Here is a 265,463-nt window from a genome sequence, read left to right on the forward strand (position 1 = left end):
AAAATTCAATAGGAAAGCTGTTATGTTTATATTCAGCAAATATAGAAGACCACAGCAAGCACCAGAAACTCGCAGAAAGAGTGCTCGACTGATATTACCTTGGATAGCTTATCAGGAAAAAATAAACTCTAGCTTCCAGAGTGCATTAAGCCTCCTCCAGTAACGACTCGTAATGTTGCACTTGCTTCAATTTTTTTGCCAAAACTAAGTGTTTTAAATACAGCTTTTTCACTAGAACAGTGCAAAAGTGTAATTCACTACCGCCATCTGTTTTTTCCTCACAAGATCTTACCGGGGCACTAGAACGTCTATTTACCTGCTAAAATTGTGTTTTATATATGTTGTTTATGTATCTTTTTTGGTGTGTTTTGTATATGTGTGCTGTTAAAATAGCATGTTCTTATTCCTTTCAGTGTATAAGAATGTATGATTTCCCTCCTGCTTGGACAAAGCATTGGCCTGCAGTATTCTCAAATAAATAAATATTCGAAGAAGGCTGCACTGAAACGTTGTCGGTAAGGTTAGAGAGGATTTTCCTGTCTTCTGGAAGTTCCTGCAGTGTCTGGAAACATCACCTCTGAGAGATCATTCACAAGCTGCCTCATCCACACCGTTTGAGCAGCAGGCGCAGATGTTCCCTGCACCACATTGCAATCTAGGGGCCGTGATGCAGCAGCACACTTTTGCACAAGAGGGCAGAGGCCGGCTGCGTAGCGCACCGCGAACTGGTGCACGTGATTGCAGTGAACCACACGCGAGTCAAACAGACTTAGTTCTGCCACAACCAAGAAAAACACACACAGTTCCGAGAGATACCTGGTTATTTACAATATTAGAGCGTTTAATAAATATAGACGTGCGACAACACCGTGATTAATAAGGCGATTTAAGTGTGACACGGTGTCTGCCGGCGCAACAGTGAGCTGTGCGTGGCTCTAGGCTACATTTTACGGTGCTTCGTTTCCCAACAATGCCTCTGATGCTTCTGGAATGACTACTCTGGCAGGTGGTTATCCAGATAATGCCAATTTTTTTTTTTCTTTCTGTCCACAGCCCTGCCTTGTCTCCCTTGAGTGAGGGTTGCAGGGGAAGTGCGGGCTTGATCAGATGCTCATCCTTTCTTGGCCGAACGATGGAGGTTGTGGGTTCCCTTTCAAAGTTCAGAACATCTTCTTCTTAGTTGCAGTGTAGCGTTCCATGTACTGCAAGAAAACATTACATGCTGTTAACACTGTGAAGCAACAAAACATCTCACAATACTGTGTTTTCTTCCATTCTAGTCAATTCAGCTCCTTTGAGACTAGATATTTTCTCCAATTCCTTGATACCGAAGAAACTGTGTAATCTCAGATGAGAACATGAATAACTTACCAGGCAAACACGTAACACATATTCTATGGTTCTTTCTATGGAATCAGGTATACAAAAAATCCTGTGCTGCATACAGTTCATAATGTTCATACACTGGACAAAGTCCTTCAGTTTTTTTTTTTGTCTAAAGTTTGTTGCACAAAGATGACTGCGTCATGGTGAATTCAGTGATCATAAAAGTTCCCACTAGTTTCTACAGATGGCAGTACCACTTAACTTCCAGTTATGAAAAAAACAAGGGTTTGCTGTTCTTGTTGTTTATGGTAAAAATGCTGTGCTGGTCCTGACAATTTGATTAATCTTGCAAATGCTACTTGCATGATAGCATCATTAACTATGCAAATTAACTTAATGCTCTGTGCAACAGGTGTAGAACTTACTTTTAAATGTAGCTTCCTTTCTATACATATTTTAACCAACCAGTTCAATGGTCCTTGTGTGCCTTAAAAAAGCACCTCTTCCAAAATTTTACCGACTAGAATCGAAGTGTGAAGAAGCAGTGATTAGAATACATGGTAATCAAAATCGCGGTAATCTTGGCACCCATCTCATCTACATTTCATGAAGAAAGAATGGTCTCGTGGTTACCCTATTATCTGTCATTAGAATGCATTGTGAAGATGAGCGGGTTCAGCGGTGGAACAGTGACGCGACATTCCGGCGAAAAAAAGGAGCAGGCAAAATGCTGATTTGGTGGAGTGATAAGCATTTTTGGTGCAATGTGGAATGTACATCTATATATTATCTGGCCTCTATATTAACTGAAGTAATTAATATAGTGGAGCTTGCTTTTATGCGCATGAATGTGTCATTCAGGATAAAAATGAGCAGCATAAAACAGAAGAGAACTGCAGCACAAAACAGGACCATACAATGGCATTACATTGAAACCTCCGCTGGGGAGAAATACTACAAAAGAACGAAAACAGCACGTGGGGGGAACCAGTGGCGTCTGCTATATCTGTGGCTATGGCCGCTGTGTTGACCCGCAGGATGGCGATGATCGCGTGCGTGAACAAAACGAGGCGTTCGTTCTTATGCTCCTTTGGTGCAGGTTTGGTGCAATATTCAGCTAAAATGCCATTCTGGTGAAGGATGGCGCAAAGGCCCGCCTTTGGCACAATCTGGCACAGTTGTTCTACCAGTGCAAGTTCAATCTCAAGTGAGCCTGGTTTGGGCTCAAAGCAGATAGAACAAAAGCTCCTTACACTAGGGCTCATCTCCGTTTAGGAGCCATCTAAGCTGTACAGTAGTATGCTGCATGAATCACAAAACAAACAGAATGAAAAATGATAGATGTGATGTTAAGAAACAGGAAAACAGCAGTACACGAACTAGCAAATGCGAGTAGCTGATGCTCTAGTTGAGATTAAGAGGGAAAAGAGTGGAGTTGCACAGGCTATGTAATGCTGACAACAGATAACTTGTGGTCTGTTACAATGATAAAGTGAGCACAAAGGGAATCAAAGTGCAGTTGAGAAAAGCAGAGGATTTAGTGAGGACTGTGATGAGATCCAGAATGCCAGGATGCAGGCATCCAGCTGACTCAACAGGAGTAATCTTGCTGGGAGAGACCTGGGCTGGTATAATGTAACAATGCCATTCTGCAATATTATTCCATTTTGCACTTTTTCAGTGGCCGAATTAGCACCTCCAGCCACTCTATCATCAAGACTGGCCAGTTGCGAGTGGCGGATGATAAGAAAGATGCTACAGATAACAAGTGTGCTCCAAATAATGCCGCTCTGGGCATACCGTCCAGTATCATTGTTTCGCTAATGTTTTTATATAGTATTTCGAAAACTGCTGTCTTTTTGTCCAGTGATACAAGTCATCTGGTTTTCCTCTCATAACCACCAGCCAATATAACATCAAAAAATGAATAGAAATTGAGGGAAAGTAATCCTTACATTATCCCTTCAGTAAACTTTTAGATTATCCTTTAATAATCCCTTCACACTGCAGTGAACACAGACAGGCTGAAGACAAATGAAGCTACAGTAAACATCTATTACAAAGGTAATATAATTGGGCAAGTTGATGGCTACGAGAGTTTTTGCTGAGGATGAGCTCCCGGACGAGCCACTCACCGTCTCATAGCCTTCCTTCTCCTGGAAGTCCTTGAGCTCAAACAGATTGCCCTCGACAGCCAGCAGGGAGACATTGGAGTTGGTCAGCAGCTGTGTTGGGATGGAGTTGATCTGGAGGCAGTTCTCCTCCAGCCGCAGCACCTTTAGCCTCGGGCAGTTCGCTATGCTCTCAGAGATCATGGACACCTGCATCATTAGCAGAGGAAGCTTCGTCAGGAGTTATTCTCCGGTGCTCTGGTGCTTCCAAAAGTAAAACTGTACTCCCCATCAGCAATTACGTGCCGTACAGCAAAGGCTGGAGCTCACGCAGGGGCTCTGCAAGTATATTGGATGCGTGGGTGTGACGTCTCAAGGGGCTCATGTCGCATGGTGTAGTTCACCCTCTCTCTCTCTCTCTATTTATATATGTATATATATATATATATATATATATATATATATATATATATATATATATATATATATATATATATATATATATATATATATATATATACTTAATTGATTTTTATGAAAGAAGACTTTATTAGCAAAATACAAAAAAGCAAGATTTATTTAATGTGTGGTTAATTCTTGTGCCCAGCACTGTTTAGAAAATTTGTGGATCATGGGTTCATTTATGTACAACATATGCAAGAAATTTAATATATTCTTCAAATGATAAACTATCACCTCATTCAGATTTTGAGGAGGCCAGAACTAAGCATGCAGCTGAGATGTTCGCAGGGTTTGTTGAGCTCTCCAAATGCACGCCTACTCTTTTAGGAAAGTACAATTTAAGGAAATCAAACTTGTCGCGCACTGACGAAGCGACCACTGACGAAGCGCCGTGCAGAGAAAAACCGCAGTCTGATAGAATCTTCGAAGATTTATTAGTGAGAATGCACATACTGGAGAAACAATAAATGAACACTTCAAGTGAATGGGTTAACAAGGCTTTCAAAGGAAGAACGCATGTCACCAACCACTGATACATACATACAAACATACAATATACACATATAAACCATATTAAATATGATACATAAATTAAAAACCCACACTTTTCCTTCAACCTTGGGTCATACACAACATTTTTTTTTATACACTGGACAGTGCACCATCACGTCAAACCAAATGCGGCTACCAGTTCAGGTAATTTTGTCTAGCACCAGTTCCGTGGTCCTGCCACTATGGACATGCAAAAGCAAAAGATTTGTCAGTCTGCTTTGTGTTGTACTTCTGTCACTGGCAAACATGAAATGCTCATGTTTGCCTGTGCACGCTGACACCGCGCTAGGTAAGTTGCGCTGCCTTTATCCCCTCTGGCATGTCCTGGGAGGTAGGCAGGAGTTCCATCCTAAGCATTTTGTGCTCTATGACGGCCTTGCTGAGGCTGAGGCTCCTCAAGTTGCTACTGTTCGTTTCTTTCTGCAGTTTCCTTGGGAGCACGTCAGCTGTGTGTATCTCCTTGAAAGGGATGTGGGCAATGGTGCAATCAAACTCCAGCAGTCTCATTCGTAACCGTTGAAGATGTGGACTGACTTCACCCAAGCGGCTTGGTGACAGCAGCGGCACCGGCGGCTTGTGGTCTGTTTCTACATGGAACTGCAAACCTAGCAGGTAGGAGCATATTGTGTCGCTATGTCAAAGAGGGACCTTGAGGCATAGGCAACTAGGAGCCCACAACCTGCTGTCTCTTGTAGGAGGACTAACCCCAAGACTGTACGATGATGCATCTGCAGACACTGAGATGACTTTAAGGGTTGTAGTGGGTGAGCACCGGTGCCATTGTCAATGCTTTTTTGATGGCACTGAAACTCTCTTGCTGCGGTGTAGCCCAGCACAATACAGCATCACTGTGTAGCAGGTCAAGTAGTGGTATTGTAAGCCACGAGAACCCTGGGAGAAATTAGCTAGGTGATTGGCCATTCTCAAGAAGGGCCTCACTTCGGTCACATCTGTTGGTGCTGCTAGCTGACATAGCACATTAACCTTCTCTGAGGGTCAGCGCTGATACCGTTTGTCAATACAATGTGTCCAAGGAAACTCACTGACTGCTAGCGTGGTACGCACTTTCCTACATTTAAGATGATGTCAGTCTCTTGCATGCGCGGAATTACTTTGTGCAGTCGCAAGTTATGTTCTACTTTCATGCAGCCAAACACAATTATGTCGTCTTGCAGACATGCTTGGCAGTCCAGGCCTTCTAGTACTCTTAACCTTTCCCTCTGGATAAATTCAGATGCTGTGGAAATTCCGAAGGGCAATCGGAGGAACTGAAAACAGCTAAATGATGTCGGGAAAGTGGTGTACCTCTGGGACTCAGGTGCCAGTGGAGCTTGCCAATAACTGGCTCTTGCTAAACCATATATGTACAGTAGTTCCGGCAAGTATGGCCAGGCGTTCATCGACAGTGGGCATTACGGGTGCGATCTTGTACGCGTTCCAAAATAGAACGTAGGCGGTCCGTTCCACTGAGCCGCACACGATTGGTCAATCTGAACCGTGACGAACGCCATGACGTCAATTGTTACGTGATATTTGCTGTCAATCAATCCGTGTCGTCTGCTATCAGACAAACACAACGGAACGCACCGCCTATTTTGTGACGTAAAGAACGAACCACCTCGGTTCGATTTTGGAACGCGTACAAGATCGCACCATATGACTTGTTCTCGGAGCATGTTCTTGTTCAACCCTCAGAAGTCAATGCAGATTCTCAGCTCGCCTCCTTTCTTTTTTGCCACTACCACAGATCCACACCACTCTGTGGCCTCTTCACCCTTTCTGATGACACCCAGACTCCATTCTCCCTCACGCTTGACACTAGGCAACATGGGCAGAGGTAACTGCCTCGGGCATGTGATAGTACAAGACTTGGCATCAGGGAGTATCATTATTTCGTATGGAGTCTTGAGAAGACCCATGCCTGCAGTCAGGTTAGGGTAGTGGCACAGAATATTGGCTGGGTCGCTGACCTTGCCTGTGTACTCTGCGACTTCAGGGAGGCCTGGTAGGACATCCAAGAATTTGACTGCGGGACATCTAAGAAGTGTGTCGTGCAGCTTGTCTATATCATAAATTTCTTCTTGACTCAACCGGCCATTCCAGCACAGGGGCGAATTGAACAGTCCAACCGTTGCTCGACTTGTTTGTGGTAGAGGCTTGTTGGTATAGCAGTTACATCTGCACCAGCATCTACCTGGAACTTCGTTGGCAAGCTGTTGACTGTCACACCAATTCTCCATGGCCCAGTGTCCTGTTGGTCAGTTAACTGACCCAAGTAAACCTCTTCCAAAAGAGCTTCGTGTGTGCTCGTCTTGTTCCGATTTTTGAAAACGGATAAGCATACAGTGGCAAAGTGTCCCTTTTTGCCACAGGCACTGCATGTTTTGCTATTAGCTGGGCGCACAGTGCGTGATGGTGGGTGCATTGTTGAACCACACCACTTGCACGTTGGCACAGTTTGATCACGCTGTTTTTTCTTTTTTTAGAGTTCAAATTTTACTTTCCTTTGCTCTTCGAGAAACCTTGCATGGCATCTACGGCTGCGGGTGACTGTAACTGCGGCCATAGGCCCTTTGGCTGCTGCTTGGTTGTTTCCATGTTGCGAGCAGCAGTAATGGCGGCTTCCAGCGTAAGCTCAGAGTTAAGTTGCAGCTTCTTGCTTAACTGCATGTCTGTGAGACCGACCACGAGTCTATCATGGATCAGTTCCTCTCACAGGCAGCTGTACTCACAGGTTTTGGCTAGTCTGAAGAGTTTGGTGACGAATGTATAGACTGTCTCACACACTTCTTGCTTCCTGCTGTTTAACTCCATACACTGGTATATCACATTATTCTGTGGCATGTATTGCTTCGCGAATGCTCGCGTTACCGTGCTGTAGTCAAGTTTCTCGTTGTCAGAGAGCTTGAATGAGGTTAGGACGTCTTCAGCTTCATGACCCACGGCATAGATGAGCGTGTTCACCTGCGTCTTTGAATGTGAACAGCTCTGAATGTGGGGGCATGCCCCCACCGCACCTCCGGTTCCAGAGCCCCTGGGCTCACGTCAGCAAATCGGTAACAACAGACAGCTGCATGTTCTAGAGAAGGGAGGCAGGCTCACCCACTAAGCACTACACTCTGTTTCATACTTAGCAGGCAGTGCTGTGGAAGGTATGCAAGTATAGTACAGTCGTAGACATCTTGCTCCATGCATATCGTGGTGCAGTTCTTCTTGAATTGTCACACTCTCTGTAGAATATAACTACTTCCCACACTTCAACCACAACTTGTAAAAATAATGTTACGTCTAAGCACGCAAGATTTGCGCACCTCTGCTCTTCCAACATGTGACACAGTACATTCTGGTCATGAGCGCAAGTGCTGGGTCTACCAATTGCACAAATATGTCACCCTGCTCATTCAGTGACAAGTAAGCCCAGGCATGTGACGCCATCCGTGTAATAAGTGTGTCATATGTCGCATCATGAAAGTATGACATCAAATTATGTAGCGCATACCTGCGCTTTTTTCAGATGTGACACCCTACTTTTTGGTCACGAATGCAAGCAGTGGACGAAGTTACCCTAGTTTTTGTAGCATTGCCTGCTATGTGTGAAACTGAGTATAATCATTCTGTTAAGTTTTTATTATGTCTGATGTCGTGCGGACTGCAATCAGATTAAAGGTGAACGATGAAGGGGCACTTCTTATGGCGCTTTTTTCCAGCTGGTTGCTGTGACCTATAGCTCTTGTTGCACTGCATAGTACTGACGAGATACAGCATAAGTTAAATCGTAGAGTTGTACACTCCTAAGCCACAGTACTATAACTATGCAAGATGCCATAACACGGGACACTTCAAATTAATTCTGAACAGTAGTGGAAGTAGTAGTAGGAAGTAGTGGATGGATGGATGGATACAAAACTTTAATGACGGTCCTGAGGTACGCGACTCAGCGCGCTGCGGGCCGCTCCCACGTTGGGACAGTCAGGCCTTGCCCAACCGCCGCATCGTGGGCCCTCTGGACAGCTCATAGTTGCGCCTAGGCATCGGGGCTCTTGATAGTGGAGAGCCACTTGTCCTCATTGATTTTTTCTGTGCCTCGTAACGTGGGGCAACGCCAGAGCATATGGTCTAGGCTAGCAAAGTTATTGCAGTGCCCAAGTGTCGGGATACAGCTGGTGGAATAAAGCCGGGCTGCGATACGAGCCTGTTTGCAATAATCTGAGGGTCAATGCCTGCGCTCTATTTAACTTCTTGTGTGGAAGGGGAAAGTCTCTCCTGCCGAGATAAAAGTGCTGCGTAAGTTCATTCTATGTGGTCGGTTGATCTCTGTTCTCCACCACTGTGGGCCGGCGGTGGAGTTCTCTATAGTTGCGGAAAGCGAGACCTCGTGCCTTAGAGTGGGCCAGCTCGTTGAGGTTTGTGGGGCCTCCCATGATGGATCCTATGTGAGCGGGGAACCACGTGAGAGTGTGAGTGGCGATGCTTTTGCCGTCGAGGATGCAACAGGCTTCCTTACACATGGCGCAAACACTGAAGGCGGGGATAGCTGCCCTGGAGTCACTGAAGATATTGGCATGTTTGTTGTCCAGGAGGGCCAAGGCAATGGCCACTTGCTCGGCCGCACACGATGATGTGCTTCGTACCGAAATGGTGTTAACGGTCAAACCCCTGTGGTTGATCGACACTACCGTGAAATTGCTGCTGTTGCCATACTGGGCTGCGTCAATGAAGCAGCTGCCGCCAGGGAGTTCTGTCGCGTGGCGTAGGAGCGCCACTGCCCTGGCCTTCCTTCTGTCTATGTTGCACTGGGGATGCATATTGCGCGGGGCAGGGGATATGATGATGATGTCTTTCTGCTCTTTCAGAAGGCCCTGGTAGGCGTCTTCGACAGTGGCCTGGGAGACACCCATCTCTGTTAGGAGTTGTCTGCCTACCCTGGTGCCAGAGAGTCTGAGAATCTGTGCCCTTTCTTGTGCTCCTGCAATTTCTTCCAGGGCATTCTGAACACCCAACTGCCCGAGTCGGTCGGTGCTTGTGTAGTTTGGTAGCCCGAGCGCACTCTTGATCCCCTCCTTATCATGGCATTTAGCTTGTCTCGCTTGGCCCTCTTCCAGATGTGCATGGCCGCTACGTACGTGAAATGGAATAACAAGAAAGCGTGGACTAGCGTTATCAGATTCTATTCGCTCAGGCCTCTCCTTCTGTTAGCTACCCGCTTGATTAGACCGATGACGCTATCCGTCTTCTTTGCTAGTTAGTGAATGCTGATGCTATTTGTGTCCGCCCTTTCGAGTGTCACTACTTCGAGTGGAAGTAGTGGAGTCGGAAATTTTTTTTTGGTGGGGGGGGGGGAGGTGGCACGCACTTGACTGCGTACAGAGGAATTTTGGGAGGAGAGCAGGTGCCCGGTGTGTAGCCTCCCCCTCCCTCTGGCTATGCCGGTGCAGCTTGGCATTCTTTACCATGCACTCATAGCTTGGCACACAAGTGTTTTTCCATTCTAAACTTATTGGAATGTGACCATTACAGTTGGGAATCAGACTCCAGGTTGTCTATTATCAGCAAAAGCCTCGAGTTTGCAGGGAATTTGCAAGTTCTAGAAAATTCAGGGCAGAAAAATTTTCACCCCAGTTTTGTTGAATCGGGGAAACTGGTACTTATAGTGCTCATAGAGGAGCTAGTGGTGTGCCAGAAGGAAGTGTTCATCTGAATTAATGCAATCCGCCAGTAAAGGTGCACCTTTTGCTAGATTGAGGAATGGCTGTGTGGTTGTACTAGCATCATGAAACACACATTATGCAAAAAAGAGGTGAGGCGCGCAGACAGGACACAAGAGTAGAGAAATGGACAACACGAACGCCCACTTCTCTACTCTTGTGTCCTGTCTGCACGTCTCACCTCTTTTTTGCATAATAAATCCTTACCAACTAGCTCAGCTTTCTGTCATTCGAATGAAACACACAGTTCAGTGAAACATTCAGTGCATTCTGACGTGCATCTTAGTGGTGTATTAGCTGAAAATTATGGACTGGCATCGTAACTTGGCAAGTTATAAACAACCATAACTTTTCTTTAGATTAATCACCAGTGTTACGGACTGCCAGGAATTTTTCATAGAATCACTTGGTGAAAACCTGAAAAAAATCAGGGAATTTGAAAATGTCAAGTAGTAGAAAACTCGCAAACTCATGCTCAGCATTGGAATATCACAACCGCAGAGTCATTGCGGCAGGTGCTGCTGCCTAAATGATGCATTGAAATGTACAGAAAAACAATTGCAAGTGGGTGATCTTGTGTTCAAAGCACACTGCATTGCTTACTGAGCCACCATGGTTTCCAACAAAGCACTGTCGCTCACTAAATATAAGAACTTTAATACGCCGCTCATCTGGCCCACTTTGAATTTCCTCTCATACATAGGGAACTTGTGGAATGAGTGGCCTCTACACATTGTAATATGTAAGCACAATGTAGACGCAAACATGTGATGATGATTCACAGAGCTTACTGATACAAATGCCACAATCACCATAAAGTGCCAAAGAAATGGCGATTGGTCAAAAGAATCTGTTCCTGGGATAGTTGGTACATTTTCTTGAGAACAGAGTTTGTGCAACGCAAACAGAGAGGACATAGATGAACACTATGATGCGCACAGGCCCGCTTGTCCACATCGTATTTGTTCCTACGTGTCCTCTCTATTTGCGCTCCGCAAACTGAGTTTTCAAGTGATTGGCCAGTTCAAGAAAATTGTACTAGATACACACACCCTGATGTGCTTGCATAAACACATCAGGGAGAACATGGGTTTCCCTCAGGTATCACAATTGCATTTTGTTTTTGTCTCACAAGCAAAGGGCCTCTTAATTTCCTTTTTCCTTTAAGTTCTTCAAAGTCGTCGCCTGTGCACTGTTGTAGTCAGTTATGAACCACCATCAACCAGTTAACTTAGCCGAGATTACCACATCTGTGCAACCGGATGGTGCTTCGCTTGACACTCACCTGGTTCTGGTTCAGATTGAGCTCCGTGGCATGCACATCGCCAATGAAGTCTGGCACTTCGGATATCCGGTTGCGCGAGAGATCGAGCACGTCGAGATGTTTGAGGCCACAGAAGCAGTGCGGAAACGCGGAAAGCCGGTTGTCACTGAGGTTGACATTGCGGAGGTTGCTGAGCTGGGACAGTGTCTCGGGAAGCCGCGTCAGGTGGTTGCTCCCAAGGCTCAACGTCTCGAGCTTTTTCAGCTTGCACACGCTGTCTGGTAGGGACGCTGCCAGAAAAAGAAAGACAACAGAATGTGGTTTGTCGAGAGACAAAGCAAGCATGAATGAAGTAAAGTAGAGGTACACTACAGTGACACCAAAGAGACCATAAAGAAAAAAAAACATTTTTTAACTGTATTAGCAACTTTTGCTTCAACAATACCACAAAAGCTCTCTTACGTATGAGACGACGCTTGGTAGGCCAAGCCAAAAACAAAAAATATGAGTGCAGAAGCCGCTTTGAAGTACAAGCACCAGCTCACTGAGACATAGATTTTGATGGTCTCTTGCTCGGGCCTTATTTTACGTCTCTCTTCTTGTTGTGGCACATTTTCTAGCTTCCCTATTTCACCAAAACTTTTAAATTGTTCATAACTAATTTACTTCATATTTAATGTGCATAATCTTAGGTTACCTTTTCGCTAAGCAATATATATGTATTTGTCATTGCTACGAACGGTATGCTCTGAAACGAGGAAAACGCTTTACTTTATGTAGCAGTCTTTGTTAAAAGGACACATACAATTAAAATAGACTGTTTATGTCTAGACTGATGATACAATCCAACAAACAACAATTGGAAGAAATCAATGAAGGAAAATTTATTGATGGAAAACTGATTTTCTATTGAAGGTCGGTCGGTATCAAGTCCCACCAATGCCGTTTTCGAGGGTGCTTTATTTGTACCACGCTAGCCCAGAATCTGGAAGACACGTCGGATTTTGGGGCACCTACGACAAGCTTGTGAGAGATTCACATGGCCTCTTATGAAGGGAAAAGTCAGTCAGTACATTTGTTCATGCCGTTTGTTCACGGCATTTGTTCATGCTGTCTACAGTTCACTTCTTCAGGAAAAAATACTATTTTACAGGCATACCATGAGGTGGGGCTCTTAGAAAACATCAAGATTGGCGAGGAGAGGAAAGCTAAACCCTAGAAGGAGAGGTTCTGTAAATGAATGAAAAGTAATTTTTACAAGAGACATCGCTATGACATCACAGATATTCCAAGTCATCGACCTTGTTCTAGTTAGGAAAAAAGTAAGAGATTCCAGTGCCAAATTTTATGGTCCTTACTCTGTGACAAAGACAGCCAACCAGAAAGGAATATTGAAGACTGTTTGGTACATCTGAATGTGGCTCAGTTGAATGTGCTTCAAATGGAAACATTTTCAAGTGTTACCCCAGGAGGTGTTAGCCAAAGAAACCTGGCAGGCTGAAGCAGCATGAGCCTTCGGATAGAAGATGAAGAAGTGCAAGAGCCTGAGGAGGAAAGAAAGGGAGGATGAAGCTTAAGTAAACAAGTTGCAACGCCAGTTCCACAGTAAAGCTTTAATTGTATTATGTCCTTTCAACTAAGAAAGCTACATTTTACAGTGCTTCAAAGTCAACTATTCTGAAAAGCAATGTTCGGCACCAAAGAAAGTTTTTCACCCATTCTTCCACTGCTAGGGCAAGTGCCAAAGTGTGCAAAATTTCATGAACCACGGAATGACCCAAAGAGATTTGCCACAGAACTCGCACCAGGTCCTGGTTTCCTTTCAAAACAGCCTGCTAAAAGGTGCCCAAAGAGTGCAATTTTGATAACGTGATCTTTGAGTGCTGACAAAGTGCTGCCATTTATGTAGTAGAAGAAAAACTAAGTGGGCACACTTCATTCGTCCATTTTGAAAATGAGAACATTACTGTGGATGAGCTGAGCTCGTCCGAAGCGTTTAAGAGGCTAATATTTTATCCCTAAAGATAGACAGTATTGCATCCTATAGGAGCCAAGGACCTTTACCAAGTAACAAAGGTCCAATTATGAAAAAACACTTCGAAGTCTGAGACATCACACTAGTATGCCAGTGTCGGGTTTCGTCGCAGCATTCAAAAATGGAACTTCAACCTTCATTCTCTCTTCTAACAGCGAGCCTACTGCCACAAAATTAACGAAATTATGTTTTGAAAAGGATACTTTACCGGTCTAAACTGATTTGTGTTTCTCTTGAGTGTTGCTTCAAGTTAACCTTTTAAAGGTCTCAGGCGTGCTGAGCTCACTACTGGCCAAAACTAGTTTTTTAGCTTTTGACAAAGCTGCCTTGTTGACTGCTATTTTGGAGCTGTTAGAAATTTTTTTGATGAGCCAAGCATGTGGAATGAGTTCACAGTTACCAATGGGTGGAACAGATGGCTGCATGCATTATAGCGAGCGAATACACTTGTCAAACTTCTTGGGGGTTTTCTGTGCCCGCACGGGAGGCACTGAGCTTATAGCTTAGAATTCTTAAATTCAAAGACCCTTTTGGCAACGTGCTTGGTCAGAAGTGTTGGCCATTAAAGGGTCAAGCTGGATTGCTAGATTACACACCTAGAGCAACAAGGTCACTTTATCCGTGACCAGATTGCTTGACAAAGTGAGAAAAGGCGAAAACGCAAAAGATGGTCGGCGCCTCCATGTTGGAGTTCCCACAGCAGATTCTTGTGACACCACAAATTTTGCAAACACATGACTAGGGCCGGTTGATCACTTCTCGACACAGAAGGATTACAATGCACCGTGAACATGTCAGACATTCAATGCAGCAACCTTTGAAAACATTCCAGGCGCAAGCACAGCACGAGTATGAGAAAACAATTTGAAATCTCTGATGCCACACTGACGTACTGGTGCTGCAGTTCTTGCACAAAATTTCAGACAGCAGTACTTGACAAGGGTTGACATTCAGCCTTGCTGGTATGATTCCGCCTGTTACTATACTATCATAGTAACAGGTTTAAAGTGCTCGATGAGACAGGAATGAAGAGGGAGGGCGGCGCACATGATGCCCTCCTCGCACCAGTTTTGTCAGATGCTTTAAACCTGTTAAATAATGCGAGTTCTGTCTTTTTTTTCTCTGCTAGTAATTAGCCTTTTTCTACAAGTAAGTGTGAATAGAGTTCTGACGAAATACAACAGAAGTACAGAAAAAAAAGATTGAGAAGATAGAAACGACAAGAAAGAGTGCTACCCTTTGTCTCCTTTCTGATTCAGAGTTTTTACCCTGCCATCCCACCAGTTCAACAACTAGCCCAGTAAGGAATGCTGCTAGTCTGAAGAAATACTTCACCAGAATGAACCGATTTAGTTATGCTCTGTAGTGTCTCCCTAAACAGCTTGCTAAATTCACCATTCCAGAGTCAAGCTCCTATATTGCCGGCCCCCGACGAATGTCCTGCAATCTATTATCTGAACGCGACTGTGGTGTTTACATATATGCATGCGTGTGCATGTATGCGACTCTTTATCAAACAATATTTGTGAAAGCAGGGCATTCACGAGTTCCTGTCTTCGTCTCGCTGCGCTGCCGAAGATGCCTCCAAGCAACAACTTATCAGCGAGAAATTTATCTGCTGATTAGCGAGGATAGAACCAAAGGTTCAACACAAATTATACAACAAGTGTACAGCAGTAACGGCCATGAGTAATTCAGAAAACAGGATGATGCATCACATCTAGGGCGCTATCCAAAATGATGCACTTGCAAGTACAGTGTGCTCTTTGGTTAAGATTTTTTGCACTCCCAGCTCTGTCGCAAGAGACAAGATGCAGAATGATGAGGACACACGAGAGCACAGCTGTTGACTGTTCTTACTGACTAGCTCCAGCTCAAGGTTTGCTTAGCCGACTTCAAAACAGTGCTGATGAATGCTGCAAAATGGCACTGTCGCATGTTACAGGCCACACTGTGTACAGAAAATGTTTCTGCTCCCATGACCAGCTCCAGTGCGCAAGTCCGATCATGTGAAGAGGAGCACTGACAGCGATGTGTCTGCTTGTCATATCATGCATGCTTCGTTGGGCAAGAGTAGCTCGTGAACCCTTCCATTATCAACACCTGCTACTTGCAGTACAATGGCAACAGCAGCTCTTCCGCAGCCCTGTCATTCCCTTTTCTTTCTTTTTTTTTTATTGTGCTTACATCTGTGTACAAATGTTCCTTGTTCACCTGCAGACGAGAAAGCTGGTTATTGAACACAATTTCGCTGCGGCTCAGCGTTTATGCCTGCTTGTTGGCCTCCCGAGTCAGCTATGACGTCCACGCATTGCTTTCTAGTATTCCGCATCAAAACCGCCTCGGCTAAATGGCAAATGTAGCTACGTATTCGACTCCGGCCGGTTTACGAAGCGGCCGATTACCGAAGTCTGAGTAGTTTGTTTATCACGTAGTTGGGATGCGTAGTAAACGTTGAGACAGGAGTTTGTTTTAAAATACATATAAAATATTAAGAAAAACACTCGTCGCAAGTGAATGCGCAGATGCGCCCACACAACAAAAACCCCACATGTTGTGTAGCTTTAGGGTGGCGTTACCTCAAAGGCCGCGCCTGTCATAAGAAAGAGGAAGAAAGACACGCCTAGCTAGACAACAAACATATAGCAACTCTTCGTCAAAGCTAGAACACGACGGCACTTACCGATGCGGTTGTTCGTGATCGTCAGGTGCTTCAGCTGCTCGAACTTGCTGATCGCCGCCGGGATCGACGACAACTTGTTGCCCGACAGGTCCAGGGTCCGCAGTACTCCCTCGATGAGGAACAGCTCTCTTGGGAACTGCGACACGCAGGACAACGCTCGCTTACTTGGTGCTGCTCCTCTTTAGGCATCGCGACGAGGCGTGGACCGTATCACTTTCAACATGAATTTTCTGGCTTACGGTGCAGTTGTAATGCGAGTTATCTACAAGCGAACACGGTTTCACTTACCTCTTTGAGGTTGCTGTTGGGCAGCGTACACACACCCGTCTTGCCGGCATTCTGGATGTGGGGCTTTATCGAGTTGCCCATCTGATATTGCGCGGAGGCAGAGCTCCTTTCCTTGCCTTTATGTTACACGGTAAGGCAGCGCGATTAAAACATGGCGAGATGGGCGCACTGCTTTACCCAGGCGCTCCGCGTCGACTGCCACCACAGAACACCGTGAGAACACTTTGCGTAGCTGACCACGGCTGGCTTTGGCTGTGACCGGAGAGTGAGCGCAAAAGCTGCTGAAACCTGAAAGAAGGTTTCGCATTTGGAAGTAAATTATTTTTGCGTACCATCACCTGCTCTTTTTTGAAATTAACCTTCTCGAGAGGCAGTAGCATAAATTTTTTACCATTGCCTCGTCTGTATCAGGTTTACTCGCGTATTTCACTTTCCTCTGGATTATCCCTCCCCCATCCCTCAACAGCGGTGCATACCATTACGTACCATACCAGACCATACTTGCCAAAACGACATTTATTACACATTGTATACAAGAAATAGGACTTCTTCTCAACAGACATCACAGAGAAATTGCGCGTAACTGAAACTAAAAGTCGCTGATAAAGAAAAAAAGGTTTGTAGCAAGGTTCTCAAGACACAATTCAGAGCGCTCGACGCAGTTTTAGCATCTTCATTCGCTCCCGCGTTTCGTGCCGTTTCTTGCTCTGAGACTTAACGTAAAAATGAAGCTTTCTGAGCACATAGAACTTAACGATTCTGTTCTTAAAGGCTGTTATGTGTTCAGGGCAGCCAACAAGGTTCAGCTTGGTATTGGCGGCGAGGAGTTACGGAGTCGCGGAAGCACCTCGCTGGCGTAGTATGAGGGATCACGCGGCGCGCTCCTCATAGGTTTTTCTTTCAGCGCTCACTGAAAACACCACGCGCGAGCTCTCCCGGACATTTCTGCAAGTACTTTCGAAACGAGAGAAGTTTTTTACTGTCTAAATAATAATCTTGGGCAAACTGAAAGCACACAATCGTTTCGAGACGCTATCTCTTTACCGAATACATGTACAGTGAACGCCACTGTGCGCGGTCGCCGCGATGGAGTCTCCCGAACCGGCTTCTTGCGTGAAAGGTAGGTAAACGCTGAGAGCAAGCTATGTGAAATATGTTCTTATAGTGTTTGTATAACTAAATGGAGCGTAATAGAAAGAAGCGTCAATACAGCGATCGCGTAGATTCCCAGCGACCGACGCGTCTGGATGCTTGTCCGCGCACTGTTTCGCTTTCTCCGCGCGCGCGTTTTCGCACCGTGCCATGAACTTTAGGCCGCAGAATATGAGCATTTGACAGTATACAAGCAACCATTGTTGCGTGGGTGCTATCAGAGCTGTTCAAAAATAACTTCATTGTAGAGACTTCGACGCCTATACGGGGACTGTGTGCCGTCCCGACGATTCAGTCTTTTTTTTTTCTTCTAAATTCTTGGACTTTTTTTTTATTACCGGCTTGGCAAAAGAAAATACAATGTGAGTATTACATGGCCATAAAAGACAACTAGTCAATGGCGGATCAGTGTGGTGAGATAAGAACGATGTAGGCTAATCACTTTGTCCAAAGCACTTTGCCAATCAGGAGGATTACTCTGTGCACAGAAAAATTCGCGTATATATAACGCACTTTCAATGAAGTATTCATGTGCTGGGGTCTGAACAATGCGCTCATGCCTAATATCCATACGCGTTCGCCACACACTGTGCATTCACAGAAGCATTAACAGATCGACAGGCACTCCCTCTGGTTCCGCGCATGGCAGGAAGCGTATCCCGAAAGCACTTAACGGCAATTCCTTTTTAAGGCTACGTTTTAGAATATCCCACAAAAACACTGCGTCATGACAGTCCAAAAAGATATGCTCAATCGCCTCCGGTTTTTTGCATATAAAGCAATTCACAGACCAAGGTACAAAAATGCCTTTGCTTTGCAGCCACGGTTTCACTGCAGGAGAGTGCCTGTATGTAGTTGAAAAAAGAAAGATTTAACAGAAGCTCTTACCGGCATTCGTTTAACTCTCTTAAGAACATCTCGTTCTGAACCTAAAACAAATACTGTACGATACAACGGTACAGGCAAGAATACATCAATAAGATCTTTGTACAACTTCTTTCTAGTAACAGCGGCCAGATATCCACGAGAAAATCTTGCTTTTAGTATTCGGAAAGACGCGACCACTTCACGCAAAAAAGCACTTAAAGGCATTGGCCCCGTATACATGGACGACACTACATAATCAGGCAAAGAATCGCGCAGTCTAGCTTGAATCATTGTTCTCAGAAAAGCATCCTTTTGGTCACGCAAAAAAAGAAACCTGCTTACAACTTGTTTGAGGAACAAATGTGACAACCCCAGCCCCCCATTCAACACTCTATGGAACAGATTACTACGACTTGTACGTTCCCATGTTGAGGCCCAAATAAACATCGCAAATACTCTATGCAGCTTTTGCACAGACATCCTCGTCAGACATAACGCTTGCATCACATAAAAGATTTTAGCGACGTTTCAATATTATTTCTCGAGTTGCATCGCACTGTGTGTTTATCGGTGTTCTCAGCGTGCGATTTCTCGCTGCTCCTTTTTTGTAATCCAGTGCATGCATTAATTCATAACACAAACATGACCATATGCCATGCTTTTTTTTAATGTGCTTCTTACCGCTGCCTTTCCACTCCACTCAACTTGCCAGTATCTATAGCATCGACAAGTTCATAGACCAAACCGTCATGGCATTAGTCGGGCAGCAGACTCGGGCGAGCGTCTCAGTGCGCGTTTTGAGAACATCGCAGACCGGGCGTCGTAGCAGAAATCTTCTTCACGTCTGTGCTTGCTGCATACCCGAGTTGTAGCCGATGACTGTTTGCCGGTTTTCTGTATTGCGAGCCAAGCTTCACGCAGCTTCTTGTCCTGCGGCTACGTGTGAATAAGGCTGACACCGGCCTCCGTTACGTGCGTTCGGCCCTGCGGCACTGAGCATTAGCCTACCATGTTGCGCGCCTTCAAAGGCAGCCACTACATATTGAAGTGCTTTCAAGCGTTGTAAAGGAGACACTCGAAGCGGGAAAATTTCGCCACTAAATGAGGACCGCAGCGTACGAGGGAATTTGAACTCGTTTTCAGCTTGCTTCGGCGCTCCCGAAGCAGCCGACGCGGCCGCTATGTCCACGTGATCCCTCCTAGCACGTCACGCCGACGGTGGCGCCAGCTTTTCCAGTGGTGGAGCTCGAGGCCAATAAGCTGGATAAAAGCAACGCCTCCTTGATAAAAGATACCAGATCGCTTCTTACTCGTTTCACATTGAAGCAGTGGATGAAAATATTTTCCACTGATGTCACCATATGCAGTGCATGCATTCAGCTCATCTTGTGCGTATATAAAAGTCCTTCCCTGTCAACAGCAGTTGTGAGGGCATGCTGTCTTGGAGCTCTGTCTCACTTCTTGGAGAGGTGCGATGGAGCATTTGGGTAAATTGTTGTCACTGCGTCTCTTGGAAGCATGGGTCGATCACGGGGATACTTGACTGTTTCGCCGTTGACCACGTGCGTGAAGTGACACAATTGTATTGTTCGTGAAAGTGAAGCTCGCAGAGGGCTGATTTCTCGTGGAGAGATTTGTCAATTAACCCGGGGGACAGCCTGCATGCCGCCACGTTTCAAAACGTTAAGGGTCCTTTGGCACAGAAAACAAAGTGACACACTCCCCGTCTTCCTTGACGATACGTAACCGCGGGCGTGCCGTGAGGCGTAAAGCAGTGCATTTGCATCGCTTTCTTTACGCGAGGATCCATTTGGCTGGCACAGGGCACGGAACTGAAGCCTACATATGCTAACGAGCAATCTTTCACCACAAAGAAAACATCGCATGCGTGCAACGTCGAACCTAGCTAGCAGACGGTAATCACACGTGATCATGCATGCACAGATATCGGGAGGAGGAGGGAGAGACGATTTTTGAGAAATCGCCAGCCGTTTGTGCGCAGGCTCGAGAGAGAAAATATGGGGGCTTTTGTTTCTTGAATATATATGTGACTCTGCCTAGGCGCTACGGAGAAGGTTTTTTAGCGCGTGACTTGTAGGCGTTATGTGACGAGGGTCCCGAATCCGGCAACACGGATGCCTCCAGGCATGTGTGGGTTTATTGACCGGTTGCCTTCACCCAAAAATGTCACGTTCTTGAGACGCCTGCGACAGAAAGGATGTTCCACATCCACTGCCAAGGTTTGTGAGTGGTGGCGCTGGCTAGCACTCCCAGGGTTCTACTAGGAAACATAAATACCCAAGGAAATGGATGGGCTAACGGCTCCGCGGTAGCTCAATTGGTATGGCATCGCACGCGAAATGCGAAGGTTGTGGGATCGTTCTCCATCTATGGCAATTAGTTTTTTTCATCCACTTTCATTTCCATTAATTTATCGTTTATTTATTTAATTTATTAAGCGCAAGTAATTTCCCCTATGTTGTCCTTGGTGTCAATGTTTGTTGGCTTCATGACTGTTCATATGTTGTATCTGCAAGTATTAGAGACAAAATTAGAGAGGAGTAGACTTGGCTTCAACCTTTCTTTCTTCAATCAAGGAGAATGGATTGAACAGTCATTATCAGGACCGATGTACACGGATGACATATACTTATGGCAGTCAACAAGGAAGATTTGCAGCGATTTATGGACATTTACAGTAAAAAGGGAGATAGATTAGGTTTAAAGCTTAGTAATGAAAAATTGGCAATCATGATTTTTAATGATAATAAGGGCAGCGAGCATGTGATACAGGAGTTTACGCTGGAGGTAGTGGATAAGTACAAATACCTTGGCGTGTGGATAAACAATGGGGCTGAGTACCTACTTGAACATGAAAATTATGTAACGACTAATAGCAGGAATGCAGCAGCGATGAAAAATAGGGCCCTGTGGAATTACAATAGGTACGAGGCAGTGAGAGGGATTTGGAAAGGGGTATGGTGGTCCCCATTCTAACTTTCGGCAATGCGTTCCTGTGCATGAGATCAGAGGTTTGAGCAAGGTTGGAAATTAAGCAACAAGGGGTGTAGGTATAGCTTGCTTTGGGAGGACACGGAAATACACCAAATCAGGGGATGCAGGGTTACATATATATGGGATGGACTTCGTTCGAAGGCAGGGAAGCTAGCAGCAAGATAGAGTTTGAGGAGTGAGTGCGAGAAATGGCGGGGAAGCAGTGGGCAAGGAAAGTTTTCAGTTACTTGTACATAAGCAGTGTTGACACAAAATGGAGGAAGCGAACAAGAAAATTGTCACACAAATATCTGGACAACGGCACAGAAGCAAGCCAAGAAACGTCGGCCAAGAAAAAAGTTAAAGAAACAGAGAGGGGGCGGTGCGTGTGGAGAGTAAGAGGAAACGACTGAACACCTGATACTCTTCTATAAGAGGCTTCACCCTACAGTTCAAAGCAACAGGGTGGATTTTTTTCAACGCATTGGGATAGGGACCGTGGAGAGAAAATACACTTTAAGCGGGTAGAACTAACCAGAGGTTATCTGATGGGTGGCTAAAATCAAGGCAAGAGTGAAATTTCACCCTGCACTAAGTACAAAGTATAGTATTAGTCACGGCTACGTGGCGTGTGCCGCCACCCGATTTAAGGGGTTCAGCCTTATCCATCCATCTATCCTCTAGAGTCTCTAGCGCGCTCCGTCGTGCTTTCCCCGGCTCGCGATCCTCTACTCCACCTCCAGGCGCCTTCCTCCTCCGCTTCCTTTGCGTCCTCACGCTACCCATCGCCCATTTCACTGACAATCCACTTACGCTCACGCGTAAAACACACGCGACTGATAATTGCGACATCTATTATTTGGGCAAAGCATCTGCTATCCTGCCTGTACTTTACTGTGACTTAATTTGTACCACCTTGCAATACGCGGAGGAGGTCGCTGTCCCGTGCTTGACATTGAAAGCGACGGTACAACGGCCAACGATAAACATTTGCAAATGCTTGCACGACCGCACGCAAGCGAAAACTTCGATCCACTAATTCTCCGGCTGAGTATTTGTCGGTGTGAATATATAAGACCTGAACGCCACTTCCGACGAGCAGATTTATGTGCGAAAGTCGTGACACGAGCAGCTTGCACTCGAGAATCGTCGCCCATTGACGATGGCCGCGACACGACAAGGTGAGCACTTCAGCGAGCTCCTCTAAATTGCTTGCCTGTTATCTGCCCGCTTGTTGCCCCGCGGCAAAACTAGTACATATTGGAAACCCTTCCCGACCTTCTCCCCCCCCCCCCCAAATAAACTGTGTGTGTGTGTCCAGCGCCCATTGCAAGCATCGATACGTGTCTCCCCTAAAGAATATCACCGTGGTGCGACCGTTCGCTCTCACCGAATGCAAATATATCGAGGACATTCTACACAGCGACGTTACGGACTCGTATATATATGTGTTCTGTGCTCGTACCACTGCCCCAAATTTCACGAGGTTTGTTGCATTTTAAAAGAAAAACATAAAATCTAGTGACTGTTGGTTTCCAACTTTCGAGTTAGGTCGTCAATGTTTTATTAAAAATAGGCAAAAATTGAAAATTTGCATAAAACGAAACTATCAAGTTTACAACTCTGTAACTCAACAACTAAAATGATATAATACAATTCTGTGAATTGCATATAATAGTACATCTAAAGCGGACAAAATTGATATGTTACACATGAATATAAAAAAAAAATTAGTGACATGGAAATGCAGCTTTTGCAAGTCTATTGTAAACAACGTAAAAAATTCACGTAAAATGTAATATGACATATCGAATTTGCCCACTAATGGATGCCGCTTACAGAACCGCGATATCTCTTCTTGATGAAGAGCTATGAATGTGTAAACTTCGTGCTTCTATTTTTTTTTGTCAAACGGTGGAATATTTAGAAATCGTTTCAGCAAAATTCAAGCCCTGAATTTAAATACGGCTTCCAACAGTCAGTAGAATTGAACTTTCTCTCTCAAATGCAACAAATTTCATTAAAATCGGTCCAGGGGTTATCTCAGAAAAACGTTTTTTTCGTTTTACATGTATTCTAATAGGCCGCGTCGGAGTTAGGCCCGAGCAAAAGATTCCTCTTGACTTGTTCTGTGCACTAGAGAAACAACACGCTGTTGTGCCAACTGCTTCGGGGGCATCCACGCACGGAATAGGTTTGCGCTCGTCTGTGAATTATTCGTTTTCAAAACACCCGCGCTCTACGTCATCCACAGGTGTCAACACAGACGAGGGACTATAACGACGCCCTCTGCAAAATTTGTAAGCAACAAGGTACGCTAGACCATAAAATATGGGAGTGTGCTGGCTCCCCAGGGGCCAAGGAAAACATTGACAGTAGAGAAGCCTGGGAAGCCTTGCTCCAGAGCGAGGCTGAAGACGACCAGCGTCGAGCAATCCGCCTGGCCATTGGGGCCGTGAAGACTCACCGTCCTCAACGCGCGGGGACTGCTTCGTCCTCCCCCCCTACTTACGTGTTAAGAGGCGGGAACCTCAGCTCGGTGGAATAATAAAGTTTTCAATCAATCAATCAATCAATCAATCAATCAATCAATCAATCAATCAATCAACCAATCAACTTTTGATCGCGATCAAGCGCGATCCAGGTGGAAATTGTCCACTGCGATTGGTGGAAATCCAGGTGGAAATTGTCAACTGCTTGCGCAGAGGAGCCAATCATGACCGTGAAATTCGATCCGGATCTGGCTTGATCGCGATCAAAAGACCGCATATGATGTGACGTATCACATTCGTAGCTCACCTGTAGCGAATGGGATTACGATCGCTTTCGACCATGCTTTCGGCGATACTATCGCTTTCGCGTAACGTTATGCTCGGTTATCCAATCATCTCATCCCGTTTTGCTTAACCAGGTGATATAAGCGCGCACTGAAAGTGAGATCGCCCAAAGCGACCGTCCGAGATTCCGTTTCTGGGCACTTTTTTCTGCCTGTTTTTCTTTCTCCCTCCTTTCTGCAGTCAAAAGCAGCAACCGCACCTCCCGTTCCGCACGTGACCCCCATCGTGACTGCCCGCGCCAGTTTCTCATTTAAAAAGACGTTACAATTATTTGTGTTCATGGTTATTTGCGTCTTGGGACACCTGTGCAGTTAACTTTTCAATTTAAAGATAAACGCTTCAGTGCTGCGGATCCCCTCCACGTGGGCCCCTCTCGGAATGGTTGGATAGGATTACGGTGCGGATTCTTCTAGTCTCCAACCCGCTGTTCATCGATTTGGTGAGGTGTTCCGGTGGCTTTTCTTGTCCTTGGTCTTTTCCAATGTTTAGCTGAGAGTTTTTAGCTTCCTACCTTGCTGTAGTGTTAGCTTTGTGACGAAGATCGGCAGGCTGAAAAGCCCCGTTGCCATCGCGTGGCACGTACCCAGTTCGTTCGCTGGCTTCGCCCTACCTGCTGGTGCTGAGTTTGTCGCTGCTGCTCTACGAGCCCAATAAACCCCCCTTTACAATTGGTGGAGGTGCGGGGTACAACCAGAATTCTGGAACTTCGTAATCGGACACTGCAGCCCGTCTTCATAATGCCGGAAGAAGGACCACCACAACCACAACCCGCTGCCCCGGTGACTACCGTGGTCTGCCCCGGCCGGTTGCGGCAACGCGACCCACCCATCTTCAGTGGTACCGAAGACCATGACGTAGAAGACTGGCTCGCTGACTACGACCGGGTGAGCATCCACAACCACTGGGACGACACCAAAAAAACTTAATTACGTGTCGTTTTATTTGAGCGGTGTCGCCAGCGTGTGGCACCGCAACCACGAACATGATCTGACGACGTGGACGGCCTTCAAGACTAACGTGACAGAGGTATTTGGGCGCCCCGCGGTTCGCAAGCTTCGCGCCGAGCAAAGTTTGCGTGGCCGTGCGCATCAGTGCGGGGAGACATTTACGAGCTATATAGAAGATGCTGTCGACCTCTGCAACCGCGTTGACGTCGCAATGGCTGATGCCGAGAAGATCCGCCATATCTTGAAAGGCATTGAAGACGACGCCTTCCAGATGCTGTTGGCGAAAAATCCCTCGACAGTCTCTGAACTCGTCAGTCTGTGTCAAAGCTGCGACGAACTGCGCAAACAACGCGTAGCCACCCGCCAATCTACACCTCAGGCCACTTCAATGTCGAGCTTGGCTGCTGCCCCGGATAACACTTCGCTGCTGCTACAGATCAAGGAGTTCGTCCGTGAAGAGGTGGATCGTCAGCTTTCCTTGATTCCACTTGCACACGGCCAGCCGAGTACTCCGTTGGCGCCCGCTCTCCAATCTGTCATCAAGGAGCAGGTAGCCGACCACATTTCGCCTTCTCTTCAGCAGGCTCCGACGGCCGCTCCCCTGACGTACGCCGAAGTCGCGATGAGGCCTGCGCCACAGACCTACTGCCCCCTTCGCCCACCTTTGCGCCCGCCCGTATCCCCTCCAATCCGTGCACTGGTTCACTATGCACGACCTCGAGACCATTGGCGCACGGAAAACAACCGTCCGATTTGTTTTTATTGTGGCCGTGCTGGACACGTGGCACGTCACTGTCGCCTGCTTACACCGAACGTCCCGAACAATGTGCGTCCGTACGCGCCACGTTTCCAACAACGCCGCAACTATTCGCACGCCTTTGAATCTCCTTCTGCCGTCGACAGCGCATTCTCTGCCGCTCGCTTTCCCCCATGCACCGGCGGCGGAGCCCTTCGCGCCAGGAAAACTAAATATCGCAGTTCAGGAGGCGAGAACTACGGTGCCAGCGAAATGTCTAAGGCCTCACACTTCCCCGAAGAACGTTATTGAAGTCGCAATCGAAGGAACATTGACGCTAGCACTTGTCGACACCGGTGCTGCACTTTCAGCGATAGATGCCCGTATTTGCCGCAAGATAGGAAAAGTGACGACGCCGCTTTCTGGACTGTCTCTTCGAACTGCCAACGCGCAGCACGTCGAGCCATCCGGCGCCTGCCCTACTCGTGTCGTAATTCAGGACGTCCTCTATATAATAGAATTCATCGTGTTGCCATCATGTTCACACGACGTCATATTAGGTTGGGACTTTCTCTCCACACATCATGCGATCATTGACTGCGCCCGCGCCGAAATCGAGCTGTTTCAGTTTTCGACCGATATTACCCAGGTAGCACAAAAGAGATACGTAACGTTTTCGTAGCGTTTATCCAAGACGATAAAAACGGGTTAAAGAAGACACGAATGAGAGAACTTCGGCGGGAAAACGTCGGATATCTCTGCTAATGTCCGGCTTAATTACTTTCTTGAGACGATCTAGAACAGGTCTGCAAGACGTATTCGAAAAGCTGGTCTAGAAATAGGATTGGGAAAGACACAAGTAATCCCTTTGCCAAAACTATTCGTAACCAATTTCTAAACGTTTTTAGGACGTTATGAAAAAGCTGGTCTAGAAGCGGTCTTGAAAGGTTTACGATCATCTGAAGCTAATTTTCGCGGATGACGGGCGCGATGAGACATCGTTGTTCAAAACACGCGTTTAGTTTCGCCTCACGCGACTGGCCTATGCCGCGCAGACGTCGCCAGCCGCACCCGTTGGCAGGGCCTAGGCCAATCGGGTGAGGTGAAACTGATCGGGCGTTTCGAACAACGATCTCCAATCGCGCCCCAGATGAGTAGAAGCGTCGGTGTTGACTGTAAGAGCCATGGCGCAGTGCCAAGCACTGTTCCCCGCATGGCCGGCGCATCGTCTACCAAGTCGCACGAAAATGAGCCTGTTAGGAATAATAAATCCTTAATACCGCCTTTAGTAAGCTACGATGCTTACAACCACAATGGGAATGACATCCTGCAAAGAACAAATGGCCACGTCTTGGCAGGTGGCCAGACCAAGCCCTTCATGCCAAGAGTGCATGAAATGAGAACATTGTGACAAAGCAAGAGCACATTATTAAAATGTAATGCTTATGCAAGGTTCGAACAAACTGTGTGAGAAATGCAAATAGAAATAAAAGTACATCAACAATGACAAAAGTCGCAGAAAGGATTCGTAATGAACTCGAAAGTGAACATTCACTAGCACATAAACAAAATTCCAAGTACACATACAAAAATGAACAGAAAAACCTGGAGTGTACTAAAGTGTCTAATTTATCATAGTAAAGTGCGCGTGCTATTAGATGGACTAGAGTTATGCAGAAGTGACATCGGAGCGAATGGAAGAAGTAGACTGAAAAATGCAAGAGTATGAATTGGATGGTAACTGCCTCCAAGCAATGTTACCAATCATCTAGAATCTTGAAAAGAGCACAAAAAGAAATACCACCGCATACCATCATAAAACAATCCTGTGACAGAAATAAAAAAAATGGGAACAATGCAAAATTGGAAATATTGCCTTTAGGATATATCAAAGAAGGTAATGGCGAGAAAAAATAACCATACAACAAAAAAGCAATAAAGTGAAATTAGTACAAAATACTTAAATGGGGGATTCAGTGTAACAAGTGAACACTACTGTAGTACAGCGAACGATGAGACAGTAATGCTGCATCTTGCCACTCCAGAACGTGAGAAATGAATATGCAAGCCTCATATTAGAAACTTACATAAACATGGAAATAAACTGGAATGCACTGGAAGCTGCATTTGTGTAACAAAGGAAGCAATGGTCATAATAAATAGTAAGTGTTTTATCTAAAAAGCCCTTTACAAGAGGCAAAGTTGTACCTCTCTGGCAAAAATAAAGTTGCAACGAATAATTTGCAAACCAGCAAATACATTAATTAGCACACTGACATGTCACACTTTGCGCACATCTCCAGTCTGCTAAAGTAAAAAAAAAGCACTCTGAATGAGAAAAACGTTTAACACATGTAGCCCAGAGCAAATTCTTTGCCAGTTCACTCACACTTTCACATCCAAAAACATTTGCCACAAAGTCCAGGCACAGTTCCACTGATGTTTACCAATTCACCCCCACTTTCACGTCCAAAAATATTTGGCACACAGTCCAGGCAGAGCTTCATAGATAAACAGCTTGAGAGCACCCTACTGATTATTGTGCAGTCCCGCTGCTGGAAATAGAACTGCCGCACATGCTGGTAGTGGTTTCAATCTAGACACACTTGCTGCCCTGGACAGGTATGCTCAGATATCTGCACTGGTGCTCCATTTTGTCGAAGTAGAGACATTGATGCACTACGCTGGTAATTGAAATGTTTTGTATGCACAAGTATTGGCTTCACCAGAAAGACTTGCCCACATACCACCACTGGCATATATATGCACTTGCTCTTCACTCAGTAGCGTTGAACTTGAAGTGTTCCCTATGTGGGAGCCATGTGTAAAACCGGTGTCACACGACCACTCTCGATCGCGATCAAGCCCGATCCGGATCGAAATTATCGATGCGACTGGCTCACTCTCGTAGCTTGCGCAGAGGAGCCATCACGACCGAGAAATTCGATTTGTAACGGACTGGATAGCGGCTAAAAGAGCCCCGTGTGAAACCGGTACCAAATAATGCACAGACGTACGCTAGGAAAATGTGTTGCACAAGGACAAAGAACTGCGACATGCCCTGTTGTGCGAAGCGCGCGAACAGAACACATGTATATATATACTAAAAAAAACTGCGAGAGCGCTTCGCTAACTCCATGCGCACACATGGCACCCGCACGAACTCGGCAGGCCGCCGTAAAGCGCGAAGGGCGCACAGCGTACATTCCGACACATGTCCCAAACTGCAAACAATCGTACTACCTAAAGCATACAAGTTATTTTATACCAAGGGCATACTCGACTCATGTATGCAGTATGCACAAGCGAGTTATGCAGCGTACATGCCGTATCCATTCGCCAAATAGTAAAATTGATAACAAGCACAAAGCTACAAGGGACTCAATACATTACTACCATTTGAGGCGTCAAATAAAATCGAATTTGGCCGTTTCATATATTGGACACAATATATGGACACATGTGGTACACGGTAATACCATGAAATACCCATCACGTGGGTAAAGGGGGCGAAAACACAATCGAGAACCTGAAGCGCAAACGATAAAAGCACGGTATGGTACACGCAAAATTCTGTCAGTGCGCTGTAGCGCGAGGGAAGAAAATAGGGTGAGCACTTGACCTCACCTTTTGGGATACCGCACTAGTAGTGAATCATTAAAAAAAAGCCTGTTTGAACCAGTTCCCTTGCCTGCAACACTCTTGCTAAACGGGAGACTAAAATACCACGATGATGGCTCTATTGCGGAGATCGGCAAGGTGCGCACAGACAGAAATTTTGCCGCCTTTCTTCGCATTCTGCAAAATGCTTTCTTGTTAGGATCACGCATAGCGGCCGACCCCGACGCTAGGGACACACAGGCACGATTTCGTCCCTCTAACTTTCGTCCTTATACTGCCCTTAACGCCTTAATTACAGCGTCAGTGAAAAGGCGCCTCACATAACATGACAATGAACTTGAAGAGCTGATTAGTGCCCTCCACTCCGCGCCCTCCAATTGAAAACACTACTGATTTCCAAATTAAACTACACAAACAGATCGCACAACCCACACTAATCACAGAACGTCGTTTTCTTGACGGCAAAACCCTGCAACACTTACATGACAAAGGGCAGCGGCAGCGCATTCAGAACAGCCGCTATCATACCACAGCGCAATGCAAGTGCGATAACGTTATTATGCCCGGCTCAAACAGATCGCACAACCCAAACTAATCACAGAATGTCGTTTTCTTGACAGCAAAGCACTGCAACACTTACATGACAAAGGGCAGCGGCAGCACATTCAGAACAGTCGCAAACAGACCATAGTGCCATGCGAGTGCGATAACGTAACTATGCCCGGCTTCACGAATAACGTGGCCGCCTTGATCACATAACAGTTGAAAACACTACTGATTTCCAAATTAAAACCACACAAACATATCGCACAACCCAAACTGATCACAGAATATCGTTTTCTTGACAGCAAAACACTGCAACACTTATATAGCAAAGGGCAGCGGCAGCACGTTCAGAACAGCCGCAAACACACCACAGCGCAATGCGAGTGCGGTGACGTGACGACGCCATGACGACGCGACTATGCCCCGGCTCGCCCGGTTGCCCGGCATCACGAATCACGTGGCCACCTTGGTCACATGATTTGACGACGGTATCGCCACCTTGCGCAAGGTTGGATCGCGTTGATGGGTTGTTGAATATTGTAGAAGCCACTAAAGAGGCTGACGCGCCGTGGCGTGGCGGTGGCGTTTTGAGTCGTTTGCAAAACGTATTCACCCCTCGTTTTTAAGCTGTCTGGCTTCCAACGTTATCAAAACGTATTCACCCCTCGTTTTTAAGCTATCTTGTTTGGAACGTCTTTGATGCGTCGATTTTGGTCAAAAATCCGTTTCAGACGTTGAATCCCTTAATACGACGTTTTCAAGACTTTGTGTGCTACCTGGGTATCGCTGACCATAAGGACCATTGTCGCAAAATCGCTGTTTCAGAAGACACCGTTATACCTGCCTGGTCTTCCGCTCTTGTCAGTATCTCTTGCGAATCTGTAGATGACGGCACAGTACTCTTCGCTCCGTCCGAACTCTTAGTTCGCCGCCGTTCACTACCACTGCCGTTCGCCGTCCTCGAGTTCAAAGCTGGCGGCTCTCTCATGTGCGTCTTAAACCCATCGGCTGAACCAATTACTTTACGCCGCCGTGAAAGCCTTGGCAGAGCAGAGCCATTGACGTCATCTTCAATATTTGACACGATCGAAGACTCCACTTATCTTGCTGCTCTCGAGGCATCGCCTCCTCAGTCACTGCCGCGTTCTTTTACGCCAGCTATTGCCAGTGACTTTATGACGACGCAGCGCAACGAACTTCTTCGCTTGCTCCAAGGCTTCTCTTCGTCTTTTGACTGCCAAGCAACATCACTCGGCCGCACAACGACTGTTTCGCACACTATCGACACTGGGAGCCATGCACCAATTCGACAGCGTCCCTACCGAGTATCGGCGACTGAAAGACGCGTTATCAATGACCAGGTGGACGATATGCTCAATCGCGGTGTCATCCAGCCTTCTATATAGTAGTCCTTGGGCATCACCAGTCGTCCTAGTTAAAAAGAAAGACGGCACCATACGATTTTGCGTCTATTATCGAAGGCTTAACAAGATTACCCGAAAGGATGTATACCCGTTGCCACGTATTGGCGACGCACTTGACTGTTTGCAAGGAGCGGAGTTTTTTTCCTCCTTAGATCTCCGCTCTGGCTACTGGCAGGCGCCCATGGCTGACGCTGACTGTTCGAAAACCGCGTTTGTAACACCAGACGGCTCGTATGATTTCACTGTAATGCCGTTCGGTCTGTGCAACGCGCCCGCCACCTTCGAACGCATGATGGACGGCATCCTACGCGGCCTGAAGTGGCATACTTGCCTCTGCTACCTCGACGGCGTTGTCGTCTTTTCTCCTGATTTTCCGACCCATCTTCGGCGTTTACATCAAGTTTTGACCTTCCTCCGGAATGCTGGCCTCCAGCTTAACTTAAAAAAGTGCCGATTTGCAGCTCGAAAATTGACTATATTAGGCCACGTTGTCTCCAAAGAAGGCATTCTTCCTGATCCTGCTAAATTTCGCGCCGTATCCAAATTTTCGAAGCCCACTAACTTGAAAGCACTACGCAGCTTCATTGGCCTATGCTCTTATTTTCGCCGTTTCGTTCGCAATTTCGCTACTGTGATCGCACCGCTAAACCAACTTCTCCAAGGCGACAATGAACTTTCTGCTTGGTCGGAAGCCTCTGATGATGCCTTTACGACTCTTCGTCACCTACTCACGTCTCCGCCAATCTTGCGCCATTTTGATCCAAGCGCACCTACAGAACTTCACACTGACGCGAGTGGTGTCGGCCTTGGTGCCGTGCTCGCACAACGCAAGAACACTAATGCCGAATACGTAGTCGCCTTTGCCAGTCGTGCCCTCACGAAACCTGAGGCCAATTACTCAGTAACAGAAAAAGAGTGCCTGGCTATCGTATGGGCTCTTCAAAAATTTCGTCCATATCTCTACGGTCGACGCTTTGACGTGGTGACGGATCATCACGCTCTTTGCTGGTTGTCCAACCTAAAAGACCCGTCGGGCCGCCTCGCTCGGTGGACCCTCCGAATCCAGGAATATGATATCCGTGTCGTCTATCGCTCTGGACGCAAACATGCTGACGCCGATGCACTCTCGCGCTCCCCAGTTACTTCAGAAAGCAGCACTTCTACCGACAGACATGACGTCTCACCACTTGACATCCTGGACATGGCATCGGAGCAACGAAAAGACCCATGGATCGTCATGATATTCGACATTTTGTCAAATCCTCCGGCAACTTCGGCACCTCGAGCGTTACGCCGACAGGCGCAGCATTTCACAATCCGGGACGGACTTTTATACCGCCGCAACTACCACAATGACGACCGCAAATGGCTTTTAGTAGTGCCTCGCCACCTACGACAAGAGTTCTGCTCCGTTTTTCATTCTGACCCGCAGTGTGGTCACGGCGGAGTGTCAAAAACTTACACACGGCTTCGCCTACAATATTATTGGCGAGGGATGTACACCTTCGTCCACAAATACGTACGCTCCTGCATTGCCTGCCAGCGACGCAAATGTGTCCCGCATCTCTCCACCGCACCTCTCCAACCACTTCCCAACTCAGCCATTTGACCGTGTCGGCATTGATATATACGGGCCTCTTCCATCTAATGGCGCTGGCAACCGATGAATTGTTGTCCCCGTAGGTCATTTGACACGGTATGCTGAAACCGCCGCCTTGCCTGCCGCATCAGCAAAAGACATCGCCTCGTTCATTCTAAACAACTTCGTTCTCCGCCATGGCGCACCTCGTGAACTGTTGAGCGATCGGGGCCGCGTATTCCTCTCGGATGTCCTGCAGTCACTCTTATCTGAATGCCAAATTATTCACCGCACTACTACTGCTTATCATCCACAGACCAATGGCTTAACAGAACGATTCAACAGAACTCTTGGTGACATGCTATCAATGTATGTTGCATCTGACCACTCCAACTGGGACCTTGTATTTCCGTTCGTCACTTACGCATATAACACTGCCTCTGAAGCCACTACCGGATTCTCACCATTATTTCTGCTTTACGGCCGCCATCCCTCCAGCACCATTGATACGGTTCTCCCGTACCGGCCGGACCCTGCTGAATGCTCACCTGTTTCTGCGATTGCTCGGCACGCCGAGAACTGCCGACAACTGGCCCGTTCTTTGACGTCTGCTCAACAGTGCCGCCAAAAAGAACGCCATGACCTCAATCCTGCCCCTCACGCCTTCCCCGTCGACACACTCGTGTGGCTTTGGGTCCCGCCTGTTGCTGCTCCTGGCCTTTCGTCCAAGATCCTCCCGAAGTACCACGGGCCCTACCGCGTGGTTGCACAAACATCACCAGTGAACTACGTGGTCGAACCCGTATCGCCATCTCCCGATCTGCGTCGTCGGGGGCGAGAGACTGTGCACATTGACCGGCTGAAGCAGTATTACGATCCGCCCACCTCTTCCTAGGTCGCCAGGATGGCTACTCTTCAATTCCGGGGGTGATTGTGACGAAGATCGAAGATCGGCAGGCTGAAAAGCCCCGTTGCCATCGCGTGGCACGTATACCCAGTTCGTGCGCTGGCTGCGCCCTACCTGCTGGTGCTGAGTTTGTCGCTGCTGCTCTACGAGCCGAATAAACCCCCCTTTACAGCTTAAACTTTGGCTAGGCGCGGGCGCCACGTGGTTTTCACCGCGATGGTGGCCCCTTCGCGGCTTCGGCCGCTTGCGTTTTTCGGGCGTGTTCCAAAAGGCGCGTCCAATGTCGATGTTTGCAAGTCGCTCGTAAAGCGCTTTTCGTTAAATACTTTAAAGGCAGTGCAGGACTTTGGTGCAGGAAGGTTCGAGGTAACGTTTAAGACTAAGGCCGCGGTTGATCGCTTCTCAGCTGATCCCGCATTGAAGGTTCGTGATGTGGAAGTTCGTTTTGAGTATAGAGGTGTGCGGGTGAAGTTGGTTAGGGTGTTTGGCTACCCCGCGGATCTTCCGAACCAGGCTCTTGTCCCCGAGCTAGAGGTCTTCGGAAAGGTCCACGGGATCTCCGAAGAATGCGTGCCCGGGTTCCCTGCCATTGGCACGGGAAACCGGCGCATTCGGACAGAGATGGCGCGGCCCGTTCCTAAGCTTCTTCGTGTAGGTGAGCGTGTCGTTCAGTGTGAGTATAACGAGGGTGTAGTTAGGTTGTGCCGTAGGGTTGTGCTTGGCAGGACACCACGCCGCCGCGTGCGACACGCGCGCGCGCTGCGAGCAGTTCGGTTACGTGTTCTGCGACGCGGCGTGCGTAGGGTGCGGCGGAGACCATGCGGTTTCGGCGTGTAGTGTCCACACGTACTCGTCAGTGACCGCGAGGCCCGAGCAGCAGGAACCTGCCGTTTAGGAAGCGGTTACTTCGCCTGTAGCTGACACGGTAGCTGCCTTGGAGGAAGGAGAGAGCCAGGCCTCTTTGAGCGTGGTCGCTGCCGCCTCCGCGGCTGGTAAGCTTCTCGCTACGCCGGCCGCTGCCCCTGACGCGTCGGAACCGCTGACCGGCATGACCGGCACTGTTCGTCGGTCGAGCACACGTCGAGCCATAAGTGGCGCGCTCACTGCGCTGGCTCCGCTTGCAGGGCGGCGGCCGCGGAGCGTGTTGCTTCGGCGCTGGCCTCACTCCGAAAGGAACTTCGGATTCTCCTGCAGCGACGCTGGGATGGCTTGAGGGCCACAACCAGTGGCGTAGCTATGTCGTCTGGCACCCGGGGCCCATAGGTCTTCTGTCCACCCCCCCCTCCCCCGGATGTAGCCGGTGAAAAGAGGTGTGTCTTCAGACGTATATGACACCCCCCCCCCCTCCCCACTGGCCCCTTGCACCCGGGGCCCACGGCCCCCTCGGCCCCCCGGCCCCCCCTGTTGCTACGCCACTGGCCACAACCCGAGCAGAGCTGTGGGAAATGGAAGCGTGGTGCAGCAGAAACGTCCTACGTAAACATCTTTCAAGGAAGAGCGCAACTCTCTCTTCCCTAATAGATCCAAGCGATGGTAGCATAGTCGACTCACCAGATGGAGTTCTTGCACTGGCGAGGCAGTTTTACATGCCCTTGTATGCCGAACCAGTTGCCTCTCCAGCTGTTTTTCCGTTTGCTTTACCAGCTGAGCCGCCACAAGTGTGCGACTCAGCCACAGATGAGGGCGAGCTATTTTCGGCCTTGAAGTCTATGAAGCGAAATCGCAGTCCAGGATCCGATGGTCTTACAGTCGAATTTTATGTTAAATTTTGGACAGTGTTAGGGAAGCCGTTCACATCACTGGTGAACAGGCTACTCAGTGAAGGGACTTTGTCAGCGTTTCAACGAGAAGGGCTATATAATCACTCTCCTTTGTAAGAACGAGTCGAGGAGCTCCGATCTCAGAGCATGGCGTCCAATCACGCTTCTGAACTGCGATTATAAGCTCATAGCAAAGTGCCTGTGTACGCGACTCACACCAGTGCTCAGCACTGTTTTGGGTCCGTACCAGGCATGTAGTGTGTACGGGCGCTCTACTCAGCTTCACGGTTTAGCAGTGAGGGACCTTCATCATCATCATCATCAGCCTGGTTACGCCCACTGCATGGCAAAGGCCTCTCCCATACTTCTCCAACAACCCCGGTCATGTACTAATTGTGGCCATGCCATGCCTGCAAACTTCTTAATCTCATCCGCCCACCTAACTTTCTGCCGCCCCCTGCTACGCTTCCCTTCCCTTGGGATCCAGTCCGTAACCCTTAATGACCATCGGTTATCTTCCCTCCTCATTACATGTCCTGCCCATGCCCATTTTTTTTTCTTGATTTCAACTAAGATGTCACTCGCGTTTGTTCCCTCACCCAATCTGCTCTTTTCTTATCCCTGTGGGCAAACACCAGAAAACTTCCAGGTATTCTTTGCTCCTTTGATCAGGAGAAGGCTTTCAACATCATTAGCCATAGGTACCTTTTCCGTGTTTTGGAAGAGGCTGGTTTTAGTGTGGGTTTTCGGCAGATGGTCCAAGCTTTGTATTCTCGATAGACTTCTGCTGTTTTCATACGGCACCGCGTCTCGGAGGCGTTCATTGTGGGACGTGGTGTACGGCAGGGGGACCCCCTCTCACCTGCCCTCTACGTACTCGCTTTTGAACCGCTTCTGCAGAGGTTGTCCTGTGACAGCAGAATTGGCAGCTGGGTTACTCCTCCCACCAGGTTCCCCTCCGGTTGCACTTTTTGCCTACCCAGATGACTTGTCCATTGTCGTCCTGGACGAAGCATCAGCTTGCGGCGTCTTGGAGGTCATGGACAGTTACTGCAGGGCGAGCGGTGCAAGGTTGAACAGTTCGAAAAGTGCAGCCATGTACTTGAACTCCACTCCGTCCAGTCCCCAGCCCGTTCGTGGTCTCCCCATGAAAACGCGGCTGCACGTTTTAGGCTTCCAATTCGAACCAGATGGTCTGTCTCCTGAAAACTGGCAACAGGCTAAGGAGAAGCTTGAAACCAGAATTCAGGAGTTCAGCGCGTTGTCATGCCCATTGACTGCTCGAGCGACAATCCTGCGCTCACTTTTGTTTTCGTTCCTGACGTATGTGGCATGTGTGTCTCCTGTTCCAACCCAAACCAAGCTTATCCTGGAGAGGGTCCTCTTTCGCTTTCTTTGGAAGGGTACAGATGGTTGTGTAGCTAGGCGGGTGCTCAAGTTGCCCAGAAATAGGGAGGACTCAGAATTCCCGACCTGGGCATCGTGGCTACTGCATTACACGCCAGATGGACCCTGGTCGCCTCTTAACTCGGATATGCTCCTGACTCGAAGCTTTACCTCGTTTTTCCTTAGCACCCGACTCCGCTTGTTTTCGCAGAGCACATTTTCCCACTGTGTTCCTCGCTCAGGTACCCCGTCCACCATTTATACGGCGGCTGCCAACTCTTTGGTAAGCCTCCGCTGGGTTCGCCCCGACATCGACGTAGTTTCAACTCCACTCCAAGAATTAGTAGACATCCTTACCCCAGGCCTTCCCCCGCATTGCCAAATGTATGACCTGTCCATTCACAGGCCAAACTGGAAGCTCATCATGGCCAGTTTCCTCGACGCTAGGCGAGCCACGTTCATGTATCGCCTGGCGCGAGGGTACCTCCCGTTGGGCTACAGGCCCTTCACAGCCGTCCCGGCTAGTGGAGTGTGCCCGTTCTGTGGCGCTCGTGAGGACTTGGTTCATGCCTTTGCGCAGTGTTTGCTTCCTGCAGCTCTTCTCCGTAGGATTGCTAGTCTTTTTAATCTCCCAGGCGTTCCTTATCAGACAGTTCGATTTTTGCACCCTTTGCCTAATCAGGCGGTCAACCAGTTCGTGCTTCTCCTTGCCAAGTGCTCCTACCAAGTTTGGTTGGCACGCCGCGATGCAGTTTTCGGGGCGAGGGCACCGGGCCTTCATGAAGTGCTTGCGAAAGCACGGGAGGAGGTCTGGTTCCATCTCACCCGGGAGCGGCACCACTTGGGCGAGAAGTTTCTCGAAGTGTGGGCCCGTCCTGCAGTGATTTTTGATGAGTCAGGTGGAAAGCTATCCATTAAGTTATGATGCATGCTCCTAAGGTTGCTCGACTCGGCCGTGTGTGCCAGTCGATCTACGGGGTTTTGTTTGGTTCAATGGAACCCAGAGCTGGAACCGGTGGTGGCGCACCCTTGGTTGGTCGCGCTGCTCCGCGGACGGCTTTGGTGCTCTCCATGGTTGTATGACTTGGCCTCTTTTGCACCGAGGCAGTCCGAGGGTCAGTCAGGCTTGAGTCCTGTAAGACCAACATGGCTGTTTGTGCGTTGAGTGCAGTAACTCTGTGCTGCTGCACAACAACGGCCCCCTTGTCCGGGAAAGACCGTTGGCCCGAACCAAAGCCCCCCGCCCAGTCAACCCGGGTTGACGGGGGGAGCTGGGGTCAATGTATCAAATGATGCTGTGTTGATGAGTACACGAAAGCTCATGGACGAGGCGCCTTCAAAGGTGCCAAGTCCTCTTCCCATCTGACAACGGCCCTCATAGTGCAGTTGAGAACCCTGGAATCGGTGTGGGTGATCTCTGTGCACGGACGATGCGTTTATTTCTGAGCAACGTGGGTGCCATTGTGATTCATGCGGTCCTGAGGAATGCAATGGGGTGCTGTCTTAATACCGCTATGGGCGCGCGCTCAATTTGTAAACGCTTTGCCCTTAGTGATGGTTTCAAAGGTAGTGATAACGTACGTAAAGTGCGCGGCAGTATCAAGGTGCTTATATTTATTGCGATAGGAATTATATACTGCGCCACGCGGCTTCCTACACTACTCTGCACCGCAGTGGCAATGTCGTACATTAAACCAGAAACAATTAAGCGAAATATATCAAAAATTACGAGAATACGTTGAACTTGAGTTATTAAAGAAAAGTTGTCTTATGTATTAATTAATGTACACATTTTAATGAAGGACATCATTGCAAATAGTTTTTTCTGTATAACAATAGTTAGTGTTCAATATTACGTACAAGACAGCAAAATATCATATTTGCTATCAAGTGACTTCAGAGAAGGAAAGCAATATTATTATATTAGCAAATTTAAATGTAGCCACTAACACATGCTTTATGGTTGCCTCCTTTTGTATGTTTAAAGCAGTTTGGTATATTAGTTCATTATGACACAAACGGCATCTAGCTGGTTAGGTAGGCAAGTAAATTAATGTTCTGTCTGTCTTTTAATAGTGTTTCTAATGTGCCATAAAAATGTGGGAGGTCCAAGAGTTTGGTAAATGATTGAATTAAATCTAACACTTTTATCGAGTTGCAAAGGCTGAAATACAAAAAAATACTTGCAAAGATGTGACACCACACCAATGCAGGGTTTCTTGCTCTAAAATAAGAAAATTGAACTTTCACCTTCGTTTTCCGACTGGGTAATTAACCTACTATGGCAAAATGAATGAAAATACAGTTTTTCAAGAACGCTTTATCAAACTACAGCAACTTAGTGCCACTTTCGTGGGCACCAGTTCTAGTGTGTGTGTGAAGTGATGGAGATGATGTGACGAGATGCATTCATAAGCAGCCACACTTATGGCCACCAGAGACACATTATTGAAGCCTGGCACTTTTAGGAGGACTTTGTGCTAGAAATCGCTAAGGTGAAAGCGACTGATCGTGATGATGGTTTTCATGCACACGTACGATCATATGGCATGCACCCAAAAAAGAACAATACACTACTTTCTAATGCCCTTTTCTCAAACCTTTATTTGTATGCAGTCTTGATGTGAAACAGTGCTTATCGCAAACATAAGCATTTATGATGAGCACCACTAATGACTATGCTTCAAAGTAGCACTAGTACTTCACTGGCAATTGTGCACACTTTGACATCATTAGGATAACATATGGTTGCATTAAAATAATTAAATGTGTCAGTGGTTTTCCAAACGTACATGCACATTCACACACACAGGACACATGTTTTACAAAAACTTTGACTGTCTGAATTTCCTTCTTCAGCTTCACTATGCAGGACATTTAGCCATGGTGAAAATTGTTGCCAAAATGAATGTATAATTTGTCTCAGACATAACACTACACTCATAATTAAGATGTACAAAAGATGTGATGGAGGAACAAAAATAAATTTGACTGATGGGGCTTTTCAGCAAGCAGCATGCTTTTGCAGCGTCATTTTTTAAGCACCAAAGCTTGGTCTGCACGTTAAAATACACAAAACTAGCCCAATTTGTACGATTACGCTGTAATTCAAACAGAATTTTACACTTGGCACGATTTCTGTCCTTCTAGTGCACGAGACAAAATGTGCCTATCTTTTATTTAGAAACAAGTGGACTTTGTCATAGGAAGTTACACGCCTCCAATTCATTTTCCTAGCAGTAGCTGACAAAAAATGGCACTATGCCAATGTGACTTTTTGCATTCCACAAACTGAATGAAAGATGCGAGGAAATGCTTTCTGAAAGTGCAGAATCTTTGCATCTGATTAATAGAAAAAAAAGGTGCTGGACAGAATTAAATTAATTATTGAAACACTCAGACTAACCCCTTCTCTACCGAGCACTTCCTGCATGAACAATCACAGCATAGTGATTACTTTTGTTGGTCCAATGAGGTGGCACGTGATGAAAGAATTATAAAGTTGGACATTTTACTTCAGAAGGCTTCGAAAAAAAATAATTTGAAAAACTGCAATCAGATCTGCTTAAGTGCAGTATCTCTGGAGGCTTCACTGCAAGGATGAGATTTAAATAAGAGATTTGCTCAAGAGGTATATATGCTTGCTGCAGCTAAAACTGAGTGCTACAAGTGGTTTTACGAATTCCCAACCAGTTTGGCTTCATTAGCTTTGAAGGTTTGCCTCTGCGTGGCACACTTAAAGAACCTTTATATGCATGTCTATAATACTAAACATAAGTGTACAACGTAGCCCTTAAGATGAACCAAGCTCGCACTTGGCAACAGTGTACAGTCTTTGATGGGAAGCTCAGCTTGCCCCTTGGCAAAGCAAAGGCTAAGTGAATGTGCTTTGTTGCTAGCACGGCACAATTCAAATGCAATAAAACACTAGCTAAAAGCCAACACAGCAACAACACAACACATTATGCTGTTTTCAATCCTACAAGAAAAATCAGCGTAAGCCATATCTCACGATGACTGTAAACTGTAATGCGTGTAGCATTGAATCAATATATCAACACAATGTATTCAGTGATGAAAGTGACACTTAGTCTTTTAGAGCAGCTCTAGGAACTGGAAAAATCACTATCTGGAACTGAAATATATACTTTCGGAGCAGCAACTTACTGTTCTGGTGCAAAGAGGAAGCTCTGTATAAGTTAGTATGTACTTTCTGAAACATTGCATTCTATAGGTATTACACTAAGATGCAAGTATACTTTTTAACTTGCTATTCCATTTTTTATTATATAAAAGGATGAAGATAAATGCAAGTTTAACCTTAATTCATCATTAATTCTGCATTTCAATTAACATTTAATTCCCCCAAGCTCTTCTTGGCTTCATTATCCATTTCATCTGCTAAATGTTTCATCTTTTAAGGCGTTTAATCTGTTAAACCTGCTGAATATGTTCAGCTTCCCAATTCTATAATCATATGATGCGAGCATCATGTCCTCGCGCATTATTCATGTACCTTGCCCTGCTGCAAGGCGCTGACACACTGTCTGGTCAGCGCTCACACGATATTGTGAAAGAATTGGGTTGCTGTGCCACTACGACATTATATATCACTACAATTGAGATTACTAGCTCGGTGATTTGGTAACCGATTAGAAGCACAACCAGATGGAATAGAAACAAGGGCACCATTTTTACTATTCTCCTCGCAGGTATAGATGTAATAGCGTCTGTGTTGTGTGGCTTGTGCATCCGTACGTGTCTACTTCCTTGTCCCGTTTTTAGGACAAGGAAGTAGACATGTACAGCATATTAGAGAAATTATAGTTCTCGCGGACATTCCCAACCTCCTTTGTTTTTGTTTTTTCGTGCTTTTGCTTTTTTCCTCTGCTATACATTTGCTTCCCCTTACCCTTCCCCCGGTGCAGGGTAGCAAACCAGAATCTCGTGTTTAACCTTCCTGCCTTTCCCACCACGTTTATCTCTCTCTTCCTCGTTTTCTATTTATTTTTTTCTGTGTCCTGGATGCCGATAGTTGTAAAAAATGCACCCTACGCACTTGTACACATACTGCTAAGTGACCACGAAAAAGGCGCATTGAGCAGCTGTGCCCTTACAATCGCGAGTCATCATAATTACATACATAATTAAAATTGTGATATGGACAATCCAGGCGAATTTCTGCCATCGTCTTCAGTGTCGCCGTGAGGTTCCATATAGCGTTCAAGTGCGAGAAGATCGCGGCTGCACGCCATATGCTGTAGTTGTGAGGGAAAGCGTGTAAGGGTGAGTCAAGAAGGTTGGTGGCTTAATGTGCGGTGTCTTATCGCGCATGCAATAATCCCAATTATTCGGATATTCAGAGGAAGCGCGTGTCGTTGAAGGCCTGACGCAATGCCCGAGACAGATGACAATATGGCACAGCATCTAGCAGGATTTCTTTCACAGCGCAGTTTGGCACAATTGGCACAGCACTTTCATCACTGCCTATTGCTACTATTGAAACATGCATGAGGTGTGCGCGCAATGGAAGACAGTGCGCTTCCTCCCCGCTTTCCTCCCTTGTGTGTGCGAAATTGAGCTGTCATCGTTGGCTCCCTCGCACATACAGCATACATACAGCATCACGCTTGTACTTTATACAGAACATCACGGTGATGGCGATGCCGACGGCAGAGATGTGCCTGGAGTATCCATATTGCTACGGAACAGCCGCTACAGTGTGGCTGCACTGAGGAGGACGAAGACGACGTGTGCCCCGCTTGATATAGCATCGCCATTTTGGCCTTCCGTTACCTTCACTGTAAATAAATTGTATATAGCATTGGGCTTCAGCTACACGTAACATTAATTTGGTGGAGGTGCGGGGTACACGTCGTCTTCTTCCTCCTCAGTGCAGCCACACTGTGGCGGCTGTTCCGTAGCAATATAATCGCTATGGCAGTAAAGCAAGAGGGGGGGCTCTTGAGTTGAACATCACAAAGTGCTTCGGATCTGGTACGAGAGAAGGCAGGGACGGACTGCTGCTTGCTGAGGCTAGTTGAGCGTAAGGGAGAATGCGTCTATGTTGGCAGTGAAACCGCCCAGCAGCATGGCAACACAATATTTAGATTTTTCCTACCTCCTGTGATAAAAACCAATTAGAAAAAATTAGAATAGCACCAAGACGGTCATTTCACAACCTTCATTGCATAACTCAAATTTTCAATGGGGCCTGGTGAGGGGCTTTTTAAAGAACTCCTGTAGACATCAAATAACTTTAAAGAACTACGGACATCAGCTTTGCAGGCTGTGCCTTTGAGAGCCCTGTTTTAGAGCGACAATAAAGAGCAAAGCTTAGTTGGCCTAAACCGCCATCTTATATTATCAAAACATTACCCATGTCCATTCAGCAGGAAGCGTTGCTTTTTTTTTGCGGACACAGCAGAGGCCAACATTCTTGTTTTCAATTTTGCACACTAACTGCGGCACCCGCGGCGTAATGGTTACGTCAAGAGCTTCTTGGTATTATTTTCACATGTATGGGTTCCTGCCACACAAGAAAGGTCCACAATTAGGTGTTGGACCAAATTTTTATTTAATACCCTCACCTTTTTTTCGATATACACTACTATTTTGGCTACCCTTTGCCACATGCTGTCAAATCTACGACATCGTGGGTAACAGACGTGAGAGTTTTTAGCTGCCACTACTGCACTACTGCAAATATTTTGTTTTTGCAGTGTGCCATGGCATCCTCTCAGTGTAAGACAGAGCACTCAGCAGCGATTCCAGAAGCACAGTTTGCAGAGACATTACGGATGTGAAAGAGGCCGCAGCCATTTTATATTTTCCCTTGTTGAGCAGCTGCATGTCACGCACTTAACACTTCTGCAATGCTTATTAGTGTTTTAAGGGTGACACTAACTATATCGATGCATGTTGCCTTGTTGCATGGTACATGGCACAAGTGGGACGCTTGCTTCACAATACACTGGGTCTGGATGCAATCTCCTGCCTTCATCGCTTTTGAAACATTTAAAAAGAACTGTCTCCGAAATATTTTTGGGCACATCTTTGAGACTGCGATGCATGTAAAAAATAGAAGCAGCTGAAATTTCTACACCATCCAAATTTCAAAGTTTACAATGTGTGAAAGATCCTATAACGTCATCTGCTGGGCATGTTCTTACAATGCATAATACTGATAACAATCACTTATTCTGCACGCAAAGTCATTTTGCACAAACATGTAATGAATCATGAAATGATGATTTTGAGTATGGCAAAAGAAAAAAAAAAGAAAGGAAAGAAACAATCAGCCACAAAAATTCTACCGCCTTTTCTAAATGCAAAAATTTGATCATAATTGGTGCACCAGCAGCTGGAATGAAGTGTTTAAGCTTTGCAATGCTCTTTGACGGAAGCATAACGCCAGCAACTTCCTTTTGGGAAAAACCTAGAGCTTGGCCGAATCAATAGAGCTGCTTCTTGTATCAACCAAACCTACTTGACCCTGCATATGAAATCAGCTTCAGTACATGTAGCACAGATGAGAATAAATACACATATTTTCACAGAAAACCAGCTTCTGCGTTCTTGTTTTTGGTCATGATGTGTGGCCGTGGTCCTCACACTCCGTCCACTTCTATACAACTCCGAAGTGAACGCACTGAATGGCTTGACCCTGCTGAGGAGTAAGAATAAACATTGTGTGCAAATGTACTAAGTGTTAGGCATATCAGTAGCAAGTAAAAAAGATAATGTTGAAAATAGAGCAAGAAAGCTTTTGATTAGCAATGCAATCCCCACCAAGCTCTGCTGTAGTTTCAAGGATGAGCTGAATAGCTCTCCGTAATATTGAGTGACAAAGTCTCCCCAGCGACAAGTTGTTTTTTTTTTCCTTCACTAACATCATTGTTCTTTTAATACTATTGGTTATATATATATATATAAAAAAACATTGAAGATTACATACGAAGATGCAATAAACTTCCAACAGTGAGCACAGCAAACTTGTAAACGTGAAAGGGCCCTAGGAACTTTATTACATTATTTTTTAACTTCTTCCCAAACTCAAGAATATTGAGTTTGGGAAGTTTTTCAGGTGTACAAGATATGAACTGTTCTGAGCAAAAGACAATCTGTTTCAGGACGGCCACCTGAAACAAAAACCCTCTGTCACTGCCCCATATGCAGAAGGCTGCGCATTTGAATTATTGCTTTTCTTTGCTGCTGCACTGTGCTGGGGTGCCAAAGGAAACAGAAACCATGCAAATGCATGCTTCCACCACAAGTCCCGCTACATTTTCGGAACATTATCCTCCAGCGTTATTAAAAATAAAATAATTCCAACAGTCCTTACCAACAGTTCCTCACCGGATACGTCACCTAGAAGGAAAGGCATAAGTGCACTTCAGAAAACTTCATAAATGCCACTGCAATGACAATGCAGGGACACTGAAAAATGCAGCTTCGATTTCAGCTTCTTGACCAAACGATACTTCCAATGGAAATGGCTGCATACACTTAGAAATGTTTAAACACTCTAGGGTGTACCTTTGTAACACAATAAATAGAGAGCTTTAGTGTGTCCAGTACATCGGTATATGCAACGAAATTTAAGTAATACTGGTATAGGCGATCCTTGTAATGCTTTGTCTAACCACAATGCCTTATAGGTACATTTTCGTGCTTCTTGAGTGCGTTTGTCAAAAAGATATTTAAGAAGGCGATGTGTTTGCTATTACGCCACTGTTGAAAATTTGCACTAGAAACAAAGTAGGATACAACCAGTTACTTCAATAGCTGTTTGTTTGGTTCAGCTCCACACCACCAGGTGGCACCACCAATCTTGTTACTCACGTTGACACCTCTGCTAACCCAGTAAACCGCGAACGATACCGGAATACTCAATACACTAAAACTCTCGTACCATCTGTCGTGCTTGTGCTTCCTCTCTTGAAAACTCTCTGCTAGGCTTCTTTCCTGTGAAGAATGCTATGTCACACTGACAACGGGCATGCCATTTATATTACGACTGTTGTTTGAAGACAGGGTAAACCCCAAATAGTGCAAGCTTTTTCTAGAATGTACAATGAAATCATCTGCTTCAACGTTGTTCAGCAGAATTGTGGTCCTGTCGAAGGGTGCAAAAATTTTAATACACTGCATTCTGTCCTTAAAATGCTTGCATGCTACCAATTAACAATGTTCCTTGCCATTCCTGCATTCTTTAAGCACCCTAAAAGGAGTCGCACCTCAGCTTTGATGGAAAAGCTTTGACAGAAGGATCTTTCCTAACATCAGTGCCAAGCTAAACCGAAGACGGGGTTCATTAGAAGGGCTCAAGTTGGGGCAAGTTGGCTGTACACGTTGAACTGAAACGCGCCAGCAAGTTGCAATAATGCACGAAAAAGATGCACACGACACGTGGACAAGTGCAAACTAGTAACCAATTTGTTACTATACTTATATATTGACTGAGCTAGCAAAGTATCAAGCTAACAGAGTTCCTCGCAAAGTATCAAGCTAACAGAGTTCCTCCCTCATGCCCACTGTAAAGCCAGTCTGGAGATTATACAGACTGGCTTTAAGAAATGCTGCATATCTAACACACTCGAGTGCCGAGTGTCATACGCAAGAGGCATGTGGCACAAAAGGAGAAGAAGAGGACGATGTGCGCCGACCCGTCCGAACGGCACGAGCCCTCAAAACGCGTGACCCAAGGTGTGATCGGAGAAGCGGCGCCAAGGCGGTATTATCGACATGGCTCTGGGCCAAGAAGGTTGGAGCGCCAGCTTCGTACTGCCGATGGGACCCATGGAGGTTCGGACAGGCCCGTGACGCTGGCGACCCAGGGTTTGGCCGTCGACCTCGGCGCCGCTCGAGCGAGGCTCCCTGGACCTGCTGCAGCCTCCCACGGCAGTGGCAGGCACTCCAGGAATTGGATCCCCCTTCTTCGGCAGACCAGCACGGACGATAGTCCCCGGGGCTTCTTGTCGGTGCTCGGAGAGGCAGCAGCGGAGCCCAGTGTTGGGCTTAGTCAGGCAGGCCTGAGTGTAATGTCACCAACATAGTTCGGGACGCCGGCATCCGAGACGGAGGAGCTGGCCGGCCGATACCAAGGAAGCAAAACTTGCGGAGTCGGCGGGAGCACTCACGGTGACCAAGAGCTGACGCACATCGGACTTGGAGATACGCACCATGACTGAACTTTGTAAGAGCATTCTTTTTTGTTAATTCGCAGCCATAGGCACATCCGCACGGCCCCGAGATCAGTGTGACACCAAGGATGCCTGAGAAGCATCCAACAGGGTCGACTTCTCTGGCAGTTCCAACGGGGAAGTGCGCAGCTAGTGGCATTTCCTAGCGAGATTTAGTAGCCGAGCTTAAGGCAAATAAAAAGGCGGGTCATGTTCAAAGTTTCTTGTTTTTCTAAAAAGGTATTGATAGGCGTCCATATTTATCATTTTCTTGTCACCGGATAACATGTTAGATGCGCCTGCCTATATTAGAACCTTCTCGGTTGTTGTAGCAGATTCTGTCTGTTGTCCATGTTGTCGCAGGACCTTGTATAATTGGATTGCATGTGCGATGCGAATAGCTTACTTTCTGGAAGGTATGCGAGCACCAGCGATTATGCTGTAACCGTTTGTGAGCTATGTACAAATAGCCAATGCGTCTGACCCATCGATCAGATTTCGACAATCGATCAGTGTGTTACTTCTGTTGTTGGGCACAGGTTCGCCCAATAAAACGTTAGTTCCATGATCTGCATTGTGCAACTGCAATTGTTCACCGTCACTACAACGTGACAATATGAATTGACCTGTATTCGAATTATAATTTATTGTTTCTCGCCGAGTTACTCATAACAGGGGTCGACCTATACTCATGTTCGACCTATTTTCAAGTAAATAGGATAATTCAAGAGGTGCAAACAAACATGTTGCCAAAAGTGGCTCAAGTCAGTCTGATATGGGGCCTTGCCAGTGACTCCCTCCAGCACAATGCACATGGGTGACAATGGGTCCCCCAAGGTCGGGTGACCCATTGTCACCCGACCTTCATCTCCAAATTCCCACTTCACTCTGCCCCAAAATGTTGGGTGGCTGACAGAAGCCACCGCACCAGAAGATCGAGAGGACCGAGGATCAAGAGGCTTTGGTGAAATTTATGAGGCTCTGTACTAAGGCCTCTGAAAAGCCAACCACTTTATAAATAGTAAAGTGGCATCTAGAGAGGAAGATGATTTGAGTTGCTTTAGTAAATTATGCTTCGGCAATATAATAATAAAAAAAGCCACTCATACTGTGTTTTCTCACTTTGTAATGCAGAAAAGATGCCAAAAGGAAACAGAGGTCGTGCCGCCACCTTTGATTTCCTGCGTCACATTTATGTGAGGTCACGGATCTTGATGGTGTCTGTTCGGGCCTAATTAACTTGTTATTGATAAAGGTGGACAACACTGTATCCTAAAAAGAGTGAAAGGCTGAACTCGACAACTTTCTATAACTTTTTTCTGGCACCACAATGGCCAAAATATTAAAAATATACCTTGAAAGCCACAACGTCACACTGATTTGCCGGTACTGGGGCTCCGGTGTGAAATTCAAAAAATGAAACTTCTACCTTTATTCTCTCTTCTAATAATCATTCTATTAGGTTATAGCGAAAATAATGTTTCGAGAGAATAATTTATCAGTCCAAACTGATTTAATTGTTCCCCTTTAGTTTCCCTTTATACACAATTGCAGTCATCACACTGTGATGTTGCTGAGACCCCTAACGAGAGTTACACATAAGGAGCATCACTTTTTTTTTACTTTTAACCAACAGGAGCAAGAGCTGCCTTAGGACTTCATATACGCACCATCTGCACCTAATGTCTTTTGCTTTATGTGCGCAACAATGTCTGTTGTATTCACGTACGTACCGTCAAGCGAAGCCAGGTTTGCAGCAGCGGCTTGAGCTCCAGAAGGTGAATGCGGCACAGCTCTGTGATGGCTGTTTTTGAAACGAGAGGCACCACATGTTTCATTGTAGTCATCGTAGACACAAAGCTCCTAGGGAGCACACAGCATTAAAGACAAGCGCACTAGACTGAGAATGGCAGATTGGCCTTTCAGAACTCCTTCAGCCCTCATTATTATCCTATTATTAGCAAGAAAAGTCAAGGATGTGCTTTCTTTTTGAACTTAGCAAAGAACAGCAGTGCCTATGGCACCATGGTGATGCCACACATTTCACAGCATTTTTTTTTTTGCTCTGAAATTTGCAGGAAAAGCCTGCAAAAGCTGGCCAATTGAGTTTTGACCTAAATTCAAGTACAATCGCATTCCTACAATCGCATTTCCGCAGCTATTGGCTAGGGTTGGTCAGATCTCGCGAAAATCTGCGACACCGAGGAAAGCCAACGTGAAAATTAGGGTGGTGTTATCACCTGTCTTTCAATTCTTTTGGCCATGCAATGCTTCTGCTCATGCAAAGGTTGACACATGTTCAATTAAAGCAGAATATATTAATTTAGCTCAAGTTAATACGTTTCCATGTAAGTTTTAACTAATTAATAAAGTTAATTAATGGGAAGCACGGACACAGAGTTGGTTGGCACTTCTGTCTCATTAGAATATGATGATTGTTGTTTCCACGCACTGAGCAATCGTGCACTGTGGCAAAGTGCAGCTGTAAGTTACATCTAGCAAACTTCCTGATATCATCGCACCTTATATTTCCCACTGCCCTCAACTGTACTCTCCTTCCGTTGCCGCTCATTTTGTTACCATGACAGTCCATGATTTGCCGGCTCTATGCACTATGTGATCTGCCAAACTATTTTTCAATTTCAACTAGAATAGTGTCTACACTTTACACTACACGTTAAGCCTTCTCTTTGTCATTAAATCAGATTAACTATGTATTGCTCATTTACGTGTGATATAGGGCGCAAATAAGGCAGCAGAGGGAGAAAAGAAGAGTCTGCAAAGAGGAAACATGAAACGGACACAAAAAAGATGAAAATTTATTTGCAGGAAGGCCAGAAGTGACAGAACAGCAAGATGCTGAAGAGTGCATACAGCAGGAATAACAGAAAAAAAGTCAGAAGAGAAAAGGGGTGGGGGAGAAACAGAACAAATCAAAGTGCAGAGTGGAATGGTGATGTCAGAACAGCAAAAAAAAAACAGGCCCTACATACTGAAACAATTACTTTTTCAATAACTTCACTCCTGCGTGGTGAATGTTCTTGCACTACCCCTCACTGTAAACAAAATGCCTACCTGGTGTAGCCTTCCCGGACAATCACTTTTGGGGATACATTCGCTTTTGCGAGATTTCGCCTGACTAGTGCCAGATGCGTCAGTGTTAACGAGTGACGGCATTTTTGACACTATGACAAGCAGGCTATTGTGGCACTGTCGGGAACGCTGTGCCAAGATAGCCTGCTGCAGGAATGCGAAGTCTGGGAAAAGTGAACGTATCCTTGAAAGTGATCGTCCAAGAATACTGTCCCTGATGTCACAAAACTTCTGCTGCCCATTTCGTCACTGCACTGGGCAATGAAGCAACACAATAACAATGACAAAGAGGTCCCCACAAACTTCCTTCATGCTGTCCATCCTCACGGCCTCAAATAATCAATGACTGCGACACGTCTGAAAGTGACCATACCAAGATGCATTTGCAAAATCACAACTTGAGAAAGCTTTGGCCCTGCTTCAGTTTCTGGCGTTTGCCAATCCAAACACTACAGGTTGTGCTCAAAGATACCCAGTTAGAGCCTGGCAAGCGTTTCAGGTGGAGGTAACCAGAATATATTTTCAGAAGACCTTACAAAAGTTTTGCTTCGGTGACGTGACATTCTTATGTCTAAGCAGAGTCTTGATCTTGTTTTTAGAACTTCATGATGGCCGACAATACCTTTCTTTTTTAAAAAAAGGCTGGACAGCAACAACCCTGGAGAGTTTTAAAAAAAACACTTTCTCTGCCCGCTCCCCTGGCGTTTCGTGTCCAGCGGGTTTCTTGCCAAGCATGCTCGGCAGGACAGAAGGGAGAGGCGTGGCAACATGCGAGTACAGGGAAACACAGGTGTGGAAGCGCACTGTGCGGTAAGAAGTTAAACACACAAGCCGTTGCTCAATAAAAAATAAAATGATTCTGCCTTCATTGGTAGGCTATAAAACTAGGTCCAGGCCCCAACCCATTCTACTCATTGCATACGAGAAACATATATACTGCTTCCCACTGAACCTTTCTACTCCTTTCCTCACACAAGCTAGCGCTTTGAGATGCCTGGCACGTACGTCACATTGCATAGCACCGATTTACTAATAAAAGTGAGGGCACACTCACTTCCCAATCCTTCCCTAGCAGAAACTAGGGCTTTGAAACATGAGACGACATTGCACCACCTTAAAGGGGCCCTTAACCACTTTTTATCGAAGTGGAGAAAGACATTTGAAGTGAAGATAGGCTACTTCAGAACCACTTTGCCGCAAAAAGTACTTCAATGCGTTCAGCAGAAGCGGAGTTATCTGCAATCAAACATGGCCTCAGCTGTGCTCCCCTTCCTCCTCCATTGCCTTGCACTACGAAGGCTACGGCGGAGATGTCACCGTGGCGTGCAGTTAAAATTTCCGATTTGGTGGCTATGCCGTGCTAAACGTAAGCCAAACGCAGCTGTCCTCAGAGAGCCGCAGTGCGCTTAGCCACTGGACTCGTGGCGGCACCTCGCGGCGGCCGCGGTGTAGCCGAGCGCAGCGACCAATAGCAGCTGCGTATTGGAGTGTGCTTTATGACGAAATAGAGCAGACAAAAAAGAGCGAGGAGCATGGGGTTTTTGAAACGAGAGCGTTTGAGAAAAAGCTCCACGGACCGCGTACAACAGCAGAACTTGGCTGAGATGTTCACAACAGCTTATGCTACCCACGGACTACGTTATTTCACCGAGCCCGAGGGGTGTTTCAGGGCCCCTTTAAGGACTGGTCTACGTCAGAGACAGAAAGGATGCACCCAGTGTTGTGTTAACACTACTATACATGACAAAAGCGAGACGTTCGTTTTGCGACAAAGTTCGTGCACAGCTGTGCAGTAGCTGCACAATACAATGCCTCAACAAGAAAGTAAAAGAACACAGAGACAAGTACAGTATGGTACAAAACACTATAAGCTTTGCTTACTTTGACAATCTTCCCTATTGGTTTCTGTATACTTAGTTTTTTTTTCCAACTAGTTTGCACTCATATAAACACAGGCAATCCTTATGCCTTAAAATACTTGTACACAGCTTAGCTAGATCGTCACCCTTGACATGAGAGTGCACATTTTTCTATGTTGCCTGCGGCGATACATAACTCTGAAAAAATTTGCCACTGCTGAAAACACCCACTTGTAGGCTTCGGATCCGATGGAGCTCAGTTCTGTTGGAGCTCTCCTTGGGTCGGCTGGCTGGATCCTTGGAATCGGTCTGATGACAGACTGCTGCATTGTTGCGGAAGCCAACATCTGCGGCACCAGAGGGTCAATGATTGGCACGGCGACCCGCACGCCTTCCGACGTGCACTCGTAGTCGTCGCTCAGGTCGATGAGGTCTTCCTCTGCCGCTTGCGTGACCGGCACTGCTCGTGGTGGCGGCCAGTGGTAACCGCTGGTGCTGGCACCACTGGCTGTGAAAGCAGTTGGCATGGACGGTCGCAGGTTCGGTGACTGGCCTTGTGGAGGCTGAAATGGTGTTGTCAGGAGAGAAGACCATTTTTTACACTCTGCAGCCAAAGAAACATTTCCATCAAAACTGTGTCACTTAGGTGCTATGAGGCTTCATTGGCCGGTTGTCTTGAGATGCTCGGTTAACCACTCCATCTGTGAATCAATGCACTTATAAAAGGTACTTATGTGGGCATGTATGGATGCCAAGTACACCACAGTTGCTGAGACGGGACGTGTTACATTTCCAAGATGTGCAGCACCAGATGCAATATCATCTTGCCTGCCCTTACCTCTACGTGCCTGTCCAGTGCATATGTGCATCCTGTTGACAAATGCTTTGATACTTTGACACCCCTCATTGAGTATGTACTGTGTAACCTGATCGCATGTCATCAAACGCTGCATTTGATGTAAGCTCTTAGGAGTAGAGGGAGATTAATATAGAATTTGATTGATAGTTCAAGGCCTGTTTGGGGAAGTGGGTAAAGGGATGGAAGATTGAGAGAAGTATGGCTCGTAATGGAAGCTTCATATGAGCAGCTCTGTGATGAATGAAGTGTCTAGGATTGCCAATCGTACCGAATTTAGCGGGACAGTCCCGACTTTTGTGTAAATGTCCCGTGTCCCGATTTGACCAAGTCGGGGTGGCCAAATGTCCCAACTTTTGCTTTTTTTTTTCTACTCAATAAAAGTAAGTTGACCAGATATCATTTTTAGAATGCCTGACAGCTCGTCTGCAAATTATTATTTTTTTTTGTGTGTGTCCTGTTGCATTGTCATAAACGCAAGGGCAGCTTCATTTTTTTTTTTTTGGTTCTAGTTTTGTTGCAGGCCCGAACAGTTTGCAATAACTCTATCTGTACTGGTAGCCACGTTAGTCAAGCAACTACACTTCATATTTCTTGTTGCAAATTGTGACACAATAGGACTGAAACAATTTGATTAACTTTGTTGCATGTAAAGACTGGTCGCTCCTGGCATTGACAGGGTTGGTCGTTGCCAGCTTCTCAACGCACCTTGCCCCCCCACATTGTCCCGACTTCATCCACTCGAGAGTTGGCAAGCCTAGAAGTGCCCCACATTAGCCTGTGGTCAGATCCTGTCCCCCAAAGGATGCCACTGCTTTGGGGCAGGGTTTGTCTTGAAATGTCTTAGACCTGAAATATTTTTTCCAAGTAGAAATTGTATTGGCTGCCTTCTTGAATTTTGGATCCTACCTAAGCTCCCCCCCCCCCCCAGCCCCGCCTCAGTGTTCCGTGTTTTATGCTCAACGTTTTGAGGGGCTCTGGCTCAGGAGTATATTTCAGTAATTACAGCAACAATCTAAAATTAGCAAATTATATCTATTAATTAAAAAAGCTGGGACATTGAAGCGGATATGTTATTTGGCACTGATATCGCTTCTTACACAACATATCATACACTTTGTTTTTCTTTTCCTTGCTTTCCTGTATGCCCAACCCTGCTGAAGCTTACTTGAGGTTCAAATAACATGAACTCACCTTTTATCTAATCTGCTACGGAAAGTCCTCCCAGCTGTTTTTAATTGGGGCTTGTGCATGCCCGTCTGTCCCAAGTGCAACGAATATGTTCATAAACGAGAAACTTAAATCCTCTCTTGTTCAAAAAAAAAGTGTACCAATCTTAGGCGACCAGATTCCGAAACACCTGTGGCCCCAGAGCAGGATGCCACAGCCATAGCCACAGCCGGACTGCAGCGGGTCCCATCGTCGCTTGAGCAACAGTCGTCGGTGAGCTCGCTTGATGAATCACAGTCATTTGAATCTGCACAAGGTACAAGCGAGTAAAAACACAGTTGTTCTTTAAAGCTAAATGTGATTCCTAATGCAGACTAATGGGCAAGAAAAAGAATAATTACAATCATTCACACAGAATGATATTCAGTAAGGCAGCATTACTATGCATTGAAACACAAACAGGAAAAAACTAATCAGGACACCTGCAAAGCATAACCAGACTGATTTGCTAACACTCCGTAGCTGGTCACTAAACATGATGTAGACCTAAATGTATGTTTTAGAACTTAAATTACACCACTGTTATATGTGCATGCAGATCTGGAAAAATTGCATTCCAGTTGCATTCAAGTTGCGTACGAATTTATGCTAATGGGTACATTACTGGGGACATAGAAACAATGAAAAAGTGAATGTCAGATGTTAGAGCTGTTTACATCATTTACATTTTTTGTACCGCTTGCACACTCTGCATAAAGCTTCTCTGTATTAACCATTTGCTGGTTGCCAACATGAATGCATACTCATGTTGGCACCCAGCAGTATAAACGAATTCATATTTATGAATACTGTACACAGCAGTGAGATGAAGGGATGCTTGGTAGGTGCTGCCATCTCTTGGAACACACAAAAGACTTATGTCTTGTGTCTCCCCCTTCCAGAAATGTGAAAGAAGACATTTTTACCCACTTTCACGCTCAAACCTGTTTACTTTTAGTTTTGGATATTGGCACACTGACTGTATTCTCGTAGAGGAACCCACAAGTTATTTTATAGTCCTTTGCGCTCTGGGAAACAACAGTGAACGTGCACATGGTAGATTGCTGTCAGGAGCACACATATACACCTGTGAGTCAAAGCACGCAAACTATAAGCCAAAAAAATAAAAGACCATAGACTCGACAGCCTTATGTGTATGACTGCATTAACGTAAGCTGCTTTGAGTGACCTACCAACCTCGGTCACAGGACTGGCTGAATGTTTACAGAAGCAATGGCCTGAATTGGTTTTGGCTTGAATGACACTCTGCACTGCTGAGTTTCCGTTGCCACTTTATGCCTCTGCAAGCGGGCGAATTCACCTAAGTAGTAGTGGTAGCCAATTGTAATGGTGGCTTTTCACAAGAAGGAATTGCCAACATTTTTAATTCAAAGCTGATGATGGCGCCAGTCATGGTTATGACTGCGCTATGACACTCTGCACTGCTGAGTTTCCGTTGCCACTTTATGCCTCTGCAAGCGGGCGAATTCACCTTAGTAGTAGTGGTAGCCAACTGTAATGGTGGCTTTTCACAAGAAGGAATTGCCAACATTTTTAATTCAAAGCTGATGATGGCGCCAGTCATGGTTATGACTGCGCTAATTATGGGTCTATATTTATTTAAGACACTGATGCAGGCAGCCTGTCCAATGATGATTCAGTATTAGCAACAACTTCAGTGACTGGACGCTTTAGCAAAAGAAAGCCTTCCGTAACAGAAAAGTCTTCTGGATAATCCTCATGCCTGCAAAATTTTTTTAAACCAAATAAAATCTCTAATCTTCAGTGCAAATGATGATGCATTTGAATGGTTTCTGGGCCAATAAGCATGAAAGCATGTTTAAAAAATGTAGCACTAGAACATGAAACACAAGAGGTGAGATGGAAGCATTACACACATGACACTCTGTGTTTCTTCTTTGGTGTCCCAGCTAGAGCTACATTTTTTTCAAACACACTTCCTGCTCTCAGTAATTATTTCTGAGCAGAAAAATGCTTGTTGCACTTGTACTGTCATGCAGAATGTGCCTCATGCTATACAGAATAAGCATGCAGTACGAAACGCCCAATACGTGGGCATGGCACACAGTGAACAGACGGAAAGATGTGGCCTTAGAAGCATTTTTGTATTTAGGGTAAATACAATAAAACCCCATTAACTCAAGGCTATAAAAATCAGAAAACATTTCTGAATAAGCCGAGTTTCGAGACAACCGAAATCACGAAAATAGGCGCCCGGTGGCCATGCACAGTCTGCGCAGAGCTTTTCCAAAATGGCGGCCGTAATATTCTCGGTTGAACAGTTTGGCTTGACTTGGAGCAGGACATACTGGCGCCTAGGAGCAACACTGTTATCATGCCAAAACAGCATGCATGGTCCCGAATCAGACAAATGATCACAATGCAAGATTGGAAGCCCACAATCCGAGGAGTTCAAAACTGCCTCCAGATGTGCAAAAAGTTGAGGTTGATAATTTCTGCAGCACTGCGAATTCCAGACAATTTTGCTTAGAAAATCGAAAATCAGTTACGGAAAAGCACAACTGTCACACCTTCAGCAGCGCCCACCAGTGCCAATCTGCTTATGCCACACTAGTGCGTGAGCATGAAGCGAATGTCCCTATTGATCCACAGCAATCTCACTGAAGCTGCTCTGTGGGCTCAGATAGTAACCTGGTTTAGGAGTAGTGCACGTACTGATTGCACCTACTCAAAAAGTGCCGATCACCTTGCTGGGGTTCACAATTGATACGCCGTAACCACATCGATGCATCACTGACAGCGTCCTAAATTAGAGGGGGTGGGGTAGGGAGAGAGACTTGACTCCCAGTTCACCACTTTTGTGCGAGGCCACGATGAAGCGGCAGTCTGAGTAGGTGAGTGAGTGCGCAAAAGCACCGATGGAGAGAACGAACAATAAGCTGGGAGCGCGGCAAGTGCGTAGGTGCGCTCGGCCCCGAGTGAAAAAGGGCAGGTAGAGAAGCTTCTCCGGGAATGATGTCAGGGTCTCTCCTGTCAGAGAGTGCTCAACCTAGAGCCACCGCAAGGCTCATGCAAAGGTTAGTTGATGCAGTTATTTGCAAGTTGCTGTAGTAAAATATTTCTGTCTTCACTTGTTGATGATACTGCAGACGGGCACAAAGCATGTAAATCCTTTGGTCAGTGTCTTCTGCGGCGTTTTCACAGGCGAGATTTTGAGACATCAGGAATGCAGCACAGGGACTTTTCGAAATACGGGGTGAAATACACACGAAGTTGGCATCACGGCGTGAAAGATTTCTGCTTTAACCCCAATAAGTTGAAGTAACGAGAGTTTACTGTATACAGCACACTGCTTTTGCCAGCGCAGCTTGGAGTAGACGTGGCAGCTTTGAACGCTTTCTGGGCTTTATGATAAGTGTGCTTTGTGTTAAATGTCAACAGGCGAAGTCAAAACCTGATAAAGTCCTTTGGAAGACGGCAGCCACATGAAAGGTATACTAAAGAAATACTATGTAACACTGCATTACTAAATTAGGCTTCTACGATACCAATATGGCCACCACTCCTACAGTCACAGTAAGGCTTACATACTTGCAAACCTATCAACTTGAAAATTTATAAAAACCATATGGAAACGATGGGAGTAAATGGGTGAAGGCACAAGGCAGCTTTTGCAATGACTAGTGTACTAACATAAAGAAATGCACGTCTTGGCACTTACCGCAGTCGGACAGCGCCCGGCTTGGCTTCAGGGCATTGGCGCGTCGCAGGGCAACCTCCACGAGACCAGTTTCTCCCTTCTTCTTTGCGATGTTGTGCAGGTCCTGACAGAAAGAAAAGGTCAGTGACGTGGCTGAAGCTGCACATGAACACTTGCAAACGCACTTAAACCTCGGTGTAATGGAACTTCAATACAGTCGAACCCACTTATAATGATACCGGTTTTAACACTATATTGGATATAACAATGGAAGCTGCTGCATTGTCAACTTTTGTATGCTTTCTACGGTGAAATAACCTGCATACTACAATGCCCCCATGCCGCATTATTGGTTATAACAATGAAGTCTGGCTGCTGGGTGTCTGTGCCAAAAGGTAATGGAATGCGAAATCCTTGAAAAAAAATTAACGAGAGAAATTCGAGCCGCTGCACAATCGAGATGGCTGTCGCGTGCTCCAGCCTTCTCCGCATTGCCAGCCTCGTGCACCTCTCTCACATCGCCTTTACATTTCTTTGAACACGAATGAATGGCGCCCATAGCTCTACGCTGTGTTACTCTCCGAAACATGATTCGAAGGACTGCGCCAACGGCGCTGGTTCTTTATTCTATGGTGCTGCTCCCAGATAGCTGGCTGGTCCCACATTCTGTGCAGTTCTACCAATGGATTAGGTCGAGTGTGCTTGTCATTGTTGGGTGCGTCGAAGTCATTCCTGGCCACATTATCTTTCAGATTTGTTTGACTCACCACCGAAACAGAAGATGGCTGACCTACCCTCTAATCATCGGCAGTACATGATGTTGCCAGTGAAAAGAAAGCGCACTGCTAGAGATTTGGAAACGAAGTGCTTCTAACCAACAAGGCGATCATCGTTAACGTGCTTGCATTGGATAGCGACGGCGACAGTGATGGCAACAATGACAGCGACGACGCGGTAGAGGCAGGCTGCCTCAATGTTGTCCTTGCAGGAGGCCCTGCAGGTGATTCAGTCCCTCCAAGGCTTCATTTTTGGGAGAGACCTTCCGCTACACTACGTGGCATGCCCGAATGCCTTGGAGAAGTATGTCGGCAAGCTCCGCGTAAAGCAGGCAAGGCTGACGGACATGAGATTTTCTCATGCAAGCCAGTGAGCAGTACGTGGCAAGATGCTTGTGGCGATCTCGCCCCAGCGTTTCTTCTGGATTTATGAAGCTGAGGGGCTGCCGCAGCAACCTTCTCGCATTTTTTAAAAGGCTACTAGTGAGACCAGCAAAGCACTTCCTCGGTGAAGCTTGCATGTCACTTGCAGGCCGTGCCCCAATTTGCAGTTATTAGTTATCAGAGTGCACAGGAAGCAGAGTTAAATAGTTAGAGTCAACACAATCAGCAGCCAAATTGAGGAAGATGGCGGGGTGGGACACTGGTGTCCCCACCATTATAGTTTTCTCACAACAGCTCTGTCATCCCCTTATTTAGATTTTTTTTTTCATGCAACCCCTTCATAACAATTATTGGTTACAACAATGGAATTTTCGTGGCACTTGAATATTGTTATAAGTGGGTTCAACTGCATAACAAAATCATCAGTGTAACGAAGTACTAAAGTGTTTGTAAATCCATGTTTGTAGAACATTTGTATTTTTAACCTAAATATAATCGAGTGTGTTTATGCATGATTTCAATGTAATGAAATTTCACTACTGCCACAGAAGAAGACTGAGGCAATAAATTGAAACTATCATGGTTGCCAGTGGTCAAATGGCTGAATTACATGTGGTAGTCTGCAAATGCACCTTTCAAATCGTGTGGCATGTGACAGAACAAGACCAGGAAAGCAGAGAAGCATCCCTAACACAGAAGAAAGATTGGCTGACAACTGTACTTCTTTAATTTATGGTAATAAATTTTAATGTAGCGAAATTTCTGAATATTAAAGTGAACTGCTGACTCTACTGACTTTGTTATATCAAGGCTTAGCTGAACCACTACACAATCTGTACATTTCCTACAAACAGCACCTTTCATCTGGTCATCTATTTGGAAGAGCACACAGGGTAACCATAGCATATAGTCAATGTCCCTAAAGTATCTTTCAATGCATAGTTTTGCCACTTTTATTCTTTCCTGCCTTGAACGCTCAGTAAAGTTACCTTTGCAAGGAGTACTACATCCATAGTATGATCTCACCAGCCCTCCAGCTGGTTTCTAGTTCGGTGTATTCACCGAACTGCATTAATGTTATTAGCCGAGGTAATGTAAGTACCAGAAATACATGAGGAGCACCTAGGTACTACAGACGTAAACAACACTAACAGGTACAGTTGGACACAATAGGTTGTTACATGGCGTTTATGAAAAAAGCTCAATTGCTACAAAGCCTTGGCACATGGCACTGAATCCTTGTGTAACACATGACACAGGAGACCTGCTACTACTTATTCAGCCCTGTCTTGAGATGGTTAGCCGCTTGTTGGCCCAATTTTATTTGGTCACCCATGCTTAAGCTCAAAGATGCCATGCCGACTCACCCCAGACAAAGATAGGCAGCCTTACCATGAAGAGATCCCAGTATCCCAAGTCAACGGCCAGAAGAAAGGCCTTTTCCAGTCTGTCGAACCTGGCAAAGGCAATAAGTGCCAGTGCAATGAGTGATACGATCGCATGAGTGTGCTGTGAAATCCTTAGAGAGAAACTGCATAAACTGAAGAAAAAAGCACAACGCTGACTCCACGACTAAATTTTGTGCCGGGCAGTGAGAAATGAAACTGCAGCCAGCCCAAGCAAACAAACATAGTGCAAACGGAGACGCCACACTATCCAGCCCCCATGACAGACGTACTTTCCTGTAGTCGTACGTATCTTTCCTCACTATATATTGGCAGCCGCAAGCAAAAAAGTCAAATTAATAAATTTAAAGCGATTTAGCACAAGCTGCAATTCAATGTGGACTACCTGTAGTTCATCAATGTGCATTGTAACATCATCAGTTAAGGAAAGGAAATGTTAATGATGTAAACAGTGTACCAATTTAAGTGATTAAAATAAAAAAGTAAGGCATTTCAACTTAGCAGAAGACATGCACCACAACGAAGCTACAACACTTGATTCTTCCTTTTCAAACTTGACCTTCACTGGAGTCTATAATAAATGTGGAATCGTTGGTTAGTTGATTATTCATATTCAGGTGGGAACAACGCTAAGGATTGTACGCATTCACATTGTACATTGTGGGTTCTCAAATGTGCTCTTGGGACAAAGCAACGGCAACACAGTAGTGCAAACCATAGAGTTTCATATTAGTATACCTAGAGGGAAATCTGGCACTGCGATCGTTGAACCATCATGGGAATGATGGGAAGTACAGGCTTCAGATTGGCATTCTGTTGACTGGCGAACTAGTCTACAAGTACCTTTTTGGCAGTTTTGGTTTCGCTCCAAGTGTATATGCTATAACCTGCAGTGGGACAGTGCAACGTAAAGCTCTCTGCCTGTCTTATGTTGCTCGAAGTGGCGATAGCGCGCTGGGCCAGCGACTGGGACGATCTTTGTGTTGCGGTGTGGTGTCGAAGCCCTGACGAGAAAGCGACGGCATTGTAAACGTTGAAAGAACATGTTTTGAGCGTTTGGACCTTGGTTTGTTAAGTGTGTTAGGTTGGCGCTGTAGCATTGCATGCTTTATGAAACTTCAGAATAGGAAAAGGAAGGCACTACTGATACAATACATATACAGTTGTACTTCTAGTGGCTTGACAATCAAATTTTACTGAGGGCTTCATTATGCATTGCTCGTTTATGTGCTCATTGAAATGCGTGTTTTAGCACTTTGAGAACACAAACTTACTTGTGGTAGGAAAGGTTGCTGCTTCCTGGCTGTAGCCTAGTGTCGCAAAATGGGTACGTGCAAAGCCATGCCGTAACGCTTCGGACGCGGTACGTCAATATAAAATATGATGAAGCATACTCGTAGGAGGCCACTAGCGTCCTAGCTAGCACTGCAGCAGATGTGATTAAAAGTACTTGAAGACGTCCAGCAATCATGACAGCCAACGCAGCCTTTCGAAAGAGCGAGAGAGTTCGCAAGTGCCTGTCGTCTGCGAGAAAAGTCTCGCATTTGCAGCGAGCAGGCGTCGTAGCAGACGACCCTTGTAGCATTCCGCTCAAGGGCGCAACACTTACTCACAATACAACATTGTTATTTCCATAAATACCTGATGAGTATCTTTATATAAGTACATGCACGGTTGTTATTGCTATTGCAAAAATAAATAAATAATTATTCTTTGGCGTTAAATCGGGAACAGAATCGCACAAGTATGCATACCCTGGTGTGTCCTGGTGACAAACCATAGTAAACCATGCTTCCATATCAAAGTCATGCAAAGTTTATGTAGCATGTTGCACATTATATAACATACTGCAGAAATAAAATTAGATTTTATACGATAATATTTGAGTCTAGCTTTGTTTACTGCGCCGCAAGCAAACACCACTAGTCTAAAGATTGAAGTCAATCCGAAGCCTGTACTTTGCATCATTCCCATGTAGGTTGAGGCAATGCTCATGAGAGCCCCCGTAGACACTAGCGCCACATTTCCCTCTAGGGTATTTATTTAGAAACTCCATGGTGCAAACAAACAAAAGGGCATTTATTACGCCTTCTATACAATATGGCCAGCTAGAAGACTCACAACCAATGGAATATGTCAATGTGAACGCGACTAATCGAGGGAGTCCGACTCACCACGACAGGTTATTGAGCGAATATGTTCACCTCACGCCAGACACCAACGCCTAATCATTCGAATGTACAGTCACACGAACAGTGGCCTGTTTGAACTATCATGTTTGTCCATCGTGGTGCCCCGCTCTGAAGCCTCTCGTGGGACAGTCCCACAGAGTGTGCCACCAGGTGCACGACAAGTTCACGCACTTCGCTGAGCCCAAGCCAAAAAGGAAGACACTAGTCTATTTTGCGCAACATTCACGCCATCTCTCGTACTATTCTGCAACTACACCGACCAGCGATAGCGCACAGCTCTGCAGGGAAAATAATATCAGGGGAAACATGACAGTTGAGCGCCCCCACACCATGTAACTTAGCATTGTTCCCACCTTCATTGGAGGCCTCCTGTGGTAGCTCAGTTGCTACGGCGCTCTCTTGCTCAGAACCCAAGGTCGTGGTTTCGATTCCCAGTCTCACTGGCCACATTATGAAGATTGAAGAATGCAAAAAATCTCATCCACTTAGGTTCAGGTGCATGTCAAAGAACCCCAGGCAGTTAGAATTAATCTGGAGCTGTCCACTAGTCTCTCATAGCTGCATTGATGCTTTGGTTTGTTAAACCCAAATAATGACTGACTTACTGACTGACTAAATGAATGAGTGAATGAATGAATGAGTGAATCAATGAATCAATTAAAATTAAATTATGGGGTTTTACGTGCCAAAACCACTTTCTGATTATGAGGCACGCTGTAGTGGAGGACTCCGGAAATTTCTACCACCTGGGGTTTTCTAACGTGCACCTAAATCTATGTACACGGGTGTTTTCGCATTTCGCCTCCATCGAAATGTGGCTGGCCGCCGTGGCCAGGATTCGAATCAACCAATCAATCAATCAATCAATCAATCAATCAATCAATCAATCAATCAATCAATCAATCAATCAATCAATCACTCAATCAAACCTTGGTCAGTGCTCCGTTTTTTTTCATAGGACCTTACTCAACCAGATGGGATTCCATTAGAGTCAAGATTTTAGCAAAAGCTGAAGGCACAGCCCCTTTCAGAATATTATCCCATAAAAAATTAAAAATCTCACGCTGTAGCCACACACAATAAACCCATGACATCGTGATCAGTGGCAGGACACATTCACCACATCCATTGGTCAAAAGCTACTGGCGACGGTCAAAAGAATTCAATAACACTGCGGGTACTATATAACAAGAGAGATATACAGAAACGTTTTACTTAAACACCAGAGTCATCTATGAATCTTAGAGCACGCAGCTTGCTAAACGCCTGCAAAAGTTGATTAACATTTCCACATACCCCCTCATTCAGACCGCTACAGCGTGCTCGTGGTGCAGAAAGTGTACTGCCCATGCAAGTGCGTTTACAGTGGCAGCATGCGAGACCTGCCACTATACTGAGAATGTACGTTGGCAGTGTGTGCAAATGTGCATGCAAGCAGGATTCAAACCGCAATATTATTGCACTTGGGACTTAATGCGAAATGTCACGGGACGCCCTCGGCAGAAATTTGCCTGGAGTGTCCATATAATTGCTATCGCAATAAAAATAATTTTCAAGCTAAAGGCTCAATTTGGGACTTCAGAACATTCGTTAAAAGCTACCCTTTGATGGGCCAAATTAAGCAGGTGCACTTGAGGGAACATGTGGCCACAGCAATCTACAGCAGTCATTAACGTGCATAGATGTCATGATTTAATGTGAAGGACAAGGACTAATTGAAGTTCCTGTGCAACGCACCTAATCGGGCAATGTCACAAAGGCAATTCTTGCACAACATAAATGAGATGGCTCTGCGAGACATTGCTATGAACTGCAATGTCTGAGCATCTCCCTGGTCATGAAACATGGAGTCATGGCATCAAATGCAACCTACGTATCTGAGAGTAACATAAATCCATGTGTTTCAAACAGCATGTGACCTGAAGCTAAAAATTGAAATTAAATCATGGCGCTTCTTGTTTCAAAGCCACGCCTTAGCCATCAAGTGTACCATAGTTCTGCATTCACCAGCCTCCAGGTGAATCCTAATCACCAGAGGCTCATCAGGAACCAAAATCTCGTACATGAGTGTTCTTGCATTCTGTTTATCATAATTAAACTGTCACACCAGGGATCGAAGCTTCGATCTTGTGTTTGAAGATAGATACATGACCATGTTTCATGCTCAGAGCATCTTAATGATGCTCAAAAGTCAAAGAATAAGGTCAGTACAGTGAAGTGAAGGACATGCTTTCCTGGGAAGAAGTCATGCAGCCATACCGAAAGAGGTTAGGAGGTCAGCCCAAGAGTTCACGCCGCGGCACTCTGTGAGTCAAGCAGAAAAGGAATTGATTCAGTGTCGCAAGTCAAAGGTTTCCTAAGAAAAAAAGACAATTTTTACATTTATTATGCACCATACAACACTAAAGAAGTGCTAAAGGCAAGTGAACAATCTAGAAAAAAATGCCCTTGCATGTCCAAAAAGAGAACTTGACAGTGGCACAGCCATGGCCTATGGCTGTTAATTTTAATGCTAATTAGTTTGTGACATCCTGAAATATGTTAATTAGCATAAGGACACCATGTTAAATATGTTATGATGTCATCAATTATATTGTTTAGGCTAGGTTTTAAGGCATTCTTGCTGCAATTTTGTGCCAATGACACCCAAGGAGCACGGTAGTTGGCAGGAAGTGACACTGAGAATGCTTGTCACTAAGTGTACGCAGCAGAAAACCAGCAAGAAACCTGCTCCTTATTGAAAAACGGAGGTAAACGTCGCTGGCAAACTCATCTAGCAAACACCTACCATATAGTTGATATGGTTCAGCCCAGTGCATCTCTAACCTTACCAATCTGGAGGCGAGCAGTGCAAAATAAAAAGACAAACACGCTGCTTTTCGTGCCGTTTGCCCTCAAGAATGGAATGCCAACTCGCCCCACAATTCCATTCTTCTGAATCTATGAAGTAAGCCCATGTGAGATTCTCAGAAAGAAAAAAATTTTTCCCTTTCATTAAACTTACTGAAAATTCGACGTGTTTCTACTGTGCTCCAACTTATGTTTGACATTTTGCACGTATTCAACACTACTGCTTGTTGAGAGGTGCTGCCACCTCTATGGAGTCGGCCAAAGTCATTTGAAATTGAATTGTCGCTTGCCGGGGTGCACGACTAGAGTTGTTGTACCCCCGAGCGCCCACTCATGCGGTCGCGTACATCGTCTGCTACTTCCAAGGCGTGCGATGAGGAGATGCTAACATTCTTTACGGCTGCTGCTATCATCTTTCCGGTAGCTTGGAAATAGCCCTGGGTGGCCGAAGTTCAGAGATACTATTAGGCTATCTTTTTCCTTGCCCTCACTTGCAGTCTACTTATTGCTGTACATCGGAGCGCACACTGTCGCAATTTCGGTATGGCCGCATGCGGTGCCACTTCCCGCAGCGACCTGCTCAAGCATTTCTTCTTCCGATTTGTTTCTGGCTTGTTCCTTCTTCTGATGAAATCTGCTGTTGGGACAACAAACTGACAGCCATGTTTTTTTCTATGGTATAAAGTTTGTAAACAGGGATAAGGTGCCTCAGAAAGGCTCGCCAGTCTTTCTGAGGCACCTTATCCCTGTTTACAAACGTTATACCACAGTGTGCTATTCCATCTTTCAGTCCACTACTTGATTTTGGATGTTTTTTTCTAGGCATTTTTCTCAACCTCTTACTGTATAGCATACTTGTATGCATACTGTTGGTGCCAGTAAAGTGTTTTCGAGACAAAATATTGCCTGCAATAATTTTTGTTGTATTCATGAGCTCTCAATCATTTCATACTACTGGAAACCGCTATAAAGAAAAAATTGACTACAGGCCATGGTTCTTGTGAAAGAAATTCGACCCTGACAGCGTTAATACGTACAGTCGACTACCGTTAATTGAACTTTTAGCTTGATTCAAACACACTGGAAGGTCCCAGTGAGAAACCATACATGCTAGCAAAGAAAACTCGTTTATTTTTTAATGCAAAAGCATACGACTTAGATTTATTCAACCTCTCTGAAACTTATAAAAGCCTGAAAACACAAGAAATTCAGCAGACAATGTGTTTACTGGTTCCCTACGTGATGACAGTCGCAGCTGCAACCTGTCCTGCGGTGATGATTACTTGCGCTCTGCCTCAGAATGCGTCTCTTTCGGCAATTTTGTCAAGCGTTGACGACAGCGTTTAGTTTTGTTAGCCACTGACTGATTTCGACATGTATAATTATTATGGTACTGTATTTAAGTAAACTGTCAACGACAACAAAATACTTCAAGCAATAAAAAAAATACATTTGAAGCTGTTTATTCTGCTGCCCTTAGTTAATTAAATCGACCAAAACTTGTGGTCCAGCGAGGTTCAAATAGCTGGAGTCGACTTGTACTTGCAAGCCTATATGTGAGTCTGTGAGTCCACCAGCTGGTTTGGACCACAAATTTCCCCAGTTTCAGGTATAAGGCTGCCTTCGACATATGGGAACTTGACCATCTGATTATTATTACACACTTGGGGGGAAAAGTGTTCAACACATTCCCATTTTACCCTTAGTGGAGCATTTCGCGGTTTCTTCATGGTTAGTAGCACCACAGCAATGTGAGCGTGAAGCTTAGAAATCTTAGGTTCGAGCAAATAATTGATTTGGTAACACATGGGAACAGATTAACGGCGCGAACCAAAGACTAGGACAAAAAAAAAAAAGAATGACAGCGCTCGTCCTGTAGTTTACTTTATCCCTGTATTTCACTCACACTGTTAATATGCTACCTGCTTTAGAACTATGTTTCACAACAGCACACCTAATGAACATACACAAACACGCACAAAAAAAAATAATAATGACCGGCACAACAGCCCCGATCCACAACTGAATATTTCTGACAAGAAAGATTTTTTCAGTATATACAGAGCCATGAAAACACAACACAGAAATATAGCGATATACAGTCAATCCTGGATATATCGAATTATTGTTTATATTGAACAGTTGTAAAATTCCCTTGAAAATACCATGCAAAAGTGTAGCGCTGTACTACGCGTACGACGAACTCCCGTTCACTGCCACATTATATATATTGGACGAGGACCACATCGTATGCACCACGACAAAGTTGTTCTTCGGAATACCGCGATGCCAGCTGTAAGATCCTGCTGCTATCGCAGTAGAGTTCAGAGGCAGAGGAATCGTTGAAACCTGCCGATCTTAAAGTGAAACTTTCTTTGTCCATTTCACCCCTAACTTTACAAGTACTGGCTGCATGCTGGTTGGTAGCTGCTCTCTTGGTGAGCATGCAACAGCTAGGGACACCAAGCGAGTGAAACTTGGCATGTGGCACTGCGGAAGTTAGCATTCTTGGCCCGACCCCCAGAATGGGTTTGCGTGTGCTACTAGGTAGGTGCTTGAATAGACAAGCACAAGGTGTGGCAAGGATTGAAGAAGTCGGAAAGAGAAGCAGCCGAGTATGAAGAAAGAAGTGAAAGGAACAAAATGGGTCCAAAGCGTGCATTGATCGAGGAACGTTGATCAACATAGAAGTGAAAAAGAAGTGAAGTGAAAACATGTCAATAAACATGGAAGAAACCTTCGCTTATCGCTAATTTAGGCATTTGCGTGCGATCTGCTGTTTTTTCTTTTTTTTACCATTTGGCTGCACGGCCATCAAACACAATTCAAGTTCACCAACTCGCTCAGCTTTCAACGTTGCTGACAAAAATGCTGCTTGCACGACGCCACGGCATACACAAGGGGCCTGCAGAATCGCTCCAAGCATCGTACCTCAGGAGGTGATGAAAAAACCGCCTCGCCAGGTGGCTGATGCGAGCCCCGTATTCGGCAACCACCGACTCTGGTATTGGCTGGGCAGGACCGTAGAAGCTTCCCAGTGCCGTTTCCAGTTGAACTGCAAAAGACGAGACTTGAAGTTGTTCGGGACTCTCGCATACTTTGGTCGGCAGGTGAAACATTTATCATGGCACTGTGCATCTCGTCACAACTGCCTCAAACGCTGCTGTGGTCACGTGCTACCTCGCTGGTGATGTGAATGGAAAACGTGCAGAACCACTTCACCAGTTCACGGGGCACCGCTGCATCTTCCGAAAGCATCAGGTTAAGAGGAAGCTTTAGCTCAGCCCCAACTCCGATTAGACCTGTTGATATACAAGTAAAACGCGGAAATGCATTTAGAACGCCACACTACAGACCTTCAAGTTTGGAATCCAGGGGCTGTCGAAGCAGGTAGTTGACTATCTTGCTGAGGCACACGAAAGACAGCTCTGCAACACGACCCCAGTCCAGGCTCAACAGGAGGTGAACGGCCTGCGACGTCGACAGAGCAAGGACCACATTGGCAGAACAAGTGCAGCAAGCTGGCGGCGAAAAAAAATTCTGACCCTTAATTAACCTAGCACGTAATGTCCCAATGCGCATGCACGATACTAAAATTCTTAGAATTGCTTACCAGCGATGGTGCTATTCTAAGTACATATAAAAACATGCATGAGCATGGCATCTTGGCCAAGACAGGCTTGGGAGACTCACATGCATGACTCGGGACCTATGTGTGATCAACACTATGCTTACAGAAAAAGAAAAGATAAAACAAGGCGCTGTGAGACAAATTCAGTTGTACAGTCATATAAAACCTAGTAAAAATGAGGAGGCGCAGAATGGCAATTGATATTACGCAATAAAAAGAAATCTCGCCAGGAGTTCAGGACACAAAGAACAGAATGGACAAGTGAGCGTTGCCTCACAAGTGAATGTAAAGGAGCCCTACAAAAGCTTTTAAGAAAGCTGCGAAATACACCTGGTGCAAAGCCTATCACCTCACAAATACTTTTCTTAAAAGTTGTTCAAACACTCTTTGTACAAGCCAAGTTGACAGCAATCGAATGTTGCCCCTGCTATGCCTTCGCGGCCTTCAAGCCATGGTGTCGAGCAAGTATGGAGCGATGGCCATGTTTCGGTGCCAATCATCATGCTTAAGTGCCCGTAGCCGACCAATCTTTGGATGGTTAGGGAGAAGGGGGATATTGCCAGTGCCGCATGTCAGAAGAATTTAAAATGGCCACATCCAATATAAGCGGGATCGATGGTAAAATTTTGCCTACCTGCCCACTTCCTTGCTGTTGTCGCATTTTAATGGCGCTTAAAATTTATCACTTTGAAGTTATCCGAGATGCCTGATGTTTCCAATACAGTTGAGCACCTGTACAGCGAACGAAATGAAATTACCCGTATAATGGAGGAATAATTTTGTCCCCATTCTAATAAAGGCATTAAACAGGAAGTCATCGTGCCATTCCTTCAATAAGATCATCCATTGTGACTGCAGAGCTTATGACTGTATTCCTGCGATTGTATTGTTCCATACAGAATGTCCTCCCAACTTATATGAATTTCCATTTCAAAACAAACCCCAGCTTTGTTTCTATCAGAGGAAGAGGTCCAAGCAAAGCAAACACCTTCCAATTAATAGCTTCTGTATTACGATGCGACAAAACTGCAACTTTTCTGCATGATGCCAATTACGCATGAATCACTGCCGGTAGCCAGGAGCAGTCAATACCTCATCTACTTGCAAGTGCTTCAAGTACTGCGACACAAGCTCAAGTGGTCCCAGCTGCCCTCTGGTGAGCAAGCCAAGTGGTAACTTGAGGATGGCCAGTGGACCACTGCACCAAGAGAAAAAACACGGCTCAAGATTGTTCAAAAGATTATTGACCATAACGGTCTATCACAAGCTATGTTCCACACAGGCCACTGTGAAACAATAGCACCACAGTGCAGGGTGCTTCATTTATAAATCTTCGTCAGTAAGACTTCCCCTTTTGCACACTGTTTTGAACGAACCTCGTAATGTTGCCACAAATTCAACCTGTGGCCATAATATCACCACTACAATACCGAAATTCTATTTTTTTTTTTTTTTTACTACAAAACATACCAGGATGGTTTGGGGAATCGAACCGGGGCTCATTCAACTTCGAGCCATGTGCTCTAACCACAAGTCAATGCCCATTTTCTCGTACTGTGGTGAACCAATAAAAGCTATGAAATAGGCTGAACTTGTCCATCCCTGGCCGAGAATATACCCCGAGCTGCGCAAAACAAAAATGTGCAGTAGGAAGACAAAAAGGCTTCCACATAATGGTGGGTGCGAAATAGAAGAAAAGTTTTAAAAAAAGAAAAGGCTTCACACTCACTGCAATACAACAAAAGGTGCTCGTCAACAAACTGAAGGATGGACAGCCACAGCCGGTGCTATCGTATCGACCGACAAAGGCTTTAAAAAGGCAGGAGCCCAAAACAAGAAGGAGCTCGGGATTGAATGCCTGCCCTTCAATAACACCAGGCAGATGATGGTGCAGCAGTGCCAAAATACGAAGCGAACCAGGAAAACCACAAACAAATGCTTCATCTTTGCTGTTCACAGTAACTGAGTTAAAAGAATCAAAGCCATTGGAGCCTGCCAGTAATTTCTGATTGCTTCTTCCAGAGGTTCTTTTGTGCCGAGCCAAAGTAAACGAGTCGATCTGCTGAAAGTGTGTGTGTGCATGTCTGAGCAGCATGCACAGCCTTTGCAAGAAGTGCGCAGGCCAGCCACATCATGCACGACCAATGGAGCTCTCGGGTTGCATGGCAGGACTGGAGAATAGCTGGCTATCTGAAACTTCAGAAACCGAACAGAAGCAATTATGTTTTACTTTTTTACTTTCTTCCAGACTTGGAGGCTTAACTGCTAGGAGTGTCACACACGTCAGACTTCGCAGCCTGCTATCCTCTGCAGTCACAGACCCTTGGTGGCACAGTCATCGAAGGCCAGAAATCAAGCTCCCTAGTGATGTTGGACCACTAGCATTTTTTTTTTTTCTGCTCTCAGCCCGCAAGACAGAGGCCTTACAAACAAACATGTGATCTGTGACCAATCAATCATCATCCATATGGATGTGAATTGATGAAGTTATTGACAATCAATCAATCAATCATGTTTAATGTCTCAAGCAACTCTGGGGCTGTGGGCGATGTTACAGTGGAGTGCTCAAGATTAACGTGAACTGCCTGGGATTCTTTAAAATGCTTCCATACGTGGTTTCATAAATACTAGACAATGCTACGATGGCTAGAGAGATGTCTCCTACTGATCACATTCACAACCAAAAGATAATGTCACATACGAAAGAAAAATGAGGTATGCATCATGCAATTCTATGTAATATTGTCACATACCTTTATGTCGCAAAATATGATGTAACTCTTACATAGGTGTTACGGATCTGAACCTATTTACCAGCATACGAGCGGAGTGACATGTTTCTACGATCCCCAGCGACAGTACATAGCTTGCGCTGTCGGCCAAAATGCAGTACATCGCATACCGGAAGCACCACAAAAATGCACAAATAATACACGATTTGATATCACCTTACGTACGCAAGTTGCAATTGTGTCATGTGAAGTAGTTATTCTGTAGAAAGTGTTGCATATCAAGAACCATTGGATTGCAAAACATGCGGAGTGATGCTTTCATGACCGGACTAATTTAGTAGCTTTCACAGTGTTGTCTATGAAATGTCAAACGGAGTATCAAAATTTCTCTATTTTTTGTCTGTTTTCTTTCCCCTAAGGGCTTTTACGGGCATTACATAGCCAGAAACAATGCATAACTAAACAGAAACGCTAAATAATATTCAAAGATTGCAAAAAGTATGAGAAGTAACGATGTCAGTACAAACTAATCTGTGCAGAAAAAAACAGTACAAAGCACTCATAGTCGATTTCACAAGAAACACGTAAATAACTATGGTAACGGCAAACATTTGTCAGTATAAAAGAGCGATCACAGGCGTTGAGAAGATAACTAGCAGGTACAAACAGCCTGTGTCAAAAGAAAAGAAGAAAATTTTCAACCTCACCATAACTCTCACGGATAACGTCTACTCCTATGGGAAGTTAAGTACACAAGCATTTTTGCATTCCGCTCCCATCAGAACCCAGCTGCAGCAGCTGGGAATCAAACCAGCAACCATCGCATGAATGAGCCTACAAACAGCGGCTCACCGCAAGAGGGCTCGAGTCTCGACCACTTCCGACTAACCAATGAGGACGCAAGTGAGAGCACACAAACAAGTCAAAACCCTCGCACCGACTTACCCGTCAAACAGCAAGGCAGCACAGTTGAAAACTGCAGCAGTAGGGCAGCGCAAGACGGCGTCACCGTTTGACTGCCACATCAGCCGATGCAAGGAACCACTGTTGCTGGAAATGGGGGGAGAGTCATGTGATCAAGTAAAACTCTTGCTTGGGCTAGTTGGTTCGTGCTTGAATTAGTAGAGGTAATTTAGTAAAGGCAGAAGACCAGGACTCAAGAAGAAGAACACGCCGGTCCTGTCGTTTGTGTTCTTCTTCTTGAGTCCTGGTATTCTGCGCCTTACCTTTACTGATTCGAGTCCTGTGAGAAAGGCGCCCATCATAAAATAAGTATACCAGTATATAGCAGCGAAAGGGAGAGATGACCTAGTTGTTGGGCAATGTTCGGCGTGAAGAATTTTCTTAGAGTGCAACAGCTGACACATGCAAAGGTGGGTAAGAATTGAAAAAAAAAAAAAGATAACAGTAGGAAAGTGCTTCACTCATAGCTAAAATTTTTGCTGGAGTACACCCATATACCGTTTCCTTTTTTTTTTTTCCGAAGGTCCGAAATTTTTTTAAATTGCCTGAGGCAGACAGATCAATTCTAACCCTAGATCCAAATTACTCGACGAGGCGGCCAGCAGTTCAACGAGAAATCAAAATGGTTCATTAAGCAATTAACATAATTACACAAATCAGCTTTTTACTTAATTACATTGCAACATATGTCTAAATCTAAGAAATATAGCAGGTGAGTTTGAAAGGCATATCCACTTAGAGCAAATTCTCAGTTCGAGATATTCTGTTTCGAGATATTAATATAGTGTCCAACGAAATGCATTGGCGTTCCAGTTACTTCCTTTGAGAAAATGCCATTTTATGCATTGAAGCACAAAAGTAACTTTTGATAGGGTAAGACATTCTGGTGGTATTGTGAAGCAAGTATTAATTGCTGCATCATATATGCTGCAGCATGCAGTTACGGGTTGCTTTTTGATGGAGAGGAGAGATTTGTCTCCTCGCCATTTCTTAGCAACATCACTGGTGATGAAAATCAAAAATGCCAGCAGTGTCTATGGTAAAAATAGCGTTGTGCCTGTCATATTTTAAGAGCTAATAACAACAGTTGAAAGAACAGATAACTCTCGGAGGAAGAGGAAGAAGGTTTTTCCTTTGGATTGGATCAAGCTCCTAATGACTACCCAAAGCGAATATTGACACAATACCAAGGTCTATAAATGATCCGGCCTAGCTATTGAAGCTATCTATTCGTCAGTAAAGGATGACCTCATCAAATTTCAAAGAAACTTGCACTAGCTCTTGCTGTGAGAAGTACACCCCAGTTTTTTAATGCAATCGTTCATGTTTTTTCAATGGTCCTGATAATTTTTTGCAAGTGTTCCGTAATTCATACATCCTTCTCCATGGTCATAAAGCATATTATGTAACTGAATTATGTATCATATACGATATGCGACAACTTTGGTTCATAAAATTGCAAGCAAGCATTTCTTTAGAAAAGAGAGGTTTATTCAGGCATATCTGGCATAAACAAAGGGCTTGTCTAATTTCTTGCACAAGAAAATGAAAATGGTTCGTGTAGTAAAAACCTAATGAAAGACAATGCAGCCCTAGCCTGGCTACAAGGTCAAAGCTGTTTAGAACATACCTTAAATAGGAGCCTATGTTCAAAGTTGGTGCAGCCCTCGCAGACTCGTCGTTAAGCCTCAGCTGTATTGTGGACAGAGCTGCGTCGAAGCACTGCATTGAAGACAAAATATCAGCTCTGTCTTGTGCAGCAATGTTCATCAGTTTCTTTCTTTTTTCCTTTTAACTTCCAAGTTCTTTCTTCTTTAAAGCTAACACGTCTCGAAAAGAATCAGCAAATTTTTTTTCTAGCATGCAGAAGCAAACAACATGTTGCAGTTAAGCGAAAGATTTACCCCAGGAGTTTGTAGCTAAATACATGGGAATTAACAAATTGTTGTGCTTGGCATGTGCTGCAACGAATTTGATGAAATTTACTGCACTTTTAAGAAACGTTAAAATCAATATAATTTCGGAAGCTGGTCTTCAGTTTAGGCTGTCAATTTCTCTTTAAAAAATTTGGTGAAAGTCAGAACATGTATAAATGTAGAAGGAACAAGTTTACAACTCCGTCACTCGGCAATAATAAACCAATATCACAGTTCCGCAAAGTGCACATATCGGCACATCTAAAGCAGACAAATATGTCGTACACCGCTTTGAATTATAGCGATAATTTGTAAATAGAACTTCTGCGAAGCTCACGTACACAATGCAATGATTTCACATAAACTACAGACTAACGTATCATGTTCGTATGTTTCAGACGATCTAACAGCCACAATCGGCATAATTGTGACACATGTTTTGGCCTTTTTAGTGCACGGTCATGGAGCTGTAAACTTTGTGCCTAGCTCTTCTCTTTCTTTAACTGATTGTCGGCAGCTTTCGTAAAAACTATGATGTCCTTAATCAAAATTATGCTTTCCACAGTCACACATGATTGGTACTTTGATGGACACGACACTTTGCAGACATGATCGTCAGCCATTGAAGTATGCACTGCGCTTGTCTGTCTAAAATGGCAAAATATGGAGAGAGCCCCTTTAAATGCTACATTCCAATTGGCTGAGTGGTCGTGTGAGGAAAGTGATTAAGCACTCCACATGCATTTGAATTGAGAAACCGGAGTTGTACCCAAGCTAGAGTGACTGACTCGATATTTTTGACATGTCAGATCTTTTGCATTAAATGTAGGTACAAAACCTCAATACCCTAGAAAATGTACTGGAAACTGGCACAGTGCCCGAACTAATTTAATATAACAGCTTTCCTACAGCCAGTTTCAGTTTTGTATTCCAGGAGGTGACTGCGTGATGTCATGACGCGAAAAGTGGTCACGCAGGAGGAGATTGTGAGGTTTGGGCACTCACTCCAGCAAACTTGGTTTGCTGGAGTGATACAGATACTTGTTGGGAGGCCCAATGCAGCAGCGCAGCAGATGACTAAACTTGCTATTAGTGGAATGTCAGTAGTTGTCACGTGTGTGACCAATGACCATGTCATAGCACCAAGGCAGGATTTCATTACATATGGTAAATAATGAGGCCAGAAGAAAGTCTTACCTGAAGCTGACCTTCTTCAGAGGCGAAGAACATGACGCAGCCACTTGGATGCCAGGTGACTTTTGTCCCAACCTAGAAGAAACAACAGTCTCTCATTATCATGCACAAAGCTCCCTGACAAATGGCCTCACTAGCTGGCCGCTTGGCCTTCCGAGACGGCCATTGAGTCACTGTAGCCAAGTTAGTTGTCCTCCCAGTAACAAAGAAACATTATTGGGCATCGGGTTTGAACCAAAATGGCTAAAATTGCTTGTCTTTTTAAAAAATGCAGTTGTTATTTAAAACACTACAAGACTATTGTATGGCCATAACGGTGATGGCCAGTGTAAGGTCCTCCGGTTCCCAAGACGGGCCCCTCATACTCTGCTACATTAAGGCAAGCCAGCCGAAATGTCGGTTGACATAAAGCCAGTAAATAAACGCCATGGCATGTACAGTAGAACTCCGATTATATGACTTTCTCGGGACCGCGAGTGTCTTAAAATTCCGCTGTGTCTTAAAATTCGAACATAAATTATGCCTATAAAAATACTACTTATTTCAATGTAAACTACTAACATACCTTGCAGGGCTTGGAAATCCAAATTGCCAAAAAAATTAAATGCGATAAGAATTAATGCTGCAGTACAGCTACCAATCATGCTTTATTCAAACGAACCTTTATGGCACTCCACTGCCCACTGCCACGATTCCCGCCAGCTGGCGCGAACTTTAAAAAAAGTCGGTAAGTTTCTTTTGGACCATGTTTGATCCGTGAACCAAGAGCTTTCACTCGAGTTGGGCAACGTCCAAAAGGAGGTCCTCTGCTGCGTCGCGTGAACAGATGAAGTTCCGAATGCCGTCTATGTGCCGTAGCACCTCGGCGAACGTGGTAGGCACAGGCACGGCATCTGTGGCGTCGTCGTTGTCCTCGTCCAATGTCGCAGCGGTGTCGGCACTAGGCAAAGCCTCCTCAATGGCGTCATCCAGCGACACCTCGCTGCAGATCGCAAAGTTGTCGTCGGCCTCCACGTACTCGGTGAAGGTCGTGGTGAGGTCTAAACCCTTGAAATTGTCGTCAGCGAAGCCTGCATCGGCCTGGAGCAGCATCGAGGTTGTTGTGTCCCCAGCAGAGGAGGCAGTAAAGCCACAGTGCTTAAACAAGTTAGCGATTGTGCTTCGCGACACTGTGTTCCACAAACTGGCCGAACGACAGAACTGTCCGCTTTCGGGACATCGTGCGTCGCGTTGCTCCACACAACTCAAAACCTCCACTGAAAACTGGTCGCTAGGACTACGACGAAGAACACGTGTGATAAACCTAGGCCTCTCCATGCTACCTTGTCGGCGATCTGCTGCTGGGAAACTGGAAGGAGAGAAATGCTTCCCTGATGCGACGAGAGGCGATGCCGCTGAGAAGAGAGGGAGAAAGTGATTGTGGAGAAGAAAAGGCGCTATTTGAGCACAGCGGGTGTCGCGGGTGGCTGCTGGTTGAGGGGAGAGAGAACCAGTCGAGCGGTGTCAAGTGCTCCGCATGTGGAGAGACGGAGCGAGGAGAGACCTGAAGGAAAAAACCAGTAAAAGAACACAGAGGACAAGAGGAGAGGTTCACACCACAACGACTGAACTATCAACTGAGCTTTATTAGAATCGGTGTAGTCGTTGTGGTGTGAACCTCTCCTCTTGTCCTTTGTGTTTTTTTTACTGTTTTTTTCCTTCAAGTATGTACCAACTGGCCCAGATTTCAACCCTTCATCAGAGAGGGACCTGCGGCACTTTTCTTTCGTCCGCCGTTTCGTCCTGCGCTTCGCGAGGGTCGTCATATAACGCAGGTCAGGTGTAAGATTGCGTTGGATAACCGGGGTTTTTATGCATTGGTTGCTTCTATGGAGACTTCGCCGGGACTGCGCTAATCCGTCGTAAAACCCGAGTCATGGCAAAACTGGGGAACATATAACCAGGGTTCCACTGTATTGGCTGCATTTAAGCCTACGATCACTACTACTACATTTAATCACCCATGCAATGTGTCATTACGTATACAGAGAAAACAGTTGTGCAAGTTTCACATCAGATGTTACCGACACTGGCACATACGATGAAGTGTGGAAACAGATATAGTGTAAACCACTCATTACAGTACTACATGCAGATTCAATACCACTCACCGAATAAAATATTTTTCCACATGTTTATACAACATGCAAGATACTGCTACATGGTTTAGTGCTTAAAGGAACACTAAAGAGAAAAATTATTCAGTCTGTATTTGTACATTATGCTTAAACAAGAGCAAAAAACCCAATTTTACAGTGATGAAATGAGACTTAGCGAGCCAAGAAAGACGAAAAAATTTAAAAACTGGTCACAATGCCACCTGGATGTTCCCATGCCACATCATCATGATGTCATAGATTTTGATGGTGTCTTCTCAGGCCTAGGTAAATTTTATTGGTAAATATGGACTATTGTTGTATTCTAAAAGAGCTAAAAATTGAACTTGGCAAGCTTTACAAATATTTACTGGGCCACAATGGGCCAAACGTGGAAAAATTTACTTTGAAATCCATGACATCTCAATGATGTACCCGGTAGTGGCGTTTCGATGTGAATTTCAAGAAAACTAAACCTCAAGCTTAATTTCTTTCAGTAATCAACTTATTACAAAGAAACAAACAAAAGTAGAGCTTTCATATAATTTTTTTGTTGATCTAAACTGGTCTACCACTCCTCTTAAGTGTCCTTTTAAGGCCAGGTGGCAGTATTTATAATTAATAACTTGCAAATCTGAGCACTTGTCTCAGGCAGAGCTTAATTAGTAACTTGGTTAGTCTGGCATTCTATTTTGCTTGATTTCAAAGAGTACCAGAATGTGGATCATTCATAATACTATAACACAACAAAAGAGCGTGACAAGAACCAAAGTTTAAAAGACTAAGGCTCACAAAAGAAGTTGTCGTGAAGTGCGTGGTCTGGCGCACGGCATCGTAGAGGACCTGGGAAAGAACCAATGAAAAGACGGCTCAACAAATGAGGGGACTTTTTTGATTGCAGCCAGTACTGCTGCAAGTCGGCAAAGCTCCGTTTCCTGAACGTTTTCATAGAAGCAAAATGAGCACAGCTCAACTAGAAGAAATCAAGGAGTAATCTAATCCTTGTGAAAAAAATGCTGTAACATTTTGTCTTCTTGCATTTGTTCCATAAATGCATCAGGGAAACGTGAATTCTTCAGGAGGAAGTTTTACCTTGGGAGCTCCTATCTAAATACATGGGATTAAGAAAAAAATTGTTTTGCTTGGCATTCACTGTACAAAATTTAATAAGGCATTTCCTTTTTTTTAATTTAAAAGAGCAACCTAAAATATACTCCCTGTTAGCGGCTGAAATTTTAAGGCCAGCAATTTTTTTTTTCACAGAGGATGATGAAAACCACGCGCACACACACATACATGCACACACACACACCTGTCAACAACAACCGAAAACATCGAGCTTACTCTATAACTTAAAAATAAAAACCATATCCCAATTCTGTACACACCACCTACTGAGACATTTAAAGTGGATAAAACTGGTGCAGCTAGTATACACTCCTCGGAAATATACAACTAATTTATAAGCAGAATGTTTGTAAAGGACCTGCGAAAATTGTGAAAATTTACTGCAATTTTCACCTGAATGAAAGGAGTCTGAATAATTACTCCTGTAATAGTAGAGCTCGGTATTTCAACAAAACTGCGTATTGCTAAAGGCGGACCCTGCTGAGGTAGCCCTGTGGCTATAGCATTGCGCTGCTGAGCTCCAAACGCAGGCTCGATCCTGACCACAGTGGTCACATTTCAATGGAGGCGGAATGGAAAAACGCCCATGCGCTCAGATTCACCGCATGTTGAAGGATCCCAGGTAGTCAAAATTCATTCGTAATCCCCCACTATGGCATGCCTCATGATCAGATTGTGGTTTTGGTGTGTAAAACTACAATGTTTAATTTTTATTAAAAAGCAGATCAGAGCCACACAACCGACAATGGCTGCTGATACACAAGAAAGGATGATCGCTCCCATTTCCTTTAGTATCCAAAACCCACATCATAAAATTTCCATTGTATGTTTTCGTTTCCATTGCTTACAATGCCCACATTATTCAATTTGCCGCCCGTAAGAAAGAAGCAATCTGCACGTGTTTGAAACAATGTGCTACAGAAGATAGAAAGCACCAAGGCAGTCACCATTATTATTGCATTCCATGGAGATTTTTTTTTATAAGATGTCACAGAGCTCGCTTACCAAGGATGCATCGTCACAAAGCAGCACAAGTTTGTCTTCTGCATTGTTCCACTGGGAAGTGACAACACGGCCTATGAAAAAAAAAGGAACCAAGCATAAGTGCTCTATCAACAGGTATGAGAGAAAAACAATTTTTTTTCCAGCTTACCTTGTAAAGAGATGGATATCATCGAAACTCTCTCAAACTGCAATAAGAGAGATATCAGTAAACAAAGAGAAAAGAAATGAATGTATTTACGAAACATTCCTTTTTGGTGCTAGATAGGACATACAAAAGCAAGGACACAAATACGCATAAAGAACGACTTAGATATGGCACACTGTCTGTGCGTGTCCTTGGTTTTATACGTTCCACCTGGCACCAAAAAACAATGTTGAGTAAATCCCACCAACATCCACAAGAAGAAGTTACATTAAGCTATAATGAATGTGTTTTATGCTAGCAGAAATAATCAATTAAAAAGACAACCTAGATCACAGCTAAATATTCATTAATTTGGCTGCGATTGGAAGTCAGCATCACAAGTTGCTCATTGTGACACTGCCCCAATGTCACAAGTGTGACAATGAAACTAACACCAATTAGAATGTCTGTCAAAACCAAAGTATCAGCACTATTTAGTAGACTCAACTAACTCCTGACGTTACACTCGCGGCATATAAAACTACAGTAAGGCTATCACTGGTATATGCAGGTATCGTTTGAGACCCTCACAGTCAAACTGAAATTAGTAAATTAGAAAGAGTCCCAAGGCTAGAGGCCAGGTTCATTTTTTTCGTGCTACGACATAAAACAATCCGTGACTGTGCTCCTTGACAGGGCCGGTCTAAGAACCTTGTCTCAATGAAGAAAAATAGCGCGGCTGAAATTCCTGAACGAGCTTTATAATAAAAGGTTGAAAATAGATCCAGACCTATATCTACGACGTCCAGTATGAGTATCAGCTCGTACAAATCATCTTCATGCCATTCAGCCTCACATGCCAAGGGTTGACACATTCAAATTTTCATGTCTCATTTGAACCATGGTTGAACGGAACAGACTCGATGCCAATGTGTTCACAGGATGCCACTCAGCCGAAATGTTTCAGCAGAGGCTGGAAATGCTTTTTGTGTAATTGTCTTTAAAATGTTCTGCCACTCTGTAACAGCCCATAAGGGCTTAAAAGTATTGGCAATAAATAAATAAATAAGTAAGTAAATAAACAGTTCCAAAATGTACAAAGAGAGTAGCAATATAGACCGATTGTGCACAAGCCACCGTTATCCGTACCATAAGTTCCAGCAGCTTAACATGACAGAAAGATTGAATTACACTACACCATGTCTTCAACACATCACAGTACAGTGACTAGCTAGATGCTAGATTGAGCATCAGCCCACTCAAGGCTGAATGAAGGCCTCTTGTGATGATTTTCAGCCTTCCCAGTCCTCTGTCAGTCTATTACATTGCTGGCGATGCCTACATCTGTAAATTTCCTGATCTCCCATCGCACTACCTCATCCTCTCCACCCTGATCTATCAGTAAAACAAAATAACATAAAAACAAACAAAAAAACAATGAAAGAAACTGTTCAGTGCTTCAGATATAGATAAGTTGGCCTTTTCAAGTCGTATACATGTTTACCTTGCCCATTAGTGGTAAGCCTTCATTATACAAAAATTGCTTTATCCAGAATATCCCTTTATTCAAATTTCTTCAATTTTTTTAGGGGCGGAGCGTTCAGCGCTCCACCCCACACGCAGCGTTGCTTGACCACTTATGAATGCGAGAAGTGCCGAAAGGCATTATCAGGAAAAAGCATCGCTAAAATATTGTGCCTGTGATGACCCTTTCAGCTTCTTTGTATCAACCTGGAGATGCAAAGAGCACTGCAAAGGTCTTTCTATGTGGCAATACCTCTTTGGGATTAACTGCATCACGCGATGATAACTGACAAACAAAGTGGCTGCTCACAGGTGTCAACAGAATTTTCCCGTTATGTTCTCAATATCAAGCATGAATGTGTTTCAGTATATGTTTTATGAGCACCTGTGCTGTTGGAGTGCATGTCCCCCCCCCCAAATTCGCTCCTTTAGTCTCTCTGCTTTGAAGAAATACCAAAAAGTACAGTTCCTGTATCGATGACCTCATTATAGTTAAATTTTATTGTATGTATTACCATTTATGAAATACTCGGTTGCTGGAGACGTAAACATAAATAGCCATGTTGGTGGCACCACCTTGTGGCGTAGAGTTTAACCACAGCGGTCACAGAGTTACTAGTGCAGTAACCAAGCTCTACTTAGTTGCTGGTGTAAATACTCGACAGCAATGCAGTCATTAATATGCCATTATTTTTTTATTTTCACTCAATGAAAGCACCCAGGTAGCATAAAAACTGTTTCACCTCACTGTGCTCAGACAAAGCCTCACAAGATGTCACTACCAGTGTTGTTACTGCCATCCATGCCTTTGGTATCCGGGTGTTCCACAAAAGGAAATACAGCTAAACTTCAATATAGCAAACTTCTCAATATAACGAAGAATTAAACTTTTTGTAACACCTTGTCCAAGAACACTAGGTAAATTTAGAGCCCCAATATAATGAAGTGTGCTCATACACGATCTCAATATAACGTAATTTCACTGCCGCCAAAAGGAATACCCAGACAATAAGTAGGCATTTCTGCAGCTGCAAATGGTGAGATGGCTGAATTATAAGCGGCTTCTTGCGAACGCACCTCTCAAACTGCACACCCCGAGACCAAACCAAGAGCGACCACCGAAGTGGAGCAGCTTCATGTTCCGTATAAAGTCTAAGTGGGACAAGATCTTATCACGTCCAGTGCAATGTATGCTTTGGGTGCCAGTGAAAGTGTGTGAGGGTGAGCAAAAAAGCGTGGTGGTTTGATGAGCACCGCCTTCCCACATGACAAAGAGGAAAGGGGGGGGGGGGAGGGCGGAGTGAGCTTGCAGCAACACAATCAAATGCAGGCAAGGAGGTGGGGGGCAGGTTGGTGTTCGTCTCCTGTTTTAGCGTGGCTGTGGTTCTGCATGGCCGTTGCGCTGACAGCGATGCTGAGTGCGTATGCAGTCGACACATCCCGTTTCAAAGCTAATCTGCTGCGAGTGCAAAGAGCGGGTATGCCGAGATGGTGTGGCATTACATGCGCTGTCTTCTCTTCCCACGTGTTTAGTACTGGAGGATGTGCAATCTCGAGTTTCAGAGACTTGTTGAAGCAAGAGACAAACGAAGCATTTGCTCCCTGCTGCCCACGCTCTTCATAGTGGCGTTGTGCCACTGCAGGCGAAACTGTCAGCAGCGGGGACAGAGTGGATGCGAAAGTGTGGCTGGTTTTTCTTCGTACCGCTGATGTGAAGATATCACTGACATGGCAGGAAGCCGTATCCTTTGCCACCGACTCTCGAATTTAACAAATTCTTTTTTCTCATTCTCATTAAGACTTGCTTTTTCCGACTACCCGATAATTTGGAAAACTTTGAGGCCCCTTCCATGTAAAAAAAAAAATCTATCAGCCACTGTACTTATTTGCATAAAAGTCAAATTGCAATACAACAATATCTTTACATAAAGAAGGAAATTACTGATTTTAATGACTTTGTTATACTGAGCTTTAACAGTACGTGTAGGGACGAGCTAACACTCGTAGTAAAGGGCTGATGTTTCAACGCTAGCATTCTTTCTCAACTGTTAATTTATGCATCGATGCAAACAAGCCTCTTCAGCACAAAAGTCCTCAAAGCAACCTGGCTTATTACATTTGCTGCATCTGCGACAAGCTAACCAGCAAGTCACTGACGACTCACCTTTCCTCTGCCAAGCTCGTAGACACAGACATCGACGGCAACACTGCCGCCACGGGAAGCATCCTCTTCAACAATTAGGAGTTTGTTCGACTGATACTGACTGGTTTGCAAAGACAGAAAGACGTGAAATCAGTGTTCAGCATACAGACATTAAAATTCTGCAGGATTTAAGTCCTCTGGTGGTGCTCATGTAGCAAGAGTGAGAACGAGAGGCTCACCTGAATGACACCAAAACTGGGACCTTGTCGATTCTTCCATAGGTTAGTAACTCAATGTTGGGCCTGCAAGTGATGAAATCCGCTGAGCTGTGGTCGCCACAATACTCGAAGCTCCCGTTATAAAACTGCGCTTGACTATGCAGTTACGTACAACTGTATACTGGGTCATCTTGACGGAACTACACTTATTGGCATTGTGAAAAACGCACTGCTGATAAGTTTTAAATGCAACATCAGCGCATTTTGCCACAGATGTTTGAGGACGATTTTTTGAAAATGGTGCTAAGGGCAGAATTTCTGCTAAATAGATATCATTTAACTGTCTGGGCTGCAATTGCGACATGTACTCTAAAGTTAATTATTGCAAAGTAGCAAATATTACTAATTAGCTAACATCACTCTGCAAGTTGTCTTGTGAGTAGCATTCACATATTTCAAGTAATTCTGCTGGTGTGACAGTACTGTGGTGTCTATAACAGTAGGTCTATAATAAGTTTGCTCCCGCTAAAATCCCCAGTACTGTTTGTTTTCCACAATATGTGGCATTTCATTAAAAGGCTGTGAGCAGATTTTCATGCCGTGCAACGCTAGCTTAGCTTGAGGTCACAGGCAGCAGCCACGCTTCAATGGTTGCAAAATGCAAAAAAAGAAATACTTGTGTGTTTAGATTTAGGTGCACATTAGAGAACTCCGGGTGATCAAAACTGATTCGTGATCACCCAATACAGCGTGCCTCATAATTAGAACACAGTTTTGGCACGTTAAGCCCCAGAATTTGGTTACTTTAGAAGGTTTTCACCAACTACTGCGCAAGAATCAGAAGAAAAAAGCAGATGTAAGCTTGTGCCCTATATACCATTACAAAAAGGAAAAGAACTTCCAAAGGATTTAAAAATTTGTTCAAGACAAAGTAGGTAGGTAGGCAGGTATTGTGAGCGTTCTATCAACCTTTCAACAACATGGCATCCTTCCTTACAGATTCTCGATAATCACTCAAAACACATTTTAACAAGGTGGTATACTGATTGCACTCTACTGCAAAACAAGTTCTCACCCATTCAGAGCATAGACAACCATGTTTGACCTTTCACGATTGGACGTTGAGGGCATCCAAGGCCACACTTCCCCATCGCCCACTGACCACCAGTTTAACACCTGCACGTGGAGTAGCACAATGTAATCACCCCACAGCATGCATAATTTAACCTGATAAACAAATGCAAGAAAGTTGAAAAAGAAAAACAATATTTTTTTTTTTTACATGCAACCAATTCGGTTGATCATATAGCAAGACCAAGCAATAAGTTGGTGTCATAAAGGCAAAGTTGCTGAAAAATACATTTTTTTTACACTGTAATGAAGATGGGCTTCACAAAGTGAACTTCAATGCACATTTTGGCATTCCTTACTTGCACATTTCAATGGCCCCAACTGACTGTACCACAAAATCATTCTCACTCAAAAAAGCTGAACTCCCCAATACACCACACTTTCTTTTTTTCAACAGGAATTGAAATGTTCACTCGTCCTATGGAAGATGGCACACTGAAAGAGACAGCTGGTGACTCAACAATAACAACAAAAAGATCTACGTTCGCAAATTTATTCTTCAACAGGCTCCTTGCGCCACTTGGTGTTGCTTACAACAAGCACAAAGCAAGGGATGAGCTCAAATCATCATGAGGGCTACAGGAAAAATAAAACATTGCCAGACGAGTTTGGCTTTGCCCTTGAAGAGCTCAGCTTGTCTTCTATGCAGAAAAGAAAAGCTTTTCAATGAAATGCAAGCTCGAAACAGAAAGAAATTCTTGAACACCACACTATCATTCGAGGCTAGTCTTACATAAAACTGCCTATTCAATGGGACACGAAAAACAACACTAAATTTCATTAGATTGACAAAGTATTCTGTGACAACTCTATTTCCATCCATATGCATGGAAAAGGGGGAGTCGAGAAAATGAATGTCAAGCTTTTGAATTTCATGTTGGAACCACAGTGCCTGTATACCAGTGTTACAACATAGATCTTAATTTACATTTTTTGTATTTGGGCATTTTAGTGCAAAAAAGTTGCAGAAACTAGCTAGGTTAGTGCTTGCTTATTTAGTATGAAATGTAGCCCTTCTTTGCCAATAATAAATGATATCGTCAGTCATTGACGTTCTTGCAATTTTCAAAGATTTTTTTTTCTCCCTGCAGTCTGCCTGCCTTGATATCTCTGCAGCCATAGCAGGTGCAATGCAAATTTTCCTTGCAGTAAATAGCTGCATGTATGATAAGTGGTATGTTGTAAGCAGATATATATAGCAGATGAGATCCTCATCCAATTTGTGCTTTCTTGCCTCTCTAAAAGCTGGGCTGCCTGTAACCTAAACCTTCATCACTTTCCCGTGCCTGTAGGAAAAGGAAATACTTGAGGGGATCAGCTTTCAGCTTTAAATACCACACTTTCTAGTAACATTGGGCCCTGTGCGGCCTTTACCACCCCTTATTCCTGCATCAGCCCTAATGAATTTCATTGCCTTCACCACCTGTAGATAGCTTCTGTACATTTTTGCCTAGCGCCCTTCTTTTCCTGTTCTTATTTTCTCTCCTCACGTATTTCCTTTTCCTACAAGCGCTGGAAATGTCACGAACTGCCACTCTCCTTTGCTGGCCGTGCTCTTACTTTCACTGCTGAAGACGAACATGCACTGAAGCCACGAAACAACGTAAGGCACAAATGACGTCATGCCAGAACATAATGGTATACCACCGCAGCCAATGCAATTTTGCCTTACCCAGTCTTTCAATGAATTGAGGCTCAGCTTCCGTTCGAGTCGCCGCCCCGCCAATCCCAGGATATCAAACGTGACTAGCTTGGCGTCGACAGAAGACAGCTTGCGCACACCGTCTGTTCCAATAAGCGGCTTCCCAAAACAGGCGTACGTCATCTTGGGCTCATAGTATGAGATCAGCAAGCTGTGGTTTTCCAGAATGGCTGAAAAGAACACGCTTGGATCATTACACATTTTTTTTCATGCAATATGCTGACGGTGGGACAACCAAACCAGCCATATACCGAGATGTCATAAAAATGTTTTATGTATTCCATTTTCATGAAACAGTACGCAGACAATGCACAATTTTACAATTCAAGGGGCAGTTAGGGCCTCACTTGTAGATTGCAACAAACTTGTAAAGCATTGAGGAAAGGACCACTGATAATGCAAGCATAATTAACAGGTAAGGTTATAATTGAGATTGAGAAAGGGGCTATCCTGGCCTTGCTGAAAGGAACCTCTCAACTGTCACACCCAATAAACTACAAGATGTGCCACCAAGAAATCAAGTTCATCCCTTCACAGCTCCAGATGCTGATTTTACCTCTCAATGACCGACACAAATATTGAGATTTTGATTGGAAAAACATAAGAAAGAAAGGAATAACTTAAAAAAAAAACACGCTGGTGCATTCTTACATAGTGCCTTTCAGGTGTGTTTGTCACTGCATTCTTAAATCACCAATGCTAGTGCGACGGCTGGGATACGAGTCTGCAGAAAATGTAAATGCCTTACGCCAATGCCAGTTGGAACAATAGAGAAGGTCGAATTACATTCCACAGACAGTGTCGTAATTCTGTGATGGAGCATTTGCGTGATATTTTTTGTAAGGTTGCAGTAGAAGGCAAAGCAACTAACTGTTGGTGTTTGTGTTCTAATAGAACTAAGAGCCCTTCTAACGAAAAAAAAAAGAAAAGAACATCAGCCTCCTCTGACTGGCCTCTTCTGATGAGGACCTGCTCCTGCTATTGCGGACTGCAATGCACTACATCGCAAATTATTTTTTTTTCAGGTAACAAAAGGCTCGCATCCTAAACTTGCAGTTTCACTATTAAAATGGTAAGTGCCCTTTTTCTCTTTGTGTTTCAGTATACTTAGAGTTACATTAAACATGACTGATTTGTTGATAAGGTTTACCACTCCAATGTAATGCAGAGGCTACAAGAGACATTGTAGTGGTGAGTTGTTCATTAGTACTGCCCACATGGAGTTCAGTGACTTGCACCAATGCTTGATAACAAGGGTTCAATTGTGGGGTCTCACATCTCAGAACTGTACAGTAAGTCATGAGGGGCTTCGCAGTGAGCTTTGGATCAATTTTAAACACCTGGGATTCTTTAACGTGCTCCTAAACATAAGCACATGAGTGTACTTGTATTTCGTCCCCATCGGAGAGTGGCGGCTGCGGTCTGGAATTTAACCTGCAACCTCACGCTTAGCAACAGAATGGTACAGCCACTGAAATACTGCAGCACATAACCATCCAACATCCCAGACCCAGAGTGATCAAAGTGGGGAGACATTAATCGCAACACAATGCAAGAAGGCAACGGGCCTATGGTAAGGCTCCAGTTCTTTTTTAATGCTCAGCACAACTCCATGCTAATGTAACAATGCAGTACTACCATTGTCAAATGCTTGTGGCTCACAGGGTCAGTGAAAAATCTCAGTTTTGGCAATGCCTAGGCTTGTAGTTCATAAAGCACGGTTGTAGCCAATGGTAGTGTGTCCAGCCAGTGTATAAACGTATAGCACTCTGCAGTCTGGCTTGTAGTCTTAAAGACTACAGACCAGTCTACAGAGTAACCCACAGACTGCCCAGCCAAACTGTGTTGGAAGCGAGCATGGTTACAAAAATCTACACCCTGTGATCTTTTAGCATTAATGCTGTTTCACATGACGCGATTGGGGCGAAAGAAAAATAGTTCGGCCGCGCATGTCGCAGAGTGATTTCCGCTGACAGCTTTCACATGCGTCTGCTACAGAGCGATTACCATTGCAGCGACACCCAAGATTGCTACCTGCTCACGAAGTATCCATACCTGCGTCGTTAAATAAAACAACGTGGAAACTTGTAAAATATTAGAATTTTCTTCTTATTATTTGAAAATAGAATAAGCACACCATTTTTCAATGTTTGAAAGTGTTGAGACATTATGATCGCTTAGTCTGCAGCTGCGGCAGCTGAAACCCTGCACAACACCACAAGTATGAGTGGGCGACTAGTGCAGCTATCAGTGGGGTGGCTTTGTTTTGTACATTCCAGTTTCGTTGTTGCGGTACTATGGAAGCCAAAACTGTTCTCCTGGAGGAGTATTTGCTTTTGCAGAAGAACAAGCTGTTATTGAGTGTGCATGTGCAAGCAGCTGGCCCAACTTGTAGTGTTGAAGAGGTTGACAATGGTGACGATCAAGTGGGTACGTGCCACATGTCGAAGGCGGTGTCTGCTTCCGACCTGCATAGTGTGCAGCGTCTGCTTTCAAACGAATTATGCGAGTTGGAGAAAAAAAATTGTTCATGAAGCTCCCAAGCCACAGGTACTGGTGGGTAAGCCCTATCGGGGAGAACCAAAAACAAGAGCCTGAACTCTACACAACGCTCAGTTCGAACTTGTAGAGCTAAATGAAGCTTTAGCTTGGGGGCTCCTAAGTAAAAACATAGAAAAAGGAAAATCGTTTTTTTTTCGGCAACCACTGCACCAAATTTAATGAGGTAAGTTGCAGTTTAAAGAAAAACCTAAAACCTAGTGAATGTAGAAAGAGGATTTTTGATTTAGGCCGTCAACATTTTAATAAAACTGGACATTGCACATTTTTGGAAAATGAAACACAGTTTCCTGCAATGAAAGCAATGAAAAATGACATCGAAATTCTGTCAATTGCCTGTAACAGTACATCTGATGCGGAGAAAATTGATGTGCTATATATGGCTTTTAATTACACCAATAACATGTGAGTAGGACTTTTTCAAAACCCCAGTAAGTATTGTAACGAATTTACGTAAGATATGAGCTAATACATGAAATTTATCCATTTTGGATATTCTTATGGGCAAAGTTTCCAGAACTGTGATATCTGCTTTTGGTACAGAGTTAAGGCTTTGTAAATTTCATTCTTCTATGTTTGTCAAACTTGCCAAATTTTGACAATTTTTTGAAGAAAGGTTCCAAGCCTGAATCGAAATTTTGATTCTGACAGTCACTAGAATTTAGCTTTATCTCTCAAATGCAACAAATTTCATTTAAACTGGCCCACGGGCTACTCCAGAAAGGCATTTCTGTGTATTACATGTATCTGAATAGGCGGCATCATAGTTGGCCCCAAGCTAAAGCTTCCTCTTAAGTGTGGCTCGACTTGTACCATGACGTTTGTGCAGATGCCCCTGCTGATGTTGGGAGACACGGAATACTTCAAAAAGTATTACGGAATGTCACCGGAGGGCTTTGAGACCTTGCACTCACTTGTCGAAGCAGGTTTGATAAGGCTTCACGCCGTGCCTGAACCACTGAATTCACGTGCACGGCTCTCTATTGCACTCGGGTAAGCATGCTAAAGCTAAGAAGCATTGGTCTCAGTCAGTGCCTGTCACCACTTTCGAGGTAGTTATCTCACCTTACTGTTTTAACCGTCTTGGTGCTGTAAATGTTGCTAGTGATCTTCAGGAAAGGACACAGAAACATATTTGACATATCTTTTTTGTCTAAATCTTCCGTTTCATTTCGGGAAGACATCTTGAAAAGCGGCTAAAAAACAAAATTTGCGCTTACGTGCCTCGTACTGTGTTGCATATATAGGCAAAGGAAATGCCATGTCATTTATGCATGCAGTTAACTTTGCATACATTATTCTCGTCTGGTCAACAATATAAAAACAATGCAGAACACGAAATGCAGCTCAAACATTCATAAAACTTTGTGTTGTATTTTTGTATTCTTGTTATCTGTTTAAACTGCATGTTCGCACTCCAGATAGCTTTCCTAGAGAATGCGAAGTGGACCCCTTGTCTGGCCAGAATGGAAAGTGGAGACCTCGATGGAGGCAACCTTTGCCCTCAGTGATTGACGAAGAGCAGGGTCAGGGCGTCGCCCCTGCTGTGTTTACATCTTGGAAGTCGGGTGAAGTTCTGATGACGAGAGGGGCAGACCATGCGCGCGTGTGTGTGCATGTGCGAGAGAGAGGGACAGCCACTCCTTGAAGACCTGAGAGTGGACACCGTGTCTTATGCTGCAATTTTTTTCCGTTGTTCTCCTGTGCTGCTCAAAAGAATGTAAGTCTTCTTCAATATTTCCTTTTCAATCGAGTGTTGTAAATCTTTCACACCTTGTTCTTCAGGTACATTACATCTGGCGTGCACATGCAAGCTGTTGCTATTGGCTTCAGGGTTGCCATCTCAACAGTGGTGACCACTGGGCATCACACGTGCAATCTGCTGTGGAGAACACTGCAACCTTTACACCTAGAGGTACGCACTTAGCCACTGTACAAGGAGGCTGTTTATTACTAAAACTTGCAGCGTGGTTATAAACGTAGACTCCTGCAGCTAGTTTCTTGCAGTACCCATATGGATGAGCTAGCTTGCTTCAGGTACATTTCTATCAAACAATTTTTTTTTCTAAGAGCGACTTTTTTTTAATGTGTAAGGTGCCGAAAACTGGAGCCTGGAAAGAAGCAGCCCAAGGATTCGGTGAAAAATGAAACTTCCCTCACTGTATTGGTGCTGTTGACAGTAAGCATGTTCAGACACAAACCCCTCCTAATTCAGGCAGCTTGTATTACAACTGCACGGTATTTAATGTGGTAGGTCACATTTCCATAACATGTGCTTATGGTTTTATTTTCTTACAGGGTACATACTCCGTCATGCCACTGTTGACAGCGATCTGAAAGTCGTGTGTGTTGATGCTGGGGTGCACGGATGTCAGTGATGGTGGTACATTGTCTGATTCCCGCTTTGGGAAATCACTAAAAAGAGGGCTTGCTCGGCCTTCCACCTCTGAAGCAGGTGCCTGGCACAAACATCATTCCTCCTCACATTTTTGTTGGAGACGGAGCCTTTCAACTTCGTCCAGATTCTCTTCAACTATATTCTGGGAGGTACCAGGATGAAAACAAGCATACCTTTAATTACCGTCCAAGCAGTGTCCGGTAAGTAAAAGCAGCAAATTTGCCCTTGCTTATGTTGAACAGTTTCTTTTTACTTAAATCTGCGGGAGGTGCGTTGAAAAACGCTTTTGGAGTGACAGTCTCCCGATTCAGGATCTTTCGGTGTGCCATCAATCTGCGAACACAAAATGCAGACCACGTTGTAGTACCGTGCCGCGTCCTACACAACTTCTTGAGTGACGACGCGATCTAAATGACGACCCTGAAGATGCATATGGCAACATCACCAGCGGTCAGTGGCGCACCACCCAGTACAGGGGCACCTCGGCAGTGCCCAATCTGCAACCTCCCTCTGGGCACAATTATACAAGGATGGCAGCGGAAACAAGAGACCATTTCTGCTCATACTTTGTGAGTAAAGAGGGTTCCGTGTCTTGGCAACGGGCATCTGCTCGTTTGTGGCCGTCAGAGACAAAGCAAGTAGCCACCTGGATTTTGCTGAACGTCCTGTCTACCGGCCGCTTCTTGTTTGATGTACAGCACAGTGACACTTCGCAGAAGTCAATAAATATGTAAATAAAAACAGGCATTTCTGTGGCTGGCTACTGAAACCCCACAACGAAAGGTGAGTTTCGTACTTTGTGTACTCCTCGTTTCAAGGAATAACGCTGCATTTTACGTCGCGCTTTGTGTTTGAAATAACATTTAACAGTGCAGATCAATTGTGTTTTATTTTACTTCCGTGCTGTACTTTTTCGCTAATTTTTTTATTGCATATCTTTATGTTTATGTTACGGCCTGACCATAAACGGGGTAGGGGGTTGTAGTAGCAAATGAAGCTACTACAACCCCCTACCCCACTGCTTTTGTTTGTGATATTCTCAGTTAACAGGAAAAACGAAAACCAATTCTTTCCTGTTTAAACGCTTCATTTGCTTTGGTTTGTTGTGTTGCCACTGGACTGCAAATTAACAAAATGTATTTAACGATTTTTGTGTTGTAGTGTCTATCTCCACAGTAGAATAAACAAACGTGATCAGCTGGGAAATCTTTTATTGCACTCTTGCCTTTCATGCAGTTCAGTTAATTGCAGCTGTACTAACCCTTTCCCTGCCGGGTTTTTTCCTCACCGCTGCACACTCCCTGCCAGGTTCTTTTATTTTACATGTTAGTTTCTTGAAAATCTTATGCTAGTAACACACTAAAATGCTCTGAAGGTCATGTAAACATTTTTATTCAGGATTATCTCATAGATATTAGTTTTACTGAATAGAAGAAATTGGCACTTAACTAATTAGCAATAATTATCTGCTAATTAGGATGTCCAGGTGTTTAGGAAACTTTTTGGCGTGGTAGTCTTCAAAACAAGGTACCACACAAAGCGGCACCTGGCAGCTAGAACACAGATAGAGAGACTCTTTTCGTTGCTTCGGTCGACACTGTGTGTTAGCACAGACGCGGCAGACTCGTGTTGGGTTCTGCTTTGCGGTAGTCGGTGGTATTAGAGACAGGAAGTGGTGCGTTGTCAGCCATGTCGGATCTTAACCCTTCGACGGGCGTCCTCCCTTTGGCTTCGAGTTTCCTTCATGGTACTTCTCGATTAGGTGGCGGACAAGTTCGAGTCGAAAGTCTGCCATGCTTCTTTTTTTACCAGAGGCTGTGATTTGCAGTAAATTTCTGTTGAGGATGGTAATGTCCAAGAGATGAAAGAAGTACTTCTTGTACCACTTCATGCACTTCCTTGTGACTGTGCCGGTCATGGTCACAACCATATCTACCTTATCTACAGCACCCATGCATAAGTTGTATTTGGAGACGCACAGGGGAATCTTTCTGCTCTCGCCTGTCTTCCTGTCCACCTTCCCAGACTCTACCATGCCACTCTTATGCTTCATTGTGAGCATGAGCACTTCGCGGTTGTCTTTTTAGCGAACGAAGAGAAGCTGATCATTGCACATCTCGCTAGTTTCCCCTTCTTCCGGTTTTTTCTTGTTGTGTGGGATACCCTTCCTGGTCTTCGAGACTGTACCGCAAGCATTGGTCTTCTTCTCGAAAAGGTAGGTGAAGAGGGCGGGACTGGTGTACCAATTGTCAAACCAGAGGACGTGCCCTTTGCCCAGGTACTTGTTCAGTAAAGTGATAACAACTGAGGCTCCATATCCCAGTTGATCTCAGTTGGGGATCCGGTGTACAACACCATGTCCAGCACTATGCCTGTCTTCACATCACAGAGTATGAATGATTTCAGGCCGAATCTGCTTTGTTTGGATGGGATATATTGCTTGAATGCCAATTGCCCTTTGAAAAGAAGCAGGCTTTCGTCAATACAAAGATCCTGGTATGGAGATAGCGCCCCTTGAAAGTTTTTCCGAAGCGTCAAGAGAACCAAGCACACCTCGTGCAACCTGTCACCATGAATCTGATCTTCATTATTGGAGAAATGAAAAAACCTCACAATGAGGAGGAAGCGGTTGCGACTCATCAACTTCGAGAATGCAGGTGTACTCAAGAGGGGATCCGTGGACCAATACTGGGCAATGCTACCTTTTCTTGCATGAGCCGTGAGCATTACGACAGCAAGAAATAAATAAAACTCACGCGCTCCACCTGTTGAAAAATCATCCTACAAGTTTTATGTTACTTATGTGGCATCTCCATAGATGGCGCGACATGCTTGCATCATTTTGTTTTACACGAGTATTATCGGGAGCGGCAGGGAGTGAGTTAAAAAGCCAAAACGAGTATACTCGGGAGAGGCCGGGGGTGTGCATGGTGGTCGCCAGAGTTATCTTGGGAGTGGCAGTGAAAGGGTTAATTGTAATTTGTAATAAGCAGATCGGGATGCTTTCCGGTGCTGTAGGATGCGACGATATTTTGCAGCTCTAACCACAGATGCTGCTGCATGTGCTTAGGTGCTTCCTTAATCGTTGGATCAAGAGGCAGCACGAAATGGGTAACATCGTCCGTGGACTGGCTTTCTGCGAGGGTGCCCCTTATTGTTCGAATTTTCAAATCGACTGCCTCGATTTCCTTCATCATTCCCTGCCTCTTCCGTGCCCGTCACTATCCACTCAGGCAAGGTCACAGATGACTCCTTGCTTGTGGATGAGTTTGTTTTCAGGGAGCGACCAGGCGATGCAAACGTTTCTTTGAAGATCTCCTCTGTTTCACACTCGGTGTTATACACGCGGTGGCACTCTCCTTTGGATGATCTTGTTGCTTGGGTGAAACATCGCTGTGGCTCCTGCGTAATATACATGTGGCTTATTAAAGAGCATTCATACCTTTACACGTGCAGTTGCTCTTAACGACGTGGTTCAAACAAATCTGACATGAACCTCAGCCTTTCCATGTATGGCCCATTCTAGGATTTGCTTTTCTTCATAGCAGTTGTGCCACTCCTGTGCTCATCCTTAAAATCTCTCAGTATGTCCCGTAGTGTGCCCTATAGGTTTCTCCATTGGCTTTGTATTTCGTCCATGGCCACTGAAAAAATTCAAAGCAATATAACAAAATGTAAAAAACAGAAAATACATGCAGAACTTTCATCTCTGTATAAGCGTGTCACCTGACAAGTAGCACACTCTCTAAATACAATGCCGTCAGCTGATTCGTGATCACATTTCAATGTTCTTGGCACCGGGTCGCGTCCTTCACTGGGTGGTCCGAAAAATTGCTGGGAAACCAAAAAGGGAACCTCGAAATATCAACGCCTCGCATTCTGCATTTCTTCACACACAATTGAAAAAGTGTAATTGTCCAAACTTGGCATGCTGAGCAGACTCTTATATTGTCTTGTATCTCTTCACTTCTTTGTGGCTGATTCTTCGTTGCGGGTTTGTGCTACAGAAATCATAATCATCAGCAAGCAACAATCATCTATAAGTGCTAGTTGGCATTGGTGCTGAGCATAGATATAGCGGATAAATTTGATATATTAATTTACAGCTTGCGCGAAGTTACAATGTTTTCAGGGCTTTTGCAAAATCCTACAAATTAGTGAGATAAATAAATAGTACTGATATAAATCAATCTACCGATATATAAATCGGTAGATTGTTATTAAATTTGACAGGGAACTTTTCTATTGGGTTTACGGTCTTTTTATATTTTGATGCACTGGTTTTATTCACGTAATGATGCACTAATGTCTTCCACGTGTGTTTCGACAAGTCACCAGGATGGCTCCTAATGTGCATGCACAGTCGCTTAGTTGTTGACATGTTGGCCTGTGTTGGCTGGTGTATATAAATGTGATGTTCCTCAAACTAAATCTTCAGTTGTAAGTCAGCGCCAGTGTCGTGTTCTTCTTTTCCTTCGTCCTTGTCTGTTTTGCGCTGTTAATTTCTGAAACATGAATCACCACCAACTCGCCCAAGTTCTTCTTCTAGTATAAATCAGAGAGGTACATGATATATACATTTTTTTCCCCTTCAGATGTATTATTAGGTGCAGCTTCCAGAATTGTGATATCATTTATCATTGCAGAGTTGTAAAGTTATTGTTTTGTTTTCCAAAATTGTTCTTTATTTAAAAAATTTTGTACGAAAACTGACAACCTAAATAAACACTCTGCTTACCATAGTCACTACATTCTAACTCTTTTTCTTTAAATGCCGCAAACCTCATCAAATTCGGTGGAGGCGTTGCCGAGAAAACCCATTACTATTTTCCTGTGTATTGGATAGGAGTCCATTTACTTACATAGGAACAAATAAAAAGACTGAACACATACCGTTAGGGCCGATGGTCTTCATTGCTGCCAGCACTTCTTCCCACAACGCAGACCTGTTCGTGGTCTTCTTTTACTCATTAAGCGCAGCATTCCACAAAAGCGGGCACATCACGACTTCATTGATTAAAACATCACTGAAACTGGTGGTCGACATTGCTTCGCTGAGCTTCTAAGATGCGGTAAAACTGGAAAGCGTCTATTTCGACAGCGCCTGCTGTTACGTCACTCACTGCCTTGCTCACATCGCGCCGATCACTGCGACTCAGCGACAGCGCAACCAACTCGTTGGAATCCAGTCGCGGATCGCTGAGCGACAGAATTCGTTGTGTCCCTAAGTGAAAATCGCACCATGTGAAACAGCCTTTAGTCGTACATGTGCAGTGTGCAGCAGGTGTAGTGTGGGAAAAACATTGAAGTGGCTGACGGGTGGTGTAGTGATAGGACGACGTGCTCATGCAACGCAAACCAGTGCGCAGAGGCCCAGTGGCGCTCACAAGCATTGGTGTCTCGCCACTGGCACACATGTAAGGAGGGCGCGGCCAAAAAGTTGCGGTGGCAAGGAAGGCGACAAGAGGACAGCAGGCAGTGGTCATCAGCCATGGAGATCTTATGCAGCTGAGGCCCCTCAGTTCCCCTAGGGTCTGGAGCCAGCAAACCAGGCAGTAAACCGAGCACCGCAAGCATGAGCAGGGTCCAGAGCCACGTGGCATTCTGCCACTACCAGGGACCTGCTGTTCAGATCGACGGCAGCTGGGGGAAAGAATGGGTGTTGAACTCCATGTTCGGACCCATGTAGGTGCGTGGGTTACCTCCTAGGCAGTCCTGTCTCGTGACCCAGAACGCGGCATCGCCCCCGTCACCACCTCCTAATCCTCCTCGTGCCCTCCCAGCCTCTACCAGCCGAAGCCAATGAAACAGCACCGACTTTGCCGTCCCTGCCAGTTGAAGCCGTCGCGGACCAACAGCACCATGACAGCATCGCCCTGTTATTGACTCGTACACTGTGTTAGCACTTAGGGTTTAGCATTTGCAGTAGCTGTTGACGTGGGAAGTTTAGAACTTCGCATAGTGGTTGAGGCTGAATCAATCGCTTGCTGTGCTTGTTCTTGTGAGTATTTTGTTGCTTTTTGTTTTTCTACTTGAAAATACATTTGTGTGCTTTGCTATGACACCCGCATCTCTCGTGTTCATTTCTCAACGCACTGCACATCTGCAGGTGTGACGATCGTCCACTATATAACCACACGGCACATAACAATCCAAAATGTCTTCCAACCGCACAAGCTACAAACCAAATTCTCAATAACATAAAAAAGGGTACCTTACCATCTGTCACATGTTCCGAAGCAAGTCGGCCAACAAGATATCGATCAACAGTGACCCTTCGCAGCTTGCACGAGTCGGGGTCAACTTGCACAAAGATGCAGACACCGCTTTGAAAGAAAAACTGCACAAAAGAATCAAAAAGAAAAGGAACAATGATGTGCATGCATTTTGCTGCACTTGGTGAGCATAAGCATCACTCCAATGTACTCACACAAAACACACAAATGAGGCCAGTAACATAAAAGAACAGCAACTACCAGAGCAAAGCTGGCCAGCGTATGGACACGTACCTCCAATAGTCCAGACGTAATCCATCTTGCGCTGATGCACTTTTGGGCATTCATGATATCCTGCAAAAGTCAGTAGATTTTCCATTAACATATTCACGCTCATGCACATCTCTCATGCTGCCTTTCACCACTGCGTCGAACTGACTGGTACAAATGTCGGTAACTTGAGGTACTATGCAACTGTCGCCTTCAGCTCTTTTGTGATATAACGCACTTCACACCTGAAGCTGTGCTGCACTTGGTGAGCATTCTGAACTGGTTGCATTAGGAGATTACATAACAATTGGTGTATTATGCGCTTGAGAAAGAGAAGCTCCATACTGGAATTATGGCGTTGAGAGCTAGCTAATAAAGTGAAGAAAATCAGGACAAAATTTTTCTTGTCAGTACCACTTTAACATAAAACAGAAGCAAAACCAACACAAGGCACATTGTTTGTGACTTTTGCTTCTGTCCAGTCTTAAAGAGACGCGTGAGGGAAATATTAGACTGGATTAGTAAGTTACACTTCCGGAATGTCAGAAACAAAAATATGATAGATAGGCCTGAAGCTGACATGCTAGCTTCTTGAGACATCATGAATTTCGGACAGCATATTTTCGGGACTAGTAAAGTTTATCAATATACAAGGATTACATAGCACTCAAATGAAATCAAGAAATCTATCTATCTAGTGAGTTTTGAGAACTCTTTATACACAACAATGCTCAAACACGTGAAAATACTTTGAAACATGTGACATCACAGTAACGCATCATTGCTCCAGTTCAGGAATCACATTAAAAAAAGAAAAACGAAACTTCTCTCAAACAGAAACAATCGTTGAAGACGATCACATGGCATCAAAGGCATGGTATCTACTTCGGCCATTCGGCGTGACTTTACGACATGACGGTTGTTGGGTTCTATGTGGGTAGTGGACAAGCGTAAACGAGAGAAACACCAACTGTCAACTGTGGAATCACCAGTGACTGCGTGTTATACATTCGTGCATACCTATGTCTATGTCATGTGGTGCATGTCAAAACGACAATGGCATTAGTACTACAGTGAAGAATGTAAAAACACGGTTAACTTGGGCCATTAAGAAGTTAGCAGAACGTTGTACAGCTTATACGTAGCGTAAACTGCCGTTGAAAGTGGGCCAGTCCCAACAGTCTAACATGGCGCCTCAAAGCGCGAGCTGTCACAAGGAACAAAGGAGAGAAATTGGCATGTGTCACACATGCCGAGTGCTTCAAAGAGCTGGCTGAATTTGGCACAACAAAAGTATCCGTGAAATCACAGCCTAGTGGCAAGAGCACTGGGCTGCTGTGCTCCATGGCAGAGGTTCGATTCCACCATCAGTCAAACATTTTTTTTTTTTTAAGAGAGGTGAGACAGGGCCTTACCTACCTACCTATTGCAAAGTGCCACGAACGAGGTAAAGAATGCTTCGCATTAGAAATACTTCATTGGACTAAATTCACCTAGAATTGTTCTTTATATGTCCATTTATATGTGCCTCTTGCAAGTTAAAGAATAATATAACCAGCTCGTGCAAGCCTGCACCCTGTTAACAATATCATCCAGCTGGACACAAAAGCATGTAAAAAATGCAATAAAGATACCACAAGTGTTTGTATCTTATGGGCTTTCAGCAGGTAGTGTAGCATCTACTTATATAACAACGTTCACTGGCAAGTGCACAACAGCTGCACTGAGAATTCCTCCAACTTGGCAGTAGCAAGCACCGCACCCTAAAGCCAATTTTTATTGGTCGACCTGGCACTCCACAGCATATAATTAGTTTTCTGCTGAACAATGCAAGCCGAGGGTGGTTAAGGTGCAAAGGGTACAGAAATAGCACAAACTACACAACAGAACGGTTCAGGTGTTTTGGTTATAAACTGGAAGTTGTAAAGCACCACAAAAGGAGTGTTCTGCCAAAAGGGCACAGTAATAGCGGAGCCAGGATCAAATTAAATGCTTTCAGGTAGTGGTGCGAGGTGGGCCACCCTCTCCCCATTAGAGGTTCCCTCTAATTGCCTCGACCAGAAAGTTTAAGCAATGATATTCTTCTTCCTCTGCCTGCTCGGATGTTGGATAAACGGGTCAACGTGGTGTTTGCACTCTCTTTCTCTATCTGCCTTCCTTGTAGCATGGCACATTTCCGGTGGCGGTTTTGTTCAATCTTGCATTTTACTGGAACCTCCGAGTTGCTGACGTTGCTGCTGGTTATCTGTGCATGGCAGGCACAATGTGTGGCATGCAATTTTAGCATGACCGAGCCAGGAGTTTATAAGAAGAATCGCATATACTTGGCCCCTCTGTTTAGGCAACATTCAGTATTTGTGGTCATGACTGACTACTTTTGAGCACAACTAACTTTGGCGACAATAACTGCCAGCACAAGGTCAGAGACTGAACAGGAATTATTTTCTGAGCAGCAACACAATATGATGTTACTGCAACAGCAATTAAAAGCTGAAAACGGGGTTTGCCGTGTCTGTCCTGTTCTTTACACTGCCATGATCATGGTGCCTTGTCCTCAGGCCATCTCTTCATATTCATCATTGCCATATGGCGAAGAAAAACAATGTTGTCAGTGGAGATTGAACCTGTGCTCCTGTGGCACTAAGCGGTGTGCTAATTGCTCAGCTATTCGCACAATGTTCATGCCTGGCAATTTGCACAGGGTTTTGCACTTTATGCAAACTGACAGTTGTGGCATCTGCGGTGCATTTCAGAAGCCACAACAGAAAATACTGCAGCAGTCGAGGACCACTTCGTGTACACAGCAAAGAATTTGTTCTTGAGAAGATGGCAGTATCTAGCGAGAGAGGATGCTGCTGTCACACTTTAGAGCCAGAAGAATCGCTGAAGTTTGCCCGATTCTTTTCTTTAGCTTACCTCGAACTCCCAGATGCACTCTCGCAATTTCTCCGGTCGCTTGTTGGATGGAGTCCACATGATACCCTTGGCTTTCAATGAAAAAGCAATAGTTGCATTTCAATACAGTGCATGAACATGGCATAAGGAATGCAACTAGTTACAGCAAGTGCGCGGTATACATACCTTTAGCATATGCTTCCTTTGCGTCTATGTACAGCTCTTCTGGATCTGTAGGAAACATAGATATGCGAATTAAACTCTTCTCAATAGTCAGGGCATGAAGTGATGACGAAAGCTTCACAAGTGAAGAGCGAACAACTGCACTTACCGTGATCACCTTTGTCGTAGAGCTTGAAGCAGCCCAAATCACTACCTAAAGTAGGATAACGAGAAACACTCTAGACAAACACCATAACAGCCAAAGTGCGAGAAGTGGCGAGAAATTGCAAATACGTACCTTTGACTTCAACATCATCTTTCATGGTCCAAAATTGCAGCTCACACAGTAAGGATACCATAGTGATGTGTTCCTGATAGGACCAGATTCAATGGTCCAGAGAAATAATAAAAACAATCAACTTTTCTCACTCACACACGCCCGCGCACGAACACACACGTGCACACACACGCACGAACGCACGACAAGTAAATGGTGTTTTCGACGTGCACTTGACAATCTCTGCTTGCCATCAACAACAGCAACTGTATATCCGCAGTCCGAAACTCAAAAAAACATCACTTACAGCTATGTCAACAACACAACACCACGACCACTACGGCAGAGAACAGAAATACTACAGACGGAGTTGCATTTGAAGTGTATCAACGTCTGAAGCATAGCAGTCGGAAGTTTCTGATCTCCCGTACACCAGCCGACAACAAACTTTGAAGTTTGAACCGCTTCGAACTTTGCGTCGGGACTTAAAAAATTCAAAGTAATACTACTTACTTCCTGCTTCGCTTCATTCACAATTTTTTTTTTACGCAACTACTACAAATATTATAGCGCTACAGTCGCAAGCGTTAAACAAACAACTGACTCAAGTATAGCTTAATTTCTATCAAATTGTATTTTATTCACCAATTTAAAACTTATTTGAAACGTTTTATACTAAGCAAATTTATCAATCTTGTTTTTTGTAACTGGTGCGATTTTGGAGCTTTCTCATTAGTTTGGGTTTTTGGGCGAAGTGCGCGACGGGCGACTCGAAACTTCGTGCGCGCGTACATGGGCGCAGCTGGGAAGTTGGTAAACAATTCCCATGTAACAGCATCGAAAATTCACCGGCACTGCTGGTTGCTGCAACATGTAGAAAGTTACCGCGGTGTTTGCGGCTATGACGACGTTGTGGCAGTTACGGCCAACCGCTGTCATCGGTTCCGCAACGCTTGTCGCCGTCGCCACAGTGATTTTTTCGCTGTCGTACCGGAGTGATGTGCCCCTCAACGGCTTGGAAAACTGTTACGTATTTATTGATCGCTTAAAGAAATCGGAGTTCGCCTTTATATACGCGAACGTTGGTTCATTGCTCGCTTCGATAGGTTTCAGTCGAGAGGGTAGAAGATGGGAAAGCCGAAACGTCACGATACGAAGTTCCTTCCGAGGTATAGATGCGAGTTCGCTGACGAAAAGCATCAGTGAAGAGGTTTCGTCGGTGAGTGTCATCGCTGTTGTGGCACGACGGCATTATGTAAATTTTCTTAAGATCGTTACCGTTTCTCATTATATGCTTTGCTGTGTTGACAAACTTTTCCCTGTGACTTTCCTGGGAGCTCTAAGGCTGTTAACGTTCTCACGAAAGCTAGAACCACATCTCTACACCCATTCTCCCAGCTTAGGCGAGTGACACTGCGCTCTTGTTGTCTGTCATTGGTAGCTTTTGTTTGTTTGATTCAGTTTTAGCTCTGAAGAACCCGACTCCGTCTGTATAAGCAGCGAATCGCTGCATCGATTGTTTTGTGCGCGCCTCAGAATAACCTATTCTCGAAACACTTTTGTTGATAGTTAGTGCCATGAGTTTCGGTGTCTCTAACAATTAAAATCTCTAACTAGCTTATGGTTATATAGCCAGTTGAGTCTTCACCTGAGCACCCTAGCAGAGAACATGTCAATGAGGCCTCACCGCTGTATGGAGGCATAAAATCTTTCAAGGGACACCCTGTAGATGGCATGAGGGGGTTACACAGCACAAAAGCCCTTTGGCAAATGGCACACAATTAATTCAGGTTTCGTATTTAAGGGCACCCACTCGATTGACTGCCATGCTGTAGTAAAGTGTAGATAACATCGTGCTAAGGTATTTCATATTGGTAAACTTGTAGCGCACAATAAGAAAACGAACACAGCAGGACACGTGGTTGAGAAATTGAGATTGTATCTGTGAGAAAGCACATAATTTAGCTTTAGGACGTTGTTAGTTACGGCTAAGCAGTGGTTTATGCAATTAAATTGTGTCGTACACTTATTGCAGAACCCCAACAGCAATCTTCAGGCTCTCCTGTCATGGAGAGAACCTCAGCAGCATGTAAAAACGTTGCCACTGTCCAGATTCTCAGCTTTTTTGCCACCTCATGGTAACATTCACGGTAATCCGTGGTGGCTGTTGGAAGCAAAACACTCGCGGAACTCCGATGGACATGTGGAGGTGGATGTCTACGAACCACCAACACCCGGAACACCGGCCGAAGTCCTGCTTGGAGAGCTTTTCGGGATGTTTCATCAAAATGTCTTCCTCACTACGAGAGCATCGCCTGCTGGAACAGCTGCGGTCGTTACAAGAAGCAGAAACAGCACACTGGATATCCTGTTCAGGTTGGTACACACCAGTCTTTCGTTAACTCCTTATTATCATTCTGACGAAAAGTGACCTTATTTCGCTTGTTTTGTTATGGCATATTTTCAATCTTCACTTTCTACAAAACACTTTTAAGGTGTTTTAAGCCAACCTACTTCACACTTTGTGCGTGCAAACCTCATTTCATATCCCTTCACTAAGCAAACTTCGCCAGGTTACAAACAAACCAGATTGTGAAACGAACCACGCAAAGTTTGTAGATTGCAGCGTCAGTGTGGTTTATAAGATTCCCTTGTCGTGTGGCAAAGTGTATGTAGGGCAGTCAGGCCGCTGTGTTAACGAGCGCCTTAGAGAACATGAGCGATCCATACCAACAGGCACAGGTTCCCATTTGGCTCAGCATTGTAAGATATGCAAGTGCAAACCAATGTTTCGTGATACCACGATCTTGAAAAAGAGCCGTGACACCGCCGCCCGAGAGTTATCGGAAGCTTTTTTCATTCAGTCATTGGGGTCACAGTGCATTAGTGTGCCTTCCTTAACCTTGTACAGTGCTGAACTTGGTTTTTTTTATTCTGTCGCATGAGTGTGCTCTTGGGATCGGATGTTGGTGGCTCCACCGCATGGTGCTCACTGCGCATGTTCCTCTAGTTTGAGCTGTCTATAAAGGAGTGACGCAATAAAATGATGTCAGTTGAGAGTAGCGCCTTGTGCTGGTCGTCTTTCTTGTGTCTGTTGTTTTGCGCTAAACAAAGTATTCATGGAAGCGTCTAGTCTTCTGGCACTTTAGAAAATGTAGTGCATTTTGTTTTATACCTGGAAAAATTAAACCCACAACAGCTGTCTATATGGAAACAGCTTAGTGGGATGTTTCTCAATATATGCTGCTGCATTTACAGTGACTGTTTTCTCTTGAAGTAAGTGCTTAAGATAGCTAATTACTTTTTGCTCGTTTGTGAACCACGGTCATTTTTAAGGGTTTGCGCAACAAGCTGAAACACCTTGCATAATGCTAGTGCCTCTGTCACAGCAATGCAAAACCAACATGCAGCACATTTCGCTTATTTGGGCTGTGTATTAATTGAAACAGTTCTCTGTACTTTTACCTTCATGTAAGGTAAGGTCCAGGTCCAGTCACATCACTGGAGCAACAGGCATTTGTTGACTTGGCTACAATTCTGTGCTGTCCATAGTGTCGGTGCATTTGGCAATTAAACAATGTGAAAACAGCAGTGATGGAGCATATGCCCACTGACACATTTTATCCATCATGTCTCTTTCTTTGGCCAATCCCTGCAGGCAGAGAGTGATACATTGTTGCATTACAATTCTGAACAGTTATAGCGATAGTCCTTATACTCTGTCACATATCTATGGTGTGTGAGCTGGGTCAGCCCACATACAACTGGTATAATAGTTATTGTGTTGTGCAGATGCTATAAGTAGATCACACTGTGTTACGTAAAGTGACTGATTGAGAACGCGGCCCCCTATCTCTGTGCCGACAGGTCCCACGTTGAGTTCCAGATCAGCACGTCACCACAGAGGCCACTTTGGTTCACGCCTGCTCAGTTCCAAGGACGAGTGGTGATCAGTGAGGACGGTTCTGTCCTGCACCACTTTGAGGCTCACGTGCCCACCAACCGGCAACTTAACGTTGGTGTGTGCAGCGTTGGTTTTCTATTTTCTATTTCTTACAGTGGAGTTGTTATTGGGGCTACACTTTTCCAAAAACACAAACACTAAAATATGTCAACGTGAAAGTAGTAGTAATTGGTTGTTTATTTCTTGCATAAATGGAGAATTACTGCAGACCGCACTGTAACTGTCTAATACTAGCTACATCTACTGACACCTGGACTGCCGGTCAGCAGGGGGGGCAGGTTTGAGGGGCGGGGGGAAGGGGTGTAGACAGGGAAGTAGGACAGAGTAGGGGGACGGAAGCTATTCACATACTGTACAATGATATAAAAATACAAGCAAATAAATAAAAAAAAGCTGTGTAAACAAGAAAAGCCATAGTTCGGTTTTGTTGTCATTTCGAGGCAGTGTTTGCAAACACAGCCCTGGAACAGGCACTGTTTGGTTGGTGAAAAACGGCCACAGCTAGGTATATAAGGATTCAAAAGTCAGTGTACTGAAGATTACAGGAGCTGTGGGGTGTGATGAGGCTAATGTGTGGCCAAAATTACAAGTCCTGGAGCTTTAATGAAATGTGCTTTGGGAAATTATCAAAGTGGAGGAGGTGGCAGGGGGGCTAGCTGCACTACCAGCTATGGAATGTGGCCTGTGGTTCTAGTTATTATCATAGAAAAAAAAAAAACTCTGGTTGGCGATAAAACTTCACTGAATTTTGAACTTGGAACATATGCCATCTAGGTCAGTATATCCTACCCCTATTGTTTGATTATTATTACCCATCACAGAGTATTCAACTACTTGCGAGTGGTGCGCCCTCTAACATATTAAATTTGTTGACCAGTTTTATGCACTGTTCAAAGCTCTGCCTTAGCGCAAGTTTCACCATGCAAACATTTATTTCTTGCTTCTAGATCTGGAATGGCTATCACAGCGGTATAGTGGTGACGCGCCGACCACAGAAGTGGACATTGGAAAAGTTGCTGAGATGGTGCTTAATTTGGAAACTCCCAATGGGCCGCCTATGGAAATGCGCCCGTCATCTATAAGCTCCAACGAGGAGGACAAGGCACTTAGAAAGCTGCATCAGATGTTCTTTCCTTTCCTCAAGGTGGGTTTGAAGCACTTCTGGAAACACTTGACTTCAGGGTGGTTGGAAACACTGTCTGGAAAACGCTTGACTTTGTCGCCATTAGCAAGGGCGTGTTTTAAAGTGCAAGTGAAACTCACAGTGCACAGTACGGGACCTCATTAGGACTTCAATATGGTCGCTAGCCAGGCTTGTGGGTAGCCGTCCCCTGAAGTATACGCCTCATTAGGGCAGTCATAAGAAGTGACGAGTGACTTCGTATGACTGTGACTAATGTGCATTACGTCTGTTTCAACGATTTGTAACGACCATCTAGATCTTACATAAATGTTACTTCAGCAATACGGTTTGTCACTACACTGCTCGAAAGCTAATCGCATTACTGTCGACAGTCATGAGATGAGCATTGCTGTAATTTTTTAGCCCACTGTTTCACTTGGACTCCACGAAATTCTGGGATTGGCTCTCGTTTCTTTTCTTTTTCCCTTGTGACATGTGCCCTTGCGATCGGCTCCTCATCATCGTCTCTTCCGAAGCGCTGCACTTGCATGAGTGTGCTTACCCTTCACTGTTATCTTACTTTTCTTCTTTCCATACACTGCACTCGCCCTCGTGCACTTCAGTCATCACAAAAGCCCCCAGTTTGAAAAGTGTTTCCTTCAAAAGAAAAACTGCGACTCGGTGTGCTACAAGTCCGCCACAACACATGATAAATGTTACAAACAGCATCCGTTATGCGTCCAGCACATAACGATCGCAATTTCAAAATAAATTTCAGCATTGAAAGAAAGAAGTTCTGTTCAGTCAAAGGTCAAAGATATCGAGACGGCAACCAGTGATTCATCACTTCTCTCATATTATCTTGTCCCAGATCAGATGAATGCTACGTTTTGCCTGCTTATTGGAGGACGGGACTGACGCCACTTTATGGACCTCGGAGAGGAGAACGGCTGTGTTTCCGCATGACAGGACTCGGGAACTTAGCCCACTTGGACGAATTTACATTGCTGGAACTGAATGATGTTTTCAAGTTCCGAGCCTCACGACTCATTTCCTCCAAAATCGAGAGAATGTATCCTTTCAACCTGTCAGCTGAATTTGCAGAGTAATTTGTGTCATTCACAAGTGACACTTCAGAGGGCATAGTGGCTGCCTCATTATTCAATGGGGAATGCACGCCAATCTGCTCCCTTTGTTTTCTCTATAATGATTAGTTTCTGACACCTTAACAATGCGTTCATCAGCAGAAGCACACTTTGATTGGTCAACAACCTTTTCAAACCTGCATACATGCACGCTTTGCATGCATCATGACACTGTGCCCTTTGTTTGTGCCTTTTAAGCAGCGTTAGTTAAGCTTCCCCTCATTACTAGCCATCATCAATGCATGTTTCAAGCTACCAAGTAGTAGCAATCTCTTAGTAGTAGTAGTACAGTCTCATTGTAACCTTCCCTTGAAGCCTTCTGCATTGGCACTGGTGCCTTGGCTGCCTCGGTAGTGACTGCATTCTCCTGACACCTATATTGCAGCTGCAAGATGCTTTTTTTGCATCCTTCAGGCCATTGTGCCAACAGGCTGCCTGATCATCCAACTCATCAACAAATACACAGGTGCCTTACCACAACCTGAGTTCAGCGGTAGCAGAAGCCAGGCACCACGAGAAGCTAGTCCACTCCATCATCACCTGGGGTCCGCTGGATGACCAGTCCTGCTGAGGAAGCGCTCGGACCCTGCGACAGGGTCCGCTGGCTTCGCCTGCAGTTCAAAAGCTCCTGCAGGCTGGCTTTGTCAGCTCCTGGAGCTTGACGGCTGAACTACATGTATGTACTAGCATTCACTGGTGGACACCTGACTGCGGTCGAGCTATGGTGTACTGGAATGGGGCAGTGTTTCGTCCATATAGCAAAACAATGGGTGGACCGTGGTCATTTCGGCGATGATGCCACCAGGCGTGTGCTGCGATCAACCGGTGTGCCTAGTGCGCAAAATTTAGATATGTTCCGCAAAACTTTGACAAACTCCTAGGAAAAACTGTTAGACAAACTGTTAGACAAAATTCGAATACACTAATAACGCTGTCTAGGCTTGCACATTTCCAATCACAGATCATGTAGTGTTCCTGATCGCCAGCTCAGTGTTTCGGTTGCAGAAGACAAACAAACACTCCTCTGCTCATCCCATTCAGTAAGCACACATGTTTTTGTTATCAAAGTATTTCGAAACACATGATTGATAAGAAGCCTTGAAGGAGAGCCTACCTGTACTGTGCCAGGTAGGTTGCATTGGATTCCTTTCACAATACATCAGCCGGAAGAGCGGTTGCCAGGTTTCGCTGAACAAAAATGTTCTGTGACGAATGCTGCCACCATGGCTTAACATTTCGCTCCCCAGAAGGGCATCGAAGAGCAAGAATACGATCAATTTGCCCGATCTGAAAAATCCTGGATTTGTTCTTGTTGCGCAGGAACTACGACGTACAAACACACTTACACAGAAAAACATTCTTTTACAAAGCCAGTGCTTGTCATGCACATAAAGAACGTGCAAATGAGACAGGACAAACCGCAAGAAGCAATTGGCAAGCTTTGCACAGACATGCGTGACCTCTGCGACAACTGTAACTGCTAATCTCTGAGGCCCTGTGTTGTGCCCTTATGGATCCGCTTGCCAGCAATGACTCCAGGCTGCAGTGACAGATAACGCTGCAGTAGACTGGTGTGCTCTAGCACCCCAGGCCCCATCAGTGAAAAACAAAAAAAAACTTAAGTTTTTGCCGTCGAGTGACACTGAGGCCTGTTCAGTACGTCATAGTCGAGCCCACTTATAAAGGACATTAGTCAGACGCATTCGTTATAGCTGATTATTCGGAATAAGTACGTGCAAGAATAAGTCAACAAAATGGCAAAAAGATCTATACCTTTCCAAACTAATCATTAAGTTTAGCTTCTTAAATGCCACCCTAGTGATCATGGTTTCCAGATTGTTCAAAGCAGACATGTATCACCTAGCGCTTTGCTATGGACTGTAAAGTGCGATTTTAAGTGACAATGAGTGTGTATGAGCGGGTGTGAGTAGGAATGTGAATGAGTGCCAACAAGTGTGAGTGAATACATTGCCTGTTTTTTTTAAGAGCCCAATTACCGTATACTGTATACGCATGTAAGGGCCACCCTCGTGTAAGGGCCACACTCCCACTTTGGTTTGGAGGGCGAAATTTTGGGGGAAAATGCAAAACGTCTCGCCAGAAAGCAAAGTTAGTTCCGTTGCCACTAGATTACGCCAGCTGCTTTTCCATCGATGCCACTCGGGCTGCCATCGTCGTGCCATTATTTCGTTGCGTGGCACGCCATCTCTGTTGGCACTGTTTCCAGTCAGATTAGTAGAATCTCACCTCTAGAGAAGGGAGTCCTGTTTGGGTAAGATCTGATCAGGGATGGTGAGCCGGCATCTGAGGTCGTTTACTGTCGCATTATGTCATTTGCGCCTCTCGTAACGTCTGCTACAGTTGCAAAAACAGTGCGAATCTTTTGCGGGCTGTCATCGGCCCGATTCGTGTAAGCGCCACACCCAGCCAAGATTCTAGAAAAAAAAAAAAAGTGCGTCCCTTGCACAAGTATATACAGTATTCACACCTACCCACGGCACTGCCGCACACCAATTTCAGGTTCTGCTACATGAATATTTCATAAATACACTTCATAAATGTTTTGATTTGGTTGTGCTACATTTCGTTCTAGCTGCTGCATTAGGGCAGAGCATGTGTTCACAGCGTCCTTGCAGAACAAAGCCTGTGACTTTTTGTATAAACAGTTAACACCTTCAAAGAAAAACAATTTTTAATGTTGTCCATCAAATTTCAATATTTTTTGGTTTTGACTGTAGTGAATTTGTAATGAAGAAGCTAGAGGCCATCCTTCCAGATGCCTGGTTCAATTCTTATTGTTATTCTTTCCTCATACCCTGCACTTCCCTGTGCATTTCATCTTTACCTACTTTTTTATATTCTAAGGTTGGCAGGCCCGAGTCTACGTGTTATATCACGTGATGCCCTCTGTTTCAAACGTTTGTATTGTATGATGTATTGCTGAATGTATCAGCTGAGCTGGAATCCAGGAAATTAACATGGTAACCATGTGGTGTTCGTTTCAAGGATTACGCTGCCTCCGAAACGGATCAAGCAACGAAGAAAATGGCTGCTGCCTGTCTCAGCGAGTACAAGTTTCCCGTCCAGATTGTGTGCCTCCTGCCGAATGCAACAGTAGTCGACAGCATCTGCGCCAATGACCTTCTCGCCGTAGATGACGTTGATGAAGTGGAACTTCAAGGGTAGGCTTTAATTTCTTGTACATTTAGTTAAGCCGAGTTTAAACAGACATGAAGGGAAAACACTAAATCGGTTTAAGCTGATAAAGTATTCTTTCAAAACTCTAGTTAAATTTGCTGTAAGAACTTGGTAAATACAAGAGAAAGCAATGGTCAAACTTTCGTTTTGTGGTTTTCGTGCCACAACTTCACTGCCATACGTCAATGTGGTGTCAGGGATTTCAAATTATTTTCTTGTACTTGGGCTGTTCTGACCCCACAAACACTATTGAAGCTTGCTGAGTTAAGATTCCTTTAGAATGAGATTGAAAGCCAAAAAGGGCAGCCCTCACAGCCCCCCCCCCCCCTCTTTTTTTTTTTTTTTTTAACAGCTTTGTCCACATTAGCTGAGACACAGTGTAAAGCTGAAACTTCAGAGATAACCAGGAATTTTAAAAAGAAGCTAAGGACTACATGACAAGTGATAAACAAGGAAGTTATAGCTGTAGTGTTCAGAGATAAAATGACAGGATAAAGGATCGATATGGAATAAGGAGCAAATGTGCACGTCGTACGATTTAAATTTGCGCAAAATGCAATGGGTGACAATAAATGGGATCGAAGGAAAGCAAGCCTTACACGATACCACCTGTGGCTAGTTTTCCAATTAAGGATACAGGGTTATGCTGGGTTCAGCTTTTGCAGGTGTCGAACTTAATAGTTATCAACAATCCAATTTAAAATTGTTTTCCACTGTACACTCAGTCATCTAATGACAAACACACTGGGCATGCTTATTTATTTGAAGAGTCACTCAAGGTAGGGACAAAATTGCAGCCCACAGAAGGCTAGCCTTACAAGCAGGATGTTTCAGTTTCTCTTCACAAAAAATGTTTAACTGACATTAATTTACATTGTGCGTATCATGCACTGTCTATGTAAGTCAACCTATGCTATCAGGATATCCAGAAGTTCAAAAAATGAAAGGGAGCATATTAGATGAAAAACGGGACAGGGTCTTTGTGGGTAATTGACTGATCTTGACTAAACAATGCACAAAAATGACTAACACGAGCTGTTACACACTTCCGTCTATTTGCTCTTGCAGAAGCATGTGTTGTTACTGTGATTGGCTCTGTTTCTCGCACTTCTTTAATTGAGGTTTGCTTGTTTAGCGACCGATTGATTGGTGACCATTGTGTGTTAGGAATAATAAAGGGCGATTGACAGAAGTCCGTTGTTCTTGGCCACCTCTACATTTCAAAAGCCTCCATTTTGAAAAGGCCCATTCCGCCTAATTATACATTTTTCTTTCTCGTTCAGATTCACTGACCCCATCGAAATGGCTTACCACCAGTTCCTCAGCTCCTGCATTACAAAGGCCCACACCAAGCACCTCTTTGAGGTTTCCTAAACCTTCGTCTCTCGCAAGAATTTTGCACCATAATCAAAACATACACGAAAGTGCCTTTCACTGTAGCGTCGGTAGCTATCACATGAAATCAAAACAATATTTTACACTCGGCCTTAGTTAAGTGGCCCTGTCTCATGCTTGGTCACATCGTCACTGAGAACATGATGTCCAGTTGTAATTCATGGTAATACAGTTGAGCTTTGTTATAACGAAGACATGTCCAACACAAAAATACCTTCGTTAAATCCTATATTTGTTTTAGGCATACGCACTGACATTAGCATGAAGAAAACGAAAATTCACAGTTGAGTGTAAACAATAACGGTGCCTCCAATTAAATGAAGCACGGCCAGTCATATTTCAGATTCACTACGTTATATATAACATGATGAATTATATACTTGTGTGTTCAGATATATCGAGGCTCAACTGCACTCAAAGCATGTCAGCTATGTTATGAATGCAAACAACTTGTGATCGAAACTGTCACACTGTGCTGAGCTATTACAGTGCCTGTAGATGTCACATATCAATATATTCATCTATCATAAGTTCTGGAATGTACACATAGACTGCACCCGCTGTGTTACTGCTAGTAACTCGAGCTTAGCATGAATGCTGCTGACAATTGAAGCTTAGCATGAATGTGAAATCAAAGCGTGTATACCTGACACCTATTAGCTTTTGCTTTTCCTGTGATTATCTGTGATACAACCGCCTCCACCAATCACAGCATTTTTTTCTTTTGTAACATCGCGATGCAAGCGTCTGCAAAAACATCACATCTGTTCCGTCGTAAAGCCCTTTTAAAGTAAAGCCTCGTTAGCTCAAAGTATGATATCTTGAAATAACAATTTTTTAAGTTGAGTTTTTTTCGCCGTGATGTCAACTCTATGTATTTTTCACCTCTTATGTCTAAAAAATTTTTGCTCCATACTCCGAATATCTCAAAATCTCAACTGTAAAACTGCCTGGGAAGAGTCAAAACCCGAAGGTTTCCATATTTTGTGTACAGCTGCGATATTGCCTAAGAGTGAAATCAGAATTATGTGGCCACAGCGACTTTCCATTAATGGCGTGAACCAGCCTAGGCTTTACTTTAATAAATATTTTTCATTTGCACAAAATGTGTGCGTGCCCTCCCAGTGGTGTGCGAGGCTAGACGGAGAGGTTAAATCCATTACGCCCGTGGCTCGGGTAGCACCGTGCTTATCAACCCCTTGCAGGAAAGGGCCTGGCATCACCACTGGCGAAGTGCGCCTTCGCACCGACCAAGGTCACGCCAGAGAGAGCAACCCGCTTAACAACCATTGCTATTTGCCCGATAAATGTGAAAACGACAAGCGACTTCCGCCAAACCTTTCACAATGCATCGGGATTGTAGAGGTCTTCGAACAACAGAAAGCTGAGCTAGTTGGTAAGGATTCATTATGCAAAAAAGAAGTGAGGCGTGCAGACAGGACACAAGAATAGAGAAGTGGACAACACGAACGCAACACAAACGGCGTTCATGTTGTCCACTTCTCTACTCTTGTGTCCTGTCTGCACGCCTCACTTCTTTCTTGCATAATTGTAGAGGTCTCTTTTGCAAAGGGAGACGACTTTATGAATATCCCAACGCGTGGATTTCCTTGACAGCCGAGCATTGTGGCTTCCGACACTTTTCATCTGGTAGCGAGCGATCGTGCTGCGCCATGCTAGCTAGTGTAGTCAGGCGCCGCACTGCATATTCGTTCTCCCTTTCTCTCGCTTGCACACGATTGATTGCTGCCACCTCTCTGTGGCTCTCATGTAAGCGGTGAACTGGGAGTAGAGCTTTGCTTTTTTTCTTCTTCTCATTGAGGATGCTGTCAGTGGCGCATCAGTACAGCTATGGCATATTAATTGCGACCTTGAGGAAGGCAGTCAACGCTCTTGAGCAGGCGCAGTCGGACGACTCGCTACAGCTAAATGAGGCGAGCATGTGAGCCCACGGCGTAGTTTCAGTTTTTGCGAGATCACGGCTTGGCAAGGTCACTGGCTTCATGCTTGTGCAGCGTAAACAGTAACGTCACTTGTGCACATTCACAGTTCTGGTTGAGTTTTCTAAGTGAACTTGTATGGAATTCATTGCGGTGTCAGTTTCTTTTTTTTTTTTCCGCGTTTGTAACTGGTTTTCAGTGCCAAGCACACTGCCTCGCCACAGTGCTAGGAACGCTCTTGTCTGCAGATGCCGATCTGTCCGGTGTCGATTCGCGTGAAATCTCGCGAAAGTGATAGTGTTACCAGAAGTGATCGACTGAGAATACTGCTACTAGTATACTGAGCTCTTGCCAGCAAGTTAGCTGCTACCGGCGCCATACTGGCAAGTCCCTGTGGTCCACGAGTGATTTTTGCAATTTCAGTCATCTTGAAACTCTGCTTATCTCGACACATTGTTTGGTATTTAAGAGTTGGCACTGGAGAGTTGATAAGGTTTTACTGTACTTAAGCAAGATATGCCAAGGCAAGACACCCAATATTTTCTACTGTTCACCACTCAAGATATCACTTGGGAAACAATCACACATAACTTGTCATTGTGCTCAACCTGAGATCTTAGCGTGCATTTCAATGCATTAAAGGACTCCTCATCAGGTTTGAGTGCTATAAACAGATAAGTGTAGTGCTTAGATCATGCAGCAATGACCGTGTCTGCAGTGTATTCCACCAACATATGGTGCGAAAGCAGCTGAAGATTCAAACAAAAACCTATGTGCTGTTTAGCTCGAAAGCCTACCGGTGAGATGACAACACATGTATGATGCTTTTACATAGCACACACAGCACAAATAACACGCAGCAGCGTGGAAAACTTGAAAATTTCGATGAAACGCAAAGGGCGTAGAATGTCCTCTGGCAAGTATGCCATGCAGCAATAAAAGAAGGGAGACAAACAAACAAAAGCAAGAATCTTCTGCTTCTTAAAGCAGTTACATGCTGGTGTGACAAAGAGTGGAATTTTCCTAGTAGGTTAGCACAAATGTTCCAGTTGCTACCCATCACAACGTATTTCTGTCACAGTTTTGTGTAAGCCAGCAACACTTTTTTTGCTCACAGGACACAAGATGTAGCACGCAGTGCAGTGCCTTAGGGTTTTACACGCATGCTCATTTTAAAGCAGCCTTTATGTTCGAAACGCTGCGCGCAGAGCTTCACCTGTTTGTTCTCCTGAACCTCGACACACCAAGATCTTTCATGATGTTGATGTAGTGGTGCCTTTGCTTTAAGCCCAAGTCAGGTGTTCAAAACAGTCGTGTTTTGATGTTGGAGCTAAAGCTCCGTTTAAGCTAAATGGTCTTATCCCAATTTAGTAGGGGGGGGGGGGGAGGGAGAGGAGAGACTGCAATATCTTGGCAGTAATCGCACATCTTGCAGCTAGCCCAGTGACAGACTGGTTTAGTGTACTGGTTGACTGTAAATAAAATGGGAAGGACTCGTAGCTTTTCCTTCAACACTGATCCTATCACTTTGCTAATTGGAGTAATGTACAGTACAATCCACTGTTAAAGGGAACACATGCAAATTCTTCCCTCGGACAAGTGCACAATTGACCAGCTCTGCAGCAGGTTCCTGTGCATACCTGCACAGTTCACTGACATAGCATGTCGGCACTTGCAGCTGGAGAACCAGAAGGTTATATAGTGCGTTCCCTTTGACGTTTGACTACACTGTACGTGGTAGCATTACGAGAGTGCTGTGTCGTTTCAGCTTCAATTAGTCTCGCGCAATCCAATTGCAAGTGCGTCGAGAGCAGCTGCCTTCCAAAGGGATAAGCTGCGCTTTCCCCCCGAAGAACGGCTTACGAATTGCCGTGTAACTATCTTTGTCATAGTTGCCATAGTTGACAATCGAGCAACGACATGGAATGTCAACATGGAATCATTTTTGACAGAGCAAAATGTGCCTTAGCATGCTTGTCATGATCATTATACTCATTAAGGAAGAATGGGTCAGCAGTGGGTGAACAAGAGAAGTCTTAAGCCACTGTCTTGCGCTAATGAAACCAAGTGCCTGTGTTGAAACGTTGGCTCTAGGCACGCTTCATTTGTGCACTTTTGTTCAATTCAAATCTCCATCCTTTGACCCTTTCCTTGTTTTCACCGGAGAAAAATGTTACTCGTGAATGTCTGAGATTTCTTTTAGCAGCAGCCTTCGTAATTCAGAAATCTGCTCTACGAGAACATGTGTTCAAGGATGCCAGTGTTCACTAGTCTGCGGGTCAGAGTTTTAATGTTCCAGCACGCTGTCAACGAAAATGTGAGAATGCAACCTTGTGCCCAAGCTTTTTGCTGGTGTGGTTTGCAATTCTTTTCAGTTTGCATATTCTTTATTCTAATAGAAATACTGAAGGAAAACACTCAAGTTTGTCTGCCTTATGAAGTTGTCTTTCAAAACCGTCTGCGACGGTGAAAGATGATGGATGCTTTATGCAGGCTGCTTGTGTGGCTTTAATAAAGGATGTTGTGTTTACAATTTGCACTGCCTCTCATTGAATTGGGAAAGACACTCTGAGTATGGTATAGTCGTCAATGACTTAGTCAAAGAAAATAAGCATAAAGGCCTCTGAAGCTTTAACAGCAACATGCAAGTGCGTTCTTATTATCAGTTGTGTGTTTTGTACAGCTGTTGCAAAGCTCTCTTGCTTGCTTAATTGGGCAGTGCCCCCCCCCATGAATATGACAGTACATAGCGCACAAAACTGCGAAGCCGTGTTGCGACTAAGTTTCAGGTCTCCACAGAGCTACCACAAATAACCTCAGTTTAATCCTATGGGTGTACATTAAGGGTCCTTAGATGGCGAAAACTAATTCAGAGCCCCATGAATACAGCGTGCATCACAATCTGATTATCATGGTTTTGGTACGCACAACCCAAGAATTTAATTTATTGTTCAATTTAACCACTTTCTTGTACCATAAAACACGAGTATAGAGATTATATAATGAAAAAAGGAAAATTCAGTTTTTGTCCTTGAAAAGACAATCCCCAATAAACTTCCATGGACTGAGATAATGTCGACGTATGTCTAAATAAATTTGAGAGCAGAGTTCATAGCAGAAGTGAAATCTGTCCAGGGTGACAGATTGCAGTGCCGAAAATCTCTTTGCATTTGTTTTCATGCCGAGGCATGATTTATTTGCTGAAGAATTCTAAGTCAAGGATGGCCGTACATTTGAGAAAGTGGATCACTTGAGAGAACTAGTGCTGGTACGTCACCCACACTTGTCTGTCGGGCAGCAATTCGGTACTACACCAACAAATCTTTAGGTGCTGGTCATCGGCGCGCAGCCACATGTCACGTGTAACCAGCGCTGGCCAGGAGGAACTATGGCTGTTTTAAGTGTACAACTAAAGAAAGCCTGATGCTGTCTGGTAGGGACGCTACGATAATGGCAAGACATCTCGAGGAACAATGGTTGTTCGCCTATGTCAACACTGGCATTAGTGCAGTGCGTCCAGCCAAGCCGAATTTGTGCTCTTCCTTATTTAAATCTCCAGCTGTCATATTGAAGTTTCAAAGTGCATGGAATTGGGACTCTAAGGTAAAGGGGACAGGGGTTCCAGTAAAAACATTTGTTATTGGTTCTAGACAACTGAAATTTTCCGCAAACATTCAGCCTTGTGCACTGATTGCAAATATGCCATAAGCTTCTTTTCTAAGTCAATCCAAAATAAAGTTACAATTTTGTTGTTTCATTTAGGAGGAGCGATGCAAAAGAAATCTACTGCAGTAAGATAACCCAAGCTCAGCAGGTATGTTTCTGAATGTACAGAGTGTGCAACTTGGCATTTTAATGTTTGTATCTGTATTTTTTGACGAAGTTATGAAACTGTAGTTCCAACTTTGTAAAGGTGAATGCTTGTTAGTTTCGATAACATTTCAAAATATTGCCATGTCCTACCATATCATTGCGCTTCTGCTTTCTACAACTCTCTAGCATACAAGGAAAAAAAAAAATTGAATGATTTGCAGAGAGACAGCGCTGACTCCAAAATGCAAGACTTGCAAAAATCAGTATTTGAGAAAAATGCAAAAAAAAAAACAACCACTGAAGTGGGCAAAAACATATATTTCAAGCTACAAACTTTTGTAGCTTTCTTCTGAAGTAGCACTGAAGGCTCATTTTGGCAGGAGAGCAAGTCGGAAAGAGTCGCTTAGAAATGAGACAAAGATGGCCGGGCTCTGACGAGTGGTTTTGGAATGGCATACAGGACAAAATGGGTCATTATTGGCACTTTCATGGGTGTAATGGAGCATTTTGTAGAACTAATATGTTTTTTGTCTCAACGACACATCGTTTTGAGCCAGTTCTTTAGAAACAGGTGCATCATAATATGTCGATTAGAACAATACTAACAAATTAAAAATAACAATTTTTTGGCAATACTATATTTGTGTATAAGACCCATGTCCCCCACTTACTTGAGAATGAATTGAAGCTGTGCTTGTAAGAAATCTTCAGGTAGTGTTCGTGGGTTTGTCGTGCGCCATCAGAAAATGCTTTAAAGATTTTTCAATCCACGTTTGGCTTCGTGACCTCTTCTCCGCAGCTCAGACGAATGCAGAAACTCTCGATTATCAACACGCAAGCACTCAGACATGTAGGCAGAAGCAATTCATTTCTGCATCACACAATAACAGAAAAGTTTTGAGCATGCAAACTGCTTCATCGCACAAAGCAACTTGCTTCTTGACAATCTCTCACCAGTACCAAAGCAGGCACTTGTCATGCAGGATGTGGCAAAAATTGCACTGACGTCAGAATGATTCACAAAACCACCACGTAGCAAAAGAGCACAAGGTCATTTAGAGCAAAGGACATTAGGGAGAGATTCGAATGACATTCCTAACGACCACAGGATCCCAAGTCACTGGTTTTGAAACACAAACACGTGCATGTAGTGCCGTAAAGTCAACATAGCCGAGGCTATTTAAGTTTGACATCATAAGTCTGTGGAAGTCCATTTGTTTTTTCATAAGCAAAACACTCAATGAAGAACTACAAATGCCTCTTCGCAGCGTGAACAACAAATGTAAATAAAGTACTCCAATAACAAATAATCGAGTGCCTAGTCATTCGAGAAGTGCAGCAATTTCATTTCATCACGGCTCAGAACCAAAATAACTATAAAAAGGGCATGTCTTGGAAGTGATATAATACCCTTTGTACTGAAATTAAAGGGCCAGAACCACATTTCTCCCACTCTTTCACAAGGCCAAACACAAGGGCAATATAGTAGGTGTAGACTTTTGCTTCTGAAGTCGTTGGTTGTGGGTAAGTGCACTCAACATAAACAAGTCTAAACAGATGGAGCCAAGCTTTTCTGATCCTGCATTAGCAAACGCTTATGACACGTGCGAGATTAGTCCTCTGGAGGACGGGTAAGGGAATGCCCAACATTTAGCAATAGGAGATAGAGAGATGCGACGCTACATGTTCATGTGATCCCGCACAAGACATTTTCTTGTTACCTTTTTCTTTGTTTCTTACATTTAAATTTAAGCTGACGGTACCTATGTGCACACCAACAGAAGAACAAAGTCCCAGTGGCTTGACCAGCAAGCCAGTCGAAAATTCTTGAGAAAGATTTAAAACAAATGACCAGACTTTTCCTGCTTGATGTTGAAGTGGTTGCCAAAAAAAACACTAATAGCCAAACACGTACACACGAGCAGCTTTAATTTAAAGTACAGTAGCTATAAAGGCAGCATGATATTGCACCCTTAATGTGAAAATAGCCTTCAATAAGAGCATTAAGCCAGTCACCGGTCAGTAGAAAATAATGACCGGCAGACTGGTGGACAAGACCATACACCAGGTGAGACATTGGCTATCTCACCAAAGTGATCACACCCTGCCGGCTCCGGTCACGACTGTCAGCCCCCGCTCACCTAGTGGCATCTCTGCAGCGTCATGGGAAGACAAAGCAAGCTAGCACCAGATGGAAAGCTCTCTTAAAATTCCAAAGCCGTCCTAGATTGGTGTAGCATTGACTTCCTTTGCCTCCGTCAGTGCCCGCGACTCGTGCACAAACGCAACAAAGTCAGCGCCCTGGGCCTTGGCAGCCCTCAAGAACCCGCTGTTCGCAGTCACGGTCACTGCCTTAAGTCGGTCGCCGGTCCCAAAGATGATCTTTGAGCGTTTTCTGATCTTTCCGCGAAGGGCGAGCGCCGAAGCACGCTCGGAGGGAGAGTCCGGTACGACCTCGAGTCGTTCGAACAGTCTTCGCGCTGCCTCGGTCTCGCACGGTCCGGCCATGACTTTCACGATCGTCGAGAAGTCGTCGTAGGCGGATTGGCAGCAGACAAGCTTGCGGCTCGTGAAGAGCTCGTCTAGAGCCGGCCGGACTGGGTTGCGGCGCTCACTCTCGGCTTGCTCGGTGAGTACGTTCTCGCGGAACCGGAAGTGACAGCGGCCGTTGGTCAGTGCGGATGCGCACGCGATCATCGTGGAGACGTCGAGGTTGAGCACGGCGTCCTTGGGTACCTCGTGCAGCTTCAACGCTGTAAAGTTTTCCGCACAGTCATCAATGCCCGCCTCGCTGTCATCTGCTGCAGCCTCGGGAGTTTCCTCGTCGCCTGCCAATAGCACATCTTCTTGGTTGAGCACCTGCGTGCAATGAAAATGTTTAATTAACGTCTTCTGAACGTCAATGATTAGCAAAAATACAAAGAGATGTAGAAAATGTAGTAGCACTATTATTGGTTAGAAATTTCAGTGTTGATTTATACTTCTGGTCAGGTGGTTGAGTTACAGCCATCATAAACAAGGCATACAGTACCGGACATCACAACAAAGCAAATACGTTACACAAAAAAGGGCAGGAAGTTGCGAGAAATGGCATGGCCTAACTTGTTGGAAAAAAAAAATGAACTTGAAACAAAGATTAAAATAATAGGCAAATTCCAATGAGGCAATATGTAAAGACACCAAGGTACTTAGAATTGGGCCGCATTAAAGAAGCCCAGGTGGTTAAAATTAATCCGAAGCCATCTGCTACAGCATCCCTCAAATTCCAAGTGCAGCTTTGAATCAAAGAATTAATCATGAAAATGACGACACTGTGTTCATCCTCTTTATTTATTGTTCACATGTCTTTGTCTTTCTTTCCCCCGAAAATATATTACACATATTTCTCCTAGGACATATATAAGATACTGTTTTTATGCCCACAGTAAGTGCTCACAGTGCACAATGATCACCAGTCAAAACATCTAGAACGTGTACACCCTTGTGCTGTTTATATCGATCAATGCCTAAATATAAGCTATTTCTTCTATATTTATTTATTGGCTAGATTCTCTCATATTAATCCAGCCGTTATGTATTCACATGTTAAGAGTGTTTTGCATTCTTGGCAGCATTTGTAGTGCAAGGTGTCCTTGAAGAATGACTAGATAACTGATCACTGTTATGTAGTCAGTACAGCACTGTTCAATATTTCCTTGGCTCCAAATAAGTTTACATAGCATGATATGTGGGGTATGTTTACCATGCCAATTTGTGCTCCCATAAAGTGTATAAAGCAATCAGCAATGAAGCAATTTCAACAATCAAGCAAGTCAAGAAACGGAAATGAATGGAAAATGAAAGATACGTATAGAAAAAGCAAGCGCAACACAAGAGTCATCAGTATATTAAAAAATCAAGCAATCGAGGGACACAAATGAAAGAGATACAAGAAAAGGCAGGCGCAACACATGGGTATATTACAGTTCCAAACAATTGTAAGGTAATTAAAGATAGGTTTCAAACATTTTCAGTGAAGTTTGTGATACTGCATAATTAGTAAGACTATTCCACTCTGTGATTGTTCGGGGGAAATTGAAGCTGAAGTTCATCACAATGTATTCTGTACTTTCTCTGATCAGCTCATCGTTTGAATTGCTCTTTAATTTCACAAGCCTGTCTGCAAGGTTAATGTAGACGCGCATTCTAGTGGGCTAGGAATGTGCCCTCCTTGTAGGAGAAGATCTGGCCTGTGGTACTTTGAAATAAATTTTAAAAAATGCAAAAACTTAACTGTGCTTCACAGAATGGCAATCAAATTCTATGCCACAGAATGGCATAGCATGGCAATCGCAAGACAAATTGCCAAGTAGCCCCTCCTGCTACACGGTCGCACGTGCCCACGGCAGCCAAGCTCAATGTTTTGAAACGCAACCACTTGGGGGCTCACCTCTGCGCCGACGGCCTGGATGATCTCCCGGAGTGGTTTGCAGACGGGCAGCACGGTCCACACCTTGACCTTGGGCGCCTTGTAGAGGTGCGGGTGAAAGCCGGCGCACTCCACCATGTCCTGGAGTTGGTCCAGGATGGTCCGCCGGCCGTACTCCCCATCTCCAAGAGACGAGGTCAGCAGGGCGTCAGGGTTACGCGCCACCACTTTGATCCACGCTGCCCCGTGACTGGCCACCACGTCCACAACCGTCCGATCGGCACAGCGCCTCTGCCTCTCGCAGTCGGCATCACTCTGCGAGCAAGTTTTGCATGTGACTGTATAATTCTTCTTTTTACTTAGTCCTAACATTTCCAAGCATTTGTAAAAGGAAGCAATAATGTACACATTTGAGGAGACATTGTTGGTTAGCTGGTACAGAGAGGCTATGGTTGATTCACACGTGGTTTTCCCAGTACTGGTGCCAAAAATGTTCTGGTGGTACCGGAGGCACATGCTTTTGAATTGAGCGCTTAGGTGTGGGCCATGTCTGCTTGGCCTTCTTGCTCAAAGGCCTTACACATTTGGTTACCCTTTGTTTAGGTTCAAGGCTAGCTTCTTGTGCTTTCAGTGTTTCTAAAACACACGACGCTGTGCCATGAACAACACATCTTTCTTTTCTTTCTAGGAGATTTGTTGCAAGACATATGCAGTAAAACAAATGAACAAAGGGGCACTAAAGAAATGCATACAACCTGCATGATGGAGGTACTGCAGCAATGGGTTAGCACATTTTGTGTCAGTTATCTAATGGGCATGCTTCTCTGGATCATGGGAATGAATGCTGCATGTACTGCAACCTATTCTTATTCTTCAGAATAATTTGCTGTGAGACATAACTACGACTAAGCCTGCTTGCTGATCGTAATACAATAAAAGAAAAATATTTAGGGAGCAAACATTTAAGAAATGGTCTCAAAAACATTAATAGGCATACCTTGTGTAGTCTACTACAGGAATGTCATATTTGCACCCAGCCGTAAACTGTTTGAAGCCAAAGCTTTCAATGCATTTGGCCAAGCGACTTGCAACAGTTATGAGAACACACTACGGTGCGAAAAAAATATCTATTTTTAAAAAACAGTGAAGAATAGATTGCCTTTTGCTACAAGTTCGCTTAGCACCTTCAGAATGTGGAGACACAAAGCACAAGAGTATGCATTTGATGGCCAAGTGAATTAAGGGTACGCACTATGCTGTGAATGGCATCAAGTTTTAATGGCACTAAGCATGTCTGGGTGGCACGCCGTAAATGGCATTAAAATTTAAGGCATCTTAAGTTAATGTCATTTTCTGTGTCCCTGTGGCACAAGTATATAAGGCACAAAGGAAAGCAATCACGACGGCATTGGAAGTGTCGCCCTTGCCGTTGTGATCACTGTCTTTCATATGTGTTCTTTTCGTGGCAATTATGTCTCGCACTATTTTATTCATATGGAAATTTTCTTAGTTGTCATGGTCCAGGCCCCCCTTGCCTATTTGGCATAGACAGGTGCACTTTCAGCACAGCTTGAATAGTGTGAATACCAGTCAGGACTCTGTTTGCTTGCTTAAGCTATTCAATGAAAACAGCCCAATACATGATCAACATGGTGGAAATTGGGGCTTGTTGGTACGTGATCTTCGTATTATGCGGCCCAGGGCAGGGCAACACAGGCGCCTTGCGTTGTCCCGTCACCTCCTGTTGTCGGTATTTACCCTGCGCCGCACAATAGGAGGGCCAATTATAACGACTTGTACAGTGCTCGGTGATCGAGTACGTGCAAGGTGCAGAAGGTCCACTCAATTCGCCTGCACTTTTCTCAAACTAGCTCAGGAGGTGCTAGACTTTGCGTCATTCGACAAGTCGCCACTCGTTTCGCCAGTTCAACACGGTGTCGTCTGCAAGTCCCCACTCCTTTCACACAACACAGTGCTTGGTGCAGCAGAAGTTCACGGTGCAGGTCGAGCCATGTCGGTTCCGTGCGAGCAAGAGGGCATTGAACTAGTGCAAAGTAGCTGCTCACTAAGTGCAGGGGTTGTTGGAGAAATATGGGAGAGGCCTTTGCCCTGCAGTGGGCGTAACCAGGCTGATGATGATAATGATGATGAAGTGCAGGGGCGAATATCGAATGGATCTAGAGACATATCTCACCTCAGGAAGCGAGAAAGGCTTGAGCACGTCGACCAGTCCGGTGACGGCCAGCGAGCAGGTGACAACGGCCGACAGGTAGGCCAGGTTGGTGCAGCGCAGGTGCTCTTCCTTGATTCCCTCGGGGGTCTTCCAGAGCTTGCGGAGGAACTTGATTTCGGCCTGGATCTTGCGCTGGAGCTTGCTCTTGCCCGGACACACGGTCAGGGAGTCGCATTGCGCCAGAAGCTTCTCGGCATCGCCGATCTTCTCGAGCACTTTCTCCCTGGCGCTGCCTTGCTCCAGCACCATGTCTTCCAACCTGTGAAATGTTTTTTTGACGAGGTTAACGACAGCTGCCTGACAGGTGAAAAGCTCGTTGCGAAGAGCGGTTAGTTACGGGGAAAAGCGATTCCATAAACTTCGCGAACAGCTGGCATGCTCTGACAACTTAAAAGAAACAACGCAACTACGTTTTCGCAACCTCTGGACCTGAAACTCGAACGCGACAATACGTTTAGAACACAATGAACAGAATATGAATAACTGAGTCCTCTAGAGTCGATCTTTTTTTTTCTTTTTTTTCTCTCATTTTTTGCAGGTAACTGCTTCCGCGATTTCGAATACAATCGGTAAAGTCAGGACGGTTTTGGTGCTCTGTCTGAAAACGAAACACTTACGTGAGAAGCTTCCTGCTGTATCTGAAGGGTAAGTAACCTCTACGCTCTGTAAAGCTAGTTAGCCTAGCGGCAAGGGGTCTCTGACAATAGTGACTAGTAAATTAATCAAAGCTATTAGCCATCAGCGAAACACAACAAAGAGCGCCCGCCATAAATGCACAGTCTCGAAGGCTATTTACTGAGGTGGGGAAAGAATAGCCTTGAAGCAGCTACCAGCGGACTGTCTTGGAGAACTGCCCGCACAGTTGACTCGAGCTCCCGCCGTTAAATGCGGCGCCAGCGTCTACAAAAACGGGGCAAGTGAACTGGCGACAATTTGTGCGAAGCGTCAAGGGCGGCGACGCCAGCTGACAACCGCAGACACTGGGAAATGTCACTGTTAATAAGAAATCTCTTCACGTAAAACCGCACATACACATTCGCCGCTGGAATCCCACCTGTTTGCAAAACAGAAACAAAACTCATGTCGATTAACTAGAGCCACTTCCTCGTACTCCATTCAACAAGCTCAGATTTGCTTGTTTGAACGAGAATCTTTAGGCCGAAACTGTCTCTAAAACACTTTTAATTATATTTTTGTATTCGTGTGCCCTTGAAATGCTTTTAGGCAAGGTAATTTAAGGCGAGAACCGTAAATCTGAGTGTTTAACTGTGGCTAAACATCGGGGCGCCACCGAAACTGCACGGTCGCGGCCAGCGCAAGTCGTGGCAAAGTGCGAGCTATGACAGCGACTGTTTCCGGCCTTCCACGAATGTAGCTTTAAAAAAAATAATAATTACAATCGCAGTTCCTGGCCCGTCATCTATGAGCTTCTAGTCGAAGTTCGTCTCGGCGGAGCAGCGTTTAAACCCGGGAGAGAACGCCACCATGGGGTTGTGCAAGTGCCCTAGAAAGAAAGTGACCAACCAGTTTTGCTACGAACACCGCGTTAACGTGTGCGAACATTGCATGGTGGCTCAGCACCCTACGGTGAGCGAATGTTCGTCTCCGGTTAACGGCGTTTCTTTCTAAAGACGGGCACGGCGATGTCAGCACCAGCTGGCAGCCGCTTGGACGCGTTTACGCAAGCCATGTTCCTCCACTATGCAATGCGCTTGTTTGCAGGTCTTTTAAGCACCCGTGTGTTTCTAGATAAGACAAAAAAAGAGTAAAGCAGGTTGAGACGCTCGTGCTACGTTTCCGCACGGTGCATAAAAAAGTTGCATGCTGAAGGAACCATCTCGAACATGTATTTGCAGTGCATTGTCCAAAGCTACCTCCAGTGGTTGCAGGACAGCGATTACGACCCAATATGCCAGATCTGCCGCAAGGAGCTCTCCAACGGGACATGCACACGTCTCCTATGCTACCGTAAGTGTTGTCGGCAAACTTATTTGCGGTTGGAGCGAAGTAAATCTTCGCAGGCCACGCCCACATACATGATTGTTGACACGCGCGTCATTGATGACGTCGAAGTTTCGGCAGCCAATACTCTTCAGGAGTGGGAGATCACATGTCACGCGACGTAACTGAAGTTTCGTATTGCTTTTGCATGGGCAACAAGACGAAGCGCTTTTTAAATAAAGCAATAGCAATATCGCCATTATTCCTGAATATTTTTTTTTTTGTCATGAACTTGCACAGGAAGCACAGATAAACATCTTGTAGTCATCGTTCTTAAAGCCACATTGTCACTTTGAAACCAAAATTTTTGCATGAGAACACCCTTTTGAGAGCACACTTTCTTGCATCTGTGCAGATGTCAGCGCTATACTTAGACACTTGTCACAGTCTTGAAAGGGGATCGTTTGATAATGAGGAGCTGTATTTTGTAATGGTCCTTTTGCTTCGATTCTATTAATTTCTTATTGTTCATCCTCCTGAGTGGTCGATTCTCTTGATAGGGGGGGGGGGGGGAGGCACAGCTTCATATGAGCCAATGAGTGAGTGCAGAAAGGACAGAAAATGAAAAATAACAAAAACACGTGGATCGCCAATTCTCGTGACTCCTGGTTACGCTACATGTCCGCCATTGATTACGTTTCTAATGTGCTAACGTCGGCACATCTGCTTTAACTCACCTGTCACATGGCCTGTGTATCACGCTCGTCTCATATGTGCACAAACTGTCTTCTCAGATGTTTTCCACTGGGCCTGCTTGGACGATTACTGCAAGCGGATGCCCAAGACGACTGCACCGGCTGGCTACGGCTGTCCATCGTGTGGCTCGGCTGTCGTCCCAGCTAGCAACATTGAGTCGCCTGTGGCAGACGCGCTGAATGTGCTCCTCAAGGCTGCTTCCTGGGCGAATGCCAGCCCTTCCGTACCGGAGATCCCACAGCAGGTAACCAACAGGCGCAGCGTTAAAAGGACATCACAGACGAATGTCCAACTTAGCGAGAGTGGTAGACTATAAACTTGCGGGCAACTTTCTGTGGCAGTGAAGGAAAGGCTACCAGAATGAAGCGCACACATGACAGTGCTCCTGAAAATAGTCCCAAAGTCTCATTCACGTTAGGTTAAGCTGGTATACAGGAAACATGAATATCTTATTTACTGCCAACTATACAGTTGGACCTCTCTATAACAATGTCGTATACGACATCGAAGATACTTCGTTACGTTAGATATCCATTATGAGCATGTATTCATTACACGCTGATATTGCCAAGCAACATTTTAGATCTACTTTGCTATACATGAGAACTCGTTATATCGAATTTTTTTACTGTAGTAGAGTAAGACGTAAAATACAACACTCGGTGTTATTTTTTTTTTCTGTGCCCTTCTGCACTTTGGCGAATGCGAAGTTGTCACAAGCAACAGGCTACATTGAGTGAACAACATGTCCAGAAGCTCTGCCCCTTTAGCTTTCACTTCATAGACAGAGAAAGTTGTCTGTGAGTGTAGTATACAAAATCTCACTAACGAAAAAAAAAAGCATGTTTCTTATACCTGCCAACTATCCCAAATTTTTCGTAAAGCTTACGAATTTGGACTTATTCTACGATTTTACGAATGTTGCATCAACTTTTACAAGAACTGACTGCTGTTTTCAAAAAAGTTTCTAAGTCGAAAGATGGGGCAGGACAAGATTGCAAAACGAATGTTAGAGAAGTTGTGGTGGTACCTGTGTCGTCCTCTTAGCACAGCGCAAGAAGCCACACGCCAGATGGGCATTTACTTCAAACAAGTTTGTCAAGACAAGTTCTTGGAGTAGGCCAAATCAGCGAAAGCAATGTCACCGAAAAAGTCACCGTGATTTATAATCTGTGTGTAGCCTTCTCTTCTATTCAAAATTTGCTGCTGCTTGTTTGCTGTGTCTAAAACAGTGAATCATCATAGATAAAATCTGCATGTATTCCTCAAAAAGTGTGTGCTCTAGGCAAACTTTAAAAATATGTGTGCACTCCGCCCTCCCCTTTGTCATGTGTGCAAGGTTCTTATGAATTTTAAAGTTCATGGGTTGGCAGCTGTGTGTTTAATAAAGACTAGGGACTGCCCGAGAAATTTGGTGAACATACATTGCTAACATGGTAGTGCAGTTTGGCAACCTTGTGTTGTGCGAAACCCCCCCTCCTCCACCGAAAAAGAATTTTAAATAAATATATTGTAAAGCAGACGTTCGTGCAGACTACAGACATGTGAATATACTAATGCTAAACATGAATGGAAGCCAAAATATAGTCAACTAGAAAAGCACAGCTTTTGTGTTACACACCTGCTACTGAACTCTTGCATCGCATATGTGCTTGGTGCATCATGTCAAGTTCCTACCCTTCTTCACAGTGGTGTCTTTGTGGGATTTGCAAAAAAAAAGAAAACTGTTTTAGTAGTCGTGAACGGACACCAACGTGCACTGTTTGCCACACACACACACACACACCGTACCCACCATATCTGTATATCCTGCTATGTTCACTGCCTTGTATTCATTTTATGTTCCTGTTTGTAACTGCTGCTCATGTTATGGGGTTGAGAACTTGTCAAGCTGCCGAAACTGTGGCTTTTGTTTCTCACTCTTTTCGTATACCTGCGACATGAATAAACATTGATTGATTGATTGATTGATTGATTGAAAGAGCATGTTCTTGAGAGGACGACGTGGAGGTGGGAAAGCTTAAACGGGTCACAAACGGAGCTGTCTCATTGCAGGCGCAGCCTCCGGGACCACAGGGCGACCACCGCCAGGCCAGCGCAAGCCCCGCAAGGTCATTGTCCCAGTCTGCACCTCCACCATGGCGCCCACAAGGCATTGCACCCAGCACAGTACCGCCCCAGCACACCAGTATGGCCCCTGAAAACAGCGTCAACTACGGCACCACTGCCAACAGTACGTGACCCCAGCCATCGCAAGCTCCTCGCTTCGAGACCTTGCTATCGGTTGGATACTCCGCACTGTGTCTCGTACAGGCAGACCGGCCAGCTCCGCAGAATTTCTTGCGAAGTTTACGAATGTGCGCTGACTTAATTGCCTGCACATAAAAACACAAGGACTCATTGACAGATATGCACCAGCTGGAAGTTCTAGTAAATTTGGACTCCTGTACAATTTTAACAAATCTTGCACCGAGTTCTACAAAAAAAAAAAAATTGTTCCCAACAAAGTTTTAAAGGCGTTAAAGGATGGGTTGGTGCAATATTGCAAAAACTGCACACAAAAAAAATGTTGTGACGTAGTACCTGCGCATTCCTGTTGTGGCAGCACAGGATGTCATTAGATGAGAGGAGTACCTGCTACAAGCAAGTTTATCCAGACAGGTTCCCAAAGCAGGCAAAATGGTCAACATCAAAGTCGCTCAAAAGGTCACTCATAGTATATCATTGTACGTACATAAAGTACACGGCGTGTGCTCAGTACAAAATTTTAAAAAATGCATGCTATCCCAACGCCATGTATTCTTGTCATGCCAGTGGGATTTTTACTAATCTTAAATGTATACAGGCTGACAGGTATGTGCGTAGCAGGTAACACTGTAGAGACTAGGGCAACTCTTCCCACAATCTGCATTGGCAATTGAAAAAATGGCACATGCTATCTGACATCAAAAAATCACGCTGTTCTACATAATTTAACGCAAAATTGATCATATTGTCACATTGTAGTGATGGTGAACAACCACCGTGGCACAATGCAAGCCACAGAATGGACTGTTTATTGGGCGAACCTGTGCCCAGCAAAACAAGTAGCGCAATGATGGCGGCTAGCGCATTCGGTGATCTCTGGAAGTCTGATCTGCAGGTGAAGCGCGTTGGCTTTTATACGTGACTCGTCAAAGGTTCCAGAGTAATCACTAGTGCTCGCATACCTTCCAGAAAGTACAACCAATATTTGCTTTGCGCATGCAATCTGATTGCACAAAGTTTGGTGAGCATATAGACAACAGATAGAATCAGCGACAACATGTGAGCAAGTTGCAAATCACGCAGGCGTGCTGAGCGATAACTTTAAGCTGTTAGGAGGTGAAATGCGGTCCCCAGAAAAAGTACAGGTGTCAATGTGTTAGTCACAACCTATGAAGCAATTGTCAGACTGCGCCGATAATATTGTTACGATGAAGGGAAAGAAGAAGGTGACACGGACTAGAGGAAGACGAAGTCTGGCAGTTTCCTGAACGCCATATACACCAGTTGTAAATATACACTGTTTTAAACTCGTGGGCCTGCTTTCTTCCTGCAACATTTTGGTAGACAATATTAACCAAAGAGTATTGAGCAGAGCAACACGTTTGTACATTTGCATGGCTGCCATCATTATAATGCTTCGACAGTGTATCCACTGACATTTGTGACGAAAATATGGTCTAATATAGTGGAAGCTTGAGGCATACAAACGCTGTGGTATATGGCATAAGGTTAACTTGAGATGTTATGTAGTTCTAATAATCAAGAAGTTATTCCGTAGAAGAGGTTGCAAATCAGACACCAGTTCACTACAAAAATGCGTGGAGTGGCACATTCCTGCGACGACTTTTCTTGCGCTACAAATGGCCCGAAGAAAAAAAAAGAAAAATGTTGGGCACAGGATGCGACTTCTGATTGCCAGCTGAAAGGTTTGTTGCATGGGACGTGATAGTATGTACTGTCGTGGGTAAATGAGACGAAAGCAAGCAAGGGCTAACCACATAACACATTCTTCCATTTCCACTACTGCCACTTTGTGTAATTTTGTAATTAGTTTTCGCATCATTTTTTGGCCTCTGTGCTTGATTTGGGGCCTACGCCAGCTTTGCTTACCAGATGAGTAGTGGTGATAAATCCTGCTCTCGAGCAGTAACATGTAACAGGTGTTCTACTTTGTAAATTCTTGTTCTCATTTCTTTTGTCCATAATAGCACAACAGTGCTCAATTCAAGTTTTAATTTCTCTAGACAGGTGCTTTTGCATGCTTGATTTGACCTGTGCAACACTTTCCGGAGCTGTATAATAAGAATCTCTTGCAAGTAGCTCAACAAAGCACAGTTATTTTTAATGTGCTGTGCTATCACGATATGATATTCTATAAAATGAAACAGTGCAACTAAAGGAGGATGAAGGAAGAACACACCACGGGACAAGCTTCCTCTGGTGGTCGTTTGCTTCATCGTCCCGACTTAGTTTGCACTGTTTTGTTTTACTCTGAATGTCAAAAAACTAACCTTTGCCTATAGATAATGATGGTCTATTTGAGATTGCGTTAAAAGGAAGGTTTATCTTGGCAAGCTGCTATCTAAATAGATGAGAATGAAGAAATAGTTTCATTTGGCATCCACTGCACCAAATTTAATGAAGTTTATTGCATTTATAGGAATAACTGAAAATTTATCGACTGTAAGAAGCAGATATATTATTTAGACTACCATTTTTTTTCCTTATAAAAGTTTTAGAAAACTGTAAAATTAGAGAACTGAAACATAAGGTTTACGACTGTAACTCACCATTGGAAAGTGGCACCGCAATCTTTTAAGGTGCATCTATTAATACATCTAAAGCAGATGAAAACTTGGGAGATGTATCTCCCAAGTTGCTCTGAGACTTACCATGAATTTGTGAACAGGAATTTTGCAAAATCCTCGTAAGTATTGTAACAACTTCGCATAACTTGTAAACTGATACCCCTGTCACACGGCACGTGTAATGTCATTCGCAGTGAATGAGATTACGTTTTAATGCCATTTTTGTTGCTTCTACATGGGCATAGTGGATGAGATTTACAGCTGATGGCATTCGACCATTGAACGAGTTTCTCGAACTCACGCAAGCGCGACTTGTGTAATCTCAACAACAGGGGCTTGACGAAATATTACGAAATCGATAAGTTAAAACGAAATGTAATCAGAGTAAAGGCTGTAATAATTGCTGTTATGAACTTCTTAATAGTTTTAAGACGTACATCACGATCGTTAAAGTCGTTTGTGCAGCTATATTCTTGTTCCCAGTATCTGACAGGACGCTAGCACCTCTTGTCGGCCATGTTTACAAACGCTCATCAGCTTTTTTTTTTTTTTAATTTCTGAATATTGTTTTCAAAGTGGTGCCGCACTAAAGCCTATCCACCAGCCACAGAATACAACTCTGCAGCTTCATCAGCAAAAAATGAGAAGTGAAAAGCACATTGGACCGACGACAAGACGTGCGTGCTGCTGAAACTGTGGGAAGACCACCTCACCGATTTGCGCAGGACGAAGCGCAGCCTAAAAGTATGCATGTAGATTGCCAAGTGCCTGCTTGCGCAAGGTGTCGATAAACATCGCCATCAATTGTGAATGCCATTTGGTACACCCGTGTCGACAGGGAACACAAGACCGCAATGACATTCGGTACGAATGTCATTTACTCTGAATGACATTACACATGCCGTGTGACAGAGGTATAATTAATTGAAATTTGTCCACTTTCGATGCTCTGACAGATGTAGTTTACAAAACTGATATCTGCTTCCATTGCAGAGTCAAAGATTAGTAAGCTTCATGCTTTCCTTTGTTTTAATTTCGAATTTCTGGCAATATATTTGTAAAAATATTGTGGCTCTAAATGATAATGTTGCTTCTTTCTGTTAATAGAATTGAACTTTTGCCTTTAAATCCAACAATTTACATTCATGTCAGTTGAGCTGTTGTCTGATGAGAGCATTTCTGTGTTTCACATTTATTCGAATAGGGAAGTTGGAGTTTATCTTGAAGTATAGCTTCCTATTAACATGTTCAGCAGATGACTGGCAGCCTGCTAGTTTAACAGAATAGGGTTCCCAAGGAAAGATTAACAGATGATTAGACAGTAGCAATGAGGTTAGGAAAGTAGCCGTTATGTGTTTACAGACTCAGAATGTGGGCAACTGGTGGCAGCATGGATAGGCCGTCACCTCTGCAGAGTACTTGAAGGGCCCCTCACCAGGCCCCATAACAAATTTTGGTTATACACTGTAAGTTGTTACGTGCCCTCTTTAGAGCGTTCTGCCGCAAAAATTTTTCAAATTGGTTCATTAATAGCCGAGAAAGAAATATTTCAGTGACGCGAACCCATGATTTCAGGAGCCGAGCTTCACTGCCAAGCGAGACACTCTCTTCACTCGCCCCGACTATCCTCCGCAAGCGAAATTCTTTCCCTGCATTCTCCCGTACCAGACCTCGAGGATTGCGTGACGCATACGCGGGGCTCGTGACGCATACGTGGGGCCCGTGACGCATACGTCACGGGCCCCGCCTTCATTTGTTTTCCCTCGCCTTTTTGCTGCGTGGCGCACTTTCGCTGACGGCGTTGTGTGCGAGCTGTTGCGATTGTTTCATTTCTCGCAGCACACGATTTTGTGCACTGCGCACGAGGACAACTGACTAGCGGTGTAAGTCAGTGCTACACAAACACTGAGGCAGACATGAGCATGATCGCGAGCTGGAACACGGTAGAAAATTGCATAGTTTCAGTGTTTCATAGTTTTCTAGTTTCATAGTTTCCACGACTGCACGACGTGGGAACAAGCAGACGAAACAGTAGTACATCTCTCTTGCTGCAGTGCGAAGTGAAACAAATACACGCAGACATTCTGTTAGTGTGTTTTATTATTTCTCTAAACATGAATTTGTCTGTTCAATAACAGATGGTGCCTTGAATAATTCTTGAAGTCACGAGTCACTAAGAGTGACGTCACAGCAAAGACACATCTACGTAGGCGCACTAGCACGTATATGTCATCTCTGACTTGGAGCGCAGCGCCCGCGAGAAGGGGAAATTGTGTTCAGTTTGAAATTTCAGCTCTTTTCGCAGCGCGTAGCATACTTAGCAGACACGATCGTTAGCGTCCATTGTATGCATGGTGCTTGTCAGCTCAAATTGGCCAGACCTGGGGAGGGGCTTTTTAAGGTTGGCTGCTTCTGGTATTGGGTGATACCATTTCAATCATGTCAGTTTTTGTTTTCATGATTACCATTTGTGTTGCAGGCAACATGACATCATCACGGAAGATATTCACTGCAACTCAGGGCAACTTCGTCACGTCTGCTCCGGACTACGATGAGGACAAGTACAAACGACGATCCGGATTCGAGCTTCTGTCACGGTGGATCAAGTACGTGCTCATGCTCATTCTGAGGCATGTCATGCCAGAACTTTGTTTTACAAAAGTTAAAAAGTATTGCCAATAATTTGGGAGAGCATGCGCAAGTCTTGGCTTTTACAAATTAAGACAGTGGACAGTTTCCAGTGTTGTCTAACTTCTGCATGGTTTTTGGCTCACTGCTGCCCATGTGCATGGTGGTGTGCTGTGGTACAAGGGCTGGTACGGTATTCTCAGTCCATCACTTTCAGGGATACAGTTGTGTTCGCATTTTATGTGACTTGGCACCAGACATGTCAGCCTCTATGTGCAGAAGCGTTCCTAGCACTGTGTGAGCATTGCTGTTACCTGAAAGTGTCCGGCAAGGCGCGTGAAACCTCATGAACGTGATTGTATCCATGAAAGTGATCTACTGAAACTGCATACTGTTTTTGTCTTCTTACTTTCGGTAGAGAAGGCAAAGCAAGGGCCTTGTTGCGCCCTGCAGCCAGCAGGAGGGGTTGTTCAAAGCCGAGGCAAAAAAATAATAAGTTCAATTTTTTTGGTGTTGCAGGCCAGAACAGCGGTTGGCTGTTCCTGTCTATATATCTGAAAAGGATTTTAAAATTGATGGTCTGCAAGACACTCATTTAAAAACCTGCCAGTAAAAGCATTGCAAGCATTAAAAGTTAGTGCAGGAGATTTAATGACCTGGGAATATTTAAGGCACTTTCATATGGAACCAGTGGTAATCGCTAAATGTTGACTGATGAAAAGGTACGTTGAAATTGTGAAGTGTGGAAAAATAATCCCATATCTTATGCTCGTGTTATGTTCATAAAACAAAATTGACTGGTGCCGAGTGCACCAAATAAAGCTGTTAGTTGCAGTATTTAAGGCGGAGACCAATGCATGTGTTAACAGTGACGGGAATGACCGAGCACATTTTTTCCATTGTTGGCAAACCACTTTTTACAGAAATACGCTAGGTGCATAAATTTCCATCCACCGGGCTGCAGCGCAAAGCCACAGAGGAAACCAATGTGGGTTTCTCTGCACAAATTAAAGTTTCGCACTTCAATAGGAATTCATCCTGGTCTGCGGATCGAACTCGGGACCAGTGCCTTCCTGGGGCTGTTGGTCTGCCACCCGAGCTGACCGGTAGGGTAGCAGACAGACCCTCAGAGGCTGAATTAATCGACAGCTCGAAGTGTAGCGTCATTGAATACTTGCGGGACTATTGCACCTCTAGCTTGAACCCGTTACTGTACTTTGTGACAACTTTCTGTGCCATCGAAGGGAAAGGTACATGGGTGGAGCTTCAGTACATGTGTCATCGTTCCGAATATTACGGCCGCGTGTGACAGTGCTTTTGATTTTTTAGAACCGGTACTGAATCAGTGTAGCTTCCATGCGCGATGGTTTCGCATTTTCCCAAACCTAGAAGACAAAAGCAGAAAAAGAGAAGTCAGATTTAGCAAACTGTGGTGTGTTTTGTCTCGTATTTCTGTCGTATATTACTTGTTTATCTCTCTTCTCCAGCTTAAACTAGCGTGAATGAGAATGTGGGACTTTGTTTTTAGAAGCACCGTTCCTTGCATGTGCGTTGCCTCCGTAGCTCTTCTTCCACTGCCACAGAAAGTCGTCCGTAGAAAATCCATAGAAAGCCCTTGGCTGTGGGTCGAAACAGCTTTTATATAATTGAATTGGAAGAACTGTAAAGATCAAGTCGAATTGAATTACCATTCTTGCTGAAAACACTCTTGTCTCTTCCCTTAGGTCACGGACAATAATGGCGGGCAGTCATAGACGAGACCCGCACAAGTTCCTCAAGCGCTGGGTCGTCCTGTCCATCCTCATTGTCCTCGGGCTGTTCACCGTCGTCTACTTCCTCTTGCACTGGGGTCGTGCGGCAGCAGAGTCGGATCCGCTGCTAGATCCCCGGCTCAATCCGGACATTAGGGTCAACGATGAGCCTCACGTCGTGGAGCCGCGCTGAAGGAAAAATAGCGGCGTAGGCCGTACGCGAATGTTTCTGTCATCGCGGGAAAATAAAAAGAGCTTGGGGATTTAGGCAGCATCGGTCTGTACATTTCAGCCAGCCAGTGCCGCCACGAAATGTATATACTGGGTCTTTGTAAGCCTGACTGGCGGTGCTTTTGGGGGGCAGGGTAGTGGACAGTGCTTTCAATGAGTGTGTGTGTGGTCAGCGGGTAATAAAATGCGATAGTCCGAGCACATGGCCTTAGGTGTCGATTGTGGACCACGCGATGGGCGTGCTGGATGACGACTTTTTCACTCCAGCACAGTTTAAGGTAGCGCTTCCAAAACTGCCGCTCCGTGGATCGGCTGAAATGCAACTAATTTTGTTGAGACCCTCATGCGCGCAAGCGCACATACCTATGTGATTTTTGTCTTCTATGAGAATCGCAGAAGTCGCACCTAAATTTCGTTATTGAGTTCAGAGTCCTGCTAAATTAGTTAAAGAAGAAAATGCGCTCAGTGATGACTCCTTGTAATAAATTAAAGCGTGAGTGTTTATATTTTTTCTAACAATTTTATGGTGAACAACATTAGGATGCCGCCCTTGCCCTTCATTACATCATTCACTTGTTCACAACAGGTTCAGTGATAGACTGCTTCAAAACTACCCTTGATGAATCTGTTGTGGCTTGAGGTGATTAACAGGGGCATGCGTGGTGTAATTGTGTTCGCACCCACTAATGTATGTACAGTTAGCTAGCAAATTGGGAACCTGAGTTCGACGACAAATGCGAATTTTTGTTCCGATTTACACATTTATGGCCAAACGCACACCTTGCCAACCCGCAGTATGTAGTCTAGGCAACACACTCTTATTTCTTTTGTCGCTGACACCAAATTAACGAGTTTCTTGCGCAAGCATTTTGCTAGCGTACAAATATGAGAGGGCGAGAAGGTAATTTTATATGAGCACTTGGAACCCGCTTAACCCTTTGGGGCTTATCTTGTCCCACGGCAATAATCATCTGCCTTGCTTGCATTTCCTTTGTTGAAAAACTCGGCGCTCGCTACTTTCCTGTCGAGAATGCTGTGTCACGCTGATAATGTGCAAGCTCTTTGTTACCTGGAAGTACTGGGCTTGCAGCATTAAAGAAAGTAAAAGTAAGCAAGGCAGATGACGACTATTGTTGTGGGGCAAGATGCACCCCAAAGGGGGCAAACTTTATTAAGAGTGAATGGTGAGGCCTAAAAAAAAAGAAAGAAAAAAATAATCGGAGGCGTGGCTCTTTAACCAGGATGACCACAGAGGCCAAGGACTGCAAGAAGAGGAAGAAAAAAAAACTAATCCCAGAAGTACCCAGAAGCAAGCATTTACTTGCCAGCTCTTTCATTTAGGTAGCTTTGTTGTATATTAAAGGTTTTGAGAATATCTGTTCTGATATAGTCCAGTAAAATTTTTGACGTGTTGAATCTCCTGAAACATGCTAGTTATATTCTGTTTAGGGTCTTGCTCAACAGTAAAGGCTTCATGTTCACGCACACCCACACAGAAAAAGATTGATAAACTCGGCACATCTGCCTGCAGTTCACTGCTTGTTTTGTACCGTGTATGCCGAAAGTGTGGTTCTTACAAGCCATGTTTCTGTGTTCTAATTAGTGGTGCTTCTTTTTTTGCCTGTGGATTGAAATAAATGATTTTTCGGCCAGCTTTCAGTGGTGGTTCAGTCAGTCGGATTTGGAGCAATTTTTGGAGCAGGCAAAATGTTGTTCTGGAGCAGCCATACGAGCATTTTGGAGCAATTCTGGGGCAGGAAAATTGGGTCTTTTTGGAACATTTGGAGTAGTACAGCAGTAATCTATAACCATTTGGCGAAGCTTATTATTGCTGTGCAATCACCAAGTATTGCTGAAGAGTGAAGCAGGACTTGCCTTCCCACGGGTGGTATGCCATGCACGGTATGTTGTAAACATATTTATTTGGGTAGGCAAGGAACCTAGTTTTGTAAACCGTTAAAATTTTGCAGACTAACGAGAACAAAAATATGCGCCTGGGTGCAAGACGGACATAAAATTACAAATGAGCTAGAACAATTTGCGCCGTCGGGCACAAGACAAAATGCAATGGGAAATGTCCTACATGCATTCCAAATGACAGATGTGCCTTGATATGCTTTACCGCACAAAATGTGTATTATGCCCAATAAAAATGCTAGAAGCTCAACAAGAGACTAATCATCTATTAACGGTGCTGAAATACGAGATGCCTCCGTACAGTGTGTCTCAAAGATTGTGATGGCAGTTAAGAACAACGTTCGTGCCATCCTGTACGCTTGCTTTTGCTGCGCGGTGGTTTGTTGCTTCCCGTGTGTCATGTGGCCTCTGCGAATAGATACGAGTTGATTCGGGCATAACACCTAACTTTTGTCGCCGATACCCGACCGATCTTTCGAAGCGCTACCTTGCCCCCAAGGGCTCAATTTGCCACAGGCACGCCCGAAATAGCTCTGAAGGCCTGCCAGTACACTTGTCAGGCGTATCGGTGCTTGTACTGTGACGGAAGACGGCGGGCGCACGCATGTATAATTATGGAACACACACTGCGTCCAGTGACAATTGCATTTTGGTATGCTGCTTCACTGTGCAACACTTCTATACTGAGGCAAAGCTGACTTTTGGAAACCGGAATTATACAATTGAAGCCATTGCTAACAGCGGCAAATTGTTTTAATGATAACATGGCACCGAACAGCAAGAACTTTGGTAGCGAATGTCGAAGTAGCTAGGCCCAGCATTGCCGCGGTGGTAGCTATGGCTGCCAGCGGATATGCGTGCGAGAGTGCCTGTTCGAGGTGGCGAGATAATCAAAATGGTGGTGGCTTCAATCAATGCATGTATCAATGCCATTTCAAACCTGTGGTCAAGGCTACGGTAAAGGGTTTTTGCGTCCGAAATTTCAGACCTTCTATACATTGACCTATGGGGTACCGCGGCGGTGCTGCGAAGGCGTCCGAAAAGCTGGGCATTCAGAAAATCGGTCGTGGACTGTAGTTGCACAACCCTATTGAAAGCACTACATTGCCGTGAAAACGCCTCACTTTTGCGCAGTTGGCGCAAATGGCACTTGAGTGGGTGCAGCCAAGAGCAGGCAAGTCGATTTGCAGCAAAATGGTGCAAATGGCACAATTGGACCACCATTGAGCCTTCTTTTAACCTGGCAACACAGCTAAGTCATTACCTAGACAAAAAGAACATACTTGCTACATTCAGGTTATAGTCATCCTGCTGTTAGAGGAAACATCTTATTTACATCCCTGAACTGATGTGCTTACACAAGCAGGCGAGTGAAATAGATGCTATATACACTTTGGTTAGACACAATCACACGATGTTGCCACCACATACGAATACTAAAATTACCAGGGGTAAACCTGTTGTTTAACCATAATGGCAATGAACAATGGTGCCAAACCGAACCGGAACAGAATCTTTATTTTCATTTGAAGAGGAAGTAAACCAAACCACAATTTTTTTCCAACATCTTAGAGCTGAACCCAAACAAACTTTTTGAAGAATCTATCCGAACCGGTTCGACCACAGGTTTAGGACAGTCATTATTGCTGAATTTCTAAGAGAGGAGGCGATGCCTCTTGCACTAATTTGGTGCAGCTTACTCGGTCAACAGTATACATGGACGGCTCAACCATACACTGTGCGCATAGTCAACATCTACTGTCCAGAACAAAGCGTCGCCAACACTGTGTCGTCGTGGAGCAAACGGATTGTGCTCGGACAATTTGTTGTGTTCGGACACAGTTGCAGTGTGTACTGTACCTTCAGTGACTGCTAGTTACTTTCGCAGCGCAAGCGGAACTATGTAGAAATTCTCCATGGCAAATGCATGCAGCAACAAACTGAAAGCGAGAGCAGATTTTTTGAGGTGCTCTGCTATTAACAAGCAATACTGCGAACTTACTTAATTCTAGGCTACAATAGCTTCTGAATGAAAACCCTTTTTGTTCATGAAGTCGTTTACACATGCACTCTGCATTTTTATAATGGCTAAAATATATATTCCTTCAGTGCTTTTGCTACGTTATATTTAGAGGGGACAAATAAATTTCAACTACAGTCGAACCCACTTATAACGTTACCAGTTTTAACTATGTATCGGTTATAACAATGAGAAGCTGCGGCACCGTCGATTTTTGTATGTTTTCCCATGGTGAAGTATTGAAATGTGAAATCCTTGAAAAGAAAAAAACAAAAAAAAAAAACAAAAAGAAACTCTAGCCACTGCATGATGGGCCCACTGCCGCCGCATGCTCATTTTCCAGGCTTCTCCGTACGACTCTCTCCTCCCCCCCTTCCTCCCTCCCCCGAACACCAATGGGCTATGCCCATAGGTTTACGCCGCCTCACCTTCCGGAACACCAATGGACTGTGCCAACTGCGCCATAAGCAGATTGCTCGCATGTTGCTCGCTGGCTCCTCATTCAGCGCAGTTCTGTGAACAGCTTAATCACTTGTGTTCATCTTTGTTGATTGCATCGAAGTCGTTCCTGGCCACGCGGTTTCTCAGCTTCGCTTGACTCGCCGCCGAAGCGGAAAATTGCTGATCCGCCCGCTGACCATCAGGAACGCACCACGTTGCCGGTGAAAAGAAAGCGCATGGCTATAGATTTGGAAACTAAGTGCTTCTAACCGATAAGACGATTGTCGTGAACGTGCTTGCATCAGACAGCGACGGCGGCAGTGATGACGCAGTAGGGCAGGCTGAATCAACGTTGTCCTCACAGGAGGCCTCGCAGATGATTTAGTCCCTCTGGGGCTTCATTTACGCAAGGAACCTTCCGCTGCACTACGTGGAGCACTTGGATGCCTTGGAGGATGTAGGCAAGCTTTGCACAAAGCATGCACGGCCGATGAACATAGGCTATTCTCGTACAAGCCAGTAAGAATTACGTGGCAAGATGGTTGTGACAATCTCTCCTCATCATCAGCTCCAAGCTGACAGGCTGCCGCGACAGCCTTCTCGCAATTTTTAAAAGGCCCCTTTCGAGGCCACCAAAGCCGATCATTCAGATAATTCACACGTTTGCATCTTTGACCAAAAACGTGCGGTTTCCAACGAAAAAAATTACCTTTATGAGGCATAAAGCAATCTTGTAGCTGGTGCTTTACAGCAGTACTTACACGACAACCAAGAGCGCCAGTAAATGTCACAAAGACACGAGCACAAATAACAGTTTGCGAATCTTTGCACACAACATTTTTATTTCTGCAGACATCCTACTATACACAGCCACAGCCACGTTTTGTCGCATGCATTCGTGCAGGACATGCACTGGTGCAAATATACAGTTGTCGTCCCAGAAACATGCACTACGGGCGGCAGCATCCTGGGGTTTACTCAATGTCAAAGATAAAACGCATGTACATGAACACAGAGTTACACGAACAAGCAACAGTGTGTTGCCATCAGTCACAAATGAACACAAGAGTTCAGTCCACATGAGGCAGCCATCTACCGGCAAAAATACGGCACTGCAGATGTCTTCCGGCGCTTGCGGGCTTCCATTCCGCTGAAGAATTCCCGAACGTCCTCTTCTCTCACGACCTAGCATTGGCAGAAGGACACGCTTAGTACAAAAAATGAATAAACACCAGTACTTCCGCTGGGCAGAAACCTGGAGGTTAACAATGAAGTTTGAGAAAAAGTTAAGAAGCATGCAACAAGTGATGGCATGAAAAATGCCAGGTGTAAGCTTAACTATTTCGTTACCATGCCTATTCAAATCAATCACCAGTGGTCAATGCTTTAAATCGCCTATTTTGACATGTTGGAGCCGTTTCTTATCCACTTAACTGTTTCGTTACCACAAGAAAATTGTAGCCTATATAGGTCTTGGAAAAAAATTATTTACCACTACAAATAATATTGCAGCACACATTGCAGCATAGTATATTGTGCATAATGAAATGCTCTTTCCAAAAACATGTTTCCAAAAAAATAAAATGATTAGGTAAAACAAAGTTTCTAGAAATAGCCATTTTTGCTGCCAGTTCACAAAAACAATATAAAGAAGACATTTATATCAAAGGAAATTCAGAATATACATTTCAATAATGAATAATCCAAGAATAGTGTGAAAAAATAAATGCTTAGTACACTGCCATTTTTCAAGTACAAAGAAGAAACTAAGACCGGTTCATCACTCGTACCATGCGGTGAAGCAGTTCCTGGATTTTGTGAAGCATAGGTGCACTTTGCACTTTTCCCAGAAAATGTCTAGTTTTTGTTCAACTTTGCAGTCCTCGTAACACATGTTGCAGTTCCACCTTTTCGGCATCTTCCGAGGATGGTCCGATGAGAAGTCCAAGGAACGTACTTCACCAGTTTGTCTAGGGTCATGCACCTTTTCCAGGACTGATCGCCCTCAGCATAGCTGGGCAACTACAAGATTGTGCGTCCAAGAGTATCTGTTTGCATTTTTGCAGATTGCCTTTATCACCTCTGCAGAGAAGAAGAAGAGTAGAAAGAAATCCCACGCCGTTGTAAACTGCCTTGCGCTGATGCGTAGTGCTGGGCCGAGATATGCTACCAGCGACCTTCTTGGCGTGAATGGAAGTTTCCTTGCTGTCGATGGCAGCACATCACGACCAAGCCAAGTATGCACCCTGAGGATAATCAGTAGAGCTGTTAGGTCGTGCAAAAAGATTGCCAGATAAACGCACACAAGGAAAGAGACCGCTCAAGGCCGTAAAGGAAAGTTGCCGGTGAACAGCTGTGGATGTCCCATGCTGACTCAAAATGTTCATGGCATGTGCCAATGAGCCGGTCTTAGTTTCTTCTTTGTGCCTGAAGAACGGCGGTGTACTGAGCATTTATTTTTTCAGACACTATTCCTAGATTATTTATCTTTGAAATTTATATTCTGAATTTTCTTTGATATTATAATGTTCTTGTGGATGTTTCTTATTGTTTTTGTCAACTGGCAGCGAAAATGGCGCTTTCTATAATTTTTGTTTTACCTAATTGCTTTGTTTGGCAACATATGTTTTTGGAAAGAGCATTTCATTATGCACAATATGCTATGCTGCAAAGTGCGCTGGAATATTATTTGCAGTGGTAAATAATTTTTTCCGAGACCTATAAAAGAACGACCATTTTCTTGCAGTAGCGAAAGAGTTTAGAGACAGGAAGAGAGCGGTGTGAATCAGAGACCAAACGGGGATAGCCGATAATCTATTTGACATTAATAGAGTGAAATGAAGCTGGACAAGCCATGTAATGCCTAGGGTGGAGACTAGAACTCTATTAGAGTTGCAGAATGGGTGCCAAGGGAAGGGAGGCACAGTCGAGGACCGTAGAGATGTAGGTGGCGTGAAAAAAATTAGGAAATTTTCAGGCACAAGATGGGGTCAGCTAGTACAAGACAGGAGTAATTGGAGATCACTAGGAGAGGACCTCCATCTCGGAGGGAACAAACAGGCTGATGATGACCTCCACAGCCCTGTTTCCAGATGAACAATTATTCATTACAGTTGATCAAAGTTCAATGCGTTGACAACGATAATGGATGTTTCTTTATGGAAACAACGTGGATCCATAAAGAAATCACAAAGTATGGTTTAGTTGTTCAAAGGCTCCATCTTTGGCAAAGACATTGTAACGTCTACTGCAGAAAGAATGAATGAATGTATCGATAGTGGGGATTTACATGCAAAACCATGATTTGATTACGAGGCACGTTGTAGTGGGGAACTCCAGATTAATTTTGACCACGAGAGGAGCTTTCACATGCCCCCAATGCATGGGACAAAGGCGTTTTTGCATTTCGCCGCCACTGAAATGAGGCCGCCGCGGCTGGGATTTGATCCTGCGACCTCGTGCTTAGCAGCGCAACACCATAGCCGCTAAGCCGCAGTGACGGGTGTCTACTACAGAATCTTTTAAAGGACTGAAACTGAGGGGTGCGTGGAGGGAGCTGGCATATTCTTGCAAGCAATGCGTGCACCCTGAAACCAAAGGCTGCCAAGTAGGTCACTACGCTAAGTTTCTTGACTACAGTTCCAGCGATACAGCACTAGGAAGTTGAAGCTTTCCCGCTGCACCCTTACGTATTCTGTAAACCTGGCTCACCTTCCGGTTGTCGGCAAACTTCTTCAGGAAATCGACAAGCTCCGTCTTGAGGTTGTTGTAGCCTGCAGTGAAAGGACACGTGCATCAGATGCAGCTGGAAGAGGGCATACCTGAATATGCACTCCCGCCTAAGACTCCCCAGAATGACCGTCTTCCCTTCTCCCCCTTTTCCCTCTCCCCAAACAGCATCAGTGGTGTTGTTTAGATTCTCCACAGGAAAGCTCCAGCTGTGGGTGTGATCGCCTCATCCCTGTCACGAGCGTGTTGCCCCACGAAGACCATTCTCTCCTCCACTGTGGTTCTCTGTACTCGTCCTGGCGTAAGCTCAAGCCTCTACTGTCACTTCACGGGGATGGAAGTGACTAAAGAGGCTTTGGAGCATCTCTCGGAGCAGCAAATTTTGCACTTTGGAGCAGGTTTGGAGCAGGAATTTCCTATTTTGGAGCAATAAGCACACGTTTTGGAGCAGCTTGGTAAAGGTCAATATGAGATAAATACGGGCATACGGAGGAAAGTTGTTCCTTATTTGACATTGTGTAACACTATTAGGTTACGGCACATCACTTCTGCGGAAGCCTGCAAGACAAGGAAAACTCATGACAAGGAAAAATTGTCATCCATGTGAGTATAGCATGAAGTTACAATGAAACCCACACAGGTTTCTCAGAAACCGCCATATTACATACCGGATGGGCCAACTAATTGCAGCCAAGAAAAAACATAAACGAGAGCTTTCTGTTCATAGGCTTGTGTTATGCTAGTTGAGTGTTTAAGATTTAATTTTAATGAACTAACATTTATTACCTTGTGCAATATGTCAAGAAATAATAACAACATATACAGCGACCTAGGTCCTCTGTGATTTATCAAGGTATGTTAGTTAGCTTGTCTTTTCTCTTTTTCGTTGTGCTAATCACGACGTCCTGCAAAGCCTACCTTTCATGTACTGCCGTTTTGCGACAAAGAGAAATTTTACTGCTCTGTGATGTTCTCGAGCTCCTTTCAGTTACTGAGTTGTTATGAGCAGATATTTATATTCGACAAGTAAAGGAAGCATATCACTAACGTTATCACAACTGTTATTTTTCAGACGTCTTTTTTGTACGCTGCCATGCTAGAGCACACAGATGTAAACAAAGCCATGCCAGTTGTTTTATTTTTTGCTGGTGCAGTTGTATTACTATTTGAGTCGCAAGGTGTCACAACAGAAGCTTTTCTGCACTCACGTCGCGAATTCCATGTCTCTGTTTTATGTTCTATAAATCTTGTTTTCAGCACTGTTGTAGCTGCAAAGTTTGGTCGTGGGTTGACGCACGGTATGCAGCCCAAAATGTAAACACGTGTGTTTCTGGCGGAACGAGACAACGACGACCACATTGCAGGCTGCGGCCGGTGAAATACGGTCAAATACTTACTACGCCCGCCCACGTAGATCTACTGTAGCATTTCTCTAGAGCTGCGACGAAGTGCTACAAACATATCCATTTTGACCTCAAATGCTCGTATGTTCTCATTGCGGTGACCACAAGTGCGCAGCTCGTGCTTGGCCACGCAGCGGAGCATGGGGTGCAGTGAGAACGAAGACATGCGTTTCTGGCGAAATAAAACACGGCGGTAACCGTGCACACGTTACGAATTGAGGCCGGTGAAACCTGAGCAAATACTTCCACCGCTCGCCTACGTACTACATATATACTTGAGATCAAAGCCACGCCGTTGTTCGCGCTGCTGCAATACACTGTCAGAAGCTCTGTTTCTTCCAATTCTAACTAATGCATCGATTCTTCGTAGAAAAACAAAAGAATACACATAAGCAAAGAACTTTTGTTTTCTTAACCACGTGGCTCCAGAAGAAGTCGCTGCTGAGGAAATGCACAAATTCACAACCCACCCTTTTTTCTATGCCGCATCTTTGGGGAACAAGTGGAGGCTCACTTCGCTTGCCACGTCTACGTTGGCGCATTGCGGCACGCAGCTCGTGCGATTGCTCATGCGATAGCTACTGGTCGCCACGAAGAAAGCAAGCAAATGCACTAGCTAAGTAAGTAACTAACCAACCAGCTAAGTAGCTAACCAAGTAACTGCTACCACCCACGGGCGGCTGCATTACTTTGCCATGACCGCAGGTCCGAAACGGCATTAAACGTTTCAGACCTGCGGTCATGGCAAAATGTTGGGAAAATTGGACAGCGAAGGGTTCTTGCGTCCGAAATTTCAGATGCTCATATACATTGACTCTATAGGGTACGTGGTGGTGCCACGAAGCCGTCTGAATTATTCGGCACGTCCCAAACGTTGGGTGTCCAGCATATCGGTTGTTGACTGTACACTGGCAACTTGGGACAAAAGAAGATCTGTTATGATTCCTCTACGTTACTCGAGCCAGCATTAGCGTGACTTTCGTTCCCTTTCAATCAAATTACAGCTAATTTTCCCTGATAGAAGCACAAATTCCATGAGATTTCCTTGAGTCTTTCCAGACTGCTAAAAATCCCTCAGAAATCCCAGTTTTCCCGGTTGGTAACACCCTGATTCTATGAACTAACCGATTTTTCAATTGAACCGAGATCCAATAACCAAGGATATATCAGACCCTTCTTTTCCAATATAGTGAGAGGCATTGAGTTAAGTCTACCTCAACGATTTTGATGTTCGCTTTAGGAGTGAACCATACAGCGCATAAAGTGAAACGCTAATTTCTGCTACAGCTAGTACTAGAATCATGCAGTACTCTCTGGTAGGTCTCTGAATGATTCTTCTTTTTTTTTTTTTGCCAGAGAAAGACCTATTACTTGTGGAGAAACTAGGCCTTAACAGTTGAACCTCCCTTTAATTTCTGTTGTGCTTAAACTGCAGCATAGATAACATTACTGCTCAAATACACTGACTTGTGCTCCTTTCAGCAACTCGGTCATTCTCTAGAAAAAAAAAGCCTATAAGAGAAGCCAAGCTGAACTTGAGTTCTTGCAATGTACACAAGTTCTGATAAATATCTGCTTCTTGTGTATTATAGCTAGTCTTACTGGTATGTGATTACACGCACATCAGTTCCAAGCCCAAAATGACTCTTATCATGGCCATGACTAGAATGTGGGTCTGCCAGTGGAACACGGGTGGCTTATTGTATTGTATTGTATTGGCTTATTGTATTGTATTGTAAGAGCAAAAAAGAAAGGGAAACCTCCGCACAATTGGTTTCAGCATTGCCCCCGAGATCTGCAGCAGTGTCTTGCTCCACCCGAGAGATTTTGGAGGCTCAGGCCTAGGCTTACATCCTGTACTCACGTAGTGCTCACAAGAAATCGAATCACGGCAACATAATACAAAATACAGCGGAGTAGCAAGGTACTCACTAAAACTGCACTTCTCCATTGTCGAAGCAATTTTGCTGATTAACATCGCTGTTAATGATGGATTATGAAGTAATAGCCCCATTTTCGAATGCTGTACGTTCAAACCTTCACGCAAAGTGTGTACACTTGGAGAGGCACAAGGCTTGCAATGAGCATGCAAACAGCAGCATACTCTTTACGGCCGTGATGCACGACTTCTTTGTTCTTACCGTGAATGGCTTCGATCTGCTGCACCCGTCCCAACGTCCCCAGGGCCGACATGAGAGGGTCACCAGCAGGCGCCTGTGCACGGGCCGCCTTCCCTTTCTCCTCGTACGAGTGGACCGTGTCCTCTTCGTCCAACAGGAACAGGCAGTGCTGCTCGTTGTACATGGCCTACGAGGCACACAAAACAATGAAACTGGGGTCAACAACGACAGCAAACCAAGCATCTGTTCCCAACAGGCTTTGTTCCTTGCTAGAGCAGAAGTTCGCTAGTGGTCACAGGCACCCTAAATCTGGGTATACTAGCATCCTTGCCGTTTCACTCCCACCTACTTAATAACAGCAGAAGGCCACCGTGGCTCAACGGCTATGGCTATGGCTATGGTCGAAATTGTGCTCACCAAGCACTGTATGCAGTGGCACAATCGTGACCTCCATCCGGATGGCCAGTAGGCGCACTCGTTGCGAGGCTCCTCCTTCACATCTTCAACGCTGCTCCGCAGGCGCTCCAGGATGCACTGCGACACTGAAGAGAGCAGGCCGCTTCCTCCGGCTGGCTTTTCGACCTTGACCTCGTCACGAGCGTCACTGGATCCCTCGGTTGGCTGGTTGGGATGCTCTTCTTTGATTGCAACGGTGCCGTTCTCGTGAGATGTGGCCACGCCATTTTCTATGCTTCCTGCAATTTGGAGAACTGGTGAGGAATTGCTAGCTAAAAGTCTTTCCTCGGATAAGGTCACACACAAAAGAAAAAGTGAGCCACAAGGCTTGATCACTATTGATCACCATTTTCGACAGCCATAAAAGCCACACTGATGCAGCTTAGTAGGTGTCGTAAACGGAAAACGAATAATTTCATTTTTGTAACAGGTAAAATCTTAAGAATAGTTAAACTTGTTACCATTACCGACAGGTAGCCCTTCAGTTATGTCGAAACTGAGCCACACGAGTGCCACTGACGCCGACTGAAACCCTAACTTTAATTTAGTCAAATTCTCAAGTCCACGCAACAGTGGTAACATCTCACTTTTGAAAATCTAGGTCTCCTCTAGAAATATAGCCATCACGAGGAAACCTGCCTCGCAGTGTGAACCAACAACTAGTGTACCATATGGTTGCTTTTAATTGGAATTTTCGACACCACTAGATGGCAGCACTTGTGAAGGTTAGTGGTGGTGTGCACAGTTTCTATTTGGACTGCGTGAACGCTGGCACTGGAGACAAGGCAAGAAATGCATTGGCACTGCACAATGCATTTCTGCAAAGTTTTTTTGGGAAACTTGGACTAGTTTTCGTGACTCCCTGTGGTAAGATTAGATAGCCACTCCCTCACTGCTGCAGCTGCAGGAGTATTGTATACTTGCAAACCTATCAACTTTAGTAAAAATCCAGCAGACACGCCAAAAGGGAGGGAGGGATAACACACATTTCCTTTCTGGGGATAGAGAGGCAGCACGTAAGCAGCAAACAGCCACAAACTTAGAAATGCAAAGACCGAATTGATGTTTTTTTAGGCTTGGAGCGCAGCTCAGAACAAGGAAGTTAGAAGCGGTGATGAAAGGGAACGGAGAACAGAGTCATTCTCTTTCATTACCCCTTCCACCGTCCTTTTTGCTCTTTCTGAGCTGTGCTACAAGCCTAAAAAGGTCATGACATACCAGCTTGCCCAAGCTGCCACACTGAATTGATGTGTGAAACCTGTGAAAACACACACACGCACACTGGAAATATGTAAATACCGGCAATGCACAAGACCGGTGTCTCTTGTAACATTCTTGTATGGAATGCACGACAGAGGGCATTAGCAATGTGTTGCCACGTTTTTGTAGCCAGAAAGGGCGGTTACACAGCTGCAGTCACATATCATGCTAAGCGGGACAGATCTGGTGCTTGGAGCCTCCGCCAATCCCACGCTGTTTGACGCACCTCTGCAGAAGCCCACACAGAGGGTAGCACCACCCCTGCTCCTAATTTTAGCAACACAGGGTAGGGATATGTGAATAATAATTTTTAGACTGAATTGAACAGTGTTAGAAACTAACCAAATACAATACTACAGTCGAGCGCATCTACAAAGAACACACCTCTGCAACGATATAGCCTGTATAACGAAGGAATAATTCTGACCTGGTTCTATCGCAAGCGGTGCTGTGTGCGACCTTCACAACGAAGCGACCTAAACGATGACCCATGGAATGAAAGACTTCTTATATTCGAATAAATACGGTACATCAAAGACCATTCCACAGCGAGAGTTGACTTGTGGCATTAGTGTGCAAAAAGTAAGCAAGCTTTTGTGTGCCCGACATGGCCTTGGAGATACAAACTGGTAAAGTCCCGATTTTTATTATTTCCGGAAACGGCCAGAGTCTGAGAAGTGCAGGTTTCTCAGATAAACTTCAGGTAGACACATTTTATATTTTGAATTATTGATATAGAAGTCCCATATATCCGGGTTGAACTGTATATTATTATGACATATCAGATAGTGTATAACAAAGCTATTCAGCATTGTATGTCACTTTATTATAATACGGTTTTGCTGTAATTTGCAAATTATGCCTAATATATATATATATATATATATATATATATATATATATATATATATATATATTGTGCTTACTGGTTTACTCAACAACAATGCCAGCAATTCCAAACGACACTTTCCTTTTTCATGCAGCAGCATGCCGGCAAAAAGGCATTCGCCCAAACTATCACTAAGCTGTCTATCTGACCAGGGTTAGAACTCCCCTTACTGCCATCTTTACTACAACCCGTACTAGCTTCAATGGCCATGGCTCTAACCTAAAGAACTATCTCTTCAACTTTGATCAGAATGTCAATAAACTTCAAAACTTTTGGTGCGCACAAAACCCTTCAGTGTACCTTCAAAGTAGCAGTCGTGAACACACCTTCTACTTTGACCCCGTTCTCCGCCACAGTTGCCAAAGCCGATGAGCTTCCTTCTGCCTGCTTCTTTTCCATGGCATCCTCGCACAAGCTCGCATCCTTCTTCAAAAGCGACAGTTCTGCAAAGGGAAGCCAGGCGTTGCCTTCAACGATTGCAGTTCTGTTAATCGAGCAGTAGAAAAACTCACCGTGCGCCAAGTACCACCGAAGAAAAGGGTGCTTGCTCATGCAGCCGTTGCACACAACCTCGCAGTAGCCATGGTTCACCGACTCGCCTCCGATGGAGTCGTCCTGGTTCGCTGGCACGTCGCCTCCAATATGCTGGTGGGAAACAAGGCGGCAGCTCAAATGTAATGCGAGAGCGCGTTACCTTAACCATGCATCGCATTTCCAAGTGCCACTGTTTTTTGCAAGTTTCCTCACCCCATAGAGTTTTGCACCAATATTACAAGAGGCAAACGCGGCCCTAGTGTCCAAGCGCATCACCAGTACCGCACTCCATCCAACATGGGAATGATGCATACTATACATGGATTTGTCTTAACCACTTCCCTTTTGGCTTCGAAAGAAACCTTCTGGGTTACTGTTTACACCGAATGATATCGTTGCTTCAAATGTGCTCTCTGGCCACGATTAGCCTCATCTAAACTTAATTTCTAGTGTCATGTTGTTCTCACATCACGAAACAGGCCACTCACAATAAATGTCACTGGCCAAAAGGCATCCAGATCTAGCGGCACGCAGACTCAGAAGTGCGGAGACTCGCTTATGCAGTCGGTAACGGCACACCTGTCAACCTGCGAGCTTCAAAATTCGTAGAAACATCCTGCACGCATGAAAGGGAGATGGGGGAGAGGGACACAGGACAAGTGCCTCCCCCTTCTCGCCCCCACAGCCCCCCCCCTCTCCCCATATCTGTGCTCGTATGTGGCCTGCCCAGCCTCGCCTACAGTACCACCTATTTTCTTTCCCCCCCACACACACACACTGAAAGGCTGCTGATGCTGACAAAGTCAGCCATTTTAATGTTTGTACCAGTCTTCGGGAGAGTGAAAAGGATGGAAGAAAGTATTCAGATGGTCTATGAAAACAGAGGACACGTACCCGTCCGTGATACCAGTCCTCGCACACAACGCACTGTAGCATTTCATCTTCCACCTGAGGCAAAAGAAAGAAAAAGCAGAAGCCGAAAGCACACATTACTCATGAGTGCCCAACAGTTTAAGGAAGAAAAAAAAAGGTACTATTAAATAAATAAATAAAAGGGTAGAGAGAGACAGAACATTTTTTCGACTATTTCTGATAATTTCCACAAATAGTGAGCACAACATAGCTCTACTGGACTATCGGTGGAGATGACCGGAACTCTCGGCGGACGAATTCCCTGTTTGTTCCCAGCGTGCCTCTATTTACGCCGGCTACTAGGGATGCAACAGACGCCATTATATCGTGCTGTGCGCTTTTGTTCTGGTTCCTCAAGAGCGACAGTTCTGAATGTGACAGTTCAAGTTCGGATTCGTGAAGCGATGCATCTGACAGCGACGCTGAGGCCACTGCTCACAAGCAAGCCTTCCAAATCATGTTTCACCTTCCTGCCAAGAGACCAACAGTTGTTGGCTACATCGACGATGTCGTTCACTGCTACTTGCTGAGCAGCTGCATGCTGTTTGTAAGGATATACCAGTTTGAAGACAGTGGACTGTAAGTATAGCATATCATCCTATGAGCAGGGTGTCTACCAAGTTGACATTTCCAAATTCCCAGAGTTTTCCAGGTTTTCCCTCAGTGCCTTTGCAAAATTTCCCAAGTGACACAGAACTTTGTTTTATCTCAGGAAGGGCTGACACCATGTCGTCCGATGCTGTCACTCTCTAGTTAGCATGTTAAAAAAAAAAAAATCTTAATCCAGTTTGAATAGTAAGGAGTAGTGTTTATTTTACTCAAAAAGGAAACAGAAGGGAGGGCTTAGTGAAATGCACAGTGAATAAAATATCTTCGAAAAATATATATATATGTATGGCAAAGCCCATTGCAAATCGAGTCAAACATTTTCAAATACGAATAAAAAGAGGTGCATACAGAAGCAAATATCTTCAACTATATGAGCTATTCCTATCAAGTGATAGCAGGCTCATTGGTATGAGGCCTGAACTTGTGAGATTCTCTCTCAGCAGTTGGTAAGTCAACCTCAACTGTACTGACATACTCTCAGCCCACGCACAATGCCTCAGTGTTGCCTTTCACTGCTTTAAAGAGTTTATTTTGGTTTGCATGAGGGACAGCTGCATCTCGGCATCAGCCAACACTTTGCTGCTCAAGTTCCTTGAAAGAAGCGGTGACACACTTCCTTCCTCGTTCATCCCTCAATGTGCCTGTCCTTTCTGTTCTCGCTCTGCTTCCACTGCGCGTTTCACCATGGACCACTTGAAACATCCTTCTGGTCAGTTGTACAGTCAATGGCCGATTTCTTGGACTCTCTAAGGGCCGCGAAAACGTCAGAAAAATCGGGCAATCAGAAAAAGTGAATGCGTGCCTTTTACTGCCCACAAGAAGCACAAATCGCCACAGGCACGTCCGAAAAAAGCTCTCAAGGCCTGCCAGTACACTTATTAGGCATATCGGTGCTCGTATTACAACAGAAAACGGCAGGTGTATGCGTGTATAGTTAAGGAATACATACTGTGTCCTGTGACAATTGCCCCGTGCCACGCTTGTTAAGCTTTGCCGCAATACTTCGCAAATGCCTCACTGTGTAACATTTCTGTAATCGGGCAAAGCTGACTTTCGGGAACCGGCATTATGCTACGCACCATGCTTTCCAAGTTTTGAGGCCAATCGTGAGGATTACAAAGGCAGAGTCGGTGCCATTGCGGACAACGGCGAATTCTTTCAATAAAAACCATACCACCATACAGCAAGCAGCTTAATAGCGAATGTTGAAGCAGCTAGGCCTAGCATTGCTGTGGTGTTGGCAGTCAAACACACTCATACACAGTTAACTTTTTCCGTACTGTGCCGTTGGGGATTGTTAGTAGGCTAACAATGGTTTGAAACGCCATTCTCGAGACTTTCCACACTGCGCACGAAGACAATGCGCTATCGGACATGAAAGAGTAGTGCCATTCTTTTGTTTTCTAAGCAGTTCGCTTTTTCTCCCCAGGCGGTGATTTTTGAACGCGCTCCGAAATATTTGCAATCGTCAAAGTAGAAAGCAAGAATGACCGCCCGCTATTGATTGAAATGCCGCTTTTAAGACCTTACAAGCCACTTGCAGACACACTGCGCCATAGGACGTGAAGGAGGACAACTATATTTTTGTTTTCTAAGCAGTTCGCTTTTTCCCTACAAGGCGTTAATTTTTTAACACACTCCGAATTTTTGCGATCGTCAAAGTAGGAAGCAAAAATGGCTGCCTCTGGCAGCAGCACGCGCACTTTGAAAGATCGCAGATCTCGTGGTTCCGCTGTGTCTGCAACTCATTTTATCGATGGATCGAGCAGCAGCTAGTCCAAGGAGGCTGCCTTTTCACCGGACTTAGACTTTGAGAGCGACGTTGACGATGCAAGCCAGCCCGGAACATTGGCGGCCGCAGCTTGGAACACCAAACTGTAGTGCTTGCACTTAAAGTGTTGTAGTGGAATACCTTTTCAATGAAAAATTTATTTTTTTCGGAGATAGTGCCTATTAGATGGCAATACATTATGTATACCTCATAATTTGTAAAATTTTTTTTCTTAGTTGATACAAGCGTGTTTTCACTAAGTTTGTTCAATTTTATCCCACAATCTTGATCCTGGGCACAATACTAGGCCCCACAGTAGTTCCTTCAGAAAAAAAGAACCTGGTGTAACCTACAAAAAACCTATTTTCCTAGTGATACGGAGAGTTCAAATTCCATAAAATGAACGTCAATACAATTTGTTTATAACCTCCTGTCCACAGAACACCGTGTATTTGAACTTCAATATAACAAAGTTTCACTGCAGCCGTAGAGGAATACCGAGACAATAAATGGAAACTTCCACGGGCACAGATGGCAAAATTATTGAATTACATGCGACATTACCATACCACCACCCTCCTCCTTCTTCACATTCTATCTCTGTCATTCCCCCGCACCCCTTCCCTAGAGTGGATTAGCAGAGAGGCACTTCACTCAGGCGGACCTCTCCCCCTCTCTGCCATTAAAAATTATCCCTCTCTCTTGCAGTGGTACAATTAATCACAGGTCTCGTTAACGTATAGCAAGATTCAAGAGCCTACCGGGGGGGGGGGGGGAAGAAAAAAGGAAAGGCCAGTCAGCCATTGTCGGCAATGCAAAGCTGGCCTTTACTTTTCTTGCAATAGGGTGTGCATGGATGTTTAAATGCAGTAAACAAAGTTACATGTATGTTACACAACTGCTGAGCAGCATGCCTGAGAGGAGAAAACTGGTAAAACGCTTTGGTTGATGAAACTGTGAGGTACGCACATCATCATCAGGATCTGGGTACGGCCTCTTGCACGTGCAGTAGACGCCGTGGAAGTTATGGTTGTACTTGTTCTCGTCATTGCGGACAGCCTTTCTCTGCAAAGGGAAGCATGGTTCAGTAGTTGTAGCAGCCGTGCAATCAGCGCGCGCGGCAGTCATTGTGTCAAACAACTGTGTTAACCTCCTACATATGAATCATTGTAGTGCATTCTGGAATAACCATTAGTCACTGCTACAATTAGAAAGTGAGCAACGTCAAAAGATTAAATTAAATTATGGGGTTTTATGTGCCAAAACCACTTTCTGGTTATGAGGCACGCCGTAGTGGGGGACTCCGGAAATTTCGACCACCTGGGGTTGTTTAACGTGCACTTAAATATAAGTACATGGGTGTTTTCGCATTTCGCATTCATTGAAATGCGGCCGCCATGCCCGGGATTCGATCCCGCGACCTCGTGCTTAGCAGCCTAACACCATAGCCACCGAGCAACCACGGCGGGTAAGAGCGACGTCAAGTACTTGTTATAAAGATGGGACCACGGCACGACCGACGACACCCTGTCACTGTACAATTGCTAATGATTAAGGTAAAGAAAACGATTTTTTTTCCTTTTCCTTTGTGATAAGAGGACCTTTGTATTTGTTTTCAAAATTGGTAACTTTCATGTAATTAAACGGCACGTATTTCTTTATTCTTCAAGCATGTTTCCTTGTGTTCACTTGGCTTGGCACTGCACATGGTTCACAGTACTTCTTAATTACCAAAAATTCCATATTCATGTGAACATGAACATTTTTCATGCAGCCATATATAACAGGAGCTTATGGGAAGCACAGTGATGGAACAGCCATGCCACCTTGTGGCACAGGGTCGAACACATGTATGCTTAACATATACCATGCAAATTTTAATATGGTCGACATGTTGCAGAGACGGGTTTGCACGAGGCTTACTTTGCAAGCGCAGTAAGAAAAGGACGCAACAGCCGGGTTCATCCATACAGAGCAGAAAAGGCACCACAGACAGATTGCGAACAAACACACATGTATTAACCCAGGATGCAACAGAGTGTGACAGTCATGGCTGGTGGGCAAAGGCTCACTACAAGACCGATTGAGAAAGCGTGTTTGCCCTGAACATGACATCATGCAGTATACTCGTATTATGCCACGAACATTAGGGAGCTTTTTTGAACAGGGACCACAAAAGTTTTGCGGCCAGCGAAAAAGAAAGAGGGAGAAAGAAAGAAAAAAAAGAAAAGCTTTAGTGGCAACTCACATGCACGAGATGCAAAGAGGGTTTTGCATATGTGCCAGTGACGCTACTATTTCACTAAAATGACGCAGCGGCTCAAACTCGACGCAAATGTTTTGCGTCAATGAACATGGTGGCACCCACCAAAGTGGTGGCTCTCGTCGTGGCCCCTGTACCATAGCCTACCTCATTCCCTAATACCATTCTTAATTATGCACCATATGCGATTCTGATCGCAGCAGCTCTTTATCAAAGCACTGCTATAACACATAAACATGTCAGAATTTTACATTCTGCTTCAGAAAACACTGCGGTACCATGCTGGTTCGATGAACACCGAAATAAAGCGCCAGCAAGACGGTACAGCAGCAGTGCATTATATGTCTATCAGAATTATTGTATGAACCTCTACGTCCGTCAGAGAAAAATGTGTGAATGACGAACCGGACGACTCCGACAGGTGCAGAGAGTTTGTCAATACACTGAGAAACTCTGTGGACAGGACTCTTTCTTTTGTGATGATGATGATGATAGCGTGCTGTTGGCTCTGATATCAGTTTTGCTAGCTGCGAAGCAGTGATGGAAGGAGGGTTTCGCTCTTATACATGCTTTGGCCCAGGCTCGACGCAATTTTCTGCTAAAATGTCGTTTTGGTGCCAGATGGCACAAAGTACCGCACTCGGTGCAATCGGTGCAACTGTTCCACCACAGGAAACAGAATGAACTGGTGAACACAACAATCAATGTTAACAGGTTACTATCGGGGGTCAACAAAAGCAATCACATCGTTAAGATAAGGTAGAAAATAAATAAGGTGGTCCCCTGCAAAACACCAGACTTAAAAGGTAGTCTTGCTGAACAAGTATTATTTCTGCAAACCATGTTCAATCTGTGTCAGAGTAAATGGTGCTCCTATGGTACAGCAGCTTGAACCACGAAGCAGACAGAGATGCAAAATGTACACCAATTTTTTATGCAACTATGGCAGTTCAGCCAACACAAGAATGACGGGTAAGTAACACACACAAGCTATGTTCCAATGCTCGCTGTAGACGACAAAGTAGACAGCTAAGCGAACAGCGACCATATTAAGTCACGTTCCAATTCTCGATGAAGCCATAAAAAGACAGCTTCGCGAAGACAGCACGGAAGACAAAAACTACAGAGGCTACTCTGCTTTCCAAACACGATGGCAGCTGAGCAGGAAGTCTGAACACTCGATGGAAGGGTTCTCTGCACACAGGAAAACGTAGTCACGCTTTGCTATGCGCTTATTGTAAGCTACGCTGCATTTTTCATAGGTTTGCAGAGAGAAAGTGTCAAAGTACGGATAACATGTGATTTTCCTTATGAACACGAGGTGGCGTCATGTCGCAGTGACATCTTCCAGCTGATTCCAGGAGCCTTCCATTACTTGTGCTCGAAGCTATCTTATCAGCTGTTAACACAGACTGTTTCCGATGCTGACCAGAATTCGAACCCACCCATAGATTTGTCTAAACATGGACCTTCTGGCTTCAAATGACTTTGTGACTTTGCAATATGGATCATCTTAAAGAAAACATGTTGCATTATAAATGCACCAGTTCACAACGATTACGCACATGCGGAGAAACGTGCTGCCTTGCGTTGTTTAGAATGCTGTTATTGATTGGAAGTTTAAAAATTGCAATGAAAGATGCCACAACAACATCTGAAGCCAAAAGCACGGAGGCTTTAGAGAAATCGTTGCACTACCCACCGTCCCCATGGTAGCTGAATGACCACAGCGCCAGAGTTGCTTTCAATAAATTTTTGCATGAAACTCTACGACAGCAGTTTGACAAGTAGTACGGAGACGTGCTCAGAGATCCTCAAGTTACAAGCAGCTATAAGTTGACACTTACCGGGCACAAGCGGCATGGGTTGTTTGCAGGGAAGGACGCATTCCCGCAGTCACAGCGAAAGTTCCTGAAACCAGGCAGGAAATCCATTCAGCAGTAGTCCTTACATAACTGGCCATAAAGTAGGCACAATCCTCCTGTGAGCTGACACTTTCCCTTCACATTGACAACGAGCCCTATCCCAGCATGAAATAACACACAGCACCAATGTCTGCTACACACTGGTGTGTGCACTTACAACAGCACTTATCTGCATGAGACTTTGCCTCATTACTTGTCCCAAGCGAATGATACAAATTGACATGGTGCGTCAGGACGTGAAATGATGCAAAGAAACCACAAACGAGACAAAAGTGTCAACTGTGAAGTAAGGTGTATCATTTCGTGAACTGCATCAAATATGAGCCAACTATCACTGCAAACAGACCATGAATTGGAATATCCTTGCATGGTTATTAGATTAGCAAGCGAGAGGTAAACGTTACAGCTAGAATGAGCATCTACCTGGCATATTTCGATGGGGGCGAAATGCAAAAACACCCGTATACTTAGATTTAGGTGCACTTTAAAGAACCCAAGGTGGTCAAAATGAATCTGAAGTGCCCCACCGTGGCGTGCCTCATAATCAGATTGTGGTTTCGGCTCGTAAAACCCTACAGTTTAAGAATGAGCATCTCAGTTCGACAACCACACTGCAAAGGACTGCACAGCAAGCGGTTGTGGCCGGCAGGGAAACCCACCTCTTGGTGTAGAGCTCGTAGAGGTTGTGTCCCTCGTGGCATGCGTAGCTGCAAGCCAGACAGACGCCTGCAGGCTGGGAATCTGGTCCAGTACATGTGCCGCATGCGTACAGGGCCTGCCGCTTGATGTAACCCTATAAAAACGTGAAGCAATAACATTAATAAACAAAGTTTCATGGCGGTTGAAAATTTTAAGCGATAGAAAAAAATGTCACAGCATTCATAGTATTTCACTATGAATGCTGCGAGATTTTTTTCTATCGCTTCTATCTAGCGCGCACAATTGACAAGGACACAGTGAGGAGGGACACACAAGCGCTTACTCACAACTATTTTATTTTCGGAAAGACACAGAACATATGTACTCCAGCTATCAGCGGTGAGCATGTGCAACAAGAGCTTCCTTCGGGCTGCTTTAGTAAAATCTTGTTGCCGACGAATAAAAGAAAGCTTTGCCAATCAGGTAACAAGACTAGCTTCGCTGGGGTTCCTGGAACACATTATAGTCAGAGCGGCCGAAAAGGTAATAAAAATAGTAAAGGGCGCACAACCCACACATTCAAGGAACAGGCTTAGCACAAACAAAAAGCACCTTGCAGTTGTACCTCACGTCCATTATTTTTTCTCATGGGCTAAAGAATGTTGCCAGCCGGTATGGTGTTAAAGTGGTTTTCAGCGCTCCTAACAAGGTGCAAAATCTGTGCCAAGCTATTTCCAATACGTTAGACAATGGGTAAAAAAGTGCAGCTGCGGCCTAAAAGACGATCAAAAATTCACAATATGCAGAATAGGTGTGTACCGGCTTCCACTGACCTGTGGCAACATGTACATAGGACAAACCGGTCGGTGCATAAACACCCGTCTAAAAGAACATGAACATTCTCTTGGTAAAGAAAACCATTCGCACTTGTCGAACCACAGTAATCTATGTCATTGTGATCTGGTATTTTTTGACACTGACATTTTGTTTTCAGATAAAAACAAACTAACATGTGAAGTAACAGAAGCATCTTATATCAAAAAGTGTGCTGAAGAATGCATGAGCCAACCATATTGGTTGCAATCACTGAAAATGAATTAGCTTTTTTTTAAATACTGGTTGAACCTTCTTAATCTATTTTTAATCTGTTTCTGTTTTACTGACCCCTCTTGTTGCACGTGCTCAGTGCTGATAGCTGGGGTACATATGTTCAGTGTCTTTCCGAAAATAAAATAGTTGTGAGTAAGCGCTTGTGTGTCCCCCTTCACTGTGTCCTTGTCAATTGTGCGCACTAAATATTTTACTATGAATTCGTACCAACTCACCCAACTTTTAGTTCTGCTGCAAATGTCACAGCACTTTAGACTGGTACTATCAGAACTCAGTTTGCATTCGACGTGCAATATCCTGCCAGGGGTAGCTCATTGACCCCCCCCCCCCCCCCAAAACACTGCCTGAATGTGTTTGCGGCATAAACTGTAGCCAACCTTGTGAGGCAGTCACAAAATCTATTCCATTATGCAATGAGATCATCATTTCACATCAATTCACAGACAGAAGCTTGGCATTCAAAGTGCAATTATACTACTGAGCTCACTGAGACTGTACAGAATGAGCACTGTCGCAAACAGTTTGACTTAGGCAGGGAACAAACACACAGTATAAACTGGCATCTGATGCAACATGCAACATATCAGAAAGATCACTGCTCCAGCTGCTAGAATCTGTCTGAAACCTGTAGGGGGCAGTTGATGGCTTGACTCATCATATGTGACATAGCACACAGGATTGTACATGCCTACTGCTTTAGAGTTTAGTGTCTGTTCCACTAACTAACTAAAGCAACCAACACCGCCTCCTAGCACCATTTGGTATGTAATAGCACTGCGCACTGCCAAGTCAACTGTTCCATGCATGGTGTGCAGCATCGCCAAAATAAAGCTAGGGCCGTCACTAGGGCGCCTGGATGTTTTAACGTGATATCGTTAGAGCGCACACTCAACGAAAACTCGTCAGTGTCAATATTAGAAATCACTGCCTTTTCTACTCATTTATTTCACAAAAGAATTCACCAAATAGGGTTTCCATTAATAGGGTTTCGTTAATTCAGGTTGATGACAGCAACAAATCCTATAGGTATCTGCCAGGGAATGGAAATTTCTTTGTTAGATCTAGAATGTCATAAAATCGGGTTTCGTCAAATCAGGTTTTAACTGTAGGAGGTTTACCCGAGGTGACTCGCACGTGAGAACTGTGCAAAAATAGTGCTGAGACATTTACATGTGTTTTTCGAAAATGTCAATCACACATATTCAACATCCCAAGTCATCACAGAGGGGAGGGAGGAAAAGAAATGCACATAAATAGTTAGTACATACAACAATCCTCAACTGCAGACAATGTAGAAGCATTGAAATTGGTGACAACGAGGGAGGGGGAGGGGGGGCAAGCACTTCCACGCATTGGCTATGTTCGAGATGAAGGAATAAACATTTAAAAAAAAACAATGTGAGAAAAAGGGATGTCAACCTTCTGGCGGCGGTTAGTCTGGAATGACACTTAACTTGGATCACTAAAAGACCCATTTTTTTAGTGCGGATTACGAAAAATCTTGTGGAATGGCAAGAGATTTTCCAGTGCAAGGAGACATTACCAAGCTGCAAGGCGAGTTTCATTTGAGGGGTGGGAATACTTGTACAGAATGAAATGCACACTACAGTTGTACACTAGTTTAATTACAGCAACTCTACTTGATTAACAAGGAATCCTCGACTATGACTGATCCTACAATGCACAGTAGATAAAGATGCCGTCAGTCTCCACAAAGCTCTGCGATTTACAGGCAGCAATGAGGAAGTAAACAATGGCACAGCAAACATAAGCACAAGATGTTTGGAAGATTAACAATGCATTAAGCATAAAAGAACGAAAGTAACAGTGAATAAAATTGGTGCATAACTGTGGGAATGGAAATTAAAACATGTTCAGTGACATTAAAGTTGCTTACGAACTTAGAGTGTGGTGGCAGATGCCACCATTCCGTTTCGAAGGGGAATTCGCTCACAATCATCAGCCAGCTGCTTCACCATTCTAGAAAAGCGTCACCTGTACAAGTAGGCTAGCAGGGCAAGGAAGCATCTTGGTGTGCACGCAAGGCATGCAAGCAGGCGACGCGCCGCCGAACAAGATAAAGCAAAACTTCGCGGCAACAAAAGGATGAAGATGCAATTTATCTTGAGTGGCGCACGTTCACAGTCATAGGGCGTCAGCCGCGCGACCGTCCTCATACAAGTCCAGTGTTTTCCCGAGATACAAACGCAGACACTGACGCAGGTATCGCATTCGCGAACTCTTTTGGGCGGCAGGAAGATTATACCGCTGGTTTCGGTTCGCGCTTCATAACAAAAAAAAGTTATGAAACGCGAACCGAATAGCAACGGTTGCCCATAGCCACAGTACGACGACGACGACACGAGATCCGAGCAGATATAACTACGTGCAAATCCCGCCTGAACGATCGGAACCAGGCGCGCGCGCGCGCGCGCGCGAAATCTATTTGGCGCGCTTTCTTACATGCCCGAAACTACCCGAGGCCACGGACCAACAAGTCGCTGCCGTCAACATTTCCGGGCCTATGTTAAGGTACGTGCAAGGCGCGGACGCAGGATATAGTACAATAGGAGCAGGAAAAGCTAAAGGATAAGCGAAGGCAACTCGGACTGCTAACGCAGTTTTGCAGCTAATCTAGCGACCAAGGCCAACGGAAAAACTCCACACGACATTTAGCGCTTCGTCACGGCTGCAGTAGTGGACGCGCCAATCTAGGACGAGTATCGTGTTATTTTTGCGCATAACCAGTCGTTGCCTAGCACTAGTTACACGTAGCAAGGCAGCTAGCACTTCGGTATTAGACCGTGGCGACATTTGTTGACATCTGTTGCAGCGCAACAGTCGGCCATTCAGGCAGCTGAGCCGCCTCCATCGTGCCACACCATGATAACTACCAAATCACCAAGACATCCAACACAAACGAACGTCTGGAATGATTGCGCAGCGGCGGTAGTATATGCGCCAACAGTTTGACATATGCAGAAACTCGATAAAATATCAAGTTTCGCTCGAATGTTGGGTTTCAAGAGCAGAGGTTATTCGCACAGGGGCAACCTAGGCCTACAACACGGTGCGTTTACCAAATGGTTTACCTGATCATAGGTGCAGTTTTTGTCGTCGCTGCCACCCAAAACGGCGTCAGCATCATCCTCGAGCTCCTGCGCTTCGTCGAGCACGTCCTGCAGTGTGACACTGTTCTCATCCTGCAGGTCAATCGACGTTGAAGGCGCACTTTCCGAAATTTTTCCGTCGTCCGCCATAACTCCCGCCACAGACGCTCCCGCCATTAAACGAATGGAGAGATGTGCTCACACGACAGAGGTCTGGAGCGATGGAGGGCGGGCGTAGTGCGAGTTCGACTAACCCTCAGCGCCCCCACTAAACTACTTCGTCGCTTGTGGTTGTTATGGTTGCGGTAGAGTCAGTAGAGTGTGCTCTTGCGGTAACGTGACTGGTATAAATCACATACAAGCTTTAGCTCGGGTACCCCTATCTAAATACACGTAAAATGAGAGTGAGTTTTTCTCAGCAACTACTGCACCAAATTTGGCGACGTTTGCCGCATTTAAAAGAAAAAGTTAAAATCTAGTGACTGTTGGTTTCGAATTTTTATATAGGTTGTCAATTTTTCATTAAAAATGGCAGAAATCGAAAATTTTCAGGAAACGAAACTATCAGGTTTACAACCAGCAATGAAAAACGATACCACAATTATGTGAATTGCATCTAATGGTACATCTAAAGGGGACAAAATTGATATGTTACACATGAATCTCAAAAAAAACTTATCAATATGGAAATACATATCAAATTTGTCCGCTTTCAATGATCTCGTGGATGCCTTTTACAGAACCGCGATACCGGTTTTTAATGCAGAACTATTAATTTGCAAACGTAGTGCATCTATTTATTTCAAACCTTCGAATTTTTGAAAATATCGTAAACAATATTCAGGCCCTACATCGAAATTCCGCTTCCAACAGTCACTAGAATTTAACTTCCTCAAATGCAAGAAATTTCATTAAATTTGGTCCACCGGGAAATCTCAAAAACATTTTTGCGTTTTTCAAGTATTTGAATAGGACATAGGACCCGTCGGAGTTGGGCCCGAGCTGAAGCTTCCTCTTAAGTCTGAAGCCCTGTCCACGCCCTCATAACTGCCAGCCACTGTTCCTCCGCGAGGCTGCAAGTAGTTTGTACTTCAAGCTTTCCCTGTTACCTAATTAGGCGGTAACCACAAAAATGAAATTATAAGTGCATAATTTTATACCTTTTCACTCGTCTATTATAGTGGTATGGTGAAAGCCTAATTCTTTATTGAACTGAAATAAAATGTTTGTTTCGCTGCAACTATTTACTGTCAAGTTTCACTTCACTTGGGAGTGAAGTTTCACGGGTAAAATGGTGTCAGCAGTGAAATGAACTGTACTGTGGACTTTTGAAGAGCGAAATGCTCAGACTCCATACACTTTGTCCATGTCTGTTGCACACCTTATCGATTCCACCGATGAAAAGACTCTTCGTCATCCGTCTTGTCCGTGTTTCCTTTAACGCTGCGAGCCCGGTACTTCTAAGTCACGAACGGCATGCACGTTATCAGCATGACGGCGCATTCTCGACAGGAAATTAGCGAGCGCAGCATTTTCAAGGAAGGAAACGCAAACAAGATAGATGACGATTATTCTTGTGTGGCAAATATACACCCCAAACTGTTCACATTTGGTTAAGAGTGTACTATAGTGCTCAAATTAATGTTGGTGAAGAATGTTTCAGCCTTCCGAAATTTTGCAACTACCATTTTCTGTATCGGAACAAGCGCACTCTGTAATTCTGCATGCAGTCAATTTATCAACGGTCCACAGCACCACAAATGAAATGCACATGTGGTGCATCGGGCTACAACCGCTCACTGCAAGGTTCAAGGGTGCACTTGCACCACCAAGGCACCTTACCTGGGTGCACCGATGTACACCCTTGCAATTTTTCAACAATATCGCGTGAGCGTCGACAGCGCAGCATGTCAGTGGCCCTGTAGCGGTGAGGTGCAACCCTAAAGCCGAAAAGCGCCGCAGAATACATTCGAACTAGAATTCGTCTTGCACGACCGCACATAAAGTTGTCAATGCTGCAGCCCAAGCCACTACAAAGCCATTGACATGCCTTGCGGTCGACACTCGCATGATATTGTTAAAAAATTGCAGGGGTGTACATTGGGGAAGTCCTAGGTGCAGAGAAACTTGGCTGAATTGAATAAACCCGTAAGGACACAGGAACCTCTAGCAGTGTGCGATGGCATGAATTGCAGGTAAATTCAAAGTGAACTATGTCAACCATAGAAGCAGGTAGGTTTACACCGAATTGGTCCAGTAGTCACTGAGACCATGGAGAACGGGAACAAAATAAGGCCAAAAAAAATATCTGAGGGAGCATCAAGTCATGCAGCCAGCCTTGGCATGTGAACGCTCCATGAAGCCACAGTGGTGGCCTAGCACGTGACCTCTTGCGTCGAGATCACGGAGCAGGAATCAAGAATTGCAGAGGTTTGGTTCCCAGTAGCTATGCCAGTAGTTTTTATTCAGTGCATGCTTGTTCAGCTGTCCTGCCACGGCTCTGCCTGCACAGCGGGTACCCTAAAAGCAACCGCGCACTTTGATGTGCGATCACATGTTGGGCCACCAGGTTTGGCTGCAGCCTTTTTCCTTCCTCTATGACAAAGACACTCCCCCGCTCCCCCCAAAATAGAATGACTTCTCCAGGCTAACCAGGAGCTTTTATCAGGCAACACACAGGAGACCACTGAAAACGAACTTCATTTACTTCAATTCACCAGGAATGTACAACAATTAGAAAATAGAAAAAAAAAGGGGGGAAGGGATAAGGGGAGAAGGTGACGGAGAGGAAATGATGAGGCGCCTTGCGATACACTGTGAGCAACCAATGTCATTCATTCATTCCAACAGGACCCAAGAAAAAAGGGCAGCATCTGCATTGTAGAAAGAGAAAACAAAATATTTCCAAAATTAAACATTTTTCTTCCTGCCTCCAAGATGCAAAGGAATCAAGAAACGAGGGGGTCTTGGTAACAAGAGCAGTCACCGACACCAATGCAATTATTTTGGATATCCCAACATAGCTTCCGATCGGTAATTCATGGAATATGGTCATTACACTGTATTTATTTGTGAAAATATAAAGAACAGTGATGAACTTTCACCACAGCTGTGAACAGGTGGGTTTATCTGCCGGGTGTTCTTTTCAAATGCTAACAGAATTTTTAAAAGCCACCTGTGGCATATGGCACAAATCTATTGAGTTGGATCAATCGAACAGGGAGACATTAACTACAATGAAAATCAGTATGCACAGCTGATTAACAAACTCTCCTTTATGAAATTGTGAATTAATTACATTAGTGCACATTTTGCAATATACTGATTGAAGCCAGTGGCAGTGATGAAAATGGCATATAGCCTTTTGGAGCAGTTTTTCGTAGCATTAAAAATGACTATTCTGAATTGTTAGCGGCCTGTGCTTCACTATTCCTGTGCTTAATCTATCACCATGCTAGAAAAACAAAATGTCGTATGTCCCCAACGAATCACAGAAAGGCACAAAAAGCTCATGGCAATAAAGTCACATGGTTTGCAGGGCCGCTATTTTTTAGCGATGCCTTATGCCTTATTCTATGCTATTCTTATCATCCACCACACACGGCCGCCTGATCACGTTGATAATGTGGGCAGACCGTCACTCTGACCAGTCGCCAAGCGCAAAAAGCCTGAAAAGGCATAGAATCGGAAAAGGCATCGCTACAAAATACCGGCCCAGGTTGGCAATTCGAGCACTTTTATTTTAGGCCTAAAGACGCTTAGCTAGTAAAATAGCTGGGGGTGTGTGCATAGTGATTTCTGAGAGCAAATCGAATACAAATTGAATCATGCCAGAAGCGAATCGAATATTGGAATAGTTTTCGAACAATGAACAGCCATTGTCGCAATTAATATAAAACAATGTTCACATCCCAATATTCTGAACGTTAGCATGTTTTTGCCATTACATAGCATGTTATGAAGTGTTGTTTATTAAAAGCACAAATTGAGCATGAGGATCAAACAAGTGGTTTTTTTCGCATACACAGGACTACTTAGAGAGCGTGAATGATTGCTGTACAGCTTGTAAACTATGGTAACAAGTGACATAGCCTTCTCCACAACAAGCTCTTATGTTTTATGTCTATACTATGCCTGCGGGGGTGAAAATTTAGTGTACTTTTGCTCGAATTTCATATTTAATTGGGTGCAGTTGACATTTTTGAAATATTCAAAAAAGTGTTCGCACTTACAGATAGTGACTACTTGATTCGAAGACTTAATCGAATAGGACCCTATTTGATTCGTTATTCGAAAGTTTTGAATATTCGCACACCCCTAAACACGACCCGGCAAATCCGCAAGGGGGCAAGTTCCAGTTTGCCGTGTGCACCATGACACAGCTGCCACGCTGAATGCGCAAAGTTTGCACCGTTGGTTGAGGAACGCCTCTCCCACCGAGACTACACCATTGGTACGAAGACACGCCAACAACACGTAATGGGCATACTACTAGGCCTGACACAACTTTATGCAAATCCATGCACAATCCACAGATATCGTGCACAGAGTTTCTAAACAGCTGACTGCGAACATGCGCGAGCGCGCACTGGATTGAATTAGCTCAGTCACCTTTCAGCTCATTTAGCTTTATGAATGGCAGGAGATGCAATGGCATGCTTCGCATAATGTGGTGGCAACCACCGCCTGATGTTCACCACAAATCCTCTCCGCTGTGGCCTTGGAGAGTGTGCGGCACGTCCTGGAGCAGTTTCTCTCATGTAGGATGGATGTAACAGCTTTAACAGAATGTAACAGATTGGAGCAATTGTTGCAGCATTCCCACCACTGCAGTGATCTCACTAGGCAATCTACATCCACTTAGAACAAATTCTGAAACTAGCACCAGTTTTGAAATAAGCACTGTAAAGCTGTGATACGAATGCTATCATTTCACTTACGTTTTAAGAAAATGCCTTTTTGCGCATCGAAGCTAAAATGTTTCTGGAATACCAATGCATTTTGTTGCAAACATTGAGAATGCATATTTTGAAGCTAGTGTCATCCTCAGAATTCATTCCAAGTGAATATGACCTTCGAAGTCACTGGCTGAAAATTTTTAATTTCAACATGTGTCGTAAAGCAATGACTAGTTTGAGCAGCCTAGCACAAGAAGTTGCACTGTGCTGTATGGCATGTGTGGTTTCAAGCTGCATGCATTGTGTTGTCTAAATAGAAGCGCAAGGCACAGACGACGTTCATAGTTGCACCACTGGCTTGTATGTGCTGAAATTTCACACACGGGCAGCATTTCACAGTTGGCTCAGCTTGATAGCACGTTTGCATGGATTACTTCTCTGTTTCATCTAAAAATAGGTCTGAACGCAAGTCATGAGCAGCAATAGCACTAAAAGAAATTTAGATTTTGTTGCCGTCGATGTCTGCATGGTGCTTTTCCCTTTGTACTAGGCGGACGTAAAGCTTGTGTCCTAGCAAGCACTATGATAACAGCCACCTTTCATTATAGCAGTGACAAATGGCATGAAAGTTTTTTTTTTCCCTATGAAATTAACATTTTAATAACGGCAACGTTCTAGCCACACCTGCCAACCTTATAATCTGTAAAAACACTCGCTGACATGACAAAACAAGGGAGCAGAACGCATTTGTGTTTATGTTGGCCTTGGCACAAGGCACAGACCTGGCATGCATATGGACAGCACCTAGGCAGCAAAAAACTAGGCACAGATAAGACATAAGAGCAATGCAGTGCCTGACTGACTTTTTCAGAGACTGCTTTTTGTCAACATAGCCTGCTTGAGGAAGTTGCCTCAATAAACATGCTTGAATGAAGTAGTCCTCTGTTTAGCACCTTGCATCGCGATCACAAAAGGATGATGCAGGCACCCTTGCAACTTCTTTGTTGCATGCATTTTTTCGCTTTAATCTTGCTCGCCCCTCCAACACCTTTGAAACATGTTCGCAAACAGAATCTATTCTTCGTAAAAACTTGCCGCAACATTCGCAGAAGCCCAAATTCGTAGATGTTATGACAAATTCGAGAGCGTTGGCAGGTATGCTTCGTCCGGAAACAAGTCTGGAGCAGCATCTCGTCATTGATCAACACCACTGAAAAGAAATCTGCTCTGCTACCAGCTCTTCTCACTGCACAGATTTCTTTGGCTTGGTCAAACAACATATGCTGAGACAGCGACGTCAGTACGAGTGGCCCTTCCAGCATAATTCATTTACAGTCTCCAGTACTAGGTGGAGCATCATACTGATTAGTCACCATGAACCATTTGGGCCAAAGCAGGAAACGCATAGAAAACGTATACATTTTCTTACTGTCAAGGCAGCACGGGTTGCCATGTTGCTAGACGTATATGCCAACCCAGAGGAGCAGGAACAGAATGCCGAAGCCCAGGAACACTGCGGCGACTAGAGAGATGATGAGCTCCTTGAAGAGGTCTCGCGTGAACTTTGTCGAGGTCACCTCGTAGCTGTACGCACGTAAGAGTCAAGGATGCACTTTAAACCGCCAGTCAACGATGCCGGAATATGCTAAGCAGTGCGTCTTGAAAGCTATCATTAGTGCATCAATAAGGCCAATGTGTTCTAATGCATCACTTCTAACTGGCATGGCACTTTCAAATAAAATTGGCACATGGAAGGACATGCTGTCCTCCAGAGGCTGAATTTTGAATCCGAGACGGCTGTAAAACAGGGCACTAATGGCAGATCCATATGTAATATTGTACATTCTAATTGACAGAACACTGCAATATTTTCCAATACAGAAAACAATGCCAGAAATGTCTCAAGCCAATCAAAACCGTTGACATGCTTCACTGAGAATACACTCGTAGCAGGCTTGCAACACATGTAACATAGTGCTTCATGCTTTCAATTTATGCGCACAGCCTTGAAGGAACTGATAGGCAATTTTCAAGTTAAATATGGGAAGGAAACGTTTACCATCCAGAGCACCTAATCTTGTGACTGTCACATGAAAAGTGTTGTGCGAATTTTTTCCTGACTTCTTCCAATTTCGGTTGTGCTCAAGCAATTGCTCTAATGACTTGTGCGCTGCAGCAACTGAGCGCCAGCTTACAAATGGAGCTGAAAGGAGATGGAACCCTACCCCCCCAAAAAAGTTAACCTGCTGCTTGTTGGAGGTGGTCATTGCACAATTCGTGCCTTCAGAACTGAATAATTTCTCCAAGATACATATGGGGATTTGTTGAGACTTGTTTTATTTTTCTCTGTTCAAGCTGTCTACAAAATCAAAATTACACTACTACGTCTGACTTGCGTGTTCCATGAGTTGCTGCCGTCACGTGTGCACTTTCACAACATGGTTTGATGGCGTTTTGAAGCCCAAAGACAAAAAAAAAAAAAAAAAGAATCCACACATGTACCAACCCACTTTTGCGTGCCCGTGTACAATGAGGGCCGCTTTAGTTCTATTCGTTGACATGACAGAAGGCACTCCTTTTAAGCATGAACAGTACTGAAGCGCTGTAGTATGGTGCCACTTTGCATAGTATTGCATGATTTTCTGAATTATTTCAAGTCAAAATATTGCACCCAGCTGCTTAAACTGTACCCAATCCTACCAATATAGAGCCCAACCTTGTTTCACCACAACCTCATATCAAGACTTGGTCAGCTCTCTTCATGCAGCCAGTAATCATGCGCAATGTGTCTTACAATGTATTGGCGAAGTCACTTTCATGTTTAAAGGGACACTGAAGCGAAACAATAAATCAGTTTAGACTAATGAAGCGTTGTTTGAAAATCCTGCAGGCAGTCATTTCAAAAAAATAATTTGATTATTAGATGAGAAAATGAAGGTACAACTATCAGTATCTGAATTTCGCACCGAAACCCCAGCGCCGGTACATCACCATGACGTCAGGGATTCCAAAGTATGTTTTCGCATTTGGGCCGCGTTGGCTAAATAAAGGTTCCCGAAACTTGCCATGTTTAATCTTTGGTTCCTTTAGAACACAATGTAGTCAATCTGTACCGCTATATATAATAAGGCCCTAGAAGGTGCCATCAAAATCTATGACGTCACAGCCCCCAGGTGCGGGAACTTAAGTAGGCGTCGCCACCCGTATTTCTTTCTTGTGCTTTTTCTGGCTTACCAAACGTCTTACTGTTGTAAGAGTGGTGTTTTTGGTGTTGTAGAACGGTAATTTGCTGATGCAGAAGAAATCATTTTTCACTTTAGTGTCCCTTTAATAACGATGACAACAAACACAATTTGACCTGTTATGCAAAACCAATGTTTAATACTGGTGTCTCACAGCCACTTTTGATTGTGATCGAGCCCAATCGACGAAATGTTCGACTGCGACTGACTCCATCTTGTGACTTGCGCAAAGGAGCCAATCGCGACCGATAAATTCGATCCAGAACCGGGCTCGATTGCAATCACGACTACACTGGGAGACACCCGTATTAAAAGAGGCTGGGTGAAATGACATGAGGCAACACTCCATGAAAATGACCAGGCTTCGGCACACTTGTAGTTCGACAAAATGTGCTTCTTTGATACCCCTGCACGCTTTCGTGTGATTAAATGCACTCTTGTAACCTGCAAAAATTTTCTGCTGGTAAGAGACAATGGCTCTGCACAAGCAAATGGAATGATGGCAGTTGTGCTACATGCCCTCACAGCACGGTGACACATAAGAGTGCTGTCGTACGCATACAATTCACTTTGCCTAATTAGAATGTGCACAGTGCAGTGAAAACGTACCAGCACCTCAAGTGCCTTCCTATTTTAAAGAATTTGTTGCCTAAGCTTCACTGCTTAGTCTTTATGGTGTTTATATTGCCAATGGGATCAGTTGTCACAGTCTGTTAATACTTATCATTGCCATCAGTATCTACATAACTTTGAGAGTTTGCAAATAGAAAAATTACATTTGAAAAAAAAAAATCCAATCGCTTTTCCCGCGTCAACTGCTGTGGATGTTAACGTCTTCATTGTGCCACTAGAAAAGGTAGTCACTGGACATAGGTTGTGGGTACCTACGGCCTAAAAGCATCACATCACTTCCCCGACACACAGACGCAGCAAAGGATACACAAAGAACCAGGCCATGAAGAACAGGCCGATGCCCATGAGCACCAGCGTGAGGTGCGGGTAGACAGCCGGGTTGACCGGGCTGACATACTTGTACATGTGATCGATGCCCAACTGAAACACACAAGCGAAGAATTCAACGTCACGCACCGCAGGCAACACATACATCCGTGCTTCAAAGAAGAGGTAGTAACCAACCTCAGAAAGCTGGCAAACGAGAGCTACTACATTGCAGGGAACGGCGAAGCGCCTAAGCTACGTGGACGTGGTTTCTCCAGTTTCAGCGCTGATAACGGGGGCGAGAAATGCTCCAAGCAGCGTTTTCTTACGAAATTAGTGTTCTGATCAAGTTTGGGCTCTTGACATACACAAAGGACTAATCACAAATACATATTTTGACAGTGCAATACGCCTATCTTACGGTATTTTTGTCCAGTGTTGAAATGCCGGCTCATTTGATGCCGTGTTTATGTAGACGGCGTCTCGAAACCTGCGCCACGTGTACGCCATAGCTTCACGATCTCAAGATAAAATGATTGCCGTTCTGCGTCTGCCGATTACTTCTGCCTCCTCCTAAATTCAGAGCGAAGCTATAGGCTGACAAAGAACGCTCAAACCACGATATTTCAACGTAAAGGGAACAACTTACCAAACCGATGGTTGCCATGTCTGCAAGTTGAGTGACGTCGACGTAGCCGTGGAACGTAGCGCCACATTGGCTTCTGTTGGAACAAACACAGTCAATAAAATCCAGTCTTTTTTATGACACTAAATTCATTCAATTATAAAAAGTTTTTTTTGCCAGCATAAGTAGTGGCATAGTATCTGATCTTACACACACAATTTACGAAGTGTATATTCCAACCAAGACCTACTGGAACTCCGTGATTCCAACACTCAAGGGACAGTTACGCTATTCGCAGCCGCCATGTTCGTGCAACTTTTGTTTCGTTTTTCACCCGAGTTTCTTAAGCACTCACTTGTTTGTTTTGCTAGCAAATTCATAGCAAAGCGGATAGGCAGAAACACTTTGCATGACGACGTGCTCATCATTTGAAGATTAAGAGCGTTACATATAATATCTTCTTCGTGATCGTACAAATAAAGCAACTCTGCGACTTTTCGCGGAAACAAATCAGTGGACCCGAGAGCGGTTTATCCTTTCTGGTTAGTGTAGTACGTATGATTTGACGATTTGGAGGTTTATGAAGTGCACAACTTGCCGTTCAAAAGGCTTGCAGGACCAACTGAAACTTTTGCTATGTATTTTAAGCGCATGTTTTCTCATGCTTGCTCCTCACGCCATGAGGAAAATCGCCGTCGGCGAGCGGCGGCCATTTTCAGGTCAAGTTCGACAAGCTCCTCCCTCTGTGAGGTCGCTCGCTCGTACGACCGACCATCCTCTTCCTCCTCGCTCGTTCGCGTCGGCGCCGAAAGAGGAAAACACAGCGCCGCAGACTGACAGAATCTCCGGTCGGTACTCGACTGTGCACCGACCACCTCGCATCGTTTGTCAGTCGGTGTTGAGAAAAGCTTAGTGCTGCGGGGAGCGCCGACGGTGACTGCACAGCACACCGACTATGGCTAAAGACGGCCACTGCCCTCTCGCCGACGCCGGCATCCCGTACTCGGTGACCGTGTTCGCTTACTTAGGACTTTTGTTCATCGTGTACCTCCTGTGCCGCATCCTGTACGCGTCATGGCAGGGATTGTACTCCTGTTACCTCGGCCGATGGCTTGGCCACAACATCAACTTGCGCAAGATGGGCGAATGGGCTGGTGAGTTCTTTGATGTACCGAATTGAGCTCCCGCGCGCCACACGAACCGAGATTGACCCGGTGTCAGTTCGTCCTGCACCAGTGTCACATCGCGTTTCGGAGTAGTTTCGCACCTCCGATCTCGTCCGTGCATGCTATTTACTGAATTCGTTTGATGCGGCTTCTAGCCAGCTTTGCCGCAGAGGCCGTTCCTGCGCGTCACACAGGACCTTGGGCCGCTTCCTTAGGGAAAGTGAGCGTGTGAAAAGGTAGTTTAATTCTCACGTGCTTTGCCAAGTTTGAACTTGCTGCAGAGTTAACGAACCTTAACCGAGGCGTATAACACAGGTGACGTTTAGCCACCTCTATTACTACGTCGAGTGAGCCGCCTTTGCTGCCAATTTGACCACAGATCACCTACGACCAACTTTGTGTTGCGGCAATCCTATAAATTTGGTCTGCGGGCTAGCGCGAGTCGCTCGCCCCAAACTCATCAGTCTTGCAATAATGTTTTTATGATGATGATGTCCGCTTGACTGTGACTTCGAATCAGATGCGCTGGGATGTTTGAGAATAGCGATGCGTGTACAGGCGGATCGAGTTTTCGCGACCGCTATCCGATGCAGCAAAAGCTTTTATTGGCCTGCATCTTCTGTTTAGCGCGTTTTTATGCAGAACGCACTATACAGTTTTATGGCGGTGGCCGACTTGTGCATTGTGCGACACACAGACCTCGAAAAACAACGGATCGTGATAGACCAGTGCCGCTATCAGGACCCCGAGGCCACTCAAAAACGCCGCGGAGACCTCGGTTCGTGATATGCACAACGATGCGGAGGGCGTGATAAAATTAAAAAAAAAGAAAAGGCCTTTAGATAGGTCAAGTGGCGAGGTCGGGTTACTAGCGCGGAAAATCGAGAAATATTTTTTTCTCCCACATTTTTTTTTATAAGCGAGAATCAACCAGCACCGCTATATGTGGGCTCGATATAAAAACGATAGCCCTGGGATTATGGTTGACAGAGATATCGTCTGCTAATGACACTGAGCAGTGTGCACCCTTCTTACACCGTTTTCAAAAGATTTCGAAGGAGACGCACAGCGCATTACAGCCGTACTACGGATTTCCGTGCTTATTTTCCGCAGGCGTTTCTGCTTGTCCGCGCCTTTTCCCGCTAACCTACGTTCAGTACGTGGCCTCTCGGTGGTCTTTTATTTCCTTATAGGTGCAGTGGCAACTTTTCTTTTTTTTCCGCGTACGTTCAATACCGTAATGAACGTTGCGTGCACTTGTGCACAAATTGGCCCATCAGTGATCGTGATGTCTGTGCTGGCCGAAGTGCATACTCGTGTGTTTCCGGCATCGAAAGCAAAAACACATTGACACGTACCGTTGGGATTCTCATCATCGCGCGAGCGTCAAGGTGACGCCCTTGTTTTGCCGTTACTGCGCTCTGTGCATGAAATGACGGGACACTCTGACAGGCGACACGGGCGGCTGCGCGTGAAGTGGTTTGACGCGTAGATTTCGTGTAGTCCGCAGGTAATTACATGCGCCAGTCTGCTCGTGGGGCCATGTGTTGCCGAAGAGTAAATGGCGGCGACGGAAAAAGGGTTGCAAAGAGTCGTTAGGCTGCTATGCACGACATGTAAACATGTATCACTTTGCCTGCTGTCTGCACGGTCCCCAGGTCCCTTCAAGTTGTCTATGACAACTTTTTTGGCCGGAGGACCCCCAACTTTGTGTTGGAAATAAAGTGAAGAGGTCGTGGGGATCGAATCCCCGCCACGGCGGCCGCGTTTGGATGGGGGCGAAATGCGAGAACACCTGTGTACTTAAATTTAGGTGCGCGATATCCCAATCGAGGTGGTTTAAATTATTTCGCAGCTCCCCACTACGGCGTGCCTCATAATCAGGTCGTGGTTTTGGCACGTAAAGCCCCGTAATTTAATTTTAGTTATTGACCCGTTTCGCGGCGACCCCGTGGGCGCTGCCATGTTTGATCACGTGGTGACGCGTCCATTTCTTGCCTGCGCGTTTAATGGCTGTGTAATGCCGGTGTGGCTTAGCAAACCTCAATTTCGGGAGATATCGCAGACGGTGACTGGTTGGACGAAGGTTTGACCACAGCTTCATAAAATATGTAAAAGCGCTTTGGAAGCTGATTAATCTATGTCCAAACGGCCTGAGCAGCTTGTTTTAAGAGCGAGGCTAAGTATGTATTCCGAGCTATCCAAAATTTCCGCTCATGTATTGAATCAGGATTAGTGTTTTTTGCTCTTCTTTCTTTATTTGACAAATATTTTGATGCAGCGGCTTGTCACACTTCTGACTCGGTAGATTTTCTTGGTGCGGTCACTATCTGATTATTTTCTGCCTAATCGCTCACAGGTGTTCCCAGTTCCGATAGATTTGTTCTTGCTGCGCGCAAGGCTTGAATACGTAGCGGTTTCTTACAATGTAATATCTCGTAGCAAAGGTGTATTATCGCTAGTAACTCGCTTATACTCTTGTGGACCGTCACGAAACATTCAGATTCGACCATGGGTGCGCTATCGGAGTAGTCTGTCATTTATTGTGCGTATATGATGCGCATATATACTATTGAAGTGTGTGCCCATGCACTTATTGATACGGTGGCGATAGAGTGGGTGTAAATTCCTGTGCCAGTTGGGGTAGATGTATGTAGAGACCGTGCGTGAAACTATATGACATGAAGCGGCGCTACTCCCTTTGTTTAACGAGCGGTACTCGCTTTTGTCGACGTTCCGGGGCTGCTACACTTTGAAGGTTAGCGATACAACGCTGGCGGATGAGCACATTTCTGTATCCTCGAAGAAAGCCGTACATCTCGAAATGCCGGTAACATGTGAGGACAATTCTAGCAACGGTCCGCGAGGGCTACACAGGTTAATTCCATTCCTTAATATGCCAGTCACTATTTTTGCCGCCAACTATGCACACGCCTTCAATCCGGCATGATTGGAACACAGTACGTTAGCAAAAACTCAGTTGCATTTCCGACAGCTGATCGCACAGAGGCAAGGTACAAGCGGTAATGGTTTCGTATTCGTGCGCTGTCGTTGAGGCGACGTGCGGCGCGCCGCCGAAAGCGCCATCTCGTTTCTTTAGAACAAACTGCTCCGCGAAAAGGGTCAATAGCAGTGTCGCTCTTGGAAAAAGTGACGCCGTGCACATATATAGAGAAAAAAAAATTGCCAATGACGTACCTGTAGATTGTGAGGCTCAATTGTGTTCATGCTGTATGTTCGCCATACATTAGCCCCATCCCTCCTCTTGTTCCGAAACGTTGACAAATGTCTACAAATGACCCCCCCCCCCCTCCCCCCCAAAAAAAGAAAATCGCAAGAGCTAACTGAAATCACTAGACTAAAATCTTGAGGCACACAACTGAAACTACCTGTCCGTATTTTGTTACGATCCATTACATCACATATTCTCCTCCCGTGAGTATAATAATCTAACGCGCCGATGTGATCGATTTGGTTAGAGCTGCTGGCAAAATCGGCCAACTTGCGAATTGAAAAAGAGAGACCCAGTGCCATTTCATTCTGTCAAAAAGGATGACCAGCGAAGCTGTGTATTAATGGCGAACTGCGCCTCCGCCGCGAGTCGACACGGTATTTTACTATCTTCGGGATCGGCGCACGTATCTTGTCCGTGTGTCTACACACGGACACGATCCTGGGGGAACTAGCCCTTTAAGCGCTTGGCTGGAAAATTGGTTACGTCGTTGTGTTTCTTAATCAATTAATTAATGACGACGGCGAACGCGGGATTACTGGCACGAGCTTATTCGCGCGGTTGTGCTAAGGGGCGCCAACGTGCCAGCTGTGGAAGAAGACGACGCTGGAGCGAATCGTGATGATGATAGTTTCGTGTTAACGTGTTAACACACGGACACGATCTTGAAGGAAGTAGACCATCGCTGTAAAAAAAAGAAAAATAATCTTGGAAGAGATCAGCTGCAGTAAAGTTCGAGCTGTGGTACCAGTGCATCAGCACCGAGTTGTTAGGGCCTGAGGAACTGTTTAAATTGTTAGATAGATGCTACAGTGGTAGGTTCATCGTTGTCTTAGCAGTAGTGTTGGATACAGGTCTTTTATATGAGATCACTGTTTTCCTTCTGTACTCCGCGCGGGAACATAATTTACAATCGAACAGCGATTTTCTTGTTTATATAGTACGACGATAACACGCGATGAATGCGTTAAAATCTAGGAACTTAACACATAAAAATACATTTTCCTGTAGAACGTTTAGTATAATTGAACAGTTTTATGGAGGGCATGTGTGTTTAGCCCCTACGGGCGTTTCAGAAAAATGAGGGGTCCCCTTTCATATTGATGGCTGTAATCTTGGTGGTTCTCGCGTCGATTCTGCGTTCAGGCGATAACTTTCGGCGGTGCTATCACTTTCGCGTGACGTAGTACGCGGTGCGTTAGATGATTCGAGCGCTTTTTTTGCCGAACCAGCCAATTAGCGCTCACTGAAGGTGATAACTCCGAAAGTGATCATCCGAGAATGCGTCCCAGTTCATTATTCCACGAGCGATTTCAGTTTTTTGAGCAGGCGGTATGAAAGCTCGTTACGTGGTGCGCCGACGCAGGTATAGAACTAAATATAGAAACGTATCTGAGAAAGCGAAGGGTTGAGAGGGCCATTCGGTGCGACCGCGAGAAGCAGACGTATCGGGAAACAGAGAAGGCAAAGAAAACACGTCTGCGCCACGCTGATAAGCTGAAGTACGTTGGCTCAGCGTGGGACAGATATGCCGCTTTCTTTTTAACCTTGAAAGTAAAGGAAAGAGTGACGAAAACCACCTGGGTTTCGTCTGCACGATATGACGTCAACGAGGATAGCGCGTTTTTCGCTCCTTTTATCCTTTCTGTTTTGTTCTTTTCTTTCCTTCGCGCGAACAAGGAAGCGTAATTTAGCAACCTGGCTGGCGTCGCCGGACTGAATCGACGCCATAACCTCGCCGGGTTTTCTTTGGCGAGGAAAAACCGCGCATGAGAATGCCTGGTTTTCTGGGCTTGAAAACGCGTCGCGCCGGAATTCTTGTTTACGAATCCTAAACCCCTCAACTCAATCTCTCTCCCCTGCCCTCCTACCCGCGCCCTTATGCGCGTGTGCCTCGGTGTGCTGATGCAAGTATGATGTTGATCTCCCCTGTAGACCGAGAAGAGGGTTGAACGCACCGTAGGGTTGTCTTGCTAAAATTAGTCTTGTGGCTTTATTTGCTCACTTTATAATAAATTTCTGAACAATCATGTTTATCTAAATGCATAAAAGCAATAGATCTTTGCACATGAATAGTCGTTTGAAATTTTTACGTTTATTAATGCAATATATTGTTTAAAATTGTCACTTTGCAAAGCCCCAAAGTCGTTTGAAGCCAAAAGCTCAAAGTTTAGGTAAATTCATGTACTAACCTACTAACCATCATTCCCGTGCTAGCTGAATCGTCACGCCTGCTACCTCTTGTAGACACTAGCTTCAGATTTCCCTTGAGTAATATCTGTAGGAAATGCTATGGAATGCACTGTTTGTCATGTCTGTTGCCATGTGAGCAAACTGGTAGGCCTGCCAGCAGCTTCAATCGTAGCTGTAGCGACTGTCCGTCACTGTACATTGTTCCCGCTTGAGGGGTCGCCACTTGTTGAGAGCTTGGTTTAGCAGACGCAAGTAATACTCGTTTTGGCGGGTTGAGAACGGAGAGTCAGCTAGCTTTATTCTAAAGCAAAAGCAGGTTTGCCAAGTGGCTCTGGTAGTGCCCCTGTCGGGCAGCCACTTCATTTCTGAGAAATAGCAGGGGGCAATGACCCCCCTGTGGAGGCAAGGCGAGGTTATATGGACTTCCCAGAAGCGGGGACAGCGTATAGTGACAGACGGTCACTACATAGTTATGTGAACGGGGACTGTACATCAAATTTTTGTGCCACTTAAAATGAAATGGATTGCCATTTTACTCTTTTGTTCTTGACATACTAGGGATGTTTCAGCAATTGCTGCCCCAATTATTAAATACAGGTTTTCTTAGAATTAAAGTGGCGTGTTTGCTGTCCTAAATTTATAGTGATGCTGGACACCAGAAATTGTGCAGTGGATTGTGCAATTAAAGAACTGCACAATCGAAGCCAATCAGCACTGCAGGAATGTCAACTTGGTAGAGCCCATGAGCAATGAAAATCGACAATGAAGACGTGTGTAATGTTCTGCATTGCTGTTGTTAAAAAATGCTTTGTATGAAAATAATTGTAATGCCAGCGCAATTTTGCATCAAGTTGGGAGATGGATATTTCGAAACTGGTGTTGTAGTCCCTGTATTTTTCAGTAGGTGAACTGCCTTCACTTACAGCATTGCAATGTGTGCTAAAGTTAACAATTTAAACATTAATTCTTGGAAAAGTGCAGTATGGAATGTGAAGAAGGAAAAAAACAAGAGTGTGCTGACTATCAACAGAAGTTTTATCGGAGAGAGGAAACTATATGTAGGGCGATGTGCAGTATTGCCAGTGATGTTTTTTCCTTCATCATGTCCCGCATTTTCACGCTGTACCGAGAATGAACCAGCATCAAATTGCCCAGCTTTGAAGTACTACTGCAGTTTAAAACGCTAAATAGTGAATTTTGTTAAAAGAACTGATTAGTGATTATGACACTATTTTTGATGACCACTGCTGCTATGACTGTAAGCTACTATGGATTATCATCTTGGCTTTAATCTTCTGATTTTAATAATTGGGGACAGCCATTGATTAAACAGTTAGTGCTGTTGTCCATTTTGACAATTGCACATCCCAGATCTTGGCAGAGTATGCTGGTTTAGTGAACTCAACTCTCATTTTATGTTAAAGGCGCACACACATGCACGCACACCCACACTCACACACGTTGCTGCTTCCTTGGCAGAACAATGGCTTTCTCACAGGCTTGTTTTCCAACACAAAAGAATTGCCCATTTCAACAAGCCTTGAGGAACTTCAGCTCCTTAATACCGCTGTCCTGGTTTCCTAAAGGTTTTCTGTAGCAAGCAGAGAACCAGTTTGTCTTGTACATCCCTTTGCATTTGGTTAAGCCAAAATGGGCCGATTGTGTCGCACCTGAGCCAAGAAAAGTATATTGTCACAATTAATTCTACCAGTCAAAATCAGAATTTTTATTACTAAAGGCTGAGTAATATTGCCGGTGTTTAGTATACAGGAGGAGGTTCCATAGTCGGAGACTGTAGTGTGATCTCTTGTACAAATTTATTAAACTGCGATTATAATTATAAAAAATAATTATGAAACTTAAACTAGGGTTATTGCTACAACAGCTAACAAGAAATGAAATTGACTTCATACTTTCTGCTGATCCCAGCATAGTGCATGATGTAGAAGATAGGTAGGGTAAAGTGCAGTGGTCATAGGTTAGTGAGGGTTAGGATTCACCCCAATTTGAAGAGAAAAAGAGTAAAATTGGTCAAGAAGAAACAGGTCAACCTAGAGGCAGTAAGGGAAAAGTAGACAAATTCAGGCTGGTACTTGCAAACAAATATGCAGCCTTAGAACAGAGCGAAGGTGACATAGAGGTAATGAATGAAACCGTAACTAGGCTGGCTTCAGAGGCAGCAATTGGGAGGCAAGGCACCAAGGCAACCAGTAGGTAAGCTCTCCCAAGTAAGAAAGGTCCGAATAAAGAAACGACAAAGAATGGAAGTGTCCAACTCAAGAGATTAAATAGAATTCACGGAACTGTCAAAACTGATGCAAGGTGAAAATAAGTGATGTTCGAAATTATAACGCGAGAAAGACTGAAGAAGCCGTAAAAAATGGATGCAGCCTGAAATCAGTGAAAAGGAAACTTGGCATAGGACAGACCAAGATGTATGCACTGAAAAATAAGCAGGGTAATATCATCAGCAATCTCTAAGGTATAGTAAAAGCAGCGAAGAATTCTGTACTGACCTGTACAGTACCCACAGGACTCGGGATAACTCCATTCAAAACAGTAATGAACATGATACAGAAACTCCTCCTATAACTAGCGATGAGGTCAGAAGGGCCTTGCAAGACATGAAATGAGGAAGAGCGGCAGGAGGAGATGGAATAACAGTCGATCTAATCAAAGATGGAGGAGACATAATGCTTGGGAAACTGGCGGCTCTATTGGCCTCGAGCTCCACCACTGGAAAAGCTGGCGCCACCGTCGGCGTGACGTGCTAGGAGGGATCACGTGGTCATAGCGGCTGCGTCGGCTGCTTCGGGCGCGCCGAAGAGAGCTGAAAACGAGTTTAAATTCCCTCGTACGCTGCGGTTCTCATTTAGTGGCGAAATTTTCCCGCTTCGAGTGTCTCCTTAACAACGCTTCAAAGCACTACAATAGGTAGTGGCTGCCTTTGAGGGCGCGCAACAAGGTAGGCGACTGCTCGGTGCTGCAGGCCCGGGCGCACGTAACGGAGGCCGGTGTCAGCCTTATTCACACGTAGCCGCAGGACAAGAAGCTGCGTGAAGCTTGGTTCGTGAAACATAAAACCGGCAAACAGTCATCGGCTACAACTCGGGTATGCAGCAAGCACAGCGCGAGGAAGACTTCTGCTACGGCGCCCGGTCTGCGATGTTCTGAAAACGCGCAGAGACGCTCGCCCGAGTCCGCTGCTCGACTAATGTCATGAAGGTTTGGTGTATGAACTTGTCGATGCTATAGATACTCGCAAGTTCAGTGGAGTGGAAAGGCAGCGGTAAGAAGCACATTTTAAGAAAAGCATGGCATATGGTCATGTTTGTGTTATGAATTAATGCACTGGATTACAAAAAAGAAGCAGCGGGAAATTGCACGCTGAGAACACGGATAAACATACAGTGCGACGCAACTCGAGAAACAATATTGAAAGGTCAAAGAATTTAGAAGAAAAAAAAAGATTGAATCGTCGCAACGGGACATCACAGTCCCTGTAGGCGTCGAAGTCTCTACAATGAAATTATTTTTGAACAGCTCTGATAGCGCCCACGCAACAATGGTTGCTTGTATACTGTCAAATGCTCATATTCTGCGGCCTAAAGCTCATGGCACGGTGCGAAAACGCGCGCGCGGAGAAAGCGAAACAGTGCGCGGACAAGCATGCAGACGCACAGTCGGTCGCTGCGAATCTGCGCGATCGCTGCATTGAGGCTTCATTCTATTACGCTCCATTTAGTTATACAAACACTATAAGAACATATTTCACATAGTTTGCTCTCAGCGTTTACCTACCTTTCACGCAAGAAGCCGGTTAGGGAGACTCCATCGCGGCGACCGCGCGCAGTGGCGTTCACTGTACGTATTCGGTAAGGAGATAGCGTCGGTAAACGATTGTGTGCTTTCAGTTTGCCCAAGATTATTATTTAGACAGTAAGAAACTTCTCTCGTTTCAAAAGTACTTATAGAAATGTCCGGGAGAGCTCGCGCGTGGTGTTTTCAGTGAGCGCTGACAGCAAAACCTATGAGGAGCGCGCCACGTGATCCCTCATACTACGCCAGCGAGGCGCTTCCGATAGATGGCGACTCCGTAACTCCTCGCCGCCAATATACAAAGTGTCTATCGACTGCAAGGGTCCCAGAAAACTAGAAGGATGCACACATTATACTAATCCACAAAAAGGGAGACGTTAAAGAATTGTCAAATTATAGGCCCATTAGCTTACTCCCAGTATTATATAAAATATTCACCAATATAATCTCCAATAGAATAAGGGCAACACTAGACTTTAGTCAATCAAGAAAACAGGCTGGCTTCATGAAGGAACACTCTACAATGGATTACATCCATGTCATTAATCTAGTAATTGAGAAATCCTCAGAGTAGAATCAGCCTCACTATATGGCTTTCATAGATTACGAAAAAGCATTTGGTTGAGTATAGATACCAGCAGTCATACAGGCATTATGTAATCAAGGAGTACAGGCCACTTACGTAAATATCTTGGAAAATATCTAGAGAATCCACAGCTACCCTAATTATACACAAGAAAAGTAGAAAGATACCTATCAAGAAAGGGGTCAGACAAGGAGACACAATCTCTCCAATGCTATCGACTGTGTGCTTGGAAGAAGTATTTAAGCCATTAAACGGGGAAGGCTTAGGAGTAAGGATCAACGGCGAATATCTCGGCAACCTTTGGTTTGCAGATGACATTGTCCTGGTAAGCTACACTGGAGACGAGTTACAACAAATGGTTGAGGACCTTAACAGAGAGAGTGTAAGAGTGGGGTTGAAGATTAATATGCAGAAGACAAAGATAATGATGAACAGCCAGGCAAGGGAACAAGAGTTCAGGATTGCCAATCAGCCTCTAGAGTCTGTGAAGGACTGTTGTTTACTTAGGTCAATTACTCACAGGGAACCCTGATCATGAGAAGGAAATTCACAGAATAAAAATGGGTTGGATTGCATACGGCAGGCATTGTCAGCTCCTGACTGGAAGCTTACCATTATCATTGAAAAGGAAGGTGTACAATCAGTGCATTTTACCAGTGCTGACATATGGGGCAGAGACTTGGAGTCTGACAAAGAAGCTTGAGAACAAGTTAAGGATCGTGCAGAGAGCGATGGAACGAGGAGTTCTAGGCATAACGTTAAGATACAGAAAGAGAGCGGTTTGGATCGCAGAGCAAACAAGTATAGCCAGTATTCTAATTGACATTAAGAGGACAAAATGGCACTGGGCAGGCCATGTAATGTGCAGGTTAGGTAACTGTTGGACCATTAGGGTTACAGAATGGGTAGCAAGAGAAGGGAAGCATAGTACAGCACAGCAGAAGACTAGGTGGTGTGATGAAATCAGGAAATTCGCTGGTGCTAGTTGGAAACGGTTGGCACAGGAGAGGGGTAATTGAAGATCGCAGGGAGAGGCCTTTGTCCTGCAGTGGGCGTAAAAATAGGCTGCTGCTGCTGCGGCTGATGATGATGATGATGATGATGATGAAACTATGGGAATAAACATTGGAGGATAACAAAGAAAATTGAGAAGCTAGCAAGCATACAATGAGAGTTGTAATAAAAAATCATAGGCGTAACATTAAAAAACAGGATGGTAGTGCAAAGAGAGTTGTCTACTTGCATTCCAATGAAAAGTGTAATGCATTTGCTGTTATTTATTACTTCATAAATGCCAAGCAGGCCTATGCCTTGCACTCGAACTGATAGGCCATTAATTTAATTTTTGTAGCCGACTGACATGGCTTAGGTGACTTCTTAATATTTTTAACATGGTGGATCAGTTGCTGACAATGTTACCCGTGCCATTTCGGAGTCTCGTAGACAGCATCCAGAGCTATGTTGATGACAGTAGAGGATAAAAAGACTAGTGGTCTTTGAACATGGATGCTCTGCTATCAGTACACTGTATCGACAGTTCTCTTTCGTTGTAACTGATTTTGAGCTCATGGCTTCTGAACTTGTTTTTCAGTTGTCACTGGTGCTTCAGATGGCATTGGGCGTGCCTACTGTGAAGAGGTACGTTATTTTTTCCCACCCTTCTACAGTCTCTGCAAATGGTTCCTTAGTGATGAATGTCTTTTCACTTTCTTTTCTTTTTTCTTTTTGTTCCAGCTTGCTGCACGGGGCCTCAACATTGTGCTCATTAGCCGGACGCTAGAGAAGCTCGAGGCAGTGGCTCGGGAGATCGGTACGTGGCTGTCTCATTGCTGTCTGCTCGGGCCCATTGCTGTCTGCTTGGGCCCATTGCTGTCTGCTCGGGCCCATTGCTGTCTGCTCGGGCCCATTGCTGTCTGCTCGGGCCCATTGCTGTCTGCTCGGGCCAGGACTCGCTAGTAGACTTGAAGTACTATGGAAAAAATGGGGACGAAAGGATGGACAGGGAGAAGTGCCAACCTCCAACTTTATTTTAGAATAGCACTGTTATGCGGGGAGGGGAATGGTGGGGAGGAGAGGTGAAGCCACTTGTGCACTCTGTGATGACAGTTGACATAGTGTCTCAACACGTGGCTGCTCGCAGCACAATAATCTGAATTACAGCCAGTGTGCTGGAAAAGCGACTAATGGAACAAGGCAGTATGATGCAGGAAACAGGCTGTGTTGGCACGGCCAGTTATGCACAAAAAAAAAGAAAAATGGCCAAGAGTACGGACACACAATTTTGGCACTGCAGTACACGCTTGTTGTGCCTAAAACGATGACACTGTGCACATTTATGCTTTCTGCGCTTCCATATGGCAGTCACACCAATCACAGGAATGGAGTGAGCCAGCGTGTCATGATGTCATGACACAGTATTCACCTCCTGGGCCTACATATTGAAAGTGTTTTGCAGAAGCAAGTAATTAACAGTAAATTATTTAGGGCAAGTTGATCCTTGCGAGCACTTTTCTGTCTGGTTTAAAAGACGGGCAAAGAAAGAACAGTTTGAAAATGTAATGATTGGCCTTCCTTCTAAGGGTGCATGAAGAAATGTCAGATTGTGGATTGTGTACCTGTGACGGTCTGTGTACTGATTGACATTAGTCAGCGACGATGGGGCACACTGTCACATAAATTAAACACTGTCTGTGCACCTCCCATAATATTAATCGACGTTCATCGGGCACACGTGCTGAATTTCCAGCTTTTGCCAAACAGGCTTTTACGATAACCGACCTTTGCACAGAATGTCCTGCTTAAAAAAGCCAGTGCAGCACACAAAGTTGCCAGCACATGCATTTGATAGAACTAGGGAATAATTTGCTTGCCAAGAGGTCAGCTTTTGCCAATCTTAACTGATTATCCCTGCAACTGCAGAGGAGGCGTCCAATGTCAAGACCAAGGTGATTGCCGTTGACTTCACTGCCGGTGGCGAGATCTACGACACAATCCGGAGGGAACTGCAGGGTCTGGAGATTGGAGTGCTTGGTAAGGCGTTATTTCGTAGCCTGCTTCCCCGCTTCTTCCCACATTTTGGCTGTGGGGCGCATTTCGGTGCAGCCATTGGCGCAGGGAGCACCGGCAACTCACCGTGGTGGCCCTTTGTCTATGACATGTTACCCCCAGAACGCAAGGTCACAGACTTGGTTCCCAGATGCAGCGGTTCAATTTCTGTGGGAACAAAGGCAGAAATGCTTGTTTTGTCCCAGGAACTGCAGCACCTGTTGTAGCTTTTGTATTGAGGTTTATTTGGAGGCGCGTCAAACGACGGGGGCAAGAAAAGATGAACAGAAGGGTGCCCTTGTGTTGTCTTTTCTTGTCCCGTTGTTGAGTGCTCCTCGAAATAAGTTTCGGAATCAACCAACAAGCTCAGTTGTCAACCCTTCTGCTCTTGTATTGCTTTGGAATAAATAAATAAATAAATCGACTGTAGTGTTTATTCAAGCGATAGTAATAATTTATTGAAGTATAGCTGTTGGGTGACTCATTTCACAATATAGAAAATAGCATTGTTTTCCTGCTCTTATGCATAGATGAAATGTGTTGTTGTGAGCGTGCTTACTTACTACTATTATTCTGTTTTTTGTTTTGTTTCTAGTCTTCTTTCTTTTTTTGTCCGAGTGATTTATAAGTGCTCATTTCTAGTCAGAACCTTACTTGGCCCTGTATAGCTTTGTTTTCATCATTATTTCTGAACCTTGTGTAGGGAGATGGCTTGTTTGAAAGCCAACATTTTGCTTCTGCCGTCTTCCAACAGTGAACAATGTTGGCGTCAGCTACGTCTACCCCGAGTTCTTCAGTGTTGTTCCTGATGGCGACAAGGTGAGTCGCGCATTCCTCAAAATGGTATAGACTTGCGGTAAATGTTCCTAGTTCCTGTTCATAGCATGCCAGCATGTGAACCACAAAGGTAATTTGACTCCGATAAAAGAAGATGCAGTGATTGTTTTATTTGATGTACTCATTCATGCTCTTTCCTAACCAGTGATCATTGGACAGCATCTCAACGTTAATGTAAGGAAGTTTATTTGACACTATCGTATCCTGTTATAGGGTCACAAAAGTGAAAATGCAATGAAAGCACCAGCTTTAAGAAGCTATGTGCCCTGAACCCTTTCACTTGTTAACGTAGCCTTGTTAAAGGTAACCTAACGAGCTTTGCAATGGCTCTTTTAATGGTTAGTGTTACATGCTGCTGTAGCAGTATTGTGGTTTAAGGTTACTTCACTGAACAGTGGAACAAATGTTCATTCTGGGGGGCCTGTGATAGCGTATTACAGTATAGTTGGTTATCTAGTCCTGTTTTAACCTTAATTTAACCCTATTTCAGGTCATGGACAGCATCATCCGGGCCAACTGTGTTGCTGGAACCATGGTAAGACTTGATTGCACTCCTTTTTGTTTTGGTACATATCTTCAATGTCATCATTGTAATCGTCATCACAGCTTTTGATACTATTATGCTGGAAAATTTTGTCTCTGCCAAAACTTCAGATGACTCGCATCTGCCTGCCCCAAATGGATGAGCGTCGCCGTGGAGTGATCATCAATGTGTCTTCCATCTCCGCCATGCATCCACTGCCTCTGCTCAGCACGTATGCGGCCTCCAAGGTAACGTTGGGTCACTTGACTTCTAGAGATACACCGAAGGCAAATTTTAAGCCAAGCTGAAGTGATATGTTAGTACTCCAATGTCTCCAAAGCATCACTCTTAACAAAGGAAAACCTTTCGTAAGTGATAAAATGACATAAACCTAGGCCATGTATGGTGGCACCATTGTGAGATTGCAGTAACAGCTCCTACGATGTAACATGTCCTGGTTATTACGGGTAAGCTGTAGCCGGGCATTGCTAATAAAGAGAAGCCGATTACCTTCTATTTCAATGTGAAATAAAATTCCGTTTGTGGAATTCTAATGGATTTTACAAATGAAGGACCAACTGAAGCTGCCTTGTGACACCGCTATATTGGCGATATTTGTGGCCGTGTGACGTCGTCTGTGTAGCCACTTGAGTCAAAGCTGTTGGTAGTATTCTGCAGAGCATTATCTAGAGACTGTCCTTGCAGCCAAGGTTTGTGGCCTGTTTGTTGTGGGTGACTTGAGAACGGGATTATGTAGTCTTGTCAACTAGCTTTCCATGCAACTAACACACATTGTGGGGTTTGTAGAAAGTGTAATCTAACAGCAGTTTAGATTGATGCAATGTTTGCCTCTAGAGTGTCTGTTTAACGTGAGAATTGTAGTTAAGGAGGGATATATAGAACATTTGCTGTGAGTCAGGCTTTCTGCAGCGCGTGACGGTGTGCACGAAATGAAACGCTAACTTTTGGAGAAGACATTATCTTCTTTGGAGTTATGTTCTGCAGAAAAGGTTGCTTGCAGTGTGCTTAATAGCTCCTATCGTGGAATCATGCCTCTTACCAGTCTCGGTATGACTGCTTACCTCATTTCTGAAGCCACAAGGCATGCTAGATGCCCAGAAACCTGTTTGAAAAGATGTTTGTGTGCCATTTGCATGCCTCCGTATGTCTATTTAACCTTCACAGATCAATGCCGATCTCGGCAACTGATAATGGAGGAACGCGAAGCTGTATGATCGAGTTCTCGCACCTTTTGTTGAAAGTACTAGTGGTCTGTCTGCTAGCTGTTCTTAGTGATGCTTAACACTTTGTTGTCCGTGGGAAAATAGGCTGTTCTTGGTTAGTCTAGCAAACAATTTTTTTACTGCTGCAGCAAATGCTTGATATTAAAATGCATGGTATGAATTTGTAGAAGGAATGTGCTTTCTAAATGGTATTATTGTGAAGCAAACGTTTGTTAACAAATATCTGAAAAAATTTATTTAATAAAAAAGTTTGTAACGAAAATGAGCAAACTTCGTAAAAACATTGATGCTGCTTTGCACTTAGAGAACATTAAAAAAAATTTCAGAATATACATTTTGAACAAGGAGGCTATATACAACATTCCTGCAAATATAAGCTTTCTATCTGTAGAAGTTCTTCATATACAGAGGAAAATGTAAGCCCTAGTGGCTATTTGGCGGTGCGTAAGAGCCATGTGGCATCTTTTATGAACTGTTTTCCCGTCTGTTTTCTCATGCATAACTGCACTCTTTGCGCCGCCACCGGCAAGTGGTCCTGCCCACACGACGTTGACACCCTCCAGATAAGAACTGTGACCTTTCGAACACACAGGATCTCTTTAGACCTGAGTGCAGCAGCGTCGAAACGGTTCAGGGTAGAAAATGAAACTTGCCGGCGGATACCGGTTCATACCGGCTACGTGACGCGCTTTTGCCGTCCATGCTGAAGTCTGATAAATCAAAATCGTCTTCCACGTCTGTGCTGCTACCACCATCAAAAAATACTGACATAGGTTCATCGAAATCCATCGAAATTCGCCGTTTCCAAAGCGCAGCTGTGCGTGACATCGAGGCCATGTCGGAAGCTATGAGCGTTCGTCATGCCCAACTAAAAGGCACTGTAAAAATCCCCCCCATCCCCACGATGAAAAAAAGAAGCACAAAAGCAAAACATGCAAAATAGTTCCTCTTTTAACTCTTTTGCTACCTTGGGGAAAATAGGTATATCTTGCAGGTTATGCCAGATCTTTTTTTCTGACGGAACTACTACACTTAATATTTTATGTGATACATAAACAAAAAGCAGAATGAATGCACTTTTCATGCATAAAAGTTTTAGTAATGAGATGCATGTCGCAAAAAAGGTATAAATTGCCGGAGTCAAGATTGTGGGATAACATTGAACAAAGTTTGTAAAATTATGCTTGTATCAACTACGAAAAATATGTAACAAAAACTGTGTGATATACAAAATGTACTGTTATGTAATAGGCACTATCTCCGGAAAAATCAAAATTCTTTCATTGAACAGATATTCCATTACAAAAATTTTACTGGAAACGCTACAGTTGGGCGTGCCAGGCTGTGGTCACTGATGTTCCAGGCTGGTTTGCGTTGTTGCTTTCAAAGTCTGTCTGACGAAAAGGCAGCATCCTCGGACTAGCTGCTGCTCGATCCATTGTTAAATTAGGCACAAACATAGCGGAATCACGAGATCTGCGATCTTTCGAAGAGCGCGAGCCGCTCCTGGAGGCAGCCATTTTTCCTCCCTACTTTAACGATCGCGAAACTTGAGAGCGCATTAAAAACTTACTGCCTCTAGGGACAAAATCTAACTGCTTAGAAAACAAAAATATAGTTCTCCTCTTTCACGTCCGATGGCGAAGTGCGCACATGAGTGGCACGGAAGGCCTTGAGAACGGCCTTTCAAACCATCATTAGCGGGCTAACGATGCACAACAGGCGTGGTATAGAAAGAGTCAAGCACTGGATGCCGCTAACTCTCCGAAACCGCTCCGAGCACGGCAAAATTCGGAGCTGAAGCCATCGACAAATGGCTGTCGATGGGTATAGGCGCGGACAGGAACGTGTGCATGACCAGCGCTCTAGTCACACTGCCACTTCAGGGCTCCCATCAGGCTATGTTGCAGGGCCATGCTGTCGGCTTTCACCATTGCAACCGTACAAATTCTTCACTGGTTACGAGCTTGGAGCCTGTAAGACGTGACATAAGAAACAAGAATTACTACTGGCCAAACAAACAAACAAACAAAAATGCAAAAATATGACATCTATTTTAGTGACATGTACACAAGATAACTTTTATTGTGTAATCATTGGTAATCGCGTTTCAAAGCAAAAACTTGGGGCTGCGACACAGGTTGTGCTCCTGGCTGTTGCTTGACCGATGTTTGATACCGAGTTGCACGTCATCGCCTGACGAAAACGGTTGTGGAAGTCTCCTTAACAGAGTCACTGTTGAAGAAAAAAAAAAATGATTTTTTTTTCTTGTGCACTGTGAAGAGAGTGCTTCACTTCTTTGTCCTTGCGGTAATTGTTACCATGCTGAAATGCTATTTGCAGGCCTACATGGACAACCTGTCTCAGGGACTTCATGCTGAATACAAGGATCGTGGCATCTACGTTCAGGTAAGCTCCCAAGCGGCGCTACTGCTGTTTCTGGACCACCATCCTTGCATGTGCATGTGTGTGATTGGGCACAAGTGTTTAGCTTCCAAAACTGGTGGTAATGTCGCTTGCCTGTTCAGCCTGTATTTGATTGCACCAGTTTCCCGGCATGGGCAGGTTTGGGTGCTTCGAGTCTCGAAACTAGGGTCTGCCATCTGTAAAGTGTAGTTGCAAGTCACATACAGTAGTGAATAAAGTGATGGGACATTGTGGTTTCCTGTGAAAACTTCATTGCCTATGTTTTTAAGCTGTTAGTTGCCGTTCTTTTTCTCCCGATAATGTCGAGTAGGCTGCCTGCTGTTGCAGCCAAAGGGATAGAGATAGGCTACAATTTGTTTATTGATGGTGCTTTAAAGCTCCAATTTCCACTTTGTTCATTTCATGGGGCTCTCTGATGCCTACATTTCCGAGTTGGTGGGGCTCTGTGCGCGTTTTTAAAATTGTCTCTCCGTCTTTGACCTCTGGTGACATATTAAATCTGCAGTAGCCTGCCAAGCATTTCACTAGGCCAACCTCTACAGTTGTTGAAATTTTTCTCACCGGCACACAAGTATTGCCACATACCGTGTAAATAAATTCTTGGAATACACAAATTGCGTGCATTTTTGCCGGCTTATGCGGTCTGAGTAACGTAAAATGGCAGTGCCTGTTCAAGAGACTATTAGGCAAGGCTTGCGGTCTGGCACAACGCAGCACCAACTTTGTGAGCAGTTTAGCTCAGGGAAGCCAAAATGCAAAATATCATCTTTTTGTCGACTTCTGTAACTCAAGGTCAGGATCCCCTGTTACTAGTATTTGTGGTACAACTTGTTGCATTAATAGCACTGTCCTGTTAGTTTTCTTATGATTTGCAGTGTATCTTATTTATGATAAATGGACACAGCTCGAAGGGATGCTTGAAAAAGACAGTGTAAGCAGAAAGCAACGAGATTTTAGTTGAAGACAACCTTATCAGCAAACATGGTGGCATGTGTGTACGCCCAATGTCGATTGCTCTGTCGGAAGATAAGTTTTTTTGGTGGCTCTTAATAGTGGGGGGTCATGCAGGCTTTGTCAAACTAAATTTATTGGCTTGGTTCTTTTTTTTTCTGAGATCACCTGTTTACTTTTTTCATTTATGTTCCCCTTGGTTATCACTGGTTGTGTCTGTCTGTGCATGTCATTATTAGCTTCTGTGAAATGAAGTTGAGCTTTTAGTTCATGCCTATGGTGTCTGTTTCTTTGTCCTTGTGTTTTCTGTGCTTTGTCTGTTATCAGGGATATGTGCTAACTTGTCATACTTTCTCTCCCAAAATTAAGTCTCTTGTCGCAGCTACGGCATCTAATAGCCAACAGCACTTATCTGCTGATGCCACTCATGGTGTTGTTGCTGCAGATATGCTGCGCACAAGATATACTGCTTATTGAAAAAGCAGACTTACTGCGAATTGCAGCAACTTAATCTTTTTACTGCGAGATGTCTCTATTTGTGGCGTGAACGCCTTGTTGTAACTTGCAGCATTCATGAGGGGCATATCAGTCTCGCCCGCTCGATGGTCCCACCGTAGCCAGTCGTAAGCTTGAAACTGGTTAAGCTGTGTTGTTTTGCTATGACTTGGCCACTGTGAAAGCTGGAAGGCTGAGGTGTACTCGGACACCTGTATCATGGAGGCTGTGCTTGCTTGGAAGGTGCCACGACCGCATGGCTTCCAACAGTGTGAAACAGCTGATGCAACACCTTTGCTGCCTTCTTCCATTCCCAGTCTGTGATGCCGGCTTACGTGTCCACGAAGATGTCCAAGATCCGCAAGGCCACCTACATGGTGCCAACAGCCACCACCTACGTCCGGGAAGCCCTCGACACTGTCGGCATCGAGCACGCCACCTATGGCTACGGTCCACACAAGTTCAGGGTACGGTCCCACAAACTTGACATCTACACCCCCCCCCCCCCCACCTCCCCTGTAGCAACTAGAATCGCGATACAATTGACTCCCATCAATTCAAGTCTTGTGGGACCGCAAGATTTGGTCGAATCATCCGAAAGGTTGAATTACTAAACAGTGGTACAATGAATTAACTCATCTTTTTTTGTTTGAGGTAATCTGTGATGTATTTTTTTGCTTCTCCCTCATGAAGAGCAACCTAACCCACATGCGGTGAAGAGCGCCACTATGTTTGAACGCTTCCTCGACGCTGGGCTGAAAATAAATGTTTGGCAGCGTTGAGCCCAGCCTTAACATCAGCCACTCTCGTGACATCAACACGAAACAAACGGGAATAGATGGTTTCATGGGTGGAAGGAGCATCGGCCACTATAAGTTAAGAATGAGCAGCTTCACGCCTAGGAAAGCAGTAACTCCTTCTGCTAAATTTCTTGCGTTTTCAAGCTTTTTGTAAACTCTGTGCACATGAGGGGGGCAGCAGTGGGGTTGAATTAACTAAAGTGGCGTGCTTTCACCTTCGAATTAAATGAGTTTCTCTTTCATAGCAATGTATGCTTTCTCGCTTCTGTCGCCAGTTATGTTTAATATGACGTAGTGCACTGTTTGGCATGGTTGCTTCAAGTTCACTGCCTTCTCGTATTTTACACGACTTGTTCTGTTACACTCGTGTAAAACTTGTACTGACCCCAAACTAACTCTGACATCTTGAAATATAGTTTGCATAAACAAGAACCTTGTGCCTTGCTGTCACAATGATCGTTGGCAAACATGGCAGCGTTATGGTCCACGGGGGGGCTACAAACTAAAGAAAAAAGTGATAGAACTGCAGTTCTGTGTGTGATCTCACCAGGGTAAAAGTTGTCAATTGGTTGGCTGATGAGGGACGAGAGCACCAACATGGCAGGAGCTGGCCACATGTTTTGAGAAATAAGGGAGCATTAGGTTGTGGCGTGCCGCTGGTCCTAGTATGAAGCTTGCATTCAGTTGGCATTGCACCGAGGGCAATTAGGGGCAGACGGTACAGGAGCCTTTCTTTTGTTGTTTTGATGCAACCCATAGATTTTGTTACACTGTGCTGAAATGGTAAGTGGTACGCTCCAAGGAGGTGCGAGCAGTTGCGTAGCCATTTGACAAATGCCCGTAGCATTGCTATTTTGGCATCATTCGAGAAACATTCTTGCGGCTGCACTGTCATTGTAGACTGGTGCATCGTTGCCACAACATAACAAATTTTCAAGCTCAAGGTGGTTTCAGGGCCTCTCCTGGTAAGGTTCACTGATCAACTAGGGTATTTGCATATCTTTGACCTCTGAGTCAGTGTAGCTTCACCCAATATTCTGACGTGCACTTGTTCAGCTGAGTTATTGGGGATGGCTACTCGGATGCACAGATAAATGAATTTTTCCACTTAAGTTTTAAAGGCTCACTAAAGAAAAAAAACAACCGCTTTAGCAAGATATTTGCTAGATTATAACAATGGATTCTATTGTTGTTTCATGCTCAGGCTCTGGTTCAACGCAAGCTCATGGAGTGCCTACCCCACGGCGTTTTCATGAACATCTCGAAAGCGTCCCTGCTGCAGATTCGCAAGCTCTACTACAAGAAGAAAGGAATCGAGGACACCTTCCTGGGAAAGCGTAGCTCCTCAGCCAATGCCGCGGGTGACGTAGGAGAGCAGGTCAAGAGCCAGTGAAACAGAGCCAAGGCATCGTCAATCTTTCCAGCTTCTCTGGTGCACGTCGGCACACGACAACAACGTGCGTGGAGTGGTCATCACTTTTTTCACCTGTAATGAATGCTCGGACGGGAAAGGGGCGTGGTGCTAGTTAATATTGCTACCACTTATGAATAAGAGAGGTTCTACGTTTGTCCTTTGATTTTTTTTTTTTACAATCACATTTCGATTCTTGCTATTTTCTTGCATTTTCGTCTCGTGTTTTGGACATTTCTGAGAAGACCTTGTCACGTGTTCCAGTGCCTTGCATTCCACATATCATTTGTACAGAGATGTGCCGTGCTTTCTTCTTCTTTTGTTTGTTTGTGGCGTTTTCAGTTTGTCGCTCTGTGAAATCAAGGTGAATAAAGGTTTTTGAAAATACTATATACATGTATAGAGTCAGAATCTCATGCCACTTCATTCACGTGAAAAAATATAAAACTTTGCTTTTGCAGTTTATGGGTACAAATAACTCGCACAATCGGTGCATTAACCTTATACTCGAAACTATAATGACACGGTGCTGTCTACTGTTAAAAGGGATGGGTGAGCGTAGAGCGCATGTGAAATTCTCCCCCTCGCAAGTGTGAAATCGCCCAAATTTGCAGCATACGATTTATGCATTGTTGTGCCTGGCAGTCCTTCTGAACAAAGGATGCACACCGGCGAGCATGTAGCTGTGGAATGCCATTCACGGCTCGTCGTCTTTTCGACGCCAAAGAGCTGGCGACGAAACCAGCGTCAAGTCAAGATAATTGAATGAAGCCTGCCCAAGCCGGACATACACCTGCTCCCAGAGTAAGTGGACGACCCACGGAGCCAGAACTCGCATCTTGGTCGCAATTCCAGCTCGATGGCGAGAGCAGCTCTGGTCGCTTCAAGATATAGCACGGAGATCTGAATGAACCAGGCACATATGTATTGAGCAATCTGGAGCAGTTGAAAATGTGCAGTTGAATGTGCCTGAATATTACAGCAGGTAGTGCAAACACTAGACCAGTGGTGAGAAACTAGCTCATCTTGACAAGCTGTACATTTGTAAACAAAGGGATGTAGTGTGGACAAAGAAAAAAACCAGGTGACTAGACATATTACTTTACTTTGGCAGTATAGACCAGAATTTGCAGTGCTTTTAGGGGGCCGGCATCTTCTGCCAGTTTCTACAGTAACTCTGTAACTGTGAGAATGAAAGAACAACTGCAACAATGCTCAGCCTGTTGTAGCATGCTTGCCATCAGTGTTCTCTTGCCACTTTGGTGTCTGCTGCCTCATCATCCAATTGGCCACCCAAAGTGGGCTGCACGAATGGCAGGTGACCGGGGTCAAGATTAGGTGGTGCTCACTCGAAATATCTGCGCGAGATCAACGGGCTTGTGTGTAGTACACTGCCAATTGGAGCAAACGGAAATGTGACGAGACACACTTAACATTTCTTGCAACTTCGTTGTTTGTCCTCATCCGCAATGTGCTATACTTGCTGCTCTTGTAGATGACAAAAGACCTTGAATAACTACTCGAGTGAAATACGTTTCTTCAACGTTCATCGCCGTGAACATAAGTGTTCAAGTAAATTCTGAAAACCTGGGCCTTTTACTACTGAGCCTTCTTTCCGAAAAAGATTGAAGCCAGTACAGGCTTCCATTTTGGCTTTGCTTCTGTGTTAACTTTCTGTGTGTTCACATTCACAAATCCAAATCTACTTTCTGAGAAGTCTGCATTTTGTCCAAATGCAAGCCTAGAGTCGCTGCGGAAATGCATCGATGGCGACAAGGATGTAGTTTGCATCCAATTCACACCATGCTTTTTCTAATTACCGAGTGCAGTAGGGAGCAGAGCAGACTGCTTTTTAACACTGAACACACTAAACAGCCTGATCAAGTGGGTTTACATAGCAGTTTGGGGGCCATTTTGTAGTGGAAATGAAATCGGGGAAGTTTTTTTTGTACACCATCTTCACCTTGCAAGCTGCAGGAGAATTCTGCTGGTACGTCCACTGAGGGCATCAGAAGTGCCATTCAACCCAATACAGTCTCCTTCTTCAGGACATCTACCAAATAATTTGCGTTGGTTTCTTGGGCTGCCTGTTAAAAACTAGTGGCATCTTTCCATCAGAAGTGGTTGCCTAAAATCTATCATCGATTGAAGGTGAGAAACTCGTTAAACATTCCTTTCACCGACATTTGCTTCTTTTGAGGCTTCCTGTCAATACCCTATCATTTGGTGCTTTAAAAACTTCTTAGTATTGAACACTGCTTTGTCTGTGAAGAGAATGCTGCATTGGCCTGCCATGCTACTGAAGCATTTGAGCAGGTCCTTTATGATCTTAAAAAATTAAATTGTGGGGTTTTACATGCCAAAACCACTTTCTGATTACGAGGCACGCTGTAGTGGAGGACTCCGGAAATTTCGACCACCTGGGGTTCTTTAACGTGCACCTAAGTACATGGGCGTTTTCGCATTTCGCCCCCATCGAAATGCGGCCGCCGTGGCCGGGATTCGATCCCGCGACTTCGTGCTCAGCAGCCTAACACCATAGCCACTGAGCAACCACGGTGGGTCTGTATGATCTTATGACCCTGGTCTCTTTAATGTGCTCCGTCAGTCGATCAAATTTCTAAACCTTGCGCAGCTTCTCTTTCACAATTATTTCGACGAAACATTAAAAAGTTCTTTTGGTTTAGGCCATTTGGCTAATTCACAACTGATTTCGGGAGGGTGCAGGAACTTTGGCTGCACCCTGCAGAAGGGTCGAAAACTGGGCTTGTTGGCACATTACCGAGAATACCCGGGAACAGAATGAAAGGACTGGGCAGCCTTTTCTGGAAAGTTGGTAGGGTTTATTCACGGTAAAGCTGCAGCGCGCACAGTGTATGAAGGACACAGTAAGTTTACAAGCAAGTGCTGACTCGCAATTCAGTTTATTTCAGGAAAAGATTGTAAATAGGTTACGCCCTGGCTAACTGCAATGAGCGTGTGCAGAGTTATTCAGAGAAACGGTAACAAATTTTAAAAGGTCCCACGGAATTAAAAAAAAAAAAAGAATCCTGTGTTCGCGATTACAACAGATGGCTCACTAAAGCACATATCTGTGCACTTGTCGATGTGGAGGGCTTGTTATTTCACATTTTACTTTATTTTTTTTGCATGTATGCATACGTTGCAGTTTTGCCATGAATAAATACAAACTTGAACAGCTTTCAGTCCTTTTCCAGTAGAGCTTGTAAAGCTTTTTCTTTTTTTTTTTCTTTCTTTCTTGCTGGCAAAATATGACATCGTACCACCACCAAATCTCCGTCATGTCCTGCCCTGCGGCTTGCGTGTCGCAGCATTACGCTGGAACATCAAGCATTCGCCAACCCGTCGGAAACACCTTCCTGCTCGCTCGAACAGAAGTTGCGCAAGGTGCCGCATGTCAAGACGTTTCTGGCAGACTTTCAACTAGGGTCCAAGGCGTTTGATGTTGAGAAACGGAGCTGCAGCTTGTTTCGACGCCCATGTTTTTGTGGTGCTGAAAAGTGTTGATAGACTTTATACCTGAACGAACTTGAATTCCAGTGAACACTGGAGACGGCAGACATCAGGAGTGCTGTTGCTTAATGTTGAAAGAATCATCCCGACAAGAAAAACCAGCGCAACCCATCCAACCAAGAATGTCGACGTTAGTGCGATTAGCATCGAAGCAAAGCATCGACGCACCGTGTTGCAACCACCGAAACGGGTCACGCGTGAAGTGTGTACGCCGCTGGGCTGCGCCCTGGCGCCCTCTGCCAGACGTACTAAGCCATCTAGCACCTCGCCGCATGGAGCAGTGTGTGTGAACGTGTATTCAAACAAGATTAATTTCATTGAAGAGCAGCATATACCCAGTGGCTCGTATCCAGTGACCCAAGTTTTCGTCAAAGAGTTTCATCAAGAGCTACACATATCCGGTTACACTTAGCTAGTGACCAAAGTCAGCGTAAAATATGTTCAATCAAGAGTGGAACATATCCAGTGACCCTAGTTGAAGAGGTTCTTTGAAGAGCAGCGCATAAGCACAAGTTGGCGTGAAATGGCCTAACTGATGTCCTTGAAGTTCTCCACATATGCGGTCGCACATGCTCGGTTACCCAAGTTGACCTCGAAGGGATTCATTGAGGAGCGGCAAGTCCCCGTAGCGGCACATGCCTAGTAATCTAAGTAGGCATCAAAGAGGTTCATTGAACAGAGGCACATATCAAGTGACCTGTGTTGGTGGGAAAACGGTTAGAGACAGCTGAAGTACCCTAAGAATGCTAATTTCATTAATTGTGTGGAAACAATGCCTTGGCTTGATTGTCACTCTTTATGGACATCCAATACTCCTGGACTGTTAACGCGCAAGACTTCAAATGCACTAGATTTGGAACGCTATCGTAACGATAATCCATAAAAAAAAAAGGAGGCATCAAAGGGTTATAGGTACTTTAGCTTACTTCCAGTGTTGTACAAAGTACTTATTAAGGTTGCCTCAAGTAGAATGTGAGCGGCAGTTGACTTTTGTAAGCCTGCGCTTTAGACCGTCTTGAAAAAGACATTCAGTGATGGATCACATCAGTATTGTACGTGTTCCTCTGAAACAGGAATGAAAGCTTATTCCTTCGCAATCTTGAAACAAGTTCCGGTTACAAGTTCCTTTAATGCAAAAGGAACTCATTCCAGTTACACTTTGAACACTGGAATGTGGTGTTAAGCTAATGCTACATTTGATTTTTAAAATTAATATATAGTGTCAGATAATCCTGAGGTGAAATAAAGTCAGCGAATTAAAACTCGCATCAAACTATGTATATTATATGAATTTGAACATCGCTGGCAGCAGATTATCTGGAGATAAGAAGAATCCAGAGATATGCTCCTAGACACTTCGGTCTTCAAATGTGCAGCCAAGATACTGTGCTTCAGACGTGCAAAAAAAGTCACTCACGTGCACCAATATAATAAATTTCTGGCTAAGAAACCACATCAAAAGGAGCAATACACAGGTGTTTAATGAATGCCGATTCAATATTGCAGTACGAGTGAAAAAAAATGACCAGAGTACATATTCGCAACTTAGTCAAGTTCCTTGTTTTAAACAACAACTCGGCAAGAGTTGCATTTCGATGTTGATGTCCGACAGATGAACCCGTTTTTTTCATCAGCACTTCGTAGGCAATGTTGAGCCACTCCATCAAAGTGCTTGAGGGTACTGCTGTGTTGTACTTGGGGGAAAAATTGGTTCAGTCCCTCGAAGTTCCTCATTTGTGACTGCGGGTCACAAATGTCACTGGTACCAGCAGCTGCCGTGACAGCTCATCCTGTGCCTTGGCTGGAAGGGCTTGGTGCCCGAACGAGAAGAAATCTTTGGGCGCAGACGAGGTGGCGATATCTGCGCTGGCTGGTTTGGCCACCGCAGCCAGTTCTGTCTTTATGCTGATGGTCGCCTGGTCTCGCTGTCTGGGATCCACAATAGCTTAAACCTTGGGATTAAGCAAATGGCGACACCGAGCTTGTGCTTTCCTTTGAGGTGTCCAAACCTACAATCCCGAACAATTCATTAGAAAAGCAGCACATTCAAACTCGGATGATGAGATTGCTTACCTCTTTTCGATCCCGGCGAACACCGCACTTGCCGGAGGACCACTTTATGCCAGTCCCTTCAATGCCGTGGAACGTTTACAGAAGGAATGCTGTTCCCTCCACCATTCCTTCGTAAACCTAACAATTTACCGTTACAGCTCCACCGACCCTTAACGGAATGATGGCGTTCCTCCATTGCTTCCAAACGGAACTAGTTCGAGGAATGCTGTTCCGTACAACACTGGATCACATCCATGATTCCATGTTTTTGCATAACATATTCCTGGAACTAGTTCACTACAACACTAGATCACATCGATGATTCCACGCTTTCGAGTAATATGGAAGACTGCAGAATACAGGCCAACTGTTCTATGTGGTCATACACAGATTGCAAAAATGTGTTCGATCCAGTCGAGATACCAGCGGGCATGGAGGTCCAGGACCGTGCTGTGAGCAATTGAATGGCACATGAGACAAGAAGGCAGTGGTATGTGTTGGAGAACAAACGAGTGTGGCTGATATTCTAGTTGAGAAAAACACTTACTACAATTAATATATTGATCCAAGACGTACGAAAATTTCGAACATCACGCACCATAGAATCCTCCCTTCCCCACTAAAAAAATCTTCTGCGAATCTTAGGCCTCTAAGGCCCGCATCCACCCTTATGAAGACGACGTGGAGTTGGGCAGGTCATGTGATGTGTAGAGCAGATAACCGGTGGTCTTGAAACGATGGAATGGGCACCAAGAGAATGAAAGTGCAGTCGAGGCCAGCAGAGAAAATTTGCAAACCCAGCTGACACAAGGCAGGAGAGGTAATTGCAGATTACTGGGAGAGGCATTTGTTTCCAAAGTGGATATGGAATAATGTGATGATGATGATGGAGATAGTGAGAAGGGTTTCTCGTTTGTGAACAAGATGATTTACACAACAATGCGAGATGGCCAGAGGAAGACCAACAAGTGCGATGACACCAGACCAAGGCAAACTGCTATGTACAATTGAAGTGTGGCGTAATCTCGCTAGCCGAAGCCAACGCACCTCCCACAAAAAGTAGTCTTACCCGCATGGCTTTATTTTTCTGTTGCAGAGCCCTGGCACAGAGTTTTCAGTGATAATACAAACGTGGCCATTTGCCCGCTTTTAAGAAGCCACACAATGCGGCAGTGTTGACTCATTTTGGTCGCACACGACTGCGCTAGATATCCCTAGACACCAATGGTGATGTCTGGTGCTCTTGTCATCATGGTGAGACCACACCTCGCTAAGTTCTCCTATGGCTTCCTATACAGACACTGAGCTCGAAAAACACAAATTTGCCTATGCAGCCGTTTTATGGGTACATCCACATGACTGTAATCGAACGTGACTGCAGTTCAACACTCCAGCAATGAGACAACACATTATTGCGAACCCTTTAATGACTTCCATAATAAACCTATAGCCTAAGCATACATTTACAAGAGAAAAGTACCCACACTTTCGATGGTAGAAATCTACCGGTGGCTTAGGAACTCTGTTCTGACAAAGTTGGGCATTGCTCGCCTCGGTCAACAAAATCTCGCAACGGAAACAATGGCTGCATGTCAGCATGAACAGCCACACGTGAATGCACATTCCTTGAGCTCGCTGTTCAAAAGGAGCATTCCATTTCTTTGAAGCAGTGAAGAGCGGCACTGGCAGACATGCACACGTTTCCCTAGACTTCTGCAAGAGCCTACGAAAGAAACACTACCTCGGTAGGGTGTGCCAACCACCATCTTCTCCGGTCTGAAGACAAATTCATCACAAAATCTCACAAGTCCAAGCATCCTTCAAGTGTTCAAAGTACGGGCACACCCAAACACTGTGGTGGTTTATTTTACTAAACTTAATAGTATCCAAGACTTTGGAAGTCCGACATAAAACTGCTCAACATTTCGCGAGCAAGACCCCATAATCGTAACATACTGAAATTAACAACATTGAAGTGCATGCCACCAATCATAAAGCTGACAGTTTTACATGCACATATCTGTATACATAACATCAATTACATTTTTAAATGCTCTGTACACCTGAAGGTTTAGTTAAAAACTAGACACATAATGGACTAGGCTTGATCAATCAGCTGGCCTTCAGCTGATGGCAGAAGTTTCCCTGGTATAAGTTGTGCCGTTATTTAAGTTAAAATGCATTTGACACTTAGTCACGCGATAAAAAAAAATTGCGCCTGTACTATGCCTTATGAAATTGCTGGTTCCTGAACTGGCCGACCTCTCAATGAGCGACTTGCTGGCTAACAGCAGCTTTCTATAACCAATTCACTGTAGGACCACTGTTCGACCCGGCGCACTTCTTTTAACTGTGTAACAACGCATTACAACTACGCAATAAACATTTATACCATTACTGTTATGCAGTTTCCAGTTAAGTATGGCTTCACCACCATGGCCACATGCACGCTCATGCATTGAATGTGCTCGTACGCCATGCAAGGTCGGTCATCTTCATTCCAAGCATCCTCCTCCAATGGTTAAACATGGTAATACTACTTGGTAATTATGAAATATATAATAACTTCAATCTTAGACTCAACATTCCTCTTCAACAGAGGGAAGAAATGTACTAGGCAGTGTACCCAAAGGCCGTCTTGTCATTGGTAGTTGCACATTTCAAGCAATCATTTGGACTCACTGCCCTATACCCCGAGCATTAAGGTATAGATACGTAATTGAGCGTGTTGATAAAGAGCGAAAACAATGTCACCACGAGAATTCGGCAATCGTTCAAGACATCTGCCTAACACAGTGATAACAATGAAGAACGATACTACCATGCAGCCAAGGTCGTCAGACACTGGCTCCTTCCATTACAGTTAAATTGCTGAGCAATATTTAAAGTGCTATTCAAACAATCGGTGACTAAGCTATGGACTACACTCTAGCAGCGCCAGTGATTTTAGATGCTTGCTACACCAGCGCTTCATTAAAATAGAAATCGTTACGCCTATCTCAGTGGCGCACCATTTGTTTACAAGAATGACACAGTCGTTTGCACAGAAACGGGAAGGTGCGACTTGTGGGTAGCACAGCGAATCAACAGTGCCATAAAAAGCACCAAGAGCATTGTGTAAAGGGGGGGCAACGCTTGTACATGCTAAGGTCACCCCGGAGACAAAAGTGAGCCGACGCGTTGCGCAATACATGAGCCCTGGTGACCGAGCCGGTCCAAAACCTGCATCATGCAGAAGGTCAAGCAAGTCATGCGTCATGCCTTTGAATGCTATCAAACTGTGACTATTCTCACGTGGTACATTTGCAGAAAACGATCGGGGTGCACTAAGAATTGCAGCACATTAACTGGCATTCCCAGATTGTGCCAGGCACGAAATAAACTTCGCAGAAATAAAAGGACCAGTCAAAACATGTGGTCCCAAAAATAGTGCCGCTTGAGCAAACTTGCAAACCCAAACTGCTGGGCGCCACAATGACACACTCCTTCGCAGCAAAATACAGCGTGTTACGCAAACCGTGGAAAGGGCTTCCAAACTTGGCGTCACCGAGTCATCTCGTTTCCAGACGACTCATCCTAACGCTGACAAACTTGTCATAACAGGAATGTTCACTAGGTCACGACACTAAATATCTACAGTAGCGTGACCGCCGATGTATCAGCGTGGAACGCTAGATCGAAAGTTGCGTTTAGTCAGCTCCCCTAATGCCCGGCACCACCAGTAGCGTGCCCTTTTGAAAGCAGCCGGCGACATGCAAAGCACAACCAGGAGAGGCGCTGTTCAGAGTCACACCAATGTAGGTCCTTGATGCAACGCCGCCATTGTGCTGTCGTGAAAGCTGTCGCCCCACTGTGCTGTCGCCACTGTTGTGAAAGCTGGCGCCGCGATGGGAGGGTCCTGTCAGACCTTTTGGTCCCCTTGGAGCAGTAGTGGCTCGCAGGCAATCGAGCCATGCGAGATGGGCGTCACGCTATTGGTGTTGCTGACGTCGCAGGAGTGCGCCTTCCACAAGAGGCGCATGGACTTGCGCGCCTCCAGCAAGGAGCTCTTCTCCATGGCGGTCCAGAAGAACGCCATGATCAAGCAGAAGCCCAGGAGCATCGCGGCGATTGTGCGGCTCAGCACTAGAATCCAGTGGTAGATCTGGCAGCCAGGGGTGGAATACAAGAAACAGTTAAGACTTAATGCAGCTAAACAGTATCACTCTGCACTACATTTCATACATGGCAGGCAACACCACGAAGACTACAGGGACACCGCTCACTGCGGGCATTTGCGATAACAACAACAACAACAAAAAAAAGAACAGTGGGTCACCGTAGGAAACAATAACATTGGTACACCTCACGCAATTTGATGCAACATTGTCCTGTGCTTTTACATCGCCAAATGTGAAGGTGTCACAGATCTGAACGTACTTATTACCTAGTGAGTGGAATGACGTGTTTCTGTGACAAGCGGTCACAGCACTACGCTTGCACTTGCGACCAAAACGCAGCACCTCGTATACTGGAAGCAGAAAACATGCACAAATAATACGCGATCTGACATAACCTTACACCGACAAGCTGTAGTTTTAATATGTGAAACAGCTACTTTGTAGAAGTGGTCCTCATAGACAAGTCCACCGAAAAACTTCTTTGGGTGTGTTCCAGTTCTGGCCAGCGTCAGAGACAGTCTATGCAGACAGCTGAGCAGACTACTGGTGACAGCTTGAAGCCCAAGTAATGGAATGCATAGCTTTAGCAGTGTTGCTTGCTATGTATCGAGTATACATACAGTTCCAAACAAGAGATATGTTCACGGGAAAATAGAGGCTTGAAGTTATCAAGGGTGGCTAAAGAACAACGGATGCTTATGGTCGAAGCCAACATTTCACCGAGGGGACTTGTTCAAGAAGAGAAGGCACAGTTAGCACTCAAACAGTCGACTCAGTTCACATCCACACAGACTGAGTGATTGATCGATTGCCTGATTGATCTGCCATAATTGCTTAGCGGCTATGGCGTCCTGCTGCTGAACGCGAGTTTGCGGATTCGATCACCTGGCCATGGTAGCTGCATTCCAATGCGGGTGGAATACAGCCGCCCCTTTTAGTGTTTGCCATTCAAGTGCTACTGCTTAGATAAGACACCACAAATGTTAAACTACCCCTGAGAGGTATACAGAGTGAACAACTGCAACCATGCAAGTTCCCAATGTAGCGACGGTGCAATTGATCCGCATAAATCTCAAAATTCAGAACTGCAAAGTTTGACAGCAGCTGATGTGAATGCTTACTAATGTTTGTTCTCTTATTTGTTTATAAAGATGGCTGTCGCAGTGGTGGGAACATTGTTGGCATCCCCAGGACTGTAAAACACTTGCGCAGCTACCGCCTATAAGGCGAAGAGAGTTACAGAAGTGGGTTGGTTCACACGAGACCTGTAGCTGCAGAAACCTGGCTGAAAAAACACGCAGATTCGATGCCATGCTGGGATCTAAATGATGCGAAGCTTGTTTAAGTTAGCAAGGTGGCAGAAGTAGCTGATGACACGAATGTAGTCCTCGTTGCCTGTAGCTATTTAGCTGGCTGCGTCACGAGGATGGAGGCAATGTATGGCACAGTATCTTTAACACATTTAAGGCTTCACCCTTATGTGTCCCAGTGGCACATCCATTCTACACTGGCTAAGAATGGCCCAGTTTGCCCACTTGGCAAGGGTGCCCCCGGCATATACCCAGTGACCCCAGTTGTCTATGCAGTAAAATCTCGTTCATTTGACCCTCGTTAATTCGGAAAATTGAATAATTTGCACTTGTCCTTTGGTCACGTCAGGCACTACTTAATGCAATGACACTCTCGTTAATTCAGACATATCAGGTCGCACATCGGTAAATTCGGACAACTCTCGGAGCCTAGGCGAGCACCGGAGGGCTGCAAACGTGCGACACAAAAAAGCAAAAAATTGCATTAGTGCCCACGGAAACATCGCCATAGTCATCGGTGGAAATCGTACGTGAATGACAGCAACGCCAGAATGCTTCGTGCCTATTTGTGCCATTAAAGCCTTTATTCTTGCGTCTTAACGCCACGTATAGCACCGCATCGGCCACGTGCCTTCAGAACTGCAAGGTTGCCGTCCATGATCACGTCAACAGTGGCAGCGGTTGTGGTAAACAGTAGTTTCATTTTGACGAGCTTTCGAGGATGAAGAGCACCGGCTACATCGTGATGGATGCCGACGAGCTCACCGGCGAAAAAATAACCGGGATGCACACGTGGTAGTAAAAAAGACTGTACCAAAAAAGGACGTGTGCCACGGTCGTGCTCTGAAGGAAGTTGCGAGGCCTCTGGCATAGCAAGTGCTTATCAGCCACAAGATGACGAGAATTGCAGTTTCCACGCTGCTTTTGTGCAAAATAGAAACAGGATTGGCTCATTCATTCAGTAAATAAAAGCGTGTTGAAGTAGTAAGCATCTGGTTATTGTTTTCTTGATACCCTCGATAATTCAACATTTGGTTTATTCGAACGTTTCCTTCGGTCCCGTGAAATCCGAATTAATGAGGTTTTACTGTATGTACTATCCACATGTACTATATCTATTGAGGAAACGACGACTAGTGCCCCGGGGAAGAGGCAACGAGAGGTTTGCTTCAGAATTTGAACACAAACACCAGTTGCGACGTCCAGCTGCAGCGCTCACCTGCGGCAGGTGCAGGGGCACGGTGGCAGCCAGGATGCAGGCCATGAAGCAGGCGGCCACGACGTAGAAGATGCGGTCCAGGTGCAGGCCGTCCATGCTCACCCGCAACTGCTCCTGGCCACGGTGCAGGGCGTCCAGCAGACCGTTCGGGCAATGCGAGTTGAGGCTGGTGCGGTCCGGACTGGCCCCACCGCTCTCGCCGGGGAAGTTCAACGCCGGTGTCATCGCCGTCGTGAAGGCGCAAGCTGCCACTGCACAAAGGTGCGTCGCCCATGGGCGACGCCCACTTTTGAGTCACGGGCTGCCCGTACACAGCTGGAGAACCAGCTGCTCTCAGCGCAGGGAACCTCGACACTGTCGCCTGGGGACAGTATCGGGAATCTAACTTCTTATGGGGCGAACTTGTGCCCAGAAAATGGAGCAACACTCGCGTGCAATGATAGTGGCGAACGCCATCGTTGGGTGGCAGTGTGATTCCACGAGTCAAATGTGTCCCGCTATTTATACCCAACTAATCTTGCATTTAATCATGCTCGTGTAGTAGCACTACTATTCGTGTTGCACGCATAATCTGATTAGACAACACTGTTACTATGGAGCCAGTGACAACACTCAGGGAATTTCAAATTCGTGCAGGTGTGTGCCTCACACCAAGCAAGAACATTCGAACGGTAGTTAGTAAGTCAAAACAGGCACTGTTAGAAAAGCAAAACAATGCATGCATGACAATATAACGAGTGCAAATACAGTTAGACCTCGATATAACGAGCTTTATTATAACAAGATTCTCACTATAATGAAGTACTTAGCTTTTTATAACTTTTTGTCCGTCGAACACCATGTGTTTTGAACCTCAATACAAGGAAGTGTGTCTATACATGATTTCAGTATAACGGAATGCCACTGCTGCCAAGGAAGAATACCAAGGCAATAAATGGAAACTTCCATGAATGCACCTTCGCATGCGAAAGTTGTGGGATTGTTCCCCACTTGCGGCAAGTTGTTTCTTTATCCACTTTCATTAATTTATCGTTTCTTTATTTCATTTATTAAGCACAAGTAATTTCCCCTATGTTGTCCTTGGTGTGAGAGATTGCTGGCTTCTCATGAAGTGGTAGACTCGTGATTTATCGTGACTTCTGTTAACTTGACTCTGGTTTACTTGATCCCGATTGACGGTCCCTGCCTGTTATTTCGAACTTCGCTGGTCATCACATGCCCGAGCCCAGTGATGACTTGAGTGGCAACGTCAACAGTGCAGCATACGTCTCGGCAGCGCTTATAGTACAGGAAATGCGTCGAACATGCGTCAGCTCCTGTCAAAAACGTCTCGTTTTCGGCCGGCTCCAGTAAGATTTCAAGCCCAAAATGGTGGCTCACAACCTATTACAGTATTTATCCGATTAAAATGTGCATTCTTTTTTTTTACTCCACGTAAATTTGTCTGAAGATTGCCTGGTTGGTGCAGTCCGATATGAAACTAGAGACTGGCAAAACCGAAACCCCATTTGCTACAGCCTACTGACAGAGCCATTCTAGCCAGCATAATCGCCATTACAAGATAGCAACCCTGCATGGTGGCAGAGCGAGTTCATGCGCAGCTTGACGAGGACGACGACGTGCCACCTTCAATCAGATCATGAAAGCCCGTTCAAACGATCAGTTATTTTACATGTTAAGCTAGTGGCAAGAAGTCGTGTCACATGTTCTTGCCATTCTAGAGAATCGCATGCATCATAGAACGCAGTCTAGGCGTGGGCAGCCATCCTAGTATTTGTGTTTGTTGCAGAGTCATTTGATATATACTATACAGAATATCAAACGTACTCTGGACCGTATGGAGGACTAGATGTAGTGGTTCCTTACAGACAGTGATAAAGGGATGACAATGAATTATCAGATAAATAAAGCTTCCTTTTATGAAAAGAAAATTTTCTAATTTACTTTTTTTTTTATGCAATCAAAGGCATACTATGTTTTTCCTGCTAAAACATCTGGTGCCCGTTTGATTCCTACTTTGTTTGTTCTAATGCCATTTTTATGTTAGCTTTCTACTTTGAACAGATAAGAAGTGGTTGTGTGTTTGATTCTGTGGCCTTTTAAAATTGGGACAAATACTGCCAAATGAATCGGCACTGCTTTTTCTTCTGCCTCTTGTTTAATTTGGCCTGCTGCATAATTCGACAAATTTCGTTGGTCCCATCAGTGTCGAATCAGTGGAAGTCGACCAGGCACCGCTGACCACACCACAGTGACATTGCGCTGCTGAACACCCTACCACAGCAACAGCTGCGGCGAACAAGCGTGGCGACTCACATTCGCTGGACTTATTGATGCGCATCACCACCTCGACAGGCTCGTGGTCCGAAAAAGGGAGCCCCGAGGGGGTCTTCAACTTCAGCGTCGTGCACGACTTGGTTTCGACGTTGACACCTGCAAGCGCAAGGTGGGGCACACGGAGAAAGAAGAGCAGGGTAAAGAAAAGACAACGAAAGCGCAACTCCAAAGCTAACTTCTAAATCAGTTTGGAGTGGCAACCTATTCTTTCAAAGTATTGCCCTTGCTTTTACTTTGCTGAAAAAGAAAAGTGTAAAACTACCCTTTTCTTAAATTCCATGCCCAGACTTCTGTCCCTGGTAGACAGTTTGATGTCGCAAATTTTAAAGGATTTCTGTGCATCAAAGCAAATTTAGCGCAGAAATAGTCATCAGGGTCTGCTTGGTTAAACAGTTGATTATATTACAATGCAATATACAATCATTCTTTACCAATAAACATTTAATCAGTCCCGAACAGGTGGTTCAGGAAGATTAAACTAGTACTGTTACTCTTTTTTTTCAGTCAAGTTACATATTGTAGCATTTTGACTGCAGTCCCTCTCATACTACGGTATATTCTAAGCACAGTAACTTTTAGCGAAGGTGCATATTTTCACAACTGAAAGGTATGTAATTAGTACTGTTTACCTAAGTGAATGCAAGAATTGCATTTGCTTGGATGTTCTAGTTATTTTTCACTAGGTCCGAAGATGACATCAGGGTTAGTAAAATTTACAGAGGCGATATGAACATAACTTCACCACCAGCTACCATACTGAACATGCAATAACATGACGTCTGGTATTGAAACTGCCTATGGCTCTTGCTTACAATCTGGCTCCAACTGGTGTGATCTTTAGGCCTGATGAAAAAACTCATAACGGAACCAGTGAGGATGTTGCAATTGGTAAATGGCACAGCTATACCTTCAAATTATCGAATATGCAGCTATATAACGGTTATCATATTTGAAGTGTATAAAGACTGGTTGATTTGTAGCAGCAGCACCATCAACATGACTGGCAACCTGAGAGCGTATGGGCCAAGCCACAAGCCTGTGAAATAATTTTAAAGAAGAAGCAGTTTATTCCCAGTACCCAACGGACGTCTTGCCACGTCCCTGTCTCACAAGAGCTCCAGACTGAATGGATGATTGATATTTCAAAAGAAGAAAGGAAAATATCAGTCAACCCAATGGTGCCTTTGCAAATGAGGCATGAAACAATGCAGGTAGATCTTGGTCTAAGTATGTCAGAACAGTATGAACTAAGTATGTCTGACAGTCAATGCTTTATTGCCAGTGATTTGTCCCACGAAAGGCATGGTAGTGGTACATAACCTGACATGGCCATTAAGAGTGCTTTAGCACAGTGTTAATGTCTTACCATTACCGTTACCAATACCGACTGCCACGACTACCCATGCATGGAGTTAACGAGCTCTTGGCTAGTCTGGCACATTTAACAGCTTTTACCGCTCACCTTGATTGCAAAACAACATAGCAGCACCCAGGTTGCTTGCTTTAATCTGTACAGTATAACCTCGCTTATATGTTTTGGAAATAAAAATGCAGGAAGATATGTACTAACTGGGAAAATTTATGATCCGAAGTAACTGAGAAATTTGACACTTAACATTAGTTTACACTGATGTAATGCAAATCAGTGCGCGATGCATTTTGTCACATGACGCTGATGCGCATCGAGCTGTTGTGGCTCTAGCAACCCAAAACGCATTTTTGTTTGACTATTCCGAGACTGCGGCAGGAAACGAAAACGAAATCGAGCTGGCGGGGGGCATCAAAATGTGCTGCCGCCAGAGTGAAACGTGACGCTCGTACTGCGCTGCCTGCAGCAAGAAATGGTGGCAGGTTTGGGTTTTTGCCTACTAAAAGCATGCAGTACGCTTCCACTGGCACTATGTTTCCCATGCACTGTAATATGGACAGGTGCAGATGCTTGTCACAGTAGGGTTAGAGACGATAGCTGCGAGTGCGGCATGCAATGAGCCGTGAGGAGGTTGGCTGGTGCCTGAATAAGAAGCTGAGTGCGTGCCGTCGTGTTCAAGTGAGACGAGTGGGTGAGCCTTGCTGTCAAGCTGCTGTGGCGGGTGGCTACCGTTCTCGATCGCGCACGCATCGCACACCTTCTTGTTTACGTGTGACCTAGTGGCTGGAAAACATATTATGCCATTGCAGTTTGGCAACGTCCTGAACATGGGTGCCGAAAGATTGTGTTTTCTGGGAACGCAAGAGCCGGTAAAGAATTAGCACAACCCAATTGGGTCATTTTCTTTTGTGTTCTTGATTGCAAATGCTGGCGCCAAGAAATAGTACAGAATGGGATCGTATCAATGCGGTTATACTGCATCTAAATTTGCTACTTGGTGCGCATTCTGACAATAATAAATAAAAGGTAAAATCGACCTTCGCTTAGTCTGATCTCAAGCCAAGGACAAAGTATCAGCAATGCTTTGTTAATACTATTGAGACCAGCTGTTTGTAACGTGGTGATTTGTCTACGACTTGTCTCGGCAAAATGGTACATCAGATTTCCTCTTTGTATTGTCCAGTTTTGTACACGACGCTCTGGTAAACTTTTTGACTGACACCGGCAATATTGCAAGCCCGATAATATATGCACATGTGCAGTAGTGGTAGCTGGTATCAGTAACAGTAGTGTTAGGATGGTAACACCGTGATTAAACACCCTATTATCTGTGAGACAGGAGGTATGAAAACGAGGAGCAAAGACTACACACCTCGCCCGACCTTGTACATGATGTAATCGATCCGTTTTCCTGTTGGGCAGGTGCTCTTCTCGTACGACGTGGTGTACTTGTTATCGGGATGGCTGCACGTTGCACCCACACACATGCTGTCCTGCAACATGCGTGGCAACACATGGGTCATGCAAAAGCAACCATGGGGCAAAAGAGAACTGCATGCTTCTCTTGAGCATGCAGGAAATAAAAATCTCCATCAAAAAGTCCCACACCATTCACAAAGGTGAAGTACTGGGATGACATCTACTGTTAAAAAAAAGAAAAGCTAGAAGTCCTCACACTTTTTCCAATTCATGACAAAAATAGAAAACGTGCAAGGAAAATGTATGTCAATTAAGGTGTTCCTAAATGGCCAGTAGTGACAGCGGCTAACACACTTTAGTGCAGGTCAGTAAACACTACACAGAAACAGAACTATCCATCGCAGTAGAGGGAACAACAGCCACAACTGTAGCATTCGTGGCTGTAGCATGACACGTGAAAACAGTCTGCTCAGTCCACACCGGTAGCAATGCTGTTCTTTGTTATATACAGTTAGACCTCAATATACCGAACTTAAATATAACGAAATTCTCGATATAACGAAGTATTTCACTTTTAATTACCTCTTGTCCACAGTACACCATGTATTTCGAACCTCAGTATAACGAAGTGTGTGTGCACGCAATTTCAATATAACAAAATTTCGCGTCTGCCGCAAAGGAATCCAGAGACAATAGACGGAAACTTCCGCGGACGCAGATGGTGAAGCGATTGAATTACAAGCGGGTGCTTGCAAACTCGCCTCTCAAATCGTGCGCGGCCGGCACGACACGAGCGACCGAAGCGCGACAAGAGCGACCGCCGAAGTGGATTCGCATCATGTTCTGTATAAAGCGCAAGTGCCACAAGATCTTGTCACGCCCTGCGCAGTTTGTGCGAGGGTGACAAAAGAAAGATGGCGGCTTCACGAGTGCCGCCTTCCCGCGCGAACAAAGAGGGCGAGGGGAGCTCGCTCGCGGTAACGCGAGCGCAAGCGCGTGCGTGAATAGTGGGGGTGTGGGGAAGGGTGCAGTCGGCGCGCGCGTCGCAATTTTTAGGCACACGTCTCGGCCGTGGGCTGCGCATGGCTGTAAGCGCGGCTGAGCGCATACGCGCCAGCGCACCCTGCTTTAGAGGCAATCTGCCACGTGTGCAAAAGAGTGGGCGTGCCGAGACCACGTGGCATCACGTTAGCCATCCATCTTCCCGCGCGTTTAGCATTGGCGGTTGCGTAACGTCGAGTTTTGGCGACCCGTTGGAGCGAGAGGCAGACGTAGCATTCGCTCCCCGCTTGCCGGCGCTTTTCCCGATGGCGTCGTCCCAGTGCGGGCAACGCTATCGGCTGCGGGGGCGGAGCGCACGCGACAGCGTGGCTGGCTTCGCTTAATTCGTACCGCCGATGTGAAGATATCGTCGGCGTGGCATGAAACCGCATCATGGGCGTCGCAGACTCCCAGTTTCATCGAAATGAATTATTTTCTCATTCAAATTTGTTTTTTTCTTTTCGATTGCCCGATAAGTCGGAGGAGTCTGCGGCTCCTTTCAGAGTGAGAAAAATCGATCGGCGACTCTACTAAATTATTAGCAGAAAAGGTCGAATTACAATACAACGAAATTTTAATATAACGTAGCAAATTGCCGATTTCACCTACTTCGTTATATCGAGGTTTAACTGTACCTTCCTTTCTGTTTACACCTAATGTAACGCAAAAACAAAAGCTTAGAATGCAGATGTAAGAAAGGAACACGGAAAAGAAAATATGCAGCGCCAATCAACATACCTTTTAAAGCTTTTAAAATCAATGCCAGCTTGTTGTAGTTTCACTAGATGGCTCACAGTAAACAAAAAAGTTTTTGGCATAGAAAAAGCAAGACGTAGCTACAACATGTTAGTAGGCTGAATGTACAAGTCGGATGGTATAGTCAGCCATTATGGAAGGAGTGAGCACAGCACAGAAAGAAGAGCATTGCACCAAAGCGCTGGTCTTGATGCGCTAGTTTTCCACGCTGACATCTATATTTCGCGCTACTTCCAAAACAACGTCAACATAAACCAACCTGCCCAGCTAAAACTGATCCTACTACAGGCAAGTCGGTTTTCAATTTCGGAACTAGAAGCAGCATCAAGGAAAGGCTAGGAGACACAGACACAAGCAATACAAAAGCAATGACCCTCACAACAAGGTCTTCTTACGTTACACACAGAATAGCAAAGGGCTGGGTGTCGGATATGTAAATACGCTATCACTTTCCTTGAAAGTTATAGGTTTAACGTGACCGCGGCCGCATAAGTTCTTTTTGGTTTTTATAACGTTGGGCTAATCAAACTCGTACAGAGATTGCCCATTGCTGCAACCACTGCCCTCAAGGTTTATGCTTATAGGATGTCTTGCAGTCATGCAATAAAGTACACTTCCTAGGTTGCCTTCAGATCTACTAAACCAGTTTCTATGAAATATTGCTTGTTTAACACATCAAGATGTCTACGAAATTGACATTTCCAAATTGCCCGAGTTTTTCAGGTTTTCCCTGTGTGCCCTTGTAAAATTCCCAGAGTGACACAGAACATTGTTTAATGTCCAGAAAGGCTGGCACCATGTCGCCAGATGCTGTCACTCTCCATTAAGCATGTTTAAAAAAAAAGAAAACTTAATCCAGTTTGAATAGTAAGGGGTATTGTCTATTTTATTCAAAAATAAAACAGAAGAGAGAGGTTAGTAAAATGCATCACGAATAAAATATCCTACAAAAAAAAGGCAAAACCCATTGCGAATCAAATTGAACATATTTAATTACAAATAAAAAGGAGACACATACAGAAGCAAATACTTTCGAATATGAGCTATTCCTATCACTGATAGCAAGCCCATTGGTATGAGGTTCGAACTTTGTCACAAGTGAGATTCTCTCTCAGCAGGTGGAAAGTCAACCTCAACTGTCCCGACATACTCTCAGCCCGCTGTTGTGTTTCACTGCTTTAAAGAGTTTATTGTTGTTTGGCTGAGGGACACCTGCCTCTCGGCATCAGCCAACACTATTTTTTGAGCTCAAGCGCCTTCAAAGAAGCGGCAGCACGCTTCCTTTCCCGTCCATTCCTCAATGCGTCGTTCCTTTCTGTTCTCGTCCTCCTTCCGCCGCACGTTCGCCCCACGGACCATCAGAAGCATCTTTGTCAGTTGTACAGTCAGCGTTCCAATTTTTCGGACTCCTTAAGGGCCGCGAAAGCGTCCGAAAAAACGAATGCAAGTGTTTTAGTGCCCTTAGGGGCTCAAATCGGCACAGGCACGTTCTAAAAAGCTCTGAAGGCCTGTCAGTGCACTTATTAGGCACATCGGTGCTCGCACTGTGACAGGATACGGCGGGTGTACGCGTGTATAATTAAGGAATAGGTACTGTGTCCCGCGACAAATGCCCCTTCCCACGCTTGTTATGCTTCACCGCAGTACTTTCGCGTATGCTTCACAGCGTAAGATTACTGTACAGAGGCGAAGCCGACTTTCGGGAACCGTCATTATGCAACACGTGCTTTCCGAGCTTCGAAACCACTGGCGAAGACGACAAAGGCGGAGTCGGTACCATGGCTGGCAGCGGCGAATTCTTTGAAAAACACGGCATCGAACGGCAAGAAGCTTAATAGCGAACGTCGAAGCGGCTAGGCCTAGCGCCGCCGCATTGTGGCTACGCCTGCCGGCGGATTTGCGAGCGAGAGCGCCAGTTCGAGTCCGCGAGAAAATCAAAATTGCGGCGGTGGTGGCTTTGAATAATGCCGTTTCGGATGTGCGACCAAGGCAGAAAGTCCGGAAAATCAGACAGCGAAGGGTTCTTGTGTCCGAAATTTCAGACGTTCTATATATTTTACTCCATGGGGTATGCCGCGATGCAGTCCGAATTCTCGGGCATTTCTGAAAAATCGGGTATCCGGAAAATCGGTCGTTGACTGTACAGCGGCAACTCCTCCAACCAACGACACGGCGCCAAAGACGATCCGTTACGATTACTCTCTGTTACTCGAGCCAGCATTAGCGCGACTTTTGTTCCCTTTAAATAAAATTACAGCTAATTTTCTCTGATAGAAGCACAAATTCCCCGAGTTTTCCCTGAGTATTTTCAGACTATTAAATATCCCTGAGAATTCCCGGTTTTCCCTGTTGGTAGGCACCCTTGCGTATACGTTTAATACAGATAATATGCATATGTTTTAATATGTCTGCATCATTCAAATCCATTGTCTTTACTTTATTCGGCCTGGGGATATATTCAGCATGTGAATGAGAAATCTTTAAAGTTTCAGAAATACGGCTTTAGGAAATGATGTTGGAAAGTGTCACAACTTTACAATGCATTCGTTCTAACAGATAAATATTTATTTCTTTTCATGGTAAGGTGTTGCAGTAGCCCGAAACTTGGATGCTGAGCAAAAAAAAAAAAAATGCTACTTTTCTCTAGCCTGAAAACCACCCTGCACTCATAGGTTGCATGTCATTCGTACAGGTACGTATTATGCACCAAATGACAGAATAGCAACACTGACTATTGTTTAAAGACAATGGACTGCAGTCTAGTGGATCAAGCTTGTTTTCACGAGTCCAAAACAACTGCAGCATAGAAACAAGAAAATACAGCAATTATGTTACATAGACACTTTCTGAGGTAATATACTGGCTTCAGTATACCAGTAATAAAGCACTCATTACTAAATGGCAGGACATCTATAACATCGATTTGTAAAATGGGCCACCACATTGAACGTTTTCAACTATGTAAGGCTGGTTAATCAGTTTCACCTTCGAGATCTATTCAACAGGAATGTTACTCAACTGCAAACGAACAAACTACTGACCCTATTGAGTTTCTCCTGGTCTACAAACGTATCCACCATGTCGGCATTGTAGATGATGATGTTGTAGGGCGGGTCCAAGGGCTCTGTATTGAAGTCGCCAGCCAGAATGGCCAGGTCGCAATTGCTGCTCGTATGCTTCACGTACTGGCTCAGCTCAAAGGACTGGCAGATGCGGTGGGACAGGTACGTGTCACAGTTGCGGTTGTACTCTGCGTGGAGCTGAGTTGCAACATGGGAAGCATTTTAACACCGTGGCTGTCACCATGACAATGCTGACATTTTCATATATATATATATATATATATATATACTAATAATAATACTATATATATACTAATATATATACTATATAATACTATATAGTATATATATATACTATACTATACTATATATATATATGACCTTATATACACACACTCTACTGTGACATTACCTGAAACCTGCATGCGATCTGTATCTGCCGTTATCTCCGAGATATAAGTGAACCTGGTTCGATCTGATAGCGTCCACATACTCCACCCACTACAGGAAAAAAAAAAAAAAACTTCAGAATACTGCAACAAAAACAGATAAACGAACGTGGAAAAAAAGTTTTCAGCTTCAGAATTGCTCGCACTTGTATAGGTAGGTGCGGCGCCCCGCTGCTGTAGAAGGCCGTGTTTTGACGGCCTGCGCTCGACTAAGGGCATCAGTGGCTATGTATTCTGAGAGCTTCGCGGTGAGACGACCGTATCAACGCCGATTTATACCTGCGATATCGACGTTCCGCCGAGCACGCCGACCTCGCCGAAGGACGAAACCAAGACGCTCGATACAAGTAAGGATCGAGGCGCACACGCCGTAGGAACGGCCGGCAAGAACACTAAAGAGAGTGTGGTAAAGCTCGGTTCGGAGATCGCGGCTGCGATGTGCGCTGGATCGGCTAAGGCGGCTTCACTGCGCAGGCGCAGCGTTCGCGGTGCTGTACCGGTTGTAGCGCAGTGCGACAACGCACTGTAGTGCGACAGTGCAGTGCGACAACGCGCGGACCGCGATGACCTCGACATCGAGACGCGCGGAGCGATACAACGCGCGCGCGCGCCGACATTTGCATATCGAGCGCGCATCGACACGTCATAAGGGAAAGTGAAGTTAAACGGCAACGACTCCCTTCGTCTCGGCCTTTTTCTTTTTTGTTCCGGTTTTCATTTTTCCGAGGTCGCGCGAGATAACCGTCGATGATAATCATCAAGAAAAAGACCGTTTGCCGCGTCTGCATGAAGGACGTTATAGGCGCGAGATTGAAACCTCCACAACCAGACATTAAACGGGCTGTGTAAAGGCGGCCTCCGATCACAGCCTTCTCGGAAAGAGCAATGTAAAAAAAAAACACCAAAAAAGCAAAGATAAAATAAACTTGGGAGTTTTGCGTGCTATATATAAGCGCGACCTGATTGCGAGGCACGGTGTAAGGTGGACTCCGGATTAATTAGGCCGCCTCAGGTTCTTTAACGCGCACCCAAGCATCGGCACTCGAACAACGTTCTTGCATTCCGCGCCCATCGGAATACGGCAGCCGCGGATGGCCGTATCGAACCCGCAACCTTGTGCTCAGCAGCGCTACGCCATATATGCACCGAGCTATATACCGAGACGGGTAAGGAGTAAAGTCAGCTGTAGCCTAACCTAAACACCAAACCTCATCGAAATAACGTTTAAATACAGATAGAAAAAGATTAGCGGATCACGCAAACGGATATATTACACACACGTTATCAGAAGTTCGAATTTTTGAAATTTTCCGGAAGTTGGCCTCGATATGTGCTCGTGTGCAACTGTGCAAGTCTGGTAAGGGTTGCAACAACACACACTAAGAACAGTTTACACCCTTTGGAGTGCCCCTTCTGCCACACAACAATAATTGTCATCCGCCTTGATGCGTTTCAACATACACTAAGAGCAGTTTACACCCTTTGGAGTGCCCCTTCTGCCACACAACAATTGTCATCTGCCTTGATGCGTTTCCTTTCTTTAACGCTGCGAGCCCGGTACGAAGAAACAGGTTTTGAAACCAACCATCAGACCAACTTGGGCTACTGGGTATATGTCAATGCATACTGAGTATGTGTTGCTTTCAATGAATGCCTTTCATGCCAGCGCTTTTGCAAGCTGTGCCATGAATGCAACGAGTATGTGCTGCTCTTCAATGAACGTCCCGCAAACTTGGGTCGCTGAGTGTGTGCCCCTCAGTGTGCAGCAAGCAAGGTAACAATTTTAAGCATTCACAAGCACCAGCACGCCACGCTTCTAATCTCAGAGGTCACGTGCAGACTTCTTGGTAGTGCCACTAGACGGCGCAATGTGTCCAGAAAGAAGTGTGAGAGAGGAGCCCAGTTACCACATGATGCGTTTCTCAGCGTTCATACGCACAGATGCACCATGCATTTCGAAGGCCACATGCAGGCTTCATGGCAGTGGCACTAAATGCCGGCCAGTGTTCTTAGGGAAGCGTGAAAAGGGAGTCACGCTGCAGTACACGTCTCATACACAACTAGTTTCGGCAGTGGCAATACATTGTGTCGTGATATTTATTGAACGCTAACGCATTACCGTTAAAAGTCATCGTCAGCTGGGTTCTGCTGCATTTTTAACTCTGCTGTGCCTCGAGTACTCAGCAGATCACAAGACTTTCAACATAGAGAGCAAGAAAGACAATGGGCACGAAGCTGCGAGCTTTATCTGCTCAACATTCACCCTGGTGCTCGTTGTGTCATCGCCGACACATGGTGTGCCAACCACGCAGTGCCAATCGCGTGATCTCCAACATTTGGCATGTGGAAAGACTGTGTACACTAAGCGACCAGCCCACACCAGCCCTCTCGGCGCCCTGTCATATGGATGGCCTCCACGGCTGCCAACCTTAGGGAAGTTTCTCTAAATCGAGGAATTTTTGTATTTGTTTAGGGAAATAGGGAATTTTCTCCAAATCTAAAGAAATTTTGTGCATACCATAACGCCCACCTGCTACGTGGAACCACAGCTGAGAGCTCCGAGAGCACATTTGGATTTCAGATGCAGTAAATTACCTCTGCATTACCATACAAAGTAAAATTGTACTATAGTGCATCACAGTGCCCAGGAAACGACAGGGTGTGGCTGCTCTGTGTTCTTTGACAAAATACTGCTACTGTGCCACTGTGCTACTGATTTATGGGCACTTAAAGGGCCCTGTAACACTTCTCATCGAAGTCATGGAAACCATCCCACATGAAAGGACACATTTTTAGTGTAAGGGGTTTATTTACAAGCAGGGCTATGCAAAAACAACCTTGGCCCAAGAGTATTGGTCATTATTTCATGCTCTCCAGGCCGCTGGACTTCATCATCATCTCTCAATAGTTGCAGACTCCCTTTCCCACTACATTGGCCCCGGCAGTGAAAAGGAGGCATTCTGGCGACTCAAGGTGACGCGAGCACAAGAGGGTAATAGTAGGGCTTTAAATGGATAATGTGGACTGTTTCATGACAGTGGCAGCGTCTGTCGGTGGGAGGTGTCACAGGCTTGACGATGTAGTTCACTGGCGACATGCATTGAACGATAGGGTAGGGACGATGATATTTCGCTGCAAACTTGCAGGAGAAACCAGGGGTCTGGCATGGAACTGAAAGCCAGATGAATGAGCCAACAGGAAAGGTAAAGGTAGACTTAGCCAGGTCAAGGCATTCTTTTTGAAAACCTTGTATCACGGATGTAAATGAGCGTGCTCGTTGGCAGCACTCTTTGGAATATTGAGCGAGTTCTGAGGCTGGGTGGTATTCGAATGCATCAGGGCGGTATGGAAGTATAGTGTCCAGTGTGGAAGAGGGCTCATGTCTGTATAGTAGAAAGAAGGGGGAAATTCCAGTGGTGGCTTGTGTGGCTGTGTTATAGGCACACGTCGAGAAAGGAAGCACCAAGTCCAAATTAGAATAGTCGGAGGCTATGTACATGGAGAGCATAGCACTAATGTTTGGTTAAAGCACTCCGTCCAGCCATTAGTCTGTGGATGATAGCTTGTAGTGGTGCGATGAATAGTATTGCATTAACTGAGAAGTTCTTGGATGACTTGCGAAAGAAACATGTGGCCGCATGGCATGTCGTGGCAAAGAATGAAGCTGCGCAAGATGAACAAGGCAACATCACCAGCTGAAGCTGCTGGAAGAGCAGTGGTATCGGCATATCGAGTGAGATGTTCGTCGGCCATAATAATCTCCCGATTGCCCGCAGGCGTGGAAGGAAGGGGCCCGTACAGATCTACGTCTATTCTATCAGATGGGCGAGCTGGACATGGAAAAGGTTGTAATGGGCCAGGCGTGTGACAAGTTATTTTCCAGCGTTGACATTTAATGCAGGAACGAATGTACTTGCGGACGTATGTGTACATTCCACACCAGTACAATTGCTGGCGATGTCTATCACAAGTTTTCCAAATGCCAGCGTGTGTGTTCTGTAAGTCTACGTGGAAGCATGTGCACAGGTCAGAGTGCAAATGGTGAGGTATAAGCAGGAGCCATTTCTGACCGTCTGGATGATAGTAGTGGCGGTACAACATGGCGTCCTGTAGCGCATAATGAGGTACTTGGAAATTAAGGGCATGAGGGAGCTGTGGGGACAGTGTCGCTGAAGGCATGGAGAGAATGTTGATCAACAATGTTATCCAAGGATCCCTGCACTGTTCTGAAAGCATGTCAGTCATACTGATGTTAGTGAAGAAAGTTGCAGAAAGGGAAACAGGTGCAACGTCAGCAGGCACGAGCGAGCGGGAAAGTGCGTCGGCATCTGCATGCTTGCGTCCTGAGCGGTAAAGGACGTGAATTTCCAATTCTTGTAAATGTAGCACCCAGCGTCCAAGTCGACCCGATGGATCCTTTAATGAAGCCAGCCAACAGAGCGAATGCTGATCAGTGATGACATTAAATGAATGGCCATACAAGTAAGGGCGAAATTTCTGCAATGCCCAAACGATTGCCAAACATTTGTTTTAGGTAACCGAGTACCTGGATCCTGGCTTAGTGGCAGGTGGCACAACTTGCATATGCAACTACATACTGAGAGAAGCTTGGCTTTCATTAGGCAAGTACATCACCAAGTACAATCCTACCGGCATCCGTGTGTACCTTGGTTGGAGCGGTAGAATCTAAAATGGGTGGTGAAGTCAGAAGAAGATGTAATGTTGCAAAATCTTCATCACACACCGGTGACCAACCAGACAGATAGCCATCGCCGGTTTACAAGGCGGTGAAAGTATCAGCACAGAACAAGGAAGCTGCAAAGCGCTTTCCCAGTGGTAGGTGTAGGGAATTCAGCAACAGCACGAAGTTTCTGCGGGTCGAGAAGGACACCGTCCTTCGAGACTATGTGGCCCAGTATGGTGAGATGGTTAGCTTTGAACCGGCACCTCTTTACGTTAAACTGAAGTCCTGCATGCGTCAAACAACTCAATACATCATAAAGACGGAGGTGACCGTTGAAAATCGGGGAGAAAACGATGATGTCATTCAGGCAGCACAGGCCTGTCTTCCATTTTAAACCACCCAAGACACTGCCCACCATCCTTTCAAATGTTGCTGGGGCATTACATAGGCTGAAGGGCATAACACTGAATTCGTACAGCCTATTGGGAACTACAACGGCAGTTTTTGGGCAATCAGATGGTGCCAATAGCCAGACCATAAGCCTATTGGTGAAAAGAATTTGGCTCCTTGCAAGCAGTCTAGGGCATCATCGATGCGTGATAGAGGATATAGATCTCTGTGCGTAACTTTGTTTAATTGGCGGTAATCGATGTAGAAATGGATTGAGCAGTCTTTTTTCTTGACAAGAACAACAGGCGATGATGACGGACTGAAGGATGGCTTGAATGAGGCCGCGCTGAAGCATGTCATCAACTTGTTTGGAGATAACACGATGCTCAGCAGGGATACACGGTGAAGGCGCTGCCCCAGAGGCGCTTGGGAGCCAGTGTCAATCAGATGGAGAACAGTGTGCGTTTGGCCTAATGAGACCTTCTGGCAATCATATGAGTCACAAAACTGGTGTAGCAGTGCAAGGAGTTTCTTACGATATGACTTTGCAAGTTTGTTGTCGTAGTGGAGCCATACATACTTAAAGGTGGGCGATCAGGCACATGAACAGAAGGTGTCAGGGTACAGAGTTGCAAGTTGGCTGTGTCGTCAAGGCAGAAGATGGGGCATACGTCGAATGCCTGAATTGTGCCTATACACTCCACGAAGTAAGGTTGAGGGAGCTGGCAACAGATTCGTAACAAACAAGGATGCAGCGCCATTGGGCATGTCGAGAAGGGAAAATGTCCAAGCGAGGTTCCTGCGGTGTTGAACAGTCTCGGAGGGTGTAAATAGAACTATGGAATCATCAACACCGCCATAGGACATGGGGGCAAGAACTGTTCTACTGGGTGGTATGTTCTTATCATCAGTGACAAACAACTTTGCCAATGTAGGTTTAGACGACGTGGAACACAATACAGAGAATACCACCTCGGCACGAGCACAGTGAATGACAGCATGATGGCGAGTGAGAAAATCCCAACCTAGGATGAAATCATGCGAACAGGCCGGTAGCATAAGAAACTTAGTGGGATACACAACATCTTGAATGACAATGTGGGGTCTGCAGGTGGCTGATGGCTGAATATGGTGTGCGCTGGTGGTATGAAAGGACAATCCCTGTGATGTTGTGGTAAACTTCTTATTAAGCAAACAGGAAAGTTTTATATCTATCACTGAAACGGCAGCACCAGGGTCCACAAGCGCAAGGATACGAAAGCCATCCGCAATACCTTTGATGAGGTTTGCTGAAAAAATTTGAGGACTTTAATCTTTCAACGACGATGCAGTTCATGCCTCAAGAACTGCGGCATCTAGTTTGCCGCATGAGAAGGGCAGGGTCGATGGTACACAGGTGACAGAGAGTGACAGAGAGTGATGGGGATTGGCGGCTAGCTGAGGGTAGGTGTTTGGGCGAAGAGGATTGTTGTGGCAGCGCTGTGCCGTAAAAGCGTCTAGGATTGTACGCAGATGGGCACATGGCATCAGTTTGAAAAGGAGGGTGACGGCGACAAAAGCATGCCACATGTCCTGCATAACTGCAAGAATAACATATAGGACGACTGTCTGCAGTGTGCCATGGTCTCGAATATATGGGGACTAGTCAGCTAAATGGAACTGGTGGTGGCTGAATGGGTGCCGACGCAGAATAGTAGGTTCGCTGACAGAGTGCCCTAGCAGAGATGACTTGTGCATACGACAAGAGCTAAGATTCCAGAGGTGTTGGACGAGCGAAAGGCAAAGCGTCAGTGACCTCTTCCTGCATCACTTGTCATATGAATTGGGCAAAATGTTGTGCCTGTGCTGGCTCGTGTGGGCTCAATAAAATGTAGAGCTGTTGAGCGACCTCCTCATGCACAAACTGTTTGATCTGAATCAACAGTGCATTCTGGTCGCTCAGAGTCAAGGCCGTGATTGAGTCGTTCTGTCCCAGAGGGCACCAAGTTTAGGCATGTTGGTTGCGCAATTTGTCAAAACTCTGGCACAAGCTGACATCTGTGACGGCTTGTAGATCATTGGCCAATAACATTTGAAATGTGTCATCAGCTATTCCTTTGAGGATGTGCTTGGTCTTATCCGTTTCGTGCATCGACGGGTTTAGACGCTTACACTAGTTGACGACGTCTTCAATATAACTGGTGAAGTTCTCACCGGGTTGCTGAGCATGTTCACGAAGTTGCTGTTTTGCGTGGAGCTTGCATACCACTGGATGGCCAAAGGTTTCAGAAAAAGTTGTCCTGAATGATGCCCAGTTATTAATTTCTGCCTCAAGATATCGCAACCAAAGACTGGTAACGCTGGTCAAGTAAAATATTACAGTGGTCAGCCTAGTTGCACTGTCCCATTTGTTGACTGAGCTCGCCCTCTGGTATGTTGCCAACCAGTCCTTGACATCTTGGTTGTCAGTCTCACTGAATATCGGTGGGTGACACTGAGGCAGCATGCCGGGACAGACGGTGGCTTGACTTGAGTCTGGGAGCCTTGTGTCGTCGTTTCTTCCGGCATCTCTAAGGCTGGAGGTAAGGTATGGTTTCGTAGTTCCAGGTTGGGAGACTGGGAGATTACCCTGCGCCTTTCACCAAATTATAAGGGGGCTTATTTAAAAGCAGGGCTACACAATAACAGCCTTGGCCCAAGAGTGTCGGTTGCTATCTCGTGCTCTCCAGGCTGACGGACTTCATCATCTTCTCCCAATAATTGCAGACTCTCTTCCCCACTACATCCAGAATATTTAGCAACAAAATGTGCTTGAATGCATTCAGTAGAAGCAGAGTTATCGTCACTGAAAGATGCAGCAGCGCGCGGACATGCACTGCTGTAGCAGTTGGCAAAGCTTTAGATTTCTTAGGTATACTTTGTGGCGCAAAATACATTTCTTGAAAAGGGACAGAAGAAAGGAAGACAGTGAAGCGCCAAACTACCAATTGTTTAATGACAGCCTGAAAAAATGTATAGAAGAAAAGACAACTTCCGCTCATGCGCAGGGAGCCAAGGTGTGACAGAACAACATGGTCATGATAACATACTTTGGATAAAGCACATTTCTGCAGAATATAATACGGTAGATGTATCGCTGACACAATCAGACCCTTTCCTTTTAAGATAAAATGCTTCCAACAACTCCCTTGCAGTTTGATCCCTACTTTTGCCACAAAATATACTTAGGAAATCTAAGCACCAACTTGCCCAAGAAGAAGTCCTTTGGCAAAGCTTTAGAGACGTCACAATCTCGCACTTAGGAGAAAGAGCCACAACTTCAGCATATGATGGCCACTGAATAAAAGAATCACAAAAGTGAATTTTTATGTCGACACTTTGAATGCAGAGGTATTGCGTACTTTTTCATTATGTAAAGTACCATGAACATTGTTACCACTGCAGAAACTTTTGTGGCCATTGACAAAGTTAACATTGCTTGCGACATTTTCACACATCGCGCCAATAGTCATACTAGGGCATCACGGTGTCACCATGTGTGCTTTTTATTGTTGGGTCTGGCAGAACTGTAGGAAAGCATGCCCTGTCTTTACAGCACCACTGTGTGTTACCATTGTGTGCTTTCAGCAGATGACACAGTGGTACCCCCTCTCGCATGGTAGTGGCTGAGGCCTTCACGGAAGCTTGCTCTCATGTTTAGTATGATTAATTTACCATGTGCAGAGTGTTGCAGTGCCCATTTAAGGAAATACTGACCTGCGACCGCCGATACAAACTTATGCCGCAACACCAAACAAAGCGATGCCCAGTATTGGCTTTGCGTGTGCGTTTCGGTGGTCAGCCCAAGACAGCGTCTGCAGGCATTCTCTCGTGTGTGCCGTTTTTATTGCACTTGTGAAAATCTCGCAGGAACAATGTAACAATTACACTCTTGCTGTATTGTTGGGTACCAAAGCGTGCAGAGCAAGGACAGTCCGATACGGTGCGCGCATAACGCTTTCAGCAGATGACAGTGGTCCCCACTTCTACTTGATGTTGCATGAGCCATGCCAAAATAGCAGCCACTGTCGGTGGAAGGGGCTCAGAGCAGAAATTTCAAACTGAAATTTGGAGTTAAAATGTACGCTGACAGCCCAGTTTTTTTTTTTTTGTGCGCGTGCGTAAATATATTGGCACCTCTACTATCAGTTACGATGATAAGCTGAGAATAGTTGGACGGCCCTGTCATGGCCCCTTTAATCCTTTGAGGGTGTTTACTGTACATGTACGACGCCGCTGATCCATCCCGCATTGTTTTTGACGTAGATGTAGGGCACTGATCTTGTGTTCGATATTTCGTGCGTGTTCAACATCACTTGTTGTTGAGACGTGCTGCCATCTCTTTGGAGTTGCCCACAGTGATTTGAAGTTGTGTTTACACTCACCAGTGCACACAACTAGACTTTTCTACCTCCAAGCGCTCGATCGCGTGGGTATGCGTATCGTCTGCTACTTCCAAGGCGTGTGTGGAGGCGATGCTATTGTTTTTTTACAGCCACAGCTATCCCTTTTCCAGTAGCCTGGCGTGGCCAAAGATCATAGATAGCAATCAGATTTCTCTTTATTTGCCTTCGCTTGGGGTTCGCGTATTCCCTATGTCAGGGTGCACGCAGTCATAATTTCAATACAGCCACGCACAGTGCCTCTTCCTGGTGCGACTGCTCAAACGTTTCTTCTACTGACTCATTGCTTCTTCTTCCGAGGAAACATGTTTTTGGGACAACAAATTGATAGGCATAAATATGGCAAGACAATTTTCTCTATTTTTAACTGTACATATAGCGTATTTGTGTGTATACGTTGTTGGTGCGAGTAAAGCATTTTTGGAACAAACTATTGCTTACAATAAATTGTTGCTGTATTCATTACCTTTTAATCATTTCCTGCTACTAGAAACTGCAATATAAAAACATTACTGCAGAAACTTCCTAGCGGGACTTCTCAGATAGTGCGTAAGCATTCTTTTCGGTCGCTCATCTTACAGATGTCTCTGACATATCCGAATGCATCTAGTTGTACGATTGCAATGTTTGCTCGGTCTGTTTTTTTTTAAACCCAGATATTTGTATATATCCTCAGAGAACCCCATGTATATCTAAGGAGCGCAACCTGCCATGCATTAAAGACAGATGGATGAACAAATCTCAAAGGGAAGTACTCCTAGAATGCTTACACATTAAAATTGGCCACAGGGGACAGTTTTTTGCAAAAAAATTTGACTAGCTGCAAAGGTATAAGCACTTATTTGGCCACCCTCAGCGAGTTCTGCCAGCGTGCTTTGACTTAGGTAATTTCTTTGGCCAGAATGGGGCATGAACTTGATCGCACAAAAGAAAATCGGTGAATTAAAAATGATCAGCTTTGAATGTGGCCACCACAGTGGAGTGAGTTCAGAAGCGTCTCGGGTCGTGATCACTCACATGCGTGACGTAGAGGTTGACGTTTAGCCCCCGATGGCGGACCTTGCAGAGGCCGACCACCTTGCCGCCGAACCAGTCGCCGTGGAAGATCTTGTGTGCATAGCCGTTCAGGTTGTACTTGAGTAGGCCAGTGTCCACGATGGGGCTCTTGGAAAGCAAGCAGACGCCGCTGCCTATGACACCACTGTAGTTGCCCATGAATAAGAAAAGGAAGGCCATCGGATCAGTATTTTCAGAGATGAAGCTTAACTGGCAAAGTGAAAACGTGAAGACGGAGGCAAGGAAATGTAAAAGCAGCGAGGTGAAGTGCGGACCTCCAACTTAATGCGTAAATATATTTTAAAAAATGAAAAAGGCACTGAACAGTATCAATAACGCACTGTTTTGTGGCATAATAACAATAAAGAAAACCAACTTCCAAGCATTTAGGTACATAATGAAAGTGCACATCAATTACCATTCAGAGATTTAGGTACACGTCAAAGAACTACAGATGGTCAAGACTAATCCGGAAATCCCCACTACGATGTGCCTCAATCATATCATGATTCCGAAAAAAAAAAAAATTACCGACGATTACGTTACTTCCTAATGCGAAATGTGAGCGCAGCAAATAAGCTGTTTCACCTTTTGGATAGATTGAGGCAAAGAAATCGAGCAACACATGTATGCACTATCACATAATTTTTTTTTTATTTTTCACACGTATTCCTTTAACAAAGACTCCACTAACAGTTCTTGACAGTCATGAAGGAAGCTTTGTGGTCGGAGAAATAGACTGATATATGTTCGACTTGGTACACCAATGCTTGATTCTCAAAGACGAGATCTATACAAGTGCCTCGCGAGGTTGTCACAGCCGTGGGGGAAGCAGAGGCTAAGCGCCGCCGCCGAGAAGACCCTGCCGTTCGCGCCGCCGAAGCGGAGGCTCATCGCCGCCGTCGAGAGCAACCAGCAGTAAGCGGAAGCGGAGGGGGGCGGCGTGTACACCCAGCGGCAAACGATGGGGGCAGAAGCGCGCGCAGCAAGCGGACAGCACGATAAAGGGAGGAGGGAAGAGATAGCAGCGACTGACTGATGCCGCTGACGGCGATAGTGAGTCAACCCCAGCTATCCGCCACACAAGAACAGGGGGGGGGGGGGGGTACCCTTTCCTCCTCTTTCTGCATGGCGGCGACGGTGTTCTATGCAGTCACGTTATCTTGACTCTCTAGCGGCGTCAGCGGCATCCAGCGGTATCAGTCGGTCGCTGCTAGCGCTGGGGGGATGAAAGGGGGGCGGAGCTGGTTACGAGGCCGACGCCGACGCCGACGCGAAACCCAGGAACGGACGCCAAAGAGCTGCGCTCTAAAAAAAATGCGAGACCAGGGCACACATACAATACAGTGCAAACTGTTATATGGCTACAGAAAACTCCAAAATGGTTGAACTCCAAAACAGTGAAATGACAATGAAACATACACTAGTTATGCGAAGTGACCTCACTTGCTGTATTGTTTCTGTGATACAAAACAGCGCATTATGTGAAACAATGAATAAGCAACTGAACTCAACTACAGCACTACTGTCAGTGACTATATAAGCAACCATACCGCATACGTTACCAAGAGCTTCAAGCAAGGATTACCATAAACACTAGCTTCACATTAAATCACACAAAATGTGCAATAAACGAGAAGAAAGGGGGTTAACCGAGGGTCCCGAAAATGTGCAATGTTAGTGTCAAACTAAACCTGATGATAGCCTAAGTAAAACCTAAATATACTGACAAACAAATGTACACACAATGTTTGACCACCGTTTTCTATTTTGTGACAAGGCCTTAGCTTACACACTGCTCGTTTTGTATAAGTGCAACCACCTTCAATTCCTATGTTATTGGTTTTTACCTTGGTTTTGCACCGCCAGGAATTTGTTGACTTCTGGTTCATTAATTTTTCGTTGGTTGTCTCAATCATGCTTTGTTTTCATTTCATGAACCCTTGTCACCCGATTATTTAAAATTTTTCTTGAAAACTATGTCTGGAACTTGCGGTGACACTCGACCTGTCTCACATCCTCAGACACTCGTTTCTCCCCGCATGATGCCTCCTGGCCATCCGGCTTACCCGCACAACACGCACGCTGCAGATGAAGTCAGTGTTGCAGTTAGGAAGCTACGATGAGAGATGGCGTGAGCGTTTCGATGCGAGTGCCCCCTGATGGCGTGGATAACTTAGGTGCAAAAAGAACTCGCTTCGTTTTCCATAATTTCAAGATGGCATCACACGTGGAGCGACTCTAGGCTTGTCAGTGCACTTCACGGGGCCGCCTCACGAAAGGCTGCCTGGTCAGCTTCAAAGCGCTGCACAGGCATGAGCAAACATGATCGCTCAAGTGTGCTTCCAGTTTGTAGGATTTCACCCATGAATGACTCGGGCGTCGGGTATTGGTCATGGGTGAACATTCACTCAGTAACCTCGCCTCACGAGTTGAACGTTCTTGATTGCTCAGCGCGCCACCATCGAGGAACTGTTCCTTGTATATACTGTTTCATGTAGATGGCATTGTGTATAAAAGCAGCAGTAAATGACACTTTTTGTGTGTTTTCACTATGGTGGTGTCATTTTCTTTTGTTACGAAGAGAACTTCAGATGCCCACAAACCATGACCTAAGGAATTAGTGAGCAACAAGCTAGCCAGAGAAGTCATGTTGGTACTAAAGTTGGAGCTGTATTCAACGTGAATACCGTTTGAGATTCAAACCCAGGACGTCGTGCGCAGTGGTGGAAAGCCATAGCCAATAAGTCATTCTAATGGGCTGGATGCAAGACGAGTGCTGACTAACAACTAAGGCCTTAAATTGTGGGCAAAAATTGTGAAACACACACACACACACACACACACACACACACACACACACACACACACACACACACACACACACACACACACACACACACACACACACACACACACACACACACACACACATATAGAGGGAGAGAGAGAGAGAATTGAATCCACTATTAACATTACCGGTTTTCACAATACTTCGACGTAACAATGAGCAGCTACGTATCATCAACATTTCTATGCGTTCTATGATAAAATAAACAACTTACTACCATGTTCCCATGCCACGCTATTGGTTATAACAACTAAATCTGCCTATGGGGTGTCTGCACACAAAACAAAAGAAAAGTGAGCTGCCACACCTGCCTGCAAGCCCCACACCTTTGCCACATCTGGGTTTCTGCTGCACAATGCACATGGCACGCCTTTCTTGCATTGTCCCATGCGCTGCTTGCCGGCCTCACAGGCTTCTCTCCCATCTCCCTTCCACCACCCCTCTGATAGGCAAGTCCACTGTGTCGATGTTGGAGGGGTGGAAGGGGAACTGAAGAGGGGTGAGCAAAGCTTGCGATGCGACGCAGGCATGCCAAACGGGGAGTGCGGCACAAAAATGAGTGTGGTGGCTCAGTAATTTCTTTTTGCCACAAATTTCGCGTTCCTTCTCCTTTTGTCGCACACGCCCAAGCTAGATTTATTTGTTGCAACTGACAAGGTGGCATGGGAGCACTGTAGCAAGTGATTTATTTCACCATAGAAAATGTAAAAAAGTTTAGGGTGCATCAGCTGCTCGTTGTTATATCCGATATATTATTAAAACCAGTATTGTTATGAGTAAGTTTGACTGCGTGTGTGCATGTGTATGTATGTATGTATGTATGTATGTATGTATGTATGTATGTATGTATGTATGTATGTATGTATGTGTATGTGTGTATGTATTTGTGTATGTATGCATGTATGTTACCGATTAAAAAGGCAAATAAAACAATATTGTGACAGTGAACATCACAAGTAAGTAAACAACAGGGGACAATGATGAAGTTGTGTATCTTCCGCTAGTGCTTGCAATGCCACATTCTTAAAGACTCAATCTCAACAATCTGTGTTGTTCTTGCTGCTGTCATCCGTGAACAATATTCATGCCCGTTTCCACCTCACAACATTCATATACAGAAAAGAATGAATGCTAGCAAGATGTATATAGACACAACACCTAAATGTAAATAGCCACATAAACTGATGAGCGAAATCGGTGGAAAGAATTAGGGGCTGCTGTTACTCTTCTCACTCATTGCATAGGGAGGTTCTCAACTTTGGCAGCCTTGATGTCATGAGGCAGCATATGTCAATTAGCTCGATTACCCCGAGTGACAAATCAAAGAAGTTGCCCAGGACCAAGTTGCTATTTAACACAAAAAGAAGACAAAAGTGGACGCCCGAAATGTGCACAACAAACCGAAGACGCCGTCTTTGACTGTAGTCCGACAAGGCATGTCGCTAGAGGCAATTCTTCGAGATGAGGACTTGTCACAATGAAATCAAGGGAAAAGCGTCCCACTGCTTGAAGGCACTGTGACAGGGAGGAACTTGCTAGTAATCACTATTCTCCAGTAGGATTTTGAAGTAATGCAGAAACCACCGAGGCCGCCTTGCTGATGTGCCACGGTATGCAGCCAAAGGTATACGATGACATGATCACTCTGCCTGATGATGTATTCTTCGTTACTCTCCCGGAATGTGTATATGCCACTGTGTGGGTGCCCGAGTAGACAAGCAGAACGAGAGACATGAACTGAAGAAGCTCGCAACAGTAAACTGAGGAACTCGGCTGCAGGGAAGTGGGGAAGTCGGGATCAGGAGCAGCCGAGTGGGGGAGAAAGTAGTGAAGGGGTCCAGCGTGTGCACTGAATGAGGAACACTGAGCTACAGAGAAGTGAAGACATTTCAGTAAACATCAAAGAAACCTCCACTTATCCCCGATTCCCACATATGTGTGCGATCTGCCATTTTTTGTTTAGTGAAGTGGAATACTAAAGTGCACATAGGTGCATCAGTGCAAGAAAATCGCATGGTACTGTAGGTTTCGCACTGTAGGTTTTAGGTGCGTTCATGCAAAGCACCCACCTGAAGAAGTAGTGACCATAAGGCAGGTTGTGCTTGGCCTTCCTGCGGATGCGCTTGAAGTCTTCCTGGCTCCAGATCTGCGGAAAAGATTTCAGATGACCTCACTGCGTGATGTGAGCGAGTCGGCCCTCTCTAAGGGGCCACGACACTTGAATTATGGGCTGCATGTTAAACCATACGTGCCCCATAGCAAGCTGGCGAACTTTGGCCACGTTATGGGTGTTGTAGAAAATTTATAATTGAATGTTTTATAACGCAGCTGAATTGTACAGCACTCTGGAAACACTGACAGGTGACAAAGTAAAGGGCAGCCTTTGCAATCAAAATGTGCAAAGTTTGCATACTGCTTCGTTTTTTCGCATGCAAGCGAAAAGAAATTTCTACAGGTATTCTCTGGTTTGCGATGTTTTCCTCGTGAGAGTGAAAGAACTGTGGGCACAATGCAATGGCGACGCCCTTGCGGTACAGTTGAGTGCTGGAGTGTGTCGAGCAAGGAGAGTTCCACGCAGCTTAGGCATGGTTTTGAAATGTTTCAAAGCAGACGAATTTTAGGTTGAAATGTGTGTTGAGAGCTCTGCTTTTGTGTCTATAACTATACTGGCCTCTGCTCTCAGTAACAATGATTAAGTGAGAATAATTGGAAGTCCCTTCAACGTCCCTTCAACTAACAGATATTATGTAATTGGTAACATTTTGCTATAGTGAAGGTAAACGATTTATAACAGTGAGAAATTGAATGGGTAGTTGTGAAAAATGGGAAATGGAAGCGCATGTAGGCCAGAAAACCAACAGGGCAGCAATGAGGACGTAAAACAGTCTCTGCTGTAACAACACCTGGTCACTTAATGAATAATCAAAGCCTTCATATGTGAATCAAACAAGCCGCCTAAGCCAGAAAGACGACATGACAACAGCAAGTTGTGAAAAGTTGTACAATCTTGGATGCCACATCAATCTATCGTTGCTTAAAGGACCCCTCACCCGGGCCCGATTGCAAGTTTTGGTTGTACACTAGATGTTGTAGGGTGCTGTCTTGGGAGTGCCTTACAAGAAGAATTTTTTAAATTGGTTTACTGTTAGAGGATGCAGGAGACATTGAAATATGGCATTGCCATGCTGCAAGTACGTGAGCTTCACTATCAACCCAGACACTCTCTCCTTCTCCCTCTTTTTGCTGTGCAGCGCATTCCCGGTGGCAGTATTGCGTGTTCTGCATTGGACAATTTACCGAGGTCACGTGTCAATATCGGTGACACTGCAAGCAGTGTTTTATGTAGAAGCATTTGTGTGTGTGACCTTGATCCTCTGGATGGAAGCGGGGTTCGCCCGAGAGAAAAGGCACAGGGGCGTCTGTTTGAAAGTGCAGTTGTTATCGCAATGTGCAGGTGTTTGATACCTTGCAGATGCTATTGTAGCTGCATGGTCTACATGCTACACTTGTCTGTTTTCAATGCTCAAACCTGGTAAGGGGCCCTTTAATGTAGGGTTTAAACAAACCTAAGCTAACACAATACAGTACATATGCAACGTGTCTTGGGCATTTCATGACATCCAAGTTTCCCATGGGAGCTTCCATTTCACATTCTGATTTTTTTTGAAAGTGTGTGTTACAAAATGCAAGCACCCTTACATTTCTTTTTTCGACCGATGCAGAAATTTAGAAAGTTATGAGCTTTGACTCAAGATGTTGATGTCAATTATCAGGCGTATTCAAGGGACAATAACAGCGATGAAGAGTTCCTTTTTCCTGAGGAGCATTAATTATTCTAAATGAAGTAATTACCCAAATCTAAATTATATAAATTTCCAGATTTAGGAATTTGTAAAAGTTCCAGCAAGGTATTGCCAACAAACACCACTTGAATTTAGGGCCTGGCAATATATTACTAAAGAACATTATTTACGAAGCACTTTGGAAAACCACCCAGCACCCAAGAAAAGGGTTAAACTTGGACAGTAGCTGCTGCGAGGAGAATGTGGCAGCACATAGTCACATGTGCTCACCTCTTGGAGAAACACGAAGTCGTACTCGGTCGTGGCGAGGTAATTTGCGATGGCTGTCATGCGTTCGACGCGGTGCTTGCTGATACCAACAATGCCCCTGCGAAGCAAAAATGCGACAGTGAGGAGAATCCACCGGGTGCAGGTGACCAAAAGAAACACAAGGGGGGGGGGGGGGGCTACATAAAAATGACCTGACTGTTTTTTCTGAGCAATGGCACTTTGATGTTCCTTAAAGACAGCAGTAACCACTGCTGGCTTAAGACCTTTTGCACCAGTATGACAACTGGCGCAGCTTATAATGAAATTGGTCATTTATGGTATATATGTTTGGTATAGGTGTGTAAGCCCCCGTGCACTGATAATGTTCGAATAACAACACTGGCTCATTTCGCTGGTAAGAGATAAACGAAGTGATCGGACATAACCTAGGCAAGTCAAAGAGATTTGGTATCTCACGTACAAAAAAGAAAAAAAAAAAAAGAATTTGAATATCTATGGAGGGAGACCAGTGCAAACACAACACAAAGCACACTGAAACAGAGACATAGACACAACGCAGTCTTCCAACTAACCTTTACACTTTTCTGTTATGGGTTTGGAAAAGGCCAAAGTCATTGGAAAGAGAATCAATGACTCTTTCTTCTGAGTTGCTTGGTTCGTGATTACTGAAGCTTAAAGCCTGAATTTACAGATGGAACATAAGTGAGGCAACACATTTTTCTCTGCCTTAACTCCTTAACTGCTGATGACGAGTTAGATCGCCATGACAAAGGTTGTGCTATCTTGGAATTTTGATGTACAAATAAATAATACAGTGTCTCTTGCTGTATTATTTAACAAAAGCACTAAAAGTGCTACGGGCATTGCCGGTATGACTTTTTAAAGAAAAACATAGTAAAATAATTATGCGTTCTAATGAAATCTGCACTTTCCCCCAATTTTTTTACATTTCCCATGGCACTTAAGGGTTTCAGTGACAATTGCAGTTGCTAGTCAGCCATATGTCATGCTGCCGCTTCTTTGTCTGGCCTGTAAATTTAGACTGTGCACTCCAACAATCGGGAAGGGAATAAGTGTCACCCACCAGAAAGTAGCACTGAGCTACAATGGAACCCCCCCTACAGTTTTCTCAAAAAGAAAGTTTCACAGTTGAAGAAACTTCACACTAGTCCAATGATTAACCATGAGACCAAAGCCTTTCCTGTGTGGTCAACCCTACAATCTGGGAAACCAGGAGGCAAGAAGATCGCACAGTGAGGCCAAAGTAACCGACAACTCGAAGCACTGGGACACTGAATACAGCAACTCGGTTCTGCAGTAATCCTATCATGCCTTTGCAACTTATTAAAAAAAAAAAGAATGCAAGCTCCCTGTCCGTGAGATTCACTGAAGGTGTGCCTGGGCTTAACCACAACTCGCCCAGCCACACTATCTCTGCTGCCTTGAATAATTTCACACATAGTTTGAGTGGCATTTGTCACCAAAACAATAGATTCCTGAAACAGCAACCTACGTACGCAATCAGTGATCAAGCAATATGTCTACAGCTCTGTAGCCGGTTGCCTAGGCATTCACACATCCAATGATGCATGTTTGCAGCTTTGTGTGTGGCCACCTAGGCGTTTACACGTGTGACTACAGGTGCAAACCGTTGTTACAGGAATTGTTTTAGTGCGGAGTGCAGATCAAGCTACTTACGAAATTATCAAGGCAGTGGAGAGAGATAGTGCAGCCGGGTGCATGGCATCAGGAAACTTTACTGACAAGGGGCATGAATTCCTTTGACGATAACAAAGGTACAATAGGTGGCTCTGTGCCATAGATACCCTCTACATATGCTGCTGCAAACATTTTTTGTGCTCTTTGTTTTCATTTCTTTGATGCCCCGTTAATTTTACCCTTTCGTGCATGCAACATATGCATATGTGTAATGCTTGATTTAAGTAAGTATCAGTCAAAAGACAGTGCTGTGCTTAAATCACCTTTTCAGTCTACTTTGTAATATATCCCCCTTCCGGTAAGCTACTTGTAAAATATTTGATTGCCATATGTTCATGGTAACTCAACGTCTGCAGAAACTACTTTTTTAAACCTTATTGCTACTGTGAATTCACAGTTTGCATGTTTATTACTGATGCTTACTATCCGATCACCTATTATAACTCATGCAACTACATGAGTTATGGAAATCTACATATATGTATTTACAGTTATTACTTTTTTTGACAATAACTATGACTCTTGACTCCTTAAGCCATATTTGCACTGGTTGCCTGTGGTGGATTTGTCATTTCAGCTTGCCTAAATCAATACCATGTTTTAACTGAGAGGTTGGCATGGACAACATCTACAATATGTGAAGCGATTCGGCATCCTTACAGATAGACACTACATGCTGCAATATTCACTACCTCAAAACAATCCCACTTACAGCTCTTACGATAATTCTCAATCAGTCCAAAGTTGAAGCAATCAGGAACAAACTCCACATGTGCAATATCTCGGGACTATTATAATTTATATAATAGCCCATGCTTCAGCGCAGACAAATGGGACAAACAAACACAAACCCATTGACAAGACGTTCTACTCGCAAGGATCATAAGATGAGGTTGCACATGACAATCTGCACAGTGAACATGCCAGTATGAGGTTGCCTGAAGACAAGCATGGCAAGCTTTTTGTTGTCGCTACCAGAAGTAGCATATGCCGAAGAGCGGAAGATGATTCGGGGAGAGTGGTTTATGTGCAAACAACCAGCTCTCACAACTACAGACGGGCTTGTCTTGAGGCAAAGCCGCTCTGGGTGACTGACCACAGGCACAAATAAACATGACAGTGACTTCCATCAAGCAATCAAGTCAGTACCACAGCCAAGAGGCACGGTGTAATTGTCTCTGCCACGATGACTCAACACCAAACCCACAAGAGCAAGCCGGGACAAAAATACTGCTACTATATAAAGCCGGCAGCTAGTCACTCTGCCACCACATAGTGCCTCTTCTACATCCCTACGTGCTTCACAAAGGTAATACCAATCATGCACGTACGTATGACACACATGCATCTACATAACGAATGCAAACAGCTTCCACAAGCGGAGAACAACGTGTTCATAAGTCAAACTCTTGGGGGGTCATTGACCCACTGCCATAAACAACCTCTTCTTGAAGCGTGCGCGTACAATTTCCGCCGTACGAGCAAGCTTGCACGCGTGGGCCCTTGGAATTTCCGTCCCCTCTTCTGGAAGACCCAAACCCTTCATCGGCGTGCGACAACCACAGCAAATACGCAAAGCAATGTCAACTGAAGTATACGCGCATACAATAAAGAACCTATATATAGCAAGTCGCGCGCCTCAGCTGACCCAGAAAAAAAGCGGCTAACGCCGAAAGACCGCCAGAGAATGGTACACTGCGTTGACTGGATATGTGTGCCAGGCGCGCACACCGCGCGCCAAACAAACGAGAAAGGAAACGGAAAAGAAAGAAAAGGAGAAGAAAATCGATGCCGGCAGCGAAAGAAAGTCGGCCCGGCGTTGCAATGAGGAAGCGCTCCGCCTCTTTCGTTTTCTTGATCCGACGCGGCCGTTCACTTTCCCTTCCGCGAGCGATACAGCGGTACAATGATTCGGCGCAGCCGGGTTTGTTTCTTTTTGTGTCTGTTTCCAGAGATTTTTTTGTGTAAACGATGGCTTACATGCAGATACAGAATTAAAGTCCGGCAAGTACATGCGCTACTGTCAAAATAAGCCAGCGCTTTATTATATTGCGGCAAATATACACTTCTACAAGGGCCGAGTCACACGTTATCAGCTGCTGATCACAAAATCACAAACGACAACGTGCCTATAAGGGGCGCATCCACACGCTATAGCCAAGTCATTAGTCATACTAGGCGAGATTTGTTTGCAAATGATCAGTCATGTGGCGCGCGCGTGTTTTAACGTCCTGCGGCACCTTTTATTAATTACTACATGGACAACACGAAGAAATGCCGCGGAAAACACGGCATTTAGCGCGACAGATGATCGCATAAATATTTTTTTTTACAGGTTTCGAACTGACGGGATCGAGAAGCTACGAGAGCCATTCATTCAACGAGATCACGCGACTGCCTCCACTACAGCGATTACAACTGCTACGCGTCCGGTTCCTTCCCAACAGCGAAAAATAGCTGCAGAAAGATATCTCACAGCACGGCGGAAGAAGAGCAAGAGACGCGTCACGACGCAATTCTATTCTTTTCAGCTTACAGAGCGATGCGTTTATTAGGCCTAACTCTACGGAAGCAGACGTGACGGCAGGGCTTTACAACACGGATAAAAAGCAACTTACCAGCAGTTGAGAGTCATCACACGCACTTCGACTTCCATCTTCATTCCTGCGAGATGCGTTTCACAAGAGGATTGGTCATGAAGCCGCAACAGCGCGCTTCGAGCTGGAAAATAAAGCGAGGCGCTTACACGAATCAAACACCAAGCGGCGGGCGATAAGCCAGAGGAGAAGCAGACGACGACGCCAGCTGTGCGATCGCGGAACTCCTGGTGATCGCTTCCGCAGTCATGCGGATCGCGGAATCACGGCTGGCAAAATCCGTGCTTCCGTTGCCATCAGCGCGGGTCACACTGTGTTTGTTGACGTTTCACGGCATTGGTCGTAACACTTTAACGTGTTGTCGACGCAGCAGCAGCAGCAGCACGAGACTCGAAGGAGGCTTCTTGCAGGAAAAGGGGCTGAATCTGAGGAGAGGCGAGCGGGCGACGCGCGGCAAACTGAAACCCGGCGACGCGCATGTAAAGACAGAGAAAGAAAAAGAACCAGGAACGCCGCCGCTACGCGCGGCCTGTTCTAAATACGCTTCACGCTTCGCGCGCGTTGTCCTGGTTCGTCACTGTCGCGGTGGTACTACAGCATGCTCACACGCGTCGCAAGAACGTCTCGAAATAGCTCTGAAGTCTTCTCTCAAAGTGCATACACCACTCAATTCACGCTTCACATACAAGGCGACGTCGAGCGACCGCGCGACACTCCGCTACAGCTGGTGCGGGTCACTCTGGAGTCTTTTGCAGCACGGTGCGACGGTTTTTAAGTCGTTCGCTTTTTCGCCAACACTTTTAGATTGCGTGTTCGCGGAGTCGGCTCCATTCCGCTTTATTACTCATGGCACTCACGAAAGCACACCAGTATAGACCGACCGTAATGTATATTCAGCGTTTAGGCTGCGATTCGTCCTCCAACGACCTCACTTGCGTTATGATATTGTGCACATGTTCAGCGAGCGGCTGTGTGTGTTTCTGCGGCGCCAAGGTCATTTCCGAACCAGTGACCGTCAGTGCGCATTTCAAACGCGCTCCTGCGTGTGGCGTTGCATTTTATACTATAGTCGCACATTCCGGCAGAAATTATTGCGGTCCAGTGTTTTGTTTGAAGCTGGAAGTGCTTTGTAAGGCTAGTCTCTTGGAAAAGGCGGCAAAAGAATATGTACATTCGTGTTAATATAAAAGTCCCAACGCGTGAATAATTCGCGCATCGTGCACAGAGCTGATATAGCTTTCATTTCAAACAAGTTGTTAGCCGACACAAGGCGACGAAGGTCCATTTGCGCACACATAATACAGTGTACTAGAATTTCTAGTACACTGTACACATACTGCGTACAGCAGTCGGACGTGCAGCACACGCGTGTGTGTGCTCCACTGCAACTGCGGTGCAGCAAAGTATGGCCTTCGAGATTGGGTTACGCGCGCTTACGCGGTCCGATCTTGGAGGCAATGAGGAAAGTCGACAAGTAACATCTGCCCTGCCGCAACTGTTGCCGGAGAAAAAAGACAACAACAGGATGAGCATATATGATATATATACATGGAGGGAGAAAAAGAATACATGTCCATGGTGTTTCTATGAAGACATTTAGTAATATATAAGAAGCGTCTGGAAATACGTTTCTTTTTTAAAAGGAGGGTTTCCTTGAAGCCATGCGCCGCGAGCGGTGGCAATCAAGAGGCGACGCGCTATACGAGAAAATTAGTTGCTAATTAACAAAAACTATATTAACAAAATATCTAAATTTAATTTCGTTTTCAGTTCCGGCTCATCGTAATCGGCAAATTGAAGCGAGCTCTTTGTACAAGCCATATCAACTCTTGGATATGGTAAATGCGATCACCACCGCGTAAACTGTGGCACGACGAAAATTCACACGGAAGACAGGGAAACACAAACTGCATTGTCTGATATGTGCGACGAGCAGCAGCAAAGTTCCTCCCAACTCTTTACGGTGCATGCGTCAACACTGAATTCTCTTAAAATACATAAATATGTTTGAGAGAGAGAGAGAATAAGGTTTACTGAGACGAAAAGCGGAGGTTTTCGTCTGATGGCGGTAGAGGAGGAAATTGAACTTTTAATTATTCTCATATATCCATATCGTTTCAAAAAATATGTTCAGGAAATGCGGCACATGTATATTGACGCGTCACTAGCCGCTCGACGCACTTTGCGCGTATTCGCGGTATTCTTTCACGCTATGAAAAACACTTTTATGTAGCACGTATTGAGCTACAGAAAGCTGTATTGGTAGTTTTTCATGTTGCTCTACAATTTTCTCACTGACACTTTTCATCTAATTATAGCGTTTGAGATGTTGACTTATTAATTAAGACTTACTACGTAATTAGGCGAAATGCAAAATATAATTCGAGTATCTCCAAGTGACGGCAGACAACATTACCAACATTACCTTGCGTCTGTCCAGTTAGGTGGCATTTGCATATTTTTGAATCTTGGTGCATGATCGTTAGGACACCATATATATATATATATATATATATATATATATATATATATATATATATATATATATATATATATATATATATATATATATATATATATATATATATATATATATAATTGGATATAAATTGTTTGTATATATATTACAAAACTACAATTTCGTAGTATTTAATTATGCTACCCACAGTTTATTAATACTGTAATGTATTTGTTCTATTCCTACTAGTTTTCTTTTGCGTCGTGCAATTTTAGCTTCTGAAAAACCTGCTGCTGTTCATGCATCAATTAAGTATCATCTATGCGCAAGCTCAAGGTCTCACACTTTTGCTTGTGATACCTTCTGCATTAATATCTGCTTTGAAATATATATTCCAGATATAAAGAACAAAAACTGATATGAAAAATTGGCACCCAGTCTCTTTATTTTTCTTCGTTTTGCAAATATGGTGGCCAGTAGACATTTGTGACCGACTACGTCACCTATAGTAGGATACAACTTAAAAAAAGAAAACAGCAGTTGGCAACGAAAGCACACGGACCGCGCGGGGTTGTTACTCCTCCAGCCAATCACAGAAGCAAACAAAATCGTCTTCATGCGACCATTTCAAAATGGCGTCGTGCTTGATACCTCCGGAGTGTCTGCTGTTCTTGAAGAACCTTTTCATCGGCGGAAGCGATGAGGTGTGCAACAGAAACGGACAAAGTGTGCGAAGTCTGAGCATTTCACTCTTCAAAAGTACGCGGTACAGTTCATTTCACTGCTGCGCCAGTTTTACTCATGAAACCTCACTGCCAACTGAAGTGAAACTTGACAATAAATAGTTGCAGCGAAGCAAGCGTTTTATTTCAGTTCAATATAGAATTAGGCTTTCAACATTCCACCATAACAGACGAGTGAAACGTACAAAATTACGCGCTTATAATTTTATATTTGTGGTTAACGCCTTATTTAGGTAACAGGGAAAGTTTTGAAGTGCGAACTATTTGCAGCCGCGCGGAGGAACAGTGGCTGGCGGTTATGAGGGCGTGGGCGGGGCTTCACTGCATACTTGAGTTGTATCCGACTAACGTTAGAACGCTATCTAGCGAGGCGAGTCTAGCAGTGTTATTGGAGGAATTAGAGGGTAGTAAATGGGATATAATAGGGCTCAGTGAGGTTAGGAGGACAAAAGAAGCATATACAGTGCTAAAAAGCGGGCATGTACTGTGTTACCGGGGCTTAGCAGAGAGACGAGAACTAGGAGTCGGATTCCTGATTAATAAGGAAATAGCTGGTAACATACAGGAATTCTATAGCATTAACGAGAGGGTGGCAGGTCTTGTTGTGAAGCTTAATAAGAGGTACAAATTGAAGGTGGTACAAGTCTATGCCCCTACATGCAGTCATGATGACCAGGAAGTCGAAAGCTTTTATGAAGACGTGGAATCGGCGATGGGTAAAGTCAAAACAAAATACACTATACTGATGGGCGACTTCAATGCCAGGGTAGGCAAGAAGCAGGCTGGAGACAAGTCAGTGGGGGAATATGGCATAGGCTCTAGGAATAGCAGAGGAGAATTATTAGTAGAGTTTGCAGAACAGAATAATATGCGGATAATGAACACCTTTTTCCGCAAGCGGGTTAGTCGAAAGTGGACGTGGAGGAGCCCGAATGGTGAGACTAGAAATGAAATCGACTTCATACTCTGCGCGAACCCTGGCATCATACAAGATGTAGACGTGCTCGGCAAGGTACGGTGCAGTGACCATAGAATGGTAAGAACTCGAATTAGCCTAGACTTGAGGAGGGAACGGAAGAAACTGGTACACAAGAAGCCAATCAATGAGTTAGCGGTAAGAGGGAAACTAGAGGAATTCCGGATCAAGCTACAGAACAGGTACTCGGCTTTAACTCAGGAAGAGGACCTTAGTGTTGCAGCAATGAACGACAATCTCATGGGCATCATTAAGGAGTGCGCAATAGAAGTCGGTGGTAACGCCGTTATACAGGAAACCAGTAAGCTATCGCAGGAGACGAAAGATCTGATCAAGAAACGCCAATGTATGAAAGCCTCTAACCCTACAGCTAGAATAGAACTGGCAGAACTTTCTAAGTTAATCAACAAGCGTAAGACAGCGGACATCAGAAACTATAATATGGATAGAATTGAACAGGCTCTCAGGAACGGAGGAAGCCTAAAAACAGTGAAGAAGAAACTAGGAATAGGCAAGAATCAGACGTGTGCGTTAAGAGACAAAGCCGGCAATATCGTTTCTAATATGGATGAGATAGTTCAAGTGGCTGAGGAGTTCTATAGAGATTTATACAGTACCAGTGGTACCCACGACGATAGTGGAAGAGAGAATAGCCTAGAGGAATTCGAAATCCCACAGGTAACGCCATAAGAAGTAAAGAAAGCCTTAGGAGCTATGCAAACGGGGAAGGCAGCTGGGGAGGATCAGGTAACAGCAGATTTGTTGAAAGATGGTGGTCAGATTGTTCTAGAGAAACTGGCCACCCTGTATACGCAATGCCTCATAACCTCGAGCGTACCGGAATCTTGGAAGAACGCTAACATAATCCTAATCCATAAGAAAGGGGACGCCAAAGACTTGAAAAATTATAGACCGATCAGCTTACTGTCCGTTGCCTACAAAGTATTTACTAAGGTAATCGCAAATAGAATCAGGAACACCTTAGACTTCTGTCAACCAAAGGACCAGGCAGGATTCCGTAAAGGCTACTCAACAATAGACCATATTCACACTGTCAATCAAGTGATAGAGAAATGTGCAGAATATAACCAACCCTTATATATAGCTTTCATTGATTACGAGAAAGCGTTTGATTCAGTCGAAACCTCAGCAGTCATGGAGGCATTACGGAATCAGGGTGTAGATGAGCCATATGTAAAAATACTGGAAGATATCTATAGCGGCTCCACAGCCACCGTAGTCCTCCACAAAGAAAGTAACAAAATCCCTATAAAGAAAGGCGTCAGACAGGGAGATACGATATCTCCAATGCTATTCACAGCATGTTTACAGGAGGTATTCAGAGGCCTGGAGTGGGAAGAATTGGGGATAAGAGTTGATGGAGAATACCTTAGCAACTTGCGATTCGCTGATGATATTGCCTTGCTTAGTAACTCAGGAGACCAATTGCAATGCATGCTCACTGACCTGGAGAGGCAAAGCAGAAGGGTGGGTCTGAAAATTAATTTGCAGAAAACTAAAGTATTGTTTAACAGTCTCGGAAGAGAACAGCAGTTTACAATAGGTAGCGAAGCACTGGAAGTGGTAAGGGAATACATCTACTTAGGGCAGGTAGTGACCACGGATCCGGATCATGAGACTGAAATAACCAGAAGAATAAGAATGGGCTGGGGTGCGTTTGGCAGGCATTCTCAAATCATGAACAGCAGGTTGCCACTATCCCTCAAAAGGAAAGTGTATAACAGCTGTGTGTTACCAGTACTCACATATGGGGCAGAAACCTGGAGGCTTACGAAAAGGGTTCTGCTGAAATTGAGGACGACGCAACGAGCTATGGAAAGAAGAATGATGGGTGTAACGTTAAGGGATAAGAAAAGAGCAGATTGGGTGAGGCAACAAACGCGGGTAAACGACATCTTAGTTGAAATCAAGAAAAAGAAATGGGCATGGGCAGGACATGTAATGAGGAGGGAAGATAACGGATGGTCATTAAGGGTTACGGACTGGATTCCAAGGGAAGGGAAGCGTAGCAGGGGGCGGCAGAAAGTTAGGTGGGCGGATGAAATTAAGACGTTTGCAGGGACAACATGGCCACAATTAGTACATGACCGGGGTAGTTGGAGAAGTATGGGAGAGGCCTTTGCCCTGCAGTGGGCGTAACTAGGCTGATGATGATGATGATGATGATGACAGCTACGAATGAAAATCTGCAGCATCATCTTGCGCAGTAGCCTCGTGTCCGCACTGTTAACGCTTGTTTATGCGGACGACACCCGCAAAAACCGTCCCCTTGGAGAATGCTGACGACTCGGGGAAGTCCGAGTGAAATGCCAATTGAGGGGACCTTGAGTTGGGCCCAAGGTTGAATTAAGCCTCGATCCGCTTGCGTGACCGAGTAACACACAGTGACCGCGAAGGGGGGCAAGTTTCCGCAATCCTTGCAGCAGACGCCGTAATTCAGTGATTTACACACGCGACGTCCTGTATATATACTTTATGAAATCCAAGGGTAAGGCATCTCGATTACGACGCACGTGTCAGACGTTATGCTTTGGAGCGAGTATAAACATCAAGGGCAGGCGAAAACCGATCGCATTCAGGAAGTTTACCCGCGGCGTTCAGAGTGTTCGGAAGGTTAACTCCGGTGCACGTAATGTCAGCAAGGACGGATTCGATGTCGTCCGCATTTCGATGGGGACGAAATGTAAAGACGCGCCAGGCGGTCGACATTAATACGAAGGAGTCCCCCACGATGGCGTGCTTCATAATCGGAGCAAAATTGTTGGCACGTAGAACCCCAGAATTTTTTTTTTGTCATCAAGCAAGAGGGTGAATGAATGTTTTCTTGGGCACACTGTACTCGAGGCATTAGGGGGGGAAGGGGGAAGGGAGAGGTGGACCACCTAGGGTGCAGCCCGCTGAGCAGCGGCTGTGCTGCGGTCGGTACTAAATAACTGTTTCAAGTTATAAAGAATCTTATATTTTTCGTTAACTACGGTTTGTATCGTGCAGGTAATTATTGAGCTTTATGTCGTTTTAGCGCATAGTACTTAAGCTGCTCGCTGAGTGGGCTTCAGCACCCCCCCCCCCCCGCCAAATTATTCCGGCTGGCGACCTGCTCCCTTTCATTATTTATGCCTCGCACGTCGCCTATGAACAACGGCGCATATCCTTCGAACGCCCGCCCGAGACAAGTACGATGGTACACGGCTTCCAGACATACCAAGGGCCATGCTCAAGGTAATAGTTGCATTATTACGCACCAAGCAAGCATGGGAAACTTAACAGTGAGCAATGCAACCTTAGCCCCCCCCCCCTCCCCCAACCCCGGAAAAAAAAAATATCCTGGCTACGCGACTGGTATATCCAGCGCCACAACTTCTACGTCTCTTACAAATTGTGACAGGCCAAAGTGCCACCATATTGTCTTTATTTCTTTTTTTATTTTCACAGAAATAAATGCCAAATTACAGGCAGAAATACCAGTCTAGACCGTTTAGATTATTTCACATTCAATATACAAAATGGGCGTCAAGAAATAGGAGGGAGCGGCAAGGGAAAGTGAGGAGGAGGGGGGTTGACACTCCTAGCAGCCACACCAGGTCCCGGGAATGCGAGTGACGCCGGTAGGCACACCATAGAGAGTAAAACAAAGTTGGTTTATATAGCCCGCACGTTGAAATATTTGTTCCAAAACTCAATCTGTATTTGTTTGGCAGAAAGGGGCATGTTATCAGTGGAGAAAACAACATTCTTACCTTTTGAGCGGCGCGCCCAGAACCTATACCCTACAATGCCCAACATGTCATGTATACCATGCTAAAGTTGACAGCTCAAAAATTAAGCTTGATTTTTCCACGGGAAACTTCGCGCATTGCGGTGTTTTAGGTACCCTGCAGTGAGTCTCCCAGCTGTCGATAGTTCAGCAAACCGATTACTAAATAACCATTGTTGCAGACGTCGATTGCGGACATGTACGAGCTACCTAAAAACATATAATGGCTGCCGCTGTAAACTGAGTGTGTTATCTATGTAAATATACGAAATTGAACAAGGAAGTATGCTGGGAAACTTCTTCAGGAGCAGTCACCGGCAGAAAAGCGGAAAGTCTTCAGAGAGATCGACCTCCCCACCTTAGGTGCAACGATTGAACATTTTGCGATCCATGCGTATACACATAGGTGTTAATATGCACTGAGGAATTTTATACTGAAATGATTATCCCTACCACAGCGCGAGCGCCGACGAAAGCACATTCAAAGGACACTGAAGTGAGGCAGTGACTCAGTTTAGACTCATAACGTATTCTTGAAGAATTCGATTTTAGCTTATTTTGCTGTAATAGGTTGATTATTAAAGTGAAAATGACGTCCAAGGTTTAATTTTTTTGAAGTTCGCGCCAAAACAATAGGGTCGGTGCGTCACTGTGACGTCGAGGATTGCAACGCGTTTCTTTCTCATTTCGGCCGTCGTGGTTCAGTTTTAGTTCTTGAAACTTTCCACGTTCATTTCACTCTTTGGCTCCTTCAGAGTAATATATGTAGTCCATCTTTACCGACAAAAGCTTAACTAGGTCCGGACAGACGGCATAAACGTCTGTGACGTCACGGTGGGCTGCTGTGAGAATTTCAAGGTGGTGTCGCCACCCGTCTTTCGTTTTTCGCGCCATTTCTCGTTACTCCCCTGATTCTTTGCCTATCCCTCTTAGTGGGTGCGAGCCATGACAGAGGGTCATCGTCATCAGTATCATAATAATCGTCATCGTCATCAACGAACTGTCTTCTCGCGGGAAGGTGGAAACTGTGGAAAGGTTATTTACCAACACAGCTGAAATAATATTTCTCGTTAGTGTCCCGCTTTAAAGGGACCTCTAATGAAAAATGATAAGTCGACCTGTGTAAGGAAATTGTAGTAGTACCAAACAATTATACTCTTGCCGTATGAGCAAACTTGTGCCCAATAAAATACGCTAATGTAAAGGAAGTGTGGCGAGAGGCTGCCTTGAAAATGTTCCCACACATGCTTGCCCGGACTTCAAAGATCTTCAAAGGGCCTAGCTAACTTTTTTATTGGCAAAGGTAGATTGCATTGTTTTTCTAAAAAAAGTCAAATACTGAACTTAGCCAACGCCACCTAGATAGCACAAGGCCTGATCACTCCGATCCATGACGTCAGGCTACCTGGCCCGAAATTTCTATTGCCAAGGCTGGCGTGACGAAAGCGGTGACGTCAAAATCCCCACGGCTTACACGGGAGCATCCCCATTAGATTCTATAGCAGTCGGGCCAGGTAGCACGACGTCATGGATCGGAGTGAACAGGCCTTGTGCTATCTAGGTGGCGTTGACTTAGCACTCTTCGAGAACATTTACTACGTCACAGTTAACTGCTAACGTACGAGAAAATTTACTTCGAAATCCGTGACACCACATTGACTTACCGACGCTTGGGTTTCGGTCGCGAGATTCGGAATATAAAAGTCTGGCCTGCAGCTTTATCTTTATGCCCAACGTCTTATCACAAAAGTAGGGAAACTCAGAGTTTCTAAAGAACACTTTGTCGACCCATTTATCGCTTCTTGTCACTGTTCATTTAATTTCAGCACCGCGCGCTAATAAGTGCCATTCCAGGGGTGTACATCGTCAAATTCCGCCAAACTGTACAATTCTACAATGGCGGGGCTGTGAGCCAATCAGAGAAGTCGTAGCAGCCCTCTGAGCCAATCACAGACGACAACATGGCGAATTCGACAACACGACGGAATTCGACGACGTTCAGACTAGCATTGCGGTACCGAAGCAAACTGTGCAGAGAGAGGAATCAAAGACGACGACGAAGACGTCCCAAACACGGCGTGCACGGCCAGCCGAAGAGAAAAAAACAAATGTCCGGCCGCGCGCCAAGGCTGGCGAGAATGTACTCGACTGTCCTGCACAATGCCGTCGACGACAAGCCTTCCTCCCCAATAGTGGTCCCTTCCTCCGTCGCCGCCTCGGCCGCGTTGATGTCGCGCCGGTGCAGGCCGTCCTCGCTCGAGGCCCTGGCCACGGACGTTATCGTGGCTCGGGTGCTGCCGGCGCTAGAGCGCGTCGTGCTGGCTCAAGCCGACGGGAGCTGCGTAGACGACGCCCTGCCGGAGGGCCACAACCCGTTCGCGACCTGCAAGCCGGCCATCATTGAGTCGCTGATCGAGAAGTTACAGAAGAAGCGCGGCCACCTCAACCTGACCAGCCTGCAGTTCGAGATACTGCTGTGCCGCGCGGGAGTCAAGAAGCTCGACCTCTTCCTCACCTCCGAGTTCCTGGCGCGAAAGGACGCACTGAGGTGATTTACGGTCGCGGAATGTATCAGTGCGGTCCGCTGTTAAGCGGAACACTCGCTAATGATGTGTCACGTGCGGCTCTCTCCACTTTGCTGGCGCATCTAGCTGCCAGAGTCTGCTGAAGCTGTGTCGATGCAGGTGTGTAAAAAAGTGCCATAGCCACAAGTCGTCTGCTGCAAAGCCGTGCGATTGTACGCTTGCCAGAGGAAAGAAAATCACACTCACGTGTTCCCTGTAACAGTGGACCGCACTGTACAGCCTTTTACTCCACGTGTCGCTTGCGATTGTGACGGGCGGTAAAGCGCTTGTCCTTGTCCGTCTTTCTTGTTTCCGTGTTTTTATTCGCGCTAAGTTACTACTTCAAATATGGTCATTAGTGCCCACGTTTATAAAATGAATAGGCCTGTCAGTAGCAGTCTTGACATGACAATAGCATAGCGCAGTCTACTTTTTATGCACGGGCAATGGAAAGGACACAGACATCCTGTACTTTACGTCCCAGTCTGTTTGTGCTTGCGCTATTTATTTTTGCGCTGAAATGAAAACTAGCATTCGCCAACTCGTCACCTTGCTTGTAACGCATAGTCGTTAGTTAGCGCGAAGAAAGAGAGGGAAGAGGTGAACTGTGTCACTAGCTCTGTTGTTTGGCAGCGCCAAGGTGGGCCTCTGTGTGACGCGGGATTTCAGCCACGGCCTCCAAGATCACACGCCACGCGCCGGTCGATCTCGGAGGCCGTGCTTTAGCGCATTATGCCCAGGACTGTCCGTCGTGACGGTGCCGCGAACTGTCAATAATCGGAGGTAAAGAGACAGGAAGGTTATAGGGGTACAATGGAATTGCATCTTTTTTTGCATGACGGGGTGCACTCGTGCGTGCTAAGTACCGCAGGAACGGTTACTGTTTTACTGCGATAGCAATCATATCGACACTCGTGGCGCGCTCGAGCTGCCGCCGTTGCCGCCGTGCTGTCACGGTATCAGCGGCCCACGCGTGGAGGTTTAGAAGGTCTTCCGGTGCGCCAGAGAGGCGCCGTGCCCCCTAGTTAGTTTAGGTGCAAAAACGACGCAGCCGAGAGCACGGCTCCTCACGCTCCGCTCAATCGGCTCTGCCGCAGAGTCAGGGCAGCGTCGTCTGCCATGCTGGCATGACCGTCGTGCGCGCTAGTACACGGTAGCGTTCTCGCTGGCCAGGAGTGTGCGTAACACACTGTGGTGCGTGAAGATCCAGAGGTCTTGAGCGGAACGGACAGGATGCACTTCGAGATACAAACGCCGACGGTTTTCCTTCTGCCTCATCTTGCGCACCGTTGAGGGTGTGGCACCTGCGATGCCGGTGGCGAGGAGGACATCGGTGCGCGCCCTACGGTGGCGGCAAACGTTGGGAAAACGCTCGTCACGCCAGCGAACGGCGGTACCATCTGTAGAGGGCGCTACGCGCCATGCGTTCTGTATATGTGGTGTTGTCCAATAAAGGTGTGGGCATTCGTTCGGTCAACCCGGCTCCGAGGCACTTGGGTAGACGCGGCTAGCGTCTGTCAGCACCCCACATCGTACATGCTGTCAGAAGTGGCCGCTGTTCGCTCTCTCTAATGGCGAACAAGCCGGACGCTGCATTTGCCGGGGTACCTGGACCCAACAGCCATCGAGCTTCGACTTCGCCGTACCAAGTGCATGGTCTACCTGGCTTGAGCAGTTCGAGGACTGTGCCTACGATACAGGATTACGTGTGGTGGCACGGACGTTCGCAGCAAATACGGGGCAGAGCCACTCGCTGCAGACAGTGTGCTGCAGTCACACGACTGCAAAGAAGTGAGCCATTGGTGGTAACGAAGACTCCAGAACAAGCATGGCAAGAAGTAGGAATGGGCTTGTTTAGTTACAAGGGGCGCAATTACCTACTATTAGTTGATTATCGTTCTCGCTACCCTGATGTCATCTACATGCGAAGCACGAACTCTGAGACGGTCATTAGTGCAGTCAAGAGCATTTTCGCTCGTTCTGGAATTCCTGCAGTAGTACGAAGTGATAGTGGACTGCAATTTGCTTCACATGCCCTTGCAGCTTTTGCGAAGCGCTATGGCTTCCAACACATCACCTCAAGTCCAAACTACCCGCTGTCAAATGGGGAAGTTGAAAGGGTGATGCGTACGATCAAATAATTGTCTGCGAAAGCAGACGATCCTTTTCTGGCTCTTCTGTCGTACAGAGACACTGCAGGCGTCACATGGTTTAGCCCAGCGCAGCTACTGTTTGGTCGCAGCTTGCGAACCAGGCTTGCCAAGACAGTCGACCGCCTGGAACCGAAGTCGCCTGCGCCAGACGATGTCAGGTATAAAGACGAAGAGGTGAGAAGGCGGCAGAAGAAAGACTTCGATCGCGGTCATGCGGAGGGAGGACGGCCTTCCTCCGCTGCGGCCGGGAGATACGGTGGGGGTTCGAGACACCAACGATAGGGCGTGTGTTCTCAGCCCAGCCTCCAAGCCCCGCTCGTACGTCGTCGAAACACCCAGCGCGGTGCTTGTGCGTAATAGGATGCGTCTAGTGCCCCATTCAGACACAACGATGAGCCAGCTCAGCGATCCAGCTCGTAGTGAAAACCGCGAGGAGCACGAAGAGCAGACCACGGTGACAGACGCCACGGCAACATCACAAGTCTCCAATGATTGTGCAGTGAGAGTCACCAGGTTTGAGCTTCGAGTCAAGACTCCGGGACGACTTGACTTGTGAAGTGTTTGGTGTTTCTTGCGTGCATATCTCGGGGGAAAAATGTAGAGGGCGCCACGCGTTCTATATATATATATGGTGCCGTCCAATAAAGGTGTGGGCATTAGTTCGGCCAACTTGGCTCCGAGTCCCTTGGGTAGACGCGGCTAGCATCTGTCAGCACCCTACTTCGTACACCATCGAATCGCCCTACGCCAGCGCTTTCTTAACACACTGTATGAGGAGGTTCACATGACGCTGCGCTTACTGTGCTTCACCCGTAGAGGTGTGCGCCGTGTCGGTGCTGAGCGGCGTCGGCGGCGTCGGCGTGGAAACCGAAACCAAAAATTTAAAAAGCTGTTCGCTACATCCTTCTTTGCTAAACTGGTTGAAAGTCTGGCTTTTTTCGTGCTAATGTGCTGAGAGGACCGAATACATAGGTGTTGAAAGCGAAAAAAATGCGAAACGTTTTGTAAGTCCCTTGCTTTTAAAAAGCTGGCATATTAAATAAAAATTTGGGCATGCATCTAAAGACGTCCATGCTGAGTGTGTTTTTCTAATCATTCCTCGACGAATATGCAGAGGCTCGCGGTTCTTTTGCGTCGTAATCGCAATATTTTTCTTTTTTGCTATGCCTCGGTTTATATGAGATTCTTTCATTGAGTAAACAGTCAGTGAAGTGTAGAACTGCCGAGCCAGTACCGATGCACGTGACACTCTCTAAATATGTTAACCTTGCTTCCACTTGTTCTGAATGAGGTTGTGTTTATGCAGTATGCTTTACGTAAAAATTAAGCTGTCAACCAATGAGCAGATGTTGTAACGCACATTCCTGACTGGAAGATAAGTGAACTCACTTGTTCTGAATATTAATCACCCTTTGCTCATGTAACTTTTCTTATAACGTCCTTTTTACATGAAGAAAAAAGAATCAAAACAGTTTCTTTCTCTGCAGCAAGTCAAATATTTCTTTCAGCTGGGATATGTTATGATGCAGTAGAAAGCAAATTCGCTCAATTCGTTAACTCGTCGTCACCAGGTTGAATGAACGAAGTTTGGATTAGTATGAATGCAGGCATCGCTCGGATGCACCATTATTTCCGAAAAAAAAAAAACAGCTTTTTAACCTACACGTCGAAACTGTTTTATAGTTCAGTGCAGCTATCGGTGTTGATTGCATTCATTTTTTATATGAATGCTTCAAAGAAAGAGCACCATGTAGTAGACATGGAAAAAAAAATTAAGTGTAGAAAAGCTCCTTCGGTTGCAACAGCCGGAATAATGCGAAAACTTCCATTGCTACAGGTTGCATCGCTCGCGTTGATGCCGCTTTCAAACATATTGCCGATTCTACCTGCAACTGCAGTGCCCACGGCCCTCAAGCCGTGATTCCGACGTTCCGAGGTCGCCGTTTACTCTCGTTGCGCCACATTGCGCTTTTGAAGGAGAAGTTTCGGAATCCCACGTTGCGCTGACTTGTGACGCCACGCATGCGCAGACGCGTGGTTGCTTTTGCTTGTATTGTGTTTCTTCATTGCTCCCCTTCTTCGCATGATTCTATGCTCGAGACAGGCACAAGAATTAAGCAAGACAACACAACATCTCAAACGGAGCTGGATATCTTTATTCCTATTTCAATGGCGCGCCGAGCTCGCCGACAAGAAACATCGGCGTCGTCAGCGGCGTACCGATGTCCCGGCGCACACCTCTATTCAACCGTCGGGCGAAACTGCTCGATTTTTTTTTCTTGTTAGGAAGAATTGAATGGTTGTCAACGTAAAGTCATGCACTCGTTCCACCTCACCGCGTATCTTGTCTGGGGACTATACTGTAGACACGTGAACACGGCGTCAGTACAGAACGTCGCGTAGGCGCTATTTTCTTGTAAAAAAAATTAATAAACACCCACCCGTTTACGCTCACGACGGCTGTGCGCCTCTCGGCAACACGAAGTTGCTGCCGCGCGCGCAATGCAAGACACCCTGCCTTGCTCGATACCGGCCGCGGCGACCTCATTTGGAGTGAAGAGAAATACAAAAAAAAGGGCCCTTGTATTTTGATTTCGGCGCACGCTAAAGAACCCCGGGTGGACGAACTTAATCCGGAGTCCCCCACTGCGGGTGGGCTTCGTAATCGTATCGTGTTTTTAGCACGAACAGCTTTAGAAAACGTCATAGTATGTACGTACTTTATAGATACTACGTTTGCTAACAAGACACATGGTGCGTAAGCGCATTATCATAGAAAATTTGACCTGCAGAAGACCCGTCACCTCGCGGCGTACGAGCCAATTACGAGAGGGGCGTAGTTCGCAGCAAACCGCGACTGTGTGTGCTGCGTCTTCATGCACAGTTTCACGAATGTACGCGTACAGGGCTCTTAAAGAAATACACGCGACACACAAACACACGCTGACTCGCACCGAAGCGCAAGCCATCACAACGTCTCCACGCAGTATCGCTCTCGTTCACCAGCTCGCCGAGCAACCCGCTATGGCAAGGCGAGGAAAGTGCCTTGCAGTTACACGTCTCATAGCGAAATGTCCTTTTCGAGTGCCGACAACTCCGTTTGGTGGGAATGCTGGTCGCAACGTTTAGCTCTACTTTCGAGAGTCGTCATGCTTCCTGATAAGCCTATTCACTTTGGGCGCAATCGGAGTTGGCGCACGCTGTCGTTAGGGTTAACGTACCGGGCCGTACAGAAATCGAATGGGGTGCACTCTCGCGTAAGCGTTGTGAACTGCGCTTGTTGACACGTATTTACTTGAACACTTGGAAACAGCGCGGAAATAACGTCACGCGTGTTGTCTAGCCGTGTCCCGTTTCTTTTGTTTTTTAATGCGAAGCATTTATCTGCCTACAGTCGGAGCCAAGGTGGTCCGAACGAGGTCACCCGCAGGGACGCGCCAATTTTGTCGCCGCTATCCATCCCGGACGTCCCGGGCGTAGTGCCCATCCCGGACATAGTGCAGCTCGAAAAAAAAAAAAAAACACCTGACAATGCGCAAGCGAGCACCGGAAATAGTGTGAATTAAGGCGACCCCCAGCGGCAGGTGATGCACGTGGGGTCCAACGTACCGTCGTTCTCACGTTGCCATCGTCTTCATTTTTATTTCATGGCGTTGCGATACTTCCTTCGTCGTCGTGCGACCGTCATCTTTCCACCTTACTTGCTCTGTTGCTGTCACTGTGTCGTAGTATCTTCGTTGTACCGTCATCGTCGTCATGCCATTGCCGGCATCACGTCGTCATCACAAGTCGTCGTCTTGACGTCGGGGTCGTTCCGTCGACCTCATTTTTGCCGTAGCGATTGCATTGTCGTCGCGCCAGCGTCGTCGTGATCCCACCTTCGTCACCACTTTGTCGTCGTTCCATCGTAGAGCAACAAGAGCATCTTGCAGAGCAAGAACGACATGTTGTTATTCCGAACACTACGCAGGCAGTCCTCCATGCGGGGTGCCCCATGCAGGGTGCAACAAGCTAGTGTTCATCGGCGCGTTACATTCGTTTCAAAACACCCGCGCTCCACACGTCACATGGCTACGTCACATGAAGTAATTTCCGGTTAGGCCACGCGTATTTTTCAGTTTCCTTTTTGTTTGTAGCTCATCTCTTCCTCTTCTCACTCGAATGTCAGCCGTACAGTTGCTACATGTACTACCAGACGTACATGCCACCAAAGGTCGGGGAGGTTTAGAAACCTCCTTGCCAAAGGTAGCGAGTTGCGCGTAGGTCCGCCATCTTAACTGTCAAGCAACCAAAAGCTATGCGGCGAAGCCGCACTCCGTTTTTTGCAAGCGGCATGAATGGCATATTAAGCCAATCGACCAAGGCACTTTTCTACTGCTTGTGAACCGCGTTTCCGCCTAATTGCGAACAGAGCGCATCAAAACGGCGAACTAGGTCACACCATCCCGAAAAAGAAATCGAAAAAAAAAAGATGCTGCTCCCCTCAACGAGCGGCGTTAGTTGGGGCACGAATATTACGAGTCGTTTTTTGGGGCTCGTTTGAGGCATCACGAAACTTTTGACCTGATAACTTAGGGACGAACTGAGTATGCTAGGTACGCCGGCCAAATGCAGCACTCATTCATCTCGACGGTAACATTAGATCGCACTCCGACCAGTCTCAAGGAGTGTGTTTATAATGTTTTATTGGGAACACAAATCTTACAAAAAGTCGGGAGTGAAATCTACATACATGTAAAAGGGACAGTGTAAGCTTTATAATAAACCAGTTTATTCAAAATTGGATAAAAGTTGGCATTGGAAGTATAAGCACTTAGATGCTCTAATATTTTCTTTGCTTAAGTACTGTTTGGCAACCCGCCGTGGTTGCTCAGTGGCTATGGTGTTGGGCTGCTGAGCACGAGGTCGCGGGATCGAATCCCCGCCACGGCGGCCGCATTTCGATGGGGGCGAAATGCGAAAACACCCGTGTGCTTAGATTTAGGTGCACGTTAAAGAACCCCAGGTGGTCAAAATTTCCGGAGTCCTCCACTACGGCGTGCCTCATAATCAGAAAGTGGTTTTGGCACGTAAAACCCCAAATATTATTATTATTATTACTGTTTGGCATTCTGAGTTTATATCAGCAGAGATATATACGTGACTCAGAGCTATTCCGTGTTCTGTTCTAGACTGTGAACGAAAAAAAAAGTGCTGATATGCAAGTCCAACAGCTTTTAGGCAATAAAACTCCAATCCAAGTTTCAGGGAAAAAAGTGCGTGCACTCATATAGAACACGATCACGGCACCAACATATCCAAATATCTTAATCTACCGAGCTGCCCATCAAGTTCATGTTCTCGTTCACACAGAAAACTGTACTGAAAATAAAGAGGTCTCGTCCTAGTTATGTGCCAGAGCTCTCAAGATTTTAAGAATTCAAGACAAAGAATTTTAAGTTTCTAGCCATAATGACTCGCATTTCCTCACGTTAATGCTTAAATCTCCACGCCTGCTCTATGAGAGGGAATATGAAACGAACGTGGCAACGCCCCCATGAGGAGTATTAGTACGATGAACAAATTCAGCTTTGCAATCGTGCAAAAAGAACAGCTTTTCAGTAAAGCAAAGTTTCTCAAAAACAGATAAGTGAAAAGTGGTGGTTTGTTAACTGTAGGAATGCAGCGGCATCGTCGAAATGTTCCCTGAGGCTTGGAACATTGAAATGTACAGCAGAGGAAATACTACGTATACCTAACTGATCTGCTAGATCCGAAGTTTAAAAATAACCAGTTCTCTCGACGGTCGCTGTTACTGAAACTTAAGCAAAAGCCTGCAGACCCTTGTCAGATGTTATTCTGAACACAGCGCTGCGAAGACCCCTCAGTGAGTTTACAAAGAACACCGGTGATGCAGTGCGGTGACAGGAGGTATGTTTAAATTATTCTCATTTCATTACCTATTGCATCATGACAATCGTACGCAACAGGCTGCATTGCACTCTACCGGCATGTCGCAGTGGGCCTGTTGTTGCGTACATAAGTTACGCTTTCGCTGCTCACAGTGGTGCATCAAGTGCTGCAAGCATGCACAGACACAAAACGGTTGTAAAACAGCTAAAGCTTTAGTAGAGAAAGCTCAAATTTGCGCCTAACCTATGAAACGAAGTAAAAGAAAATGGAGGTAAGAATGAAAATAATGAAAATATTGAATGATGCACATCTTCAAATCTGCCCAAAGTTGCAAAAAATACTAATACAAGAATCAGCATGACAATTTCGCGTTGAGAATTGTGCCTCTTCATGCTCAGAACAAACAAGCTTATAAGCTTCTAAGCTGAACACAATTGACAAACGTCCATTGGTAATACTTGTACTCACGAAGCCATGATGTCCAATTTCTTTAAAAGATGTCTTAAGTGAAAATGAAAGCCGAGTTGATCAGCGGCTTGCAAGGGAGATAATTTTTCATTCTATTATGCTATCAAAGTTCCGGCACAAAGCTTCACCACGGTGTTGTAACTCGAGAAGCAACATAGCGTGTGCAAAACGCATTAAGTACAATTGAGTAATTAAGCAATACGAACGATCAATGCCATAGTGGTATAAGTAGTTCACTATAGCTTCGTAAACGCTGCTGTTTAGATGAATGCAACAAGTGGCAAACAAAGCGCTGTCGTCTTTCTTTCTTGCCTAATAATTTGCTCATTCTATGCACCCCCCTCCCCATCCCCCCCAAAAGAAGAAAGAAATTGGGCATGCAGAGACACTTCAGACTGATTGCGTATGGGAATGCGAAAGCATGGCACCATTTGTAGACCTCGGAACGTCATGAACGCGCTCGTTGTACGCGCTCACGACCTGGCGCGACTTCCTCCCCATTGGCCGCGCCGTCACGTGCCTGATGGCGCACGCACCAGGCCACGTGACTGTGACATGACGTGTGCAACGACGCACGCAACAGGCACGCCTCTAGTCAGCCAGAATCGTGGAGCCCCTGCGGCGACACGGAGGCGGGCTCGTCTCGCGCCCTGGAGGCTCGGGTTCGATTCCTTCCCAGGCCGCAATTTGTCATCAGCCCGTTCCTTGTCCACGCATGCCCTTGCCTGCGTTCTGACTGCGCCTCGGTAAGACCAAATCAAAACGCGCCAAGCCTCTCAACGCGCTCGCGCGAGGAGTTCATAACTAGAAAAAACCCCTCAGCGGCGTTCGATTGGACATTCGTGCTTTCGCATCCACAACTCACGAAAAGTGCTTAGGCGTCTTTGGATTTTTGACATAAAGGAACAATTTATAAAGGGAAAATCAGACATCCACCCGCTCGTAGCAAATGCAACAGAGGAAACCCATACGGGTTCCTCGAAAGAAGAGCCTCGCAGTTGAAGGGAATCGTCCTGGTCCGGGACTCAAACCCCGGACCACCGCCTTTCCGGGGAAGCCGGGGCAATTTGTGCCATACAAATGCCGGACAAAAAAAGAAAAGAAATACAACATGTACCGGGTATCCCCCTTTAATATATACGCAGGTCCAACGCACATCTTGGAATTCATGTGAAGCAAAGCTTTCGTGAAGTGGTAAATCAAATGTTATAAATTGGTCCGTTTCACTCCTGCGCCCTTGGCATAAATGAAATTGGCGTGCGCTCATATGCTTTCGCGCACCAACGCCATACGTGTGGTGTGAAACCTGCGCCGATAATCTCTAACGGCTATAGTTTGCATTGGCACGTCAGCTATTATTGCGGCTTGATGGTCAGAGGGCCGGGCTGCTCCGGTGGCAGACCTTGGTTCGATTCCGTCGTCGAGCAGGTAATTCGATTTTCTTTTTAGAGCGCAGCTCTTTGGCGTCCGTTCCTGGGTTTCGCGTCGGCGTCGTCGTCGGCCTCGTAACCAGCTCCGCCCCCCTTTCATCCCCCCAGCGCTAGCAGCGACCGACTGATACCGCTGGATGCCGCTGACGCCGCTAGAGAGTCAAGATAACGTGACTGCATAGAACACCGTCGCCGCCATGCAGAAAGAGGAGGAAAGGGTCCCCCCCCCCCTGTTCTTGTGTGGCGGATAGCTGGGGTTGACTCACTATCGGCGTCAGCGGCATCAGTCAGTCGCTGCTATCTCTTCCCTCCTCCCTTTATCGTGTTGTCCGCTTGCTGCGCGCGCTTCTGCCCCCATCGTTTGCCGCTGGGTGTACACGCCGCCCCCCTCCCCCCTCTTCCTGCGAGTCTCCGGTTGTCAAAGCGCCGGCTCGAACTTAATTCCTTTCTTCGCTCCTCCTCCAATGCAACCCCTGTGCAGTGGCAATCAGAGAGCCAGATCGGTGGCGGCGGATCTGTATATGTGCACCGCCCGAGCCGAAATTGCCGCTGCCGTTCGCCCTGTGCGGTGGCAATCAGAGAGCCAGATCGGTGGCGGCTTGACATAAAGACAAACAGCAATTTCCTAACACTTATGCGGGAGAACATCCCGTTCCTCTCGCTCGTAACGCGTCCCACGGCTGTGACAACCTCGCGAGGCACTTGTATACATCTCGTCTTTGAGAATCAAGCATTGGTGTACCAAGTCGAACATATATCAGTCTATTTCTCCGACCACAAAGCTTCCTTCATGACTGTCAAGAACTGTTAGTGGAGTCTTTGTTAAAGGAATACGTGTGAAAAAAAAATTCTGTGATAGCGCATACATGTGTTGCTCGATTTCTTTGCCTCAATCTATCGAAAAGGTGAAACAGCTTATTTGCTGCGCTCAAATTTCGCATTAGGAAGTAACGTAATCGTCGGCAATTTTTTTGAAGTGTGAGCTTTTCGGCAGGACAACGGTAGCACCAAGCAGTCACTGTCGTGAAAGTCCAGCAGGGTTCGCAAAAGAAAGCTACGCTTAAAGTAACGCCCGGTTTGGACAAACCGAATTAAAGGAAATCAATGGCGATGCAGCGGCAAGTGCGTTAGCATTGCGTCGAACCTCTCTGAGGTCCCGGATCCGTGATTTAAACCATGTTCACCACATTCTAAGGCGTTGTTCAGGAGCTCACTCGATACCCACCATGCCTTTTCGAGCAGCGAAGTCAACTGACGGCGGTCTGCCCCGGACAATTTGTGCGTGTAATATATATATATATATATATATTGTAATGAAGGCAAGAGGACGACGAAGCAGCCCAGCAAGCAAGCCACAGTGTTGGTGGTAGCCACGCGACCCAAGTGCCCGGATTTCTGGCCCGCCGTTTCTTGACACTCGCCTTTGACGTTCCTCGCCGTTCCTTGACGTCTGCGCGCGAATAATTCATGTGACATTTGGGGGAGGTTGCGTCGATCTCCTGCACCACCCTGGAATTTCGTTCCCGGACGCTCACTTCTCTTCCTGCTCCCATTATGGCCAACGACATCTCGACTCAAGCTGACCCTTCGGCCGCCCATGCCACCTGCATGCGGTGCCGTGATCAGCGGGATCCGCCCATCTTCAACGGCACAGGTGATTCAGATGTTGAAGATTGGTGGTCGACGAACCAGGGCGTCAGCGCCAACAACAAATGGGACGATCCAATGAAATTGACTCACGGCATGTTTTATCTTGCGGACATGGGGGTATACTGTGGTATCACCACCACGAGGCGGCCATTCCCATTTTGTCCGTTTTTAAGACTTCCATTACGGACGCCTTTCGTCGGCCTACGGTCCGCCAGCTTCGCGCTGAGCGGCGCTTGCGTCGACGGGTGCAGCATCCCGGCGAGAATTTCACGGGCCACATCGAGGATGTGCTCAATCTCATCAACCGCGTCAACTCCACCATGACTGAGGAGGTGAAAATCAAGCACATCCTGAAGAGGGTATCGAGGACGACGCTTTCCAGATGCTGCTCGCCAGAAATCCCGCTACGGTCACTGCACTCGTCTCTGATTGTGCCAGAGCTTTGACGACTTGCGCAGGCAGCCCGCCGCGCCCTCACGACGCCCGACGCACTATGCAGCTAGCTACCCGCTCTGCCGATCAACAGCCGCTGCTCTCCACAATCAAGGGCCTTATCCGTGAAAAGGTAGCGCGTCAGCTTTAATTACTACCTCTCACGCACGAGCCTGCGCAGTCTTTGGCTCCGGACATTCAACACGTCATTCGGACACAGGTTATTGAGGCCCTCCCGCCGATGCCTCCGCAACCAACCGTCACTGCGCCGCTTACCTACTCTTCCGTCGCGGCTCGGCGACGGACATGTCGCCGGCATGTCGTCGGAGCACCTCAAGGAAGTGTGGATTTGTCAACTCCTTAACATTCTAACTGATCCATCAGCTAATCCAGCTTCAAGAACTCCCGTCGCCATGCCGCCCATTTCAGTATTCGAGACGATCTCCTCTATCGGCGAAATTACGCGTCTGATGGCCGGAGGTGGCTGCTAATGGTACCCCGCCACATGCGCACGGAAACCTGCACTGCTTTCCACACCGACCAGGAAAGCGCTCACGCCAGCGTTCTCGAGACCTACAACCGCCTGCGTCAGCGATACTACCGGCGCGAAATGTACACATTTGTATGCAAGTACATACGTGTACCTGCCTCTCAGTGGTGCAAGGCTCCACCTCAATGCACGGTCGGTACACTTCAGCCTCTCTCTTGACCAGCCAGTCCATTTGACCGCGTCGGTATCGACTTATACGGCCCGCTTCCCTCGATCACGTCCGGGAATAAGTAGATAATTGTCGGCGTGGACCACCTCACGCGTTACGCGGAGAATGCAGCTTTGCTCACAACAACAGCGAGGGACGTTGAGTTTTTCTTCTTACGCAAATTCGTCTTGCGCCACGGTACTCTCCGTGAGCTCTTGAGTGACAGAGGACGTGTTTTCCTGTCTGCTGCTATTCAAGCCTTGCTCGTTCAGTGCAACATCGATCATCGCATGACATCTGCAAACCATCCGCAAACGCATGGGCTAACTGAACGATTAAATCGCACTCGGTGTCATACAATGTAAACCGCATCGGAACAAACCAATTGGGACACTGTCCTTCCATTGGTCAAGTATGCGTACAACACTGCTACGCACGTGACCACAGGATTCTCGCCGTTCTTTCTCTTGTGCGGACGCGAGCCATCATGCACGCTGGACACTATGCTTAGGTACACACCTGACTCCTCTGAATACTCTCCTATTTCTGATGTTGCCAGGTACGCCGAAGATTGTCGACAGTTGGCCCGCTCATTGACAACCGAGGATCAAGGTCACCAGCAGCAAAGGCACGACACCGACCGACCTCTCCCTACTTTCGCGACCGGTGACCTCGTTTGGCTTTGGATTCCTCCGCGTGCTCCTGGGCCTGCGTCTAAATTACTGGCCCGATACCGTGGCCCTTACCGCTTCCTCACTCGGACATCTCCAGTCATTTATGAGGTCGAGTCTTTACACGGTGCGAAGACTTGTGTCGTCGTGGTCGAGA

At 45.2% G+C, this 265,463-nt stretch overlaps 9 protein-coding genes and 1 pseudogene across 15 annotated transcripts in view; 4 read left to right on the plus strand and 6 right to left on the minus strand.

Moving 5' to 3' along the window:
* Window positions 1-813: 813 nt before the first annotated feature.
* On the minus strand, window positions 814-16,677 carry LOC142563755 (leucine-rich repeat-containing protein 57). The gene is made up of 5 exons (XM_075674360.1): window positions 16,427-16,677; window positions 16,139-16,274; window positions 11,442-11,710; window positions 3,462-3,647; window positions 814-1,202 (listed from the first exon to the last, which is right to left on the minus strand). Exons 1-5 carry the CDS (start codon window positions 16,505-16,507, stop codon window positions 1,161-1,163), a joined length of 714 nt encoding a protein of 237 aa, XP_075530475.1. The 5' UTR covers window positions 16,508-16,677; the 3' UTR covers window positions 814-1,160.
* A 27,304-nt stretch (window positions 16,678-43,981) lies between these two features.
* Window positions 43,982-102,472, minus strand: frtz (WD repeat-containing and planar cell polarity effector protein fritz). Of its 2 annotated transcripts, none has more exons than XM_075674362.1 (27): window positions 102,303-102,472; window positions 102,017-102,089; window positions 101,888-101,932; window positions 101,743-101,787; window positions 101,578-101,648; window positions 98,686-98,745; window positions 98,396-98,516; window positions 87,190-87,389; window positions 85,462-85,562; window positions 84,408-84,470; window positions 84,190-84,289; window positions 80,526-80,562; window positions 80,378-80,448; window positions 79,037-79,087; window positions 76,113-76,184; window positions 74,630-74,721; window positions 72,982-73,086; window positions 70,397-70,502; window positions 69,030-69,144; window positions 68,605-68,728; window positions 60,618-60,681; window positions 58,087-58,189; window positions 54,506-54,651; window positions 52,550-52,881; window positions 49,100-49,170; window positions 45,527-45,552; window positions 43,982-44,848 (listed from the first exon to the last, which is right to left on the minus strand). In XM_075674362.1, exons 2-27 carry the CDS (start codon window positions 102,075-102,077, stop codon window positions 44,810-44,812), a joined length of 2,421 nt encoding a protein of 806 aa, XP_075530477.1. In that variant the 5' UTR covers window positions 102,078-102,089; window positions 102,303-102,472; the 3' UTR covers window positions 43,982-44,809. The 2 variants fall into 2 exon arrangements, with proteins under 2 accessions (XP_075530477.1, XP_075530476.1); XM_075674361.1 differs by having other exon boundaries at window positions 43,982-44,851.
* Window positions 102,473-102,741: 269 nt separating this feature from the next.
* Window positions 102,742-117,295, plus strand: LOC142563757 (selenoprotein N-like; annotated as a pseudogene).
* A 2,127-nt stretch (window positions 117,296-119,422) lies between these two features.
* LOC142563758 (UPF0415 protein C7orf25 homolog) lies at window positions 119,423-126,366 on the minus strand. Of its 4 annotated transcripts, none has more exons than XM_075674363.1 (4): window positions 126,247-126,366; window positions 125,176-125,473; window positions 123,003-123,296; window positions 119,423-121,432 (listed from the first exon to the last, which is right to left on the minus strand). In XM_075674363.1, the coding sequence occupies exons 1-4, from the start codon at window positions 126,294-126,296 to the stop codon at window positions 120,797-120,799; spliced, it is 1,278 nt and encodes a 425-aa protein (XP_075530478.1). In that variant the 5' UTR covers window positions 126,297-126,366; the 3' UTR covers window positions 119,423-120,796. The 4 variants fall into 4 exon arrangements, with proteins under 4 accessions (XP_075530478.1, XP_075530482.1, XP_075530479.1 ...); XM_075674367.1 differs by lacking the exon at window positions 126,247-126,366 and adding an exon at window positions 126,045-126,240; XM_075674364.1 differs by lacking the exon at window positions 126,247-126,366 and adding an exon at window positions 126,011-126,240.
* Window positions 126,367-126,492: 126 nt separating this feature from the next.
* LOC142563759 (zinc finger protein-like 1 homolog) lies at window positions 126,493-139,015 on the plus strand. Its single transcript, XM_075674368.1, has 6 exons — window positions 126,493-126,801; window positions 127,071-127,182; window positions 127,950-128,155; window positions 129,967-130,144; window positions 135,226-135,352; window positions 137,099-139,015. Exons 1-6 carry the CDS (start codon window positions 126,700-126,702, stop codon window positions 137,316-137,318), a joined length of 945 nt encoding a protein of 314 aa, XP_075530483.1. The 5' UTR covers window positions 126,493-126,699; the 3' UTR covers window positions 137,319-139,015.
* Window positions 139,016-142,556: 3,541 nt separating this feature from the next.
* On the minus strand, window positions 142,557-164,649 carry LOC142563760 (putative E3 ubiquitin-protein ligase UBR7). The gene is made up of 11 exons (XM_075674369.1): window positions 164,447-164,649; window positions 160,265-160,398; window positions 159,528-159,591; window positions 156,387-156,482; window positions 153,020-153,073; window positions 152,104-152,236; window positions 151,918-152,034; window positions 149,404-149,681; window positions 149,008-149,173; window positions 145,446-145,507; window positions 142,557-142,919 (listed from the first exon to the last, which is right to left on the minus strand). The coding sequence occupies exons 1-11, from the start codon at window positions 164,639-164,641 to the stop codon at window positions 142,827-142,829; spliced, it is 1,392 nt and encodes a 463-aa protein (XP_075530484.1). The 5' UTR covers window positions 164,642-164,649; the 3' UTR covers window positions 142,557-142,826.
* Window positions 164,650-167,151: 2,502 nt separating this feature from the next.
* kud (oligosaccharyltransferase subunit 5 kud) lies at window positions 167,152-174,292 on the minus strand. Of its 2 annotated transcripts, none has more exons than XM_075674371.1 (4): window positions 174,193-174,292; window positions 173,545-173,657; window positions 170,792-170,946; window positions 167,152-167,337 (listed from the first exon to the last, which is right to left on the minus strand). In XM_075674371.1, exons 1-3 carry the CDS (start codon window positions 174,208-174,210, stop codon window positions 170,820-170,822), a joined length of 258 nt encoding a protein of 85 aa, XP_075530486.1. In that variant the 5' UTR covers window positions 174,211-174,292; the 3' UTR covers window positions 167,152-167,337; window positions 170,792-170,819. The 2 variants fall into 2 exon arrangements, with proteins under 2 accessions (XP_075530486.1, XP_075530487.1); XM_075674372.1 differs by having other exon boundaries at window positions 170,782-170,946.
* A 622-nt stretch (window positions 174,293-174,914) lies between these two features.
* On the plus strand, window positions 174,915-197,287 carry spidey (hydroxysteroid 17-beta dehydrogenase 12 spidey). Its single transcript, XM_075674370.1, has 10 exons — window positions 174,915-175,322; window positions 186,756-186,802; window positions 186,899-186,974; window positions 188,084-188,194; window positions 188,964-189,028; window positions 189,537-189,581; window positions 189,701-189,817; window positions 193,157-193,222; window positions 195,004-195,153; window positions 196,691-197,287. Exons 1-10 carry the CDS (start codon window positions 175,124-175,126, stop codon window positions 196,877-196,879), a joined length of 1,065 nt encoding a protein of 354 aa, XP_075530485.1. The 5' UTR covers window positions 174,915-175,123; the 3' UTR covers window positions 196,880-197,287.
* A 6,604-nt stretch (window positions 197,288-203,891) lies between these two features.
* On the minus strand, window positions 203,892-241,813 carry nSMase (neutral sphingomyelinase). Of its 2 annotated transcripts, XM_075674374.1 has the most exons (10): window positions 241,546-241,813; window positions 241,418-241,463; window positions 237,081-237,177; window positions 235,077-235,153; window positions 230,118-230,301; window positions 219,136-219,354; window positions 214,251-214,371; window positions 211,489-211,605; window positions 209,173-209,423; window positions 203,892-206,627 (listed from the first exon to the last, which is right to left on the minus strand). In XM_075674374.1, the coding sequence occupies exons 2-10, from the start codon at window positions 241,459-241,461 to the stop codon at window positions 206,385-206,387; spliced, it is 1,353 nt and encodes a 450-aa protein (XP_075530489.1). In that variant the 5' UTR covers window positions 241,462-241,463; window positions 241,546-241,813; the 3' UTR covers window positions 203,892-206,384. The 2 variants fall into 2 exon arrangements, with proteins under 2 accessions (XP_075530489.1, XP_075530488.1); XM_075674373.1 differs by having other exon boundaries at window positions 241,418-241,813.
* A 9,570-nt stretch (window positions 241,814-251,383) lies between these two features.
* LOC142564675 (uncharacterized) overlaps window positions 251,384-265,463 on the plus strand; it is a 21,853-nt gene continuing 7,773 nt past the window's right edge. Inside the window, exon 1 of the mRNA XM_075675791.1 lies at window positions 251,384-251,896. Coding sequence (XP_075531906.1) covers window positions 251,457-251,896 — 440 coding nt within the window. The 5' untranslated portion in view covers window positions 251,384-251,456. The remainder of the gene's footprint in view (window positions 251,897-265,463) is intronic.

Source organism: Dermacentor variabilis, chromosome 11 (genome assembly GCF_050947875.1).
Source record: "Dermacentor variabilis isolate Ectoservices chromosome 11, ASM5094787v1, whole genome shotgun sequence".
Taxonomy (NCBI): Eukaryota; Metazoa; Arthropoda; class Arachnida; order Ixodida; family Ixodidae; genus Dermacentor; species Dermacentor variabilis.

Excerpts from the sequence above, each read along its gene's own strand:
- LOC142563755 (XM_075674360.1), bottom strand. The coding sequence starts at position 16,507 with ATGGGCAACTCGATAAAGCCCCACATCCAGAATGCCGGCAAGACGGGT. Across the intron at positions 3,648-11,441 it reads TCAATCTGAACCAGAACCAG|GTGTCCATGATCTCTGAGAG; the intron begins GTGAGTGTCAAG and ends CTAATGATGCAG. Across the intron at positions 1,203-3,461 it reads AGAAGGAAGGCTATGAGACG|TACATGGAACGCTACACTGC; the intron begins GTGAGTGGCTCG and ends GTTTTCTTGCAG.
- frtz (XM_075674361.1), bottom strand. The coding sequence starts at position 102,077 with ATGGTATCCTTACTGTGTGAGCTGCAATTTTGGACCATGAAAGATGAT. Across the intron at positions 101,649-101,742 it reads AAAGGAAGCATATGCTAAAG|CCAAGGGTATCATGTGGACT; the intron begins GTATGTATACCG and ends TTTCATTGAAAG. Across the intron at positions 69,145-70,396 it reads AGCACTTGCAAGTAGATGAG|GCCGTTCACCTCCTGTTGAG; the intron begins GTATTGACTGCT and ends TCGACGTCGCAG.
- LOC142563758 (XM_075674363.1), bottom strand. The coding sequence starts at position 126,296 with ATGAGTTTTGTTTCTGTTTTGCAAACAGGTGGGATTCCAGCGGCGAAT. Across the intron at positions 125,474-126,246 it reads GGGATTCCAGCGGCGAATGT|GTTGGAAGACATGGTGCTGG; the intron begins GTATGTGCGGTT and ends AACATTTCACAG. Across the intron at positions 121,433-123,002 it reads TCCAGGCCGTCGGCGCAGAG|GTGCTCAACCAAGAAGATGT; the intron begins GTGAGCCCCCAA and ends CATTGCACGCAG.
- LOC142563759 (XM_075674368.1), top strand. The coding sequence starts at position 126,700 with ATGGGGTTGTGCAAGTGCCCTAGAAAGAAAGTGACCAACCAGTTTTGC. Across the intron at positions 126,802-127,070 it reads TGGTGGCTCAGCACCCTACG|TGCATTGTCCAAAGCTACCT; the intron begins GTGAGCGAATGT and ends ATGTATTTGCAG. Across the intron at positions 130,145-135,225 it reads CTACGGCACCACTGCCAACA|GCAACATGACATCATCACGG; the intron begins GTACGTGACCCC and ends TTTGTGTTGCAG.
- LOC142563760 (XM_075674369.1), bottom strand. The coding sequence starts at position 164,641 with ATGGCGGGAGCGTCTGTGGCGGGAGTTATGGCGGACGACGGAAAAATT. Across the intron at positions 159,592-160,264 it reads TACGAGCTCTACACCAAGAG|GAACTTTCGCTGTGACTGCG; the intron begins GTGGGTTTCCCT and ends GCCTGGTTTCAG. Across the intron at positions 152,035-152,103 it reads TCGGTGGTACTTGGCGCACG|AACTGTCGCTTTTGAAGAAG; the intron begins GTGAGTTTTTCT and ends TTCCCTTTGCAG.
- kud (XM_075674371.1), bottom strand. Across the intron at positions 170,947-173,544 it reads TTCATGGCCTGGTTCTTTGT|CTACGAGGTGACCTCGACAA; the intron begins GTATCCTTTGCT and ends ACGTGCGTACAG.
- spidey (XM_075674370.1), top strand. The coding sequence starts at position 175,124 with ATGGCTAAAGACGGCCACTGCCCTCTCGCCGACGCCGGCATCCCGTAC. Across the intron at positions 186,803-186,898 it reads GGCGTGCCTACTGTGAAGAG|CTTGCTGCACGGGGCCTCAA; the intron begins GTACGTTATTTT and ends TTTTTGTTCCAG. Across the intron at positions 186,975-188,083 it reads GGCAGTGGCTCGGGAGATCG|AGGAGGCGTCCAATGTCAAG; the intron begins GTACGTGGCTGT and ends CTGCAACTGCAG.
- nSMase (XM_075674374.1), bottom strand. The coding sequence starts at position 241,461 with ATGAAGATGGAAGTCGAAGTGCGTGTGATGACTCTCAACTGCTG. Across the intron at positions 230,302-235,076 it reads TATGGTCACTACTTCTTCAG|TGGTGTCATAGGCAGCGGCG; the intron begins GTGGGTGCTTTG and ends GGGCAACTACAG. Across the intron at positions 219,355-230,117 it reads TCAACCTCTACGTCACGCAT|CTCCACGCAGAGTACAACCG; the intron begins GTGAGTGATCAC and ends GTTGCAACTCAG.